This window comes from Labrus mixtus, chromosome 7 (assembly GCF_963584025.1).
Source record: "Labrus mixtus chromosome 7, fLabMix1.1, whole genome shotgun sequence".
In the NCBI taxonomy this organism is placed as follows: Eukaryota; Metazoa; Chordata; class Actinopteri; order Labriformes; family Labridae; genus Labrus; species Labrus mixtus.
The window spans coordinates 14,168,159-14,404,218 of record NC_083618.1 but is presented as its reverse complement, the minus strand read 5'-3'; the positions used below and the strand labels follow the sequence as shown (position 1 = coordinate 14,404,218).

The following is a 236,060-nucleotide window of genomic DNA, read 5'->3' as shown; positions in this document are numbered from 1 at the left end:
TCCCAACATTCAGATTCATTAAAAAATAAAAACATAAAAAAAACATCCAAATCTCAAATTTGGATGTTTTTGTTTACTTCAACACCGAACCAGCAAGAAGACGTCTTCTGATGTTTTTTTTTTTTTACTGTCTGGTCGTTGTGTTTTCCGGTAGCCATCTTTGTTTGTTTAGGAACCATCAAAGTCACGAGTCAGAAGTTTTCATATTAATTCAACAAAATTTAGTATTTGTCATTCAATTTGGATTGGAGTATCTAAGTGACTGCAGAAATATCTTCAAAACATCGGCGAGTGTTGACTTATTCTTGACACATCAATTAGTATCTTTAAACAGCGCTTAGCATGCATTCGTTAGAGCGGGGCAATAATTGTCAACAAGAAGGATGGGCATGTGAAAAAAGTTGTTTAATTCTGTGCTATTATTTTGCCTTTTACAGCAGATGTAAACGACAGGTTTTGGTCTGAAAGCACAAAGTTGTATCTGCACTCCTAGCAACGGTCACCCTACACCAGGGATGGGCAACTTTGGTCACAGCAAGGGCCACATTAATTTAATTCTCACTGCCAGGGGGCCAAATTGTAGGATACCAAAAACGATTACAGACAATTATGTCTCAAATTTAACTCAACATATACCAGTGATCAAATATTATTATGGACATATTTCTGGTTTTCATGATTTCATGGCAGATTTTTGTTATGTTTTTCTTCATGTTTCCAATTAATTGATGTGTAAAAATTGACCCGAGGGGCCACGTTGAGGGTTGATGCGGCCCCCGGGCCGCCAGTTGCCCACCCCTGCCCTACACGGTTTGCTGAACTATAGGTTAAACCAGGACAATAACAGAGAGTACAGTACATATCTGATATAGCCACCATGTATCGAATTAGTTTATGTTCATGAGGCACTTTAGATTATATTGCAATGAAACTTCCCATTGACCTACATATTATAGAAGCTATGCGCCAATTTACTGCTCAGCGCAAAGTGTCAGAGACATCGTGACCGACAGAGGGAGTACCTCTCCTGTACGTCCCTGCAACAGCTCGATTTCCTTTATCTCCTTATCTTCTGAATGCGGCAACTATCTTCGTCCTAATGCGCCCGCTCCGGCACCACCACCTCCTCCTCCTCCTCCTCCTCCTCTCCCTCCTGGAAGAGCAGAAACAGGTAGGACACACTTCTGCTTTGCAAAACATCACTCACATAGCCAGTAAGTTGGGGTGGCGGTGGAAGATTGTCCTTTTGTTGTAGTTTTTATGTTCCCGTCCTTACTTTGTTCATACCATAGTTAGGAGAGTGCGGCTCTAATTTGCACAGTCAATGATAATGGGGGGGGGGGGGGGGGGGGGGGGGGGGGGATAACCTGGCATCCGTAGTGAAATGCGTCGGCAGGATTGACACACTGTTGCTACCCATTCTGTCTGCTGTCGTTTCCACGGATACCTGCGTTTGTGCGGCAGGTATGCAGTGGTACTGAGGGGATGGATGAAATAATTAGATTTTTACTTTCCTCTTTTGTTTCATGGCTATATGCTACACATTCATAATTTGGAATATTCTTTTCACTGTAGAAAGTGTTACATGGCATATTGATGATGTATTTAGGCGACCTATATTTTCTGTTCTTCATACTTCTCACTGAGAGCAGTGCAACTCAAGCAGACCCTGTCTCTTATGTGAATTCCTTCAAAAAAAATCAGAGTTAGGCATCCACATTTTTAACAACCCTCACCGCAGTTTCCAAGTTATTTCCCTAATAACCCTCCCTAGTCCCTCCCTAATAACCAAATGTCCAGGACGAAATATTCCTATTAGGAATAACACACAATTTTACCACTTACCCAAGTTGTGCATTTAAAAAGAAACTATTTTTTAAACACTTGCTAAATGCTTTTAGAAACTTGGATGCTTATTAGTGTGACTTAAATTAATTGGTAATACATGAGGAATCCCAGTGCATAATTATTTTATTGTGGGTGTAACAGCTGTCACTAGTCAAGGGTGAGTGTTTTTGTCTACCTGCAACAAGGTTAATTATTACAGTTATCAGACATCATATCATCTAAATAAAAAGACGAACCATTGCAGATAGAGATGAGGGTCTCCAGTATGCATTTTGCTCCTCACTTTCAGAGTATAAAGCCTTGTTCTTATTGTGTACTGCAAAACCACAATCTGTCTTTAGTCAATATACACATGAGGTAGGATGGAGGATCATAGGCCTTTTCTGTGTAGTATTTTGTAAGTAATTAGTTAATTTTATACCTTATTTAATTATTAATAAGGTTATTTAATTCAATTTGTTTTGTCCATTATAATACCTGTAGTGCGATTATTCCCAGCTAGACACAGCTTTCGGGATGTTGCAGGGAGCCCCATGACAATCTGACGGGTGTTTGTTTAACAACATAAGAGTATTGACACTCTTTTTTGTGTGTAGATAGTGTAGTTCCTTGTACCTGTTGGGCTTTGCAAAATAACTCACTACTGGAACTTTCTTAGACCTTCTGCACCATTTGTCTTATATGTCTTCAATTCTTTTCGGCAATTATAACAAACAGTTAAGATATTTGCTCTTTTGGGGTTCTCCTCTAAATTAGTATTTTAGAAGTGTATTTCTTCTGTCTGCATTGTAAGACTCTGACCATCTGTTTTACAAGTTTCAGCATTAAAAAATGAGTAAAATCTGATTATACTCAGCAGGAGACCCTGTTTGAAAGTGACAGGGATATTTATCAAAACAGGAATTTGAAAAGCTGACTGCCATCATCATCATTAATCTTCATCACAAGCAGTGGTTCCATTGATAATGCTCCTCTTACACGGTCAGTTAAGAATGCATGTAACTACTTGATTTGTTGGCGTTTGCATTGTTTTTAAATCTGACATCTTAATGTGCGTTTTAGATCTAAGGAGCTTGGGAGCGTTTTGCATGCAGGAAAACTGTGAAAAGGGGTCACTGTTGTGTTTGTCTTAAGGTACCGCAACTCTGAGAGGAAGGTTGGTAAGGGATAGAGTCAGCTGTAGAAATTGAGCCATAAAAGGAAAAAAAACTTGACAGCAATAAACACTCGAGTCAACTCAGCATTTAGGTGAAGCTGATAAAACACACACTGTGTTACTTTGTTTACAAAAGCATCCACACAGAAAATACTTCATTAGCTTTTAAAATCATGAATTCTAATGAGCAAATTAGTTTGCTTAATTACTGCTGCAGATTTATTGTTCACTCTGTCTGTCATTTGCATATCATTGAGCAGTATTGGAATTAATTTAACCATTAACAATTCTCACTGCAACAATCAAACACTCCTGTTGGCATGATGTTCCTTACAGAATGTATGGACAGATGGAGGAAAAATAGTCTCTGATTAGGATTCTGTTGTGGTTTCCTCTCTTCGCTCTTTCCTTCATCAACCTGTCTCGATCTTACTAAGTTTTGCAGCTTGATTAAATTTAAATGTTATTAATGGTGTGATCTCAAATTGATAAATGGGTTGTTGTCTGTTGTCCAGATGTGCAGTTTGCAGCCTTTTTAATCTCTTTAGGATTTAAAGGGCCCATATTATGCTTTTTTCTAGTTTTATATGCTCTTTAGTGTGTTTTTCAAGTGTCCTGTGCATGTTTAGGCACATCTATTTGCAAAAATTCAAAGTCCGCGGAAACGCGGCTTCTTCTACGTCCTCCTGTTAGCTGCAGCATTAGCCGCATGTAACGCTCGGTTTCAAGATTCAAGATTCAAGATTTTTATTTGTCACATGCTCATACAGATGTGCAGTGAAATGTAGCCCCCCTTGAAAAAAATGTGTCAGTGTGACGTCTTATCAGTGTGATATCACTGATCTAAGCCCATTGGCTCGTTGTGGCAAGCCCAGCAGCTCATGTTGCACGCCCGTTAACTTCTGTAGCACGCACATGATATGCCGTAGCCTGCGGTAGCACAGCAGTGCTAAGGTGCTAATGTTTTTGCTCCCCGGCCCTCGGAGCCAGAGTGGCTGAGCGACTGACCAATTACGGCAGAGCCGACAGGCCGACCAATCAGATCACACTTGGCACATGTGGGGACTCTGAACGTGGGCACTTCAGAGCCTTAGAGAGAGAGTCAGAAGCGAGCCGGTGCATGGAGCGGCAGTACATGAAAACAGACACTTTTTTTTTCGAATTTTAGCTATTATGTACATACTTTAGTAGGTACATAGATTAAATATACAAACCCCAAAAGTGCATAATATGGGCTCTTTAATGTTTACAAAGCATACACAAGTCAATTTCCTAACACTTATCAGTTGCTCTACAGCCACAGTCTTGCAGTAGTACCGCATAACAACCAGGCGCACATTTTTACAAGTACATTTTTAAAATTAGATAAAAGTTGCATGAAAACTTGATTATTATTTATAAAAATCAATGACTGTTTGAATATTTGAAAAAAAAACATTGAAAGTTTGATAACCCTGCTGGCCAAGAGCTCCTTTCTAATATTTGAGTGTAGCGTTTTTTACTGTGCCATTTATAGCAACCTGATTGCAAGATACCCTTTTGTAAGTATCCTGTATTTAATCTTAGTGTTTGAATCACTTAACTGTTTACTGAACCATTTAAGACATTTCTATGTATGGAATGGCATTGGTGGCAATGCAATGTTAGCTTTGCTTGATTTCTGGAAGGTTTGCATAAGTGAACTTTCATCACTTACAGTTAAATAATCTAAACCCCTGGGTAAACCTCACAGCCGGGGTTTACAGTGGGTTGTTTGTATTCTGTTCAACAAAGCCTTCAGTCAATCCAAAGGAACTTGCAGGATTATGTTTTCGAAGAATTACACATTTCAATCGTGTAAGCAACAAATCTGTAGAAAAAGAAGTCGTACTGTAATAGAAATCTTGTGTCTTAGGCACCTGTATATGCATTTTATTTTGCGTATCCATTCTATGCTGTCTATTTTCTTTCATACTCCTACTCTCCTGGCTTAAAATTCCTGCCAAGTATGAGGCACAGCAGGTAACTCCTAAGTGGTCACCTAAGTTCCCTCCTGCTGACTTGCTTTTCTGTGTTACACTCGTCCAGATTTTTCTGTGCATGCTGGTGTGAGTACACACAGTGTTTGTGAGAGCGAAAGTTCATGCACAGAGACAGGAACAAAAACTTACTTAAAAATCTGCAAAAAATAAATAAAAATGTAGTCACTTAGAAGTATGAAGAGTGGGTTATGTGGTTACCTCTGATCTTTGTTGGATGACATTTTTCTTTTGGAATAATTGAGCTTGATAAAATTGTAGAGGCCACGATGTAGTCACTGTTAGTGCCAGTATCCTGGCAATAACAGTGACTACTGATTGAAGGCCTGAAGAGGAATTAAAAAAAACAGTTGGTGCAACAAAGGTGAGCCAGTTGAATAAACTAGATGCAGGGCTGTACGTATGACATACTGTGTACGTCATATATAATAATGTATAATGTTGCACATGCTACATGAAGTTGGTCTGTGGTACAACATTTTACATCATCTGTGCTGCGCTGGGCTCAGGTGACATTTAGCCAAAAGCTACATCAGCAGAACACTGACACTCAACAAGTTGCTCTGTGGTACAGAATTTTACATCATTGCACCAGTGTGATGAGAGACAGAGAGCCATTTCTTGTTTGTTTCGAGACGTGCGAGTGTCAGGGTTGTAAATTAGCACCCGCCACCCACTAAAAGCGGGTGTTTTTTATGCAGTTTTGGGAGAATTTGGTTAACATACTAGCCACAGTGGCGGGTAAATGAAAGTAACGTAACAGAGTGATGCTCAGTGACCAGAGAGCTCCAGACAGGGACCAGAGAGCGTCAGTGTTCTGCTGATATAGCTTTTGGCTAAATGTCACCTGAGCCCAGCGCAGCACAGATGAGCATCCCTTTTAAAACACAAAAAAAAACCCACATCTAATTGTAGCTCAGTTTAAACTCAGTTAATTCAAAGATAAACACATTTTATTTCTGGAAAGTTCTTCACAATAAAAGTACCAATCACTATGTCTTTGAAATGCTTTTATTATGAAGCAGCTGTATCAACTCAGATGTCTGAAAACAAAAACACAGACAGGAGCGAGACAAAATGTAAGCCACACAGATTCAGTTAGAAGTACTGAGAGCTGAACACACACTGACTTGTAAAAACAGCTTTCTCTGGTCAAATAAACCGAACACACTGACTTGTAAAAACGTCTCATATAAGCTCATATAATTTAACTACTAAATCAGCCTTTGAGGAAATGGCTGCATTGGAGACATCTAACCAGCCTCAAAATAATAAACTAGGATAAACCTTTTCTGTTTACAAGCTGACAGAGAGTATGTCAGTGTTTTCGTTAAGAGTTGAACATTTCCCTTCATGAAATTACTTGAACTCTATAAGCCTTGATTATTAAAATGACGTTGTGTTTTTGTGGGCAAATAAAGAAACTGCTTACCTGAAAACACTTCTTGTTCAACTTTGGATTTTGTGTATCGTATGCAACATTAATGTCCAATGGCCAGTCCCAGCCTGTTTAAATTATAACCAGCACTACTTGTGATTGGCTTTAGAGTTGTAACAAACGTTTTACATATTCTGCTACAAGTTTTTGTCTTGTGCTACAAAACTTATCAACCTTAATAGCACCAGTGCTATGGGCAAAAAAAAAGTTAACGTACAGCCCAAAACTTCTGGAAGGTATGCGTTGTCAGATGGCCCCCCGCCTGTGAAATGGCATGGTGTCTGATAAATCTTAAAGAATTCTTGGTAGCAAGGTTTGCGGTTTTACTGTCCTGTGTTAGATAGAGGTCATTCATCCTCACTTCATGCACATTGGGGACAGCTGTTGACACTGTTATTGATAGCTCAATATAGAGGACCTGCAATATGAACTGAGATGGTGGTATGGGATTTTGTGATGTTGGCTGTATCACGTTCATAATACAGACATACATGAAACAGTTTTGGTAAAGTATTATGCTGCAGGTCAAGGGGTTAACATATTAAAGGTTGTTTAGTGGAAGTGTAGATGTGACTTACCTTGATCTCTTGCAAAAATGTCAGGACTGTACTCTGGGGGTTTACATTGATGATCATAGTTAAATAATGTATAGCATTAAGGTCATTTTATGGATTTCTTGTGGCCTTGAAGATGTCTTTGTGTTGTTCTCTTTGCTAGCTCAAGCTGTCGTGATGCACACATCATGTTACCATTTTAGCAGTACCACATTTAATACTTTGATGCGGTGCTACTGGGCTCCTTTCAACTCCCAAGATTTTGAACAAAAGGGTAAGAAGCACATTTATTTCCTTGATATTGTGCAAAATCTTGTCTCTTCAGATGAATCCTGATCATGCAGCAACGCGATGTGTGTGTAGGATTCTATAGCTTTTCTGTGTGTTTTGCCTCCTTGATACAGGCTATAAGAGGATTTAGGCATAGTCATCAAGGTCCTAGTTTTCTGCAAGGTCGATTGATAACAGCAAATGCTCCACTGCAGTAACCTTGTTAAAGACTTAACGTTTTTAAAGCCTCTCACTCTTGAAATAACAAATTACATCAGTAATTGTCAATCACTGGTACTTTCTTGAAGTTGCTCACCTCTACTAAAGATCGACTGAAAGTTAAATGGATAGGTAAAGATGGGCGCCACTGTAGGCTGTTAACGATAACATCCATTTTCAAACAAAGAGCTGACAATTTATTTTCTTCAGTGCTTATTGGTATCTTGTAGGGAACATTTTGCTTCTGCCTCAGTTTCACTGATGGCCTGTCTGATAAGCTAATGAACCTAACATTTTTGGAGTACATTTTGGCTGCAAGCATCAGCTATGTCAAGACATCTGCGTGTTTGTGTGAGTTAATGTGTGTGCATGTGTATAAATCTTTCCTCAGTACCTAGTCTGCAGCCACTGGCAACAATTACATCCCTGTGGAATGCTATTTCTCAGGGTACATCAATTTTCCCTAGTTTACCGTAGGTTCCCATTCCAGTGTTTCTCAATTCAGTAATTTACTATAGAGTCTGTGAAGTGGCTCGCTTATGACATATAGTTCAATAACACGTTGTTTCTGTTCTAGGTTATGGTTATGTTTCCCCTCCTGACTTATCATAAACTATAACTGTAATGTGTTTGGACATTTACGATTACAGATGCTGAATGAGCTTGCACTCGGGGAAAGAAACTTGGCTGCTGTTGGGAAATCATCTGTGCTATTGTACTTATTAAAAACTTAAAAAGGCAAGTGTGGAAGAACTTATGAGTTTGTATTATTCATAGCTTTCACGTTGCGTCACACAATTGTGGAACCGCCCATTTGGAGTGCAAGAAAGGTTTCCTACTGCTGTATGCCGCGGACATGTTATCAGTCACAGTTCCCACACTACGTGTTTTAACCAGTTTTATATGCGCTGATCCGATCCTGGTTTAGATATCTGTCAGATCCTGTCCCAAATAGCTAGACAGCGAATCGGTGACAATGGGCCAATGATATAGTTTCGACGTATGGTGGCAGCATTGCAATGTATAACACAATTAACATAATAAAGCATCTAAACAAGCACCATGCCAAGGAATACAACAAGTACTACCAAACAAAAAAGAGGGGCGAAGCAAATCAGCTAACTTTAGTGGCCGCATTGAAAAATCACAAAAAACCTCCCAGTGAAGGTATGAAAGCAACAAATGTTCTCAAATTCGTTGTCCTGGACAGGCAACCCCTGCAAGTCACTGAAAACGATTGATTTTGTCTGCTCGAACACTTGGAACCACGATACAGTTTGCTATCAAGTCCTGGCACGGACCAAGTCCGGAAATTGGCCTGGTAGCTGGAGAGGTGCCAGTCCACTTCCTGAGCACTGCCGAGGTGCCCTTGAGCAAGGCACCAAACCCCAAAACTGCTCTGGAGCGCTCTCTGTGGGCAGCCCCCTCACTGTGAGACCTCTCCATTAATGCATGTCCATAGGATCCTGTTTGTGCATGTGTGTGTATTACAGCCTATGTTTGTGTAGCATGTTCATTGAACAGAGTGTAAAAACTGAATTTCCCCTCACGAGATCAATAAAGGATAAATTATTTATTATTATTATGAAAAAAGCAATGGACAACATGGGAGTGTACAGTCTAGGCTGCTCATACAATGCAGCTCGTAGTCAATGAAGGCTAGCTATGTTTGTCACTAAACAAATAATTTGGATTTCCAGTGTTTCCCCTACCATTATATTAGCGGGGCTTCCAGTGACGCAAAAATCGTCATATTGCGTCACTGGAAGCTCCTTTTCAGACTTAGATATACAAAGATTTCCAATCTCAGGGGAAAATGAGGGCGGGATGCACGACCATTCAAAAATACTACCAGGTTTCGAATGATAAAAAGCTTAATGCAAATGGGTGAAGTATCCCTTTAATAGAAAAAGGAAAAATTCTTTTTTTTTTTTTTTTCAGATTTACTTTTGGCCTTTTGTGCCTTTCTTGTAGAGATAGGATAGTGGATATAGAGTTGGAAATCAGGAAAGAAGTCATTTAAGGATACCTTTCCGATAGAGCAGGACAGCTGTCATTAAAACGCATCAACACAAAGATTCCTTCAAGTGTTTGTGTCGGCGTTCGTCTGTTGTCTCTTTTCTTATGATGTTACTCCCTGCTGAGAAGATAGTTCAAAGTGCCCCGTTTAATTAGTTTATCATCATATTGACCTCTCATTTTCCTTATTACCCATAGTTTAAAAATATTGGGTGAAAATAAAGTATGGGCCTGATTTACTAAGATCCCAATTAAAGAGTGCTAAATTGCATGTTTGTTTCAACAAATTGCACGTTTGGGTGGTGGGCGTTTTGTTCTACTAAGAAAATTTGCGTGAATGACACCAGGTGCAAACCTTGTGGAGGCGTTACTATTTAAGTTCGGTTTTTGCGTGTGGTTTACGTTATGGAGAGTTTGGACGGAAAGCAGGACGACTGCAAGCGCAAAGTAGGTATCAGTGGAAGAGGCAAATAAACGTAAAGTATTTTCGAGTTATAGCAGATAAAACTGAATATTACAAAAATAAAATTTGGCTTATAAGAAAACCTCGGCATTAAACAGGACCTCTCTTTTCTTCCCTCCATCTTTTGAAGATGAATTGTCATACATTACGCAGAAGGTGCGAGCTGTCTCCTCTGTGGCGAGAAAAAGGACATCCCCTGTTTAAAATATATTGTTTGCGAAATCAGGGAAATAGGAAGAAATAAATGTCAATGTTGAAATTCGTTAGAATGCAGAGGCTGTGAATGTTAGGTAACAATATAGTTTAATCATGGTGTTTCCTGCTGTCATCCCAAATATATTAACATGCGTGGGGAATAACGCGATCTGTATGCCTTCTTTGATTGTGCTTATGTCTCCTCCTAACTTCAATAACAGCAGCCTGTTGTGCGTAACACTGGCCTCCTGGGTTAGCACGTTCTTTTCAAAGGTGTTAAATACAGACACCGTCACAATGGTAAATCGCAATGCGTGTACTAACTTAACTTCTTTGCATTTTCTCCTCCCAGTATTTTCCACGCTAGGGCAGAAACGCCCCCATATTGCATATTCATTAAGGCAAACGTACTAAATGGTCAATGCGTGTTGTTGTGCTCATATGAAAGACGCAATCCTCACTGCGCGCCGTTAGTAGATCAGATAGCACATTTTTTGCTGGTGGTATCAAGTTTGCACACGTTTTAAGACACGCAAACCTTTAGTAAATCTGGCCCTATGTGTTAAAAATTTTAATTTATAAAAATCTCAAATAAATATATATTTTTTTTACTTTCAACTTTCTCACCCAAATGTCTTGCAGTTGCAGGCCAGATGAAACCTGTTGGTGGGCCATAAGTTTGACATCTGTGACCCAGGAGAATCACTGCTATACATTATGTATGGGAAAGATGTAGTTCTGTTTCTGTTCCCCATCACTATTGGAGAGGCAGTTAAAGTATTCGGTGGCAGCCCTTAGTACTCATCTAAGTATAGTTCTGTGTGTGTGCATGCCCATATGTGTGTGAATGGATCTGTGTGTGTGTTCTAGTGTGTGAAATTTTTTGGGGGTACTGTCTATTTACAGCTTAGCCTGTGGGAGATGTCCAAGTCCAACAAGGAAGGGCAGCGGGGCATGGGAAGACCTCCACTCTGCCTCGTGTGTCATCCTTTACTGTTACGTCTTAAAGCACTGTGTGTGTGTGTGTGTGTGTGTGTGTGTGTGTGTGTGTGTGTGTGTGTGTCTGTGTGTCTGTGTGTCTGTGTGTGTGTGTGTGTGTGTGTGTGTGTGTGTGTGTGTATCTGTGTGTGTGTGTGTGCTTACTGTGTTATGTCAAGCTTGCTGAAAATAGTCTCAGTGCTGAAGTGAAAGAATATTAAACTGCTGAATGATCATGCACAACCACAATTGTTCTGAGGGAATTGTCTTAACAAGATTATCCTTGTGGTTTCCCCCATAACTGGTTATTTACAGGGCCAAGTACTTTCTGTTCCACTGATTGTGAATCATTATTTTTAAAGAGGGTCAGAGTAAGGTCTTGAGAAAAGAAAACAAATGTGTTATTATACACTTTTATTTGACTTTATTTGACTTATGGATGAATGTTCCAATACCAAGTTAAGTTGACAAAAAGAAATGCATTGGTGTGTGTGTGTGTGTGTGTGTGTGTGTGTGTGTGTGTGTGTGTGTGTGTGTGTGTGTGTGTGTGTGTGGTGGTGGTGGTGGTGTTGGGGGGGGGGGGGGGGGGGGGGGGGGGTGTCAAATAATAAAAAAAGGCCTGTTTATCTTTCTTGACCAGGAAATGTTGCTTTTATTGGACAACATAGTCTTACTAACATTTACTTACATTTTTACTACATTTTTCAGCCCCACTGTCAGCTGTGCAATATGTCGCCATGCTCCAAAAAGGAGCGTGACATGACACTCCCTCCATGTGTCTCTGTTGTAACTGGGTAGGAACTCCTTTGGCATAACCGTGCTGAAATGCCGAATGGCTGGTTGCTTAACCTTTAAGTACAGGAAGTACAGGAATCGGATGGACTGCAGCAGTAATCTGTTGTTCTTAATTGGGTGTAAGAGTGGATTTCTGTAAAAGTCTTGACTAACCTGAAGTACACTCCCTAATGCACATTCTTAGAAAACACAGAGGTTGTGCCAGACTTTCTCTTTGTCTGTCTGTTTCGATAGACGGATTGTTTTTTCACTTCGTCCTACACCCTTTTCCAACATGGACTACTTAAAAAAAAAAGAAAAAAGGAAATTGAAACTTTACAGAGTGTGCTCTCATTGTTGTTTGCTTTGTTTGCATATTTATTTCATCTTTTCTTTTTATTGTTTGAAATAAATATTAAAATGACATGAAAGGAATCTGCTCATTCCGATGTGGTAGATCTGACAAGGTCTGTCCTGGGCTCAAACGTACAAACTGTGTAACATACAGGGGACTATAAATAGCACTGTACAGTATGTATACGTATACACAGACTTTGTTAGACAATGGCCACAGTGTTGGCGTGCTCTGCTGCAGTCTTCTTGTTTTGTCCACAACCTAAAAGTAGTTTACAGTCATACAGAAGTGAAGAAACAAGAAGATATTTTCAGTCAAGAAAAAATAAAATTAGACTTTTTTTTTTTTAATGTTGTTACTTATTCAAGTAGTTAACAAGTTACAAAGTAGTCCATCAACATCCAGCTTTATTTTACACAAATGTACTTATATTTTTCATTAGGGCCCGACCAATACAAGATTTTTGGTGCCGATATCGATATTGGGGAGGGCAAAAATTTTTTTTTGATTTACTGTATCGGCTGATATCGTTCTTATATCTCTTTTGATCTGTAGAGACAGACACATATATGAGTTGATCCCTCAAATGCAGTTATCAAACACTTGTAGAAATGATAATGAAGACAAGACGGTCACTCAACTGGAAAGTAACTGTGCTTCTACATGCATTACTGCTTGACACTCTGAGAGTGATAATGCTTGTTGTAATCAATACATAAGATATTCTGCTGGTGAAAGAGAACTGCTAGTATACAACAATGAAACTCAAATTAAATGATATTTGACTGGTGAATAAATCTAGTATTAGTGCATATCTGCGATACCGATAGTCACTGGATGAGTTAATATGGTCTGATATTATCTGTCGGGCTGTATTTTTCACGACAGCAATGTTTAAATAAGAAAAACAAAAGATGCTCTCTGCTTCTGCAGAGCAGGAGTAGTCCCTTAGAGTGTGAGTTAAACGCTGTAAATTCATCAGAAAAGTACTTTCAAGTTCACCTGAAGGCTTAACTGTGTGGCAATTTGTGTGCTCTTATTACAAAGGGTCATGCTAGCAGGTCCTATATATACACACCAGCTCTGTGCCTCCCTCTCTCTCTTTCTCTCTTACTTCATCTCTCCCTCCCTGTCTCCCTCCCTCCCTCCCTCCCTCCTTCCCTTTCATTTGTTCTAAGGACAGAGTCCGAGTGTGAAGCTTCTTGGTCTTGCACTTTTCTCGTGCTGTTCAGCGTTTCAGCCGCTCAAAATGAGTTTGTTTATAGTACATACACTGACCATGCGATGTGGAAAAGCTCGATTGGGCCTGCTGTCTTCTCCAGCTACAAGTTCTCTTGGTTATATTTAGTGTTGGGACAGGCCACCCTGCTACTGCAACTATCATCAGCACCAAAAGGGATATCTGGGAAAACAGTACCTTGCAGTGCAACCACATTTTCCTCTCCCTACTGTTTGACTGTAAGTAAACCCTTTTAAAACAATGGCATTTCTGTTGAATTTTAATCACTGGATTTTGGCACTGTGGAGGGAGCACAGAGGGATTAGTTGGTAGCAGTTACAATACACTTTACATGTAATGAAGTACTTCAGTTTCTGGGATCCTTTTATGTGGTTCCAAATGATATTTCCTCTAAACACTGTGGTAACAGTCAACTTCATTTTTCTCATTGTATCAGACTTTTTGAAACAATTGTAATCGGCTCTAGACTGTGATGCCGAATGAAAAGTAGGTGATAAAAGGAATACTTTTTTTAAGATTTATTTTTGGGAATTTTGTGCCTTTATCAGAGAGATAGGTGAGTGGACAGAGCCGGAAATCAGGGAGAAAGAGAGTAGGGAACGACATGCGGGAAAGGAGCCACAGGTCGGATTCAAACCCGGGCCGCCCCCCTGGAGGAACACAGCCTCCTCACATGGGGCGCGCGCTCCAACCACTGCACCACCAGCGCCCCAAAGGGAATACTTTTGATGTGATCAATATAAAGATGACAAGGTTAAGACCTTGAGACTGTGGAAACTTAAAAAAAAAATGTAGTTGGTCTTTGGTAGCTTTTGTTTAAAACAATTACAACAAGCTTAATGAAACATAAAGCAAGATATTTTTAGTTTGAGTGACCCTGCCTTTTAATCCATATTTTTCCCTCTTTTTGAACACCCCTTTGTCTTCCCAATGTGTTTAAACAGGGAAACGCTGTAGTTGAGTAAATACTAGTCTGCAGAGAACACACTTACAGTTACAGTAACAGTGGCAGGGGGTGGGGCTTATGAGATGGATATGCTAACATTTGACAAAGGCAGCAGACACAAAGTCATGGAAAGTTTAAAAGTGTGTTTCTCATCCCTGAATAAGAAAGTCAGAGAGAAGGCAGTGTTATAAAAAAAAAAAGAGCGGGAGAGAGGATGGTGGGAACATCTGGAGCAACAAGACCATTGCCAACCCTTTAACAACATGAGGGGACTGGAAGTCTCCTGAGAGGGGCTTTAACACACACTCTCACACAGTACATAAACATGTGTTTGTGTATGTGAGCACACACCAGAGGTAGATGATAGTATGAAAAGATTATGTAATGGAGATTAGCTGAGTCATTGGCCATTTGAATTTATATCGGCCTAATGTAATAACCAAAAGAAATTCCATGTATACAGTACATCATCAGGATTCAAGTTGCTAACTGTGGCGAGTTTGTGCAATGTGATTTATTTATTTAATTTCCAGTGCCTAAACAATGTTTTACACAGCTCACCTGCAGCACTCCACTGTGACCTTTTAAAAAGACATGATGTGGCTAGATGTTCTGCCTCAGAACATTGTAATCCAATGTCATACTGCAGTTCTGTAATGGAATCCGGCAGTATACTGTAGGCGAGATCCTCAGCGTCAACAGATGTTACCTTTCATCAAATCTGTTGCAGATGTGATTGTTTTGAAATCCATCAGCTGCCTTAAGTATCTTATTAGCATTTTGTTTTCAAGATATGTCTGGGATAGGGATGTGCATAGGACAATCATGGATTGTGAAGAATAAGAATGTATTGACGACCTGCCAATGCAGAGAGATAATAGTATCAGGCTACAGTACATATTCTATACATTGCAGTTCTATGCTCAAATTTTGTTTTTTATCTGCCAAATCACACTGTTTGCTAGTCCACAGATAAAGCAATCATAGTGAACTGTAGGTAGTGTCTTGGATTCTTTTTCATTCCCCTCCCTGTTTGCTTCACAACAGAGCAGGATTCATGGCTGAAAATGAAAATGAAACTTAGTCAAGAGTTGGTCCCTTAAAGGAACCCCATCTTGTCTTTTGGAACTGTTTTGGATTTTTTCCTCTCGTTCAGTGTTGCAGGAAGATTTGAGTGGGCTACTAAGGTTAATGCTCTGTCTGTCAATAATAATCATTATCCTGACCCTTTTATTAATTAAAATCAGGATTACAATAAAACGCTGCATGACTATGTGTTACTAAACAATCCCATTCTGGATTATGTTTAAATTGGTTTATTTTGCCATTCTTATCAGTCCCACCCTTCCATATTGAGTGCTATAAATAGTCAATGGTCATAATGCAGTATAAGGGCTAAAGATGCTCAACAGCACCGAATACACCCGAGGGCTGGGGATAGAGAGCAGGAAGATGATGGCGTTGGGGTGCTGGGTCAGGGTGTAAGATAGCACTAGTACCTTCGGGAAGATTGACAGGCCAATTTTCTTGACACCAAAGGCCCCCAGCAGTGGATATTGTGTGTGTATTTATGAGCACGTCTGTAGAATTATCACTTTTAAATCATCCCCTACTGCAGGGGTTAATAGCTGCTTCATGGATTCCTCCAAACTTGATTTCCCTCTCCCCCTTCTGTCTAGAGCTACATTATTACTTGCTCTCACTTCCACCTTTTCAACTTTCCTTCTCCCACAAGTAGGGGACTCAGTTCAGTTCGGTTTGGAAATTTAATGTTGATGTTTTATACATGGTCCTGTCTCATGGTTCACTTCACAGTGAATAATGTATTCTGTTGATCAAAATTTCACTAACATAAGGAATTGGGGATTTCATCTTTGTTGATAGCAATGTCTTCATACACCCACTGCTGTGGGTTTTTTAAAACATTTTTTATTTTTTTATTTTTGGGCTTTTTGTGCCTTTATTGTAGAGATAGGATAGTGGATAGAGTCGTAAATCAGGGAAAGAAGTCATTTAAGGATACCTTTCCGATAGAAAAGGACAGCTGTCATTAAAAGTAACACATGAACACCAAGATTCCTTCAAGTGTTTGTGTCGTCATGTCACCGTGTCGGCTTGTCCCCACCCCCCCCAACGCTGTAAACCTAGGGGAAACACTGAAGACTACTTCACTGTTTAGCCGGTTGAAAGATCAGGACGTACATTGCCAACATGTCATCCATCACTTTGTGACTGAACTTCTCTGAGAGATTTGGGGTTGCTCTCTTGGTGTATCTGTTTCCATGCTGTATACAGGGCTTAAAGTACACCAGCACTGTGCTGGATCTCCAGCAAAAACTAAAATAATAAAAATAAATACACGTGGGAATTTGTTGTGGATGTGCTTGATGAGAATTTAATCAATGGAGTTCACCTACCAATGTTCTTCGAGTAACGCAGCACTTGTTCTCAACCTAATCAACGTTACTAGCCAATCACATAGTGGGGCGGGTTTTGGCAACACCGGAACTGTGGGATTTAGAGATGAAGCATGTAACGCTAGGCGTGCCATCTAGGTACCGGAAAGCGTTTCAACAGTCGCACACTATTGACCTGCTAAAAGTTACTCTGACGCTCTATCACTCTGTCTGGTGTCTCCTTTGTCATATCTGTCATTTTCATTTAAATATGTTTACGCAGCCTAGAAAAAATACCATTTTGCCCATATGTTCTGCAACAGGACCAATGAACTAGTAGGTGCTTCATCGCCCTCTCTCATTACCCCTCATACATGTCGCAGATCTGTACACTACACTATGCAGGTGACAAGAGCGGGAGAAAAAGGAGAGATTTCCGCTGTTAGGTCTTTGAAGGCAAAACTTATGCTGTTCTGTGCAGCTGCTCTCTGCCGGTTTTGCTCCGCCTTGATATGAAGCCTCCACCCACGAGGCTCACCTGTTGTGATCATGGGGTGCAAGTGAACCTTTTTTAAACGGGAGTATTGTTGTTGTGGGTTCAGTGCGGTCCTGACGTTGGCTATTATTTCCGTGCAGTGTACTGTATCAGCGCTCAGTGCACGTGCAGGAAGGTGCGAGTGTGTGATATTATACGATTCCAGAACGGGGGGCTGTGACTCGATTGAGAGCAGTAAAATAATCGTAATCGACACCACACACTAGAGGATCGTTTGGACAAAAAAATCAGATTCGAAAATCCTCGAATCAAGCCCATCCCCTGGTCGTTGTGGGGCATAAATCAGATTCCAAATTCCAGAGCATTTAGTCTCAAGACTTAAAATCTTTTCTGTGGTGAAATAGCAGTGAGATGTGTCTGAATGTTTACTAAATAATATCGGCTGCAGCTTGACTTTGTACTAAGATGATCATAATTGAAATATAACCTCCTGGAGATTCTCATATACAGTGTCTATGACATGTGTGTGCTAAGATGAAAACATCACTGCTCACTGCACATTTGGATAAAAAAAAAAAAAAGGCTCGAAGAGCTGTTCATAGGAGATTGCTTAGGGAGACACTTGTATTAAGACTAACTTTCCAATGTCACAGTGAAGAACATATTTGGGACGTCAACAATAGTGTAACAGCTTGTTATGTTGCAAAAGAAATCACAGCGCAGTCAATTCTTGCTCCCTGTATCATCAGGCAGTGTGTAGGAAATAATGGAAAACACAGCTTGCTGTTTTCTTACACAAGTTTGAAAGAGTGAACGGAAAAATCCTGTTCAGTCAGTGGAAATAGCCCCTGAGAGGAAATAACTTGACCATGCTAATGCTGGGTCCAGAGACGAGTGTACCACAACCATTAAAGGGCCAGGAGAGAGATACAATCAATGAACCCACGCACTCAGTGCACCAAAGAACAGCACAGGACGGAGCATAGTGAGGAGCTACCTGCATGTGTTCCTCACACAGAATTTCTGCTCCACAGATGTAAAAAGACAGGAATTGTTTTCTGCCTGCATCCTTGATTCCTGGTGGTGTTCAAGGTTTCTATCCATTGAATGCATTGTATCTCTATACTGCCTTAACAGCTACCTTTTCCAAAATAGCTAGCTGCCCCAGTCTGCTTGTGGGGTTACTCAGTTCAGTCAATGGTCTTAGGTAATTAACTCCTTGCAAGGATTGCAGCTAGAAGGAGGAGAAAGAGATGTAGGAAGAAGAGGAAAGGATGAGGTAAGGGAGCCACAGAGGAGGTTAAGGAACGAAGCTTCTTAAATGTTCATATGCACAGCAGGGGAATGTATATCTAAATTTCCTGCCTTGAATATTTCCCTTCAAAGAAAGGAACCGTTTCCTTTCCTTTTTGTATTTTGAAATAGATATCTATCTATTTTTTGTCTTTTTTTTGTACTTTACAGCAATGACCACGGACTGTATGGGGGAGAAAAATTAGGATCCATAACTGACAGGAAATAGAACGTGTCATTTTTAAATATCTACGGCGGTGTCCATCGTCATTGTAAGTGACTGTGTGTATGAGACCGTGACCTTAGGGTTTGACGGAGTTTTCTTCAACTACAGCAATAACATTTTTGAACGAGTGAAATAAGCTAAGGGTTCCAGTACCTGTTTGGTCATGACGTCATAATAATTCTTGACTTTATTTGTTAGTCTTAGGATATTTTCTGTATTACATGAGCAAATGTTCAACTACTGCAAAACATAGTAAATAAGAGCTGGAAAGGAAACTATGTAAGTTGCTCTTAGCCCTAGGCAGCCTGTACCTCCGACCAGAGGGGAGAAGAACAAATTCCTCCAAGAGAGGATGGTCAGAGCTGGCCAAGATTATAGATCATTATAGGATAAGAATATTGACGATGCAGTGTAGCCAATGAAGAGAAGCTAAAATTGGGTTGATGCGATGTTGTCTATTACAAGCAGTAAGAAGCCTAGCTGCTGTATTTTGGACTAGCTGGAGGCGAGACAGTGGAGGCGAGACAGTGATTTGTTGGTGATTCTGGAAAAGAGGGCGTTGCAATAATCAAGTTGGGAGAAAATGAAGATGAAGAGATGAGTATGTTACTTCCTGTCATCTGGATGTAAATGTTGGCATTTGTTTGTTTTCTCGGGCAGCAAGTCTTACTTATCTTCAGCCCAATAAAAATGTCCCACTATGACCTCTAACACAGGATGTGAGGTCACCAGAGGCCACCAAGCAGATATTAGGCAAACAAAGAAAGATATACTACTAAAATCAAAGATAATATTCTAAACACAATAACAGGGTTTTTGCTAAATGCAGGCCTTGATGGTTTGGCTGATTGAAGAGTCTAATCTTGTCTTTGTAAGAGGGTATCTGTGCATTCATATTGGATTCCCAAAACCTCCATGTAAATCGTGAGAAGCCAATTAATCTGTCGTGTACAACAGCAAAAAATCTTGCAAGCTTTGGAAAAATCCTGTTTGTGACAAGTTGTAAACCACTGGACACGTTTTGTAGCAGTAATTCATCTTTAAGAGATTAAAACAAGAAAAAACAAACATTTAACATTATTACATGACAGTTTATGAGAAAATTTAATGCATTTGTCTCCTGGTTCTTGTCTTACAATGGACAACACAAATAAAAACCTAAATGTCAGGAATAACAGCTTGTTTAGTCAGAGACAGGAAACTAAATAGAGCTCAAGGAACAGGCTTACTTTCTGACAAGCTTTTTAGTCATATCTTTCCTGGAATAACTCAGGTAGAAACAAAACACTGAAGTGAAGAAAATTAAAAGGTAATTGTTTATGAAGTGGAAGCAATTGTTACAGTAAAATCTCTTCAGCGGTTAGTGTTGGTAATTTATGGCATAACATAGCGGCGTCGTTTTAACTACATTTCCTGGTAGCTTTGTCGTAGCGTCGCTGTCTACTGAGCAAAATAGCTTTTCAGACTCTTAAGCCTGGCTCAAACTGTGCGATTTTTCTACGATTGTATAAAAGTCGGGGTGACATGTCAGCTCACACTGTACGACTGGTTCGTTTATGACGCACGACCAGACCTTGCGATTTAGGTGCTCTCACTGTACGAGTAAAATCGGGATGGAGCATTGACAGTTGTTAATAAAGTTTCATTTGTAAACTCCAACGGACGGCGGTTGGTGAAGGAGAAGGAAGTGGAAGTTGTTGTCGGATCCAATCGTCGATATATGGATACAATATTTCAGAAAGGTGCTGCACTGATTATCAGTATGGAAACATAAAAAAAAAAACGCTGGGCTGTGTCCTGCCACTGGTCGCCATGACTACAGTCCTCCCGTGTCTCTCGACTACATGTCAGACATGTTCATGACGTATTCATCAAGATTTTAGATCCTAAATATCAACCATAAATATCAAAAATAAAATCGGGCAGATAATCGGTTCCGAGCAGCCTTGAGTCTGGAACAAACCTGGGATTGTCGGGAAGGAGGAATCAGAGCTAAAATCGGCCCGAGTATCCTGCAGTGTGAGCCAGGCTTTTGCTGTTTAATCAATGAAGTAGTGTGGTATGGTCCAAACAAGCTACATTTTTCCACAACACAGTTGAAGCGCAGCGGAGCCCCTAGTCACCGTCCAAAATCAAACTGCTTAGGATGAGTAGAAGTCGCTAGCTACACAGAATGTACACTTGGACAGAATGTACGCCTAGATTGTAGCGCACATTTTCTCTCAAAAACTAGAACGGTAAAATGATTTTAAAACCTCTTGCAAAAATAGAAAAGAAAATCACCGGGGGACAAGAACAAGATGCCAGGGCATCAGTGGACATGAAAAGCAGCCCGCCTAGGAGGGGATGGAGGAAGAACTCAATAAATGAGAAAAAAGTTTTTGACTAAATTACTTTTGCATCAGATTGGCTCTTCATTTTCGAGAATGAATTCTTGACTGTTATATTTTTTAATCAAAAGCACCATTCCTGGGCCAGTGGTTACAATGGTGGGGCCAGTGGTCTTGAAAAGGGAAATTTGCTTTTTAAGCCCTGATTTAATTAAGCCCTTATTCAGTGTTTAGCAGATTTCCAGTCTACTCTGGAAGTCCCTTCCACTGGTGCAGCCACAGAAAGGTACATTTATTGTATCCTCTTCAGTTTCCACCTTTAAATCTCTGTGGTGTTGTACATGTTCTATCCCTTATAGCTTTCACATCTGTGTTGTCTGTTTGATGAAAGTAATGTGGTCCTGCTCCTTGTATGGCCCAAGCTAAACTGTGGTCATTTTAGCTTTTACTTATACAAAAAGGCAGTAAAGTTAAGTACTCTGGAATAAGATAGCAGTCACATTTTCTTCACCTCAAATCACCCTGTGTAAGAGTTGCATTTAACATAAAAAGGAAACATTATAGCTAAAGGCATGTTCAGATGTCAGTCATACATGTTTTATGTGGTCCATACCACAAAGACCTCACTTCTTAAGTAATAGTGGAACAAAACGTTGTGAATGAAAACCCTGACTTGCTTCCAGCCAGCAACATCTTTCACACATACTAAATGTGCAGCACATTTGCTGCACTGTATACTTGCTTATGGCGCTAAAGATAGCCTTGACGTTAAAGGCTTGCTGGTGTGCATTCATTCTAAGTGTTGGCATTATAAGGGAACTGCTCATTGGGGTATAAGATGATGTAATGCTTTTAAGAGGTCATGAAAGATGTGTCACGCAATGGGACACCAGTGACATTTAAATAATTCATATTTTTCATATCACTGCTTCATGTTGGAATTTAAACCTTTCTTGATTTATTTTTTAAGAGACAGCTTTTTCACAAACCAGTTTAAAAGTTGATATGTGTCTATCTACTATTAGTTAGAACAATGGATCATCAACTAGTGGGATGCTAAAGGTATTAGTTCATGTCAATGGATGGGTATTTTGATATTGTGATTTCCAAAGCTTTAAAACTCTAATGCACCATACCTACAGACGTGAAGCTTGAAGGGGTTTCCCAACTACTTTTCAGAGGTACTTGTTGATTTTTCTATCTACTCTTTCTACAACTCTCCAAACACTGTTAACAGCCACATGAGTCTCTGCAGCAGGCCATGTTGGTAGAGCCATGCCTTGAATTTCCCCATCAGTCCTAAAGTTTTTATTTTCCTCAGCCATTCCTCAGTCTGCTGTTCAGTGCTGGAGATGTTGTTCTTGTCAGTCAGTGAGTTATCAAACCACTTTCCAAGACATTTGTTTGGATTCTCTTCTATTGATGGAAAGTTCTGTTTTTGCACCCGCAACTTTAACCTGGATGTTACTTTGCCTTTTCTGATCACCATGCTCCCGGATTTATTTGTCTTGAACTTCACCCTGGCCCATGTTCCCATGGTGGTCACTGTGAAGCCATCCATGAAACCTCTTCTTGGGTGTTGACAAATGTCCGACTCCATTCTTGGTCCTCAAGCTTCTTTCCCTGCAGCTGTTACAAGTAAGTTCAGTAACGGGTATGGGAAAGATTGTGCAGCCGGTAACAATCCCCTTTTCCAGGTCTTGCCACTTAGTTGTAAACTGGGCTGTTTTAAACCGTAGCTGGATGCCTCCAAAGTAGTTTGTGATCATTCTCTTAATATGCAGAATGATGTAGCAGTGGTCTAACGCTACGTAGATGAGGGCATGTGGAATTGATCTGCATTGGCCAGATCGGGCTAGACCACTGTTAAGGTCGCCTTTGCTTGCTTTGGCCTCCCGGATCATTTGACTGCGAACTCCTATGTGTTCGATCTCACCTTTCTGGTTAGACGGATTGATATATCCATTCTCAGTCAACATCAAAATGCTTACATGTAGAAATGTACATGTAGAAGGTTATTTGAACATTTGTGTGTAGTTTTATTAAGCCAGAGTCATACTTACAGTGCCGCTTGAACATGTTATGTTGTTTGGAAGCCGGCCATTTGAGTAGTGCATGTATTATGGAAAAGAACATGTTTTTCTTGGCGGTGCCTCAGTGCCTGACTAAAATTATGGTTATAGTTTAGTAGATAGAAATGTAGCCATCTATAGGAGATACTCAAAATAGTTCAAATATAGCAAGAAGAAACATGCATTGGTCTGTATCTCAGTGCTGTGTGAAAATTAAAGATGCTTTGGTTGGAGGTATAGTGCTGGCCTTGGATTTTTAGTTCTAATAGCATCATTATAGATTCATCAGAGACATCAGTAGCAGTTTATTCAAGCATCATGTTGCTGCATCATCAGCCTTATCAAAGTTCAGATCTCAACATCTTCCCTGTCCTCTTCCTCCTTTTCTGTTCCCCTCCCTTTATAATACATCTCCTCCTCCTCCTTTTTTTCTCCACCACCTCTTCTTTTCTCTCTCACTTCCCTCTTCCTCTCATCTTCCCATCCTCTACCACCTCTTCTTCTTTTACTTGTCTTTCTTCCCTCAGTTTGCTGCAGTGCATCACTAGCAGGCACATTAACATCTCATCTCCATTAGCCAGCACCGTCCTGCCCTCTCTTTGCTTTTAACTACCTTCTGTTTTCTCCTCTTTTCCTTTCTTTACCTGCATCGATACTACTGCCACTCTCCCTTTTAATTACCATACAATTCCCAGTGTTTTCTTTGTATGTTTTCTTCTACAGCAAATATAATTTTTTAGCCACCTGCCATTCCCCATGTCTTTTTTCAGTCCACATTATTTTACCTTTGCATGTAATCATCCTTATTAAAGGACCACCTCCTCTCTTCTCTTCTCTTCTCTTCTCCTCTCCTCTCCTCTCCTCTCCCCTCCTCTCCTCTCCTCTCCCCTCCCCTCCCCTCCCCTCCCCTCCTCTCCCCTCCTTTCCCCTCCCCTCCTCTCCTCTCCTCTCCTCTCTTGTGGCGAGCTGTGCTGTGCTGTACTGTTTCAAGGGAGTGGATGCCCTTGGTGTGACCGTGAGGTAGAGATGGGCTGCCGCTCTGCAGTAGCAAGCCAGTGAGTGAGCAGCTTGCTTTCAGGGTGTATGTGTGTAAATGTTTTTCTGTGTGTATTTGGATAATGAGAGATGGAGAGAGAGAAAGAGGCACAGCCTGCGTATGTGTGTGAGAAAGTGTGTGAGACTTGGGTGGCATGATTCTGTGTTAGTTGCATAATGTAAGTAACTCAGGCATGTCTGGTTAACATACAGCCCAGGCTACGCATCCTCTGAAGCTCAACAGTCCTAAATTAACCTCATCTCTCCTCTTTCCTCCATCACTCTTCATCACATTGCCACACATTCCCGGTCACCTAATCTGACTCTCTTCTCCTCTCTTGAGGAGAGTAAAAAGCTTTTCTTTTTCACATTGGCCCACTATTGTGTTTCACACTAGCTCAGCTAGCAAGTTTTAAATAACAAACAGAGGTTTAATGAAAAAAAATTGGCTTTTGACAGAGTAAAAAATTGTGATACTCTGAAGGATTGCGACTGATTACTTCTTTGAAGGTGTCATTCGAGATCAGCCTCTTTCTCACTCCCTCCTGTTGTCTTTTCTACCCCTCTCTGTTTCCTTCTCTGTGCCACTGCCCTGTCCGAAACGGTCATCATCTTTTCACTTTAAGGTATAATGATAGAATAGTTTAAGTAAAAATTGTGCTATATACACAAAGCCTTTGCTCTTCATTGTTGTGTTGTAAAGAGCTTGAATATGCTAATCCATTTAGCTAAACTTGTAACCGTTTGCTGTTGGTTAGTTTTCCTGCTCTATATATTCCTTAACTTTGAAGGGGCGGTGTAAACTGAGTGTGAACACGGATGAATGAAGAAACTTTTAAAACAAACAAATTTTCTAGGCAAAGATTTATTGTAGCTCGGGATTACAATCTGTATGGGCTGGTTATGTGAGTAAGTATGTTATTAGTAAGTCAAAAATAACACAGATTAAAGATGTTTTTTTGTACTTGCTTAAAAGCCCAAATCTTCTGTTACGAGCACAGGATGTAGGCTAAGAGCTACTTGGTGTGTTTTTGTGTTGTGTGTGCAAGTTTGTACTGTGTGTAGCCTATGTGAGCTAGCATTTTTCTCAGTGCCAGGCAGATCAGTTGCATAGCAACAAGAACTTTTTGAGCTTTTTGAGGGCAGGAAATCTTTCACCAGTGGAATGTGTCAAGCACAAGAACAGTGAAAATGGAAAGAGAGAGGGGGTACATAGTGAACAGACCCCGAAATGCCCATTAATTAAAAACAAGACAAGATGAATTCTTACTTGGGGGGAAGAAAACATAGTCATGTTGCAATAATGAGCAGGTATGAATTAAAACGAATAACAAAATAAAGTTGAAGGATTTCACATTGTTTTAAACTTATGAAAACAGGCTATTATATGCTTATGTAATGGCATTTACTTACTGTTTTATATCCCTCCCAACATTTGTGACATCCTCAAGAACTCTAAACTCCAGCTGTGGTTTGGAGAACTATCTGATCAATTTTTCAACACATTTTGTCTCGGGCTGTTTTCAGATCTATCGCTTGTTAGCTTTGTTCCAATTCAGATTATAAGATTTTACATTGTTGCATTATCTCCTTGGGTCATTTTGTGATCACACTGCAATATCGTGAAGCGCACACCAATGCAGGGCTGTCAGCACGCCATTACGTCACAGCCTCCTTTCCCCACTGTGTAGGTAAAGAAATGTCATGTGTACTAGTCGCTCTTTACAATGTTGGGTGCCTCGAAGATGCTAGTTAGATTAGCGCAGATTACTGCTAATTGACACATACTCCGTGCTCGCGCCACGCACTACGCCGCACTTAGCTGTCACTCAAGTCAATCATTGTGTTCACACAGTGCGTGTTCACATTTGTGAGTTTTCGTGCACGTTAAGGCCCCCAAATTTGCGATTCATTTGTGCAAAGGAAAACCATGGAAAACCACTACAGATCCAATAGGGTCCTCGCTCTGAGGTCGGTGCTTGGGCCCAAATAATCGATTGCTATTCGAATATTCAAAAAGCCGAATATTCGGGTCCAGCCCTTGATAATACTGCACACCACGCTATTGAGACAACCTGGATCACCGCGGTGGGATATCCTTTACTGTGACAGCCCCACCAACCATGATTACTGAGTAGCACAAATGAGGTGTTGAACCAGTAGATGTTATCGAGTCCAGAGACGCTCTACTGATGTTGAATGAGAAGGAGACGATGAGTATCATAGCCTATCACTATTTTTCTGCTGATTACCAGTTATAATCAAAATCTATCGCTGCTTATTACCAATTCTACCACTACTGCTGCTTCTGTTGCTGCTGCTCATACCTCTACTAATGGAGTGTGATGAGTCAACCAGTTATATTTACCGGTTGCTACGTTGATTGCGTTCTCACTGCAAACAAACCCCTTCAGGGTTTGATTGGAAGCGAGCCGAGACCACCTCTTCTTGGCGATCTCTCCTCGCTTGCTTGTTTTGTTCCGCATCAGAGAGTGATTGCTTATGTTTACATGTGTCCAAATGAACCGTTTTCTGAAATGAATCTCCAAACGATCCCAGTCGTTTCACTTGAAAAAATGGAGGTGATAATTACCAGCTGAATACACCTGTCTTTAGGCCAAGCTATTGCAGCAACTGATGGAAATTATGGTATATTATACTAGACTTTGTGTTAGTTATTCTCTCAGTATGTAGGTAAAAATTCTTGTCATACAAAACCTCATAAAAATATCTTACCAAAGCACTGTACTGTACACTTGCTTCTTACATACCCAAAATGCTTAGGGGCACATAAGTATAGTCGTGTTGTTTAACAAAAGTCCTTTAACAGAGAGACACTTAGGCCGAAGCTGTGAGAAAGCAGGGGAATGTCTGCTGAAGTGCACTGCAACAGAAGTAATGGGGAAATAAAGTCTTCAAATTTTAATTAAAATGCATAAAACAGTTGGTTAGATGACAAAACGTTTTGTTTCTATACTGGTTAGGGAAGCTGAAATAGCAGTCAGGGAAAATGCTTTCAAAGAAAACATTTTTAAAACCATGAGGCTTTTCAAAGCAATTTTTCAGCAAATTGTTTTATTGTCATATTCACACAAGTGTTTTCAAAACTTGTGTGTTTGTGTTTGTGATCAAACTCTTACAGGCTGTGTCAACGTGACGTTTCTCTGCAGAAAGTGGCTGCAGCAAGTAGTGCTGTTAATGATCCTGTGCAGTACCTACCCGGCAGGACTTGTGTGTAAAGAGTGTATGTGTTTGAATAGTGCCAGAGGTCACAGCAGAGTGCAGTTTAATAAGTTGCCTCCTTGTTGGAGATTACCTCGCTCCATCCTTCCCAGTGTGTAAGCTCCTTTTATTGTCGTCATTTTACTGTTTCAGACTCGCAGTGCTTTTAAGATACTGTACTATTTCAGTAGCAACCAGTGATCAGGGCCTTTCGCAGGGTGTGAAAAGAAGACCTTTTTTGATTTTCCGTTGTAATCACATAAAACTCCCTTATCACTATGGGGCTTATCTCCATCACTGCCTTGGGAATTTCTCAAGTTTTTTAATCTGAAAAAAAATCAGTCATTTAGACCTTAAGTCTTTTCCTCAGTAAAAATATGTCTCAGTATACAGTATAAGTCAGTCAGTCAGTCAGGAGTTAAGCTCTGTCATGTTCCACAAGCTCTTTGTCACTGACAAATGACAAGCCTTCAAGGTCAAAAACAGAATTATTGCCTGGTCAGGCAAGTTTGTCAGGAATCTACTGACCAGAAAAAAATTCCAGCTGACCCTTATTCAAATTTCGTATCAAATTTAACACAAACGTGGTTTGCTATGTCATCATTTTCAAGGCAGTGATGTGTCTGCACATTGATTAGACTCATAAAATTTGGCGGTGCAGTGGATTAGTTTTGAAATGCGCTCTCTGCTCCAACAGCAAATGTGTTCTGATGACTTTCAAGTTTACAATAATTATCTGCCCTACTGCCTGCTTTCCAGTTTTTTGTACTAACATCAAACTTCAACAGCAGTCTATCTAATCTATCTTCTCTTTAATTCTCTTTTTCACATAATAAGTTGTTCAACAGCTTACTGACATTGTTAGCTGTTTGAGTGTCACCAATCAATCAGAACTATTGATAGGTGTTGTAGTGCTGTGTTCTCAAAGCTGCTCTATTTCTGTTACAAGTTCATCTTTCTGCAAGAGCTTGTGAGTGAGTGTTGATTTTTATTTTTTATTTTTAGCAGTTTTCTTTATTTGCCTTTTTTTCTATTTACAAGCACATTCTTCAAATATCTCTCAAGTCACACCCGGCTGGTTGATTTTTAGTTGTTGATACTTAATAATTGCATCAGATTATCTGAAAATAAAGACTTTTAAAATGTTTTTCATTCAAAATACGGTTTCCTCCCCTATCTTTTTTCACTCCAATGCCTGCTATTAAAGCAGTATATTATCTCTTTGTCCATTTGAAGATGTAAACCCCAAGAGAGCTTTATTCCTTTACCTACTTTATCTACTATGCTACTTCACAGTGAACCAGGTCTTAGATGCAATCTTAACAGATGTTTCATTGACATTCAGATGTCCTTACAACTGCTTACAGTTGTGTTCTGGGTTCAGGATGTTGAACATTGTCAGTCTCTCTTGTCAGCGGCTCTGCAGCACAGCAGCCTAAATAGAGCTGTCTCCTCTTAACACTGCTACTGCTGCACCACATATTTTAGTCATACCATTTAATTTAAAATAAATACCACTTAATGGATATCTTGAGCAATTTGTATATTTTGTGAAAATGTGTGAGTAGAATATTTTCTTTTTCTTGGAAGGAGAATGCTAAATAAGAAAATAGGAGAGAGATGATATTTTGTACTGGGCTTTATATGAAGTTTTCCTCCACTTATTATTTCCTACTCATTTAGAAGATTTCTCATAGCCTTTAGATAAATAGAAATTAGTGCTTTATAGAAGTAGGTCTACATTGTGCTTCAGCACCATGTGTCTAGTAGTTATTTTTATTGTAACTGACAGATGAAGATACATAGTTTTATAACAGTGTGTGATGGACAAGACCTAATGATAGTGTCAAACTGTAGGTAATGTAGCATGTTCACAATTATAACAACTATATTTTAATACTTCATCCCAGACAGGTGTTTGTTTGTGCCTTTCGCCTCAGTTCCAGTCATGTGTTTCCCAGCTTTTTTACACATTGTACAGTTTTGCTGTGGCTATTTTGTCAGTGTGTAAGATGTTAACCACTTCGCTGATTCAGCAATAGAATCTAGTCGACCCCGTGTTTAAAGTGGGAGATGAACTATTGATTGACTGTTCTTCCAATAAATCTGTCACACACAAAGCTGAAATGCTGGTGATCAAATTTAAGACACCTCTAGGGAATAATATGTCGTCATACATTTCTCTCATTCCATGAATTATGCTGGTGAGCAGTAGGGGGTGGTGCAATTTTCACATAATTGTCTTAATGTCTTTCCCAATATGTTGGGTGCTGCTGCTGAAGAGATCCAAATGTCATTTTTAGGCTAGTCTAGCACAGCATTTGCTTAATTTTGTGTTAAATATTTCACTACTTATTGTACTAATTTGAGCTCGGGAAATAATATGAAATCATCTGGAAATTTCAGTTTATTCTGAGCATGAGCATCAAAGCTATTTCAGTATTGTGATAACAGTACAAACATGTTTGACAGCAGTAAATAGCAACTCCTTTCCATCTCTCACTATGATGTTGTATTTTCTTTGTACTATATCTTTCTGGATTCATGGCAGTGAAATGCTTTCAACATACCTCCTGAGATCATGTGGGAAAATCAATTGTTCAATAGCAGGGCGTTGTATCTTAGTTTTTCATATTGGAACTGTATGTGTTTGGGCAAAGACTGAGGGTGATCACATGTAGAGTCATGTCAGGTAAATTGTATCAGTCTGGTCATGCTATAACTTTTTGCTGTTTGATGCTAACTGAAAACTTTAAAACTCTTCACAAACTTCTACAAAATTATGCCTGACATCACTTTGTGCACTTCCCTACCCAATCACATAGAACACTGATTGTTGTGCATGAAGAGCTTGTGTGTCACCTGCCTGCAAACATGCACGTGATTTTGCTTCCTTCAGAGATAACATGATCCTAGAGAGGGACAGGTTCAGTAAAGAAGGGCCCATTCCCTTCATGGGTGCTTCAGTACCTTGTCCCTGTGCTGGTTAACGCGTTAATCTGACTGTTTGTGGAGACATAGGCAGAACAAGAGCTTCTGGTTAAACAAAATTAAACCCAAAATTCAACACAAACTTGAGCATTTAAGCAGCTTATAGATGTCAGCAAGATCTGTATCACACACACAGTGTCCCTGATAATCAACTAAAGAGCCTATACTGTAATCACCATAGACAAGCATTGGCTGTGTTGGACTTGTCTTCTCCATGCACTTAGATTATCTGTCTCCAGCTTCTTTCACATTCAAGGTCAGAGACAATTTGTAAAGGAGAGCATTGGCTCTCTTTCAGCACTCTTCTCTTATTTCCTTCCTCCTCCTCTTCCTCTCTTCCTCTGCTGTCCTGTCCTACAGGGGAGAGAGCTGGCAGTCATTCAGCAAAACAACTTGGCTCTCTTTAATTGGCTGTTAAAAAAATAACATGGTCCTTGGAAAGTCCCCTCAGACTTTAAAGCAAATAATTTGGACTGGAGTTTGAAGTGTGGAATTGCATTATTGTTTATTCCTGGATAGTAAGCACAGTGAGCTGTAGTGTTCATTTGCTTCAACAATGAGATTCAGAGTCATTTTTTTCTTCCTATACAAAACATACTCTTTCAAACCTTATTTCCCTGAACTCAATGTAGCATTAGGACACACTGTAGATGACTAAGAAAGGACATTCCTTATTTTAACAAATCCAAAGAAATATGTCTGACTAAAATGTTTTTGGCTTTTTATTCAAAAGGCAAAAACTCATTTTCATTTTATACAAATCCCAAATAAGGTAATCCCTTTATAGAGATAACTAACTCAATCCAAAGCATAGCTCAAATAAACTATTAGACAAGTGAACTCATCACTGCTTGAGTATTGGTGTCAATTGGCAGAACGAAGCGTCAAGGCGAAGAGTTTTGTTAGTGTCAATAAAGCTGAGCTGACAATCTGTTTAAAGTTATTCACTAAGTCTTGTTGTATGTAAATCAATTTAAAAATAAACCTACCATAAAATTCAGTAAAGGCCTTTAAGACACACTTTTGATACCTATATTTAATCTAAACAGCTGGCTGCATCTTATATATGGGTGTGACCAATATACCAGTATAAAAAGTATAAAATGTACGTGTGATGCGACCTGATGAGAATGAAAATTCACCCCCATTCATTGTGTATTGCAAGCTGTGCTGGGACACATAGTGACACTGACCAGGCTGGCTGGCAGCACCACTTTAAAAAAAAGTTTAAAAAAAAATGATTTAGGCGCCTTTTGCCTTTATTTGATTGGACAGTGGATATAGTCGGAAACGGAGGAGTTAGAGTGGGGAATGAGGTTTATAACGACTTGGCTCTGTTTAATTGGCTGTTAAAAAATTAACACGGTCCTTGGAAAGTTCCCTCTCACTTTAAAGCAATTCATTTTGGATGGAGTTTGAATTGTGGAATTGCATTATTGTTTATTCCTGAATCGCACGCACAGTGGGCTCTAATATTCATTGTGTTGCATTTAGGTTGCTGCTTGGCTGAACCATGAATAGGACTTGGAACATTTTCTGTCCATAACAGATGTGTTAATCAGTCATCTGACACAAAAACATTTTTTCCATCCAATTATTATCGAGATTTTCCACTCCACCCTGGAATGACATCGCCTAACTGTTTAGTGACTAAGGAAAAATCAAGTGCTGTAAGGACATGATGATTGTTGCCTGGAATAGATTTGTAAGAGGTGACTTCCGAAAGGAGAAATTTTGTTTACTTGAAATATACAAAGCATGCGAAATTAAACAGTTCAAATGAATAAATATCGCTGCAAGGTGTATATATTAAACTGTGGTCAAAGTTAGAGGACAGAATAGTTTTTGTTTATATAAACCTGTGTTTTCTGGGGAGTTATATTGTTTTAGTATGGGAGTATCTTTCCAATATTGAACATTGTTCCAATGTCTAATATTTGCAAAGTAAATTCTTTCCTTCCTTGCCTCCAGCTAAACTGACAGCCCCTTGTAGCAGTCTTGACCGTAAATCATATTTGTGTTCAGAGTCCACTTATTTCCCATCTAGCCAGGGGCTCAGAAACAATCTGTCATCTCTGGCCCAACAGTGTTTTAGAATACAGCAGGGAGATATCTTTACATGATGCCTTTAAGTGACTTGTTTGCTGTTGTCTTTTTATTGACTCAAGAGAAGCCGTGTCCTGGATTTTCCCATAGTCACCTCTACCTAGCAAACATTCCTGCATTTCAATGTTCCTTATCTGACAACTGGTTTCATTATTATATTAACAGGAAATGATGTAATAACTCCTTGTAACAAAAAATGATGTGCAGAATAATCTTGCCAAAAATGCTTTCAAAGCATAAAACATGTTGCCCAGTCTTCTTAGAAAGTCTATTGTATTCAACTGAGAATGAACTCCATTCACTCACAATTGGCTCTGTCTATTCATATGCATGTTCCAGTGAGTCTTTTTATAAACTATCTGGAGTTGTCCAGCTTACAGACGTGCAAGACTGATTAATCCTCTGCCACAGTTTAATCCTCATACCTCACCTCAACCAGGCATTCATTTCCCCTGGAAATGGGGGAATAAGAACTGAATATATGGCTCTTTAGGAGGGAGCCTATGTGTCGAGAGAGAGAGAGAGAGAGAGAGAGAGAGAGAGAGAGAGAGAGAGAGAGAGAGAAGAGAGAAATTAAAGAGAGAAAAAATGGTGAAGCTAGGGTAGATTAATGGCTTTGGACACCCAGCTTTTCTCCTCTGTACCACTGATTTCTCCACCAGCTGAACAGATTTCAGAGTCAGCCAGCTTTCTTAGATTATCAGTACTACAATGTGTTATTTTTAAAGAATTAGCACGGGTCCCAAAGGTCAGTTGGGAAAAAAAGGTCCACACAAACAACCTGAAGGTTTTCTGGGAAGTAATTCACTTTCATCCTTGTATTAACTGTGATATGTTTTGTTTTTATTGTATGTCTTTGCACAGTGCAACCAAAAGACACATTTCTTCCCTTTAGACACAAAAGGTAGACAATAAAATATTTTCTACTTCTACTGTATTGTATTGTATTATAATCTATTTCTATTGTATTCTATTTTATCTTTTATGTACTGTATACATGTGAGTCTGGTTTAAGAGATTAAAGGTTAAATCTTCCTATTTCTCATCTTCAAAATATCACTAAGTTGTGTTTCCATGTCAATCACCCTTTTTGTTACACGAGTTACAGTTTAATTCAAGGTGTAGGTAGAGAGCAAGCTTATCTATTCGCACCTTCCATGTGCATTCAAAAGTGAGCTGGGCTCTTAAGTATAAAGTCAATTACAGACACAGGGAAGAGCAAAGTAAAAGGTCTGTTTGAGCTGGATGTCTCAGCAGTTGACCTTAGTTCTCAACCTACACACACAATCACTCCTCAGCAGACTCTTTACAACCTCTGTGTTTCCTCTTGTTGTTTGGTGTTAACTAGGGGCCATGTGGTCAGTCATTAATATTTCAGCACCACCACAAGTGCTAGGCCACCAGCCTCTCTTTTCTCACTGCTATTCAGTCCGTGAACATTTTGTTCAGAATGAATAAGGGACATAAAAGAGAAAGAAAGAATAAATGAAAGATAAGATTAGCTTCCCTCATTGAATCAAGTGTAGTGAGGATTAGAGCATTTTAGCAGGGGTTGACATAAGGGCTATTCAAGATCACTGGCCCCACCATTGTAACCAGAATCACTGACTCAGCAGCCAATTTCCACATACTCCGTGTGCGATGGCCAAAAACTTATATCATGATATATGTAATTCTTTAATAGGCAATAAGTAATAGTTATAGTTCTATAAATTCAGAAAATAATGGTTTAAATTTATAGTAATTCACATCACTTTTGATTACTTTCTTCTTTTAAATTTGGATGTAAAGGGGATTAGAGAAGATTTTGCTGCTGCTTAGTTAGTTCCAGTGTGAGGAAATGAGGTTTCATTCATCTTTGTGACAGAAGTCTTTTATTTGACACCAAGTCTCTCTCAGTTCAATTAGCTAGGGTGAACGTTTGTTGCTGTTTTATGCACTGCTTGCATGGTCTTTCCTTGAGTAATACCCTCTTCTCCTCTGTTTACCCTTGCCTCTTGATTTGATATGCAGAACGTTTCGCTTAAAAAAACATTTGACTGAGTTCACCATATCTGTAGGACGACGTGTCCCTGTCAATTGCCTTTGTGTGTGGGTAGCAATGTATGTACATTGATGTAGGTTTCCGAATTTTTGTGGGAACAGGGTTGTGTGTGTGTGTGTGTGTGTGTGTGTGTGTGTGTGTGTGTGTGTGTGTGTGTGTGTGTGTGTGTGTGTGTGTGTGTGTGCGTGTGTGTGTGTGTGTGTGTGTGTGTGTGTGTGTGTGTGTGTGTTTGTGTGCGTGTGAAATGTTGTTGTTTGTCTTTTGGGTTTTAACCCAATGGTGATAAAATGGTGCTGTCCATACATTCCAATACTCTAGCATCATATATGCTTAGCAGCAAAATAACATTTTGGCTGCATGTCAGAATGAAGATCGGTCCTTCAGACGGATGCACTCAGTCTGAACACTAAGGGAGGGTTGGGAGAGGAAGGGAGGTGGATCAAGGAACGAGGATTTCTTTATTATCCCCAAGGGGCAATTTGCTTTGCAGCCAGCGGAACCATACAAACCATCACACAATTAGAGTGGTGGGCTGAGGGAGTTTGTTTTGGTCTCAGAGATTGGTGCTTACCGTAAGTGCGACATCTACCTGATGGAAAGTCACATATTATACCTCTAAGGTATACAACTCCGTCTGTTATCTGTGAACCAGTCCTTCATTTTACCTGTGAATGATCTTATGTAACCCCCTTTCAATTCTAGGATGTCATTGATTATGTTTATGTGCACTAGCATTCTATTTGGCTTGGTTTTCTTACATTAAGCTATGTGATGTTTCTGAAAATGTTAGACCCCTCTTTATTTTCATACCTTTGTGATTCAACACAACCCATGTTTATGATTATCTGTGAAGAGGTATGCCTTGATTACTTTGCCACTATGTCATGTGTCAACAAGGAATAACCTAAAGTAGGCTTTTGCACTCCAAAATCACTTGTTTTGAATCTTTCAGATTCCTTTTTTTTTTTTTCAACTTGTATTCCTGGTATGGCCATTTTTGATTTTAAATTTAAACATGTAATCTAATTATCTATGTGTTTTAAGTGCAGCTTGTGTGTTGCAGAGCCTCCGACATTAAGCACAGGTTCAAAGAATTGTCACTCCTCATAAATGTCTGAGTTTATTGCTTCAAGGAAATACAGACTAAGCAGTGTGTGAGTAATATATTAGATAAGACGGAGCGTGCATGTGGGTGACCTCTCATAGAGAAAAGGTTAGAGACCTTTGGGAGTCATCTCATTAACTGCATGGTTGTGTGCCTGCTTGCACCCAGACACAGTGCATGGTCCTGTTTTACTACAGCACTCAGGAGATGGTCTGAGGCTTCCGCAATTAATAAGGCTAATGGTTATTGGCTGGTGGCTAGTGACCACGATATGAGATGTTGGATTGACCCGAGGTAAACATGGGCTTCATGAGTTAACAGATCCCTTGTTGAAGGAAATGGAGCTTTTATGGGAGGGAAGGAAGAGGCCATTTATAGAGAGAAGGACAAAGAGGATGAGGCGCCTTCTACTAATGTGTCTAATAGGCTTCTTGAATGACTTCTCATTCAATTAAGATGGATGGCATACATTTTCTCTTGTGCTTAATACAGGTCTGTGTTTTCTTTTGTGGGAAGGCGTGCCTGCAGCAGTTATTTAAAATTAGTACACCTGCAGGATTCGGGTGGGGAGAAGCCGACTTTCATGTAAATGAGACGAGTGCTCAAATGCATTTCCATGTAAACAAGAAAGTATTTTCCCTCTGAACATATGGGTTAACAAATTATGCATCTGTATATAATGGTAAGAAAAACATATGGGAAGTCAAGAAGAAGGAAATCAAAAGTAATGGTTCTAGTGCTGTGTTATGATTTAAGCGGTTGGAAAAGAATGGTGATTTGAATGGATGGCTTTGGCTGTGCAGGACAGGGCAGGTACCTCCACCTCTGGCTTTCTGGGATGCTCTCGTCCTCTTTTGCTCGCTCTCGCCAGGTTTTGGTGCACTGCAGCCCTGAAATCTCTGGGACGTGCTGCATTGATATTCAGGGCCTGTGTCTGATCCCCATCACTGCTCTCCTTCTCTCTCTCTCTCTCTCTTTCTTTATCACACCTTTTCTTTCTCTCTACTGATCAGTAACTATTCCTCTCTTTTCCATGCCCTGTCTAATAAAAATGGTCAAACTGTTGTTTTTCCATCACTAATACTATACACATCACACCAAAGGTTTCCTAACTAAGCCAAAGTCAATGTATACAAATCTCTACTCAAACTCATTCATAAAATGTCATTTTAAAGTTCCTTCAAAGTTATCCAGTCAAGACCACATGTCTCCTCCCCTGCATTGCTGCAGCTGCTGTGGTATCTCTCTACTGGTGACACTGGAGTCAATTAGATCCCTTAATAAAGTTATATTTCTTTTTGTCAAGCATCCTGTAAGAGTTTGTAATTTTTTCCCTCGTCAGATTAGATAAGAAATGAACACAGTCTCCTCAATTAGACAAACTCACCTACAAATAATATATAGAGTATTTAAGTACCTGTGATCATCAACGTTAAGTCTAAGCAAGCTTCATCTCATTACCAGCAATAGAAGGCCAATAAGGTTTCTTCAAAGAGTTCCCCTGTAGAAAAGTACATGTCCAGACATGCTGTCTCACTTTTTTGTAAGCCACACACGCTAGGCTTGCCATTGTTGCAACTGAGTGTTCTGGCATTCACTAATCACATTTCTTGCCCATCAAATGCACCTTGAGGGCAAACTTCAAAATATTTGATCAAAAATCCACTTGGACCCAAGTAAGAACTGATTAGATTTTGTTGGTCATAGGTCAAGGTCAGCGGGGCCTTAACTCCCTCCTATTATTGTGACAGTCATATCTTAAAAGTGCTTTGAGGGAATTTAATAAGTTATTTTTTAGAGTATCCTTCATTGAGAAGGCTCTACTGACTATTAAATACTCTGCAGTCTGCATGGAAAAACACACAGAAAAGATAAAGACCCTATAATATTCAGGGTGTAAATAGTTGTGGTTGTACCTAAATGTAAACTTAATTATGCAGTCTTTATAATATTTATGTAGTCTATCAATTATTTTCACTGTACACATACTGTACCCCTTTTCCTCTGTTCAAGCCTGAGTTACACTGTCACTCACATTGAAAATCGGATGTAGGTGGTTGGCATGGGGCACAAGTGTCAAGTCAGAGGCGTCACACCCAATCTAGACTTGCAAACTCCAGGTCCCCCTCCCTGCTGCAGTTTCAGTGGAGCGTCTCAGTGAGTGAAAGCTGTAGCTTTAGATGCGGACCGTTAGATCAAGGACATGTTTGATGCAGTGTGAGCTTTCCAAGCCAAGTTGAGTCTGTAAGAGACTCATAAGCTAACTGTGTGCAACGTTTGTGTTTCCAAACAATGACGATCCAGGTCTCTATCGCTGTGTGCTCAACTGTGCACCGTGCGGTTGAAATGAGCACACTGAGTTCACGTGCAGATTTTCCAACTTGTCACTCAGAAACTTAATTTTAAACTGCTCAATACTCCTGTTGCAGTTGGTGTGGAAAGATCCCCTGAACACATCCAAATAGAGCTGATACTCCTAATGTAAAGAAACAACCTGTTGACTGTTTATGGTTAAACTATTTGCATGTTTTTAGTGGGAGACAAAAAAATTGTCAATTAAGCAATAGACCAATCCATCCCACTACCCAATGTGACTTTGACACCCCTGTCATAGGGTCTAACAGTCGCTGTTATTACATTGGAAAAAGGCTGCATCCAGAAATAGTCCCATGGTATGTTAGGACAGCAAATTTAATGTCATTGAATTTAAACAAACATTAAGCATACTGAGCAATATAAAACCGACCCTATTGGACAGCATTGAGAGAAACATTAATGAACAGGGAACGCTGTATTCTTAGTTCTACTTCAAAATGTTCTCTTAGTTAGGAAGAGTGTTGTATCATGATATTTATCATATATAAAGGTCCTTGCTAGGGATGAATGATATATTGTTTGATCATCACAACTGCAAAGTGCGTGTATGCAATAGATTTATTGCAGGACATGCAATGCCAATCAAGTGACTGAATCATGTCATGCTGGGTCTTTGCTGTTGTTTGCTCCATACCAAAACCACAATTTTTCCTTTCATTTTTCCTTTAAAAACATAACTGACTGTTGTTGTCCTGCATGTAAAATGTAGACGTACGGGAGACGTTGCTGCTACGTACCGAAGCATGACACTTGAGGCAGTTGCTCATTTATACAAGGCAGATTTAAAATGAGTGTATTCCCTATCAAGCATTACGGTGCTGAACAACACTACATTTTTCTGACTCAAATCTTGTCTGATGACTGTGAATTTTCTTCTTCTCTGGTGGAACAATTGTGTAGCCGTTCTGCTATACAGCATGTAAAAACTCAGACCTCTACAACACGGTACTTTTGACTGGACATGCTGTGTAACGTTGTCCCAGCCCGCTTGGTTGTCTGAGCTCAGTCATGTGTTTATCCACGGGGGAATAACCTGAAGTGCGGGGAAGCTGGTCTGGTATTTAAATAATGCACCTGTGACTCAACATGAGAGGGAGAGCGTCTTACACAGGGTAAAAAAAGGACGTGGAAAAAATACACCATCAAAACAGAGAGAATAATAAAATGGTGAGAGAGGTAGCGTTTTGACACAGTAAGCACCCCCCACCCTTTGTATCTCGCTGCAAGCCATGACGGGACAAGATGTTGAATAGTGATGTGCTGGCAACATGACACAAAGCTGTTATCCTCTATTATCAAGACTGGCTTTCTGGATAGCCCGGTGACTTGTTGGGGGAGAACAGGTGTGTCTGTGTGTGTCGTAAAAGAAGCAGACACACATGCACAGGCACAGCATTATGCCCCACAGCCATCATGTTCCCTGGGAGGGGCTGTGTGCACATTTGCATAAGCAGAATGGGTATCCCCATCTCCAGAAGACTAGAGTGGAGTTGACAAGGATCCGTGTCCTTGAAAGTTACCCTCCCCTTCTCAGCTTCCCTCTTCTCCATCTCTGTGTTTCTGCTCACCCGCATGCCCTTGCCTTTTTTTTTAACCTTTATATCTCTGGTTATAATCCCTGCATTCCCCATCCCACGACCCCAGTTTTCTTGCTTTAAAAAAAAAAAAAAAAAAAAAAACCTCTGTCTGTGCATTCATTTTTTACTCCTTTCATCTGTCTTGCTCCAGTGCTCCAGTCCATTCCCCCCCCCCCCTGTAATTTTCCCTGTCACTCCCCCTTCTCTGGTCGTTTTTTTTTTTTTCGAAATCATGTTTTGAGCATGTCTACATTGCTCTGCGCTGAGGGCAAAATGTCACAAAGAAAAAACAAATAACGTAGAAAATATCTGTTCCCTCCTTGCCTTTCTTTCTCAATGTTGCCAACCTACCATCAAACTCCATCCGCAACAATCATTACATTATTTTGTATCCTTCATCCTTCTATCTTGATCCCTCCATCCAGTCAGGGAAAATCTTTGTCAAGTGAATAGCAGCCTCCCTGCTATGCAGCACTGTTCACACACACACACACACACACACACACACACACACACACACACACACACACACACACACACACACACACACACAAACACACACACACACACACACACACACACACACACACACACACACACACACACACAAACACACACACACACAAACACACAAACACACACACCAACCCCTGCCGCCTGCTGACATGGTACAGGCTGTGCATTGAGACAGCCCCAGCTGAGGCGCTAGCAGTGAGTGTGCAGCTTAGCGCGTCTCCACACGCACGCACACCTACACTCACTCACTCACTCACACACACATGCACACACACTAACTGCACACAGAACCACAGCCCTGGTGGTTAGTCCGCTTCTGCATGTGCCGCGGCAGTATCATTTTTAGGTGGGAGGACTTTCATGTTGCGGTGATGGTGGTGATAATAACCCTGCTGCCATGTAAGTATACATTGCCCTTGTGAAAAATGTGGATGAATTCACAGCTTTAACTGCATTTGTTAGTTTCTTTTGATTATATGGACAGACTTCATCTTCGTGTGAACATGTATCAGTATGTGTTGTTCCCTGAATGCATGTGGTCTGAGGGTATGCAGAACATTTACAATGCTGTAGCCCTTAATGAGTATGCAGGGTAATTAAGAGGCTGGTGATCTGTTATAGAACGAGAGGAAGAGGATCTTGAAGATGATCTGTTATGTTAATCATTCTCCTACAGAATGGATCCCTGCTTGAAGATCTCGCTATTCTGAGTTCATCTATTTCTATCTGCATGATATATTTACAACATATTCATTATGCATGTTTAATAGGACTATGCTGTATGCCAGCCTTTAATAATATTTGAGGTATCTAAATATCCTTGCCCTATTATCTCTGTAGATAACAAAGTGGTATTATACACCTCTTCACTCGGGCAAGCCATCTGTTGGTAGCATACAGCCTGCAGTCTCTCTTCTCTGTTACACTTACTGACTGCTTCTGTCATAGCAGCAGGCTTCGCTGCCGTAACTCATCGTGTGTGTTTGCCGGCTAGCTGTCTTCACTGCATTAGCTCACTCACTACTCGCCATGGTGACTGGATTAATAGCGGAAATGATCACCTCTCCTCCTAGACCTGTTGGCTTCCTGGGCAGCTGCTTATTGGGCAGGCTTTTTTGGCTGATTAGATTCAATGAATTTGTAACTTAACCAGCTAGTTGGATGAATCTTGACATGCTTGACAAATCAGTTGATTGATCCTGACCCTAATTGACAGAAAGGGTCGCTGACTTGTTGCCTGGTGATTTGTAGTTCAGTATGACAGCAAGTTTGTGCAAAAAAAAAAAAAAGAAGAAGAAGAAGAAAGAATCCACTTAGAGAAACAACTGTATGGGTGGGCAGTCTGTCAAACTACCGGTCAGCCACTTGCCTATAGCCAGCAAGCTATTGGGTCGTTAATGCATTCATTCAGTCAGCCACACTGTTAAACGGGTTGTCATAGGAAATTGATTGTGCCTCTGTTGGGGCTGGGATGACTGTGTGACCTCAAGCATCAGCTCCACTGCACCAAGACAGCCGGTCAGCTCAAAAGAGTGTCAGTCCCTATCTCTGACCTTTTCTTTATTACTACTCACTCTCATTCTCTTTTATACAAAACATTAAGGAGATGACACATTCATGATCAAAGTGCACATTCATTTGCCCTCGGACTTAAAAAAAAAAAAAGGAGGAAAGAAGAAAAGAAATGGAGCACAGGAGAAATAAGAAAAAACGAATTTACTGGATGCTTCATTGAAAGTCACATTATAGATATATTAACACTTTTGAAGATGTTTGTGGCGTAGTAGTTGCACAGCAAGCTGGGAACATTCCACTGGACTTTAACTCAAACGTAGCCTTCACCATGAGAAATATTGGTATAATATCTATATCAGTTTCAGAGTTTACCTTCCAATACTTCTTCATTAAACTGAAATCCCCCTTCACTTGTAGTTTACATATACCTAGGTTCCCTTCTCAATATAAATGTAATACATATGCAGAACCACGTCATGTCAAACATTTCTCAGTGCTCCCGCCAATTTGTCATTGAATTTAACAAGTAGATTTTTGAAGTATGATTTTAACAATCACAAGGAACAACAGATGAGAAAACCTCCCGAGGTCTACATTATACAGAGAGCACCTGCTTTTTGTTCTGCTTAGTCATATCTCATGTAGTCAAGGGAGAATCTGTGAGCGTCGCAGTGCATTCAATTTTGCTGTGTCATCATCACCTCTGTGCAGCATAGCGACAAGCACAGTGTTAGAGCAGACCTCACTGTCATTTTTCTACAAAAACATATTCTAAAGAGCCAAGACAATGTATAGCATTCAGTATTCATCGGAGGAAAATGAACATGCCAGGATATCTGACATAATGCTCTGTTATATTATGAGAAGCCTTTTGTGATTTTGTAAGCTCGTCTTCAAGTGTGGTAAACCGTGGAAAACAGAAAAGAAGAGATGATGAGGGGGGGAGGGGAGTATAGGTAGAAACTTGCAAGGCTTTCATGCTTTTTGATGACAAATTAAATTCAAATCTTACTCATTATTCAGCCTGATGTTCACATGCAGTTAGTTAGTAAGGAGTATGAGGATTATGGATTATTAGAAAGCTCTTTGAGGGATATTTGATATTTGTGTCTCCCCTCCCCCCCCCTCCAAGAGGTGCAGTTTACAAACAGCATATTTTCAAATCATTTAAATGTTTAATGTTATCCATTTATTTACATCCAGTATGTGGGGAGAACAAATGTTTACGATTATTCGGTCTATTCCTCATGAAATGTGACTGAAGCTGTTTTGAAATGCAATTTATATTTGACACTGAGTGCAACCTGCAATAGTTTTATGTTATATTTCTGCATGCAGCAATAAGTACAAGTGTTCTAATTAATCTGATCTAGGTGAAAAGACTTTGACTCCCAGTCACCCGTTATGTGAGGATCTGACAGCTCAGAGTGTGTTTGTGTGCACGCAGGTGTGTGTGTGTGTGTGTGTGTGTGTGTGTGTGTGTGTGACACACATGACTGACGGTGACTAATAGCGTTCATCTTTTCTATTTCTGACCTGTCAGTCATTATATTTTTGGTTTGTTTGATGGTGATTTGTCGAGTTCTTTTAGAAATGTGACTCAGGACTGGGAACATATGTTTGAGGTATTTCTTGCCACATTTAGGTCATCACAGTGAGGGGTTAAATGTGTTTCCTTTTTTACAAGTTCATTCAAAAACATTCTTTCTTGTTCACATGCGTTTGATGGGAATCCAAGCCCAAAGTGTCTGGCATTTTTATTTTGTGTAGTGGGTGCAAAACCTTAGGTGACAAAGTTGGTGTGCTAATAATTTGGGTTATTTCGTCCATTTTACAAGTTTGTATCTTCAAATAAACTGACTTGGCCAGATGTCTCTTGAACGTAACAGGTCATGTTGTTTCAGATCAGATGGCGTCGTGTAATTTCAATTCCCATTTTCACTACAGAACTTCTCTTGGGCTTTTACATGTGTAGAACCCCCCCCACCCCCCCTAATTCAAACCTACTTCTTCTAAAGATTGTAAGTATCAAGGTAGTTGTACGTACATCACCTAGGTGCAGGGCAGCAAAAAATCAGCAGACCGAGGAAGTGGACAGGCCTCCACATCCGCTTAGGCCACAAAAACTTTGAATTCATCACAATCACAACGTTTCGTCCAGAGGACCTCCCCAGGTGATAACCCCCTGGATGTCCCTCAGTCTACTTTCTATCTATAACCAATAATTGCAAATAAATAACACGCAAATAGCATGTAGCGCTATCAGACAATATTACCATTCTATAAACTACCAATAACTGTATCCAAGTCATCCTAAAAAATATTAGTTTATCCTCAATGCTGCATTTTTTTCTGAAGTTTTTTACTGACATTTGCAGTGTTTGTTGTTTCACTCTCCACTTTCTTTACTGCATCAAATGAAGGAACAGGGAGCAACAGTTGAGCAGTACGTCCTTCAATATATACTTCATAATGTCACTACAAGCATACACTGATAACATGACACTTAATATCCATTTACTGTAATAGCAAACATGAAGTACACTCTGTACATATCAGGATTTGTGATAACATATCTTGTAGAATGGCACTCCATAAACAAACATTTCTAGCAGTAGGTAAACATGTTAAGTTCTTCTTAGTATTAACACGTAACAGTATCCAGATCAGGGTTAGAACTTTTTGAACTTGTTACAGTCTTAAAATGTTTCCAAATTTATAAAATTACAGGTAAAAATATGTAGACATCTACATGTAACATCTGAGTTCATTTATCTACATTAGAACATGGGCTGATAACGTGAAAGTGTGATGCAGCGTGCACTCTTGATTCAAAGGACTACAGTCACTCATTCACTCTTATTTATTTTTCACCTCTCCTCTCGTCTCCTCCTCCTGTCTTTAGTCTCCTTGTAGAACACTTAGACTGTGTTCAATTTAATTAGACCGATAATTCCCTCATGATTTCTTCAGGCTCATTTGGAGCAAGGAGAGGGCCACAGCAGACTTTTTTTTCTTCCTATCTTCCAGTGACCTTGCAGCAAGAAGTTAATGTGTGTGAGTGTGTGTATGTGTGTGGGCATGCATAGGAATGAGCACATAGCATTTACATAGAGCAAAGCACAAGGAGTGTGAATGTATTTAATGAAAACATGAATATAAATGAATACATGTGGATCAAATCCATAATCCCTACATGTTTTAAATGCACAGATGGCTAAACTCCTGATACGGATGATATTGAACTACGGTATTCAAACAGTGTGTTGGTTTGTGAAATACTGATTAATGCTTCTGAAATATAACACAGTGCAGCTGCTGCTAATTCAGGATCAAATGAGATACATTTGTTCTGCTGGACTAAAATGGCCACCGATGAATCTGTGTCATCCTTCTCTCTTGTTCTATTAACAGTTGGGAAGACGAGCTCTAATGTAACTATGCTGCAGCCAATAATATTTCACCATTATGGTTCTTCCTTATCTCACTGTGGACGAGGACGGCCAAATTCAAAGCTTGTGTATCTTACTTGGCCTTCTGCCTGCTGCCCTATTTTTCAATGAATCCTGTAACACCAGTATCAGTCCCTTTTCTTCCACTGTCATTACTAATAAGAGTGTTCCAAAAGATAATGGCACAAATGCATGCACCATTTATGTTTTTAGATGTTATTGTAGAGGTTAGTTTAAGTTTAGTGCAAGAAAAGATAGAAGTACAAATGCTTTATGAAAATATATATAATAAGACTGGCTGGAATAAAACATGTTTTGACTGACTTTAAGTCAGAGTAATGGATACAAAAAAATCACCAAGTTAAAATGATGACAAATGACCTAACAATGACTAACTGATACGTATCCCCAATTCCTTCTACATTTTGGTTATTATGACTGAAGTTCAGTATCAGACTCAACTTGCCATTGTTTAAAAAAATGGCAGAAACTTTGACCAAAGTAACTCGTCATTTTGAGGATCGACCCACTTGCTTTCATGTCTATCAGAGAGTCCACTCATTGTTCCAAGACTTTCACTTTTTCCACATGAAACAAATACAAGTACCAAAGTCTTGATGTTACAATTAAGAAGACATCAATCCTAAATAGAGGCTTACTGGTTACGTTTAAGGAGTGCTGAGTGTGAGCCGAGAGACAGATAGAAAACATGGGTTTTTGTTTGGGTGTTTAAAGTAGTGAGCGGGTTAGAACTCAGGTGGTATGCTGTTCATACTCTTCCTTGTCGTCACACGTGTTCTTTTTTTGTCTACTCATGCTTTTGCCTTCCAGTCTTTTCAGTCACTTTAAATTGGCTGATCTGTACCTTAGAGCACACACACACACTTGAGATGAGGCTCAAAAAACGTTCGTTGCTGATTGTTAAAAATGGATAGAATATTCTGTATCCTAACATGACAATTCAGTGCCCGCCTATTTACCTCAGATGTCATTTGACCTGTGATAGCCTTCTGTAAGAAGCTATATCATGCTTTTTGATCCCTGCTTGTTTTCAAACTAAGCAGCTTGAAAAGCAGCAAAGTGCTCACATGAAAAAAGGCTTACAAATCTGGGAGCAGATGAGTAATCTGAGGGGACGATCCTGACCCACAGGGTGACAAATGGTAGAGGGCGGGGGATGAAACTCATTTTGTTTGGTTTGTTTGAGTAGTGACAGATAATTGCTTGTATTAATTAGTGAACATGTTTATGTGTTATGGGGAGAAATCTTGTTCTACCTTTTTGTCTGTGGAAATGCCCACCATAGAACATTATTTTTCTTGTAAGGATAGTTAGTTCTCAGATGCTTTTAATTAAGAATGCATTCCAAAAAAAAACTTCAGTATGCACTTTTGAGGGCAGGTACCAGGTATTTGTCTCATTTATGGCTTTGCAGTTTTCCATTTCTGTGACATTTACTGAGGTGACAGTGACACTGGTTCAGCTTCTCATTAAGTCAATACAAACTGTTGAAAACCTCTCCTGAAAGATGGTTTTCCAGCTGTACCTCAAAGATTAATAAAATCCCCATGAGCACATTTGTCATCCACTTGTTTGATGCATTATTGTCTGAACATAATGAACGTGGTGCTGGGGCAGATTAAATCAGACTTATTTTAGGGGGTTGAAATGAGTAAGGTTATGATACAGAATTTGGTGCACTAAGAGAGTCAGAGTCGTAATCCTTACAAAGGGCATGAGTGAAAAGGTACACCTGCAACATTTTCCAATGGTTCTTTGTACACAGTAGTTTACGTGAGTCTGTTGATGACATTTCTTTAGGGCAGTGGTTCTCAACTGGTCGAGCTGGTCAGGACCCACCACCAACTCCTTCATGAAAAATCGCAATCCTAATTTCTGATATTTGTCAACCAGTCAGATTTTTTTAAATGAAAATTTGCAGAACAAAGAAATGGAACAAAACAAACTTCATAGACTTTTTGATACAATTGTTTTTCATTGCAAAATTTCCAGACCCACTTCAAACGGCTCTGTGGCCCACTTTTGGGTCCCGACCCACCAGTGAAGACCCACTGCTCTGGGGTGTTTGTGAGGCGTCTTAATTAAATCTGTACGACATTAAGGAGAACAAGAAGCTGAAGCCATGAAGGCATTTTTTTTTCATTAACTAATAATTAATTAAGTTCATCTCTTTACGATTGAAATGAGTATGTGACATGTTTAGCAGGTATTTGGTCATAACCATAATACTAGTTAAACACATGATAAAGTCAGAGGAAATATATTATAGATGTTACCATCCATCCATTATCTATACCGCTTGTCCTGTTCAGGTCGCGATGGGCTGGAGCCGATCCCAGCTGTCTTTGGTCGAGAGGCAGGGTGCATCCTTTCACTGGTCGCCAGTCAATCACAGAGCTTATAGATGTTATATAGAACATGTAGTAAGTTAGTTGTTCACATCTTAAAATCTACATTGCCACCCATAAAGCCAAACTGCTTGTCTCGCTGAAAACATGCAGTTGCTTTTGCTTCTCCACGTTGATGCTTGTTTTTATCTTTTTGTCTTCTGTCAGAGGAGACAGCGTGCAGTCCCATCAATTTTTCCTTGGAGCAAAAGTTGAATGTATTGCTTATTTGTCTTTAACTGTCCTGTGAAGAACTCTGATTTATGGATGCTAAGCTACACTGTCTGAGTTGAGTGTTTCACTGTGGGTAGCCTTGGCTTTATGTAGTAGCAGGAAAGTCTTTACTGATAGCAGGATCATTTTAAACTGACTACATGGTTATGTTGTTTAGAGGTTGTTTTTAAACGCCCAAGAGATCAATGTCAATGATATACTTTTATAAAAAAAAAAGATGCATTGATACTCTTTAGCCAACTTATATTCCACTCACACTGTTAATCATCCATGTCATTCTGTCAAGTTAGTAGAGGTGGGAAAAACATCGATTTATGTAAAAATCAAGATTCTTCTCTTCTAAGATTTAAAATCGCTTCATAACTTCCAAAAACCTTTTTTCTTTTTCTTCTTTTTTTTTGGGGGGGGGGGGGGGGTAATCAGTCACTCCCTGCGTAGTGCTAAAACTAGCTCTTTAACTTAGTAGAATGCCAAATAGAGCAACAAGAAATTCAGCCAGTCTCACAGATGACTGGAGTAGACCCTGAAGTATTAATTCATAAATATTCTTCGAATCCATGGATCTATGAATCCAGAATCGTTTTGAATCAAAAATCGATTCTGAATGGAATCATGACCCCACGAATTGAAATTGAATTGTGAGACACCCAAAGATTCCCAGCCCTACAACTTAGTCACCAATGTGTTCTAATAGGATTTGTTTGAGATATTACTGCTTAATAGCAAAGCTTGCACAGACAGTATTGAAAAAACAGAATGAACTTTTCTCTTCATTCCACTCCATGTATGATTGACTTCAGTTCCACTTCCCTGAGTTCCTGTACAAGGTGATTGACAGCTAGATGCCATGCTCCAGGGGAGCTGGGTTGGGAGTCTAGTTTGATTCGAGAATTCCTGGCATATAGCAGACCTGCTTCCCATTTGCAAAATATGATCCTACAGGGACGAAACCACATCCTGTTAAAGCATCTGAGCATCCCCAACTCTATTGAGCTAACACTACTCAAACATTTGCTATTAGGTCATCATGTTCCAATAATATTTATTATTTGTTTGTTTTTAAAAAATAATTTATTAATTTATTTAAAGCCCAAAACCACCTTGATGTCATTGATAAGTCGGAAACTAATTTACAAAATAAAGATGTCCTACAAAAACCCATTGACACACTCATAATGATGAACAGTCAGAAATGATGAAGGTTCTTATAACTGAATTTGCTTTTGAACATGCAAGAGGATGACGCAGGGCTGACATGTTCCAGCAAAGCTGACCAATCAGAAGAAAACAGGCTTTGAGGCAGGGGGGACTTAAAGAAACAGGAGTTTAAATGATTTGTTTGAGATAGGGATGAACTTAAAGGGATTGTTTTTGAACTGTGAATCATGGACTCCCAGAATAAACATATACAGCTGGAAATTAGCACAAGCTTCATGGAGGGATTACCCTTAACTTCTCCATATCTCCCTCATACCTATACTTTTACCCTGACACCGTTACAAAAGTTGTATAATATTATTTGCCTACAAAGAACTCAAATAAAGCCGTTTTTTTCTTCTTCTCATTATCAAAGAATGAATCAATGTCTCATTGCAAGAAGGAGTGACAGACGTCTTGAGATGAGGCAATTTAATTTTAAGCAGGGACCGAAGATAGGGGAAAGTGTACATCTGTACATCGCCCAAGTTGACGTGTGTGCTGCAGAAGCAGAGTAAAGCAGGAGGAGGCAGACAGAAGTGTAGAGGATCATGAGGCAGAGATGGGTCAGCCACTGTAGCACAACTTACTTTATAATTCAGGCAGTACTTGTCCTCATTTGGAGAAGATTTTCACAGATGTGAGAGATAGGGCCCATTTGGGCTTCTTTTTTCCTGACCATAAACTTAAATCACTCAGTTCCTTGTCCTCTGCCTAACCCAGCCATTTCACAGCTACAGCATATCATCACCAGCTTTCACATTCTCGCTTCTCGACTTCAGCCCGTGCAGCTATTGCGGCTGCCTGTCTTTTCTAAAAAAACACCCTCACCATCTAATAAGCTAACAATGACCAAGCACAACCATACATATGTATTCACAAGTGTCTCTTTCGCTCTGTCTGAGTCATCTGCGTTCTCATTTCCCCCCCTCTCTACTTCATCTTATCCGCTACCTGATGTGAGTTGGTGCTGCAGTACTTTTTGAGCTCCAGCATCGGCTTCTAAAATAACCTTTTTCTTCGTCAGACTGTGTCTGCGGCTCTGAGTTAGCATGACAGCTGCTTTCAACCCAATTAGAGAGCGCTGATAGTGGCTGAAAGCAGGCTCTCTCCGTGTGGTAGTTATATAACAATTCACCTCAGAGACAATGTCAGTTAACACATTTTTCGTCTTTTCTCAGTGTGCTTGTTTGGATATTGCAGTGCAGTATTGCGCAGCAGCTGCTATCAAATGAGTGTGTTTTTGGGGATTCCTTTAGAACGGTCCGACTACCCCTGCAGGCAGCGAAGCAGATATTAATCATTTTCATTCCCTACATTTGTTGCAGCTTACGACAAAATGCATTTCCTAGATGGTTAACCAATAAACCCGCAATGTCTTGCTGGTGATTAACAACATGTATTTAAGAAAAAGCTGAATAAAAAATTTGATTTAGTTGAATTGATCACAATAGGACAAGAAAATGATGAGCCACAAAAGCAATGATTTAAGATTGGCACAAATGTTTGTGATCTCTGCATGACAGCAAGAATGAATCAGCAAAAAAAAGTTACATACACAGCAATATCCCTTTGTGTATGTTATATAAAATAAAAGGGAGGATGCAATTTTAGCCACACAGCCACAATCTCCAAATCCTAGTTTTTCAACTACAGTATGTTGTGTCGATTTCATCACATCAGAAGGTGCTGTCATGTCCTTCCCACAAAGCCCCTTATAATGAATATGATCAATCCTTTATGATATCAAAGTCTTCATGCAACAACAAATATCTGAGCACTTGTAAAGTTGGGTTCAAGATTATGATTTCATATTTACAGTGCAGGTGTTTAGAGCAACTCTATCATCACTGAAGTCTCCTGCACTATTTTCTGTCACAGGCAGGGGGTGCTGTATGCCAGTGCTGCTGCTGGTGGTGCAGTGGGCTTAGCTCTTCCTCACTGTGCTCAAGGACATTTTGAGAGAGACATATGGAGAATATGCATGGCTTGACTGTGGACAACAACAAACTATTCACTGCTTGTCAGACTATAGGAACTGCTCACTAAAGAGAAAGCAGCAATTAGCATTGAGGATCTTTTCATCAATCACGTTATAATCACAGAGCAGAACAGAGAGACCTGGCAGACGAGGCACAATCAGATAGAGAAAAACATGTCGAGGGTAAAATTAATGCTTATAAAGAAACACAGTATTATAATGCACTTTGTGTGGGAAGTCTCGACCTGAAGACGAATATAGAAAGAGAGAGTGTGATGATTTCATCAAGACACACTTACAAAAACTGCACTCTGGGATTTTACTTTTCTCAACAATATTAACTACAGCCTCAAAATGAACCTAAAATTTGATCACTATAAAAAAAATAAAAAATCTTTAGTTTTACATCATAAAAAATAAAGATGAGTATTTACTTGCCTTTCATTTTTTTTGGTTGATTTATTTTATGTTTGATGTGCAACTTAATATTTGCCATTTTAATGAAAAACAGTTTAGTAAGTTTGAAACAAAAAGTTGAAGGTAATACGACTACCACACTAGTCCTAAACGACTAAACTACATGTGCCCCAGATTGGTGAATGTAAAGACTCCAGCCAGAACTACAGAAAAGGGGGACGTCAAGTTGTTTGTCACACAGAGTTCACCCAATCCTCTCAGCACTGTCTGCAGGACACGTAACAGAGCATTACAGATGATCATCAACCAATTCTGCAGGGGACAAAAAAAGCTCTGTCCTAGAAGTGATTGACAATGTCTAGCCATTTGGCATATTCTTACAAAAATAATAGTTTAAGAAATCACATTCAGAGTATCTTTGTATAGTCATATGCATTGTTCGACTGGAGCAAAATGAGTCCCGAAATGATGCAATAAGTTAAATTTCATCCTAGCTCAAAAAGTCAGCATCAACTCTCATTAGATCAGTTATCTGTGTTTTTCCCTTCTTTAATTCGTATAGGTACTTGTATGAGAAAACATTGCAGAAAAGAAAGAAACAGTTGCTGCATTGGCTTTATGTTGATAACCATTTTCTCTATTAAAGCTACGGTAGATCCCTTTTTGTTTCATCAGATGTTCGTAGGGCAAAGTGTACAGTATGCTGGTCAGATGGTTTAAACATCTGGCTGAGAGCGTCATGTTTTCAGTTGGACGGTTGGATCCCATATGCTGTTAAAGTTCATAAAGTCCAATTAAGTGTTCTCACTCTTACAATAAAATGCTGTTAATTATTGCAAATTCTTCACTTTCTCTTTGAGTGCTTGATGATATACTCATTACTCACTGTCAAGCCACGGGGAGGATGGCAACAATGGAGACGGACTGACATGTAGGCAGGGATGTAGACAAAGGAACCGCACAGCAGGGAAGTTTTAGTCAGCTATAGTTAGACAGGTGAAGCTGAAAGAGAAAAGACATGGGACAGCATACAGACAGACAGACAGACAGACAGACAGACAAGTACAAAGACAGGATGGGAGTGATTGTTTTTCATTAAAAGCTTCATATCCCAACCACTTTAAAGAGCGCTTTAATGATTCAACATTAAGGAAGAACCATTCTGTCACTCTGACTTCCTCTGGATTTGACCTTATACTAAATACCAACAATAGATCTAATTACAGCTGCCCTCCCTTGTTTTTAGGAATAAAAAGTCAGTTTCATGAACACTCAGTTTATGTGTGTCTGTGTGTGAGTTTACATTGTATACAAAGAATAACATTGGCTTTAAAGTTACTCAGCTCTACAGCAGTGCACCTTATCTTTATCCTAGCCTCTCTCTTGCTTAATCTGCTGATCCCCCTCTTGGTTCCATAGTTTTGTATCACTGAGTACTGGGCTGAAACTGAATTTGAATTTTTCTAAATTCTGTGTTTTACGATGTGTTCCATTGGATCAGATGATCAGTATGCCGTTAGCAACATCCTTCACTACAGGTCACGCAACATACTTCCAGTCCGAGCTACTTTGGATAAGCTAGCAGCAAGCTAGCGTGACTGTCGATCAGTAAATAACATTAAAAATATATATATATCAACTTTCATTACCAATAAAGCGTCATAGTCATTTTAAATGTAAAATGTATTTCAGAATTGTTGCTGTTATTTAAAGCTGCTAGCTCTGGGATTGGATAGTCTGAGAGCAGCAATGCATTGTGGGGTGGTTTAGTTTAACTAGTGTGCTCCTGTTTCATACTTAGAAATTCGGTCCTATACATTCTTTTTGATGATCTGTCTTGATTAATATTGGTTATATTAATAGGATGTATTATTACATGAATTAACTGTTCCCTGCTGGTGCTGTTTTGATACAATCTGTATGGTATCTCTCGGACCCCCAGAAACCAGCTGGTTTATATTTTGCTAATCTATTTAGTTTTTTAGCTAATTAGCTGCTAAAGAGAAAAAAACTCTTCCTCAGTGGTAAAGTAAAGGTTTACCAGTAAAACTGACAAAGGTGTCAGGATCCCTCTGATGTACCGTAGTTTCACTCCTAAGCCGGCCACTTGCCAAACCATTCAGCCAGACACACACATACACATCTCATTTCCTGGGAGAACATTTGTTTGCTTTCATTTAACATTTTTTTGGAGGATCTGGCAGGCACAGATGTCTGCCTTGGCATGCAGTGAGAACCGCCAACATTGATTGGACCTTTTTCGGCAGGAAAGGGGGATGGCATAAAAGGTTGGAGAAAAAATAGAGTAAGATGCAGTCCCGGCCTGTGCTTCATTTTTTGTTTGTATCTTTAATTAATGTAAAAAAAAAACTAGCCAAAACCCAATTAGTCTTGAGTATTGAAAGTCATTTTTTATGTAATGAATCATTATCATATTAATCTGTTGTGTAGGTGTTAAACCGATCATTGGTCTTAGTTGGAAAAGCCACTTGATCCAGTGGTAGAAGAATGGAGCAATAACAGAGAGTAAAAATACTACTGTGTACTGTTACAAGAAAAAGACCAGCATTCAAAATTTGGGGGTGGGGGGATTTTTTCGATTATCAATATTCGGTCAGTAAATATATTACTTGTGCTTTGGAGCTGCTCTGCCCTCATGTAAAGCATCCCTGGGTCCCTTTAACTGCACTATGCAAATCCAAGCTAATATTATTACTATTATTAAGTGGCTGTTCACAAACAGCTTTTATCTGTTCACCTTACTTCCTTGGGATGCTTGGGAGCTTAATTTGTAGTAGCATACTATTAACTTTAATGTTGATTATGTTTTTTTTTGTTCAAATACAAATCTTGTAGACCACCCCAACAGTAGCTTTGTAGGGTTGGAATTTCAGATTTGCCAAAAATAGTAACATGTTTGTCTCAACATAATTGAAGAGTAGAAGTACCTTCAAATTGTACTGGATTACATTACTTGAGTAAATGCACTATATGGCTTTCATCACTGACTTAATCTGCACTACAGACATGTTTAGCAGGTTCGTTAGGTCGCACCTGCTCAGGTGACATTGCCAACGCTGTCTAACTTTGTCACTTCAGTAAGGGCTTGAGCTCATTAGCAGCCAGGCCTGGTTCCCGTGGAGATACAGATGTGTATTCACGTGTTGGCAGGGTCTCTCACCGCCGTGCTGTGACAAGGTCAGTGCTGTTCCTGAGCACACTATTGTGTCTGCTACGAGTCCCATCTGTGCTGTATCATCACTAGCTGTGTGACGATACACAAGAACAATTCAAGATTTTACACTATTTCTAAGAAAACTTCAATGACAAAGAATATGAGTGGGAAAATATACTAACAATAGTAAACAAACGGAGAGTGTTTGTTAGAAACTATATCTTCAGTTTTTGGCACAATCAGAGGACTCTGTATCAGATCCTGTATCAGATCCTGCCCTCACCACCTAAAAGTGGTTCTTTACATAGAAGATAGAATGTTGCTAAGATCAACATCAGACTCCATCGTAATGGCTGCTGCTTCTGCATCTACAGTATGCACTCACAGACAGTTTTCAACTCGATGAGAAATACGTCGACATTTTATTTTCACTTCACGTCCCTAATCATCACACTTGATGTTCGCCAATGGATATGTTGCTGATTGTGTAATTCTGGTTAATCTGCCTATGCAACTAGTACCAATTGAATCCTTACTATCTTCATGTTGTTACGTTTTTAACCAGAAATCTCCACATATTCCTTTTTGTAGCTAACAGGCTACTAATGGAAAGAGAAATTGTGTCTTGAAATGTTCTACCGTCTGTTTTGGAGTTAAACTTCTTACTGTTTCATTTTGAAGGTGTCAGCTAGTTTACTAAGAATGTTACTACGACACATAAATATGTATCTGTGTCAAATAATGACATTTTTACTGTTTACCAGGAGAAGATGGAAACTACTCCAACAGCAAAATACTAGGTCCACTGTCCTGTCTCTCCAATTAAGGCACTAAAAGGCCAATAAAAAAAAAGGTGTGCTGTCACATAGCTGTAAGTGAACAGTGGAGTCAGAGGTTATAGTACTCAATCACCACAGCACGCCAGTAATCAAAAACAGACTGGTTTATGTGGGCACTGGAAGGGACATTGTAACAAGGCTTGAGCCCTATACACACTTGAAGCCATATTAGCTCCTGTAATGTCTTGAACAACAGTACATTACAGTGTAACATCGTACCTCTTCAGAAGACGCTTCTGCAAACTGACTGTGGTTCTAAGATTAGAGGGCAGGGGACATGAAGTGAAATAATTAGTGCCAGGCTTTACAAGACACCAGAGAGAAGAATGGACCGCTGAGATTGAGAGACTGCAAAAGAGAGGTCACTCACTGTAGAATGAGAGCAAGCAGTAGCGGTGAGAGAGCAGCAACAGCTCCACAGCTCAGCCCATCCTCCCTGTGACAGCGCAGTGTTACGTGCTGCCTCTCCGCTCTGTCGTCAGAGCAGCCCCAGCCTCCCGCCCGCACAACTCCTCTCTGCTCTGCACCAGAAAGGAGCATCCTCTTCTCTCCGCCCTCCCTCTCTTTCGTATCATCTCTCCCTCTCTCTGTCAGTCGGTGTGTCCTCAGAATGAGGTTAGCAGCAGTAGCAGTAGCAGTAGATAGAGACAGCAGAGCCACGGTTACTGCAGCAGGAGGCAGGAGAGGTTGTCCTTTAGCTGTGCACCATTTACCGCTGCATTCTCTCCTGCTCTGAGAACGCGATTCTCATTCTCGTGCTCTCTCTCTCTCTCTCTGTTTCTCTCCCTCCTCCTCCCTCACCTTCTGTCCCCTTTCCCTCCCTCTCTTTCTCTAGCAGTGATGGGGAAGACCACCATGTAGAGACGGAGAGGCAGCGGAGGCAACAGCAGAATAGCAGCAATGGGAAGCAACACATGGAGTGGTTTTGGACTGCAGCCGTGGTGAGCCTGAGACCTACAGGACTTGACACCACCATCATTTCCCTTCTCAGGACCTGACCACTGGGGCTTTCCAACGCTCACCTGGATGCTCCCCACTTGTGTTTCATCATCCCCTCCTCTCCTCGTTTGCTGCTGCTCTTTCTCCTTTTCTTCTGTTTCTCCTCTTTGACGGTTTTGGTCTACTGATATCTGACAGTCATTCCTGAACCAGCAAAACTGCTCATCGATTAACCCCCCCGGATTCCCCCCCCCCCCCTCCCTTTTTAATCGCTCTGTCTGCCTTCTTAACCTACAAGTGGCATTCTTTTCCCCTTTTTTGGTTGGTTGCCTGCTTGATACCTATTTTGGATTTTTTCAGATGAGCCTGAGCTCATCCCTCAGTTGTGCAAGCTTTTTGATTGATCTATAAGCAATAAGAAACACTTATCTATCTGACTTGACAAGCTGACATCATGGGGGACATGTCCAACAGCGATTTTTATGCCAAGAACCAAAGAAACGAGGAGAACCATGCGGCAGGCTTCGGCTGCTCGGTCATGGATCTGCGCTCGCTCATGGAGCTGCGTGGCACAGAGGCGGTGGTCAAGCTCCAGGAGGACTACGGGGGTGTAGAGGGACTGTGCAAACGACTGAAAACCTCACCAACAGAAGGTGAGTCCTGTTCTTGTCCGTGTATTTGAACATGTGTGTGCACTGGTGTGAATTGTATGGAAGATGTCATCTTAAAGAATGTGTCCTGCTTAGGGTAATGGCAGGTTTTTAATGTATTCATTGTTGGACTGTATATCGATCATTATACACCTGTTACACCTGTTTTATGTAATGCAAAACATGCACAAACCGTGTAAAACACCTAGAGAAATGGGGGGGTGGGGGGGTGGGAGGAGAGGAGGAGTCCTGTTTGAAGGGTCTAATGAAAATTCTTCTCAGCCAGCTAGTGTGAGACCTGTTTAGTATGCATTGAAATCTCTCTGGACAGTTTAGCCCACACCCCCCCCCCCCCACCCCCATGCAAGACTGGCCCCCCTACACCTACACCCGCTCATGTCACTCTCCCATTCCGTCAGCCAATCAGCCGTAGCCTTATCAAGGAGAAGGTCTCTGGGGCAACATGGTGAGGCTTTTGGCCACGTGGGTTGTGCTTTGGCATCTGCAAAGATGGACCGGTAATGAACGACATAAAAAGAACAAGACACATGATAATAAACATACGGGAAATAGAAAAGCTCATATTTATAAGTCATTATTCTTTGGTTATTGTAAAATACAGAAAACACTTCATTTCTGAAGTTCATTACAAGTTAAGGGCAGCGTGGTTGTATCATGACCCTAGTTTTAATTATGGAGGGGTATGAATAAATCATTTAAGACAAGTGGAGAATTGCATTAAGCACCACATTTGGTACCCTAAGATCCCTTGATATTCCCTTACATACCTACCTAAGCTATGCCATAATATCCTCTTAGGTTATTCAACTATTTATATGGACATCTATTTCAGATATTGCTGTACATTTTGCTTGGTACACATACTGCATTTAAGTAGATTTTTCTTCTTCTTCATCCCAAGCTGGTGTACAGCAAGCATATAAAAAACAGCCCTCTCTGATGCCTTCATGTGCGTATTGAATATTTATGACAGTGTTGAAATTATCCACCTCCCCCTGAAGTAGGGATCTTTTGATCAGTGACACCTGAGTGACATCAGAGGTAAGCTGTAACCCTATAGGCCGATGGTCATAGAAGATTGTTTTCCCCGGTCTTCAGCACCCCTTCTAGGTCACCTGGTGGTAATACCGGGTCCAGGTCCACTCTGCCTATCTAACAGCAGAATGAAGCAGATATATTCAAAAAGACTTGTAAGGCTCCACGAAGAATAAAGACTAAAAAACGAATGGTACGGAAGAAAATTAAAACGCTGAGGAACATTGAGTCTAATGAAAGAGGATGCAGTGCCTATTGCTTCTCACCATATTTGCAACGTACGTGTGAAAAATTGCCTGCAGTGTTGAAGCGATACTGAAATCATACTGAATTTAAACTAGCAATAAAATTATCATAAGACATAAAATTATAATTTCATTTCCCCCGCCTCGTGAGAATTCTGATTAGATACACAAATATTGAATACTTTCAGTGCTCTAAACACTAACCCAGAATCACAGCCTGCAGACTTTTAATAAAACTCAAATTCAAGTAATTAAAGTCATGACAGAAAATAGGAATATATTGTGGTGTATTGTGAAACCTGACACTTCAGGAGCTCCACTGTGTGACTGACTTCATGATAACAATACCGGTTAATTTATCATAATTCTTACCATTAAAATACCATCAGTATTCAATACTTATTATACAAAATAATGGCTCTAAGGATCTTTTCATAATGTATGTAAATTATGTCCACTACCTGATGGATTATTCAAAACACTGCAATCTGAAATGTGTGTGCGCCATTCATTATTCTGGTGTTTATTGGATTAACAAGATGGCATGGAGAATCTTGTGGAGTACTCTGTTAGTATACGTGACGTGAGAATCTTCCAAGATTTTTATTTTGTGAAGACATTTTACAAGTCTTCAGTGTCATGTTCAAGATCATGCACCACAGCCAACATGCAAGGTGCTCATTTTCCTCATTCCTCACTATAATTATGAGTTGTTAAATTGAATGATTGAATCGCCCGCTAAGTGAACTTTCACTAAGCGGAAAAACAGAGTGATGGTGTCTGTTGCTATTTGCTTTAGTGATCCCAGGTGTTTCCATGTTTATGCTGTGTGGATCCCTTGCGGCTGGATGGTTGCTCCACAGAACATATGTTACCTCCGAAATATGATCATGGTAATTATCCTTGACTGTATTCTGTATAGCTCGCTGTCATCACGTGTGCTGCGTGTAATGTGTATGCGTCCCAGGGACCGGCATTTGATGATAAGAGGCACTGAGCACGCTTGACCTATTAGCCCTGTATACTGTGGCCTATATCAGCCCTCTGACATGATGCTAACAGTTTGTGAATGGCTATAGCTTTTCATGCAGCATAAATGCATAATGGCTCTGTCAGTAAAGCCATTCATGCAGGGAGGATGTATTACTAAAGACCACGTGCATTCAGATGCAGCTGCAGTAAGCTTCGAATACATTGTGGCTGAAATACTTGACACTGTAAATTGTAGAAAAAAAAAGAGGCTCAGAGACTTAAAATGACGAAACAAGACATGAAGAGAAACAGCAGGAGGGCCACAAACACACACTCTCACACCTGCGCACACACACACAGCACTGTTCTCCCTTGCTTGTTCCGCCGATCCCATCTTGCCCCTGTAACACCTGTGTGTCTACCTCTAAGGGTGGTAGAGAGCGGGGATCACTTATTCCCTCCCCAGCTCTCCTCCATGACATTCATATTGAAGGTGAGACATCACAGGGGCGCAAATATCACACCTTGAACTGGCAGTCTCAATAGGGCTTGTGTTTGACACCTTCCCTCTGGCAGCATTTTCAGCTATTCAAATGGTTTTATGGAAATGTTCAATCTGTTGTTTCATAACCAGCTAAAGTCACCTCACATGAGCGTTAAGAGTTATTGGAAAACATTTTTTCCTAAACCATAAGAAATCTCTAAATAAATTAAGGTTAAAACATTATTATCCTAGGAAAGAAAAAATATTTTTTTCCAAATGGGAATCCCATGAGATATCTGGAATCAACATGAGGAAGATGATGATGCTCTCATACCCTTTAATTTTCACAGAAGCCTGCAACCTTCTACTGGCTACCTTCACCCAGGATGTAGTTACCTGTAAGTTGCCTTGAAGGTTACTGTGGGGTGAAGGAGCTAGCATTTCCCTTTAGGCAGCCAGCAGGTGAATGGCATGAGTCATTCAGGGGGGCCAGATGGGATGTCAGGCTACGGCTACATTTCCAAGAAGGGATGGCAGGAAATTGCTTCCGGAATGACCTGCTTCTCTTGAGATAGGAGGAAAGGCGGTTTGTGGGTGCTCACAGTGCAACTGTTCTTTTGAGAACATTACAGCTGAGACTGTCGAAAAAGCTGCAGCACATTGGCAGGTGCTTCTGGGTAGGAAACAAAGAATTGTGAGTGAGTGCTCAGGGCAAAGCCGTTCCTCAAGGGTCGGGAGGATGAAGAGGTGCTTAGGGCATCGATAGTCTTTGATGTTGTGAGAAAGGGAGGGTAGGAGTGTACTTAGAGAAGACTGTGCAGGGAAGAAGGAGTAAATATAGATATGAGTGGAAACCACATTATACACAAGGAGTCTTTACAACATGCAAAAGTACATTGGCACGCTTTTTAGGCAATTAAGATATGACTGCATGTTTGTATAACATCAAATAATATTTGATTTGAACAGTGAGTGTTTGAAAACATGAATACCTTCCAAGTTCAGCAATATCATTTTAATACCTCTAGGTTCCTTCATAGTGTTATCACCCTTAGCAGAAAGTGCATCAGCAGCAAAGAAAGAAACTGCAAGAGTCCCCTTTTTTTAAAATAAATATATACTTTCTAGTTCACTGTTTGACTTTACACTCCAAGGTGAAGGAATACTTGCTTTCTAAAAATGCAAGAAGTTAATATGAAAGATTACAGCAGGACATATTAGAATACATTGAATGTAAATTCTGTGGTTTTTCACTTTACTTATTCTTGTAACTTATATTTTACCTACCTTGTCAGTTACCTGTTTCAAAAAAGAAAGTATATAATTCTGTAACAACAAATATTTGTTTTGCCTGTTAGAAGAATGTCATGTCTCTTATTAGTCTGCTTAAACCTCCATCATCTTTCCAACCTTCTTTGGCCGTTTCCATGTTTTAATCCTGCTACAAACACACACACACACACACACACACACACACACACACACACACACACACACACACACACACACACGCACACACGCACACACGCACACACACAGGCACACAGGCACACACACACACACACACACACACACACACACACACACACACACACACACACACTTCCTCTGCCACTTACCGGTACATTTCTCCCTGAGTGGCACTTTCCTTCAACCTTCAAAGATAGTTTTCATACATAGAGTTTTTGATTGCGTTCATACCAGATGCAAAGACAAACCCAAAGCTTTTACCTCCAAACTGATGTAGAAAAATGTGCACATCTGCATCCTGCATAAACTGGCCGTGGTTCTTATTTCTAGCAGGGTTAATAATAATGACTCCTCCAACTCATTTCTCCCAGTCCTTCTTTCAGCACTTAGATGTTTTGTTGGATGAATTATTTGAGGCTCAGAAGGCTCTTAAAGTGGAGTACTACTGTACTTATTTTCTGCATTGACTCTTGGAGGTTGGTAATGCTTGGGAGGGGGAAAAAGTCTTTGGTAAAAACCCCTGCATGAAGAAAGATATTGACATGTATGGTGCACTTCATTGTATGAAAAAACTGATAGGGTGTAATATATATGCTGTGTAGAAAACAAAATAACAGACACAGAAATAAGTAAAAAATAAACGAGTCAGTTTTTCATCACTTCGTCTTGTTTCCTCTTTGCTCTTTGAATTTTCTACTTGTGTGATTCACAACTAACTGACCTCTTCTCTGTTGCAGCTGAGACTAATGGGCCTTTAGGATGTAGAAAAGAACATGATTCCTCAAAAAGGTTGACATAACTTCAGACCTATGACCTTTAGAACTCAACAATTGTATGAAGATTAAATACGATTTTAGGAAATGTACTTATTTAGTTTTTTGCAGAAAGAGTCAGACTCGCTGTTTCCACATTTCCACTCTTTAGTTTATTCCAGTGCTAAATTCTGTTGCAGCACATATTTACTATGTAAAGGTGAAACTGACTTCAGCCTACTATTATGACACTTGGCATAAAGAAAATTGACTTTAAAAGACCTCTTGTGCCAAACGTCCTTTTAAAGCAAACTTCATAATGAAATATATATTTCCTGTCATTTTTCTAATCACTTACTGCCATTTTACTTGTACCCCTCCCTATCTGTCCATCCTGTCCCCTTTATTCCTCTTCTTCATTTCCCCTTCCACCTGCCCTGACTCCCTTGCTCTCTCTCTTTCTCCATCTCCACTCCGGCTGTCTCACCGCACCTTTCCTCTCCTCTCCTCTCCTCCGTCCCATTTCTATTTCGGTGTGCTGGTGGATGCTGGATTCCCAGTGGGCCCATGTACAGCGTAGCCTAAATAGACCTGCTCTACATCTGTAACCTTCATCATCTCTCTCTTCTATTCTCACTTCTTTTACTAAGTTGGTAACAATGTAATTGTGCTAGAAAAGTAGCACACCACTCCTCCACATGTCTGTAAACTATGAAAAAAGAACGTTTAACATCAGTTGGGATGTTGTCTTTGAAATTTAAAAAAAAGGGGGGGGGGGGGGGGGTCACTGAACAATGACTGCAGCAAAGCCAACACAACAGATCGGATATGTTGGTATACATTTTGAATCACCTCCAGTAGCATAGACCGCAGCAGGCTATGACAAGTGGACAAATGTCTCGCTTAAATGCAGGTGACAATGAGTTGATTCAGGACAGTGGTGTTTATAGCAGATCTCTGTGGGGAATGCCGCTGAATCGCTTTTCATGACAGTAATGGCAGTAGTGAATTGTGTCCACATGATGCATCATACACACTGCCTTGTATTCCTCTTGGGAGGAGGCTGTTGATGGTTTTTTGTGTTAACAGTCCACTCAACAGGGTGAGCACTTGACTTGTTTATCAGAATGTGATATGATGCCAGACACACACACACACACACACACACACACACACACACACACAGCAACAACAGTCCATAAATGTCTCGACAAAGTAACATACAAAAGCATCACAGTGTCTCACATACTGTATACATATATTGATCTGAATCCAGGAATCTGCAGATTTTCATTTGTCCTTAGTGACATTGCCTTGACTTCAAGGACACACATAAAGCGATGTGTGTGTGTCATTGGCAGAAGTAGACAAAGAACAAAAAGAAAAAAAATGCAACAGGAGAGAGATAGAAAATAAGATGAATGAACGATGGTTGTAAATGTATTTTTTTTTCCTTGCAGGTAAGACACATACAAATCAATAAACTTACTCCATTTTTCTACTTATCTTTCCTTTACCATTCTGCTGTTGCCTCTTCAAGTCCGTCTTGTATCATACATAAAACATTGTAGTTTCCTTCTGTTATAGCAAGACTGTGCCACTATTACTCTTCTTCTCCCTCCTACATATCTCTCCACTGTTCCCATGACGAGGCCTTTATGAGTTCTATACATAACTCAGGAAACAGTTTGCCCCACGCATCTGTCATCCACCTCCATCTTCTCCTCTGCTTCTCCCTCTCTCCTCTCTGTGCCTGCAGAGTTGGGTTTTAAAATAAATAAATAAATAAAAACACCTCTCCGGCTCTCCCATTTAATCTCAGCTCTTTCTCATTTTCCTTCATTCACACCCAGCTTCTGCCTGTTTTCCTTCTACTCTTTTTTTTTTTTTTTTATCCCTCCCTTGAAGTGAAGTCCACATTTCAGTCTGGTTTCTGCAACATTTTCTATACATTTCTTTCTTCTTATTTAAAACACGTTGTCTCGCCTCTTCTTCCCCCCCCCCCCCCATTTGCTTGTCTCTGCTTTCCCTCATTCCATCTGTCCTTCTTGCTCTCTTTCTTTTCCTCCCTCCATCCCTCCCTCCCTGATGATCATACTTATTGCGTCCTCCAGTCGCAGCACCGCGAGCGCGTTCCCCTCTGACGCAGTCTATTTAATCTCTGTCCCACAAGGGATCTATCACATGGAGCAGCGGTCTCTTTAATAAGGACAATTTCTCCTGCTCTGCAACTCCTCTGCTCCTCTCCTTCCCTCTCCCCCCTTTTCCTAGTGACTCAGTAAGAAAGAGGAGCTAGAAAAAGAAAGAGAGTGTAATGGGAGGCAGTGAAGAAGAGAGAGAGAAAGCTCTCGGAGGACAGATTATAAATGATATTCAGCCATTTTGCTCTGCAATGAAGCCACACGACTACTCACACAGGTGTTCTCCTGCAGTGTCGGAGCAGTGACCTTGAGGCAGGCTTAAACGGTATTGTGGTCAATTACCCCCCAGCAGTTCTTATATGCAGTATTATGACGATTAACCAGGTAAAGGGAGATGTTGGAGTCTTAAGGAGTGGTTCTGTACACAGGTTATGGTATGTCTTTTATGAAACCCGATGCTAATAGATCTACAACAGGCAGTCGTCAAATGAAATGAATTTACATTTTGAGCTAGCTGGATTAACATAGAAATGAAAAACAAGGGTCTCTGGTATTTGCATCACCTCTGCCAAAGGACCTTACTTTGTCTTATTACCTTGATCCTTGTCACGGCAGTCCAGTAACATTCTGCAGATTCAAATTAAAGCAAAGATGACAATCCATCCATGTGTTGGCATTTTGCCTCGAGGCTTGAATCTGGGAAACTCTACTTTCTGTGCAGTGTTTCTCAGATTATTCATTTGGACGGGCGGCCCGCCACCCCAAAGCAAACTCCCACCCCTCCTAAAAAAAGACGTGAAAGACGTGAAATACTTTAATTCTGGAATTTAATTAATGTATGTGCACTTGTTTTATTTCAGCAGAGCATGAGCACCTTTATGCATTTTGCTGTCCTGAGCACTCTCTCTGCTCTGCTTGCGCGCGTTCCTACCATGGGGGAGTTTTTGAAACATCAAACTGACTGACACATATCCCGTCCTTTATGGTTTCTCTTAGAGCAGCACCAGCATATGAATATGACTGAGCCTTTAACCTGAAAAAGTTGCAACTGTTTCAGTGTTTCATACCCTTTTCTATCAGACTCTCTTCAAGATATTTCTCTGCAACATTTACGATACCGAGGCAGCTTTTGTTCTCCTGCCGCCTTTTAATAGGCCAACATATTTGAATTGACTCACTTTTTTTTTTTTTACAGCACTGTGATTTTGATTCTGTTTAAGAAAATCCCCTCTTTTTGATCATCTGTATCACTTTATAGTAGTGGGAGGGAGATAGATCATTGGTTGGCGATCTACATTGACTTTTAATAAGAGAAAGAGCAGCACCCGACGCTGTCTGGTTATGAGCGTGTCTCAACAGAAAACAGTCTGTTGGAAGACAATTAAGAGACGGTCAGACCAGACAGGAATTTTCAGCACTATCTTCTTCTTGTTCTATATTTGTTTCTAGGATGTGTCAGTATCAGTAGCAGGCGCGGAGCCTATGGCTCATTGCAGAGGGGGCGGGGACCAATAGTGGGCCCTTAAACTGTCTATAGGCTATATAGCATGTGCTGTAGCCTATATAGTAATATAGTATCGCATTTATGGTATAATATCGGATGTATGGAGATACAAGACGGGGTGGGACGAAGAGAAATGCCGCTGCAGATTACAAAGGGTGCTGTTACAGTGACAGGGACTTATCAGTGAGTGACCTGCTGATATTTAAGCAGCACAAGTGCTGATATGTCTGTGCACATATTCCACCGATTAAACAAGTAAAGCAGACTTGATTAGCCGGACGGGAAACCAAAGATAGAAGGCAACTACAGTGAAGTTGGACGCTCGTCCAGCCACACAGCCAAATAGACAATACAATAAAACCACACATTATCAACCCACGCACGACAACAAACTTTGTAAACGGTGTGCAAGCAATGGCCTGCCGTTCCTACAGTACGATAACCAAGCAGACACGGCGGTCTACAACACATGCACCCACAAACAAAAGACCAGCATCTAAGCGTAATCTCGAATAATGATGAAACAATTTACCAATTAAGTTTTCATCAGCACTGTTGCTTTCCTGCACGGAGCTGGCTGGGTGCTCCTCGCTAACATGTTTATTTGCTTGGCTAGTAGCGTTTACGTTAGTGGAGCTAGCAACGGGAGGAGACTTGCCAGGTTGAGTTGTTGAGGGTTGAGTTGTCAATGAGAAAACATTTTTTAGTTAGTTTTTTACACTTTTAATGTTACGAAAAACTGCGAGGTAAACAGAAATAAAGCAGACAGACGACTAGGTTTTTAAAACTCCAGACAGCAGCGGGGGCCCAGCAAAGGGGGTGCTAAGAGGTGGAATCAATGACATTACAAACAGGCCACAGCACCCTGCTGGTGCTGTTTGCTGCCGAAGTTGAGAACCCCCTTGGCAGTGGAGGGGGGGGCCCCTCTCTGCTCTACAAAATACATTGTGTGTCTTGATTGCGGCAAAAGAAAAGAGAGACTCAGACCGAGTCAAACTAACTTTATTCGAAAATTCAACTAAATAACAAAATGCATGTTAAATTTGGCTCAAAGTGGGCCCCTTGAGACAACAGTGGGCCCGGGGCGGCCGCACCTTCTGCCCCCACACTCGCTCCGCTACTGATCAGTAGGAAATGCTTTTACAGCTATGAAACGAGACAGTGACTCTTTCAGCAGAAGCAGTGTCATGAGATCGATGAAGGAGAGATTGTAATCCTTGAGAAGTTGTCTGACTTTAACTTTGGTGAAAGTTGAGTCCCTGTCCTTCACTTGTAGCCCCCCCTGTGTCCCATTAACACTCTGTCATGCTGCTGGCCAAAGTAACATGATGTGCTTGCAAGCACGTTAGTTCAACAAGCAGAGGACAATCCAGATTTTTTTAACTGGGGTGGCCCAACTACAGCTCTGACTTATGCAGGGGTGGCATGAAGTCTGTGTGCATGTAGTAGTATTTAAAATATGTGTTGGTATAATAATTCAATTTATAAAGTAAAAGAACAACAAAAAAACAGTCTCAAATGTATTTCTTCTGTTGAAGTTAAGTAAGTACTGCCGGTACTGTCTACGGAGCAACAAGGCATTCGGTTGGTCCCGTTCTCATTGAAGGCAAACGTTAGAGTGCATTGTGGATTCTATAATTAAAAACAACCCTTTGTATCAAATAGGGAATATGTCTCAAATCGGGAATTGGTTTTAATCGAAAATCAATTTTAGCTGGAATTTTACTCTTAGGAATGAAATTTAAATTACGAGATAATGAAAGATTCACGCCCCTATTAAACATACCCTTTATGTGATATTTGTGTTGTACTGCCTGGCTCAATATATTGAAGACAGACTTCACTTTGTTACACTCAAACAGAGCAAATGTAATCATCCGCCTAGCAGGTCAGAGAAGCTAACTCGCTTCTTTTGATCTTCCTCCCTTTTTTATTATCTTGGCTATTAGATCTAGACCACTGTCACATTGTGTGATGGTAAATCATGAGTTGGGAATGTTTTACTAGTGCTGACTGATGTTATAATCTCCACTAGCATTGCTCTCTTTTTGTTTTCTTATGTCATGAAACTAAATCAGTTCTTCAGCAGTTGTGATGATACATCAACAGTGTTTTCAGGAGAGCTCAATTTGCCTTGAAGGCTAACATTTGGAGTAGTGGAAAAACTATTGGCTTATGGTATTACTAGTTAATATTTCAGGACAAATAAATCATGTCATCATGATAGAGCACAGAATGGTGTATAATGACTTATCTCATTCTCTAGAGACGGTATCAAGTAATGCAGATTACAGACTTAATTAGTCATAAATGATCAATACAACAGACCATGTATACCTCCTACCAGCTTGAAGAAAAGTGGTAAAGAGGACGAATACCCTTTTAAAAGTGATTCACTGTTGATGCCCCCCCCACCCCCCCCCCCCCCCCTTCTCCGCCCTGCAACAAGGTCAATCCTAAATGTTATTTCCAATGCAGCTTCCCATTCTTTAAAGCATTGATTAAAAAAATAAATTAATTCATGAAGTTGTTTGTGCCAATAGATAGACCCCCTGTCTGCCTTACTACTTGATTTGTTTGGTTGCAAAGCTGGTCAATGTTTGAATGCAGCTCAGTTCAATAAGATGAGCAGGTGGCGTGTGAACATTTTCACCGGGACGTGTTTTGAAGTGCATTCAGTTCTCTGATGCTTAGGCTTTTATATGAGGGTTTGATTTCTATGTTTGGGGAAGGAGAATTTGGGCTGGCTCCCCAAACAGAGATTAAACAAGGACTGCTGAAATACATAACTAGTCCTGAACAAGCCTTATTTTTGTATGAGAAATGTCCTTTAACGACATTTAATCTGTAAGGTGTACCACTTTTTATTCCAGGTGATAAATATCAGCTGAAAAGCTAAGATGCTATATCGATTTTCCTTTTGAGAATTACACTGCTTACAGAAGAATGATGCATTGATAAAATGGCTGCAGTTCTACCAGGAAAATATAGCTTATATTTTTGTGCCGCACATTAAGTGTATTTTTTATTATTGCACTGTCAAGAACTTTTTCTGAGGCAGTGAATAATTTCTTCTTTTAAAGCCCAGCTTTGTCAGAGACTATCACACAGCCAGACACGTAGACACACAAACACAAATATGCGCACACACTTGCACACACAGACACACAGTCATGTACATGGCCGGCAATGAAGTCAGCTGTCCCAAGAGATGCCTGACTGAATTAAGGGGACTGATGCCAAAAACCAGACTTCACTGGCCTGCTCCCATAGAGCCTGGTGCTGACTCACAACAGTGTACAGTATGTCTGCCTGTGTGAGTGTACATTAGACTATAATGTCCTGCTTGGTATATGATATACTGGATTACTGGATAATGTAAAAAAAAAAAAGGAAAAAAAAGTATCTATTTGAGCAGATTTGAAACAGCTTAAAGCAACCCAATTCTAAAAATAAAAAAATTCTAAGTCAACCTTCCTGAATTTAATACAAATAAGCATTGATATGTAACAAAAAATACAAGATTGTTGATGCAAATTGTACTTATCTTTAATAGAAGTGAAAATAAACTAAGAACTAAATTAGAATTAAATCTGAATTTTGGAAATAATCACTTTACTGCATGTTGTGTGAGTTCAGAGTTTTTTTTTAGATAGGTTTTGCATGTACTCTTTTTTTTCTTTTTCTTTTTATTAAATTATTGGCTTGGACAGCTGAAAAGAGACAGGGAATGTTGGGAGGATCGATTGGGGGATGACATGCAGCAAACGGCAGAGACGCTGTGACGAGGGCTATTACCTCTGAACATGGGGCGCGTGTTAAATCCGCTAGGGTTTTCGGGTTTCAAGCATGAGGGAAGTGATTGTCAGTGGGTGATTCTCCCCCAAACTACCTTAGCTTTCAAATAAGTGCTTTTGTAGTTTTAAAATACAGCTATTCAAGGTAGAAATTAAATCAGTTGTTTTTTTATTCTTCCAAAGTGTAGTCACGTTTTCTGTCCTTGTTTGTTGTACTTTGTCATTTTTGTTGGCAGTCTTATGATGTAAAATAAATGTATTGGTTCGGGGAGTGGTGTCAAATGTCGACTCAAGTTTTCTACTATCATGCAGCAGGAGCACCTCATTACTCTGGTTCCATCCTGTCTGGAAAGTCTGTCCTTAGATAAGTGAACATCTCAAAAATGCAGCGAAACTGACATATTCCTGTCCTAGGTTGCTGTCATATATCTCTTCCTTCATATCCACTTCTTGTCCTCTGAAATGTCCTGAATCTGAACTGGCTGCTGGAGCCAACAGCATGTATAGTGAGTTGACAGGCGTGGCGGTGCTTTTAGCTGAATATGCAGAGTCCCGCGCTATAACCGTCTTGTTTCTCTCCATGTCAGCTCTTTTCTGGAGTTGACCTCTCTGCTCTCTTCTTCACCCGCTGTGGGGCAGAACAAGGGTGGTACCTCTGCTGCCAATACAGACAGGCAGCATTTCCTACTCAAGGGCACATAAACCGTCTTGGACCAGATTCAGCCCTGCCTTGCTTGAGGGCACAGAGAAGCTATCTTTAACGATAAGTTTAGACAAACTGTAGGGGAGAGTGATCCATAACATCCCGGCAGCAACAGAGAACAGGAAAAGGAACATGGACACTGTCTTACTCTAACTTGTGGTTTAGCTTTTCTGATGGAAGCACAAACTAATTCTGTTCAGGGAGGAACAGGCACAGCTAAAGCGATAGATACACTCATCCAAGTGTGCAAGATTAAAGCACCAAAATATGACACTGCTAAATATGCAATCATGTCAAATCAGCTTCATTGTGCGCTAATATACCCCTTCTTTTGTGGCAAAGTTATGCAAATTATGTAATTGTAAACACATGTATAAGCAGTTTCTTATGTTAGTGAATCCTAAAGGGGAAATTCTGTGATCAAACATTCAGTGGTTGAAGAAGCATCACCGTAGAAACAGTTCATTTTCAGTTGAAAATGTGTAAAAAGTATATGTTCTGCAAAGAAACGTCCCCCTATTAATAAATGTGTCTTACTAACACATCTATGCCAAGTTGCATTTACAATTTCACAGGTTGTTTTAACTGCTTTTTATACTTTTGCGTAGTCAAATTTACCAATTTACTCTAACCTTTGTAGTAGTATTGAAACATTAATCAATTACTTGAATGAACAAAAAAACCAATAGTAGAGAATATCTTGAGAGTAATCATGAAAGTCGTGTTTAAAAGATAAATTCTTAATTTTTCCATAAATTGAAAAATATGAAAAATAAGTTTTCATATTATCATCTATAGAATTCTTCAAGATTGTGTGTACTGTTGGTTGGACAAAGTAAAATGGCATCCCATCGTTTCATAGTTTAATCAGCTACTCCTTTACTATTTATATCATAGATATATCTTCTACTCTATGACACAAGAGCTTTATTATTTCTGTTCAGTACATCACCACTTAAAGGCTATCCTTACATTAGTGGTGTATGGAAATATCAATTGTTCTAAATACCATGTACCATAAGTACATCTGTTGCATATCAGGAATTTTAAAGGCGATGCATCCATTCGTGCAGCAGATGGAACATTTTTGGATGCATTATATGGACTCACATTACAGATCAATCAAAAGATGCTGCTGCAGAGATCAATACTCAACTCCACTGTTTTCTCCCTTCAGTGGTAGTGTTTGTTTCCTTCTATAGCAACAGTGTTGAATGATTAAAGGGTCTTTTTTTATATTATTCTATAGTATTTGATAGTGTATATTTGGTTGATGTACATATATGTTGACAAATTATAATATTACATTTCAAATTCACATTGTTTTTAAAGTTTGTATTGAAATTGGCTACAAAGGTGTGTCAGCTCCAAACTTGCTGTTTGTTTCCTGCTCTATCAAGCAGACAGACAATAAGGGGCCACTTTTGAGTGTGTAGATTTCCCTTACCCCCCATGACTATTTCATGACTCTCTCTGGTAGTTTGAATTTTAATAGCTGTCCCTATTGTGTCCGGAGCTTATCTGAGCCCCCGGGGCGAAACCAGAGACTGACGCCCAGATGGGAGACAGCAGATAGACCACTGTCACTCTCCCTTTCAGCCTCTTGGCCCCTGGTCGCTCTCCCTTTTCACTCCCAGGGGATGAAGGGTTGCGGATTTTTGTTTGAGTGTTCATCCACTGTGCCTTTGTGCGTTTAATATATGTGTGGGCAAAAGTGAAAATACAGCAGCTGAATCTCTGCCTCTGAAAGGAAAACATTACTGACCCCCAAGATAACTAAAGGAATCATTCAAAGTGAAGCAATTTACATTCTGATTTGTTAATAGGAAGTTAAAGTGAGGTATTACACGTAGCTCCAAATCTTAAATATTACTTCAACATGCTCTTGTTTTTCTGCAGTCATACATACAGTTGTCCCTTTGTAAATATACCAACAGTCATGCATGAGAGGAGTCAGGAACAGGTATGTTTCCTCAATAGCTGCATGTACCGGAAAATCCAGAATATAAGTCGCACCGGTTTATAGGACACAGTCTGTTTACCTGGTCTCCGAGACAAATACAAAAACTATCTTCCTGTTTGATGATTTTCATTGCATTCAGCAAAGTTCACAACGTGCCGTTTCTGTGTAGCTCTTTTAGTGCCATCTGTTTTAACCATGTGGAGTTTGCACCTCTGCTAGCTACTGTACCGGTACATTAGATAAGCTCTCTGTCTACAGAGATATTTGTGAAGTAAGGATCCACTGCCCACAAGTCTCACTGCCCACCTGCTGGTCACTGTCTTGAATTGATCAAACCAGCACTCCCCAACGTTTAATTACTGAATACCACCAAATGAAGGAGAAAAGCCGTTAAAAACTGGCACCACCGGCCTGCTCTGCATCTCTTTGTATCCGAGCAACTTTTGAGAGGGAAGCGGCCGCTTACAATACACAATGAATGGTGGCACATTTTCTAAAGTGTCAAGTCGCGTGCAATGCGTGAGGGGGGCAGCTCCACTAGCAATCATGAAGTCAGTGTCTCAGAATTTAATACTGGTATATTGGTCGCACCTGTATATAGGACACATCCCACTTTTAAGATGTTAAAACAGGTGTTAGAAGTGCATCTTATACACCAGATTTGATATGTGTTAAAGAGAAAGTGAGAAACAAACTGGTGAAAATAGGATTTCTACAGCTATAGGAGAAGAACAGCTCTATATGATTTACTGTAGTGTTTATAAGATTAATAAGAATTCATTTCAGGATGACTAGCCCTTTAAAGCATCACTTACTGACTTTATGTACAGTACTTTACTTGTCAACTATTTCAATTGCATAGATGGACATCTGAATTAAAGGTAGAATAATGGCTGATAGATTGAAGGCAGAATGGATGGATGGATCATTGTTGCAGTGAATGAACACTTGAACAGTCTGGAATTACAGGAATGAGGTAACTGACCCCATTACACTTTGCCCTTAACTCTGAGCAGTTGTTTCTAACCACGCTCTCCCACACTCTATCTCTATCTCTGACTTTTTTTGTCTCTGCCATGCACACAAACACACACTCACACAAAGTCACACACATGGAGGCTGTAAACAGATGTCTCATTAATGTCGTGTCCACATCAAGGGCGTTCTGGGCAGCTAACATTAAAGGGTTCGAGGCTCAGTCTGTGGAGAAAAAAAATATATACTCAATTACTAATAAATCACTTAAGAGAATCATATTCTGACTACTGCCACTTGCAGTGCTTATTTGAAAGCAAAGAGTCTCCTCACAAACAACGCTCCCATGGCAAAATCATGTGTTGTAAAAGAAAAAGGCATCGCCTTGGCTTGGTCTTAATGGTACAGCCATGATTTTTTAAAATGTGGGTCACATGCACCAGGGACTGGACCTCACTCACCCATGCACAGAATCTTAACACAATAATAACTGTTTCATGAATTTTGATAAGGACCATATGCACTGAAGCCTTTATCCCACATGAGTCACCGTGAGTTTGTGTCTGTTCTTCCCTTCTTTGCTGCCCTTGATGTGCTACTTGCCAGGACTCCAAAAAAAGAATCCTCCTAAGAGGTGTAAATGAAACCTTTTGAGTGCTGAACTTATTTAAAATGAGCCACACTCACGAAGCACATCAATGAGACGCCTTTTTTTTTTTCTTGCATAACATTATATAATCGCTTTTTTTTCCCCCACAACATAATAACATGAAGAAAAAAAATTGCAAGAAATGTCGCCATAGAAACAAAGCAGCATGTGTACTTTAGGTCAGAACACAATAGCGAATAGAAATGAACGTGGGATGCATAATTCCATCTTTTAGGCCTTCAGTTTAAAACCCTCTACATCCAGCTCTCGCTGTACAAGACTTCCCCTGGCATTTTTTGTGCCCATACATTCTATTAAATAGGAACACCAAGTAATAACTGGTTACCCTGTGGAGTGGCAGGTGTGTTTGTGTGCTTTAAGAGAGAGAGAGAGAGAGAGAGAGAGAGAGAGAGAGAGAGAGAGCTGTGAGCTGTGTTCTCTCACTCCACTCTCGCATGAGTCAGACTCATAGAGCACAGTGCGTGACAGAAAAACTCACCCACTTGTACAGCTGCCCCCACATACACACACACACACACACACACACACACACACACACACACACAATTGTATATTGTATTCTCAGCATTGCAACTTATATCTTAATTTAGGTTGTTTGAAAACTGTAAAAAACCTTTTTTTGTTTGAAAACTGTAAAAAAACCTTTTCAAACAAAGCTCACATTCTGTTCATCTGAAATGATAAAATAGCTGTTAATCAGGACACCTGTGCAAAAAAAAAAAAAAAAATCTTGTATCATCTACAGTCCTCAGCCCTCACCAAATGAACATGCTCTATCTGACTATGATACAATATGATCTGCAGTTTATAAGGGGATTGTGTGCCAGACAATTTCTTGGTCAGAGACAGCAACTTCCTTAAATATCCCCTGGTTGCCTAGTAACTGCTCCCTGTGAAGACATAGTGCCTCCTTTGATGTACAAAGAAGATGAAAGTTGTACCAATCTTAATCTTTTACTCTGAGCAAAAAAAAAAAAAAAAGTGAATAGGCTCATTTGCCAAACATGTTGAAGTGTTCCTTTAAATCATATCCTGTAAAAGCAGTATCATGGACCAGACCTCCTCTGAGCTCACCGAACCCTTTTCATGGTTCTCTTACGATCCCTACTGTACATCTACAGCATGAGACTGACGTGTCATTTTGTTGGCACAAGCTAAAGCATAGCATACTAAGATGCAGCGTGGTGTCACAGATTTAAACGTGTACACACACACACACACACACACACACACACACGCAGCACACGCATGTTGGCAATGACATGGCGTCAGAAATTGCTCAGTGTCACATTCCAGTCCATTAGCTTGTAGATGAGTCCGACCGCAGGGGAATGACTGATCTTCGTGTGCGATTGTGCGTGTATGTGTGAGAGTGACCTTGTGACTCTTCATGAAATGAGAGAATGTATTTTCCCCCCATCGTTTGTTTACATGTAGTACAGTATGTCTGTTCGCCTGTTTGGCTCCACTGAAAACGTGTCACATCCACTCGTCTTCTCAGAGAGAGCCTGCCTGCCTCCTGCCGTGCCCTCTTGCACTCTCATGGCGTGATAGGGTGCAGAGCTTGCTGAGAATCAGAGCACGGAACTCCACATTGTGAGCTAGCCCGAAGAGGACCAGCCTTCGGAGCTTCGACGACTCCAAATAAAAACAAAAACTTCTTCAAACTAGAGGAAAAACCCTGTGTGTGAACATGCGACAGGATGAGACACCCTTTTTCCTGCTGTTTTAAATGCTGCACTATCATCAATTTCCTGATGTTTCCCCCAAAACATCCAGCCCTACCGTAATTAAGTGAGAAAAATAACTTCCTTTCTTTAATTAGGTCTCCATTTAGCAGTGGGTGGGCCTGCTGTGCTGCTGGGTGCGCCCCCTCAAGAATTACTTCTTTAATTTAGTCACATTCCCCAATTATATGTTCTTTACCTCGTTCAGATCCTCCAATCCACTGACTGATTCAATTTCCATCCTCCATTCTTTGTCACTGTGGTGATTAAAAAAGTCATAAACATATATGATCATGCATGTATTAAATTAAAATGTATTAAATTAAAACAAGGATATGTAACATGTTGGAAATTAGGGAACAACAATGTGTCCTTTCTGCTGGAAGCAGACGTGAGTCAGCAACTTTTAAACTTTGCCGTTTACGAGACTGCACACAAATCAGGTTTTCACAGACTTATTTCACCTGCATCTGTCTCTCAGGTGTCCTTATGAACAACAGATTATTTTTTCTGGGCTTTCTGGATGCTCATAATTTATGTTATAAATTTAGTTTTTATTTATTCCTCCGCTAATCCCAGAAAGTATCTATGTAGTGTTTTACTATAGCAACTTGACTCTAAGTTAATATATTAGACATTGTCAGTAAACTATGTAACTACTACTACTATATTAAATCAAAATACAGAATTAAAATCAATTTAATTACAGTCACCATCTAAAACACAGGAAACCAGAAGAAGGCTGTCGTTAAAACATCCAGTTCCGTACCTTCCTATACTGGAACCCCAGTATGAATGTCAGTAATACTGTCCCTGCCACCTTGTCCTATGTAATATACTCAAACTCAATGCCTTTGTAACATAACTAAAAGCATGCAGAGGTTTTTTGCCTTTCCTTGTTATTATTATGTTTTTCATCTTTGTGTGCCCCCGGCTGGTTTTTATCAAAAATCTTTTCACACTTCTCTCCATCCCTCTCCTTTCTCTTCTCTCTGTCATTTACTTTCATGTATTAAAGTTCATTATCTTTATATTGTTTGCCCTTTCAAGCTTTCCTACTTTATTCTGCCTTTGCTCCCACAGTAACAAACCCTCTTCTTTTTTTTTCACGGCATAAAATGGTGTCATTATTATGGAGGTCATTCTCAAGGACACTGTGACACATTTCTCCATCACTCCATCTTCTAATAAGAGCAAGATAATTATCCACCTTTTAGCTGCTGATGGGTTATTATTCATAGAGTTACTCTACATCCAACCTACTCTCTCTCTCTGCTTCTCTTTTGCTCTCTGAGTCACACTTCAACCCTCTCTCTCTCTCTCTCTCTCTTCCCTCTTCATTCCCCCTCGCTCCTTTCAAAATGGTGAAAGCTGAGAATACATGTTGCAGCTATTGATTCGCTGCAGAAAAAAGGCATCAATATTTTGCGTCGTTATGATGATGATGATGATGATCATCATCGTCATACAACCCTGTTGCCATGGTGACATGTTTTGGACAATGTGGAACGCAGTATTGTGAGGAGGGGAGAAAAAGTTCAGACAGAAAGGAGGACATTAAACCAAAAGCTGGAGGGAGATGCCACTCAAAACTGGGGAGACACTCTTAAATGTTGATCAGCTCAAATTGTGTACATATTTTTATAAATATATACAGTTTCATAAAAGGTTTTGTTTTTTCTTTGCTGCTCCACTACCACATTCCTGGGTTTCAAGGACATTTGGAGGTCATCATCATTTCATTTTTTATTTTTTATTTTTTTAGTCCTAACTGCATACATAAGTAAGTAAGCATACTCTTGCACACCAAACACACATACAAACCCACACATACAAACACTTACATATTCACACATTCTCCAAGGTTCAGAGTCGTGGGTATTTTCACTCGACGTGTAGGATGCATAGTGTTTCCATGGCAATCTATTTTTAGCCCCGGACAAAAAAGGGCCAACTGTTAAAATATGCCATCATGCTCCCACTGAAAAAAAATCTAATTTCCTCTCATGCTGAAATCAAGGTGTAAAGTTTCTTTCTTTTTTTTTATCTCTATGTTTCATCTCTGGGTGCAGGATGCTAGGTAGCAACCGTTTGTCAAGGCAGATTTCAGTCAGACACCCTGGATTGATTTATAGATTGCTAAATGTTAATTACAGAGTTAAGATAATTAATCAGAAGAAGGTGTGTTAATCAAAATAATTTTCTTTTGTGATCTAGAAAGTTTTTAAAATGAATTTAGTTACATATGTTTAGTGGGAAAATGTAAAATATTAGCATGTTTTTGCTTGTCAGTGTTGACAATTGCTTCTCAATCAATCAATCAATCAATCAATCAATCAATCAATCAATCAATCAATCAATCAATCAATCAATCAATCATTATTGATATAGCCCAAATTCATAACAAGTGTTCTCTTGAGACGCTTTACAAAAGAGCAGGGAAAAGACCATAGCCTACCCATTGTTAAGAAAATGGAATAGGGGGTGATGGGGTAAAGGCCCTGACACACCAAGGAGATCGTTGTTCTTGAACCGTCGGTGAGCGGTCGTCGCCGTAGTTTTTGCGGTGTGTCGTCGCTACCTGTCAGCTCCCGTCGGTGATTTTTTGGCCGATTGGACATGTTGAATCAGCAACGGTGAGAGGAATCTCTCTGATTGGCTGTTCAGAGGTTTCATTTATCTACAGCTCTCGACACAGGTTCAGGAAAGCCCCTTGAGCATGCCGCTGTAGTATCCTTTCTTTCACCCTTTAGTGCGGTTTCTCCTTATTTGTCACTTTTGCCTCTTCTTTTCTTTTTGCACTAAAAGACCCATGGCCCACAAAGCCATTGCCATTTTCAACATTTTATTCTCCGTTAGTAGGCTACCTAAATTTATAATACGAGTGGAGCGCGACAGCGCTGTGAAAATTGTCTTCTCGTATCATAACAACGGACTACCGCCACCTGCTGGCATGGAGAGTTATTTCCTCTCACGCATGCGCAGAACGTACGAGGTGGTTGGCCGTCGGCTGTAGTCAAGACAAACGGCAACATGAGGCGACGCCACAGGCGTCCTTCGTCCACACTAGTTCTTTGCTGTCTGCTTGGTGTGTCAGGGCCTTAAGATGTATTCCTAGAGTTCCTGTTGTCCACACTCACTAAGTTTGAGGTAGAAGCAGACCATGCATGAATGAGGGTAGGACACGGCCCCATTGTGGTGACTGAGCATCAGGGATGTCGGGTGGTAGTAGTGTCAGATCACTTTGCTGAAGGTTGGCGGAGCTCCGTCTACTCAAAAGCCCGGACTCTGCTGCCTAGGTCGTATCATCTTATCGAACTACATACCTTTGCTTTTGTTTTTCCTCCCCAAAAAACAACAAAATAAATGTTGCTTCTTTTTTTGTACATTAATCAATAGAACAACAAACCTTTATTTACAGATAATAGCTAATCATTCCATTTTTAATAATAAAGTCCCTTTATATCATGCTAAAGTATTGTGCTTTAGCCAAACTGCATGGTCAGCTCTCTTAGATGTTTTAACAACACAGAGGCTCATTAAGAAGCATTTTTCTGTTTTATTACAGAAGCAGGTGTACCATATCTGGTTAACCTTCCTCTTAACTCAGAGAAGTTCATGCTTAGCTCGTGCTGCACAACATGTGTACCTGTTGTCATTTAATGCATACAATCAAATGCAGCCACATGTTATTTATTATTTAGCATGGCTGCTTCATTAGCTAGTATTCAATGGAAAGTGGCTGAAAATATGGGAGAGTAGTGTGATGGCATGCAACCAAATTCATAAATAAGATTAAAACCCGGGGTGCATTCCTGGCACAGTGGATGGATTTTACTTTATGTGCTGAGTCAGCAGGATGCGCACAGTTTGTTTTAAGTCCATCGGCTGACCGTCTTAAAAGGGAACTGCAATTTAACGCTGATGATAATGCAACATCTCTCATCTAATTTTTCATTATTTATAGGTAGGCTCCAATTTCCTTTCTACAAGGCTTTTAAAGTTTGGACTTTTATTACAACTATTACAATGAGCTTTTGAACCAAGAGAAGAATGAACAAGAGTACAAGGAGTTCCATCTTTTTTTCTTGTACTATTAGATGTTACATGTACATTACATGTGTCCTGGCTTCGCTACCTGGTAATAAGCTCCAGCACACTTACTTCTCTGCAATCGTCCTTAATCCTCTGCGAGATTGCTGTGACTCATCTGTATATCGCCACAGTTTCTCTGCCCTCTCACTGCCTCCTCAAAATCCACTGCCAGAGCATTTAGGTGGGCTGGCAGTATTTAGCCTACAATATTTCATAATCTGGCAAGACAATCTTGAGCAGCATTGCAATCAGCACTCCAGGAAGGAACGAGAATGTGGCCGTGGATTTTCCAGGAAGAAATAAGAATGTAATGATTTGGGAGATTGATCACTTGCATTGCTCACATCTCAAGAGCGTTTAAGGAGAACACTGATCACATTTTCAGAAAGGTTAAGTGACATGCTGAACTGATGCACAATCTCATATCTATGCTCATTACACGGCCGACAAAAGCTTAAAGTAAGCAGCTCCCCTGTGTCTTTGCAGGTGACAGAAATGTGGAGTCGGAGGACAAGTATATGTATTTGTTGTTGTTTTTAAATATTCACTGGATAAAATGTTGACAGAAAATGTAGTTAAATGTCATGTGTAATGTCCACGTGATCTACCTTTAAAGATGGAGGGGGCTCTACATAAGCTAAATGTGGTTATGTTTAAAACAACAACAATGTGTGTCGTAGTGTGTTTGTCCATGTGTGTGTGTCCGTGTGTGTGTCTGTGTATCTCACAAACTTGAGCTGGCTAATGCGTGATTATAAGCGCTCTAGGTTTACCGTGTGATAACTGCAAGCAACCGCAGGCATGCTTGGCCACCCTTATTACAAACACTCTCAGCACGTGCAGGCGGTCACGATTTACAGAGCCATGCGCACACACATATCCACACCCACAAACGCAGTCACACACGCAGACATGCTCGTGTGTGATGTGATGCGGTGTGCTGTGGAGATCAATGGGAGAGCATGCTTGGTCCTCTCACAGAGACAATTAAAAGAGAATGGATAATGAGGCTATTTATAGCCTGATCTATTTCTAACCAGGGCATTCTCCTACGTATGAGCTGGGAATTGTTCTCTTTTCAGCCTGCCCTCCTTCTGTCCTCGTCTTCCTCCTCTATGTTGCTCCATTTTTTTTTTTTTTTTTTTTTTTACAAGACTTAAAAAAACAGATTCCTCTTCGTATATTCTCTCGTTTTTTGTAGTAATGAAGCGTTTGGTTTCCACACACTTTCATTCTCTTTGTTCCTCTTTCGGCTACATCAGCTGAATGCAGATCATCAGATATTTTCCTCAGATGATAATAAGTCATCTCACTGTTATATGCATTCCCATTTGATACGGTGTCATGCAGCAGCAATGTTTTCAGGTGTAATCCAGGGCCACTCCTGGGAGACCCAGTGACGCACCATGCATGACATAATGCTGTGGTAATGTCTGCAGTTGTGAGCGAGAGAGACAGAGAGAGAGAGAGATAGTGCATACACACTGTGCTTGTGTATGCCCTTAGTCTACTGGAACCAACCAGAAATCAATAATGTGGCTTGATGAAAATCTATTTTTATTAGTTTGAGTTGTTTAAACAGAGCACACATCTACTGTAAATGGTTGTTAGTTCTCTGAATGTCAGCTTTATCTATAACGGATACAATGTATTTATTATCCACTATACTGTGGGAATGTTGTACTCAACGTAACAGCTCATAATGGGAGAATGATAAGGAAATCTTATATTAGAGATGAAAGGATGGACCACAATGCAATTCTGCCAAATGTGGATGTCATTTGATCTTGTTTGAAGATTAACATAAAAACCATTTAGACATGACCCTTGAGTCATAAATTATTGTTATAATTCAACTGATGTGAAATTAAACAGTTCTCAGAATCAGGCGATACATTACTTTATTTCAAAGTTGCCATACAATTGCAGATTATATTTACTCTGTTGTTAGAATCCTCTGCTTTCCTTGATTTGATATTATTACTAATGTTTTGTTTCCCGGTTAACGTTAAATAAGCAAATGAAATATGTTATCTTAGTCTCTGGAGAAAAGGTTATTATATTTTTGTGAGATTTTAAACATTAAATTATAATTCAGTTATTCAGATTATTATAGAGATCAATTATTATTTGAGGTGGATTTAAACCATGGAATGGGTGATTTATTTTGAAAGTACCTTTGTTATAATGGTGGAACCTTTCTTGAAATCCTCCAACAACTCGAATGCTTTAAACAAAAGAAATATAAGGAATATTAGGTGACCTAATTCTGTATTAAGCCCTGCTTGATTTTAAATTACGACCTTAGGTCCTAATAGAGTCTGTCTTCAACAAGCTAAAGCTAGTGAGTGGGCTAGTCACACAAGAATGACATAGTCAGATGGATTATTACAGTTAGTGCTGCAATTGCTTTTTTTTTGGAGCTGACTTCAGTAGGAGTCAGACATTGAAGGAAAAAGGAGTTCTTTGTATTGGGGAACTTTTTTTATGAAGGTTTTTCTTGTCTCTTCAACATTGTGTGACCTGAACTCAACAATCATCCGCAGGCGCAGACTCAACCGTTTATTATTTCAATATTCAACACATAATATTCAAAGTTCAGAAATGATAAATCCTCCATAAGAAACGGAACATGAAGCATCTTGAAATGGAAAAGAAACAAAAAGGCAAAATCTGACACGAAGAGTCACTCTTGTGTATTTCTGCATAAATAATGAATTTCAACTGTTGCTTTTGTGAAAGTGTGAAACTCTCGTTGCAACACTATACAAGCTTCTGCATGAAAATAATTTTCTGGACTGTATTCTAAAAGTAAATTGTGCCTGGAGCCAGTATGAAGTTCTTCAGAGCCAGAGATATTTGTGTACAGTAGTTCATGGCGGATGAGGAGGCGGATGAGGTCAAAGCACAGGGCCCTCATCTCTTGAACAGAATTATATAAGGAATGCAGTGCCGTGGCCTGCCATGACTAAAACTGGTAATTAGAGATACTTGGTGTGGTTTGAGAGTGAGGAAGAAAGAAGCAAGTAAGAAAAAGTATTGATTTCAGTGCTTTTAACAATATACTTATTTTCTAAGTGTAAAAGACTGCAGGTGGCAGCTGCACAAGTTTTTGTGTGTGGGAATAAAAAAATGAAGATTAACTTGGATGAAATGTGAAATATCAGAAGATTATTACCATTTCGTACTGCGGTTGAGCCTTGTAGAGAGATATAGTGGAGATTAACCTTTTTCTATGTTTTCCTTCATCAGGTCTCGCAGGTGCCCTACCTGACCTGGACAAGAGAAAAGAAATATATGGTAAAAACCTGATACCTCCAAAGAAGCCAAAAACCTTCCTGCAGCTGGTATGGGAAGCCCTGCAAGACGTCACCCTCATCATCCTGGAGCTCGCTGCCCTGATCTCCCTGGGCCTCTCCTTCTACCACCCTCCTGGAGAGAGTGGCGGAGAGTGTGAGTGAAGCTGCTTTTTGTGACATCACGTCTTTTGAAAATGCTTCCTCATCCCGCATATTGAGTTCTTGAGGCACACACATACACACCAGGGCAGTTATCTCTGGCATCTCTGCTGAGGACAGCGAAAGGCTATGATTGCATCGACCTACTGACATCACTTCCTCTGACATTACAGGCTCATGCTGACACCCTTACACCTACAAGTGTGCACACATTTTTTTAATTGTTGAGGCAGGTCACACTTTATTTGTGACCTGCCTCAAGAGATCAAATGACTCATCAACCATAGGTGTAATTGTATGTGCTTGTGTGTGTTTGTGCTTGAGTGTGTGTGCGAGTTATCAACGTGCTAAATGTGTGTATAAAAGGCACGGGGAAGGTTAATGAAGTGTTGAGTAGAGAAATAACCTTGAGCTCCCAGCGCCATACATCAGCCCTGTGAGCCGTGAAACAGGAAATGAAGAGAGAGAGAGAGAGACCATAACAAGGTGCTGAGTCAGCAACATCAGTCATTGCGCCTAGCATTATCTCAGTAATGGAATTCAGTTATCCTGCCAGAGGGGACCAGTCATCAATTTAAGGGGTTTAACAGAAATACCAGAGAGGGAAGAAGTAGTTAACTTTATCTTACCTGCATGGGTAGTTAATCAGATCATTTCTGTGTTATCACATTTTTCAGTCGGTTAGAACAAATTAATGAAAAGGCAAATAAACGATCAGTCAGCCAAGTAGTGAGGTTATAAAACTATTGGTGAATTGGGATTTGACAGTCAGTTATAGCCGGCACTTTTTTTTTTTTTATAACTGTATCACTTTTAGGACTGAGTTCTCTGCATCATCAAGTCCAAGTAAGGCAGAAAAAGCCAAAAGGGATCATTACGATAATATACTGCATCCATCTGCAGATACATAATCAAGCTTCCCTTTACTTAAGGCAGAAAGAAAGTGCCACTAAGCAAGTCTCGTCTCATATTAGAAAGATAGTAGAGGATTTAGATAGAAAAATGAAACGCAGAGCAATTCTTTAAGATTTTAATTCATACACACTTTGAGGCTAAATTGAGAAAATACCCGTGTGTGTGTTTGTAACTATTTTTATGCGTGTTTATGTGGAGTGTACATTTCAAAGCACAAAACAAAAATATGGATCAAAATCCAATTTTGTCAGTAATATGTTGGCCATCATACACATATTTGTTATAATACTCCTTTTCTTGTATCAGTCACATTCTATAGTGCATGAAAGGTTTTCTTAAGTGCCTTTTATGTATGTATGTATGAATGTATGTATATGACATTTCTATTCAGAATCCAAACTCAATCCATCAACACACATACATTCACAAAGCCAACATTTGTCAGTGTTGCTTTACTGTTTAGTTTATTAATAGGTCAACAGAAGCTCAAGGGTCCAGAAATAGAAAGTGGTGGGATGACTTCTTTCTCATTTGCATATGAAACATCCCGGACACAGCCGAACGTGGAGGCTCTGTATTGTGTCTGCATCAAACACACAACATGCAATGAAACAAAAAGAAAACATTACAAAGAACATAGTAATGGTAGAAATGGAAACCAACATGCTTTAAAAAGGTTTCCAAATGAAATTTGAAATATTATGCCTCAAATCTTTTTTTTGTATCCGTTTAAAACCAAGTCTTAAAAGATTGTTTTTCACGTATGTTAGTCATGACACTCTGTGCTGTAGCTTCAGCACCATGGATAGCTACACATGAGCTTCCTGATTGTGTCTGTCATAGAGACAAGAACACTTTTATTTTAAATACAAAGAGCTGTTACACTCAGAACCTTGGACAGCTTCTTTACTTACTGTACCCTCTATGCTTCATGCATGACCCAGCAAGACCGACTGGACTCATCGTACCAAACAGTTTTCACTCTTGCACTGTTGCATTGCTCCTCATTTTGTTCTTTTAAGTAAAATAAATACGTGGTTTACGACATATTTTTTAGAACTTCTTCAACCAAACAAGCTCAATGCAGCTCTTACTATACTGCTGCATAATTCTGGAAGGTAGATTACCTGTGAATCCCCAGATGCTGTGCTGTCACACGTCAAAACCGGGAACTCTTATTAACAGAAAAAACATAATAAGTTATCTGAAGAAACATATCTCTTCAACCATTTATTTAGAGGGGGATGAAGAACCCAGACTCACTCCTAAATCGAGATATTGAGTTTATTACATCACATTCATGATTGTGTTTGAGTGTAGACTTGAATGTGGTCACTACCTGTATAATGAGTCGCGTATATGTTGTTTGGTACTGGTAGTATGTCAGATCAAAGACTGTATAGTCTCTTACTGTATGGAACCACTAAATGAACATCATATTGATTGTAAACCCTCTGCAGTGTACCAGAAAGTCCCAAGTGCTCCTGGAGTCCAGTTCTTGGTTAAAGCAGACACTGCATATCTATTGTGTATAATTTGGGGTCGGCACTAGTTCCCTTGTGAGCCGCTAGTGTTTTATAGTCCAAAGCAAATCACCCCACTGAGGGCTTTTGAAGTCAGCTTGCCAGGAGTGTCGGGCACAATGGCTCCCAGAGTATTACATGAAGCAGCACAAGGAGGACTGGGAATAAGCCTCGTTTCATTCCAAAATATATCCCAGTCTGTGAGTGCACACCGCCAGCTGACTGCTGGGCATTCATTTGAAGTGGAGCAAATGAATGAAGAGACGAGGTGAATTCTCTGAAGGTCATTTCAGAGTAAATTTTGTTTCAGGGTATCCTTTAATATTGCACAGAAAAGAGAAGAGAAACTGCACTTATACACGTTTTACTCTCTCTCTGTCTGTCTGTCTGTCTTTCTATCTTTATACACATATACAGTATGTACACAGATACACAGTGTCAGCTTTTTGCAGCCTTTTAACTGTGCAGTGTGAGCTTTATTTTATCTCTCTGTGTCTCTTTTATTATGAAAGGGTTCATATTCCACTTAAGTAATACGCATAAAAAAAATCTGCATAAAACTTGCTATCCATGTGTTTTGTCAAAACATTTCTGTCTATATGAAAACCAAGTGTACTTGAAAATGTACATCACTACAATTGCCCTCTTCTTCACTGCAGCCTGTGGCGCAGCAGCAGGTGGGGTAGAGGATGAGGGCGAGGCAGATGCCGGCTGGATCGAGGGTGCAGCTATCCTGTTGTCGGTGGTGTGTGTGGTGCTGGTGACGGCCTTCAACGATTGGTCGAAGGAGAAGCAGTTCCGTGGGCTGCAGAGCCGCATTGAGCAGGAGCAGAAATTCCAGGTGGTCCGCGGTAGCCAGGTCATACAGCTGCCAGTGGCTGATATAGTGGTGGGGGATATCGCACAGATCAAATACGGTAGGTGTGAAGAGTGCAGATGTGTTTGTAAGGATTTATTCAATTTATCATTTAAAACAAGAGTCAATTTCTTTGTAATGCCAATTCATAGTTAAGTAAATTTTTTCAAAACAATAAAAAAAAAACTTAGACATACAGATGCCTTAATCATGTCTTTAACCGTCACAACCTCTCACCTTCCTCTGACCCTCTGACACATGGATACCAAAACACACATGAAAATATTAGCAAATCATAGCGCAAGGTCATTCTAACATGCTTACAAACATATTAACATAGATGATACTTGACTAAATTAAAAGTGTCTATCCTTTTCTTGCCAAGAAACTTACATCATCTCTTTTCTAAATGCAGCCTTGGCCTAGATTGAAACTTTCTGACACATTTTGTGATTAGTTTGATGCGGCTGACGTGCCCACTGACTGACTTAATTGGCCTGTCCATTGTTCTGTGTAAAATAATTTTCATGCTTCAGTAGCTCAAAATAGACTTGGAGCTCATTTCCAGGGAGGGATTAAAGTTACGAAGTCCACCTTAAGCAATTAAATGTATTTAAGATACCGTACGTTAATGGTGAGAAATGAATCAGCAGCAGACTGACTCGTACATGGAGAGCAGACGCACGGCCTCTCCCCAGGCCGTCTTGTTCAGTTGGTCAAAAAGTATCCTGTCCATGTGAAACTAATGAATCTTTGAAGTTATCTGAACTGTTACGTCACTTGTCACTTTTAAAAAAAAAAAATGAAAATGAACATGTTGCACATTGTTGCAGGTGATCTGCTTCCTGCTGATGGTGTATTGATCCAGGGCAATGACCTGAAGATTGATGAGTCCTCCTTGACTGGAGAGTCAGACCACGTCAGGAAGTGTGCAGACAAGGACCCCATGCTGTTGTCAGGTATGTTTCCAGCTCATGGATAGTTGTGAAATGCGTGTCTCAATGATGTTTATTCATATTTAACGTTTTGGTGCCAAGGAGAATTTGGGCATTGGGACTAAACATTTACAAACATGTCAACGTTCAACCTTGTACAGTTGAGTAACCTCACATACCATTGTACTGTATTATGTGTGTTGATATATGTTTCTTGAACAGTGTTGTTTGCATCTTTATAAAAAGGAAAGCATTTTGAAATCACTAAATCAAGCCCTCATTTACATTTTTCAAGTATTTTCCACTCAAAGTGCTGTTTGTCATCCTGAACCAGAACTCTACTATAGAACATATAGTGTGTAAGATGGTTACACCTACAATCCTTATGTCACAACCTTTTTACTTCAAGCCAGTGACTTCAAATCACTGAAAGAAATGGAAAGGATAAAATACTACAAAATAATCGTATCTTTAAATAATCACTTCAGATCTAAATCTATGATGTTGAAGGTCAGCATAAACACTTCAGAGAAATGCTAGGCGTTTATATTTGCCTTTATTTCTCTGACATTACTTACAGGTCTTAGCTTATTTTTTGTGTGCCTATAGCCTTCTAGATATTCTGTTGTTTATAAAAACAAATGAATTATAGGTCACCGTTATGACTTTACCTTGGACAGGTTAATCCTTATCTGAATTAGGGGTGATCCCAAATAGTCCAATATACAACGATTCATTAGAAAGAGCCTCAGTCGACTGCCAATCTCACAGTCAAACACCTGCTTATAGAACAAAGATCATTCCACTTATATAGGGGTGCACAAGGTCTATTTTGACATAGATGTGTCAGTTTTTTCCATATACAGTAAATCATGACTCATAGCTTCTCTTAGTACAAATGCCACCATTTTGATTAATGCGATCGGAAATGTGTATTCATAAGTAATTAATAATTACAGAAAATACAGTGAGATATCGGGATCAGAGGAAGGAAATGTGAAGAAATATGTGGATCTTTATGGATGTAATGTGTTTGGATTCAATCTTTCACTGGGTTTCACGTGGGGATCCTTTCTGATGTAGCAAGACCTTTTTTGTTGGAATATTATAATCGGGAGAGTACAGTAAATCTTCAACTGGTGAGTCAAAAGACACTAAAAAATTGTTTATTTGTCGGTGGTCTGACAGATGAGTAGGTCGTGGCTGCTGTGGTGGTTGAATCCACAGACGGCCCACCATGTGTGGCTTCTGTGTTGTGAATGGGCATGTCAAATATTGTTAAAAGGTCACCATGATGCAGGCCTAATGAGCGAGAAAAAGGATGAATCAAGTTCTGAATCAAGTTCATCATAGAATCAATTGTTATTACAAGTCCAGAAGTCAAATAGTTGAATTAGGTGGTTTGTCTCTTATGTTGCAAATGAGAATGTGAATCAATGAGAGAGAAAAAAAAAAAACAATCAGTCATCGATTTGCAAAATCTAACCAATCAGATCAGACTATGCAAATGCTTAGTTGGGGTCACAATTTGACACCCCTGTGACAATCTGGACGTTTTTTAATCCGGCTTCCTTCATTGGTTTACTTTTTTCCGCAGCTGAGACAAAAGAATTTGCCGCTCTAAGATTCTTCAAAATGAAACATACCACTGATAACAGAAAAGTGGGTTAATCTCCTCTCACATCTTGGTGTTTTTTTTTTTCCTGTGGATAATTAGCTGTGTGCCTTTTTGCCGCCTTCTTTAATTAGCCTCATATTCATCCACATCGACTTGCTCTCCCAAAGGTTAATAATGTTCTTCATGTGTGAAGTTAATATATACATACACAGAAAAGTGTAAAAAAAAAAAGAAAAAAAAGTGGAGTAAAGGCGCAGACATTTCAGCTACATATTAAACCAATGCTAAACATTGGAGCTTATATAGTCAAACATGGAGAATACATTTCAAACTTAAGGCTTTTGGTATTCCCTCTGTAAGGTTAAATGGACGAATCTAAGCGCTTTCAATGATTCCCAGTTTTAGGTCAATGTTGCTAAACATAGAACCACAAAGGACCAAAGCGTCTGATAAATTAACTGAATGTCCTTGATAAACTACGTCAGTCCCTCAGAGGAGTCTGTTAGATTTATATTGCATTATGAAATCAGAACACACCAGACAATAAAACAATGGAGAAATTGCCCAAATAGGGAAATAAACCTTTACCTTTGTGTGTGATTTCAACTTAATGCACATGGAGGATTAGTTCTGATTAGTTTATACAATTGCTTACCAACAGTTTGCTTCATGAACCTCAATTATTCATGGGTAAAATGTGAACTGAACTGTAATGAGGGGCTTATCTGCACTAATAATAACAATCTTCTGCCATGTCTCCAGGGACTCATGTGATGGAGGGGTCAGGGCGCATGGTGGTCTCTGCTGTTGGTGTCAACTCTCAGACTGGAATCATCTTCACCCTGCTTGGGGCAGGCGACGTGGAAGAGGAGAAGAAAGAAAAGAAAGGTAAGTTCTCTTAAAGTTGTCTCTTATAAACCTGCCTCATAACGTACTGTCTGCTGTTGCTTCAGCAGAGCAGAGGTAATGTGTCTTTTTTTTTCTCAGTGTTGCTCAGCAACGTACCCTTGAAAAAGCTTTTTTTTCATTTCATTACTTTATGTCCTGAAAGTCTGTGTACGCCTGTTGCATAATATCAGTGTTTTTAAATGTTCTCGTTAACAGAAGGGTTTTTGAAAATACACTCACTAATGTGCACCTGTTTAACTTATGTAGGTTTTTGTAGTGCTGTACCTGATAGTTTGCCTCTATGCCCAGTGGTCTTTGCTGAATGTGTATTGATGCTGTATTAAATGAGTACTGGTGGTACACTTGTGAGCTGCAGTATCCAGGTTCTGTGGGTTCTGGTGCATTTTATCCTTACTCTCTTATCCTTCCAAATTCTACTTAAAGGAGGGGCAGTGGAAGATGGACACCAGAACACAGGTATAGTATCACCTTTCTCTGACCCCTGGGAGTGGTACTTGATCCTTTTGACCTTTCACTCTTAATGATCCCCGATCAAACTCAGACTTTACTCTTCACCCATTGTATGCATCCAAGCACCCCCCCCCCCCCTCCTCATCCCAGTTTAAATTCTCACTTAAAAAGAGACGCCTCATCATTGATACTGCATCTTTTTAAGTGTTGACAGATGATACATTTCACTCAGCATAATCCTCTTCCCTTATAACAGGCACTGCACTCATCAAACTAACTAGCAAGCATTCAACATGGGTCCTGTTTCATAGACCTATTGAATGCCATGAATAAAAAATAAAAAAAAGCCTGTCAGACTCATCTCATTTCTGTCCGACAGAACAATGACATGAGAGCAACAGCCGTACAGGTGTACAGCACATGTACCAGCAGTACAGAGTAAAGTAGATGGTATAAGATCTCACACGTGCACAAAAACATATCCTAACATCAGTAAGGATTTCTTGCCTGCATTTCAAGTGCCTCCTCAGACAGTTACTTGCATGACTAGCGTGCTGTGTGTTTAAAAACAATTTACTTCAGCACTGTGTCAGAAGTGTCACGTTCTATACAAGGACACAGTAAAGTCTGTCATCCCACTGCAGAATATACATTCTGCCTCTGATCTGAACAGTAACAGCCTTTCCTAACAGCACGCGACGCTAGTGAGCGTCAGCGTCAAACTCCGCGCTGTTTTTACACCGCTGCCCCGTTTCTATTTTCCTCTCCGTTGCTCGCGTAGACGGATGAAGAACGAGGAAAGAGGGGGCTCTACAAGACACTGACATTCGCTTTTCTCACTCAGCAGGGCTTGTTAGCTTGTTGAACAAGGTGGAGACAGTAGTGCATTAATAATATCCACGCCCGTGACTGAAATGTTGAGCTTTGACTTGTGTCAACAACACCGGAGAAAAACTTTTTTTCAGCTCATCGCTAGCCGTTTATTGACAAGCCTCTGAGTGTTGGGATTTGAGTCAACAGCTCCTCTATACAAAGCACCACACTTCCGTTTTCCAACCTTAAATACAAAAGCATAAGATGTCATATTGTTTGCGAGGGGAAATTGAAATTCACAGAGCAGAGGATTACATTTTTAAACGGATGCAGTGTGGACAGTGAGCGTACGATCATGCGCTATGTGACGCGATATATAACACTTGCATGCTGTTAGGACACGCCGTAACAATAACAAACACTAAACGTGTTGTTGTTGTGACTTGATTGCGGTCGTACTTCACAATTTCTTTGGAACTGGCCGTTCCACAGTAAAAACATGCATTCATTTATCAGGTTTAATTAATGTTATCAGATTGATTAAACAAGGATAATAGAAAGCCAGTGTCTAAACAACCAGCATCGAACACTACTGTGTAACAAATGATCTGGGCCCTACAGTGAACTATTTCAATTCACAATGAGCTGTGATTCACTGAAACCTTTAAAGTTAAGACAACCTTCAGAACCCACCCGACACATCCTTCAATCAAAGTTGCAGATTTGGTCAAAACTGACACATTCACATTGAAAAATCGTACTCTACATACACTCATCAACACAACTTTAACTGAAACAGCTACAGTGCACATACTGTATGGATCAAGAAAGCATTTTCTTATTATTAGGATAAAAGGATATATGTTTCAAACGGCTCAAATCCTCTTGTTTAAATTAAAACGTGATTCAAGACACAAACACCCAAATGAACAAAGGAAACAGGTTTTGACCATTAATTGAATTTGTATAATCATGACATAATTGGCAGGTGAGGCTGGGGCGAAAATTCTGACAAAGGTCGTTGAAGCTTATTTAACTGGTTGATACATGTGTGTTTCCCTGACTAATATGTGGGCTGCTCAAGACTTTGTTTTTTACTGCAGGAGAGTTTAATTTCAGTTTCTTTCAGCAACCCCTTTAGACTTTTATTATTATTTTTTTTTTTGTGATGCTAAAAGATATTACATGAATAACATGGTTCAAATAAAATAGTTTGTACACAGGAGCTAAAATGACAATACATTACAAACAGTTTAAATCAACATGGTTCAGTACTAACACTAAGGTGTTTTAAGTCAATTGTAACACATATTTATTAAAATAAACCTACATTCTTCTCTTTTTGTAGCTCTGGTTTGACTTTTTGTTATATTTATTTATATATATATATATATATATATATATGTTCTGATCAGATTTGTGTTTCATGTCTGTCCAATGTTGAACTTGTGTATTTAATTAACGTCACATTTAGTAAATCAATCAAGTGTCATTATAAAGATTTAAAAGAAAAGGTACACTACACATTTTGTATCCAGCCTTACCTCAAAACTTAGAGTTAATTATACAGATACACAATATAAATGATGAATCTCTTAAATGTGCTATAACCATGTTATTTCTGTTCATTGTCTTGTGTGTGCACGTGCGTGTGTTTGTGCGTGGGCGCGCGCGTGTGTGTTTTTGTTCATTCATGTTCGGCCTTCATTGTTTCTGGCTAGACTGCTCCCATCCCCCTATCCACCCCATCGCAACTATAGCCACGGATGGGGCTGCAGGCATTAATGCCCCTGGCAGTGCCACCCTAATTAATGGTAGGTTGACAAAACCTCTGATCTCTGACCTCTTTCTGTCTTGACCTTTGACTCCTCCTTTCTTCTTCATTCTCCGATCGCCCCTGTCATGGGTGCTCACCTTCTGTTCTTCTCTCCTGTTTCTTATAATTTTGTCAGACCCTTTTGTATCCATTATGTCCAAGCATGACCTCATCAGTTGTAGGAATTAGTATCGATCTTTTTCTTCCCCTGATGCTTTCCATCGTCTCTTAAGACATTCAATGTATATTCTACACCGTACAGACCTTCAGCGATTCATTGAATGTAACATTCAGCTGTATATTCAAGGATCAGTGGTGATTCTAGAGCCTGTTGGGGCCCTAGGCAAAAAACAATTGGGGGGCCTTCCAACCCAAATTCAGCAGGGCAACGAGAATGAGTGCTTTCAGATGGGGCTCCTGTAGGGAGGTTTACTACTGGCATTGCAAAATTTGCATATCTAGGCTGCTGCTTTGGTTTAAAGTTTGTCAGCCCTCGGGGGGCCTCTAAGTGGCCTGTGGCCCCAAGCAGTTGCCTGCCTTGCTTGTTGACAAGGATAGTTGGGAAAAGATGTGCAGTCTTTTAACATTGTGAAGGGAAGTCTTGGTTTTTGTGTACAGTAAACTAAGAAAACAAGATGTGATCGGACGTTTCTGTACAGGTTCTGGTAAGGGAATTTTGTGACCTTTGGCTCGATCCAGGCTAGCTATGTCCTCTGTTTTTAGTCTTGTGCTAAGCTAAGCTAATTGGCTGTTGGTGGTTGTTCCATATTAACTGGACTAACATGAGAATGGTTTCCATCTTCTTATCCTACTCTCGACAAAATTGTTTTATAGAGATTTGTCCACCTTAATAGCAGACATTTCATTCAGTTGCTTCTGTTTCTTGTGTGTAGAAGAAGTGTAGTAACACAAGTGTACAGTAGGGACCTACTTTAGTTTGGTGCCCTCTGGGTACAAATCCTCCATTTCTGTGTTAACTGGATGAGATGCGAAGGATTAACTTCTCTCATTTCTGCACGGCGTTCTCTCTTATCTTTCGTCTCCTTGGAGAGCAGCCACAAAATGTTTGTTCTCAAGGCAGGAGGGGCGTGCCATTTGCACTGTGATGATGACCTTGTGCCGTTCTGGGCTGGAACAGAGCAATTTGTCTTCTTCAGCTTTTGTTGTGACTCCAGGGAACTGGCTAATGTGGAAGTGGAGGTGAAACGAGTCATTTATTCTGCACATAGATCACGCAAAATTCTCAGAGAATCTGGTCTTCCAGCTCCACTCAAGTAGTTTTTCTCTCTGACATTTGAGTAAGGGCTGAGACATATATTTTCTGTTATTTAAAGCCTGTTTACCACTGAGGCACACAGTGCGTGTCTGCATAATTACAGCCCAGGTGGATAATGTAATCAACAATGCGGTATATAATCAATGTTTTCTGCAAACATCGAGTTCATACAAATGTTCAGGTTGAACCTCAAGACTCTTGAAACTTGTGTAAATGAAACCTAATGTTTGTACACAGAATGCGCATACTGTAGCAGCTTTACCAGGCATTTGATTCTGTCGTTTTAAAACAATGATGTTTGATTGTTACATACATTTGATTTAAGTATACCACTTGTGTAAGCAGAATATAACAACATTACAAATTATCCGTCCCTGAACTTAGATTTCGATTTTTCCTCCAGTTGATCTTATGTAACTTCACCATGTGGGAGGCTTTCCTTCAGGCTCTCTCTCTCTCACACACTCTCTCTCGCTCTCTCTGTATTGTTCACAGTTCTCTCCAATCTGCTTCCCTCTAACTATGTGATCTTGCATGTGCTTTCTCAATTATCCTCTTATGCACGCTCTCCCATTTTTTTGTGTGTGCTATACTTTTGTGTGTGTTTGTGGTGGACTTTACCTCACTGTCAGTTTTTAATGTAATGCTGTATCTGCTCTGTGTCTCGATATATCTCAATGTATACCTGAACAAAATCATATGTACAGTTCTTGATGAAATGTGTGGATAAACATGTGTGAGGCGGTCATTCAGAACAATACTTTGAAACAGAAAATTCAGCAGAAAGTGAGCATTTTGAAAATGTTATGTCACACACATGATGTCTCAGAAAGGCCCATTAGGTGTTTTTAACAACCTGACTGTGCAAGTAGATAATATCTGTTAAACCTTATTTTCCCCCCATTAAGTTTAAGAAAATGTGCTCCCAAAGGTCCGTCTGTGCTCAGCGTTAACTCTCCATTAAATTGACTTTCATGTACCCCTGGCCAGCGGCTGTAGCTCGTTGTTGCATACATCACTTACATATCACGAGCCTTTCTATGTGACTGTCACACAGGCGTTGTATTAAAGTCATTTTCCTGTCTCTCTGTGTGTGGCTTTTGGTTCTCACTGCGTGTGTGGTCTTTGTGGTGATTGTTTACGTGTCTGCCTCGGTTATTTTTGTTGTTGTTATTGTCTTGTATGTCTCCATCATAGGTAAAATGCAAGATGGCAATATGGAGAGCAACCAGATTAAAGGTAACCAAACTATATCTCTCACTCTCTCTCTCTCTCTCTCTCTCTCTCTCTCTCTCTCTCTCTCTCCACCTCTGTCTGATCTCTCCCTCTTCTTCTTCTGTTTCCTTTCTGTGCTGTGTGGTGTAAGCTCTGGGTCAAATGCTGATGGAAAGTCCTCCATTGCTTTGTTTAATTCTGCCAAAATGATTTTGTTCAAACTGTCACACTGTATCACTGGAATCTCCCACTTTTGCACAACAAATGTACCTTTTTAGGTACTAATAAAAAACCCTTGAACCTTGAACACTTCCCTTTGCTGTACAATTCTCATTTAGATTCAAAGGGACCTTTGACCACATCTGCCTCTAACCAAGATTATCCCGAGGAATCTTTAGTGTTTGACCCAGGTTTCACCTTCAGTCATATTAGGGTAGAAAATCACTCCTCTTCACTCTGTCTTCCACCCACGTGTTGTCCCTGGTCTGTTGTTGTGTCGTTGTTCTTGTTGTGTTGTTAGCTTGTCGTGCTCTGTATGAGACAACCAAAACCTGTCCCCTACTGTATCTGCCTCACTGAGAACGATACCAAATGTATTTTCTTTCTGATATCAGTTATGATCCTAAGACTTGCATGTTGTTGATAACCTTTCCAATACCAGTGTGATTTAAAAAGGCAGTTTTGAAGGAATGTGTCTCTTTGATTATTTCACTAATGTTTTTCTACCATGTGCTTGTCAGGGGGAAAAGACAAATTTTTTGTCAATTATCTAAAATCTTTGATTTGGCTTTCAGACTTTCAGTTGTTGGCATTCTCAACCCAGTTTATTTTGTTTTTCAAAGCAAAAAGTATATCCACATGAGTTTTGCTGGGCAGTTAATTGAGGTTTTTTTCAATTAGGATTTTGGCTTCTCACGATCATGAAAACTAGATAATGATGTTTAACTATTACTGTGCTGCATGCAGTGTTGCGCTCATGTTGTCCTTAGATTTTGTCATGTTTGGTAAATGGAGCGCACACTTCCTTCCTTTAAAGCAATCCATCAAAACAGCTCTCACTTTAATGTTAGTGAGGATTTTCATTGATTCATTATTATTTTTCAGTTATGATTATATATTTATATATATTGTATTTTTTCCCACATAATTTGTTGATTGTTAAGTGTTAGAAAGTGAGCGTTCAAAGGGTTAAAGTTCGATAAATTATGGGATGTAGATGTTGTCAAATGTATGAGTAATCATGTTTAATAATCTGTCGTTCAAGTTTGAGTTATAGAAAGAGTTATCATCTCATAAACCGGTGAGATTGTGTACTGTTGGATGAATGTCACACAAGAATAGTTTTTTTTTTTTACATTAAGCACATGCCTCAGTGTGACTGGGAAACTGGGCTGAATTGATTCTTGGCAATGAATGACATTAAGCACAGTGCTGTATGTGTGTCAGTGGTAGAAAGACGGAGACAGAGAGAGTCAGCCGGGGATGAGTTTAACAGCTATAGCAGTTTATGTATAGAGAAAATATGAAAGATTGTTTTTCCACTTAGTTCCTTCAATATACAATGGATAAAATGTAATTTTCTCTCAGGCAGGGATATATTATTTAAACTTTACATTCATAGGATGATGAACAACTGTTTTTTTTTTTTTAGTTTATTTATTACGGTAAATTATATTTATATACAAAACAAAGACACCCGTGTAGAATACATGTAAGAGTCTCCAGCCTACAGTTACAGCTTCAGTAATGTGTGTGATGTGTTCTCATTTATTTCAAAGCTTGTACTGATTTGGGAATTCCAATGATAACTCTCTTTCCATTGTGATATTAAGAAATGAGAGTCCATGAGAGGCTTTCTATACATCTCTCCATCATGATCTATACTGTACATCAATCAGTTGATTGATGCTTGAATACATTTCTGGCTTGTTGATTCCATTTAAATCCCATACCACTCCAAAATGATTTCATACTGGTCCCAGAGTAAAAAGCCAAGTTGCTTTTCAGTGTTCAGGGTTAATACAGCACACAAACCTCTAGAAGCGTGAGACTACTGAGATATTCTCCACCCTTTATTAAAGCCTTTTTTTTTTTTGTTGTTCTGGTTCTTTTCTGGTTTCTTGTGCTTAGTTTATTCATTTTGTGTTAAGCGCAGCACGTTTTCTGTGTGGTCCAGGGATATGCTGCTGTATACAAGAATTCATTTTTTACTTCATTACTCTCATGGCCTGGACTTTGGAGTTAGAACCTCTGAATTATTCAGAACTCAGTGTAGGATAAGAAATGGCTATGTGTCCCTACCAAAAGCAAAAGACGTATCTATAAAACGAGGTTAACACCCCCTTAGATTTTACCATGAAGACAATGCAGGGACAAACAAAAAAATAGCTTTTATGTTATATGAAGGCTTTGTAATTACTGAATATTAAGGGATGTGACATGATCTATTTGATTTTGAAATCTACACTTTGTGTCTAGATCAGATGGTTAGTGATTGCTGAAGCCTGCCTACTTTTTTTACCCACCCCCTAATGCAGCTGATGTCTTTTTTTTTTTTTTTCTTGTGGTGTTTACAGTAAAGAAGCAGGATGGAGCAGCTGCCATGGAGATGCAGCCTCTAAAGAGTGCTGAAGGCGGAGAGTCCGACGAGAAAGAGAAGAAGAAGGTGTCCGGTTCGAAGAAAGAGAAGTCTGTGCTGCAGGGGAAGCTGACCAAACTGGCTGTCCAGATTGGGAAAGCAGGTACAGCAAATGCACATGGACAAGTCCATCACTGAGGCAGGCAGTTAAATCAGGGACTACAAGGCCCTGAACCATCATCCTGCCAGTCAAACTAAGGTGTTACTCTGATAAGACACCCTTCTTGGGTGCTTAAAGCAATCAAAGCAGTCTCAAGTTTCTGGATTGAAAAATTGTAGACGTTCCCTTTATTTCCCTGAGTGGCCCGTTCTCTATGGACTCTATGAGCCCTGGTAATGGCATCAGTTTGTTCACTTGAAATGCAATTTTACAATCCATACTGTGATCAGAAGGGAACTAAGTCTTTAAAAGCAATATACGGCACCAGGAGTTGATATCTTAAACATTGCAGTAGGTCGTCCATGGCAGCAAGTTTTTTTTAGCCACAAATGCCCACATGCCAATAAGCCCACGCTGTGGGTGTCCTCTCAGCAGCAACATAGTAGGATTACTGTTGAACAATTGATAGCAGTGAATATTACTTTCCTTAAATAATTGGCCAGCCTGGAGGAATTCTTAAAACCAGCATCATGAAAAAAACTTAAATGTACCTTTAATGTTTTTTAAGGTTTGAGGTTTTTTTTTACTTCTTATTGAATTCATAAAAAGTTAAGGGTTTCTGAGTTTTAATGAATCATGTAAAGACGTGCTTGTTTTTCCAATGCGCTGTTTCATGAGTTGTTGTTGACCTGAGTGATGGAATGAGGACATGGTGTCAGAACAATTAAACACCGTGCGTGGATTAGCTTTAAGGCAGAACTTTAACATCATATGGCCTCCTTGCAGGTCTGGCAGAAACTTAACTTTGGACTTCTAACACTTCAGGGGGCCAAGCAGTTATGTCTTTATTTAAATGACTCCAGCTTATCTGTTCTCTTCACCATTTATATGAGCTGCACCTGCTAAAAGGCATGCCTTATTAGCTTTCCTTGAATATAAGAGCGATGTACTTGGAACATGACAATTTAAGCTAAAACTTTTAATTCTAAAAGTTGGTTACTTAAAACATTTTTTTAATCTTCTTTCAGGTCTGCTCATGTCGGCCATCACGGTTATCATCCTGGTCCTGTTCTTTGCCATCGACAACTTTGTATTGCAGAAGCTCCCTTGGCTCCCAGAGTGCACTCCTATCTACGTCCAGTACTTCGTAAAGTTCTTCATCATCGGTGTGACTGTGTTGGTGGTGGCCGTGCCGGAGGGGCTGCCGCTGGCTGTCACCATCTCCCTGGCCTATTCAGTCAAGGTAGGGAAGAACAGATGCATACATTGAGGCACAGCTGTACTGTACCTCTGCTGCAGGGGCGGTCAGTTTACACATGGAACACATGTTGTAATGGGATCCATCCATTTCAGCACTCTAGGTCAATTCCCGACCTTTACTACAGGGTACAGTCAAATATATAGATAAACATTTATTTGATTTCCTTTCTTATCACATTTCTTACCACTACACAGCTCCACATTTGTTGTTTTGTGTGATTTACTTGCAGACACAGCACTTTTTGCATAAAACGCCTTTTGAGTTACAGCATCAAACAGAGATACCAATTCTGATAATGACCTGGTCCAGAAAGAATACAGGGCCAGGAAAGTCCAATACAGGCATCCATACAAGTGGAGATATTTAACAGCATTTAAGAATAAGTATTGGAATAGAACATAACCATCATTTTGTTTCCTACCAACAGAAAATGATGAAAGATAACAACCTGGTGCGTCACTTGGATGCATGTGAAACGATGGGCAACGCTACAGCCATCTGCTCTGACAAGACAGGCACGCTGACCACCAACCGCATGACGGCTGTGCAGTTTTACATCGGAGATGTGCATTACAAAGAAATCCCAGATCCTGGAGCTCTGTCACCTAAATCATTGGACATACTGGTCAACGCCATCTCCATCAACAGCGCCTATACAACTAAGATACTGGTAAGCCACCTGTAATGATAATTACTGAAAAGAATACTTGAGGGCATTCCCTGAAGAAAGGCATGAAATGCATCTGAACACATACATACACCAAACATGATTTATTTATTTCTTACAAAATGGTAATCAAGACTTTTATATGGAAATTGAAACACCATACATATAAGCCCTTCCATTTCTATAGCGTAGATCAAATGCAGAACTCTCTATGAACCCTTCATCATTATATTTAAGATAATCTATTATGCTAAAGCCTATTTAGCTAAGACTTAAGTATCCGGGGGTTAGCTGCGTGGATCTCACCTGTGAGAGTTTTCTGTGTGAGCAAAGAAAGCACATCACAAGAGGAGCCGTGAAACAGTGAGACAGTTATGCAGTGCTTTCTTCTTGGCAAAGCAGCCAGTCTGTGTCCTTGGCTGCTACTTTAGATTCACCGAGCATTCACTCAACCTGTCACCTTCAGAACAGTTGTGTAATTTTGATTTATCTGATATTCTGACCATAGTAGCCCATAATTGAATCCAATCGGTTTAAGTGCTTGAGATGATCTCTTGTTTATGCGGAATGCAGCAATGGGACGTTTTCTCTAAGCCAATAAGATGTGTAAGCAATTATAAATAGATATATAAATAGATTAGAAGTTATAGATATATGGAAAAACTTATCACAGAATCTGAAACCCGATACCTTTGTATTTCTTCATGTCACAGGTCTGAAAAGATGATTTCCATAATAAAGCTTTTGGCATAATTGGCCTGAAAGCAAAGATTGAGTATGTCTTTAGACTGTTAGAACAGCATGCATGAGTAAGTTATCCTGGCGTTCCTGTGTATACTCACCTGCACACACTCACCATTTGTGCCTCTGTGTGTTTCACACTCGGAGTAAGCCCCTGTAGAGTCTTTTCATTCATTGGTGGCTGACCAGCTGACAAATGCCCTTATGGAACTTGCATGGGGAATGAGCTGAGCAGGCGGGACATCTGCGGTAGATAGATCCCACAGATTTAATGCTTGACAATGCAGGAACCTCAGGTGTACAAGAACAAGAAGTATTGATGTGTGTATCTCAAACTTTATTCTGAGTAAGCTCAGTGTTTTGTGATTGTTCTGATACATGAAACGGTATTAATGTTGATTTTATGACTCTAAAATGTAAATGGTGTGTTTTTCCCATGTAGCCTTATTTCCTCTGTATCTCCAAAGTAGAACTCAAGCTTGGGCGTGTCTCCACTGTAAAACCAAAGCCAGGTTCTATCTGAATTCATACAACTCAGAGGTCAGGTGCCTGTAGAATAGTCCTGTATTCTTTCCAGATTTCGAGGACTTCGAGGTTGTTCAGCAGCAGCCTGTGTCGGAGTCATAAATCTTAAAATTATTTTAAAAAATTGGTTCAGGTATTGTTTTAGTGTAATAGACGCCTGCAGTGATCTGAACTCAGCAGAAACAATGAATGCGTCTACTCATTAAAAGAGGCGCAGTGCACAATTTTACACTATGCACAGATGATAATTTAAATCTCCAGATACACTGAGGATCAGAATCTTATGTTATAAATGGAACATGTAAGGTACGCATCTAAAAGGTCCCACGCTGTCAGTCTGGGTTTATACAATGAGATTGCTTGAGTAAAACAGTGTAAGTAAGTCCTGAGCTCCCTCAGAGCTGTGTTCAGAATGTCATTTTTTAGATGGTTATGGTTTATCAGTCCTCTCTGGAGAGTTTTCCTCTGTCCTTTAAAACAGGTTTTAGTTTTGCTGCTTAAATGTACAAAGATATATGCTGTAGTGACAGTCCTGCACTCATTGCTCTCTTAGTCCTGAAGTTGAGTGATCTGAATCTGTGAATTGAAGGCAGACGGTTGTATTGACGGTGAAGTGTTTGTGTGGTGTCTGAGGCTATATGTTGTCCCTTTGTTGTAAATGCTCATTAGTGGTTCCTGCTCCTGTCCGATTATTTTACTGCTCGTTGTTATGTTCTTGTTTAATGGATTGCGATGGATGTTAGAAAAGTGTACTTTACATATCACTGTGATCGCCTCCTAGCAAGACAGACATCAATACAACTATGGCGCCACTCATTCCAACACTTGCAGTCAGGAACCCACATAAATAACTAGAAAAACTCAACGCACATCGAGACGATCTCCACCTGACGCCATTACAGCGCCACTTCATTAGAGCCGAGATATGATTTAAGACTCAAAGATAACAGAGAGTTAAAGCTCAGCTGAGAAGCACTTAACATATTTAAATAAATAATGTGCTGAAGGAGAGAACTTACTTCTCGGAACAGTTCAGACTCCACCTCTAGGACTCGGACTGGACAACGACTCGGACTCATGTAATGGGGACTTGATCAGGACTGCACTCAGATGTTTCTTTGGGGACTCAGGCTCGACTCAGACTTGAGCAAAGCGGACCCCCAACTGGATGAGGTTCGCTGACTACATTACAACACTGATTCTAACATCATGATTACAACTATACATGATATTAGTTGACAAAGACAAGTTCTACATACCAAGTAAGAAGCTAGCACTTCATGCTACATGGATAGAGACAGAGGTTGCCGTAGTTACTCTTTTCCTACCCCATTGCTACACCAAGACATGCTACATGAACAAAGATGTTATCCCTGTAGAAAAAGCTGCAGGAATGCGTTGCAGCATTACATCAGACTATTGTACCTCTATAGCTGCTTAGCTCAACGGAATTAAGCACCAGCGTGTGCAGCTTAGACTTGGTGGATTAAAATGTCATATTTATAGTTTTATAATCGCTTCATTCATAAAAGAGGTTACCTCATGCACCAAAGTAAAGCAGAAGTTCAACTTTGGGTAAACTTCAAATGATGTCAGCTTAGATAAATACACTGTTCATTTTCATCAACAGTATTAACTACAGCATATGTGCACACAAGCAGTGGATTTTCTTCTTTACTTAGCTGTCCAATTAACCTAACCCTTCATCTATATATGTCATACATACATAAATAAACTTTGCAACACAAAATCTAGTACGTAAATACAAGTATATGTCCATTTTTTTAATTACTAGGAGCTCACATTAATATGAGGGAAGAGAACAAAGTGAAAGAAGGACTGAGGAGGACAGACGTAATTAAAAACCGAAGTGAACTCAGAAAGCTGAATACAAAAGGGACATTTCTGAGGAATATTTACTGCCTCCTTCACTCCCTTCCCCAACCGCCCCCACTCCCTCAGCGCCACTCCAGCCTTGCAGTATGCTGGCTGGTGTGTTCTTATATAAGAGGCCAATCCTTTGGGATGCCAGGGTGGCTGTGGAAGTCTTTGATGGCCACCACACAAAGGCACAAAGGCAAAGAGGAAGGCTTTGATACCCATGTCAGCCCTGCTCCTGCCTCCCTGTCTTTATAATACAGCCAGTGGTATAGCTCTGCTTCTTCTGTCAGCACATCGAGACTACAGGGTGGAGAGGCCTCAATCCTTGAGGGAGAGATTCACACGCGTTTACACAATGAATCCATGCACGGATACAGTATATGCACGGTCATTCATTACATGCACATGCACATTGATACTGTATTCATGTGCACACCTAATCTTATTCATATATTCCAAAAAGGATGCATGCATACATGAATATAAATTGGCCCGCATGTGGCTTCTTAACAAACCAGTGTGCCTCGGTTTGTCTTGCAGATGAGTAAAGCGTGCCACTTAGTAATTTTCTGAACGGCATCCTGTGACGCAACTATAGTGATGTCATTTCAAAGAAAGGGAAGAGCCTCATTAAGACAATTCTCCTACAGGAAAAGCCATCTTTTATTCTTTCCCTTCGAATTCTTCTTTTTCCATTCTGTTTGTGACATTAAGGGTAAATCCAGAGCAGGGCAGATGTGCATGGAGTTGCACATAAATATCACTCATTTGCAAGTCTGTTATTTCAGGAAAAATTCATACTGAAGATAGTAGTAGCGTTCACTGGCATGTTCTTGCAGCACAGTGGCATGTGTTTAGCATGGCTGTGTGAGTGTCCTGGGAGCTCAGTCTCATGTTGCTTCAACCACCTGCGCCGATCATCATTCCGCTCAGGGACAAGAGAGAAAATGATACACAAACACACGCCTATGCACACACAGATGGCTTCAATTGTGAGGGATAGATGCTTGTGGAGATTAAAAAACATTTAGAGTAGCACAGTATGTGGCGAAAAAAAAAAGGCTCAATAGTGTCTGATGTTGAAACATGATATGATATAAAAGAAACTTTCAATTCATGTTAAATAAGAAAAGTGAGCCATATCATGTAATCAAAATAAAAATGAAAGGCTTTTTAGTCCAAACTGAGCAGTGTAGTCTTTGGCTCTCAGTGTTTGTCTCCTGGATGTTGCGTGCTTGTTTGCCCAACACAGACATCTTTAGCTCGAAGCATCCAGTGTCCCTGTGGGATCATTTTGGACTCCGTGCAAGAGAAACTGAGAAAGACAGAATCAGTGGAAGAAGCGGTGACATCTTCAGCAGAATTATGTCCTTCTCTTCCATTGTTCCCTCTTTGTGTGTTCAGCAGTTGCTTGCAGACTTGACAGAGTTGCTGAGATGGCAGTGAAAGAGAAGCCTTATCACATTAGAATTACAATGCTTTGATGTTTCAGAAGCACAAAGCTTAATGGGTTTCCTGCATTCCCCTTCACTTTACATGATCGACTTCACGCTTTCAATGACTGTCCCTGGTTTTCTTTAGACAAGTGTTGATTAAATACAAATTATCTGAGAATGTGGTTGCCTCCAAACACTCAATTTACTGCTGTAGGAAAGCCTACCCACTTTCAACTCCACATCCAATTGAACAGAGCTGTCCCATGATGAGGTACCAGTACACCTTTTGTATGACATAAATCTGCTGTTACAATCCCCAGTCGCTCACCTCGAAGTAGCTCATTTATGACCAGCCAATCTCAAATCAACAGCAAAGCCTAATGTCAACAGTAATTCTTCTGGAAGAATTTGCACGTTTGTGATGACGGATAGTGCAACTGGTCAAAAACAGAAAATCAAGATGGAAAAGAAATGAAAAAGCAGCACAATTAAGATCTATATGTTATCACATTTTGTAGCTTTGTTATTAGTTATATTGACAGGTTGGGTCACTGTTTGTGACTTAAACTTAGCTATTGGTGCAGATGAAAGTTGCACTTTAATTGTGAATTGTTATTAATGTAATGGTAAAAACTCTAATTAAATAATCAGTATTGTAACAATGACGAGGTATTATTGAAAACACTTTAACAAGATTTGATTGCACACTGTTTAATCTTGTTGGATAGGAAAAAGAGATTTATGTTTAACCTATTAAATCATGTGTTAAGAGTTTGAAGGACACAATGAAATACCAGTCAAAATGAAGCTGAAACGAAATGAGATAAAGATGCATTTAATAAGAAAATGGAAAAACAACAAGGATAAGTGGAAAAAAAGGACATATTAGGAAATAATACACAAAGAGAAGAGAGAAGAAACACTCGCGTGACAAGTGTCCTCATCACGGACTGGAAGACGGTATTACTGCCCTTCAGCATGCCTCCAGGCTTTAGCTCAGTTGGCTGGTACGGTCATGTGGAGAGTTAGGATTTCATCCTCTACTACATGCGAGGAGGGAACGAGAAGAAATGCGGAGGCAAGGAGGAGAACAGGCGCCTTGTTAGATACTGAGTGTGAGGGAATAAGAAGTGGATATGAGAAGGGAAAGGCAGAATAGAAGTACAAAATCAAGGACAATCATTGAAGAGTTTAAAGGGTGGGGTTCAGTAGGAAGAAAACAGGAAGAAAATAGAAAAGAAATGGAAGGAACATGAGGGATGGATTAAGGAGAGCCCCAGGTGGAATAGGAAGTAAAGTTGCCAGCTCTCCCTCTGGCATATGTCCTTGCCTGCGGGAGCACCTAAGGACCAGGGAGAGGGCAGCTGGTCTTTAGCCACGTCCAGGCCAGGACATGCCAACAAAAGCACAGCCATGCCAACGTTTGGCACCCCGTGCCAGCAAATGTCCTTGTGCGTAGAAACCCACGTCAAGCTAACTCTCTAAGGAATCTCTGAGAATAAAAGGCAGGGGTGTTGCAGTCTGCCTTCTGTTTATCCATTGCTCTTTCTTCCGCTTAGTTTTGTCTTTGCAGCAGCTATTGGTAGTTGTGTTTCTGTAAAAAGTGGCCAGAGTCATGCCAAAATTAGTCACATGTTCAAGACTAAAAAGCTGACTATAAGGGGACTCCGGATAGCCTAGCAGTTATGTTGCGTGCCCCATGTACGGAGGCTAAGATCTTCGTCACAGTTGCCATGGGTTGGAATCCGAGCTTGCCCCTTTGCTGCATGTCATCCCCGACTCTCTCATTCCAACAGTTCCCGTCTCACTTCAGCTGTACGTTCTAATAAAGACAAAAAGGCCCCAAAGATAACTTTAAATAAATCTGACTATAAGAAGGCTTTATCTGAATGAGGTAGCACAAATCAAATCGCTGTAGCTCACTCTTGTTTTATTTTAAAAACCTATTTTTTCCTTTGAAACCTTCATTTGTCTATAAACATCAAACGCCTTTTACAGCATAGAAATACATTAAGATAATAATAATAATAATTTATCCTTTATTAATCCCACAAGGGGAAATTCAGTTTTCCACTCTGTCTAATGAACATGCTACACAAACATAGGCTGAAATACACACACATGCACAAACAGGATCCTATGGACATGCATTAATGGAGAGGTCTCACAGTGAGGGGGATGCCCACAGAGAGCACTCCAGAGCAGTTTTGGGGTTTGGTGCCTTGCTCAAGGGCACCTCGGCAGTGTTCAGGAAGTGGACTGGCACCTCTCCAGCTATCAGACCAATTCCCGGACCTGGACTTGAACAGGCGACCATCCGATTCCCAACCCAAGTCCCTACAGACTGAGCTACTGCCACCCATCTAAGATCTATTTTCCCTTAGCGCTGCGGCTGTCTTCCTTTATAAAGAGGGAGACATACAAAGCCAAAGATAGACAGACAGAGAATGGTGAGCACATAATGGCACTCACAGTTACATGTTTCATGTCGTTCCAAATCAAATATTTCGTAAACACATATTAGCTTTATGTGAATTTTGGCCATAATAGTGCTTGAACTCCAAACTTCTTGGTAAACAAGCTGAATTACTGACTAAAGTAGGCCGAGTAAGGATGATGTTGTGAAGAAATCTGAAATTTGTCTCATATTTTGATTGTGAATAGCTGAATCACTTTGAAGTTATTCAATGGAAAAGAATGTTTAGTATTTTGTGTTTTGTAAGCAGACATCCGCTTTTCATCGTTGTAATGTATGGACTGTTTGATCTATGCTTCAATGTATGGTTTTCACACGTTCATTTGTCCTAAGTTATTAAGTTGTGTCTTTTCTGTCGCTGAGAGTCTATTCACACAAACACTTACAGTGTAGATGAGGCCATTTCTTCCATCCCGTCATTAGCTAATGACAGCCAGTGTCTTCCTGATGAAATCACTGGTCATTAGGAAAAGGCATTAATTCTGTTATTTACCGCAAACTCTGTATAAAGTATTTATACGCCCGTCTGTGTCTGAGACACACAGCTGAACATTAACCAGATATGTCCAATTACTAGGAAAACATGGGCCACTGGTCTGATTGGGTTTGAATGATTAATGAGATTTTTAGCCGACTTTCTCTCTACCCTCTCAGCTGGAACCCTGTTGAGCAGCCACAGCTGAAGGGGCATTTGAAACAAGTCACAGAGTTTAATAATGAATATTCTCTGTACTTTTAAGAAATTGGGGGTTTTCAATATGTTGATCTGTTTTAGCCATCACTGAAAACACAAACATATCTCACTTAAAAGTTAAATTTAATAAAAGATTAAGTGAAACCAAACACAGAAAAGGAAAACTTAGCATTATGAATCTCAATCAAGTCAAGTCAGATTAAAATGTTACCTTAAATGACAAATCACAAGTTAGAGCAGAATTACTTTACGAGCTGTACAGCATGTTGCTTGCTAGAAAAAAACACATTAGGGAAATATATGGGAATGTAAGGCAAATAGATATCAGTCGAGCTTTCTGTCCTCACTGAATGGACATATATTGTAGCCTTTGTCAGGACACATTAAAAGATTTTATGAGCAGCCTCTATCAAACCTTGTTAGCAGGTGGACAGGAAAGCCATTAGATGGGGAATGTGACCGCACCAATTCCAACAAGCCATTAATGTGATTAACTGCACTGTTAATATACAATATTTCCCAACCCATTTCCGCAAGTGCTGAGTGAAGAAAACAACAACAACAACAATCACAAAGTGAAATTCAGCGTGTTGAAATGTTCAACGTGTTGAAATGTTCAACGTGTTGAAATGTCAAGCTATTCTTTTAAATCTCGTCTTGGTTGGAGGCTTTTTCAGACGCAGAAAAGAAGCCCTGCAGTCAATCTTTTTTTATGGGCAAATAGCAGAGAGTGAATACTTCTGCTTAAGAAAAAGTCAGAAGCATTACTGTATATTTACTGTTCAGTAGTCATGCACTGTTTTATGTGTGTTCGAGAGGGTAACTGGATAGCTGTGGTATCAGGAGTACTGTTGGCACAATATAGGAAGTACCCACAGGGACTAGCTTTTGGCTCTGTACCCCAAATGTGAATATTCATTGTGTTTCTTTGCTTATATGAGAGTAAACTAAACATCTCTGGGATTTGTAGATTCATCAATGGGTTAGGGTTATTTCGTTAGAATGAGCATCTTTCTTATCAGCTCATCTTAAATCAAGCTAAAATCAGTTCTATAGTGTGTGATTGTGTGAAGAGGCATGTTATAATCACTGAAGGATATGTTCTTGATTGCTTGTATTTCTGAGTTAATTCATAATTTAAAGAGAGTGTGAGTAAAAGGATTGAAGCTGGGGGAATACTAATAGATAACAACTGGTGACAAATGAAAAGGAAAACTGAGTAAGACTGGAGGACATGTGTGAAGTGAGATGAGTGAAAAATCCTATCAGAGAATCCGAGCCAAAGAGTAAGAATCCCCAAGTGACAGAGAGAGCGAGAGCACCCTCTCCTTTTCCCACAAGTCCCTTCTTCAGAGTGTGCTTTGCACAGAGTTGCCATGGCAACCTGAGTCTTTCCGCAAGCTGACCACACATTTACTCACACGCTCGCACATACAGTACAACAAGTGTGCATGCAATTGCACACATACACTGTAGCACCTGGACTGAGGAGTGCACAAGTTTCAAACACACACATAGACATCTGAATAATCTACAGTGGAATGCTCCAATCTGAGCTCATATTAAACATGAGAGGGAGAGGAACTGCTTCTCTCACATCAAATGCTGGGTAACATTTCACTGCTTCTTGGAGTAAACACATTGATCCATCATCAGCAAATGTTATCAACTCTGATAAGTGAGGAAAAAACATTCTTTGGTTTTAGTTTTCTGACAGTCAATATCATTTTATTCTTTGTTTTCTTTGGTAGTAGATTGAATATATTTCAGGTTTTTTTCACTCTGAGTCCAGAAAATCAAAATGACACTTTTGGCTTTGGGATATTTTTATAGATTTGAATGTTTTTTGTATTGCTTTTTCAATGAAAATATCTCTGCAATAAAATTGATCAGTATTATTCAATGTAAAAAAAAAAGAAAGATGCTCTGTCTATCAATCCCACACAATCAATGTAGTCATGCAGAAACCTCTTGACTGAGATGTTTACTGAACGGGGAGGAAAATACGGTTCTAAATGTACAATTACAGATTGCAATGGGTTGAGCCGTATGCCTGAAATAAGAACATCCCAATCTGATTCCATCTATCTCATCTCCTACCCTCCCACACACAGCAACCCTTTCACCTGCTAGCTGGTTAATTATCGCTGGTGGCTATTTCAAGCCTTTCACTGGACGCACTGCAGCGAAGAAAAGAGGATTTTATAGATTGAATAGATCACGGAACAAACAATATAGACTAAAGACATAATGGACCGTTTGTTCCTAAAATATGTCACGCTAAAGACATGAGCTTATTCATAACAGGGTTGTCTTTATTCTAAGGAAGATATAATATGCTGTAAGTATGGGTGAAAAAAAAACCTGCTTTAAATGATCAAACTCTATAAGGAGAAATTGTGTAAAAACAGCCCGAGTTGGAACAAAAGTACACTATTGTATTGCTGCTAATTGTTGGCTGAAAATAGAGTCCTTCATCCAAAAATGTCTTCCTCTGTTTCTCTCAAGCCCCCAGATAAGGAAGGCGGTCTGCCGAAACAGGTGGGCAACAAGACAGAATGCGGCCTGCTGGGATTGGTACTGGACCTGAAGCGGGATTACCAGCCAATAAGAAACCAGATCCCCGAGGAAAAACTTTACAAAGTCTACACCTTCAACTCCGTCAGGAAGTCCATGAGCACTGTCACCAAATTATCAGACGGCAGCTTCCGCATGTACAGCAAGGGAGCCTCGGAGATTGTCCTCAAAAAGTGAGTCTGGTTTTGTAATTAAAATGTGATTATTTATATAACAGTAGTACAACATAACCTTGCACAGTGTTATGGGATTACCAAGTGATGAACTTAAACCATGTGTAAAGCCAATCCATTTTAGGTGCATCACATTCTTTGGTGTATAACATGTTGTACATTCTCTTTTTTCATATATAGGTTTATTTTGGGGCTTTTATGCCTTTATTTAGAGATAGGATAGTGGATTAAGTTTGAAAATTGGGGAGAGAGAGAGAGAGTGGGGAATGACATGTGGGAAATGTGCCACAGGTCTGACTCAAAAGCCTGGCCACCCATCTGGAGGACCACAGCCTCCGTACATGGGGCGTGCTCGCCAACCACTAGGCTACCGGCGCCCCCGACTTGTTGAAAATTCTCAATGCAGTGAGAGTGGTCTGATTTTCCACTTCAAGGTCACACTGTTGTGACATTAAATGAAGAAAACAGAAAAGAAATGAGCAAGTCTAAGAAAAACGTCAGGCAGTTATAAACTTTCTTTCCACCCTTTTATGGAAAAAGTTCAAATTCACTTTTGACAATGAATGACATTTGATAGTTTCTGTATCCTCTGGGAGACAGAGATTTTACAGGCTGTGGGGAAGAGGGGCAATAAGTGGGTGCACCATCATGAGAAACACTGAAGGGAGGGTTAGCTCAAGTACTCTGGTCATGTGATGTCATGCCAACACTCAGATACAAACAATCATTAGTATCTCAAATGGTAGCATGTTGTGCCAAAGAAACTCACCATGAACTTTTAGACTTTATTAGAGTTTGGGGGATTTTGTTTTGAAAATAGTTTAAAGGAGTATATTATAGTTCTTGTTGAAAAATGATTAATAAGATTTCCACAACTTTGACAATCAGAATCAGATTTGTTTCTTTAATTCCACAATTTCCCAGTTTGGGATCAATAAAGTAATTCTATTCTATTCTATTCTAATTGTCAAGTATATTTACACATACAAGGAGTTTGATTGGGTTCTTTTTAGCAAAGGACTAAAGCTAAAATAATGAGAAGGTCTAAAACAGCAGTGCTCCTGCTGACAGGGCACTGAGGGTACTGGCCAGATAGGGATATAAAACAGATACAGTATATGTGTTTTGTGGCTTTATACTAAAGCTAAAAGAAGCTGTGAAATATTTATTACTCTTCATTTTACTCCTAAATATAATTATTGGTTATTTTAACCAGTGATGGACGTCCGTCAACATTTTTCAGAAGTACATGAATTAAAAATACCCTGACCACAACACTCTCCCCTGGATTGCAGATGCAGCCATATCCTGAACGAAGTGGGTGAGCCGAGGGTCTTCCGTCCACGGGACAAGGACGAGATGGTGAAGAAGGTGATCGAGCCCATGGCATGTGATGGCCTGAGGACCATCTGTGTGGGGTACCGTGACTTCCCTGGTGATCCTGAACCCAAATGGGATGATGAGAACAGCATCCTCAGTGACCTGACTGCCATCTGCGTGGTTGGAATAGAGGACCCTGTCAGGCCAGAGGTAGGACAGATGTTTTTGGTTTAAGAGAAGGGAATGTTGGCGAAATTGGCAAATTGTGTCTAGACCATACCTTTCACCTGAAGGTTTTATATATTTATGATTTCTCCTCTTTTTTTCAGAATTCTAAATAATGTTTTATAGATCTTTAAGATGTCAAGAACGTCTGCCATGTTACTTGTCTGTACTGACCTGCCAATGAAATCATATATTAACCATCTAGCCACTATCAAACGACTACATTAACCATCTACCCTTAGTTTTCATACCCACATAGTTCTGCACGGTCAGTGACAGTTGACCAGGAGACAACCTAACCTAGGATGATAAACAGATGTAAAAATGACCGCCTGTATGTCGAGACTGTTTGTAGATATTTTGTCTCTTAGTTTCTAGCGTTGAAGATTTCTTCGTTTTTCTAAAGAATATGAACTATTCAAACAGTCAGTGTTTAAAAAAATCCATTTTGTTGGATGTAGATATGGATATACAGTAAATATTACTTATCTTAAAATGTGGAAGAACATGTATTGGGATGATTACAGATTTATGTACACAAGTGACATAAACAAACAGAAATCTATAAGGCATGTTTTTTTATGTTGTTCAATGAAAGAAGTAATGTGGATCCTTAAAGGATGGATTCAGAGCTCTTCATTTACTGTTGCTCAACTGGACAAGCTTGACAAAGAGATACACGGGAAAGTCACTGTGTTTCAGATGTTGAATATTTGAGAGTTTCTGAGGGTCGGGCAATATAGCTTCGACAGGCCAACCGCAGAATATGTACATGACGGACAGATGTATTCACAATGTTGACTATTACCAAAAAGGAAACATGACACGAATAAAGAATAAGTCATTCCAATCTCAACCAGAAAGGAGAACAAAAACATGAGAAGACTTCCTGTCAACATTGCTCTGTTACGTGTCCCTGGCTCTGTCATCCTCGCTGTCGGCTTCAAGAAGCTTCTAATGATAGACGCCCGGCTTCACTCACCCGGCATCGCCATGCTCCTTTGTCCTTTGTTTTGGATAGGAAAGCTTGCGCATTGGATGGACATTATTAAAAGTCTTGTTACTTTGTTACTTTTTGAGCAAGCATTTAATCTCAATCTCATGTAATTAAAAAAATGAAAAGACACAATCCACTGTCCTTTCCCTATTAAAAGAGAGATTAAAAATAAATAAAAAAAACTTTTGATGTAAAAAAAAAACAACAGCTTCAGAAAGTTATGGATGAATCAATAAAAAGAATGATGATTTTGGAGATGTGGTCAGAGTTATACAATGATTAGGTGATGCATTGCTAGATATTAACCCTTTATAAAAGGTGTATTGTTTTATTTCAAGACAGGAAAGTGGATAGAGACAGAAGTCGGGGAGAGAGAGAGAGAGAGAGAGAGAGGGGAATGATATGCAGGAAAGGAACTGCAGGTTAGATTCCAACTCGGGCCGTCCACTTGGAGGACTATAGCATCTGTACATCTGTCATCTTTAACTCACTCTGAAACTCTCCAAATGTTCTATTAATACTGTTTTGGTCTTATAATAGCATTTTACTTCCCTTATTTAACTCTGTTGTGATCTTTTACTATAATTTGATTGAATTACTTTTTACTTACTTCCTATCTTGTTCAACATGTCTTAGCTTATTTTTACTGTAATATATTTTAGTTTAAGGCAAGAAAAAACAACTTATAGACCTTTATTATGCATCAAGTCATTATTTCTCAAGCAGTCAATGAGGACTGCATGCAGCAGGAGGGAGGTATCTGTGTACAGTAGGAAAACTGACCTCACTTGACAACTCTTGTGCAGGTACGGGGAAGCAGGAAGCTAACTGACTACTGCATTATTCAAATTCCCCCTTTCATCTTTTTTTTTTTTCCATCCCCTCCTCATTCTCTAACAAGGTCTCATTCAGCCTGTCCCCATCATGTTGTCTCGTCCCATCCTCTCTCCATACTTGAGTGTCTGACTTATCACCTTTCTCTGGTTGATCTGTTTTTTTTCTCTTACACTTTCTCTTACTTTCTCTCTTACTATGAATCTGTCTCTCTTTCTGTATCTGAAACCAAGTTATGAAAGCAACTGAACAGACCTAGATAAAATACATGAGCGCAGACAAGAACAACTTGTTTTCAACCTGGATTTGCAAATAATCTTTGGAACAGCCAGACCAGCGAGAGAAACCTCTTACATACCACAGTTATAATTGAGGTGTTATATTTAAGCACAGACGTCCTTAAAGGAAAACTGGAAAAAACTCAAGTGAAAAAAATATCTCTGGGGAAAAAAGCAGTTGTTTTTTTTTACAATGTCGCACCATTTAAGATTTAGAAAATTCACACTGTAGGTGATAATAAAGTCTTTCGTCTCTTGTGCACCCAGCTACACAGTTTGCAGCATTTCTCTTCTTATTCATCACAGAAGTCACTTAACATCTGACCTTTTCAGTAAGTGATATAAAAAAGCAGTACGCAGAACACGACTGCAATCCAGTGCCATCTTTCCGGCAAACTTTTTTAAGACCGGCTAATATTGGAGATGAGACTCTCTGCTTGGCTAAAAAGGTCACACTAAGTGGTAAACATGTTTTTAGTCTGCGTATAAGTCTCCAGTTTCTTCCTCCAGAATGCGTTGTTCTTTTAATAACTGGCTGCCATGCCCCCCGGAGAGACAAAAGAGCAGAGATTAAAATGGAAAAAAGAGAAAGAGAAGAGGGAAGGATAAAAGCAGAGAAAGATTGGAAATCAGATTCGTGTCTGACGGATAATGGACAGTAGGAGAAAGAAGACATGTAAGAAGAGAAATGGAGGAAAACGAGAGTGTAACCAGATCCAGGAGGCTTGTTTTTCAGTGTCAACCACTAGACTCCTACCCTCTTCCTCTGTCGAGCCAGATTGTATTTTTAATAAGCCTCCACTCCTCTCCTCCTCACTCCACCTCCTCTTTTGGGTGACCGGTCAACTAGGGCAGTGGGAGTCCAAAAGAGAGGAGAGTTAAACAGACAGCAGGGATGACAGATAGACAGACGGGAAATTGATAGCTTGATAACAATGACTGGGTGCAAGCAGAAGAGTATGTTGAGGATGTAAAAACTTCCTCCGCTTGCTGCAATATTAACTGCAAAAGCTACTTTATTTGTGTCAGGTCATATCACAAACACACAGCTCATGTATGAAGACTGATATTGAGAAAGACTGATGGATAATATTTCTGTCCCTCGTAGAAAGTGTTGGATTGATATTGTCCTCAGTCTGCACGTGTGTGTAAGAGTACAAACATACAACCCTGTGTGTGTTCAAAACGCTCAAAGGTCTGTGATTGCTAAGTGAAAAGTTTGAATTCTTCTACCTTCTCGAGTGTGCGTATTGGTTCATTTCAGGGAGAAAAAGATCAAGTGTAGGCTTGTGTGTATGCCCAAATGTATGCAAGTTACTCCTGCTTTATGTGCACATGTTTGTTTATGTGTGGGTTTGGAGAGCAGTGCTCGCCCACACTGACCTTTGTCAGAGGCAAGAATATGTTTCTGAATTAATACTCTGCTTTTGCTTACTGGTTTCACCACTGATACATCTCTCCATACATTATTCTCCCCCAGTAACTCAACTGAAAGCTAACGCAACTGAGATGTTGTTTTAAATCTCATCATTAGAAAAAATACTCTTCAGATAAGTTAAAACCAGAGTGCAGGCAGATTGTTTATGTGTGTCTTTGCTTTTACAGTATGTGTTTCTCTGTCAAGTAGAGGAGTACTGCTGAATTTCCATGTTCTTTAAGCCTATAAATTGATTTTTTTTTTAAAGTAAAAAAGTATGCCAAAGGGGATGCAACAAGACCATGATCACTCAACTCTGCAGTTCGTCTTAGCTCTTCAGAATTTTAAGAGGTTTTTCAACCCAGTGTAGTAGTCAATGAACCCTCAATATTACTGCTTTGGTTGACTCACTGCTCTCTTATTAACATTGTCTTAAGCTGCAAAGGCAGTTGAACTACCAATCAACAAATAGCCTGCAGACATTTACTGGTGAGCATAGAAGAGCAGTATGCAGCAATGTGATTAGGAAACAAGATCACACATGTTTATATGTAACTATGTGAAATATAACGTAGTTACATATAATTACATTGAAAGTGTAAATAGATAGGGTTCACTTCAGCTTTGCCAAATCAACTTTGAAGGTGATAATATGTCTGTGATGAATTTACTGCTTGTCTAACTTTATGGCTTCATGTGGCCAGAAAGTCAGGTTTTGAATATTTATTATGTGTTTGTGCACCTCTGCATACACTTTATGTCTTTGTTCTTGTATTTGCTGCACATCATTTTACATTTAATGTATTTGTTTATTTATCAGGGGCACATGCCATGAGCATCGCTTCATATGTAAAATACAATGCAGATGCCATGCATGGTGTTCTAGCTATGGCTAACGTGCAACCCCTGTCATGTGTTTTTTCCTCTTTAGGTGCCTGATGCTATTATGAAGTGTCAGCGTGCAGGTATAACTGTGCGCATGGTGACAGGAGACAACATCAACACAGCCAGGGCCATAGCCATCAAGTGTGGTATCATCCACCCCGGAGAGGACTTCCTCTGCATTGATGGGAAAGAGTTCAACAGGAGGATCCGCAATGAGAAAGGAGAGGTACAGTAACTGCTGTCAGGGGGAATTTGCCACAGAGTGAGAGGGGGTCTGAGCACAGGAGACAGAAATATATATTTCTCTGAACCAGAATCAAATTGAGCTTTCTTTTTGTTTCTTTTTGCCTGTGTGTGTGTGTGTGTGTGTGTGTGTGTGTGTGTGTGTGTGTGTGTGTGTGTGTGTGTGTGTGTGTGTGTGTGTGTGTGTGTGTGTGTGTGTGTGTGTGTGTGTGTGTGTGTCCAGGTGGAACAGGAGCGTATTGATAAAGTTTGGCCTAAACTCCGGGTTCTGGCCAGATCTTCACCAACTGACAAACACACTCTAGTCAAAGGTGAACTTGTTGCACTCGTCAACATGCTTTAACACTGATGGACATTAATCTCACCCTTAGTTCAACAGATTTTTAAACAGATTTTTTTTAAATCAATATTATATAGTTATTATTCTATATATATAAAATATATGTCCACTGCTGCATGTGCTGCTTTTGTAATGTATGTATGTGTGTTTGATAGGTATTATTGACAGTACTATGGTGGACCAGAGGCAGGTGGTGGCTGTGACAGGTGATGGAACCAATGATGGACCTGCTCTGAAGAAAGCTGACGTCGGCTTCGCCATGGTGAGCAAACCTCATTTCGTTTTTGTATTTTTTTCTGCCTTACTTGTTCCCTTTTGGGGAGTGATGGCAGTCAACAGCTTCACATATCTTCTTCACCTCTGCAGTATTTAGGGCTTCTTCCAGGCACTCTGCCGCTGGCTGTGTAGATTAGGGGCTCCCCCTTGTGGATTTCTGAGCTTGCACAATTTCTCTGCAGTGCATTTTACCATCCAGGCAACAGAACACTAAAAAAACAAAACAGCACTCAGATGTCTCCCTGTAACACACAGCTTTATGTTGTTTGTTTGTCTTAGTCATTTTTTCTCTGTTTTTCTTGTCCTCACGCATTAATTAAAAATGCTCATCCACAGCAGCATTTCCTTGAAGAATGTATGGCAGTGGGTCCATACCTCTTTCTTGTGATTGCACAGCCATATCAGATGACCATGAACTCCCCTATTGTTGTGTTATGTATGTTATGACCTACATTTTGTCATCCAGTTTTTCCTTTATTTCATTTTACTGTGTTGCTCTAGTTGGTGCTCATAACAGCCATTGTATATTTGTCTTCCCTGATAGATCGATTTTTCTACTGTTGCTCCTTGTAAGGATTCTTCAAAATTCACTTTAATTTTCCTATTCCCGATGGACAGCCTAAAAGCAGATGGTACTGTGTGCTTTACAGCTTGTTAATCCCTTTGAGGAAAACTTATAATATTAAGCTACATACTTAAATTTGACATGCGTCTGCATTGACGCCACCTATTTAGTTCCGAATGGCTCGTTTTATGTGAATTCAAAGTTATGAGTTACAATTTGTATAAATAAGATACATTAGATTATCATAATAGACAAGGAGTTGTGTGTTTACGAACATGTACTCATCCTTGTTATACTCCTACAACTAATATGGATCCTTCTGTCATCAAACCACCAACACACACAGTTTATTTCATCTGTTTTGTTATGATCAATCATCAGAGCTGACTTGTGTCTGCAGGCCAGTTTATCCAGCTGCTGCAGAGTTGTTGAGGATACCATTCATAGTTTCTCTGGGGGAAAAATGAGGATATTGCATTGTGGTACAAAATGTAACGAGAAAATGAAGAAGCCTCAGAGTTCAGTTCCAGAAAACACCAGTCTCGTACTCACTGTCTTTTCCGTCACTCTTTCAGGGAATTGCTGGTACAGATGTGGCCAAGGAGGCGTCTGATATCATTCTGACTGATGACAACTTCAGCAGCATCGTGAAGGCAGTGATGTGGGGCAGGAACGTCTACGACAGCATCTCCAAGTTTCTTCAGTTCCAGCTGACTGTCAATGTTGTGGCCGTCATCGTGGCTTTCACTGGAGCCTGCATCACACAGGTCTGAAGATGATGTGTGTGCGTGTGCGTGTGCGTGTGCGTGCCTGTGCTGATAATTGATCATGTCAGCTTTGTGATTTCTGTTTTTTCACCCCATGAAAAGTTTTATCAATATTTTTAATACATTTTCAACAAACATTTATCAGTGGCTGGTACATCTCTTGGCATGCTATGCCATTCAGATTGTCATATCCTTTTGGAATCACCCGTTCAAAACACACAGTGCTTTAAATGCCTTGAAAACAGGAAGCACTGCATGTGTCAGTCTTCATTGGGATGGCATTGCATAAGTGTAACTGTAGTCTCCTTTGAAATCCAACCTGTTGAACTAAGCATGTGAAGTTGTGTGAAAAGCATCAGTTGGAGTTACTTTACACTCTCGTGTATATTGAAGTTATTGATTCTTAGTTCTTGTGTCTGTTGCGTTCCCCAGGACTCCCCCCTGAAGGCAGTGCAGATGTTGTGGGTGAACCTGATCATGGATACCTTTGCATCTCTGGCCCTTGCGACAGAGCCTCCGACAGAGTCTCTGCTGAAGAGGAAGCCATATGGTCGCAATAAACCTCTTATCTCCAGCACCATGACCAAGAACATCCTCGGACACGGAGTCTATCAGCTCGTTATCATCTTCACACTTCTCTTTGCTGGTACTGCTCCGTGACACCAGGAGTTCAACACTTATATGAGAGAACATGTGGTCAAAGTTGATAGCATCACGCTAACTCTTTGTGTCTTTTCCTGTAGGTGAGCAGATCTTTGATATTGACAGCGGTCGTAATGCTCCTCTGCACTCTCCGCCATCCGAGCACTATACCATCATCTTCAACACCTTTGTCATGATGCAACTTTTTAATGAGATAAATGCCAGAAAAATCCACGGTGAGAGGAATGTATTCGATGGTATCTTCAGGAACCCCATCTTCTGCTCTATTGTTTTTGGCACCTTTTTAATGCAGGTGAGCGGATGGTTATCACTGTCGTGTTATTCGTTTTTATTTGGTTAGTCATTATCGTTCTTTAAATGTGAGATTGAACAATCAGATGTTTGTTTTTTTATTCTCAAGGGAACATCATTTACTTTTCACTCCCAATGTGTCTTTATGACTCGTGTTTGGCTTTGTGCAGATTGTTATTGTGCAGTTTGGAGGAAAGCCATTCAGCTGTCAGCCTCTGGACCTGGAAAAGTGGATGTGGTGTGTTTTCCTTGGGCTAGGAGAGCTCGTCTGGGGACAGGTAACATGCAACCTCATCTGTTTCTCTGTCTTCTATTTTCCCGCTGTGCTTGTTCACATGCTTTTATTTTTTAGTTCACCATGTTTTATTCTTCCTCTGCATATCGCTGCTGTACTGTAAGCTGTCCATCTTTCCTCCTCACCCAGAGCTGTCTCTTCTCTTCTCTTCGTTAAAGGTGATAGCCTCCGTACCTAATGCCAGGTTGCGCTTCCTGCGGAGGGCAGGTCAGTTGACCCGGAAAGATGAGTTACCAGAGGAGGATGTGAATGAAGACAATGAGGAGATTGATCACGCAGAGAGGGAGCTGAGGAGAGGTCAGATCCTCTGGTTCAGAGGACTCAACCGCATTCAAACTCAGGTGAGAACACAGGGACTCGAGTGCAGTCCCCATTCTGCATGCTTTTGCCCACTTTATTCTGCATGAAAAAAATAAATAGATATGAGTATTATGATTTTGTATTAAAACCAACAAACATTAAGCAGTAAAAATACAAAAAGATATTTATATCTTTATATTTATTTTATATGAATCCACCTGTGTTGGCTATTTGTTTGACAGTCTGTTTGTCTTTGCCATATAATCATGTTTCAGAGGAAAGTCACACCATCTTATACATTTCCTGATTACTCTTCATGTTAGTTCATGTTAACCATGTTAAAGTTATTTTTATCTCAAGATGATTTATTCAGGCACAAGAAGACGCTGCTTTCTCTCACTGGACTGATGAGATCACCAGTGTGGACCTGTGGAAGATCAAATGTCAGATCCTCTCTGGGTTAAATTCAACTGAATTGTTCTTACTGTGACCGATACTGCAAACCGTTATCACTGTGATGTTCAAGGCTTTGTTGCCCATGTGTTGGATTGTTTCTATCTCACTGGTTTGTCACTAATGGTTCCGAGTGAATATAGTAAAAATAATATAGTTGACCAGCAACCTTCAGAGGCAGCCAGCTATGTTAAAGAGACACTTTGCATAGTTATAATTGTTTATGATAATTGTATGCTCATTCTAAATGATCAATCTGCACTGATATCATTTCAACAAAGGCTCATACAGGATAATAAAACATTCATTCAGTCTAGAATGAAATATTGAGGAATCATGTGATGCCTGCCTTCTTTCTCACTGACTTAAACTTCTGAGGGTGGCAGTGGCTCAGTCTGTAGGGACTTGGGTTGGGAACCAGAGGGTCACCGGCTCAAGTCCCAGTGCAGACCCAAAATACTGAAATTGTCCTGGTAGCTGGAGAGGTGACAGAACACTTCCTGGCTACCGCTGAGGTGCCCCTGAGCAAGGCACCAAACCCCCCAACCGCCACGGTGAAACTGAAGTTTAGTGCTAATGCCACAAAGCAGGATAGCCTAAAAGGTGGTAATGGTCACATCTTTATACTACACGTTCACTAGTCTGTGTCCAAGAGTCGGATGACAATCACAGATGGTCTTTCCTCTTGTTTCGATTTCCAATATTTTTGGGCCTCTACTTTGAGTTTTTCAAGATCTTTTGCAATTTGGGTGAATTAATCCTTAGAATCATGTTTTTTTTTTCTTGGGGGGGGGGGGGGGGGGGGGGGACCTTTAGCTGTCCACCTTCATCGTGACATGATTGAGACATGTTGTGCTCCCTCTACCACCAAAGTCACCCAGTCAGTCAACCTGTGTCGCCATTCAGTCTGTGTGTCTCTGAGCAGCCATGTGTCCTCTTCTGTCCCGCTCTCCTCCCACAGATTGACGTAGTCAACACCTTCAAGAGTGGCACGTCCTTTCAGGGGGCGGGGGCTCTGAGACGCCAGTCATCTACCACCAGCCAGACCCAGGATGTAACCAATGTTTCTAGTCCTAGTCACGTGTCCTTGTCCAATGCCCTTTCCTCTCCTACAAGCACTACTGCTGCTACTGCTCCTCCCACTACTGGCCGTGAGTCAGAACTCTGTCAGTCTGCTATTCTGCTCTCTTTTCTCCAGGGGTGCCATCGTAACCACATTTTATGCAAATTGTTTGGCATATTTTTTCTTAAATGTCTGCCTTTTTGTGGATGGCATCTCTGAAGATTTTGTTTTTATTTGTTCTTCCTTCTTGCTTTCTGCTTTTTTCATTTCCTCTCTTTCTTCTGTCTTTTTGCTGTTCATACTGGATTTCAAATTCATCTTGATATCTCCTCCCATGCTTGGGTGTACTGTCCTCTCATTGGTGAATGTGTGTTTGTTTCCTCAGAGTGCTAGGAGCGCAGGACTAAGGGTGATACCCACGGCGTGACATTTCAGGTTGTGAGTTTGTCTCCCTCTGCTCATCTCCCTCATCCATTCTCCCATCTACCAACCCCCCACCCCCCCCCCCCCCCCACCCCCGCCCCATTTTTATGTCTTGACAGACATAGATGTGAACTAATGTCAAACAACTCACCAAGGGACTGGGTAAACATTCAAGTATAAGTTGCCATGTTGTCTTATTACACCTGTGAATTTGCTAATCGTTTGAATTGAGCTGAAGAAAATCTGCCTGATATTTCATGTACTGTCCAGCTGACACATCATCTGCAATGACAGCAAAACATAAAGGAATCTACAGTGTGTGTGTGGCACATGACGGCCACACAGCAGGATTTCTAAATGTTCTTAAAAGTGGGTCTTCTAAAATCCAAACACAAGAGGGGGAACCTCCATCTTTTCTGTCTTTCTTTCCCCTTAGCACTCATCGATAGACAAACACAACACACAGACTACCTGTAATCTCTCTTTATCTGTTAGAAGATCAGATGTTAAACTCTGCCGTGGGTTTGTGCACAAGAATGGGTGGGACGGGAGAACCCCCTGTAAAAGCAGTACACTGCGCTGATAATCCATCCCGTCTTGTCGCTTCATTCTGTCGGTGTAATTGACTGTCATGTTGCCATAGTTACGGACATAGATCCTCTGCAGCACCACCGAAGTAAACTACACCCCCCACCCCTTTTTCTGACACCCCATCAGTGTTACTTGTCAGACATCCTGTCACATGCACTCATCCAGACAGGCTCCTCTTATGATTTTCTTTATCTGTTTTGTCTCCTTATACCTCGCTCTGCCACACTAACTACTGCAGCATCATTTACAGTCTGAATCGTACAGTAGGATGAGGGTACATAAGATCATATCTCTGAGGCTTTTTCTGCACTGGGTACCTTTCATACAATTCTAGTTTATTAGCAAAATAATGAACAGGAGTGCATGGCTAATATTTATTTATACTATATAGCAGGAGGGCAAAGTAACACTTCCCTATCTTTATTTTTGAATTAGGTTGATAACATGCATTTTTTATGTGATCTATCAACCAAAAACATGACATGCATTCTGAACAGTTTGGTTTTCATATCTTCAAAAATTACATATAAAAGAAAAATTTGATTTTTTGATTGTGCATAACAAAAAATGTTCACTGGTCCTCTTAAGGATTTTAGAGTCAGGATTAGTATTTTCCTCTAAGATTTTCAGTTTATTAAATGTCCAGTGGGCTGAAATGATGTAATGTCCTGTAAGCATTATTTAGTATTTCCTTGGCTGTCAAATTTTTGAAGTAGATGGAGTAGAATTCAGTTGTATTGTCAATGCTTAACAGATGGTGGTTATAACTCATATCATGTATAGGTGCAAGGTTATCAAAAAAGCCATACAGAAAAAGAAAGTAAGCTGACACATTTACTGTGTGCAACAAACATTTTAATAATCACAAGTGTTTGTTGCATAGAGGAAATGTGCACCCTTCCTGTCTTTGCTTTATTATGATCATACATGCAAACATTGTTCATATAATCCAAAAATAAAAGGAATCAAATACACAGATATTTTAGTCCTTCTCAAAGGTTCACGTTGTGTTTTTTTGGCCTATACTTGAGTGTTTACTTAGAGGTGCATGGAGTTGACAAGTGCTTTGACCTTCAGACCTCTGACAGTGAACGTATTATTTTCCTCATTCACATCCATGTGTTTTGTGTGCGCAGTCCTTGTGCCGGTGTCCACCTCTCACTGTCCCGTTGTCTTGTTGCATGTAGTTTGTGTTGACCTCTTGTTTACTTCCTGTGTGTATAATATATTTAACCCTGCTGTGTTTGCTCGTTGTCTAAAATGCCACAGCTTCTTTTTTATTTTTTTTGTGAATGTGTTGTTCTGTGAGTTTTTTAAACTGCAATGCTTGTGTTGAACCAACCTCCTCATGCAGGCTTGAGTTTGACTCTCCATCGCCCCGTTTGGGACCCATGCTTAATCCCACCCTGTGCTTTACTTGTGTGTTTGTGTGTCCCATCCAGAGTCTGTGTGGATATTTTCCCAGACAGTGCTCTGGCACCTCCAAAAGTTGTTAAAGCACCTGATTGGATCTCTTAGATCTAACCTCCTTCCTTTTTTTACTGACCTCGTCCACAAGATTTCTTCAAACTTGCATGTGATATTCTCCTTTAATTTTGTTCTGTGAGCATTCCATTTATTAACGTAGCTTGTTTCTAGGTATACAGCAACATTGGACTAAAGCGTATACTTATAACGAGCGTTTTTGTTGCTTTGTTTTTCTGGAAATGTATGATTTTTTTGTTTTAATTTTTTATGATTGTGTTCCTCACTGCTTTTCTTAGTGCACGCCAAAAGTGAGTGACTTGTGAACCCGTAGTCATCTTGTGAAAGCAGAACACAGACTGCAGATACTACTTTACCTTCTTCTCACCTCTTTGTCCTCGACTGAAAGTTTCTCTCCTTCCCCTCTGTCCTTCTCTCTCTCTCCTCTCATCCTGAGGGTCCCTCCAGCCCTTACATTTGTTCTCTTGTATTACCTCTCACGATGAATTTTTTTCTTTCTCCTCTCTGTTGCGACAGATCCGCGTTGTGAATGCATTCCGTAGCTCCCTCTATGAAGGCCTGGAAAAACCAGACTCCAGATCATCCATCCACAACTTCATGACACACCCAGAGTTTAGGATAGAAGACTCCACGCCCAACATCCCCCTCATCGACGACACAGACGACGATTCTGCTCGGAGGAGGAGGAAGTACTCCAGCCAGCCCTCGTCCCCCAACAAGAATAACAACGCCATCGACAGTGGCATCAATCTCACCATTGACACCAGTAAATCAGCCGCTTCCTCCAGCCCCACCAGCCCTCTTCACAGCCTGGAGACAAGCCTCTAACCCTGATCCTAACCTCAGCTCTAACCTCTAATTTCATATCCCCGCAGTCAGGGGGTATCTCCTCCAATTGCTCCAGATATTTAACTGCAACCTTTCACCTTGTCACACTAAGTTTCACCGAGTCCTGCTCAATTCTCATCTTCCAGTCCCCCTCCCTAAAAAAAGCCCATTTATTTCCTACACAGGACCGGCCCTGTGGCAACATCTTCATCTGTCACCTTAATCTTGAGCTCTTACAGCTCTATGCTCCTCTCAAAAGAGAAAATCTAAAGTAATACAGCAAGGTGAAAAGAAAAACGAACAACATACAATCAAAAAAGCGCAACAAAGCCACAAAACCTACACAGCCATCCTGCTTTTGTGGTTGTATGTGTACAGTGGCGCCGGTGGTGGTGTGTATGATCATATGCGTGTTAGCATGTACTGAATAAGCGTGCCGCTGACTGCACATATGTATGAACCGTGTCGTTAGTGGCACCTGGAGGAGGAGGACGATGAGGAGGGAGACACAGCTGAGGAGTTAAAAATCACAAAACAGGACAGACTCCGCTTACGCTCCCTCTCCTCAACAATAACGTTGTCAATACTGATAATAGTTTAATCAAATTGAAAACATTGTTATTATTCTGATTCTCATTCTGATTATTATTGTTCTTATTATTGTTGCTCCTGCATGAATGTACATTACCCAAGTTTTCTTTCAAAGGGTTTTGATTTTATTGGAGTTCTTCTGTTTGATGGGCTAGGCTTTGCGGCGGACTTCTATTTTAAAGACGGCTTATCTGAGTTCTTGGCCCTGCAAAGTTCCTTCTTCTGTGTGGCATGAACATGTACCCAACTGTAAAGATTTCTTTCATCCATAAACATAAATGTGTAACGAAACGGTAGGGCTCAACCTGCACAGTAGTTTTGCACCTTTCAGAAAAAGAGGAACGCAAAATAATATTGATGATGATAGCATTTATGGGATATATTCTATAAATATAAATACATATAAATATATTTAGAAAGAGTTTATCTTTGTTTGTTGGCATGTTGCCTTGTTCCTGCTTCAATGGCTCAAAAATACTTTTGACTTATTTATGTCTTAAAGAGAATGTAATTTGTTTACAACCTCGTAGAGATCAACTTCCTGGTTTGTAGAAGGAGAGAGAGGCGGAGCTGGAGCGCAGAAGGACCAGAGCTGTGTTAGTGTGTTATTACTGAAAAACAATGTGCTGGAATCTGCCTGCTATCTTTTCAATATTGTAGATATTTTTAGAGGATTGACGGACATAAAGAAACCAAAATATAATGGGAAACGTAGTAAATGTGGAATCTTAGTATTATGCTACATGATTGTTGGGATCAAGGTGGAGTGGCTTGCCTTTTCTAAGCGGGGGGCCTCCTTTATGTGACAGAGGGGGGATATTTAATTCTTTTATCACCTTTTTTATTATTTTATTGTGGGGTTTTTTTCTGTGCTTTTGCGCTGGCCTAGGGTCAGAGCTTGAGTCAGAGGCTGAGATAAGTACTCTAGATAAACCTGCTTGTTCTAAGGACTTAAGGTTTTAAAATATGTGTGACCATCAAAAAGGCTGCAATCGAGTCATATAAGAAATCTGCAAAGTTATATTTCGCTCATTTGTGCCGCACGGGAATCAGAAGTTTTGTTTCTGTTTTGAAAGATATTGTGTTTTTATTTTTATTTAAGTTGATTTTCTTTGTTTCTTGAAAGGAATATCTTTTTTTTCCTCTAGCAGAGGGACACACACGCAGCCCCACAGAGCTGCTGGCATTTTTAACACCTAAAAAAAAAAAAAAGGAAAAACTGACAAAAAAAAAAACAAAACAAATCACAAAAATGGAATGTTGCTTTGAATCTTTTTCTATATATCTAAAAAAAAAAAAGAAGATCCTTTTCTGCACTATCCGGTTATGAATGAACATTTCTGTGGTGTAATTCTAGATGTGCTTTTGTGTGTTTTAACCAAGCTTGTCTTCCTGCCGTCACAGAATATACAGTAATCTAGCATCTCAACTGTACTCACTAGTTGTAAACTATTTATTGTGCTTTGACCAATCAGACATGACCAGAGAGAAGTTCCATACAGAAGGCACATTAACCCTGTCTTATTGCACTCAGAAGGACAAGGCCACTGAACTATTGTTATTTCTATTACTAACCCAAGTCATTGGCAAGCATTACGGGAAAGGCTCATTATGCAACTTGAAAAAAATTGATGGTTTTTCTACTTTAAAAAAAAAAAAACAGTCCTATACACTACTACAGTATATACAATCATTTATCCCAGCACCTTTTTTTCTTTTTGATATCCTACTCCTCTGTCATCTCCCAGTCGATCCGTCCATCTGGAGAGGGTGCACAAGCTTTACCAGTTAGCTCAGGCGTGTTGAAAAAGTCACTTGATCCATTTGAATAAAATATGTCGTATTTAGGTTGAACTACAACAGTCTGGATTCTGATATTCTCCTAAGAAGCTGTTGGTTTATTTTGGTTCCTTTTCAACATTTTCAACTTGAGAAAGTATTTGTTTATTTGTCTGTACTAAATGAAAACAATAAACACAACAGAAAATACAACAGCAACAACATCATTTTCAATAGAAACACACACACACTCACAAACAAAAAAAGACTTAAGCCAACATTCTCCGACCACTTTTTCATCCGAGAGGACATTCAGCTTTAAGAGGATGCAAAGACCACGATTGAAAAATAATCTTTGTAAATACAGCAATGAGTCCACTGAGGACAGTAACAACGCGGACTGATGTGAAAACAGGAACTCTTCCTGACTACATCTCCCATCAAGCACCACAACAAGTCATACTGCCAAGACAGCTGTTTGGCTGTATGTAATCTGTCACCGCTCCTGTCAGAAACACTTTCAAACATCGTGTGATTACATCCAATGATAACACGTGTTGTAGAAACCAATAATTATGTTGAAGATGACACCGACAATGACGATGATGATGATGATGATGATGATGATGATGATGATGATGATGATGATGATGATAATGATGATATCAATGATACTTCTTGCAATATACTCTCACCTGCCTCGATGTACTGTATTTAGCAGCATGCAGTTTGTGGAACAAAGAAAAAGAGAAATGCCAACAGATAACTTTTTGGCATACTTAGCCATTTATGGGTAAGTGATTTAAGTGTTCATCTTGTTTTTATGAATTTTTTTTTATCTATACAATAATTGTAAATAAAGAACTCAATGTCTTTTGTTCATTTAATACTATGCAAAAAGTCATGCTTTTCTGATTGTTGCCCACCCTTAATCCTAGAGTGTGTTGCTGGAATGTTTGTGGTCTCAAAAGTCAGTGAAAACAATGTGATGTAAAATATTTTCTAGCTTGAGGACAAAGTTAAATGATGATGAAAATTCTTATTATTATGATACGGTGAGGAGGAGGAGGAGGAGGAGGATGGTAACGGTGGTGACAGTGATGATGATGATGATGACGATGATGATGATAATGATGACCTGTGACTCTTGCTGCTTGACTGTCCCATTTACCACACTCCTGACAGGAGCGCAAGTGAAAAGAAAAATACAATAAAAACAAAAAAACGCAAAAAGCACTAAATAAATCTCCCAGAGCAGCATGACCCAGCATGGTGTGTCCTGGCCCCGTGTGACATGTCCTGTTCTGATTTGTTGTGCTTCACCTTTCAGTGTCCGCTTTGACTTTGAGTGTTTTCCATCGTCATTGATTTGTTGCAAAGGTTTGGCTTCTACAAATGTTCCAAGTCTTACTGTAAAACTGTACCAGTGGGTCCATTGTTTTCATCTTATGTCTCCTTAAAAGGACTATACAGGAGTATTGAATTAAGTAGGACCATGACCTCTTTGGAAAATGTCGTGGTGATACATCATATTGTTGCACTATAAAAGCAAAGTGGTGATTAACTTAGATTAGATTACCATCTACAGAATTCATGTACGCATGGCCAAAAAAGAAACAGAGGGGGGAAAAAATTGAAACTTTTTGTAAAAGGACCAGATTCCTTCTATGCTTTGTTGCTAAACTTTTCACAACACCTTAAATATGCTATATATATACACACAGTTATTTGGGTTATTCTCAGCTTTGTTTCTTTCATACTGACTGTTTCTAGTCTTATAATCGTACTAATAGTGTGTGAATCTTTCCTCTGAAGTTATTATATTGCACAACATGCTTCTCCTACACTGATCCTTCTTTGAAAATTTCTCACAATTTTAGAGCTGTTGACAGTTTGAATACATAAACATGGCTGCTGCTGCTTCTTCTTCTTCCATCACTTAAATTTGCTGATGCCTGCAGCATGCTAAAGTAGGATCGAGCCAGTCCGCCTCTGATGTGATCGGGGAGCTGGTGCCTAAAGAACATCTTAGCATCAACTTAATCTTTCGATTAAGTTTCAAATAGGGCTTTGACTGCTACGATATGATTTAAGATTCTTGAAGTAGAAAAGCATCAGCAAATCTGCTGATTGTGTCCATGTCTCCCAAAAATGATGACATGCCTAGACTGTTTACCAACGAGAGATGAATGGCTATCAAACGTTCCTCTTCCGCCTGAAATATGTGATTTCTGCAAATACATGTGAGGGAGAGACTGAGCTTTTTTAGTGGAAAGGTCATTGAAGACAATGTAAATATCTCTGTCCACTGGAGGGCAGTATTTTATCAGGGATATCATTCAATTGTGAACATCCATGAAAACTGTTGAAACACATCACTGTTAAGTGTCTGTTTAGATTGATGGTCTTTCATGTAATGTCAAGATTTAGTCTTTTCATTTTGAAATGAAATGCATCATCTTTCATCTAATAGTTTTATCATTTTAAGATCGTTGGATTTCTCTTTAACCTAAACACGTTTTGTACAAGTCAAGAAGATGCAACACCCTCGATCACTGCTTGTGCTCTACCCATACATGCTTCTCTGAGGTTGTTATTAAGAATTAGTTTGTTTTTTCATTTAAAGAGGTTAATGGAAAATGTCACTAATTCTTTTTTTGTATTCTTAGTTATTTAGATGAACATGATGAATTCAAAGCCTTACTTGAGATTTGAAATTGGACACAAAACACATGATCAACTTCCTCAGATGAGTTAATACTTGAGCAAAGAGCTGCTTTTTGTGTTGTACAACTATATAAGCATTAATTGCTCTCTTTTTTAGCTCTTTGCCTACTGCTTAATGGCTGCTCTATTTTTGTTGATGTTGCTGAGCAGGTTGGTCAGTGACTTCATCAAGTCTGGAAACACCAGTTGTAAAACTCTCTGCTGCTCCTGAAAACGACAATGGGAGTAAACAAAATAGTAGCCTAAAAACGTTAGCAAAAAAAAACCAAACAAACAGTGAGCTGAAAGATGCTAAAAGCTCAATGTTGCTGAGTCAAGTATGTCTATACAAGCAAACAAATTAATACACACAAAATACTGACTATAACAGCTTTGCCCCAAGCTTTATTTTAACTAGTATTTGGGGAACATTGTATTTAGCAGATTATTTTTACTGTAAACCGTGCGGTCTGTCTACCTTCAGTCTTAAAAAGTATGAATGGTAATTCTCAGTTTAAAGGTCAAACAAATCCTTTTTTGACCTTTTGAAAAAGTCAGTTAGTTATGAAGCTGAAAATACTTTCGGCAATGATGACTAAATAAATGACTAAATTGTCAATAGTGACCAAAGCTTTAGTTGCCATAATTAAGATGCACTCTATTTGTTTGCAGTGCTCATAGTACCTGGGGAATCTCAATTGATCACCTGGCTGAAGAAGGCTGAGCTAAAATAGATCCAGACTAAGATCACTATTACAGTAATGAGGGCGGAAAAAATGGGTCAGTGGATAAATATAATGAATGGCAAATGCCCACAAGGCCATTTTTAGCCTTGACTAATAGTTCTTGTTTGGTTGTTGCTTTGCTTTGCTTTGCTGTGTGTGTGTGTGTGTGTGTGTGTGTGTGTGTGTGTGTGTGTGTGTGTGTGTGTGTGTGTGTGTGTGTGTGTGTGTGTGTGTGTGTGTGTGTGTGTGTGTGTGTGTATGTGTGTGTGTGATAACGTTTCAAAATCATTTAGAGTTCAAATAGAAATACAAGCATCCATCTATCCTAATTTTCCTCGATGTGTTGTCATCATACCAACCATGAAGACTAATTGAACAATCGCATAGCATCTCTTGGCACCGTGTCACATTTCTTATGTTGAACTTGGTTGCGATCCAAATATGCATCTCAAGAGTTTGGAGATTTTATTGAAGCCAACTATGAGAAAGTGTGAAGAGTGGAGAAAAACACAAAATGTTTGTCTTCTCTAATGTAACCAGCTATGAAACTGCAACCAAATACGACTTTACTTCAAAGGAGAGGAGCTTATCATTACGCTACAAAACTCAGAGTGGTGACAGATTAGGCTGAAGATTAAACATGGTCCATGATGGCACGTTGATAGTTACCTCTTATTACACAATGCTGATTCTGGGGGATGCTACATTACAGTTAAAGCTAACAGCTCTTCTTCAGCTCTAATGAATGTAATTTAATCGTTAAACTATGATTGCCCAACTTTACTGAAATCCAGCTTTCCATTTGAGTGACTACTCAAATGGAAAGCTGGATTTCAGGATGATGATGAAAGATGATGATGTAAATCTGCTTCTGATGTGGAATAGAGTATAAATTTACAAAAGCTGCACAAGCAAATGTAACTAATGAGGGAGATGTAAAGTAGCCTATATTATAATTTGGTCTACACTACACTATTGGTCTAAAGCGGACTACACAGGACATAGTGAGAAAATTGCAGAAAACTGAATTTGAGTATTACTAACTGGACCCTTTAATCATCTTATGTATAAGCAGCTTATATATGACATTCAGCTGCTACATCTAAACCACTGTAATTGATGGGAATGCACACACAACACAATGGTATGCCAGCTAAAATGCATGTATGATGAACAAGGTCTCAGACAATCAATATGAAAAGTAAAGAAGAGAAAACCATCAGTATCCAAAATCAAGACGTAAGCATTAACCCAGTAATAGCTTTAGCATTAGCCTAGTAGTGTGTAATGGCATCAGCATGCGCGGCTGTGCCTGCTTTGTGCCACAGCCTGTGAATATAGAGTGGGCTCCCACAGCTCGGAAGATTAGCGTCCGAGTGCATTCAAGTCCATGTGCGAGGGCCGATTTCCAGGAAGAATAGCCCTTTATTGGGCCCGGAGTTGAATCCTGCTGCTTCCCTTTGGCCCAATAGAAGGCTGCAGTAACTGACAGTCCTTTACAATCAGCCAACACTAGGGAAGGTTTTGGGGCTCTCATTCTTTTTTTTCCCACTCTTTTTCTCCAAAAGGATTGATTTTGAAATTACTCTTTCTCAGCCCAGTGGGTGTATGGGTTGCTATATTTGTGTGCATTCGTCCGTATATGTGGGTTTGTGTGTCCGCTTGCAGGCACACACACACACATTGACACACATGCACATGTGCACATTTTTGAATGCCAGTCTTGGCAATTGTCTTAATGGGATAAGGGGTGACTATGGTTCCTGTTTGGGGGATGGGACTGTGGGAATGACATGGGAAACACACACACACGTTGCATCCATGGTACTTACAGCTGTGTTGTTGGATGATCCAAAGTGTGGGTGATATGCAGTGGCTTGTTATTTCCATTTTACACCTCTAAGCCATAAATACACATCACACAAGTACAAAAAGATATGACACACCTTTGGGCAGCTCTGAAACATTCTGCAAACAAAATACAACCATAATACAAAAAATGTGATGAGTCATTTGTTCTGTCTTAGGGTATGCAGAGTCTTTGAACTTTTTTTTGTTTAGGTCAATGATTTCACACAGTGTAGAGCCAAGGGGCATTTAAGGGGAATGAAAGAAGTGACTTTATATATTACTGAGGGAGGGGTCATGCTGGTTGGGCTTTTGCAATGAGGAGTTCTGACCAGCAGAGGTCATTTGTGGCATAATATTTAAAAAGGCCTTCATTTTCTCAAACCTGTTTTTTTTTTTTTTTTTTTTTTGCAACTTTTTAGCTTGTTTCAGTTTGAATGAGTCAGTATTGTGCTCCCTCTTCTGACAAGTCAAAGTCCTATTGTACACATTTAAATATTAAAAGGTTAAGCTAGGTGGAGATGTTGTCATGAGATTATAGAATACAGGACTTAAAGAGGCTGAAGAGACTAAAACACAGTTAAAAAAAAGTTAAATAGATGAAAGTCTGAAAAGTATAAGCTAATCTTTGTGTATAAAAAAACCTTCATCATTTTGTGATAGAATTGCATGTGGAGAGGTCAGAGGTCTTATCAGTATGTCCAGTGTCTCCCAGTAAAATGATTTTATTTTACCTATGTAATGTTCCATACATTTCACTTTAAAAGGGACTGGAAGATGAATTGGAAAGCAATCGTCCAAAAATAGATGTTTAGGTTTTTGCTTTGGATTGCAATGATGAGTTACTTTTAGTCCAAGATGGCATCTCTTGTTTGCTTTTTTCTTGAGCTCACTAAAAACTCATAAATCCGATGCAACATTATTCTGTTTGTTCAACCAGAGAACTACCAAATCATTTTTATATTTATCCGACCAGAATAGAAATATTCAGCATATATTAAAATAAAACTTATTTTTTCCTTCAGCAAAGCTATCCAGCAGTTGAAAACAATGTGTGTAAACATCAGGCTCACATCAGACCAAAGTTTTTGAGCATTTCCTGCAAACAATAGACATTCGTTTAACAAAGCTCACAGTTTTCTGCCTTAACTATCTGGAAACTACAGTAACACTAATTGTCTAACAAATAACTTACTTTTATCCAAACCATGGCCTTTCTTTACATTTTACAAAACATTTTCTAAACCTCAATTTGAAACACATTTTAAATATCCCTTATTCTAACCAAACACTCCAGCCTCTGAATTCATGAGAAATGTCCCACTTGGGACCAGAGTGGAGGGCAGCCGTGAAATTAGGTCGTTGAATGAAATGAAAAGCTCTTGGGGTCTACGACTGATAAGTTGAACAGAAGAAATGTAAAAGATGTTTTTAGATTTATTTTTCCAACTCATTGTGGTAAAGCTCAAGGAGTGATGTGCCCTCTGTGAAATAAGAAGCAAGGTCTGGGAACACAACACACATGTACACAAAGTTATACACCACATACCCATACAAAAACCTCTATCTTGCCTGATCTCTATCTGTCACTAACACATCGAGACACAATCACTGTGTTCTCTGTTGACAGTAGATGGACAGGTGTGTGATTATTGTCCCACCTCTTAACCTCACAGGTATTACAGCCTGATTCCCCAACTCATTGTGTCCATACTGAGAGTTCAGCAAGCAATAAGTGAAATGACAAATTCAGTGGAGGTTGTGGAGGTGTCACATTTCCCAGAATGATAAACATTTAATCTGGAAGTAAAGATGAGCCTAAGAGGGGGAGGTGGAAGGAGGACAGTAAGAAAGAGAAAGAGAGAAAGAAAGAAAGAAGTCCATTAGCAGCCATGATTTGTATGATATCTCCAGTTTGTCTTCATTACCCATGCTCCATTGCACTCCAGAAGGTACTGAGAGCATCAGAAGGCTGTCTGGCAGGTGAGCATGGTGAGAGATAGAACTAAGAATAGCTCAATGTATAATTGCACATCAGGTTTAATATGATCAGTCTCCCATGAGAAATCTAAAGGGTGAAGGGCTTGAATGAAATTATTACCTTGGTGCTCTTCAAGACAGTGTCTGTGCGAGTGAGAATGACAGTTATCAATATTGACACTTTATTCCACATTTGGTATGTTGTTTAAAAAAAAAGACTTGGTACTTTTTTGAAACAAAAAATCCTGACAGAAAATAAAAACAAATATATATATATTTGTAGGACTTAACGTCAACTTGCAGGAGACACATTTGCATCTTTTTCTGCCATAGTTAAGGTACAGTTACAGTAGGTTAAGGTATGAACATGATCTAGTTCAGGTAAGACAAAATGTTTGTGTTGATTGTAAAATTGAAGACTGATATTATTTGCAATGCTAATGGTGAGGGATGGCTCAACTTAGAGATATTGGTGCTCAAAACTGTATTTTAATTCCCCTTTTAGATGACAAAAGTGTAGGGATGAAAAATAAGTCCAGGTCCAGATTCAAACTGAAGATTTTATATTTAAGCGTTAGAGTTTCAACCTTCAAGAAACACCCTAAAACCGAAATTTGGACCAATTAGTAGAGCCAGATTAAGAAAAGGGTTTACCTAAGTGATCACATTTGATCAAGATTCAGATATAGTTGAAAAGTGATCCATCCAACTCTCGTCCCCGTGGTACAAAAACCCTCCCAGTTTTGAGAAATGTTTTTTAGTTGAAAGGTTGCTCTGCTAAGTTAGCTGCCTGGCTACCTGTACTGTAACCGCGTGTGGGCACGGAACTTCAGACTGCCCAGAGACCGATCTTGTCAGGCCCAGAGCAGGGAGTTCTCTGTGGGGAAAGTGTAATTGTTTGATAAAAGGGAGTAATTAAACTGTAGCCAGGAGATTAACAACAGGTTAAACCTGGATTCTGACAGCGGGCATTGCGAAAGCACGGTGGGTCAGGGTGACCATGTGGGCAGGAAATGTGTTGGAGCCAGTGCTCATTAGCCCCACAGCTAGCACTAGATCCAGGCATCAGCCATTGAACCCCCACTCAGCAGTCTCTGCTGTAATAGTGATGTTGTGCTGTGTTGTTTAACGATGCAACTTTCCCATCTAAAAAAAACTTTCTTGGTCTATGCCTGGTCTTACTCTGTCCCGTAAATAAACTGTCTCACAGAGCTCCCCTACAGGCCTGGAGTACTTGCTGAACTTGCAGCATTTATTTTGCAGTTGTTACTTTACAGCCACTGATGGGTGGGAGTGGTAGTCATTCACACTCAATGAAAAGAAACATGGAAGACAGCTGTGATGGAGGTATCCACTGAGACAATCATGTGCAGTAAAAGACAACTCTCTCATATATGACAGATTTTATGTTTCTTATGTCATTCAAATATGGGTAGAAGTAGTTTACTTTAATAGACATACTCATGGATCTCCCTTGCTTGCATTATGATGTAAGCTATGGCCAATCCATGTCGAGCTCAGAAGTCTAATAACACCACTTAGGCTCATGTCACGATGTTCGTCACTTCCCTCCAGGTTCCCCCATCATTTCCCACAAGGGTGTCTAAGTTACCAAGCAGAAATAAGAAGTCCGAGGGTGGAAGATTTTCCATAACTCTGCGCAGAGGCTCCATGAATCCTGTGTAGTGGGGAGCCTTTATCCCTGGATCTCGTAGTCACATAAAAGTGACTCTCTTATTCTCTGGGTAAAACTCCAACACATTAGCAAGGACTCCAGAGATTTCCCAGCTCCTGCCCACTGCCTCTTATACTGGGCAACTGGGAAAAAGGTGAGCTCCTCCCCCTTTCAAGAGTTTGGTCACATAACCAGTGTTGTGCTTGGAGGTGAGCCCTACATCTAGTATCTAATGTATGTAGCCCAACTATCACCAGTTCCTTTTTGTATTCTGAAAGATAAGTTACATTTCACATATCATCCTTTTATGACCAGTATGTGCTGCAAGAGATCAGCATGCCTATCTACCTGCTCTAACCAGCTGCCAGTCTTGCATTGCATTAATGGTAGCTGGGAACGGCTAAAGAGTTCCATGAACCAAGACAAAGCCACCAGATGCTTGCCAGCTTTCCCTTGTCTTTGTGAGATGCTGCAGGTCCTACTTAGCAGATTCATAGAGGGTTTTCTTAATCCCTTTTAGTCTGACCTCTTACCTGGGACGAATTTGCTTTAGGAAACTATTTCTCAGCCATCACAGCTCAGGGTCCAAGGGACACCGAAACCCCTGCACAACTCCAAAGTGGCAATGTTGGAAAGAGTATTATCAATACACGATTATATCACTATTTTTTCCTTGAATTAAATATTAAGGCCTATGCCAAAGTTACTGAAGGAGATCCATTTCACACAGGAAAACTAATGAATCGAACTGTTCATCATCAAGTTCTAGTAAAGCCAATAATTATATAAATAGATAATAATAAGACCAGTGGTGAAAATAAACATGGATTCAAGAAGATATTAAACTAGTATAGTGTTGGTTAGCCCTCGTTTCTTTTACCAGAGTGAAAGCTATCTCAATTGCACTAGTCTCTTTTAGTATTAATATTTGGCATATCAGTATCAGCTTTTTGGAATGTGCCCAGGGTTGTTGCTGGCAGGTCTCACTCACTACTGGGTGGCCTGGTTTGTAGCTTCTCAACGTGCCCATCTTGCCAAGTAGAGGAAGCTTGAGGTCAGCGTGTGTTTGTGTGTATATATTCTAATGCATCCCTACGCTTATGTTGTCATCACACCCTCAAACTATTATCTGATACTGTCACACCAATATTGTGAATGTAAATACTACTTTTTGTGGGACACCAGACCTATTGTTGCATCGGGATAAAAGAAAAGCTGTATTTAAATGGACTGAATAGATGCAGTGGATTGGCTGCAGCTAGTTAGTTGAACCTGTGTTTGGGATCTGTTGCACTGGGCTCTTTGTCTTTCATTTCCCCTAGCTTCTTTTCTCTTCACTTTCCTCAGCGGCTTCTTTTTGTTTTTGATGAAAATCGTGCATCAATGCAGTCTAAAGCTTCCTTGGTGAAGTGACCCATGTTTAAATGTTCTGGGGCCATCTTGTTGAATTGCTCAAACAAATTGCTGTTGATATGAAAATGTGGGGTGCTGTCTATTGAGCTAGAGGTTTATGCACTTGGTGTAACATCAGCATTGCCAGAATGACAGATATGTCCAAAGTTATGATTTTTGTTTTTTTGTAAACGTTCTTTGTGTTGGTTCAGTTCTTAACATGTTAGACGTATCAAATTCATATTAAAAAAATATTATGTTATGAAGCTTGGCATGAGTTCAATCAAGAAAATCATCTTTGTGGCTACTCTCCTTTTTCGTTTCCAATTCAAGCAGCTGACTGTGGGTGTTGCTGCTGACATCTTGTTGCTGTCAAAGGTCTGAATCTGTTCCCTTTTTTACTTTCAGTATGCAAATGAGGCAATCCTACTTCATCCCTCCCACTCAAGATTTCATCAGGACCAACTGTCTATTCAGTCCATCCTTTGAGCGCATTAGATATCACTGAAATTCATGTATGGCTAATGGTGCAAAAACATTTCATAATGTGCAAGACAGCTGAGAGATAACGATAGCTCAATACTGTTATTTCCCCTCCTAATTTAGTTTTATAGTTTTATAGTTAGTCTTTTCTGATTAGAGTTGCTGGGGCATCTACAGTTAACCAGTTTGAAACATTACTTGTTACATTTTTGATTGATTGGTTATATTATTTTCCATTTCAAAATGGTAATCATTATATGCTGATGACACTCTACTGTTTGTTTTCAAATTTGAAAGCCTAAATGCAACCGAAAACCCTCCAAACTTCCCTGCAACATCATATCGTGAAAAAAAGTGTTATTACAGTGTTTCACCTACAATTCACTGGAGGAGGTAACCCACCAGCCCAATACAACCTCCCAACAACCCAAAAGAAATGCACAAAATATTTATGTGCAATGTTGGAATACTTGTCAGTTTCCTAAAACTGCACAATGCAGTAAATTATTCAAACTCACAGTGTACTGTAAGTGAGCTAGGAGTTGGATGGATTAGAAGGTTTAGCTATGTTGCATCTTTAAAGAAAATCCTCTCCGCACTCAATACAAAATCCTCTCTACTCATGCTCTACTCTTCTCGGGATCTGATCTTCTCACATGCTCAGCTGTACAAAAGCAAGTGGACTAAATGGTTTTTAAGGCAAACAACTGATCATCAATCTTGCAGGTTGCATTGCGTCAATTTTTAGAGGTTGCATTCTCTACGTCTGATTGTATTCATATCATATCAATACTTTAAAGATCCTGTTCAGAGTTTTAAACTGGTTATGAAACAGACTGAAATCACTACTGATGCCTTTACTCGACCTATACTGTACAAAAGCATACAAGACTATCAGCGATAAAAAGGACTACTTCTGTAGTCATTTTTTCCAATGCCTGTTACTGCTGCCACAGGGTCAGTGTCCAACAGTATATGTTAAAATTTTCCACAGCAATGATTCAAAGTGAACGAAAAGGACTGCAGGATTATTATTTTTTATATTTGTAATACTCTTTTTAGTCCTAAGTCAAAAGATATTTGACATTGACAGATTCAGTGACTAAGAGAGCAATAGTCACAAAAGGAAAAAAAGCCACTGTTACATAACATCATGTGAGAAAGGGAAAGAGATGCCAACAGACAGCTTTATCCACTCTCCTCTCACTGTCCTTCATTTTTCATATTCGTCCTCTGCTTGTTTATTATACCACTTATCCTTACCTTACACCTGTGCCTCAGACAGAAGTTCTATTTTACAACCTATCTGATCTCTTTGTCTATTTGTCTTTAACACTCTGCACCTTGCAAAAGGCCAATGTAGGTAGCCTAGCAACAACTTTTTCCCCAGTGTCCCTACTGGACAGTGAAGTGATGCTGTTCCTCTCAAAATTAAAAACTAATGGAACAAGCTGTTAGTCCCCCTTACCAGCAATGGGACCAATTACTTTGTACTAGTAAGAAGGATAATGGTTAATAAGACCTGTAACCATCTTGTTTACAGTTCATCCAGTGCTGGAGTGGAAGTTGTTGTAGTTCCAGCAAACATCTTCTTGGGAGTACACAACTCGCTCCAGACCTTCTGAAAGTTGGAACAACAAAATCATTTTTTGTTTACTTACATTTTTTGCAGTATAGTTACATGATGCACATTTCAGGGTAATGAATAATCTGATCATTCACAAAAAATCACAAGAGGGCAAAGGAGCACACAAAAGAGAATATAAGAAAGTAGCCCTACACCTGCAACACATTGTCAAAGTGTTATCCCTATCAAACATTCCCCCTATGATCATGTTGTACAGAGCAACATAAAAAAAAGACTTGACTCTGACTGAAAAGAACAGAGTGTTTGCCAGCCGCTTTGGGTGGCCGTACTTTTTATGCAGGGCACTTCCTTTAAGCTCCCAATGACGAGTGACCCTTGCGTGAAGGGATTCTTAGAGACTAGGTCAGGCTTTTAGAGTCAGGGGAGTTCCTAGTGCATCAAGTCTATCACGCCTGGAAACCAGGCAATCAACTTATGAACAACCCCTCCTAACCCCACATACTCCTTTTTAGGCTCGTTTATAATATTGTTTTTCGATCAGCATGGGTTATTAGGACTCGCTATGATGGGCTGATCATTCATCATCACCCGGTGACAAAACAAACCAATGTTTGTTTGTTTTCAAAAGGAAATCCGCTCATATTGTATGCTCGGGTGCAAAGTGACTTCTGGAGGGGACAAAGAGGTGTGAGTTGGTATGCTGCGTGCAAAGCCTTAGGAGCAACTGCTTTGACAAAGGAAGCCAGACTGTTGACTTCGATTCATAAATCAAATGGGGTCACTGCCTCTTTGAAGACTGAGACTTCCCACGAGACTTCAACCAACAAACAACTCAAGTGAAAGAAATAAAATGTAGCTTCTAAGTTTATGTTGTTTTTTGTTCTAATTTGTCTGTTGTTCTGAAAATGTGCTAGCTTAACATATAGGCTATTTATAGCAATACTTAAGAGCTAAAAGAAATACTTATATTGACATCACATCATTTATGTTTCTACTTATTTTGGGCCTTTTTGCCTTTATTGGATAGGAGGGCTGAAAGGTTGGGAGCAGAGTGTGAGGTATGACATGTAGGAAAGGGTCGAGGTCGGATTCGAACTCACTCTAGCTGTGTTGAGGACTATGCCCTCCACATGCGGGGCGCGCAACATAACCGCTAGCATATCCGGCACCCCAACATCACTTTATTTAACTACAGTTTTATAAAGACCAACTCACTCTAGCTATTAAAGAATTTTAACAACAAAAGTATACTAAGCAAGACTTCTAAATTATTTTTGTTGAACAAACAGACATTGCTTGCACTTGGTTCTACTGTTGATACCTACTTCTGGGTGTCAATACTATAAGTTTATGAATGTATTGACACCCATTTGTGATAAGCAAGTTTTGGCCAATAATATTGACAGTGCAATTTTAAGAACACATTGGAGCCTTTGATCTGATATTAAAACCAACTTCTATCTAGTTATGTTAACCCAAGGACCCTAAATTACTGCAATCTTGACAGATATTTAAAATAAAATAAAAAATAAAATAAATTAGTGCACAGAAGATCAGCAACTTGTCAGCTCACATGCTACTTATATGTTATATTTTGTTGATGCAATATGGAACCTTTTTTTTTTTTAAACTAAACTTAACTATTTGAGACGATAGGGTCAGCTCTGCATATCCTACTAAACTGGTTATTGATAATCCAAGTACACACCTCACCGACCTGAATTTTCTCTATTTCCCCCGTGTCTCCCTGCTGTCTCTGCGCCGTGGTAACGCTGCAGTGAGGGCTACATTTGTTACCACATGGCTTCTATCCAAGTTGAGGCGCTTGAGAGTGGACCGCTTGGTGAGTGGGAGCGCAGTCGCAGGTTATCCATCGCCTAGTGCAACTTCTACCGTTACTCTGAGACGCCTGGGATCTTCATTAACATAGACGAGGGACTCGACTAAACAAATTCACTCAACGCGAATTCAAATCGTTTCTCTTTTGCCCCCCTCTCTCCGTTTTTCTTCACCCCCCTGCTCAGGATAAACCATCCTGTGTTTTGTAAAGTCAATTGTTGGTGCGCATCATTGGAGGAGCCAAAAAAAAGGAGTTTTGCCACTGTTCCATTGTAGACTGGTGAGTACAGAAACAACATTTTTCATGTATTTTGATTTCACTTTCTGTATTTCACTCTTTTCGTTTGGTTTTCAATCGACATAACATTCTGAGTTGGTATTACGCAGCTCACAAAGATGATGAGGGGTTGGGTTGGTTCGTTGTAAAGTACGCTGTAACTATATTCCCCAAGTTGTTCAGCTGTTTTTGTTATGCTCGACAATCTTGTAGTTATATTACATTGAGTGAGACAGTTTATTCATAAGTTAAAGCTTTAGTTGCATGTTGTAGGAAGCTTGTTTTTATATCTGCCCACTCACACGCCTCCTCATTTATTTGGACATTTATGCACAATGTCTTCTTTTGCACTTAATTATGCAAGTCCTCAATTTAATTAGTAATTAATCAGGGTTAACTATTTACAAGTCCACTGTGTGCCCTTTTATTTAGTTTGTCCCTGATGGTCATGCAGTCTAACAATTACTGAGTGGAAATTAATTGGATTTCTTTCACTTAATTTGGATGTTCACATACAAAGATACTGACTTTTGAATGGGCGTGGTTTTGCATGAATGGGACAGTCCCACTCACATTCAGATGTCTCCAGAAAGCTGCAAATTCTTAGAAAAAAAAATGACTGATCCATTTAAAGTTTTGGTTATGAGGTCACCTTTTTAAAATCTTCTGTTTTCTCACCCTCTCTCACAGCGGGCTGCTGGAGAGTCATGACAGCTGAGAAGAGCGGGCCGGTTATAAACGGTAAACCAGAGGACGGTAAAGACCCGGACGGGTCCAGTTCCATTCTGGTCAGGGAATACAATGAGAGGGGCCATTGGAACAACAAGATCGAGTTTGTCTTGTCTGTGGCTGGAGAGATCATCGGCCTGGGCAACGTCTGGAGGTTTCCTTACCTCTGCTACAAGAATGGAGGAGGTGAGGAAGTTTCTCTTATCGGTGAACAGGGTCTTCCACACTTACTTACAAAGAATCCGCAAAGGGTTTGTGTTGGAAAAGTGGATGACATAAGAGAAACAAGAAATAAACAAATATTTTATCTTGTTTGAAACTTTAAAAATGTAATTTAAAAAATGTAAAGACAAATTCAGAACAAAGGTTTACTAGATATTTTATCTTCAAAGAAAGAGTCATCATGTCATCCATAATGCACATATATCATATCAATTAAAGAGATTAGTCCCATCATTAGACACCATCAGGGAGCCCAGCATGTATCCTCCACTTCGTCTAAAAAGGTCATCTTTCAGTGTGTGTGAAGTGTGCTAGTGAGTACCTTGGAACAGCTCTCACCAGTTAAGACATTAAGAGGTGTTTCCTTTTGGTAAAGTTATATGTTAAATATTTATTCTGCCAAACTTCTTTTGGAAGTGTTGATGGATTATGTTGTACTTTCTTTTCTGTGCATTAAGGTGCATTCTTCGTCCCATATGTCATCTTCTTCATATGCTGCGGTATCCCTGTCTTTTTCCTGGAGACTGCCCTGGGTCAGTTCACGAGCGAGGGAGGTATTACCTGTTGGAGGAAAGTGTGCCCGCTGTTTGAGGGTAAGAAAAACACTCGCTTTATATAATTTAGCAGGATTCGCTCAGATTCTTTGTTGTTGATAAAGAAATGAAAGTAAGAACTCTACAACTACAAAATAGAACTTTGAGCAGGCTCATTCACAGTAAACAGTGTTATAAATGTGTTTTCAATGATTAGCTTGAGTCATTTGTTGTTCTACAAATTCAATTTTTTGAAACTACTAAGTGTCCCTGTTTACATCCACTAGTCTGAAGTCATATGTAAATATAGTACGTCACTTGCAGAGTTTTCATTTTCTTGATCCATAACTTTTTTATCTTTCTAGGTATTGGCTATGCAACACAGGTGATTGAAGCTCATCTTAACGTGTACTATGTAGTGATCCTTGCCTGGGCCATCTTCTACCTCTTCAACTGTTTCACTACAGAGCTGCCGTGGGCTGGCTGTGGGCACTACTGGAACACAGGTACTGTAGAAGGAGGGATTGGTGGATAAAAGTGGCCGTTCTTCTTGCAAGCAGAACAGATCATGTGAATGAAATTGTATGTTTCTTAAGAAAAGAAGAAAAATAATTAGTTCCAAAAGCTGCAGAAATAATGCCAATATACTCTAAACAATATCTGATTTTTTTTTATGCAGAGAACTGTGTGGACTACTATGGAGAAAATGCCACCAACATCACGAACCCCAATGCAACCTCTCCAGTTATAGAGTTCTGGGAGTGAGTAAATATTTGATTTCTACTTTTCCTCTCACATCATCTTCATGTTCTGTCATATTCATTAGTCCTAATGTGAAACCTCACACGCTCAATTTGTGTGTAAAAAAAACCATTGGAGATCATAAAAAGATGGTGGCTTTCATCTCTCTGGGCATGAAGTATTAATGATGTCTTCATCTGTACGATCACAACACATTGCAATGTTTTGTCAGTTCAGGCGTCTTCAGCGTCTTAAGTCCTCCTTTGATGTAATCATTTACAGTAATATTGAAAATCTGAGCTTCTGACAGCTCCAGACTGTTTAAATGAACCCCCCCTAGCCTTATCCCCGATAATTAGTCAGCCCTTTTCATATTTGTGTGTCAACAGGCCCTGGTAGGCCAGCTGTCTCCCAGCTAGAGCCGCTGCCACACTCAGGCCTTGCCAGTGTGTAATGCTGACCACACTTCCTGTCTTGCTGCCAGTCGCTATGTTTACACTGCAGGGTCAAATCTCTGTCTTTTTAAACTACTTGTGGCAGGCAAAGAGTTAAATAAAATTGGTATCCATGTTTTGAGATTAAATACAAATTAAGAGACATGATTTTTGAGGGAGCAATGAAAGAAAAAGTTAAGCGTGCAAAATAAACCTCACACTGGGGGAAGACATGCCCAAAGGAAATGGCCAAATAGCTGAACACCATGCTGCTGGCAAATATAACTACCCAACTAGGCTTTGTTTAATCAATGCCAAGACACAATGTCATGTTTTGCACTGATGTAGCGTAAACAAACATCATATCAGGAAGTAAAAAAAAAGCTGTAATTTGTTGTCTGTATTATTCTTTATGTTTCAAATCATCATCATGTGCTGTCATTCCATCTCAATTCTTTTAAATACAAAAACTTGAATTAATCAAATCAGGACACAAAAAATGCATTCTGCTCTTTGAATTCAATATAGAAGGTACTGTATATGAACTAACTAAAGCAAATCATAAAATTTGTCATTTTAAGAACAAAAAAACACATACGAATGAAAAAAATATCAATTATGGCATGCTACTGCATGAAGGAAAAGGATTCATGTGACCAGGTATAAGATACCTGACTTTTTTCACTGAGCTATAGTTCGAACCAAACTGAACCCTTAAACATTTCTAGATTTAAATGCTTATCTTAGAAAGTAGCTGAAACAGTATGCATGTAAGTAAAACTAAACTATGCAGTGCAACGCAGCCATAAAGAAAAAGCTCATTTAATACATTTGGGAACAGACACCCGTCTATTTACACACATTAGTGTTCACATCTTGCCCTTCGGACTGACCAGGGAGGGATGGGGGGCTGTGTTGGACCTTGCATGTGGCCAGCCACCAGGAACATGTCACGATGATCAATGGCTGGTCAGGAGCTCTGGGGGTGAACTCGGTGGCAAAGATTTGGCAGCAACATGTAGCTCTGTGCCTCAGAGTCTTGCTTCTCATTCTCTGTCAATGCTTTTGACTGGCTGCGCTTCAACAAACAGGAAGCAAACTGTTGATTCACCAATGCCGACAAGCTATGATGTCATAATCGCTAACTGCATGCCTTGTATCTTGCACCTACGCCATTCCACATGTTCCAAAGAATATAACATTTTAGTTTCCGAAGTGCAGTAGGCTCATACTCTTATAACACTTTACAAGCACTTTACGATTCTATTGGCCTCATAACGCTTTGCAGAATGAATGACGCCATTTCAAAGTCAATCTTTATTTGTCTCCTTTATCAAATTATTTAAAGGACTGCGCAGTACAGTTTCACGAATATTGAATTAATCAAAACTAGTTGGTAGTCAAACTGGAAATAATGACCAGCAAAGGTAAATAAAAAGTCACAGCCTCCGATTTTCTTTTTTTTTCTTGTCTTTCTCAGACAGACGCAACCCAAAATTGTTTCCTAAGGTTCTAAGATATTTAATAGGTTTTGAGTCATAAAGAATGTCTCACCCATCCTCTCTTTCATTGTGATACTCTGCTGTAAATGTGACTGACCTCTACCCACTAAGCCCCACATAATTCCTTCAGAACAAGCAGGGTGGTCACCCTGGTGTGAGAACTCGGTTGGTCAAGCAGGTCATGTTGCTAGCAAGTTCTCATCTTAGGACCACAGAGCTAAAATATGTTTGACACAGTTGATCAACAGCCAGTAGGTGAGGTGGAGTAAAATGATTATCAATGCTTCTTGTGCTCACATGTTGTCATCTGTTATAATACCAGGAGAACCCCCGTTTTCACTGTCTGTTCTTTTGGACGAAGCCTTGTTTTGGCTCAAGGAGTTGTGGTTTGCCCCTGAAGATCATTTGGGCATAAACTCTTTTGTCACAATTTAAAAAGAGGGCTTGAAGGGGCAGAACATTCTGCATGATCAACTTGAACTGGTTCATGTCTGTAACGGAGGAGCCAATGTTGCATGGTGATGTTGTCCGCCACTGTGCAGTTGTCTCACCATTACATCTTAAATACTCAATAGAAGCTTGAAGCGTTACAGGATGCACAGCAGCATGCCATCTCCCGTATGATTATACAACAATCAATCATAGATACAAAGCCGCCTGCTGATGTATTTGTGGCTCTCACTGGGGATGCATTGTTTAAAGTGTGCTTAATGTGTTCCACTCTGAAATAATCCATGACATCTTGACCACTCTGGGTCAGTAGAGTTAAGGAGGAGGATTAAATGATCCTCCATACTGTAGCTTCACCAACTAAAGGAAGAAGTCCACTCATGGGGCAAGCAGAAGAGTTATCATGGTTTAGAGACTACCTCTCTTTAACATTCCTGTTATCAGCAGACACATGGGAAGTGAAATCTTAGGTAGGACTAGTGAAACCAAATGCTATCCTCACATTGTGAAAGCCTGCATTACTCCACACAAGTGCTTATTTATACTTTCAACTGTCCTTCTTATAACCATGTAGTTGCATCATAATCTACCATTGTTGTGGTCAGCATCAGAGCAGGGATCAGCCATCATAGATGGTAGGAAAGAGTAGAAGGCCAATAGGGAATCTTAAAAGGTTGGGTGAGGTTATTTTGTAGTGCTGGTTAGCTTCCTCAAGGTTTAGTAAGGATTATACTGTGAGATCTAAGTGACCCGGAGAGACCAACGAGATACCTGTGAGTCCTTGGTAGTGTTCTGCGGTGGAGAACTCTCAAAAGTTGACTAAGTGTTATTGAACCAGTCTCAAATATATCATATCTTTGTTCTCATTTAAAAAAGCGTATGTTTTATAATAATTGTGCGACTCACATGACTGTGTTGTTAAAGAGTAAAAGTGCTATGAGGGATTCCTGAGGAGTGTAGTTAACCAGCAACATTTGACATTACTATTCATATTGAGCAATATCAAGCAAATATTTAATTTTCATTACTCTGTGTTGTAACTTAGTTAGCTTATCTTGCACTCTGAGTAAAAGATTCAAAAAATGCCTGGGAAATAATCTCTGTGTGTTTGCAAAGGCCTTGTTTTTTCAGTTCAACCTTACTTAACTTTTTACTGTCATCAGCCGCTTCTACACAAGTCAAAGCAGAGCATGTGCTCACTCAAATCAGTGATCATATGTGTTCTCTGTGCCCAAATCAGACGTAGAGTACTGAAGATATCAGATGGTATTGAGCACATGGGAGGAATGCGCTGGGAGCTGGCCATGTGTTTGGCTCTGGCCTGGTTCATCTGCTACTTCTGCATCTGGAAGGGACCCAAGTCAACTGGCAAGGTGAGAAAGAATCATGCAAATGTACGTGTATGTGTGTGGGCTTATGCCAGTGTGTATGGTTTATGTTGTTTTTGGTTCCAATGCAAAGAGTGATTAAAAAAATGTCAGAAATGCATGATGTTATCACAGCATGAACACACAATTTGTTGATGTAATACTGGTATACCGTCGTCTAACTTATAATGTGGAAACGTGTGTATGCAACTTTTGCATGCTGTTCTTAATAGCTAATAGATAAGCTATCCATTCTTGACCTCGAAACAACTCCTTACGACGCCACATGCATTCCTCGCTGCAAATGGAGGACAGAAGTGTTGTCTGACACACCCACTTCTACCTTTGCTTCTATCACCCTTTCCATTTTAATGTCATCCTAAAGGCTTTTGTCACAACCTCGTCAAGGACCGTGAGGACTCTGCACCTTGATGTGGTGGCTTAGTGCCTCTTGAAAAAGTATTGTCTAGTTCAATGAGCCAGAATGAAGAGAATTAGGGATGAGGTGAAAAAGAGAGGTAAGACCCAGAGTAAAGAGAAAAAATCGAGTGTGGAAGGAAAAAAATGAATGGTTTGGGATTCTACATGATGGGGAAAAAGACTAGGCGGTAATGCCTATATCTTCCTGAAGTGTCCTTTGTGTGGCTGTGAAGTACGAGGGGAGAAGGCTTCTTCATGGACTGGCTTTAGCAGCCGGTCCAAGATTGATTCCTGTATTCACTGGAGGAAAGGAGAGCGTTCATGAGGAGCATGCAGAGTGTATCCTCAGCCTCCGCCTCTGCTGTCTCTCTCTCTCCTGCTATTAACCACAGCTCACTTGTTTTGAGAGCGAGAGAGAGAGGCGCTTTCTTCTCCCTACCATTCAGTTCCGACTCTGCTAAGCTGTTTGCTTTTGTTGGTCGTGTTTGCCCGCCATTCTCACATTTAAGCCCTCCTGTTAGATTTACGATGAGGCAGGGGCAAGTTTGACCAGTGAATTTGTGGTGGCTTAAATGTTTGCCCGTGGTGAGCTGGAAGGAGCATGTGGAGCATCAAAAGTTCATGGAGAGATTGAATATTGTGCTTTTCATCTCCAGAGAGATGGAGAGAAAGAGGGAGAGAAGGTTTAGGACGTGTGATCGTTTCATTTGACAAATTAAAGAAGGGATCTTCTGGGCAGGAGACGACTTTTCCCACACTTTTGTTGTAGTCCACCCCTAGGATTACCGATGCTTAGAGTGGACAGTCTCATTAAGTCACATAGATCCATATCATTATAATACTACCTTGTTTTGGATTTTGTTCTTCTTTGAAGTTTTGATTAAAGTTATAACATGAGATTGGTTGAAAGTACATCCAACTTGAACTGGCATTTCAAATCAGTCCCACTTGTCCCCAAACAGAAACAGAGAACCGGACTTTTTAAAACCTGAAACGGGGTTTCCATTCATGAAACTGCTGCTTGCTGTTGTACAGTAATGTGACCTGGGATGTACAAGTAATTAAAGTGCGTATGCATTTATAATTGTGTGCTTAAGTTGGTGTGAATGAATGGTCCACTTTATCTCTGTCTAGTAGTATGTGCACACCATTTCAATGTTGTGAATGAAGTTGTGTGTGTGTGTGTGTGTGTGTGTGTGTGTGTGTGTGTGTGTGTGTACTCGTGCACTCCTGTTGGTGCTTCAAAGAGAAGCACATTTTCCCACACTGCCAGCATCACTCCTCTGGGCTTCTCCTGTTCAAGAGACGGGGCCAGAGGAGCCCTCTTTTCTATTCAGTCTCCTGGCCTGGCTCTGTTCTGTCCTGTTCTGTCCTCAATTGGACTTTGACTGGATGCCAGCAAGCCAGGGGATGTATGTTGCCTGCCTCTGCCTTCCAAGAGGCCAGGGTCTTTGTTCAAGGGGTTTCTTAGAGTCTTGAGATGTAGAGCACAGTTCTGCACAACCTGAATAGTTCAATAAAAAGGGGAGTGTTCGTTTGATAGTTAGCGAGTGCTAGCTACTGTACTGAAGGTATGTGTCATGTTTAATGTACTGAAGTTTTTCATGCATGATGGTCTACCAGATGTGTAAAGAGTGTTTGTTCATGATCCTATCCTTATATTCTTTCAGATTACGAATAAACAGGTTGACATTTTTGCATTTTACAAAAGGCCAAATTAAGTAAATGTAGTGCTGTAGGCTATGCTTTATGACTGATGATAAAAGCTATATGATAGATGCAATGACGTGGTCTGATACACACTGGCCTGAAATCAGTTGAAAGATGTATGTATATTTGCAGAAGTTCCAATGATTTTTCATTTATTACCTTACACAAATTGTAAAACATAAACATATTTTATGTATAGACATTGTTTCCCTGATCCAAGTCTGATATAGACCTGGTGTATGCTCATTGGGCGGCTGGGACTAATTGGTAGACTCGATTGTCTCTCAACCAGGTGTACGGGGTTTCGATCCCCAGCCCCTGCAGCCACATGTCCGATGTGTCCTTGGGCAGGACACTTAGCCCCCAAGGTGCTCCTGGTGCTTCGTCGGCAGCAAAAAAATGTGTACTAATGGATTAGTTACTACAGATGGACACTTTACATAGCAGTCTCTGCCATCAGTGTGAGAATGTGGTGTGAATGGTTAGGTGTGACCTGCGTTGAAAAAGGCGCTTTCAGTAGTCAGAAAACTAGGAAAGCGCTACACAAGGTGAAGTCCATTTACTTTATATGTAAAGTGTCATAAGATAGCTATTGTTACTTGGCACTCTATAAATAGAAGTTGATTGATATTATTGTGTTATTGGCTTATTGGCTTACTTTCAGCCATTACTAAGTTTTAGTCTGACTTAAGATGACTATAGAGCAAAAGTAAATATTCAGTTATATTTAGATATAAAATGTTCATAGAGACTTGCTCGATGTTAAAGCTGTTAAGGACCTAAGGGAACTTGAAAGTGCATATTGTTCTACTCTTGACATTGATTTGCAAAGGAGCAAAAATGAAAAACTTTCCCCCCTTTTTTCCCCCTTTTCATCCAAACTCTTTCCTGTAGCTGTAAAGCATTATTTGTATATTTAAAAAAAAAAAAGGTGCACATGGGGAAGTTGTCATTTGGCTTAAAGGCCAGCATTAATCTGATGTGGGTTTAATGTTTCTCCAAAGCTTCACTTGGACTTTAATTTATTTATCAAGTTTCAAAAGTAACTGAAAGTGTGTGTTTCTCTACTCTGTGCATTAATTAGTATTCCAAATTGTGCATGTTTCATCCCTGCAGGTTGTTTATGTGACAGCTACATTTCCCTACGTCATGTTGTTGGTCCTGCTGATCAGAGGAGTGACGCTGCCAGGTGCATATGAAGGCATCAAGTTCTACCTCTACCCGGATATTTCACGTCTCTCTGACCCTCAGGTAGGCTTTGAACCCTCTGTATATTTGACAAACAGTGAAAATAATCTATTGTCTAGTGCAACTGAGATGATGCCACCTTCCAGGAGGAGTAGTGGTTGCTCTTTTAAAACCTTTTATCTTCATTTTTAATGTGCCCCTGCTGTTGTCTTTATTTACGTGTATGGAAGGTTCTCCCATCATCCCTTTTTGAAGTCACCAGAGTGACTCTCATGGATGTCAGAGGACACACAAAATGTATTTTTTCCTCTTTTGATCAGTGCTTTTTAAAGTTTAAAATGTGAATCATCCCATGCACACATTGCAGCTTTGAAAAAAGAACTGTGTGCAATACATTTTTCAACTTTGCCAAAGTCATTACAACTTGTGCTGTTAATGCTATAAGCATTCTTGATCTTGATTGGACAGAAGCTGCATATTCAAAAACACAGGTCCAGTGATACTGAGTGTTTCAGCAAGAAAGCAGGTGTGTGCTTAACATTAAGGACATTACATAATACATGGTTAAAAGAACACATCAATTATACATCCTTGAAACCCCTCCTGCTGTAAACCCATGTCTGTATTATTTTCATTTCCTCAACTTTGACTACAGTATTTAGCAGCTTGAAACTACTTGATATTATTCAGAGGGGTTGAATCCATCAGATTGCCCTGTGCTAAAACTGTGATTATTTGTTCCTTCTGGACTCATGAGAAGGAATTTATTCCCCTGCCTCACACCCACCTGTCTGAAGCTGAGTAGTTGCCAGAGGGACAGGTGGTGGTGTTGTAACTGTAGTGCAATTCGAAAGTATTCCTTTTTTATTGCACATATCCCCAGTCATGCTCTAAATGGTACAGACAAAATGTTTATGTCTGCACAAATCAGTTCCTTGCATGTCCATTTAAGGTAGTAATATGCTGGTTTCCAAATGATAAATGGTACATCATTTTCATATAATCATTTATGCATCACTGAGACGAGCCATTATTGTGATAGCAAAGCTGACACTTGCCTAGATGAGATGATCAAGGGTCAGGTAAATAGTGTGCTCAGGATATGAGGCTAATAGAGGTGGTGCATTAACATATAACTCATGCAGACAGATACACTCACTCACAATGAGTAGACTCCTTGACCTTGCCTGGAAAAGGCAGACAGCTCGGGTCGCTAGGCAACAGTGAAAAATGTCAGTGGACAGGGTGTCATGACAACCTGAAATGAGAAAGATGAAGCATATCAGTTAAAAAAAACGAGCACAGATCTGAACATAGAGATGGAAATACATGGTGTCAATCTTAGGGTTTTCTCTACATGTTGAAGGGGTCTAGATGAGACTTTAGTGAGAAGGATTAACTCTTAACCTTTTTTTCTGCCAGAAATTAAAATAAACAAGATCAAAATTGTCTTGATGGAATTACACAGGGTGTTTTTGTTCTGGTATGTAAACTGTAATTGTAAATAGGCATATCACACGGTTGCTTTCTGCCTACAAAAACTGACTATTTATTTCCAAAGTCAAGGGAAATATTGTTAACTATTTAATGTTGCTAAAGCTTCATGCCTTGGACATTTAGCTTTAGTTGAGGCTTTTAAAGGATATCATCTTTGTGGCTTTCAAGTACTCAAGTACCTTTTTGAAGCTCTGGTTAGGAGTTGTTTACTGATTATGAAACAGGCTGAAATTAATATTGATTCCACTTTATGTGAAAGCAAACAAATTCGATCATCAACAAGAAGACTTGTTATTTCTATATAGTTCCTTTTTTTTATGGAGATTAACAGCATGCTACAGAAACAGCCTTTCCTTTTTTACATTTTACACCAGAAAAATGACTGATAAGTAATGTTTTTGACTGTGAAAAGAAAGCAGGATGAGATTTTTGTTAAAAATACTACTTACATGTACACTATGACATCAACAAAGATATTACTGCTTCGTCCAGAGACGTATCCAAAATTGACACAAACCGAACGTTCCTCACAGTAGCTTAAACTTCTTCAACAAGATTCTAATGAGATGGCTTCACTACAAAGTCAACTAAACTCAACCGAATCTCTGAAATTATACTGTGTAACCAGCTAGTTAGAACAAGAAAAACAACAAGGACAGCACTCCAAAATGATATTGCCACACAGAAGTTTCAAGCAGACGCTCTTCCTAATATAGGTACTAGTCCATCCCAGAAGAGCGTGTTTTTTTCTATTATTTTCTATCATAAACCAGCTAGTTAGCCAGCCACATCTAAGAAGATCTAATGGCAACAGGAGTAATTCAAGCAGGTAAAAATACTCAAGTACCTTTTTGAAGCTCTGGTTAGGAGTTGTTTACTGATTATGAAACAGGCTGAAATTAATATTGATTCCACTTTATGTGAAAGCAAACAAATTCGATCATCAACAAGAAGACTTGTTATTTCTATATAGTTCCTTTTTTTTATGGAGATTAACAGCATGCTACAGAAACAGCCTTTCCTTTTTTACATTTTACACCAGAAAAATGACTGATAAGTAATGTTTTTGACTGTGAAAAGAAAGCAGGATGAGATTTTTGTTAAAAATACTACTTACATGTACACTATGACATCAACAAAGATATTACTGCTTCGTCCAGAGACGTATCCAAAATTGACACAAACCGAACGTTCCTCACAGTAGCTTAAACTTCTTCAACAAGATTCTAATGAGATGGCTTCACTACAAAGTCAACTAAACTCAACCGAATCTCTGAAATTATACTGTGTAACCAGCTAGTTAGAACAAGAAAAACAACAAGGACAGCACTCCAAAATGATATTGCCACACAGAAGTTTCAAGCAGACGCTCTTCCTAATATAGGTACTAGTCCATCCCAGAAGAGCGTGTTTTTTTCTATTATTTTCTATCATAAACCAGCTAGTTAGCCAGCCACATCTAAGAAGATCTAATGGCAACAGGAGTAATTCAAGCAGGTAAAAATACTCAAGTACCTTTTTGAAGCTCTGGTTAGGAGTTGTTTACTGATTATGAAACAGGCTGAAATTAATATTGATTCCACTTTATGTGAAAGCAAACAAATTCGATCATCAACAAGAAGACTTGTTATTTCTATATAGTTCCTTTTTTTTATGGAGATTAACAGCATGCTACAGAAACAGCCTTTCCTTTTTTACATTTTACACCAGAAAAATGACTGATAAGTAATGTTTTTGACTGTGAAAAGAAAGCAGGATGAGATTTTTGTTAAAAATACTACTTACATGTACACTATGACATCAACAAAGATATTACTGCTTCGTCCAGAGACGTATCCAAAATTGACACAAACCGAACGTTCCTCACAGTAGCTTAAACTTCTTCAACAAGATTCTAATGAGATGGCTTCACTACAAAGTCAACTAAACTCAACCGAATCTCTGAAATTATACTGTGTAACCAGCTAGTTAGAACAAGAAAAACAACAAGGACAGCACTCCAAAATGATATTGCCACACAGAAGTTTCAAGCAGACGCTCTTCCTAATATAGGTACTAGTCCATCCCAGAAGAGCGTGTTTTTTTCTATTATTTTCTATCATAAACCAGCTAGTTAGCCAGCCACATCTAAGAAGATCTAATGGCAACAGGAGTAATTCAAGCAGGTAAAAATAACTATAGCAGGCAAGAAATGAGCTTTGCACCTTGTTAAATTAACTCAAGATAATATGAGTTGACTCCCATTTGTATAATATTTTCATGCTTGCAAAAAGGAGACTTTTTATTGGCAAATTTAAAAAATATTACAAGATTTCAAGAATGTACAAGCTCAAATGTGACTTCTTGTTCAGACTCCTCTCTCCTGTCTGAACACCTGTTTATCAGTCTTCATTGGGTGAGAGGCCTTGGATGCAATCATAAGGAATATTCAGTCAGCAAATGTGCAGACAGATGAGCCCGTCTATTTCACACAACATCTCGGGCAAAGGTGTTAGGAACATACAGTTTCTTGGCACAAGAGATCTTGGATCTCTGTCTGTTAACGTTTACTTAAATTCACCTCTACATATGACACAACAATAAAGTTGTGTAAGATTTGCTTTTTCTTATTTAATAGCTCCCCAGCTGTTATCCACTTGGATAACTGTAGCAACTGTGAATGAGGTAAAGTTAGACAAGAGAACACAGGAATACAGATAGTGTGAGACTGCGAAAGAAATGGATGGCCCAACAAAGACGCAAACAGAGGCACAGAGAGAGTGAAGGAGGGTGATAAAGCAGCACTGCTGTTTGGCAGAGGAAGACATTACTTCTGACACCAATGTTAAATTAGCTTCCTCAGGGACAATCAGGGCTCTGTTCACCAGGCCGTAACAAGTGTGTGTGTGGCTGTGTGTCAGCCACTCTTTTGACTCTCCCCAGCTTCATCATGCCTCCCCTCTTCTACTTTTACCCTATACCTTTCTTTCCCCGGCTGTCTCCCGCCTTCTCACCCTCAACACTGAGCTGTGCATCACCGCCATCTCCTCTCCACATCTCACACTTTGTATGCTCACCCTTCCCTGTTATCTTTTCATGCTATAACTGAAAATGAGTTTCTATTTGTGTCTTTCCCTTCCATCTCTCCAAAGTGATTGTTTCGAAAGTCAATATCTATTTTCATTCGCATTTCCAGAATATGAGTTTTTTTTCCTTTAGGCGCAATACAGCTAGTTCAAGGGTGCTTTTGTGTGGTACTCCTGTTAGTCAAAGACAGAGACCACATCTGAAAGATGACATCATTGACCCCTTGATATGTTTGTACAGGTAGCTCATTTTAAACAATTAGTATCCATCCACAAGTTAAAGTTTTGAAACTTATTGCCATTAAATAGAAGGAGTAGATGCAATTTTATTATCAGAGGCTTTTTTTATTTATTTATCAAAAAACATATTAGACATGACCCACCCTATCTGGAGTCATTCCTGGAGGGGACCTGTCAATTAGAACAATAAGAAGTTGATATCTTTAATTTACCATAACCATGATAACATTTCTTATATGTCTCCAAGCTAAAGTATAAAATCTAACCCTTTAATAATTTGTTTTCCTTTCTGACATGTCTCAATGTCACACTTCACATTTAAATATATCTAATGTATAGATTTATGTATAAAAAGGGTTGGACATGAGGGCACCAAGAGTGGTTCATTTACAATTTAAGAACACTATCTTATAACCAATCCCATCCAGCCTTCTCACAATAGAAATGTGTCCTGGAGCCGCAGTCTCAACATGACCAAACACAAGCTGGCCAAATTAGGCACAACATCAACAAGTGATTCTCTCTGAGCCTGGGCCTTTAAGATTTCCCTGCGCTTTGCGGGCATCAGCCGAGGGTGAACTAAAGGGAACATTAATGAACATTAGGAGAGAAAGGCCTGTTCTTCCACAGGAACAATCCTGTGTTTGTGAGGTCACAGAAGTTACCGTGGTTACTCCCAGGAGGGAAAGAAGACCGTGCGTTTGTTAATTGTTTCTCGGTGGGGAAATGAGATTAGTAGCTGAATGGTGATGTGAGAGAGTTTTCAAAGAGCCATGCTGCATTAAGTTTGAATTCGCTAGGACTCCATGCTATCCTGCAGGTTCTGTGGACCTGTACTCAACAAAACTTGTTTTCATAAAGAACATTTCACTGCTGTCTTGGTGAAGAATCTAACATTGGTAAATTTACATGAAGCCTTTAAATAAAACAACAGAGACTGGATCCATTTAACTTAAATTTAAAAGTGAAGAAGAGCTTGCATTTTACTCCAAATTTTTTAAAATTTTACTGTTAAACTGTGCTCATGAAACATCTGCTAACAATATGACAATTCGTCTTTGTGCATTGAACCAGGGATCTATCCTGGATCTTTTACTTGAGCACAGTGTATACTGAGACAAGCTGCAACCCTTAAGGGAATTAAACTACTACTACAGGAAGTTAAAAAAAATCTAAGATGCATGTTAGTTTAGCAGCTGATTAAAGACCAACAAGTCCTTTCTCACATGATCTATATGACTAAATATAGTGTGTAATAATACCCACAAAACATGGGGCACATTAAACAATGACTGGATTTTCCAGTCCGCCATAGTAATGGTCAGTCAACCGTGGACATTTACTTTTGTTAATTGACAGGATGGGAACCAGTCTCCACTTGAAAGTGCTCTCCTAACTTTCTACTCATGTTGACACTCAACTGCCAACGGTTTGAGGTAGAAAGGTACAAATAATAAAGATGTACGTATTCGGCCTATAAAAAGAATAAGTAAAGCCTATATTATACTGCATATATTCTCCACCAAAAAAAGTGGCCAGGAATAAATTAGTGAATGGAAAGGGGAATATTTGGTTAGTGTTAGACTTTGTATCTACTTTTAAGATGTTAATCTATGATTCATGCTGTGCCTCTCGGAGGGGAAGAAAACGGTTCAGTTGAGCCATAATTTCATTACAAAGCCACTGAGATGATGAAAATCAGGTAGATGAGGGGAAGAAAAAGAATTGTGGGGGTTTCATTAGCAGATAAAAGCTCACCCACTGGCGAATCACAGTAATCTCTTCAAATTCATTAAGCCGTTTCTTGTAAATAGGTAATTGAAGTAACTTAGGAAGTGTCACTGAGAATTGACTGTCAGCGACAGTATAGAAGTGATGATTAAACGAGAAGCTATAGTAAATGACAAAATTAGGAAAATTTTGATGTAGTTCACATAAGAAACATTGTTTGCGTTGTTTGTTTTTTGTTGTATTTGTGTACTGTGTGTTAATCAAGGAAAAACTGTACTAGATGAGGCAACATGTCATTGTTGTGGGCTAGTGGTTAAAATGATTACTTTCTAACTGCAAAGTTCCTAGCTTTTTTTTTTTTTTTTTTACAAAACAACGTTATTGTACGCCATAGCAACTTCTCTCTGTGTCTCTATGTTTACTGTCTGTAACTTCAATATCAGTCTTTCCAGTACAGTGTAAAGTGTCTGTTATAACCTAAAACAGTGAAAAGTTTAGGGAGTATGAAGTCAACGATCATCATACACTTAAGTCTTCAAAATCACTAGATTGAAATCAAATATCCTCTGCAAATGTCTCTCTGAGTCATGACTGTCTGCAATGAGTGAGAAGCGCAAGTCCCACCAACTGTGTTGTTTTTGGAGCCGTGTTTACATCAGGTTTACATGGACGGGACAGCAGACTCATCTCCTTGCATATAAAGATGTTTTATTCAAGGACTAGATAAAAAAAAAGTAACCTAGCCCACTCACTACTTACTTTGATGTCAACAAAACCATTTTAGATCACATCATTCCATGTCAATTTATAAGCAATGTAAAGCTCTGAGCTAACTAAAGTGTGCTAACATTAGCTTGCTAACCCAACAATGCAGGCCACAGGCAATTGCAGCTCAAGCCAAGGACGTTGCTTGTGCTTAACTCCTCTGTACGAACGTGAGGGAGGTTGAAGGTGTGTCGCCAGAGGAGAGCGGAGGCTTTTAGTATGGCGGAGTGCAGGAAAGGTTTGTTTTGGTTTCATTCTAGTGCTCAAGGGCGACATCTACTGGATCAGAAAGTTACACATTCTTCCTTCAAGCAATTGATTGAAAACATCAAGGGAGGGAATATAATTTAGAATTGTGTCAGTACAGTTGAAGTTATTATGCCAAGGAGTATTAAAGGCGGTCTTGTTGCTGGTAAAAAGCCTTTTTGTTGGATGTTAGCATACGTATTTGTCTACCACCTGTATACGTACTGTATGTTTATGATTTATTTCAGGTATGGGTGGATGCTGGAACCCAAATCTTCTTCTCCTATGCCATCTGCTTGGGCTGTCTCACTGCTCTGGGAAGTTACAATGCTTACAACAACAACTGCTACAGGTAATTTTAGAGTCTGGATACTACAAGACCGATGATAATTAACACATAAATAAGTAAAATGATGTCTTATGTTTTACTTAATCCACTGCATACCAACAAATACAGAGAATATAAGGAGGAAGAAAACTGAATAAATGAGACTGGATTGATTGGCACATTGTCCACGGAAAAGATTTACTGAGGCATAAAGTGTGCGTTGCCATTATTCTAAATTAGGTCTCTATATTTTGCTTCTCAGGGACTGCATCATGCTGTGCTGTCTAAACAGCGGCACCAGCTTCGTAGCAGGTTTTGCTATCTTCTCTGTGCTGGGTTTTATGGCCTATGAGCAAGGTGTTCCCATTGAGGCTGTGGCAGAATCTGGTAAGAGAAAAATGATTGTGTTTTCCATCAAAATCTAAATAAAAAAACTACCAGACCTGTAATGTGGTTTTACCTTTTACTCACAGCATATACTTTAGTCTAGAGAAAGCCTGACTGAATCTTTGTGCCCCTTCCTTCACATCGGGATAAAATGGTTAAACATAACCGGTTATATAACTTCACCTAACTTAGACCACCCCATAATGATTTATTTAAGTCCATATGAATGATTTAGTGAATATGACAGAGTGAGAGATTTGAAACGTTTGTATTTGCTCATGGGGAGGACAGAGCTGTTTAAGATCATGTGTTTTTAAAGTGTTACATTATCTCATCATATCTATGTCACAAGTACAGAGCACTCAGGCAGAGCATGCAACTCATCTCCTAGCAAGAGATAACAAAAATAACAAAACACCATGAGTACTTTGAACTAAATTGCTATACTGTAGGTAGGGCACTGATATTCCTGTTAATGCTTTGTGATGCAGGTCCTGGTCTTGCATTCATTGCTTACCCCAAGGCTGTAACTATGATGCCTCTGTCTCCACTCTGGGCCTGTCTTTTCTTCATGATGCTTATATTCCTCGGTCTGGACAGCCAGGTAAGAATACAAATATTTCATATTTTTTAAAAGTTAGAAAGTTTGGACTGTTGGTGGAAAAAGGTATACTCAATGTTTTGGCTGAAATAACTTAACTATTAACTTTTCAACAGTTTGTGTGAACTGAACATGAAACATATGTTGCAGTTTTTTCTCCAAATTGTGTTATTTTAATTTTTGGACCTTGAATTTGTCATGTAGTGTGTGATGATGTTATCACTACTGATTAATGACATGGATGGATGGATAGATGAGTGGGTGGGTGGATGGATGGATGGATCGGTAGGTGGATGGATGGATGGGTGGGCATGTGGTTGGATGGATCGGTGGGTGGATGGATTGGGTGGGTGGGTGGCTGGATGGATGGATGGATGGATGGATTGGGTGGGTGGGTGGTTGGGTGGATAGATGGATTGGGTGGATGGGTGGCTGGATGGATGGATGAAAAATTCTGGGAAAGTGTGAGCTCATAATAACGATCTATAATTCTAATTAAAAAAAATAATCTAACTAGGCTCTGCCATCAGTCAAGAAGAAAAAAAATTCCCACTAAGATAATTAATTTTTCATTGAATTTGTTTTGCAGTTTGTGTGTGTGGAGAGTTTGGTGACTGCTGTGGTGGACATGTACCCAGAGACCTTCAGGAGAGGTTACCGCAGAGAGCTACTGATTCTGGGCATGTCCATAGTCTCCTTCCTCATAGGACTCATCATGTGTACAGAGGTAAGACTCAGCTATTAATAGAGGTGAAACATGTATTATATGATGTGTGGTCCAAAAAAGCACTGCTGCAGGACTTTTTTTGCAACTTATATTTGTATCTTCTTTGGTATTTAATGAAAAACAGTAAAAGACTGAGTGGAGTAAATGACTTTTTAAATTAAATACAGTTTTAGCTAGCATGAAACAAATCAAAGAGAGAAGAAATCAAATAGATACAGACAGGTTCATCCAACATAACTCAAAAGCTGTAAAATAATCTAAATGCATTATTTGGGAAAGCCCAGAAACATGTCTTCTATTTTTCTACCTGACAGTTACCTGTTACTGTCAATGAAAAAATGGAGAGACGGAGATCACATTATTAGTATGAGGGAGTAAAACTATGTATCACTATTGATTATATACCAATATTAGATGTATTTGATGCATTGAAATGATAACAATTGCAGGGCCTATGAATATCAGTTTACAGAATAAAACAGTTTACCAATTTAATGTGACATTCCCCAAAAACCAGGCCCACTTCATTTTGTTGGTTGAACAGATACAGGTACAGATTAAAGACAGTGACGCGTCTTTCTCAGGAGTGAAGTGGGGAAACTGTTGCCCATTACGTTTTCCTTTTCAGATGAGATTTTTTTTCTTAACCTTTACATCATGTCTGTGTCTTTTTATTTCTATGTAGACATATCATCATGGTTGTCATTATCATCATCATCTTCACGGCCGTCATTTCTACCTCCTGTTCACATGTCTGGGATGCAACCCAGCCAGGTATTTTGTAGATGAGCAGCCAGTAATCTGAATGATAAAAGTAAAGGCAGACAGTTACATTAAAATCACTTCATATTTTGATTATGTGGTCCACCCCTGTTTCCAGTCATTCTGAAAGACTTCTTGTAAATCATAAAGGTCTGTGTTCAGTTACACATCCAGATCTTCGTCTTAATGTTGCAATAATGGAGTAGAAACCTGACACTATCAAAAAGTTCTGTCATCCACTAAAAGCATCTCATGTGTCTATATTCACTTCTCTCCACTCACCTCCAGTGTTAATGTGTTTTACTTTTCCATAGTGGTAATACCCATGAAACAGGAGAAAGAGTTTAATGCAATATTAAAGCACAGTACTTACTCTGTCACAGACTTCTGCATTGTCCATTCAGCTGACCTCTGTTTGTCATTGCCCATTCACATCTGTGTCACCCATATAGAAGAATTGCCAATTGCTCCCTCTGCTTTTACTTTCAGCTCTATGTGCACTCTGAACACTTGAGTCCTTTCTGCTGCCAAAGAGCCATCATGAATAAACTAGAGTAGGATTAAATCACAGTTCAAAAGGTCCTCTGAGAGTGTAGTTCAATACCTGGCTAAAGAATGGGCATGAAGACAGTCTCTGAGACATTTTGATGATATTCTGAGCTGTTTATGGGGAGTTCAGAGCTGTGATGTAACCCTGCTCTCAGATTCATGTGAGGTTTTTATTTATGATGAGCCTTTTAGTGGAAGCAGAACGAAGAGATAAGTAGCCATGATTCGAGGTAGGATATGGAAGAGTGTCTGCAAAATGTGAGCACCACTCTTGACATGAAACAATGGAGTATTTTAAAGCAATAGTACCTATTGCCATTATATTTATTACAAAGGGGATGTTGAGAATTAGATTAAAAGATTAATTCCAAGCTTGCACAGTATTTAAAGCTACGGCATGTCAGTTAGCTTAGTTTAGCGCAAAGACTGTAAATAATGGGAACATCGTTTTTCTTAAACTTGTACAATTTACACAAAATATAACTTTTATATATATATTATTATATTATATCCATACCCTTGAAAATGCTGGTAAATTGTCTTGACTCATACGGTAAATGAAGTGTCCTATGAACTGACAGATTTAAATCGGGTATAGCAAATTAGTTCATTTCACAAAAGGCAAACAACTTCATCATTACAGTGCACGATTATTACACAGAACAGAGATGCCTACAGTAAAAATGGGGAAAAAAAGGATTATGCTAGCTGAAAATGCTCTTCTGCAGCATTTCATTTAAAAATGTTTAAAATGTGTCACAGCCAGAATGTACCTAAGGACAATGTGTGTAGACATAACATAGACATAACATGCAATAACAAAATGCTAATATAACAACATACTGTATAGATGTTTTATTTAATACACATTTGCTGGCGACAACTTAGTACTCGTAACTGACAGAGTTAATGATCTGCGGTCTATTCAGGGGAAAATCTCTGTTAATGTAATCGAGGCAATAATGCTGTCAGTCTCTGACAACCAAATCAAGCACACCTTATTCCCTTCAAAATCAATGTGATCTAATCGAGTCTGAGACTTGAACGTCTGTTACAGAAAACTGACACCTGTCTCCTCCTATCAGGGAGGGATGTATGTCTTCCAGCTGTTCGACTCGTACGCTGCCAGTGGGATGTGTTTGCTGTTTGTGGCCATATTTGAGTCCATATGTATCGGCTGGGTGTACGGTAAGATATCAGTCTCCAGTTAAAATGTAACTAAATATGTAATATTATGTAACATTATGTAACTTTATTTCTCATACTTGTCACCACAGATTACAGTAGATTCACATTTGAATAAAAACACATTTTAGACATCTCTGCACAGAAGAAAAGGTTGTTGCACAAACATTGTGTCATGCTACAACATCCCTCCTGCAATCGTATTTCTTCCCTGCCCTCTGCTGGAGAATGGCTTTAAATACATTCCTGACTCCCTTGTTGTAATACAAGGCACACTATTATTTGTAATTAGAAATTATGTCATCACAGCAGTGTGAATGATTGCCATTTTGTATTTTTCTTCAGCAAACAAAACACCCTTTTTTCTATTTAACATGCCCTAAACAAAGAGACAGGCTTTTAATTCTGTCTTTCAATTGTCTGCGTGACTTGATACAAAATACTAATGAAGTATTAGGTAAGGAATGTTTCACATGAATCAGGGCTGTCTCTCGGAGAGTGTAAGACTGAATTGTGTCCACGTAGTAGTGGCAGCTCTATGACGACAGCCTCATACTGTCAAAATACATCAATCATGATATTACTGTGATGATCCATGCAGAAACTCTTAAGTCTCGATATTTGCATTTCAGGTAGTGACAGATTCTACTCAAATATTGAGGACATGATCGGCCACAAACCTGTCTTCTTCATCAAATGGTGCTGGATGATCCTGACCCCGGGCATCTGTGCTGTGAGTCTCACTGTGGACACAAAATCAAGAGCAGTATTACTATTGCATTACAGAATGCAAACAATGTATCATGTAAATAAGCCTTGAATAATGAAGGACAGAAACTTTCAGGAGATTCCTGTCTGAATTCATCATATTGGTTGAGTTTCATATGAAGAGCAGATTTAAATGTTGGGATAAAAGTGTTGAATTTGATTATGGTTCTTCCTGTAAAGATCATTCTATGGATAAAGTTAAGTTTTATTCTCTAGAGGTTTCATTTGGCGTGTACGCCTACAACATTCTATTTTGGGGTTAAGTACTTCTTGAAGCAAGCAAAAATACTGAAAACAAAACTTTTTTGTTTATACATACACCAACATGAGTTACATCACCACACCCACTTAAAATTCCTCTATTCAAAAATGGGGTTTTCTTTTCACAGTGTAAATAAAATCTATAAATGGTGCTTCATTTTATGTCTGCTGCAGGCTATTTTCCTGTTCTTCCTAATTAAATACAAGCCTCTGAAGTACAACAACGTGTACACCTACCCTGACTGGGGCTACGGTATTGGCTGGTTCATGGCCATGTCCTCGATGGTTTGTATTCCTCTGGGGATGATCTGGATGATCTGGAAGACTCCTGGAACCTTTTCTGAGGTAAAACATGCAAGATCTTACACATTTTACAAGTGGTCTTTTACTAAAGGGAAAATGTCACGCAGCTGTTCCATTACAAGTCTGTAGTTGAATGACTTACAGTAATGCTGTGTTATCGAATATAGCTATATTTTTATCACGTCACATAAAACTATAGACGCATTAGCATACAAGTAATTACTTGTAGTTAATGAATCAGAGTATTTCAAATGAACCATTTAGCTTTAAAACTGAACAGAAATGTCCCTGATTCATTCCAGGCTTCGATCTTTCCTTCCTTAAAAAGTTCAAATCTTGGTTTCACATAGATCATAGACTACCTGAAAGATGTATGTAAGAGGTATACAGTGTCCTTTCCATTATTATTTTCACTGATTTCTCCTTATTTCCACAATATTTATGAAGAGTACAATGTCTCTAGGGTAGTTAAGCAAATATTTTCTTGCGTGTCTTCAGCAAATCTAGCAGAACCTTTTTCTATGGTTCAACTATAAAGTGTGATAAACGTTGTAAAAATTGTATTGTGGTTGTTTAAGGTTTTGATTTCTGGTTAATTTAACTGTCAGCCATACCACTTACATTACAACTGAGCAGTTCTTTCCTCACTCCGAACAGCAATGGACAGTTTGATATGTTTCATTTGGAAAAAGAGATTAATAAAGGCAGTAGAAGTAGATCATAAATGTTATTCGAGGGAGAGCTGTTTTTGTGGAAGCAGAACTGGAATCGGGATCAGGAATCATCATCGTTGTGCCACCTAGACCCTTGTAATGGAGGAAAGGCGTGTAAAGAATCCAGCTGTTGTATTTCTCACATCTGATTTTCTAAGAGGGATTGCGTCTCAGTTGGACGATCTCCCATCATTTCTCAAAGGAGGGTCAAATAAGCAAATTGCCAGTTTCTAATGTGAGATATCATTGGTGTAGCCTTTGATTGATCTGAGTGGAGGGAGAGCAATTGAGCTGCTGTGTTCTGGATCATTTGTAGAGGTTTGAGTGTGCACGCAGGAAGCCCTGCCAATAGGGAGTCGCACGTGTCAATGGGTGACATAACAAGAGCATGTACCAGGAGCTGTGTCGCATGCTCTGGAGGTTTGGGTCTGATCTTACTGATCTTGCACAGGGCATATCGACATGACCTAGCAATCAAGACCATGTGAACCTTGAAATATAGCTGGTCATCAATCATGTTACCTATAGATTCCAGGCAGACTTTGTTGGTTCAAGTTTGGTCGGTCCAAGCTGAATATCGATCTGTTGTTGCATAGAGGGACTGGCTGGGATGATAAGGTGCTCATTATCTGATAGCTTGAGTTGAAGGTGGCGATCTTTCACCCTTGTAGAGATATCTGCAAGGAATGTCTTTCATCCTGGTAGAGATATCTTCAAGGCATGATCAAATCAGGGTGGAGACTGTATTGTCATCTGGATGAAATTACAAAAAGAGCTTGGTATCCTCAGCATAGCAATGGTTTGAGAAATGATGCATGTAAATTTGGTTTATTTTATTCGTCATCAAAGTAATGGTCTGCATATGTTTCAGTTTTAGAATTTGGATTCATTTTTGTTGATGCTTTCTGCTGGTTCCTTTCAAAGTGTATGACTTCATGCATAAGCTGTACCTGCTCAAAGCTGCTTATTGGAGTGGCATTGTTTTGGTAGATTAAGAGATAACCTCTTTTCTCTCAATCCTCTCTGCAGAGAATAAAGAAGCTGACAACTCCAAGCCCAGATCTGAAAATGAGAGGGAAACTCGCCGCTCTAAGCCCTTATGCTGCCAATGACGCCAAACTCAAGGCTGATGGGAAAATATCCACCATCTCAGAGAAGGAGACGCATTTCTAACTGACCGCCCAACTGGCCAACCAAGCTGCCTGCCGTCTTCACAATAAGTCAATCAACCGGAAACTACAGCGAACAACTACATAATCCAACACAACACAAAACAGGAGAAATGACTGGGAGTGTTCATTTTGTTTTGCACAAAAAAAAGGAAACAAAGGAAAAGTTATCACATGATTATAGTCTGCTTCTGGTTTGCACAAACTTTGATAACACATTTGTTGTTTTCAGTTAACATTGCGACTAAAGCAACTGTTTCTTTCTATTCTAACCATTAATATTTTTAAAACAGTTTGATGACATACAATATATGGTTAAAAAGTTATCCTGGTACCTTGTCAGTATTGTTCACACTAGTGTTGTGGCCTTTAGACACTTTGTGGTGTGTTGTAAAGGCTTACGGTGACATTCATTGGCAAAGTGCTGTGCCTCTCTTGTAGGTACTAGGTACCCAAATGTGACTAAGATGTAGCAGCTTGAGGACCATTCTACATAGTTTTCTTGTGTTGAGAGGAACACTGCATTGCATGTTAGTAGGCTATAGGAGGGCATACCCTGAACATGAGTTGTACATAGAGTTATGGACTTTATCTTAGCCAGTCGTGGCTGTGAGGGCTATAAAGCGTTTTTGGGCCTTAGGTTATTCTTGTTCACTTGAAATCAATGTTATTGCTAAGCAACATAAGCTAAAAAATGCTTATTGGATGTAACTGAATTATACCATGAGGTTGTTGATCATCGTGTTAAGATATAGTGGGTCTTTGAGGGCTTTGGTAATTTCCATAGCACCAATGTAATGGGATGTTACAGTAATATTGATTGACGGAAGAAAGTAGGCCAAAGTTTAAATACTCTCTGAACCCATTTCCTTTATTTTTGGTCATCTTCAATTTTACATCTCCAGTATTTTGCTACATATGTTCACTTGTCCGAAAATAGCACAGAGTGACTCGCGGGCCGAGTCTAAAAACACACCTCTCTCTCCTCTAGCTGCCCTCCTATAAGTCGTGGCTCTCTGTCATTTCACAGTAATTATGCTGAGCCTAACACAGAATGACAGACAGACGTGTGTGTCCCCCCTGCCAGGATTTTTATTTCTCACTCCGCCTGTAGAGAAGAGATGGACGTCGATCAAATGAGCGTTTCAAAACCAATCTGTCTGCTCCTCCCCTCTCTTTTTATTCTCTCTACTTGTCCCCTTCTCTCGTTTCTCTCGCTGTCCTTCCTTCTCATCTTCATCCTCTGCTTGTCCCCCCCCCCCCCCCCCCCCTCTCACTTTTTGTTCTGTCTTTGGCTTCTCTTTGTCACATTGGGTTTGGGCAATAACACAGGCCTCATATGATGCAGCTGAATGGTTTATATTTCGTTACAGACCTGTGCATCAGAGATAGCCTGGTTACTGATTAATGCTTCTGTGACCTTTCTCCTGACATTGTAAACCTCACTGAAAAAAAAAAGACATATTTTTATGATACTGTCTGTCGTTGTTTTGGGGTAGGGGACCACAGTCTGTTGTCAATGAGCTGGTCTCATTGTTCATTGATCTATCTCAGTCAAAAACAGCCTCAGTCAATCAGCACTCGAATGAATTCAAGTTTTCCTACCTCCCTTTCTTGCTTGCTTTGTCCGACTTTCTCGCTCCCCTTCCCTTCCCTTCTCTTCCCTTTGTCCTTGTTTCCTGATGAAAGTGCAATCAGAGGAATGCATCGGAGGGGATGAACTCAAATTTCTCTCTTTACAGTTTTTCAGGAGGAGGCAAAGAGAGCAGATAAAGACATAAGGGGTTGATGAGCTGAGGAAGTGTGTGATCGAGTAAGTAATGAGGGATATTGAGGAAGTGATTAATGGCCGAAGCCCCTCCTGTCTAAGCTGTGACATCCTCTTAAACATGTGATTGGTCCCTCTGGTTTTGATGCATTATATCATCATTATCACCTCCTCACTGATGTTAGTGCAAGTTTTAAGTCCTGTGCATCGGAAACATATAGCCTGCTGTTTAACACTGATCGTGTTGATGTACATTTTTACATCTCTTTTTAGGAACCTGTGGTCTATTTCTTGAGATGAAAGATCTTTTAAAATTGCTGTATTAAAAAGAATACATCCTATGTTTTGACTTGGGATATGGCGCTCAAAAGATCTTGTTATAGAAATATAATGAAAGGTGTTACTGTTCTGTACTGTTCTACACACATTTTGGTATTCACAGGACACATGAACTGTCTGCTTACTCATTTTTAAGAATAAATATAAAGGAAAGAAGTATAGAGTCATGTCTTTTTGTTTAAATTAAACTTAAAGGTCACGTGCAAAATACACTTTACTGTGTCTTTCTAACTCTAACATGTGTCTCTAGTCTGTCTACAAACCCCCCAATTATGAGATAAGTCCATCCTCTGTCTTTTGCCTGCTCCACTTTTCAGAAAATGTGTGCTCAAACAGGCTGTTTGATGAGTTCTCCCTGCATGACATCACAAGGGGCAGTAACCCCTCCCCCAGGTGGGTGGCACTCCCACAGCTAGGTGTTTGTTCTGCCCTCTGAGTCTGCTTTCTCATTGTAAATAATAGAGCATGGAGCAAGAAAGTCCTAGCCGCTCTAGGCGTTCCTGAGAGGGGCGTGGCCAGACACAGCTCATTTGCATTTAAAGCTACAGACACCTAAACAGCCTGTTCTGAGCCAGTCTAAAATAGAGGGGTTTATAGGCATGCTAAAATACAGGATTAGAGTGGATTTACAGCAAGATACTTCACAGACATGTTTTTGGGAGCTCTGAGACATTTTTAAACTTGAAAAGGACCTTTACTCTTAAAATTCATCTCTGCAGTTATTTTGGAAAAAATATTTTTTTAAATCCCCATGAATGCTAACATTTTCTCCTTGAAGTCACTTGAAACGGTTTTAATATCTCTATTTGAGACGACAATTTAAAGTTGAAATGATAGAATCAAAGAAGATAAGATGGCATTTGATATTAAAAGTCCAATCCAACAGCTAGATCATAGAGGGTTAGGGTTAGACACAAACATTGACAGTAGATGAAGCATAAGAATTTGAGCAAAACAGCATTTCAAATACTGTTTTATGCAAAATAAAAGCATTAAGCAGGGATGCAAAATACAGTTTTTTATCATATATATTGGAAAAGAGTGTGCCAGGTAATGAAACAAATCTTTACATCTAGCATATTGAAACTGGGCTTCCTTAACAAATTCTTCATTCAAATGTTAGCTTTTTAAGACCTTTTGGGGTGGGAGAATGTTAATTGTTAAAAGTAAATAAAGTCTTGTAACAAAACACAATTCACGACATACGTTAACCCAACTTCTGCTTGAAGGAAATCAGCCACAGATTTTTAAAATGTCAGGGTAAAAAAATCACAGGTTTTAGCACTACAAATAAAGTTGTTGCTGCAGTTTCAGAGTCCTTGTGTTGTGCATGCTGCCTTACATGTCATGAACATTAATATTATCATAAGTAACACATTTGTTTTCCTACTATTACCAGTCACACTTCTGCTACTGCTGAAAAACAGGGAAATTAAAATACAAAATAAAAATTACGAAAAAATTGACACATGACATGGCTAAGATAAGAAGATTTTCAGTAATTGTTCTCATTTTTTCACTGCCCTCAGATCATATTTATCAATAAATAATGAACATACAGGAGCAGTGTCTATTTACAACACTGTTAATTTCTTTCTATAATCTTATTTGATGATTTGTTCGAAGGACCTCCAAATCACTCTAGACCAGATTTAGAATCCCTTATCAGTGGGTTTGTATGCATCAGGGAGTGTGTTTTTTGTGTGTGTATGTTGAGCATGTTTTGTTTGTTTGCGTTCTAGCGTGTGTGTGTGTGTGAGAGAGTGTGTGTGTTTCCATCACACTACATAAATCAGCTTTTCTTTCTTTGATTTGGAGGTGACATCTTGACTTGATCCGGTAGATGGTGTGAAGTTAATCTTCTTTTGTTGTTGTGTCACGTTGCTGCAGCATGAAAAAGTCTGAGGACGCTTTATGAGCCGAAAAAGTTCCTGGACTTCTTATGCAATCGAAGTATTTCAGAGAGTAAGATGAAGGTTGAATGGATGTCAGTGAGAGAAACATTCCTTTAAATATTGTATAATTACTTTTCTTGCTTTCCTTTCTTGTTGACTTTTTGGAGATATACTTTAAACAAAAACCTTTATTGAGGAAAAAGGTGCTCTTGGCTAACAGGTGCCGGAGGAAAAGAAAGAACACCTTTTTTGACCTTGAAAATGTCATTAATCAATTTTGGCCACTAGGGGACCAAAAAAACCATACAAACAATCTGACAGTTGCACAATCACTACAGTATATGTTATTTATTGAGAATGTCTATATTTCTCGAAATATTTTATATATTGTACTGGTTTTGTGCATCTTAATTTCAGCACTAATATGGTGTTCGGCTATGTGTTTACCATACAAACTTAGGCAAAGAGTAGCCAAGAGCATCGTTTTTTGTTGGATGAAGAATGCCCTTAAAAATGAAAGGTAGGGTTCATTGCAGCCCTTGCTTGACAATCTAAACGATATTAAAGCATCAAAGAGCTTCAACTTCCTCAACCCAATTGTGGTCTTCTTGGACCTTTAGCCTAATGCCAACATTTATTTTAGAGTCTTGGTGTTTATTTGACAGTGTTTTCAAGTTTGACAGGCAGATTTCTTCCATTGTTAAGTATAGCTAACCTGAGATTTATAGCAAAGTTTATTCATAGTAAAATTTATAGTAATTGCCTTTCTCTCTACTAATGATTCAGGGAGGGTGATCCATGCATTTATAATCTGTCAACTCAGTAACTACAATTCTTTGTACACCTATAGCTGGTTCAAAATGTGGCTGCTCGCCTCCTGACTGGGAGGAAAAAGAGGGACAACACTGAACCTGTGTTGCGCTCATTTAGCTTAAACAGACATGGCCAGATCCAGCATAGTATCCATTTTCTTCATTACCAGGCTAATAAGTCCTGGCCCATCTAATCTAATTTTAGCTTTCTTGAGCAAAGGCCATTCGACACCAACACATTTAGGTTAAGACCAAGGGTGTATTGCTAGCCAGCTAGCAAGTTCGTTCACTGAGATTACAGGCCTGAATAAAACACTAAATAAGACAACACCAACCAACCAACCAACCAGAAGTCCTCATTACTTAGGAGTAAATGGCAACATCTGCTTCACTGATTTGTTCACTATCATTATCATCTATTATATTTTTGCCTGTCCTTTTGCACTGGGATGCATTTAAGAAGCAGGAGTTATTGACGTTTGCACATATATTTATACGAGTCAATGTATTAATCCTAAACAATTAGCTATACAAGCCTTAAATTAATGATCATTCTCAGTGGTGGAGTCGGTCGTCTTTCAATCAGACGGTTGGGGATTCTATCCCCAGTTTGCAGTGAACATGTCTAAGTGACCTTGGGCAAGACACTGAACCCCAAATTGTTCCCCATGGCATGGCCAGCGGCGGATGAATGTGAATGAATGTGATTAGTTCACAATATTGGGCACTTTTCATAGCATCCTCTGCCATCAGTGTGTGAATGTGTTAAATAGTGTGAAAGCGCTTTGAGTGGTCAGAAGACTAGGAAAGTGTTGTATAAATGTAGTATTTACCATTGTGTACAAAGAGACGTTCAGAGGATGATAGACAGACCAAACCATTCAGACAGTGACATGAAGAGAAACAATCATGTGAGGTAACTTTTATGCGAGAGCAAGACAGGTAACAGGGAGGCAAACAAGATGAGAAAACAAACTAACACACACCATTGTTTCAATCAAGGAAACAATCATACAGCTCATATAACACTAACAAACAGCCTAACAGAGACACATTCACAAAGGCAACGGAGGGGCAGACTGATACAGATGCTGTAAGACAGATGAGGAAATAGGAGACAGCAGAAAGAAGAGCAGTCAGTAAGAGAGAAAAAGAGAAGCAGCATTCATCCCTGCGGTTGTAGAGAAGGCATAACAGATTAGTTGACTCACTCACAGTGTTTGGGGGCAGCGCTTCAGGACAGAGCCAAGATAGAAACGCTATGCACCATGGCCAAAAGTCAGCCTTGCCTAAAGATCATAGCAACCTAGATTTTAATCCTGATCTTTTGATAGGAAGCAGGAAGGGAAAATAAATATGCAAGAAAATCCCTGCACTGTTTGTGCATCGATGACGCAATAAATATTAACAACAGAATCTGTTACCCTTTCACTTTAAATCTACAATTATCTCACTGCTACCGACATCTGGAATCTGAAATGTTATCTGATATGGGGGTTTTGGAAACAATTAATCATTCAGGCACCCCTGAGGCAGATTTACTTAACTGTATACAGTTTTAGTTATAATCCTGCAGCAGTTTAAACTGTCATTGAAGTCAGATTAACTTAATTTTCTTGGCAAATAGATGCATAATTTCACAAGATCGCTGCCAAGTCTGACCCAGCAAAGTTACCACAATTATCTGGCGTTTTGAGCATGTGTGTTGTTCTGGGCTTAAATATGATGCAAATGAGATCCTGCACTGCTGATAAACACCCAGAGGCAGGACATGCAGGCAGCCAAATGATTATGAGAAGGAAGGGAATTATGTAATGGATTAAAGACAAAGTGAAAGGCAAGAGAGCAAACTGAGTAGACAGATTGGTCAAGGAGCCAAATAAAAAGGACAACCAGAAGCAGGAATCTGAAGGACATAGAGCTTGCTTAAAAGTACATTCAAGTTTGTGTTAGTAAACATGTATGTATTTATCCCAAGAGTATATACCCTATCGTTATAATCCCTTTAAATAGCCAAATCCAAAATATAAATTCAATATCAACCACTCTAGGTGGTGTGATTTTTTTATTTTTATGAATCTGTAAATGTTATTGGCAAATGAGGGAGGGGGACCTTTAGAATAAACCATCCTGTTAACTGGAAACTCTGGCTCAAAGCTTAAAATCATCAGCCAGAGGTTGAACTGTAGGTTTTGTTCAACAAAAGAGTGAACTCACACAGTAAATCACATCCGTTTTTGTTCCTTTTGATCCCTGCTGGTGTGACATGAAGCTGGAGTTATTCTTTTAATTTCAGCAGGGGGCAGCAAATTCCAAACAACCATGACCGAAAGAGCTTCAAGCTCAGGTGGAAATACTACAGTATATGTGTGTACTACAGTACTGTTACCTGTGCTACAGCTTCTGCATGGGACTGCACATGTTTTGCTCGTGGCTATGTTACCATGCATGCATGTATTTCTGTGTGTGAGTAAAATGCACTTTTTGCTCAAAGCAACATATTTGTCATGTGGTGTGCCTTTTCACTCACTGTCATTAATGCAAAATGAATTGTTTGCCTGATCACATGCCTGACATGGCATCATGCCATATCAGGTACATTTCATCTTCGCATGCTTGATGCTCAACCTCCCCTCATGAACATGGAACACAACAAGCTCATTTGGTCCTTTATTTACACTTGCATTTGTTGCTATTGTGTGCATGTGTTGTGTGCGTGTGTTGTGCGTGTGTGTGTGTGTGTGTGTGTGTGTGTGTGTGTGTGTGTGTATTGAGGTATTGAGTGAGGTATTTCATGTGTGTTTATTTCCTTAATTGAGTTTTACGCATGCAAGTTGTCTGTTTTCATAGGCACACCTCCTTGAAAAGAATTTGAGAGCAGGCGAGATAAAGGTTGTATGACCAACAGTGGGAAATATTGGATGAAATGAAGCCACCAAAAGAAGGGGGAACGAGAAGGATGGGAAGAGGAAACAGAGAGGGGAGGGGCGTGAGTGTGAGTAATCTTGTGTGTAATGAAAGGAGGCAACACAAAGAAAATGGTTTCTGTACCTGGTGAGAAAGAGAGAAGAGAGGCTAGACAGGAAACATGGAGGTCAGGAAGGGTAACAATGTTCATTGTCTTTTGAATGAAATTGCCAGATAATGCTCTCAGAACCAGCTGATGAGAAATTCTGCTTTCCACTGCTGTTGTTTTCATACAAAGAATATAAAATAAATATATATCGTATCAATTTGAGGGTTACATTAGGTCAGTATTCAATGTCTACAAGGAGTACGGGATTAAGTTCCTAAATAATGGGTCATTTTTTAATTTAGGCGCACATTGAAACTACGCAGTTCCACTCTATACTTGCATTCCAACATAAAAGAGAGGCAATGAGATTTAAATCCTATCCAAATTACTTTTGGAAAACCTGACTTTAAAAGAGAGCGATTATATTAGATTAATAGAGCCTTTTTTTGCATAACTGCAACACGAATATGTCTGAATAAAATGAATATTTACCAATTTATTAAACAATTTGGTCGAAAGAGAATACTAGAAAGAAGTCCAAAACCAACACATTATAGAAATGTCTTTTGTTGGTTCTTTTTGGAAAAAAGAAGGCATTCTTTTTATTGTTTCAAGTAAGCCTTCCCTACAAACCTATATGTATCTATGATAATGACCCAGGAAATATCATAACAAACACCATTATTAAATGTCAGTAACCAAAAATAAACATTGTTTTTCTTATTGGTCACAATACAGCCTTTCTTTGCATAATCCTACCCATATGGTATTTTCTTCTTTCTATTGCCAGCAGATATCAAATTATTGGCATCTTAAAAGTGTTTTTTAAGTGTTTTTGTTTTAGAGGCGTCACAGACTGTTTGAAAGAAGTGGGCATAGCTTTCAGGTCTGAAAAGTGAGTCAATACATGTCTTAAATCTTCTCAAAAGCCTCTAAACGTCCTCTAAAGAAGTAAAATTGTAAAAATGCCTATGAGAAAACGACTGCTTCTATTGTTCTTATTACCTGAGTAAACATTTATTTATCAGTTGATGGTCTCTAACAGCAGTATCTTTTTCAACACAATTATCATTTTTAAATTAAGTAACAAAATCAGAAAAAAACAAGCTACGCTTTAGGGATTGGCTACCTTGCACATCCACACTCTGTCTAACATGGTCTCTTCTGGTTTCAAAAACCGGACAAACCAATGGTTGACATCACGATCATCCACTTAAGTTTTAGTCCAAGCACTTCCAAACTTACATTTTTTCGGATTGGAAAATATTTCCAATCCAATATAATTATTTTGAGTTTCTTGAATAAGTTAAAGACTTTCAGTTTCTTTCACTCATTGTTTCTTTGTTGATTGTACAGACAAAAATATTTCATACTATATACTCATATACTCCATGAATTCTAGACAATCTATTTATTAACAGAGGTCTGGTAACACAATCCTGTGAAACCAGTTTAAATACTTAAATGTAATATACTGAATTTATTGGATTCAGTCAAATAATTACATTTTTCTCCCGTCCATTTACTTGTCTAATGTTGCCTGTATTTGTTCAGTAAATGACACTTTAATTTCCACTGACATTATAAACAGTCAATGAAAAGCTATTACACTGCATGGTGAACCCTGACCCACATGTCAACATTTTCTCTTTGTAATGGCAGTGCATGCACACATTAGAATGTGTAAGTGTGTGTGGGGGAGAGAGAGAGAGAGAGGGGGGGGGAGTGAGAGACTTTGTTGTAGGGGTAAGGATGTCAAATGGGACCCGACTCGGCACCTTCTATGAGTTCTCGGTTCATGGGTCAAAAGAGAAGACGCCTGAGGACATTTCAGGCATCTTTCTTTCTCTCCATTGCCCTCCCTCTCCTCCTCACTGGGCAGCAAATGAAGTGTGGCCAGAAAGACTCAGCATTACCACCATCTATCATCATCATCACCAGCATCCTTAATGCAGTTTGTGTTTATCAACTAACTGAATGGGCGACACAGTAACTATCAGCGCCTATTTTTGTATACTTTCCCCCACAAATTTCATGCCTTAAGAGTCCTCTTGTGAGTTTAAATGTAAATATGAGTACATTTTCTCTATGACTGTTTGGTGTTTTTTGCTAATCGTTCAGTTTCGTAAGTTGCTGAGGACTTCCTTGTGATTGTTTACTTGCTAATTTACCTGTTTGTGTTTGCTATGTTTAATTATATCGGAATGGAAATGTTTAATTTCCAGTGGATAGATAGGAAATTGGGATGAGAGTGTGGGGAATTACATGCAAAAAAGGAGACACAGGTTGGACTCGAACCCCGGCAGCCCGCATGGAAGGCTCCGTACAAGGCGTGAGACCTAATGGCTAGGCCAACAGGCGCCCTATTTTCAGTAAATTATGTTGAAAATCGAAGTATTGTGATATACAATTTGGCATGACCCATATATCGTGATATGTATCTTATCGTGAGGTCCTTGCTAATACAGCCCTATAGACTACACAAAGAGTGCAACTAACCTGACTTAACACATAAACAAGGCTAAGTTTAAATTCCAATAACAGACTGTACTCAGGGGATCAGATTTGAAACTCCCCTTGCCCAAAGGGGTACCAGAGCCATGGAGATTGCTACATGTGTAACTCCCCAGCTGAAGGTTAACAACCATCTTCATATTGAACCAAATTAAGTCACATAAAACACCTCACAAAAGGTCAAAACCAACGTAATTCATTAACTAAAGTCTCAACTCATTAACTAAAGTGTGTTGTATAAAAGGCCTGATGATGGTTGCTTGACCAAAACATAGCTATCACAAAATGTCCCTTAAATGTTGAATGAATTCAGGAGGTGTTTCTATTTTTATTCTGAACTATTGCTGTATCTTCTATGCATGTCTGCATTTATTTGAGGAATGATCACTATCTCCGGTATTGAGTAATAAAAAAAAATTGGTTTAACAGTCATGTTTTCATTATCCTTATCTCTGCACCTATTGTACAGTAGATGTTACCTGACTTGTCACTGTCCTCACAATTTTATAGTTGAATGTGAAGTACTGTTTTAAAAGCTGGTTTGATTTTCTACCTGTGTGCAGCCAGCATGGATGAATAACCATGTAATGGCAAAGTGATTGCTGTGAAAGGTCAAATCAAGCTCTGTGTGAATGGAAGAACTGGAGTTTCGAGGTGGGTCAGAGGCAGCATGACTTGAAGGCTGGGCATCTTTTAGAAAGCCTTGCTTTTCACACCTGGTTGACTGCTGCTTACAGCAAAAATATTAGCAACTTTTATAGTCCATTAACATGAAGTGAAATGTCTCTCTGTTGGCAGAAGTGTGTGATTCATGCAGAATTGTGAAAATAGTCATGTTTGACTTAAAAAGATTAGATTCACAAGAAAGAAAATGGGCATGAGAAAAAATCTCAAAATGATGAGAAAAGCCATGAAATACAATATGTGTGTTAAGCCTGTGAGGTGAGGTGGTGGAGGATGAAATTGTTCTTGTTCCATGGTGTTTTCTTTGTCTATTTGTGAATTATAGGGTGTACACACACACACACACACACACACACACACACACACACACACACACACACACACACACACACACACACACACACACACACACACACACACACACACATACACACAAGCGTCAATGTGCCCAGATTCATGTGTGTTTGCTTAGTACACTCGATGAGTGGTCTATGCCCATTGGGTAGGCCCTGTGTTACATGGTTCTGCAGTAATTGGTTTTGGCAGCTGTGTAATTTCTGTTGATTTATCCCTGACCTTGGAGAACTCTTCTTCTGCAGTGCAGGTGTCATTTGTAAGACTCATGCACACACACTGTATGCATATAGCTGCACATGTACACACACTAGAGTCAATGGAGCCAAAGGAATTCTCTCAGTTTGCTAACACTCCACACTCGTTCATTCACATGTCCACCATTCTAGGATCTCAAAAAACTTGAGTTCATGCACCACCCCCAACAACCTCCATCCACACATTAAAACACACACACACACACACACACACACACACACGCACACACACACACACACACACACACACACACACACACACACACACACACACACACACACATTGTGTTAATAGGTCTACATTAAAGGACCAGCCAATAAAAATGATTCTATTTTCTCTGTCAAGAAATATTGACTGATTGAATGGGTCACTGGTCAGATGGGACACCAGCTCAGTGGTATAAGGCTCTGGAGAAGACTGTTTATTACTCCAGGACCTGGTCTCTTCAACTGTAAATCAGCCTTATTCAAGCAAAACATGGAAGTTGTTATGGTAGGGAAGAAAAAAGTTCTACAGTAGTATTAGATTTAATTTCTCTTGATTACCAAGTTATCATTACAATATATCCCTCATAATGACGGTATAGGGCTTTGGTGATGTGAGGGTGAGTGAAGGGTTAGCTTAATTAAAACTACAATCAGATGTTTTTGATTGTAATCATGTTTAGGTTCATTTCTAGAAGAAAAAAAAATCATAAACATCAGGCATGTATGTTGGAAACATTTTAAAGAATAAAAGTCTCATCAGCTTTTGCGGCACACGTTACTTTTCTCTTTGGACTCTAAATATCCTTCTTTCTACTCATCACACTTATCTGTCATTGATTGCTAAAACAGTCGATAGCTACTTTCTTGTGGTTATCCCACCTATCACTGCTTCAATGGCATTTATCTGTGTTTCACTGAGCCATGATCAATTCAAAATCATGAAGACAAGGGAAGGAACTCACAGATATTATTTTGATATTACAAGGCAACCAATAAAATATAGACATGTCCTTACACTTGCACGCTAATACATTGTTTACAAAAGGATAGGTACAAACATGTACAGCACATGGAGGGTTTCTTTCTGCTTTCATTGTATTTGTTGCATTGATCATGTTATGTTTCAAGTAATGTTTGCATGAAAACTCACCTTTTGGTACCAACCCATCTTTAGTAATGAACAAATTCCTTTCAGAGGGAATCTGAAGAAATTACAGAAAAGAGAGTCCTTGGAACTCTGTTTATTTTCTGTGGGCTTGGAGACATTGTTCAAAACCTTCCATATAGTCATCTTTGGTAATTTACAGGGAATATTTATAATGTTACTTTAGTGGGTGATTGTTCTCAGTCCATGCAACACAAAATACCAATATTTGAATATTCTTGTGTACCCATGTTCCAATTCACAGAATCATTTTGTGCACAATAACTATATCAAATTTACTAAGTCATCTGTTTATGTCAATCAGAGTTCTAACCAACATTTCCTTCAGTTTTATACAATGCTAGGGTCAGGAACAAATTGTAAGTACAAAGGATTTATGTATAGTTTAGTATATATAGTGTATTTTTCAAAGGGAAAGTTGTTAATTTAGAAATATTTAGCTCTGATATTGATTTTTGCTTATATATCGTTCGGTGTTAAGAGAAAAGAATCTGGTGATGCTTTAACTGTTGTATAAACATACACATAATTTCCTATTTCAGTGCCATTTTCCCTGTTTTTACATCTTGAATTACTATCATTAGGTTTGTAAATGGGACAAAAATCCCCCTCTGACCAAGCTTTACTGCTCTAATGTTCTTTTTATGGAGCTGCTCATGTTCCATCATCCAATCCCCATAAAGGAGCTGTAATGTCCATTGGATTGTCTTTAGCCCCCAAGTGTCAGAGGCTTTCTAGCAATATTGAACATATCTTTGTGGAGTTGTTACATTTCAATTCAGTTTTTATTATCCTGTCACACCAGTATGCCTGATGAGGCAAATCTCAATCAAACTCAACGACCTCTAATAAAATGGTTTAAGCTTGTATTTTTCATTCTGAGGTGAATTGCTCCATCCCCCCTGACTCTAACAACTGGCCAGGTTAAGAGACAGCTGGAGAAACGTAATCTTAGCTAGGCTCCAGGCCCGGACGGCATTAGCCCAAGGGTTCTGAAGACCTATGCCAGTCAGCTGTCTGAGATTCTTGCAACACCTCTTCAACCTGAGTCTGAGCCAGGAGAGGATACCGGTGCTGTGGAAAACGTCCTGCTTGGTCCCGGTCCCAAAGAAGACGACACCATCTGACTTCAAAGACTATCGACCAGTGGCTCTCACTTCTCATGTGATGAAAGTGTTGGAGAGGCTCGTCTTGACCCACCTCAGGCCGCAGGTGAAACCATCCCTTGACCCTCAACAATTTGCCTACCAGCCACACCTGGGAGTGGATGATGCCATCATATACCTGCTGCACCGTGCTCACTCACATCTGGAGTGAAACGGCTGCACTGTGAGAATCACCTTTTTTGATTTCTCCAGTGCATTCAACACCATCCAGCCACAACTGCTGGAAGAGAAGCTGCAGTTGATGGGTATGGACTCGTCCATCATCTCCTGGATTACTGACTACCTGACAGACAGACCACAGTTTGTCCGACTTGGCAGTGCTCAGTCTGGAATGGTGGAGAGCAGTACAGGAGCTCGACAGGGGACTGTGCTGTCTCCTTTCCTTTTCACCTTGAACACCTCTGACTTTCAGTACAACTCCAGGTCATGCCACTTGCAGAAGTTTTCTGATGACTCTGCGGTGGTTGGGTGTATAAGTGATGGGCAAGAGGGGGAGTACAGAGAGCTGGTGGACAACTTTGTGGAGTGGACAGGAAGAAATCACCTGATTCTGAACTTGGATAAGACCAGGGAGATGGTGATCGACTTTAGAAGGAAGAGGACAGAGCCACAACCGCTGTGCATCCTGGGAGAGGCTGTGTCTGTTGTGGAGGAGTACAAGTACCTGGGTGTCAACATAGACAACAAACTGAACTGGAGGGCCAACACTCAGGCTGTTTACAAGAAGGGGATGAACAGACTCTACTTTCTGAGGAAGCTGAGATCCTTCAACGTGTGCAGCAAGATGTTGGAGATCTTCTACCAGTCTGTTGTGGCCAGTGCACTGTTCTCTGCTGTGGTCTGCTGGGGGAGCAGCATTGGAGCTGGTGACATTAAGAGACTGGACAAACTCATTAAGAAGGCCTACTCTGTGACAGGCTGCAAGCTGGACTCTTTTGTAGTGGTGACAGAGAGGAGGACTCTGAACAAACTGTTATCCATTATGGATAATCCTGATCACCCTCTGCACACCCTACTGGACAAACAGCGGAGCAGCTTCTCTAACAGACTTGTCCGACTCCGCTGTCACAAGGACAGATACAGGAAATCTTTCTTACCGAAGGCCATAACTCTGTACAACAGCTCACCTCTTGCGAGCAGAGAACTGTCATCATGATAATATCTGTCGCTCCTTACTGTAATCTGTTCTGCACATGCTAAATTTACAAATTATCCCTGCACTCAAGTTCACTTCATTTGTCTGTCTACTCGCCGTTATATTGAATATTTTCTACTGGTAATATGTCTACACTCCTGCACTTTAACTTATGTATCACTGATTGCACAACTCTGGACAGCTCCCTATTTCAATACTGTCCATTTACAACTCTGTTTTTGCACGTTTACATCTACCTCCAGCAAAGTATGTTGTATTTAATCTTTTCATGATTAAGACTAGTAATGCTTAGTTAAATCCTGGTTGTATATATTCTCATTCTTAGTTTTGATATTTTTAGTGCTTATTTACTTTGTATTTAATATTATATTGTGTTTATTTGCTAATATTGTGTGTTTGGATAGCCTGCTGCTGTAACGCCACAATTTCCCAGTTTGGGATCAATAAAGTAATTCTATTCTATTCTATTCCAAATTTAGTTTTTTAAGACAACAAATATAAAATAAAAACCTGGAACACTTACCCTTGGTTTTAGAAATTATAAATCAGAAATGTTCTGTGCATTAAACTGCTTAAATGTTTGCGATAGCATACAAAGGACCTGGATTCAGATCCTGGGATATTCAGTGTCATTTGTGAGCAAACTCAGCAAATAATGGTAATTAGAGTTTTAATATGAAGCAAGATTTCAGATAATTTGGGAAGCTTGAATATAAGGCATACTTTCTAAATTCAAACTATGCTATTAGGACTTTTAACACATGTCAGTCATTTGAGTAAATTGGCAAAGGACAACAGTAAAAATTCATATCAAGCAAATTTGCATCTGTTTGTATCTAATTTAGTCTTCCCCTTGACTTTAAATGCAATTGTGCTGTCTCACAAAGTTGCTTCCAAGACATTTCAACAGCTGGGAATCTAAATCAAGAACCAAATTGAGCAAGTTGTGACCAAGACAGTTTCATTATTTCAGTTTGTTTATTTAAAAGGGACAATTTAGATAAACATTGTTTCAGGATGATTTGGGATCCTTGCAGAACCTTCTGCTGGCAGGAATATCTCAGACTCTAGATGTGTTTGGATTTGCTTTGTAATCAGTCTTGACTCTGATAACCCAGTGAGACCAATAGCAAAAAAATATAGTTATTTTGTTGAGACAAGATGAGATAAGTTGGGGTACGATCATTCAAGTTTCTGAAAACAACTGAGCTTTGGGCCCTTTGAAGACACAACACAAACATCAGCTGAGGGATTGATCGCATTTCTCAATCAGTCAGCTTCATTGTGTCTGGTAGTGATAATGGGTGAGGAGAGGAAGACAGGGCAGAATAAGACAGACAAACAGAGAGAGAGAGAGAGGTGCTATCTGTCCAAAAGCACCTCTGGCTATTCTAAAATGAAACTCCTCATCATGGCTGTGACCTCTAGCCCCTGTTGTAAAGCACAGGGTAATTGAGGTTAACAGTGTTATTCGACCTTTGATGCTTCTGTGCAGCTTCTGTTCAATAGTTTCCTGCTAAACTGTAGAAATATAACAAACAGCCGCCTATTTAATATTCTTATCTTCTGCTGCAGAAGGATTGTAATGTGAGGCAGCATATTAACTCCACGCGACAGAGAGCAAACATCATGGAGGTTAGATGAAACACTTTTCAAAATATAAAAAAGGACCCGAAACTGAATTTAGGCACGAGTGTCAAGACTATGCTCTCTCTTACCCTCACAAAAGTGTTTAGTGCTAAAATGTGTTTTTCACTGTAAATATCCATATCATCCAATGCGTCACAGTTTGAGAGTGCTTGCCTCCACTCATACTGTATTGGCCTCCCTCTTTCCCAAGAGAACATTATAAACTAACCTATGCACATCTGCCACTTATATTCGCTGGAGAACTGCTACAGGAGCCTGGAGCACAATAACACTAAATTCACTGCATCTAGCAGACACTTCAAAGACTATAGAACAACTACAAGGACTGCTGACACCGAAATATCATGAAGAACACTGTAAAGCCAAACAATGGATGTGTAGAGCAAAGTACACATATGCACACTAGCACACACAAGACTATACACACACAGGCCCTGGAGTCAAGGGACATGAAAACATGAATGTCGATGAGTTTGGCTGCAGGCGGAGACACCTCCCTACGAGGCGCCTGCGCTCCACACCTAGCACTTAGAAAGGTCACAATGTAAAGCCAGCGGCAAAAAATAAATAAATTGAGTTGTTCCTTCGGGTGACATGTGTCCGGGGCTTTGGGTATATATGCTATGGTCTGGGGAGTAAGTGTGTGTGTGTATAAGTACTGTATGTGTGTGTCGAACTGTAACTGGTAATTTGGTTGTGATAACCAACAGTTAAGTTGATTAATTATGTTGTAATAGAGATGATTCCTTATAATCTAAGCATGTATGCATACCATGAGGAAACCATATGGGACTTAAAGTGCTCCTCAAGCAGTCATGTAGTATATATTAACAGAGCGGTTGCCTAATAAGTGTGTCAAAGTCAATTATTTTAATGTGGATTATATATAAACCTTGAATCTGGATAAAATCATACAGAAAAACACCTGATCAATTTATGTTTCAACCCATATTGTTATGAGAGCTTTAGAAGTGTGTCTCAAACAGAACGTGTCGATAATTTGTCGAATTACATTTTTGTCAGCTCACTGGCTTGTCCTCTATGAAGGATAGATCCCAATTCACAGTCAGCGAGCTGAACTGAACGTTCAGTTGTGTTATAGCTCAGTGAGGTGAACTAGACAGTCAGATTCTGGTCAAGCAATTTGGCATATGACTAATTTGAATGAGGAGTTTTAATGAACGGATCTGCTAAAAGACATGCTTGGCCCACCTCAAACTGGAATCAGTCCAAAGTTGATTTTTCCTTGATTTGTTTTATATATCAAGCTTTTATAATGATTTTTAATGTAGCATAACCCCACTGATCAGACACTGCTTTCAAGGAATTTTTGATATCTATCTGGGTGTGGGTAACACAGCATCAACCCATTTCATCTTCAACACACCAATTCTCACCAATTCAAGTCATTTCCTCCCATTATCTCCCCTTATTCCCCTCTATCTAACGTTGTGTCTCTTTTGTTATCCTATTTTTATCTGTTTTCTGCTGCTATGTTTCCCTCTATTTACATCTCTCCGTCCCTCTCTCTGTATGAAGTGTGAAATTAAATGAATATCAAGGAAAACTAATCCCTGAAGCATTTGGCAAACTGATTAGAAACAGCTTTATTTTTTTTATTTTAAAGAGCATTTACATGTCTGAAATATCATAATATATTGAAGAGGACTCTTCTACAGACCATTGGCGGCTGGAGGACCTTCACTGAATAAGATTATTCAATATTAGTTTTCGATAAAGTCTTTACATATATGAGCAACTTTAAAAGGGTGAAGTAAATATTATGTAGTTATTGAGTACGATATATAATCTGCAATAAAAATGAAGATTTGAAACGTTCTAGTCACTGACTGGTGACATTGACGCTTTATAATTTGTAAATTTCTCTGTTGAGGGATGAATAAAGGTTTATCTTATCTTATGAAGATGGATCAGAGCAGCCGACCAGACTAGCATAAGTCAGCAGTTTTTTTTAAGTTGGTCACCACAGAGTTTAGGAAGCATATGACTGTAATTACAAGTGCAAATGGTTGTTTGTTGAGTATGGTAAGTAACATAGATTGTTTCCTAAATTAAGATTAACCCGATGCCAATTCCGTTAAGCTGGTAATAGCCTTTTTTTCCCAGTATACTGTATCTTAGCATCAAGCTAGCAAACGAGGATATTCATCCAAGTCCTTCTGTGAGAAATTGTTGCCCCCCACCCCTGGTGAACAATGCACCAGCCTGAAACAACACACTGAGGGCAATCATTATCAAATTTGGGATGAGAACTGTTCAGGATGATGTCTGGAGATGACCGAAGGAAGTGAGAGATAGCAGAGAGAGGCTCATCCAATTTAAGGAAGATTTCGCCAAAGAAGATCGGAAGGCTTGTTCCAAACTGTGGCCGCTGGTGCAGGAAGCCAGGATGAAGGAGAAACAAGAGTTTCTCAAGGAAGGGTATGCACTGACTGACAACCAATCGTGGATCCAAAGTGAACACTGTAAAAGTTTTTTTTTTATTTAGTTAGAGGTACATTTGTTAAAGTTTATATTTTGGCTCGGATGTTCTCAAGGATGTTGCACTAAAAGGTTTTGATTCGGAAGGGTTTAAAAGGACGAGATTACTAATTTCTGCACATAATATTCTGTACATTTTCTCTTCTAATAGGTTTGACTTGGTGAATGTTATCTTTTATTTATTTAAATAGTAGGGGGTTGAATATTATGTAAAATGTAAGGCAACTTTTTTTCTGTAAGGATCAAAGGGCAAGTTCATTTTAGAGCCTCATTCAACAGAGACTGACACTAAAGTCTGGAGAGAACAATGGAGGGGAATTGTAATATTCAGTCATGGTACATCACATTCAGCTGGATTGATGATTTTCTATAACTGATTTTCTGGGAATATAATTAACTACACAAGTGACACGAATGGACATTGGCTAATGGTACTGTAGAGTATAATTATGTCAATTATATGTTTTTATGTGTATGTGGTTATAACCAAAAACCACAGAGCAAAAGATTATTTTCTTGTTTGAGCAGACTGGTCGAGGTTTGAAAAGTGACTTGGACAATTGATAAAAACATGATTGAAGGATATTTTAATTGGGTTCCTGATCTTTGGTTGGATTGTGTTCCATATAGAGGAAAATGTCATAACTTTGAGGAAAATATACTCTAATTCATCTCTCAGTTAAACTTGATTAATGGAGAATGAAAAATGAAAAATCCTAGTGCTTTAAAGTAGACCTGATATAAAAATCCCCCCTAGTCTTATTTCATCTAACTTAGCTTGTGCCTTGTCTTCATTTTTATTTTACTGTATGTTTTTCTCCATAGGCTGTACATATTAATGGCCGAAGCCTGAGTGACACCCATCACCCATCTGTTACAGCAGGGGGCTCCAAAGGCTCATCGGCGGCAGCCGCCATGTTGGAAATCCTGTCTCAGCCTAACTTTTAGTTGACAGGCGAGCTGAGACTGGTTTTAAGTTGTAACAAACCACTACAGCGCACCCAGCTGTCAATCAGTTTAGTTATGCACCTAACTATCCATAACACATATCGTTCATAAATCAGGTCATTACCTAATCAGACCATTATCGTTTTTTGTACCAGGCTGTAAACATGTTAATTTCTGTTGTAAAAATGAGCACTTTTGAATGTGGTGTGTATGTGACTTCCGGGGCTCTTGGAGCCAGCCTCAAGTGGACAATCGACAAACTGCAGGATTTTGAACTTTTTCATTGGCTTCATTTGTCATCACTAAGAGATTTTGTAGAAAAGAATTGTTGAATGTTCCTTAAGAGAAAAAATTATATTTAGAGAAATTTTCTTATACGGATGGATGTATAGATGTATGGATATATGGATGGATGGATGGATGGATGGATGGATGGATGGATGGATGGATGGATGATTAAAAATTATTTAGCCCTTGTTAGAATGAACAACTGTCGTTGCCATGCCAACATGCCTGCTAAATGAACTTACATGCTAATTAAGTCAAACAAATCAGAAAAACTCCTCCTTGCATGAGAAACTTTTAAGAAGATCTTATAGGGGTATTAATCTCGTCTTTTGGGGGATGAGACACTAAAAGACTCCAGCTAGTTGGAGAGAGAAGCTGTCCATCCACCCACAGTGTCTCTGCATAATCCACCTATTATCTGAAAAAAAGGAGGGCAAGATTGTTTGAGTGTGTTTGGATGAGAGGGAAAGAGAGAAAAATGATAGCCTGAAGATGGAGTGCCTCCCACAGTTGTGCTCAGCAGCCATAAAGCCATTATGCATACAGTACGACTACAGTAGAGTGTCTGCATCATCGTATTTATATGCAAATCACTCACACTGGATAGAATATTTTAGACAACTGGGAGCTGAGTTTTACAGGGACAAATGGGTAGAACATTACTGATATTCTTGACTGACAGCAGATTGTAGAGCAGGGGGTGAAATGATATTTCTACAATTGAAGCAAAATGTTGATTGGGTGGCTGACTGTTAAAAAAAGATATGGTTTATTTCAAAAGGAGGCCATTCCAAAGTGAAAAATCATTTGAAACCACATTTTTCCCTCCTAAAAAGACCTCAACTTTTCACACAAATTTTAATTCAGAACTATTTTCTGCCTACTTGAATATCAGTTTTACTTCAGTTATGCAATAGGAAAAGAAGCAGGCCAAAGGGGCCTCCGGTCTCAGTGCAGTGCATTGGAGTGTTTGGAAATGTCTGCTTGCCAGGTCAGAGGAAGCAGACCTGAATGGGAGCATCAAAGGCAGAGGAACATCTCCTCCTCTAGAACTTCTTTTTACTCTTAATCCATTTCCCTTTCTTGCTCGACCTCTTCCCCTCTTGATCTTTTTTTGTCTGTGTCTCAAACTCCCTGCTTTTTCTACTTTTCTTCCCCTTTTCCTTTTGTCAGATGCTGAATCACATGGTGCATTATTGCTCCATTAGCAGAGTCCTGTCATATCACAACTCACCTATCATCATCAAATCAGAATAATGAAGATTATTAGTCATTTTCTACAATGCCCCGACAACATGCTTTCATTAAAATAATGGTATTACATGTGTAGCTAACTTCCTAGTTCCTCATTTTCTTACTGGCTTTCACGTACGTCCCCTGAGAAACAAAAATCTACAAACATTGCTATAGCACATTAACCAAATTCCCTTTGCCTAATGGTGTGTCAACATAGAAAGGCTATTAACTTACAATGATGTGCTTTGTGATAACAAGTGGATTATTTGGTTTACTATGCCATGAGCGGCTGCACGGAAATAACACAGGGGGGGAGAAGAGGAGGCTAATTCGGTCCTAATTCGATGCCCGAGGCGGTCTTATCTGTTTTGTTCTTGTATATATGAAGTGCCTCTCCTCTCCTGTGAGTGCAATATGGTGAAAAGCTATTTTAGACCCTGTAGATGCAGTGCAAACATCACATCCTTTCAAATATGCTCAGTAAACATCAGATAGTGCACAGGGTATTCTTTCTGCTTAATTTTGCTCTGCATTATTATCAAGTTAATTCTTATTTTATGAAGAAACAAACAAACTGAAGAATAAATTAATTCTGGTCAAGGGATATTTCACTTAAACGTCCATTTTTAGATTATCCATAATGTGGACATTTTATGAGAACCCATCTGGTTCTGTTTTATGCAGTGGAAAATACATTACCCTTCTAGTGAATCCACAATTTAAAGAATATGTCTTTTGTTGTTCTTGAGAGATTTAGTTCATGCTTTATAGAAGCTACAGTCCTGTTCAGTATTGATGTCACAGTTCCACACAGAATTGAGTCTGTATTCAGAAATCAGACAAAGATAACAATTTCCCAGACATTGTCTGTGGGTTGAATAATTCACTTCTCTTTTTATTCCTCAGAATTTCTTTATCAAGCAGCTGGCATATAAGCTAAATACCCATGATCAAGATTTTTGTTGTGAATTAACTGAGAAAAAAACTACGAAAACTGTATCATAAAGCCATAGCGTGAAAGATATTTAATAAATAATTCACCTTTGTCTTGTTGAGCCAATTATAATTGAAATTTCCAAAATGCTACAGAATCATGTATTGTTATGTGAATTAAGTTACACTTTTCCGCTAAAATGGCCTGTAAAGGATGACAAGTGGATATATATCTGGGATACTGGAAGAGATTTCATTCATATTTACAATCATGTGCTGCAATTCTTTACGCGATATACTGCGTCAGAGTTACAGACATCTATTGTTGTAATCTCTACCTTGGGGCTATTCCATGTTAGTCACATCTGCAGAGATGCAATGGTGCACAATAATGAAAAGATGCATATGTTGCTGACTACATCAGCTTGCTACTGTATGCAGGAAGCTCAAAATTTCTTCTCTATGTGAACTAATGGGTACTGGACTGTGTGGCAGTTTTGCTGTGCCTTTAGCAAGCCTTGCCCTTTTTAACATATTGAGTTGAGGTTGTATAGATTGGGGCATCCGTATCAAGGTTTTTTTCACGAATAACATACAATACAGTATTATTCTACTTCATATTAAAGTTGTGCAACAATTAAGAAGAAAGTCCTTCTTTTTACTGAACTGGAGGTTTTATATGCACTATTTTTGCACATTCCAACACAAGAGAAAATGGGTTTTGCAAAGGTTTATGGAGATGTTTGATATGAGCCTCAGAGGTCAAATGAGGAGCTAGTTTTACGCCAAGATTAGCGACTAGTGGAGAGAGGTGAATGTTGTGGCCAGAAAAGGATATGCTGGTTTAAGTGGGAAGACTGCACTTGGCGTGGGGTGCCAACTACTATGGCTTTGGTTCTGAAATTGTTTAATTGCAGAAAGTTGTGACTCTTCCATGCCTTTATCTCACCCAGGCAGGTGGTGAGTGTGGAAAACAAGCTTAACTGAAAGCTGTTAACATGGCTGTACACTCTTAGTCTTGTTACAGCACAACTGCTTCTCTGCTACAAGTCTACAGTTAAAAAGTCTGAACAATTCAATGTCATCTATTGTTTTATAGCACTCAAAATCCCCATGGAGGGATGTATAAACAACTCAAATAGACAGGACTAAAAGAAAGCAGACCAATGTGATTGACCTTTGACCTTAACAAATGCAACGCAACCCGACTTTTTATTTATTTTCCTTTAAGGATTATTAAGGATAATAAGGTACCTGTAACCCACAAGTGTTAGGTTGAAATACACATAAGCATTGACCTTTCCTTAGAAAAATCTATCTTAGTGTTAATGACATCCTCTCTATATTACGTTTCATTCACAAGCATACATCATACGACAAACTGATGCATGAAATAAGATTTTTAATCATTTTCTAATTACTTTTTTATTAATTTACAGTTAGAAAGAGAATAAATGATTCCCAATTGTAAATTCCTGCAACAGCATATCACTGTAAATCACTTGGGAGAAATAAGCATTGAAAAATTGATCCACTGTCAAACTGGGGACTATTTAAATTGATTATGACTTTCATAGAATCATTGATTCTTTACTGGAGGCTACAGGACAACAGACAAAAGGAAATAAAATAACAATGTAGTTCTGAGCTGTAATATGGCATGCTCCAGTTAAGATTACTTTTATTACAGGAAGAGAAAAGTTATTTCTCTCTCAAATAGATTGTTTTAGCTAGCTGTACAAAAGCGAAACATGTGGGAGATTAGGATAGGTATTAGGGATGATGAGTTGACTTCACAATTGAACAATGTCACCCTGGCTAGTTGGTATCAGATTTACGAGTTGGGTTAAAACAGCTATTAATATTTTTCATAAATGTAGTCCCACAATGCAGGTTAATTGTTGTGTCTAAGCTGTAAAACAGCCAGCTGCCACTAGATGGGGCTGTATCTCCAGTTGGCGGGCCTGCTTTCCTGGCTCTAATGTCTGGATAAGAACCCCCTAGCTGTTGAACAGCTGAAATCCTACATCAAGCAAGAATGGTAAAGCATTCGATTAAAACAAATAGAGAAGCAGGTACCTCAGTTCCACAAATGCTAACAGAGTTTTTTTTTTAAAGGAGATATTATGCAACAGACCATGTCTGAACTTTTCTGATACGTTTTGCTGGCATCAAATTCAAAATGGCCATATCATTTACAAAACAATGACATTTCTGAATTCAACAATTTGATGTCTTGTTTTCATGCTATTCGTCACATTCATTTCTCAATCATTTGTTTATATTCTACACCCCTCCCCCCTACTTTTTTGGAAACAAGGTTGTATTAAATCCATGTAGAGCTGATTAGGTAACACTAAAAGTTTTCATTTAACCTCAGTATCCTTTAACAGCCCTAAAGGGCCCATCAAAATAGTTTTAAAGAAACTTTTTCCACCCTCACGTTGAATAATAGTTTAGTTATTAGCTGTCCACACTGTCCTCTTCTTACCCTTTCTACATGGCACTGTGACGAGAGCTGTTACTCCAGGACTAATGAGTCAGCATCACGCAATCATCTGTGCTTGGTTAAGGTCTCCTTGTTACCCTTCCTTACTTCCTCTGATTTTTTCTATGTCCTCCTTGTCCTGCCCATTTCTTATCACTTTCACTCTCCCTCCGTCTTTTCATCTCCTCAATTTCCTTCTTCATTCTTTTTTGCATCATCTGTCAGTTCCCCTTGTTTTCATTCATTCTTGTTGTTTCCTCTCTTCCTCTCTGATCCTCCTCCCTATGCTATGAGTAAAGCATGCCAGTCAGAGCCTAGTAGGCAGAGCTGTCAGTACTGTTCATGGTAACCTTTCAGTGATGTAGACATGCGATAGTTAAGCCAGCAGCAGCGCCTGGCTGTTATTAATTCTCAACTTGCTGTCCCCTCCTCCAACCCTTCCTCCAATTTTCTGTTCCCATGTATTTATCTTTGTTACTTTAGCTTTTCATTTGCCATTTTTCTCCTATTTTGTTTTTCATGCTCCATGTAATTTTCTATTTAAATATTGTTATCGCCTCAATATGCCTATATTTAACCGTCCGAATTATCTACATTTCTATCTCTCCCTAACCATCCATTGCCTCTTCGGTCTCAGCACCACAGGGGCTTATCTACAGTTCAAGAAGACAGGATATATCTATTTCAGTATGTACTGTAGAGATCCTCCTTAAAATTTTCACATCCAAAGATATAGCAGAATCCATGGGAGAAAAACATATTTTTGAAGAAGTAACAGGGTCACGCATGTGGAGCTGGTAATGAACCAGTTAACAGGAACATGACCCATAGTAATTGTTCTCTTCAATCATCCTTACCTCCTACAGCTCAACCAGAAGGAACCATGGCACATCGCTGTAGCAAAACAAGATATCTGTGAGTCCCATTCTCATGTAACTACCAAGACCAAAACCAGCGGGCCTTTGTAGAACACTTCATTAATTATATAGTTTGGAATTAAAGAAGCTCTGATGGTCTCTAAAGTATCTGCCTTTTAAAAAATCACACGTCATTACTTGAAATATATAAAAAGGCACCATCCCATTATTGAAAAACAGAAATATTTTTGATGGTTTAAGAGAAACAAAATAAAAGCATTACTTCAACAATACTACCCTTTTACTTCCATAATATATGGTGCAGCACACTTTCGAGCACTCTCACTTTTTTGGCAGCAGTTTTTGTAAAATCTACTTTTAGCTGGGGCTTTTCTACATCAAATCAGAACAACCTTTTATTTTAATCATGTTTCGCTTTATTTTCAATTAAATTCTAGAGAATAAGCTCTCTCTAGCTTGTCAAAGTGAAAGCACAAACATATGTGCTAACAAAGTGAGGTATAACCTGTTCATAGCAGACAGCAACTGTAGCCAGATATTTGGGCTATCTGCTACTTTGGTACATGACTTGCACTTTCAGCTACAAAAAAAGTGACACATATGTGACATTTTTTGTCAATTGCTCTCCACACTCAAAAGTGAAAGAAACAAAACAATGTTTTACCATTCGTTTCAGTTATTTGCATCACGTTTAAACAGTCTAATGTCACATTTCATTTACATCAAATGATCAGCAGCAGAAGCAGGGCAAGCACTCTTTGAGTTTATATATTGGACACTAAATTTTAGATCCAAAGTGGTTCTTTTTAAGGAGAATTAGTGGTTAACAATGTTACACAATGAATGTAGAGACTTACCTACAATGGCAAATATGAGATGTAATGTACTAAAGGGCATAAGCAGCAGCTATGGACTTCAGTAGGTTAGTCACTATTAATTTAAGGAGGCTTAAAAAAGTTAACTTGCTTAGTATGAGATTAAGTCAAGGGTCTCAGTGTAGTTAGATGTCACATTATATCATAGTTAATCTGACTGCACCCCATCATGAGCTTGTAGGTTCTTCAGGCAAGGTTAGCTTGGCCCCCAATTGTTTTGTGCTTCAGCAGGTGGCTCAACAACAAAACACCCGCTGGAACCTTTTCACTTGTCATTGTCAGTCTGCATCACAAGTTAGCCAAACAGACAACCGTCCTGAGAGCCATGTCACAACACATCTGCTCCTCATACTAAATGTCTATTTAGAAACACCGATATGGGCAACGGCTTGTCTTTTCGTGAAGACAGCCAAAAAAAATACTGTAGCAGAAGAACAGAGATTTGACTGGTGATGACAAAGATTTCAAGAATGTAACTTTGAACTGATGGTAATGAGATCGCCACTGGGCTATAAAACGTCTTAATGCGGCTTGTCATCGTACATGGGACATTGTTGCTCCTTCATTCAATGTAAGCACTTACAGAAAAAGAACAAAAGGATGCAGGTTGTTGCTACTGGATTCAAAATGTGGGACCTTAACTTATCCTTTTTCCAAATTAAGCAAGAATCTATTTGTTATATAATGGAAATCATCACAAGTAAAAATATATATATATATTTAACATTATTTTTTTTAGCTAGACAAATGATATGATTCAACAGTTAACTGTATCAAAAGAACACGTTTTTAATTCATTATTAAATTGCAGTTTTCTCTGTAAAATTTTAAAACTGAAGAGTAGGTGCTGAAAGAAGATGTCTTCTGACTGGCCTGTGTGCTGAAGCTATGACTTGTTTTATAATATACCCACAGCTGAAAGACTGAAAAAGGCAGAGAGAAGATGTTCTTTCATTGACTTACTTACATTGAAGGCCATTGAAGGTCATTCAAAAGGCACATGGCACCCCCAAACATGGATTCCATCTTGGGAATATTTGGGGAAAAGGGGAAGAAGGCTTCTTCTTCTTCTTCTGTGGTGTTTTACGGCAGTAGGCATCCATGTAATTGTATTACTTTCATCTTTCTGAGTCAATCAGCTCCTACATTGTCCCTATTTCTAAATTTTCCCTATCAGTCTGGTCTCCCTTATACAATTATGGAAGTGTTTTCTTCCCAATTTGCTCAATTCCCAGTTGATAATGGTCATAAATAATCTTCCTTTTATTTCTTGTCTTTGCATTTCTCTGAGCATGTGTTTCCTTTCCACCATGTATTTAAGGAAGGGAGGCCTTCTCATGACCTCTATTTATAAGGTTCGAAGTACTACCCAGTACACTTTTACAACTGTCTCCTAGTGGTGTGGAGGGGAATTTAGCTTGCAGTTTCTTACAACTTGGGAGTGACACACAGGTGAAATCTATGTATGGGAATGACTGAATCGTCATGTCCTTAAAAATATTTAGATTAGGGGTGAGAGTCTTTCACTACTGTATACCACAACTTGATTCAATTTGGTTACACACAGGCCTGTTGAGTTTAAAGTTGGATGCATATTTTTACCTGAGTAGGTGAGGGGATCACTGCAAGATTTGCATTTTCTTTTTCTTTTTTTTATTAGCAGATGCTCAACAGCTAGTATCTAGGATTTATTCAAAAGTTACGTTATGGTATTTTTTCTCGATCTTGTAGAAAAAAACAGTAATAGGTTGTGGGCCATTAATGAATGAGTGACATTTCTTATGCTTCTAGGCCTATAGAATGACGATAATTCTGCACTGCTATTGACCTCTGCATTCATACAATAAACACTCAGCACATGGGAAGAGATCAATACAATGTTTAACACCCTCATATAACTCTCTAATTGGCATGATTGATTGCCGTTAAGAATGGGACTGCTTTGATGGATATGTTTTTGCAAATGTTTCAGAGAAAAAGGAGCCCGGCTCCTTTTTGTTTTCTTCATAACAAATTGCAGACCCCAGCCATTATATAACAAGAGTCAAGGTATGTTGTTTCTCAAACACAAAAGTTTGTACATACTTTTTGATGACTTACTAAGAGTTTTGGGTGATCCTTTGATGGACCTTTGAGATTGTGTGTTTCTAACATGGTCATCAACCATGCATCTGTCTAGAGTCTTTCACTCTAATTGTCACATATGGCAACGGAGACAAGCTGTGACACTAAGGACAGTGATTTTCTCCAGCAATGCAATGCAGACCACTACAATCTACTGTCCTAAATATAAATGTAGTGATCTGGGAACTGTGACCTTGTAGTGTGCGCTCACTCTTTACATTTGTTTTTCTCTCAATAAGATCAACTAACATTGATCGATTAGTTTTTACCGTACGTATACAGTTCATTCAAGCTTGGAAATGCCAACACATTCCCTAGACCTTTAATATTACTCAACATTTAAAAAGTGAAAAGGGGATCGTTGTATATATTCATATTTCAGTGTAATGCAAGGGTAACAGTAAAAGTAACTTCTCTGAAGGCTGAGAGCAGGTGCAGAATTTTTCAGTAACATACTTATGGACGCTTTGAGGACCACAGTAAGGTTGATCTGACTGTGAGCATTTTAGATGGTATTTTTAGGCATTAGTTGTTTAATGATCCCACTGCATTGATAACCATTATCTTAAAATTGTCATTGTAACTCAGCTTAGGCTTCATCTGACTGTATCGAATGGTGAACATGAAGGGTCATTATACCCTCTGTCCAGTAAAAATGTACACATTTTTTATTGTGAGAAATGTTAAATGTGACACTGTGATTAATTGGGCACCCCTGTATTTATCCTGTGTCACCTTTGACCTTGCTTCTATGTTTGTTGCTGAGTTGCCTGAATGTTTTTGAATTCATAAAATAAATTTGAAGGATGCATGACAAGACGAAAATTGGGGAACAGCCCTAAGTTCTTTTTAATTTTTCTACCTCGTTTAAGAGATGGGCCCGATATTTTTTAATCATTTTTTAAAGGATGAATCCAAAATCAAATGACTGTGCCTCAGTCTATAAATGTGTGTTCTTTTTTTTGCAGTTTCAGGTTAATGAAGTGTCAAGAATAAAAGTGAAAAAAAAAGATCCTCCTTATTACTTGCAGAATTCGTTAAAATCTGCTGATGTTTCATGTTGCTTTAAAAGAATACATCCTTTTGAAAAGGCTTTGAATATACTTTTGGATGGTGTGCGTGTATGTGTGTGCAAAGTTACATAATCTATACATGTTTGTGAGGAATTGTACAGTAAGTGTGTGTGGTGTTAGAAAATGAAGGAGAGCAGGTGTCAGCAATCTCTCCATGCTCCCCTACTTATCCCCTATTCACCCAGGCCGTTTCTATGGTAACCAATGAAAAGATTGTCACATGGATGATTGGTGCCAATCCGCCAGTCATTGGCTGCATAATGGACCCCCACTCAAGGAAATAATAGTAAATTAAGACCAAGCAAAGCCTTGATTGTGTGAAATACATGACTGGGGGATTTTAAACTTTTTGGTCTCCAGTTTTCAACCCTTTTTTAAACTTAAGTACATTTTATTATGAGATTCTGAATAATGTTCTCTTTCCTATGGGACAGGACTCTGTTTAACCGCAGCCTGCTATCGTCAGATATTAGCCACATGCTTTTTCTTTTTACAACAGAGGGTGTATTATAGGGAATAATACCCAAAATGTGAAACGGTCTCTAGGGACATTGTCAATGTATGCTTCAGCTTCATTTCTGACAATCTGCTGGGCACAGTTGCCTGTCAGTTCAATTATCCATAATTTAGGGGAACGAAGACAGCCTCTATGCATCTAAGCTTTTCCTCAAACCGGTCAAGCCAGGTAAAGCAAGCGGGAGTGAGCACAAGCCAACACACAATTGATCCCCACATTGGATTGTGAAAGGGGTGAATGGGACTATTCACCTGATTGCATTTAACAAACGGCAGAATTTTGCATAGTAACATAAAAAATGCTTAAATTCAATGTGACCTTAGCATACAAGACACCTTTTAAATAACCCTAATAGAGCAATCTTACAGGAATCTGACTCCACCATTGAGGAGTCAATGAGGTGCAGGAGGGGTGTGATTGGACCATTACACGGCCAATTATGCTGAACCAACTTCCATCAAACTGGACAACTCCTGGACCATAGGCTAACAAGGTAAAATACATGAGGTGCTGGGCACTGTACAATCATTTATAATGAAATATAAAATATGTCTAGCCTATATTGAGCCTTTTGACATTTTGAAAAGAGCAAAGGTGCAAAATATTGAATCAGGCTGCATTAGGGAACCCTTTCTTCCACCACTGAAAGTGCAATTATATGCTTCCAGTGACTTCTAAAATACAGAGTCTTTGTAGTAAGTGTCTTCATTTGTCATTTGTGTTGCAGTGTATACATCCAGCTTTTAATGTATGATTGTGATGTGTGTTCTGTTTTCTGTAGCTGTATCTATATTTGTCTTTATGATTTGTGTTTAATGTTGCAATGTCTGTTAGTCCGTCCTTACTCTTCTGTTCCTTCTGTCTTTATTAACAAATGTACAGTGTCTTTAAGTTTCTGAAAAGCACTTATAAATGAAATGTATTATTATTATTAAATACAGAAACAGCTAGATTTGCAATGAAACTGGAAGGATGTTTAAATCATTTTTGTCTGTAGTATTATTTGTACATGCCTTGGTACATGATTTAGTAGAAAAATGAAACTCAAATGCAAACCCTGCCTTATGGGATTAGCAGGATGACTTCCTGGTGTCTTTCTCAAGTGTTTAAAAACATTTAAAATCTTGTCCTTTAACTGTAACTTGGATGAGATAATCATATCTCTTTGTTCTGTTAATTATATGTGGTATTGTTCAGCACTTTGGATCAACTGTGTTGTGTTTAAAATGCTATATAAAAAAAAGTTCAGTTGAGTTAAACAATAGTATAAGTTTCTATCTGTCACATTTTCTAGAGGTTTTGTTGTTGTGGTTGTTAAAATTGCATAGCACTCTTTTTCATCGTGATACTTTTCCTCAAAGGCCGATGCTTAACAATTGTCCAACTGGTTCAAATCTCATTGAGAAAAAAAACCCCACCAAAAACATGAGAGCTGTATTTCAATAGTTCTACCTTAAATTCCTAGGTTTAACAATTATGTTCTGAAAATACTGTCTTCAAATGAAACCATGCAGTTTAAAAGACTTCTGTTCTGCTACACTGATTAGCTTACAAGAATGATCTGCTTCAAAACTGTCAGACTGTTTGGATCGTTCCAATGTGTAACTGGTTTGAGCTACCATTAGGAACAAGGCTTCAAGCTGCAAAACAGCGACAACGTCATCAAGCACTTGATGAAGCAAGTCGAATTCAAATTAACCCCTAGAAACCTCATCTGAGAACACATAATAGAGATTCCATAAAATCTATTAAGGCCTTATTCAACAGCTGCTCTTGCGGCATTAGCAGCCCACAGGAGTTGAAGGAGCTCACCAGCTCGGAGATCCATAGTGACTCAGCCTCTTGTCCTCTGTTTAAGTCTTCGCTGCCATATCAGACACAGCCTCCTGCACTGTCCCTCTGCCTGTTCGCCTTACTCATCTGCCTCACAACTCTGATTTGCAGCAGTTTTTGCCCCTCGATCCAAACATTGGCTTTAACTGTCTCCTCCAATCTAGCAGGCTATCTTTAACTGTGACGGCAGCCTTTTCACTCAGTGTACATGCTTCTGGCTGCAACCTTAAATGATACTTCACCCCAGAGAGCCTCAGCCCTTCAGTATGCTGCCCATGTTCCCAAGTGGCAGTGAGTGTGCTGCAGACCAAGGCCCTACCCTGACTTCAGAATACCAGCTACTGAAGCTCAGTGCAAAAATGATTACCCTTCAGTGTTCTTTAATACACATTGGTTAATCTTTAGGCCACAGTCTTAGCTCCCCCTTGCTTCTAAAATGACCTTGTATGTGACCCTTGCCCGAAAAGCACTTCAAACAGATGTGGTCAAATTGAGCTTAGATCAACCAATCAAGCAGCCAGCAGCTCTGTTGCCTAGCAACACATGAGCATATATTATATTTATCTCAGCAGGGATTTGCATTCAAACTGTCACATGATTGAAGTAATTAAGCTCCATTTATTGTTTGATTTTAAAATGTTTGTAGGTTATTGGGTTTTCATGGGCTCTGAATCTGAAAACATTTAACCATTTTATATAGATATATAAAAGAAAATTCTGACAGGTATCCAAACATAAAGTTACACAATTTCTACAAATTGTCCAGGGGCAAATACACCAAGGTATAAGAGAAATTGCTACCTACACTCGATCTATTCTTCCTTCTCTTCCATGATGGCAGTATCAGACAGCTTTGTGTTATGGGTGCAGGTGGCGGCGGATGCAGATTCTCTGAAAGCTATTAAGTCTAGATATCAGTCCTGACTCGCGGATCACAGTGTGTCTGCTTCCATTACTTTGACGAGGGGTAACAGCCCATGAAAAAGGATTCAAGAACCGAATTGAAACCTATGGAAAGGACAGATCTATTCCTTTGCAATGCAGACTGGTATAAAAAAGAGGAATGTCATAAAACACAGCCATTGCTTTACATGTGGAAATTAATACAGGCTTATACTATGGCTTGTAATCCAAATGCTATATCAATGAAATGATAGTTTGAACATTGAATTCTCAAAAATACAAAAAATAAAAAACAAACAAAAAGAGTTAAATGCATCATCCAAATTGTAGTTCAAACCGCTGTGTCATTTCTAAGTTCAGCATGCTTATCTATCTTATAAATCATTTCTCATAGCTCTTGGAGGTTACAACCCAATCAAACTCAGTCATCCAATGCCCCCCCCCCCCCCCCCCACACACACACACACACACACACACACACACACACACACTGATTCCTTTGATATTTTACAAAATAAAAGATTTATGTGGAACATTAGTACAGGTGTAGAAGCAAGAAAAATGTCCTCTGCTATAAATTATAGCATTACCGGAGGTCAGAGTGTATTGATATTCCCATGACACATCCCAATAGCCCCCCAGACAAAGGAGGGCTAGCAGGGTGTGAGGATTGTTGAGAATTCTGTTTTGAATTTTAATAGTGGGTCAATAACCACACGGTGCCACTAAAAAATACTGAATTCTGAAACATTTACATTTGCTATGTTTTGGTTTCTTGTAAGCAGATGTGATTAAATAATGACTGAATAAAAAGCATTGACTGATTCATATTTATCATTTTATATCGTTCATTTAAAAAAAGTATTCCTTTTTGAATTTAGAATGAAAAAAAAACTTTAAAATAGATCAAATATAAATCAGCTTTCACTGTAATGGATGTGTGTTAAACATTGCCATCAAAATCTTAATTCAATCAAAAATAATCAAAATCTTCATTCATAATAACATTTCAGCCCAGCAGCAGTGGAGCATGTATGTAAATCAAAGGTGCTCTATGACTTCATGATCAATTTCAAGCAGTTGTAAAATCAATGATGAGATATGGAGTAGTAATATGGGGCAAAGGGCACAAGTGTGTGTGTATATGTGTGTATGTGTACAGTATGTGTGCGTTAAAATGTCCATCAGAAGCTATATAATGTTAGCAGAAGATAAACACTGTTCAGAGCTGCCCTGTATTGTTGTACTTTCGGCATGCTGTCACCATTGTGAATTGCAGCTGGTTGTCAAACAGAGCAGGAAAATGTCCATAGAGCATTTTCTGAGAAATACCCTTTGAAGCTATAAGTTATTAAATGTCACAGGCTACATTTTATACAATTCATCTTAAAGAATCAATGCCACTTTTAAAGTCCAGAAATGTTGTTCCATGTAGAAAAGAGTAAAACACAAATCTATATGAATGGATAACATAAAAGAAAGAGTTCTTTAATGCAGGTTTAACACAAATATACAGAAATGACGTAAACAGAGTTATGTAGCCATTCCTGCAGTTTGTAATAGGTAGCTCCCTTATGTCTAAAAATGTAATACCCCTAGGCGTGCCATCCAGGTATAATTAAGTCAACTTATGACCAATGATCTAATAGGTGATCGATCTCCCTCACTCTGTAGCCCTGGCATAAAAGCTGCAGGTCTGTATACTCTGTGACCAGAGAGAGAGAGAGGGATAGAAAAAGAAAGGGATATCTGTGGTTAAGTCTATTTGAATGCATTTGTAGCAGTCCAAGTTCAACATCCAATATACAAAACTTGAAATGTTGTTATTTTTTTTGTGTGCAGCAGCTGCTTGCTGCTGATGTGATGGTAAGTCTCCCCACCCAAGGCTCACTGGCTGAGATTATAATGGAGTCACAAGTAAATCTTTTAAAAACGGGAGTTTTGTTGTGTTTCAGAGATGCACTAACATGGATTTGTACTGGAAATTCATGATCAAAGAGGTGCAGAAAAGACACAAATTGGTGCATAAAAATTGATCAGAATGCAGGAATGTGTTGGTGCATTGCCAGAATAAACAGAACTTCTTCAATCTAATGTTTATTTGTAATTTTATTACCTCCATCCTCATCTTTTATGATAGTTGTTGGAAAGACCCTATTAAAAAACACACCCATTTAAGTTATAAACCACACCCACTTCCTGTATAAGCCACACTCACTTCTGGTTTTCTATCAGAATACAGATAATTATTTAGGTTGAACAGATAGGGATACAGATAATGGCATCTCTGCATACATTGGGTGACATCAATGACACTACATCCGTGTTTTATGCAGTCTACGCATGCAACACATTTACAACCGCCAAATCTGCATTAAGAATTTAAATCTGAATATAGCAGCCTTAAAACATACTACTACAATTGAAATATACACATTACCTGCATATGAAGAATAAGGATGCAATTGTAAATGAACTTGGTGGTTGAATTTAATGAAATAACACTTGGAAAATGTATGGGATGCTATAAAATGTAAATTTAATGGACGCCAGATAGCCTAGTGGTTAGGTTGTGCACCCTATGTGAAGAATTAAATGTTAAAAGTAATCTAAATCATCTGGTGTCACAATAAAGGAAAGCTTTTTATATAAGCGTCTAAAAGAGCAAAGCGATGAATTGCTTTGATCCAGTGTTATTGCAGGATGCCAGTGAAAGTCAGACCATCTCTACAATGCAGACTGAAATACCTCCACAACTTGTGTATGAAAGCACAACATCTTTTTTTGGCAATTTCTTTGCATATAGAAGATTTACTCTATAAAAATATTTTTTTTATCTACAAAAACGACAATTGACTGCTGAGAGCGATAACTATGTTTAACAATCACTCAAATTATGACACATAATGTAATATTGTATTTAATATGGCAGCTCTGTCATCAGCCATGCAAAACAAGCATATCTTTCTTAATTTGCCTTTTATCTATAGTATGACAGGTTACATAATGATCTGCTGCCCATTGGTAATATTTCACACACTGTGTCACTGATGCTGCAATGGATCATGACAGGGGTCAAATTAATGTCACCGCATAATTACAAAGGATAAATGGCAAATAAGGTGTCTGTTCTGAGAACAACTCAACCCTTACAACCACACAATTCTTTAAAGGTAGTTGATTCAGGCAAAAACAGTTACAAGCATCAAGTGGATAGGGATACGTCAGCTTACAACTCCCTTTGGGATTTAGAGTCCATCGTTCTAGCAATTCCCCCAACACAATGCTCAAGTTTCAGGGAACAAATCTCAAAGATGCAGTTCTCAAATATGCTGTTAAAAGTCAGCATAAGCTGGCTTGGCAGGAACATTTATCTTTCCCTCCATACTCTCCCTCATCAACTTCTACATTCCTGCCTGGTTGTGAGAAGACTGAGGCAGGCAGGGATGGAGGCCAGTATTTGTTTTACTCTGCTGCTGTGCTTCCACCCTCCCCTTTTTTTAGAAATGCACCCTGGGTTCTTTTTGTGAGTCACCCGGCAACAGACACATCACTTTGTCTCGATCTTTTCACTGCAAGCGGAAACCGTGCACCGAGGCTCTTCTGGAGAGGCCCAGCAGCGTCCTACCTGACTGACTTACCAATGAAGAGCCAGACACATTCTGTGGGCCTGCAGTGTTACACATAACTGGTCCTGACAACAATCCCGCCCTCTCCCCACCATCCGAGAAGAACAGAGGCTTTTAGGATTAAGAGACACGAAAAAACTACAGTTACAGGGCTTTTTCTGTGTGTGTGTGTGTGTGTCTGTTTGTTTGTCAGTGAGTCTCTGTTTACTTCCCAGTCTTTATCTGTCTTTCAAATGCTCAAACATACACATTGATTTCCATAAGCTCTAAAGTGCTAAGCCGGCATACAGCACTGTTAAAAAAATGTTAGCTCAAACTAGGTATTTGAGATGCTAATGAACACTTTGCATTGATGGGCAAGCGTTTAAACTGACTTGGAAAGCAGACAATCTGTGCACTTCACACAGGTTCAGGACTAACATTTTTTTGTGAATAATGCCATTGGACGGTATGTTAAGCAGTTATTACCCAAGCCGAGGAGGTTATTTTTTCTTTGCCATCTATTGGTTCATTAGTATGTCATTTAACAGGATCACCAAAAAAGCTATGGACCTGTGCCCGTATTCACAAACCTTTTGAGAATACTCTCAGAGAGCTCCTAACTTAGCCTAAAAAAAATCTAGCAAGGATTCCTGGCTTAGTTGTGACTTGGAAGCATTCTCTAAGCAAGGAAGGGAGAGAAACTTTTATCTTAGAGAGAAGGAGTTAGACATTGTGTTTTGATCAACACTATTTTATGTAAAGATTCTTTCACAGTTAGTGATTTTTTTTGCTCATGTTTATTCACCATGCTCCTCCTGATTCAACTCATTAACAAACAACGACAGAGGACAGAATTGTAACACCAATGTCAACAGAGACAACAAAATATCCTTTTCTGTTACACGTACACTTTTCTAGCTATAACTTTTCCTGTAAAAAGCGGCAATGATTTGCTGCTAATGATGTTATTTTAGTCATTTCATATTGCTGATGTGTAGACAACGAAGTCCCACTTTTCCCAACTTTTTTTATTTGTAAAACAATTTCAATTTGGAATCAAAACGAAATGATTAGAATAGAATAGAATGGAAAGCCTTTATTGTCACAATACAGTTTACAGCAAAATTAAGAAATACTACTCCTTAACCGCACAGCATTAAGGAACCAACATTGCCTTAAAAAAACATGCATACAATTTACAAAAAATACAGTAATGCACAGTTTTTAAAAAATGAAGCTTTAGACAGGAGCAACAACATTCAGAAATTCTTCTTATTGTTTGGAAATATATCAGAAAGTAGCACAGTGGTTGTGCTTGTGGATGAGCATATCATTAAAGAGTCTACTCTTACAGCCCCTGAGGAGGTCCGAGCTCTCCAATGCCCCCAACAGTCCAGACAAAAGTATGAGAATCCTATGGCTTTTTGATCCATTTACTTTTCCTCTAACAGCACAGTGAGTCTCACTTTTGTTTTTTCAAGTCAAATGCCTGAACAGCAATTAGGTGAATCGCTATTAAACTTTATATCACACGTCCATGCCCTCTGCAGGAAATGTTGTACTCTCTTTGGTGATTAACCATTCATAAAGTGCCATCATCAGGCCAAAAAAAAAAAATCTCCAAAAAAAATGTATGTCTGATGAATAAAAGCACGTCCACACTGTCACTGTGCTCATGTTAGCATGCTGTGGCTAACATTTAGAACAATAACTCATGTTGTTTACAGAGCTGCAATAGCATGTCTTAGATTTTTATCATGAATGTTAAACCAAATGCCATCAGTTTATCAATATCCACGTTTAAAATCCTGCTTGAGTCACAGTTTTTTTAGAGTTACATGTGGAGGGCTGTCATTCTTGTCGTGTGCAGAAAGAGCCTCGCCATGCGTGCAAAGCCTCATAGAAATGCTGAAATGAGAGGAAACATATTTCTAAAAGGCTCAGTAAATATGCTTGAATCATAAAAGGCATCTGTTATCATAATCACTGCCATCATCATCTGTATCACCATTTTTCCCTTCCTCGCGAGTGATAATCTGCTCTTCAGTTTCAGAGCATCACTTTTGTCCCCTGTGAGCAGTAAAACTTACAGGGGCCAGCTGTCTGCTTGTGTTTGCCTGTACTCTACTCTCTATTACCACCACCTCCTTCTGTAATTACAAGCTCCACTGCACACAGGCTCACCATCAGGTGGGGCCGGGGCCACAAGCACAGCACCACCAGCTCTCATCACTGTGGCATTTTGAATTCCCTCCGTGTGTGTGAAAGCTGCAGGCCGACAGGAGGCTTTTTGCACATCTGAGGCGCCACAGCCTGTAGGCCAATCAGCCAGTTGGGATTAGAAATGCTAAATTTTGTTGTTAGAAGGTTAGCTCACCCCTCATTGGTTCACCATCTGGGCTTTCTTTCCTTTCCTCTCGGTGGTGTGGCTTTTCAGCTTCACTGTATCAGCGTTTTGCAGTCTATAGCATGGCGGCAGACACACACACACACAAAAAAAAAAAGCAAAGATGGAAGGAAAAGATTTAGGGACAGGGGGGAGCAATGAAGTGAGGTAAATACAGATGGTGTTGAGGGGGGGAAATGAAAGAAAAATGAAAAGGAGCTTATGAAAATGATAGAAGAAAAATGACACAATGAATATTTCATCCATCCATAAGAAAAAAGTAATAAGCTATAAATACTGATGATGCATCAATAACTTTAAATGAAACCTCTTTGGCATCAGAATATCACAAACCAAGATAACATATCAAAGACTTACTTTAAAAAAAAAAGAGAAGAAAACACCTCAATCACAGTTTTCATTGAACCAACTTTTTTCCTTCCCAAAGGGCAGATGTAAGTTTTTTTATATTAACATTGTTTTAATCCTGAGTCATTTTCGCGATTTAAACTTCAACTCTTAAACCCTGTGAAAGTCTAATCTCCCAGCGAGACCCTAATAATTTATCTCGATGTGGGAGTTAGTCTGCATTTAAGACCGCTCATTTGGGATGTTCCACAAGGGTATTTCATTTTGGAAGACAGTGGGCTAAGAAGATTATAAGCACAGTTTTCAATTTATCTCACAAACCCTGGCTCCCTTTATTGGCTGCAACCCTCTTATCATGTTTTGCCAGGAGCTAAAGTAGCTATTGGCATCTTCCTCTTGGAGTTGTTGCATTTGATGCAACATTACACTTCTTATTTTTACTCATAGTGTGGCCTTCTTCCACAAACCGTTTCATGTTACTCACCAAAAAGTTAAAGGGATGAAAGTTTAGAATAAAACCGTGAATTTTTGTCAAACTAGTGCACTTAAGTGTCATTTAAGGCAACTTGATAGTATCTTTTCATCTTCAGAGATAATAGCAAAGACAACAAGAGGATGCCACCAAATGCTATTAAACCTTATGAGTCTGTTAAAACATCAAATGGCCTTTTGTTTAATCAAAAAGAGAAGAAAGAGAGACAGAGAGAGAAAGAGGGAGAGAGAGAGGGAGGGAGAGAGAGTGAGTGAGTGAGAAGTTGCTGATGTGAAAAAAAAAAGCTCCTGGAGTAAGGATATAAAACCTTGAGACAAGAGGATGCTCCTCTCTCAAACCCGCTGCCATCTCAGTGGTGGAAATGTTGGAGTTGGGGAGGGTCGACTTTGAGGTGACATTGACGCTATGTAGATGAGAGTGAGGATCCTGCGCTCCATGTTACGTCCCTACTCGCTTCAACTCAGACGGCGGCAGCTCCTTTCCCCATCTTCTCTCCCCTCTTCTCTTTCAGCACCACTCCTTTCAGGACAGCACCTCGCTCTCAAAGACGCACTTGTCCACTATCCTCCCCCCTAAGGATCGTATATTTGCTCACTGACATCGGATGCAAGTTTTCACCTTGGTTTTATTCTTACAAGTGCAAGGAAATAACTTTTTTTTTTTTAAATCCAAATCAGGATTTTCCCACCAGGGAAACAATCTGGAAAATAACGAGTTATTATTGTAAGTATACAGATTGCATTTAATATCGAATAGAAAAAGAAGCGTTTGTTGACACATTTATTACAAGCGAGGACTACTGAGGAATTTGGCACATGCAGATGCGCTGAATTTGGCAAAGCGCGCGGATGTGCGACTGCACTTCAGTTAATGGCGACGAGAGAGACTCGTCTCATTAGGGTCATAAGGTTTTGATGCTTCAGTTCTGCAAGGACAAGTTTTAAATATGTCAAATGAATAAGTGTCAGATATTTTGGAGGGAAATCACGTCTTTGCTCTCTAAATTCCGTTATTTTGAGGTTGTGCGGCTGTTTTTTGAAGACAACATTAACGTAAATAGGAATAAGATACCATAAAATGTCTTTCTGAATATTTTGCTCAGTAAATAATACATATAAAGATCTGTGACCATGTTGCCTATATGCGCTTTACAATTACGCACGCGAGGTGATGAAGAGCATCGGAAGCGCGCTCAACATTTTTATCATTATCATTTTGCATTATGAAATAAAAGAACCCTCCGATTTAAATGAAGGACTTTACATTGAAATATAAAAATTTTGATACGCAGTCGCACGTTGATTGTTTTTTATTTAAATAAAAAATAAAATGTGTTTTTTTAATGTATCGTGCAGATATTTGATAAAAAATAAGTCTATTCAAAGGCTCCTGTGAGTTATGGTCTCTGCAGGTGATTCATTAGACTTTATCGCAGCGTCTGACTCCTAAATGTGTTTAATTGCCCTTCTCTTGTACCGGAGCAGAAGGAAGTGGGCCATTGAATCTGGAGTGTAATGAATCACGGACAAAAGCAGGCTCTAAATTTTTGCTAACATGCATTCACTCCAGGCCATTAAAAGTGATTCTTATTGCATGAGAAGTCTTTATTTCACCCCGTGGGGTTCACGGATCGAGGGGCAAGTTTTTTTTTTCTCTTGAAGTCCTCTGAAGAAATGTCATGCAGTTAGAATTGACGAATACAACAACGTGTTAAAACTACGTTATAGCAAGTAGTCGAAGGAAAATACAAATTAATACGGTAAAGAATAATAACTTGGTCACATGTTCAAAACGTGAACTGGAAAATAAATTGACATCCAAATAAACTGAACTACACAGATTTTTTTCTCATTAAGTTTATCACTTTAAAAATGTAAGATATAAATCGAGATATGATTCTGACATCAACACCTGCTATTAAAACTAAGGAAAAAATCTGACAAAAATTTGTAATAGAATCATGTGAATGTACTTAATTAACTTGAAATCCACATTTTCTTATCGCTTATTCACCTCATTTAATTGTATTTTTCAGGGTCGCAGGACCTCTGCTAGCTGCCCCTTCGTCTGGTTTTCACACTCACTACCCCGAATATTCATCTCTACTCGGCTGATTTCTGCGAGCTGGACGACAGAGAAGCTTCTCTCTGCTTGGACGGGTGCTGAAATTTCCTTCTCTCCACTGGTCAGGACTATCCAACACGCGCAGTCACCATGGCCACCAACGGGACCAAAGCCTCGGACGGACACGTCTTAACGGAGACTGTGAACGACGCCCCCAGCACCACACCAAACGACAAACCCAAAACCTTGGTGGTGAAAGTGCAGAAGACAAAAAAAGATTTGCCCGAGAGAGAAACGTGGGGTGGCAAATTTGACTTTCTTCTCTCTTGTGTCGGATACGCAATCGGACTCGGAAATGTCTGGAGATTTCCTTATTTATGTGGAAAAAACGGAGGAGGTAATCAGGAATTCTTGGCATCCCCCCCCCCCCCCGAAACCCCCCTCACCCCCCCAAATATCCATACATCAAAAGGAATGCAAAGATTGCGACACCAGAACCTGCCAGCTTGCTCCCGGAGGTTTTTTAAATTAGAACAAATCTAAAGCGTATTTCCCTGCCGCATCTAAACCGTGCGTAATTGCGCACCAGCGAAAGCCTGCGCGGTGATTTCGGCCGCAGTTTGAAACCAAATACTCCCTTATTCATCATATATCTAATCTGGATGATGATTTATGTCAATGGTTTATGATTTACCCTCACTTACACCCCTTTACCTCCCTCCTTTCATTCAGGGGCCTTCTTGATTCCCTACTTTTTGACCCTGATATTTGCTGGTATGCCCTTGTTCTTTCTGGAGACGGCTCTTGGTCAGTACACGTCTATTGGAGGGCTTGGCGTGTGGAAGCTTGCCCCCATGTTCAAAGGTATTAGACACTTTAATGTTATCCTAAATACCCTTAAATAGGCTTTAAATGTCATGTGGATGATTCATGGAGACCAGGTTGATTAACAGACATAGCTAAAGTCTTTAATTGGGTCTCCCTGTAATTATGTAACAGAGGTCAAAGGTTAGCATTCCAATTAAAGACCAATGCTTTTTAACATCTTTTATATATGTTATATATTGTATTATAATAATAATTATTATTATTTCCAGGTGTGGGTCTGGCTGCCGCTGTTCTGTCCTTCTGGCTAAATATCTATTACATTGTGATCATTTCCTGGGCTATTTACTATCTGTACAACTCCTTCACTACTGTGAGTATTTGATATATTTATTCATAGTATTTCCTAATAACTTGTAATGTTAAGATTTCAATAGTTTCTCAAAATATAGGTGTTAAAAATCCAAACGTAGTTGTTTAAATGAAGGTGCAGATTTTCCTTCTGCTTAATTTTGTTTGTTTGTGTTGTCAGGTTGTAATTTTTAACATAGTAACCCCTTTAGTTAAGTGTCTGGTTCAGCTTGCCAGCACCTTTTATATAAGGCTGCACAGCCTTTAATAGGGTATGACATTTATTACTTCCTTTCCCACATAATTAGCACCTTACACAAGGTATTGATAAATGCATTTGGTGATGAGGCATTCAACCTCTGAGAAAAGCATGAAATCTCAATGAGTATCATGGTCTTGGCTGCTTGACAGCCAGAGAGAAAGGGACCCAGCAGTGGGAGAGTGGTCCGAGTAAAAAGAGCTGTGTGATTTTTCTTTTCTTTTTTTTCTCTTGAATTTCAGGACCTGCCATGGCAGAGTTGTGGCAATCCCTGGAACACAGACCGTTGCTACACAAACTACAGCATCGCGGACACCAGAAACCTTACCAGCGCTGTGGTGGAGTTCTGGGAGTAAGCAGAACAAAAGAGTCTGTTTAGATCACAAGGATTCTGCTCTGTTTGGAACAGATTTAACCAACACAGAAAGGTCATGGTTCCAAATGTGCCTAAGAAGATGAGGGTTAGAGTGTGATATGGCCATTGGAAGTGGTCATCATATGGTTCACCTAATCTGTCAATTTCATCTATCTCCAGATAGATCTGGAAGAGGGATCTTGGGGAATTTTACACTCAAGGGCCAAAACCATGCTTAGAGGAAAAAAACAACAAAAATGCATGTTGACATCTATGTATACAGGCATGATTTTCCACAACTGAAACGCCTTTAAAAACGTTTGTAGGGAGAAAAGAAAACCAGGGATAGGGGTCTTTCAAGCACATGAAGACATTTGCTCCCATATTTGTTTGTTCACATATTCATTTGTGCATGCATGATGGGGCATTTGTATACTATAGTAAGACCTCTTTCCTCCCTTTACAGACGTAACATGCACCAGATGACTGATGGCCTAGAGAAGCCTGGGGAGATCAGGGTCCCACTGGCTATAACCCTCGCCATAGCATGGGTGCTTGTCTATTTCTGTATCTGGAAAGGGGTCAGCTGGACTGGCAAAGTAAGTAAATGGATACAAAACAAATGGTTAAATTAAACTCCATCAGGTAATGAATTTCTTTCAACTTAATGTTCAAGGTCATAGTCTTGATACAATGACGTGTTGGATTGTCGTCGCGATTTAAGGGATTTGTGATTACATAACTTCAATTAACCCTTTATCTAACCAATTGTACTTTGTTATTCTTTTATACCAGCAAAGGATTGGCTAACTTTATGAAGTTTACTGTCAAAACATTTGAAAATCATTAAAAAAAAACTTTATTAAGACAATCTGTGATACGCAGTACTCTGCCTTAACTACTATCTTTCACCAGAAGACTTTAACATTGTACTAAAATGTCTCATAACTGCAAATTACCTTAAGTATGTTGAGCACCTTCACATTCCTGAAAGGGATGCAAGATCATACACTTTGACATTTCTAATGCTTTTCGTTCTAGTTTAAAATTGGTTAAAAGTTGTGTTTTAAACTTAGATCCTTATATGGTCTTAAGCATTGTCAATGGCAGTATCTCAGTTCATTTACTTTGTATTCTTCAGATTCGATTATCAATGATCTGAGTTCTATTGACAATGGTAGATCAGTGCGTAGAGTAGAGTTAGCTCATTTAAAGAGGGAAATAGTGCACTGAGAGTGTGTTGAACATAACCATCGTTGGGTCATGTTGCCTCTGGGGAATGGCTGACTAGGTCACTGTGCTGCTCTGTGCTGTAGGGACGCTGCCACAATACTGTAACACGTTTCATGTTGCCTTCAGTAACTTAATGGTCTTAATGGTTTTTTTCACTTCTTCTAAAGTCCTGTTGCATTGCCAGAGAAATGTTCCAAGTTCAATTTTGCTCACAAGCTGTTTAATTCAATAAGTTCCTTTTGACAGACAGTATTCTTCTTTTTAACACTGACTTTGTGTCCCATAGGTGGTGTACTTCTCAGCCACGTACCCTTACTTTATGCTGTTCATCCTGTTTTGCCGTGGTGTCACTCTACCTGGTGCATATGATGGAATCGTCTTCTATATCACACCAGACTTTGAAAAACTGAAGGAGTCCGGGGTATGATTTCGGATTTCCCTTCACTTGCTCAACACATGCCTTTTGTGTCTAGTAAAGACAGTGCAGTTGAAATAGAAGAAATTCTATAGGTTTTCAGATATCTGTTGAATAGCTTGTATTTAGACTCATGCATCTATGTCCAAACATTTAAAAACCCCATATGATAGGGTTTATTACCGATGCCTCTATGTTTTATTCAGTGGTGATTGTGAATACATTAAATAGCTACATCTTTATAGCTGAAGTGTAAAATAAGATAAAGCTAAATAAGGTGAGGAGACACTCTGAGACAGAACAATCCTACTGATTTTGGTTTTTGGTTTTGGTCAATTTTGACATGAAGCAGTAGGCTCAGAGGGCATCAGATACAGGTCCATGTATCATGAGACAGCCCTGTAGTATTACAGTTTCCTAGCGAAAATATCATCAGAAGTTGCTATTATCATCAAAGGTTTACAAGAGACAGGATGCATTATTGCAAGCCTGTATCAAGACTGCTTATCTAGCTTTGTCAAAATGAAATAAATATCTTTATTAGGCATCTAACAGGTCAATTTAGCCTCTTTTGTCTCATCTTTGTTTGTCAGGTATGGCTGGATGCTGCTACTCAGATCTTCTTTTCCTACGGGCTGGGATTAGGCTCTCTGATCGCTCTTGGCAGCTACAATACGTTTAATAACAATGTATACAGGTATGTGATTATAACATTTTTATATCACAAGCATTAAATACCAGTTTAGATGACAATTTATGTCTAACACTGGCCACAATAACATCCATTTCTTTAAAGAAGAGCGTGCCGATGTCTGTCTGTCAATGGGATTATTTTTGGTTTCCTGGCAACATAGTGTCTGCTGCACCTTCTATTTTGGGACTATTTGAGCCTCCAGCTCTATCATTCGTGTTATTATTGTGGCTCTGTTATACACTCAATGGCAAAGGCGTTTGGTTTGCATCACCCACAGTCACAATGTCGAAAAAGCTCCGGTCTGGAGCACAACTATTGTGGTTACCCAAAAAATAAACTGCTGGAGCTCTCCGCCATTTAAAAAAACACAGTTCAATATAAACGTACTCAGCGGCTGTGCGTCTGCAGGAGGCAAAATGGCTCTCCACTGTCCCCTCCCCCATGTCTCTCCACAATGTGTGACGGGTTGATAAGGAATTGATACAGGCTTGACAATGGCTGCCTTGTGCTTTGTCTCCCCCCTTCAGAGATTCTATCATTGTCTGCTGCATCAACTCCTTCACCAGCATGTTCGCTGGCTTTGTCATCTTCTCCATCGTGGGATTCATGTCCAATGTAACAAAGAGACCCATCGCTGATGTGGCAGCCTCAGGTAATTGCAATCAATGTTGAAACTCGATAGTGACAATAGGCACTAAGCAAAGGTACTTCAGACATTGCAAAAATAATCCTTTGAAATTGCTTAATGTTTTTCTTTCAGGCAGAAAGGAAAGGTTTAAGCTTGTCACTATTTGTACATTCTGATTTCTGGGGTTATTGGAAAGACAATTGCTTGGAGAGTTTGCAAAATTCTCCAAGCAGGTACTCAAGTTTGACTTTCAGCACTCAAACTTTGTTCTCTGACCGTTTGGATTTGGAACAGTGTAGTGCTCATTGTATGTTTATTTGTGTTAAAAGAATGTAGACAATTTGTCCCTATCAGCACGTCTTTAATACTTGTCTTTTGTCAGGACCTGGCCTGGCGTTTTTGGCATATCCTGAGGCGGTCACTCAGCTCCCAATATCTCCTCTCTGGGCCATACTCTTTTTCTCAATGTTGCTGATGCTGGGAATTGACAGCCAGGTAAATATATTTCAACAAAGGTGGTGGATTTTGGGACAGATTCTTAACCAAAGCATAGATTTTCAAGCTTCTTTTCTTCTTTGACCAAGAAACAAACAATACAGAGATAATAAAAATGTTCATCTTTGGCAACAGAATATGACTTCACAGATGACTCTTTGTTTTGACTATCTCTGCAGTTCTGCACCGTGGAAGGTTTCATCACTGCACTGGTTGATGAATTCCCTCATGTTCTCCGAAAACGCAGAGAGATCTTCATTGCAATTGTCTGCCTTATTTCTTACATCATTGGACTTTCCAACATCACACAGGTAAATACTTTATCTCAATGTATTATCCACGTTTGTTTTACAATATTACTGGGAAGTTAACTAAAATGCACTCACTGCACACTGTATGCAACACTATAGTGATATTGCCAAAGAAGTGTACACCTTACAGGAGAATAATAAGTTGACCTTTACTTAACTGAGTAAACATGTTAAATATTGACTTTGCATGCATCAATATATTTTTATTTTAGATACTACATTTCTGTCACGTTGTTACAGGATGATTAAACATTTTCCACAGACTTGCAAGCATCCCAGAGGAAAGTGGTTTGACCTTAGCAGGTGACCCAGTAACCTGAAATACTGTTAACTCAGTCAGGTTGTTAACTCAGCAAGACAAGTGGCCCTTGTGTGAAATCCCTTAGGTAAAAAAAAAAGGTCAAGGAGTCTTACTCCCTCTGAGATTCTTGTTCTTGGCTGAAGTGGTTCAGGTCTTTTAGCATCAGTTTGGAGACTGCAACATCAAGGAGATTTTCAACCATGATTTAGTTTTAGTAAAGATGGTGATTTGTCCAGTTGAATTGACCTTTCTGTCCTACATGTTTTGTATTTTTGTATTTAATGCCCTTATATACCAGGCCAAAATCTAGCCTTGAACAACACTTTGGTGGATGACATGGCACATCTAATGGCTGTATTTCCATGACATTTGTAGTGTATATTTATGATCCACAGGGAATACATTTGTTTTTATTGACCCCCTTACCCTTCTCCTAGCCCCAATGTCAGGACACAAATTCCATCTGAAATTCCAACTGCTTTAAAATATATATATTCGGGGGAAAACACCTATGAAACATCAACTGAACGCACCGCTCCTCAGAGTGTAACCTCTAACTATATTGAGCACTCCAAGAGAGTACACCTCTCAATCCCCTAAGGTCAAAATGCCACAATTGCACACGTAATATTTAATTTACCAATGTCATGCCTTGGGAGAATAACCAATCGTCCCATTTAAAAGATTATATGTTGAATATAATGAAGAAAAACCAAGTCACTGTTCTTGGTCACTATAATTTTACCATGAAGGTTCTCTTGAACTGAAAAAAATGTTATGTTTGAAGGAATTCTTATTCTTCTTTTTTAGAATACAGTGCAGAACATCAAACCTTTATTTTTTTTATAAAGATTTGCACTATCATCAATTTGAAGCAGCACCCCACACAATTAATAGTGACAGTAGGAGATTAGATTCAAAAGAAAAAAAGTCAAAGTCACTGAGTCATAAGTGAGCAAAAAGTTGCCAACCATGCTTCTGAGTCTGCTTACTTGAGAGCTAAAAATGACTGAATCACTGCAGGCCAAGGTCATGTTGGCCAATCACACTTGAAGATGCTGCTTTGTCCCTTCTGCCAAACTCAATTTCCATCATACCACACGCACAGTCCTTCTAGAATAAGGCAGTAAACCGAATCATAGCTACAGGCGGGCAAAAACAGATCTTCACAGGGTGAAACTTGACAAAAAGAAGCAAGTCCTTCTAAACTGGTCAGCATGATGACCTGTTAACTGAAGACACAGACCTAAAATGTTTCAAGAAGTTTTATCTTCCACAGCCCTGTTTCTGCTGCACATGCCCAGCTTACACAGGGTAGTCTTAGCACCAGTTCTGTCCTCACCAATGAAACATCACTGATTCTCACCAGCCACAGCCGGTGGTGCTCCCACCCTTGATGTCATTCCACTTGACCGATTTAGTTCTGTCCAGCATGTCCAATATTATAATCGTTACTTCAATGTTTTCCCTTTGTCTTCTGCAGTCTTATAATCTTTTCTTTTTTCCTGTGTTTCTTCTTACAGGGTGGACTGTATGTGTTCAAGCTGTTTGACTACTACTCAGCTAGTGGGATGTGTTTGCTCTTCCTGGTCTTTTTTGAGTGCATCTCCATTTCCTGGTTTTATGGTAAGCCACACTTCAGTCGGAGTAACCTTGTTAAATATGTTTTTTTTTCCCCCATGTAAAATAATACTGCACATATTTGACTTGAGACAATGAATCATGGACTGCACAAAATATGAATGCTGCACAAAACTTGACTCTGTTCATCATGCTTTTTCTTTGGTTTCAGGTGTAAACAAATTCTATGACAACATTGAGGAAATGATTGGCCACAGGCCTTGTCTTTGGTGGAAGGCCTGCTGGGTTGTTTTCACTCCACTCATTGTGGCTGTAAGTGTTATCTCGGGGTAACATGCAGAATTTAACCAACAATGGTACAAGCACAAGGGAAAAACAACCAATCATGGACAATGTTTAGCTTTATAATGTCTGACTGAAACCATGTACATAGACTTAATTCAATTTGTGTATTCAGAAATATGCTTTGTTTCACTAGCTAGATGGTTATGTGCAAAAAAAAAGAAAGTCAAATGGTGTTTACTGAACTATTTTTACTTGAGGCCTGGCTTTAGTAAATCTTAGTGCCATATGCTTAAATAGCATTACCATCAAAATGGTATGACTAAGAGCTTTTCCTAAATTTCTTTAATGAAGCATTTCTTCCTGTGTATAGCCAAGCACTTAGAAAAGTGTCATCTTTGTTACAAAAGTTGTGTAATTCTGCAGTTTTAACTTCCTCTGAGCATGATGATAAATGTGCTGAAATATATCTTCCCTTCCCACTTGTTCAGGGAGTCTTCTTGTTCAGTGCAGTGGAGATGGTCCCCCTGACCTTGGGTGACTATGTGTTCCCACTCTGGGGCCAGGGGGTCGGCTGGTGCATGGCCCTGTCTTCCATGACTCTCATCCCTGGCTACATGGGTTACATGTTCCTCACACTCAAAGGCACATACAAAGAGGTAAGATCACTGAGACACAGTCTTATCAATGATGCAGTGTACTTGTATATTACTATTTGACCTGTTATTTACTTAAAACTATAGGGCTGTCAAACGACTAAAATGTTAAATTGGGATTATTATTTTGCATTTAAAAGTGAAAAATGTTAGGCTTTTAATTTGAAATATTCTTAAGCTGTCTGGAGCTGAGAGTACTTTACTTGCTGTATGAGTTATGAATTTGAAATAAGGAGTAAGGACTTTATGGTAGATTGAAGGTTACGACATTAACTTAACCATGGAAAAAGAAGCTAATTTCAGATCAAAAGCTAAATGAAAACTGCTAAAATGAAAGATACAAAATGTAATGTTTGATGTCATACAGCATTTATTTCTTTTGCCTATGTCAAAGATGCAGCAGGGTGATTCTACTTGATCACTGTGACTATAGGAAGACACTGGATGCTTATCCAGGGTGCACCTAAGGGGACAAAATAGCATAGGATTAATTGCAATGTAAAAAAATGTATGCATGAATTTCAGGTATGAATTAAACGCAATTAACTGGTTAGTGCTGACAGCCCTACTTCAAACCAATTTTCATTTAAACTACATTGCACAGAATAACTTTCTTGTCCTTGTACAAGAGGCAGTGAGTGTTACAAAACTACTGATGAAAAATAAAACCCATCTACATATCTGTAGATAAACACACACTTTTAAATAAATGGTATTGCTCTACTAAATGTGACGACTGGTATTTAAATACCAAGAGCTTACACCAGCCAGAATGAAATGCAAATCGACTGGCCACAGATTTCCCCAAACATTTGCATCAGTGTACCCCCCCTCAGAGCATTTCACGCATCTATTAGCTGGTTTGAATTTTAATCTGCAGTCGACAGCAAATCAGGCTCAGTGCTAAGAGTGGATTACTTGGTATGCAAGATTTTGGCTCAAATGCATTATAACATGCTGTATGATAAACCCACTGATGGAATATGGCTCTTTTTAAAGGGTGCTGGTGTTTTGTAAGGCTAATGTAATGTAAATGCAACATACATGCCCTGGGGTTATAAAACAGAAGATCCGCTTCAAACATAGAGGAATGCTTGAATGAACATTTAAGGTCAACTTCCGTAATGTTATCCATAATTAAGCCCAAATGTGTGTAGATTTATATCCCTGGCATTTACAGCATTTACACAAGCTGCCAATGAAAGCAGTACTGGAAATGTGATTTAACAGGAAAAAAAGACACTTCACTCTGGACGTTAAAATGCTCATATGAGTGATTTAGCTCTGTGCATTGTAACTGCTCTGTGCTTCAATGCTTTAATAATCTCCAAACACAGAGGCATGCTGGGTAGAGTTGTCATAAATTGCCATGAGGAGCATAACAGTGATAAAAGGATTAGTAAAATAGAGTTTATAATTAGTTCTGTTTAACAATTCCAGATGCCATTTTGCTATAGCAACCACTTAGCATTCAGCAAATGACATTCATTTTTATGCAGCAGAATTATATGCCGCATTATTATTGATCAAGTGATCGGAATCAATGGCAGATAATACCTTTTCCGGCATCCCATTTACATTGAGAGCTTTTTGATTTGCAGTAATTCACAGAGCGCTTGCATCTATACCTTCCCTAGTGACAGATAGCTTTATAGACACCACTGACAGAGTAAATAGGCCATAATTGCATGCAGTGCGATGGAGGCTGCCAGAGGCAATGTGCAGGTGTCAGATCCTGCAGTACCAGCTGATGGCTGATTGTCTAATTGTAGCAATCATCCAGCTGATTAGTGCTCTGCACCCAGGTGGACGCTAAAGTTTCAAAAACACTTTATATAAATGCTCTCTGTGCTGCAGAGAATTTGTCCAAAACTACCCACAACTCAGAACAGTTGGAATATTAGTCAAGTTTGGAATTAACTGGTTTTGTTGGGTTAGTAGAACCAGCACATATGTCAGGTCAACATGTCATGAATATAATTTGTTTATCTTTGGCAGTATTATTTTGTGTATCTATACACATAATAATAAATGACTACATGTGTTTTCTAAGAGTATCTTACACAATGTTTACACACAGAGACAGAGGCTGTGCATTCATTATGCTCACAGCTGGTGTGTTTTATTACAGCTTAAGGGTTTTTTTCCACAAACTTTGCAGCTGCTTAGGACCTACCAGTGGTATATGACATGGTATTATTTCAGCCCATTTTTCAGCTGTGTGAGTTAAATGGTGTGATTTTTTTCCCCCCAGCGTCTGCGAATAATGATCAAGCCTTTGGCACTGGTGAAGGCTCAGGAAAATGGCCCCGACCAGCAGACAGAAAATCAGAGTCAGAATCCTGCCAATGAGGAAGCCTACATCTAGAAACTTCTGCCTGTCTCTCTGTCACAATGGACAGAATGGCTATCTACACAGAAGAAACGTAATCAAGGTTGGGAACGACCACCAGACTTCTATGTCTGCTTTTATTCACCTACCTCCTGGGGACACGTGAGACCAACCTGATTACATGCTTATTTTTAGGGGTTTTTCTGTTTGTTTATTTGTATAATACAGAGTTATAAACATAAGAGAAAAAAATACCCAGCAAAATTGTTGTGATATTATGAATTTCATTATGCAAAAAAGTTAGTCTTTTTAGAAAAGGAAATGTGAATTAGGAAATTACTGTATATTGAATATATAATTTAAATTTGGAGGCCCGTGTTGATTCAATAGTATTGTGCATCTTTAAAGATAGTGAGTATACTAAACTACAATTACTGTACAAAGACAAATATTGGTTAAATGCATTTTGCTTGTACATGAAATAAATACATTAAAATGAAAACAGTGTAGTAGGAGACAAATCTTTTTGAAAGTGTGTAAATTTAAAATTGAATATTGACCACTTCAAGGCAATGGGAATATGGGAATGTGCAACAGGTAAGGCCAAATCTGCTTGTCTGTGTAAAATATAATTAAGCCAGAATACCACCTCCCCTTGCAGAATACTGCAGTTTGCCTGAAATGTTTACCACCCATGTCTGGGGCTCATTTGAAAAGCACAAACACTAGCACAGGATGAAATTTTGAAGCGTCCAACTTTTTGGGGGCTAAATTTTAACTTGTGAAAAAAAGCAAAATAACTTGCAAAGAAAACATAGCCAGAGACTGTTATACTTGTTTTTTTTTTTTTTAAAAGAACAATAACTTTATTTTATATGTTGTCTGAATCTTATTTGTAGGATTATTTTTAGGTCGTTTTCTATATGTGAGAGTGAGAAGGACCAAAAATACGCTCGAGATGAAAGACTGGTTCGGACATTTGACCCTGTTCATTATATGTGGATAAAATCATGCATCCACTTTGATTCAACAGGGTGCAGTAAGAATTACATAACCGCCTAAAAGCACAATTTCCAAGGTATAAACTAGCATCTTTAACAATAAAGGTGTAGCTAAAACAGAAAATGTCCTATCTGCACTGTTCAGACTACATTTCTCCCTATATTTCTATATCCTTTTCTTGACAACCACTTTAGTACTAATTCTGATCTATATGAAAAACTGTGATAGTGAATAGGCAGCAGTGGCAGATGCATTGGAGACTGTATGATGGATTTCTTTGATAGCTACCACTATTCTGACAGGAACCGTTTACTTGTTTATCTCTTTAGTAACCCATTTCTCAGGAACAAAGGTAGACGTGACCAAATTCTCTCAGAAACCACCATTATACACTGAAACATTTAATGCTGTTTTCAAAGACAAGCAACTTTTTAAATTTTGTCCAGGTTCTCCTGTAAATCCAACGTGCTAGTCAGGCAGTTACAAACAAGGACAAGTGAATCAGTATTGAGAATTGGTATATCGAATCACTTTGGCACATCCGAAAGCTGATCCAAATGGTTGCCTCTTTTCTGTGTTCAATTCAGTAAGCATAATTTCTTTCAGTGTAAATGAACTGTGATAGCCTTCACTGAGTAATCTTAGTAATAGCCATAGTGGGTTTTTTTTTTATCCTGTGGTGAGTACAGATTTACAATACCAGACTAAGAGAGAGAAACGTTTGCTTAGTAAAAGAAAAAAGCCGGCAAAAGCACTGTTAAATACAAGGACGAAGCCAGATGCTACAGTAGATAGGCCAACACCACTGAAACTACTCCTTTTAAGAGGATAAAATAAAAAACCTATCGTTACATATCAAGTTTGCTCTGCAATATTAAAACCGATATGTAGTAGCTGACTCTGTGAAATACAACAAAAATCAACGTATCACTGCGACGAAGGATCAAAAATATTCGCTTCTGCGTCAGCCTAACGTGAAAGGAATCAGGTTGAATCAGTCCCAATATATTTCCTTTTATTTATGTTTTCTTTTCTGAAAGATATTTGTATTAAAATGTGCAATGACAAAGGATTCCGTGCATTTTGTATAAAGTTACAATACTACAGTTTTCTCTTTTGAATGATGTTGTAAACTGGACTGTGTAATACATGTATCTGTGAATGTCCGTACAGCCTGAGTTTTTCTTTTCTTTGTCTAAATGTTGAACAAAAAGAAGTGATATTATTTGCTGTTTTCTGCAATAATATTATCTCAGAAACTGAAGCACATATCTTTCTCAACTGTAAAAATTATAATTACAATAACAGAATAGAGTAATAATAAAGATGATGATGATAACAATAATGTAATCATACTAAAGTTATAGAAATGTCTAGTCAGAGATTATTGTTTTGTATATTTCTAGCTGTTTCATGGGCCTAATGTAAAATATTATATGTAAAAAAAATATAATAAATGTCTTTAGATGGTGTTATATGAAAAAGCATGACAGCAATATATGTTATCTGCAAAATAAATAAAGATCTATAGATTATAATATCAGTTTCAAGTCATCCTTCTTTTAAAGATTTGGTTATATTTTTGTCCTGTTATAGTTTAAAATGCACAACTTTTTGAATGTTAAAAAAAGCATATTGGTTTGTAATGCATATAACTGAAAAGCTACAAGCACTTCTTATAAAGTTTAATACACTTTTCCAATATACTTTCTCTGTTGAGTGAGATGCTTTTGTTTGAAATTGACCTGCTCAATGTTATGCTAATGCTAATGCCTGATTCATTGCGTGAAAAAAGTGAAAATGAATCAGCCATAATTTCCATCACCTCAAGATATGCTCTCTGTAAACTTAGCTGATTGTTTCAGACAAAATGGTTCTTTCTACGGTGATATCCTTGTGTCACCTGCACTGAGAGCTGTGCCAGACACTATAGCTGTCCTGGCTGACAGCCAACCCTTGCAACAATGCACCAGCCATCTCCCTGCTGTAATGCTGGAGTAAGCCTGCATTTGTCATAATCCAAATAAGTAACAAACCATCATAAAATGGAGAGTGAAAAGGTTGCAGATAATTTGTAGACATCTTTATTTCAAGGAAATTATACAAAGGAAAAATTAAAGGGAAAAACACTTGAAGAACAGCCAAAAACATCAAAATCACACCTCCCCAAATCAACACAATAGATTGCATACAAATTTAGATGTGTTTCAGCACATTTGATGCATGCGATATAAAGTTAATGATTCTTTACAGTTTTACTTTGTCTCATTTTAAAAGAAGGTCTGCATATATAAACATTAAAAGGGTCAACTTTTAAGTCTGTTGTCTATTTTACAGTCACAATTCCAGTCACACAAGTCTCATGAAACAGACATGAATGTCTGATGTAAATACATCATATAACTCTGACCCTATCATTTACCATGATAACACACCAAAACAGGCAAATAAGAGGTTGGAGAGTGACGATTAGATAAAAAACCAACCAGGCAAACTGATTCCTTGGTATTTCAAATAAATTGACAAATAAACATTTTGACTCTTGTCTTCACCATACATACAAAGGTCCCTTTCTGTTTTCCTGGAAAGCTGCACAACTGTTTTTCCAACATTTTCCTTTTGTGGTTATATGATATAGATGGACCAACAGCAAAGACTAAGATATGTAAAACGACTTAAGTTTTGACTAATGCAGTGAGATGAAGGAAGAAGGATTCAACAAAAAGTCTTCAAGGATGAGCAGTATAGGCTTTTGATGAGTTGGTCCTTTGGGATGTATGAACAGGATTTTCCACTTGAACGTGTCACATAACGAGGTCCACTATTGGGCCGGAGTATGCTATTGATAGTAAGTAAGAGATGATGGCTTGTCCTTGTGAAAATAGAGTAAAGCTGAGGTGGCATTGAAGTTTGTTTGGTGCAGCATCGGATGAGAAGGAAATTGAAGATCAGGCGGCTGATTTGGTTTAGCTTTTTGGCTGGAAGTGTAGTTTGTGTTGATTGTGACTAAAATAAATGCAAAGGATGTGGACTATGGGATTGCAGGATGGGAGATAAATTAAGTCACAGAAGGTAGTCAAAAGTGGGTGGAGGGATTGAGTAAGTGATCAGGAATTGCCCCATAGATGGCTAATAATTAGCATCCTATGGTTGTAAGTCAGAATCTGGCAGAGATGGGCTAAGGGTGATCAATAATTACTAATAATCGCTGCTTTTCAACCAATTTATAATTGGTTGAAAAGCAGGGAAAAGCAGTTGTGACACATAACATTGAAACAATTTGCACCTTGTCAGTGGACACACAAGTACAGCCAGAAGAAGAGTGGGAAAAGCTTTAAGAGCTTGAACTGAAATGAGCATTTCTTTGTATAAATACAGTACATGTTAGATTGACTTGAGCTTGTATAGCGCTCTCTACTACTCAAGCAGATTTTGAGCATTTTACCAGTGCATGTCACAAATACCCATTCACACCACGCCTTCACACACTGATGGCAGAGGTTGAAATGTAAAGTGTCCATCAGTATTAACTAATCCCATTCACACAATCACACACCACTGATGCAGCAGCAGGAGCAGTCTGGTGTCTTGCCCAAGGAAACTTCAACATGTGAATGCAAGAGCTGGCTATCAAACTCCCGACCTTCCATTTGATAGATGATTGATTCCACCAACAAGCCACAGAGGTGGCTTGTTGGTGGAATCAGTCATCAATCAGTCATCAATCAGTCATCAGGCAAGGGTCTTAAACTCCTTTGGCTGCTTTCACCAAAGATATAACAGTGAAACAATCTGCACAGCCCCAGCTGCATCGCCGCTGACATGCATTTAAAAAAAGCCAGTGGGCGCTGGTATCACTATGCCAAAGGCCCTGCTTGGGGCAAGGAAGATGGCAACAAACCAAAACTAAGCAAGTTGTGGTTCCTGGAGATAGGGTACAAGGTCTGCTGGAATACAGATGCCTAATGTCCTAATCAGGGTATGCTGTAGTTGCTACAGAGAGGCAGCAGGAGACATTGTCATACCTGTACCAGGTGCCCCAACTAGGTTAGCTGTTGTGCTTGCTATATGAGGCAGGAGTGCTAGCATCTTATTCCAAGATAGAGTAAGCTGAAGGTGACCCTGATATCCAAGTGCTTGGCAGGAGCATGTGTTGTTGCTGAACTTATGTTGTTGTGAAGGCAGGAACCGGGAATATTGGTGCCATTCATCCTGCTAAGGTTGGCTAATGTGACTGTTGGAACTGGATGACAACTAAGTATTGTTTTCTTTGTCTGAAAGAAATCAACACTTTTCTTTTTTTGCAAAACTCGATGGGTGGTGGAAGGTGCCGGAATTCCGGTATTGGGTGCACCTTCTGAAGAAGTAAATTGTTTTGAGTATTGGCAAGAAGTGGTTTCTGAGTTAATTCCCCTGTTTTTTTTCCGAATGTTCCTACTCTATCTTTTGTCTTTCTTTTGCATGCTGGCCTCGAAAATAGGGACTCAGACATGAAGGCGGAAGAAAACCTTTCGGTGTCTGTTGCTGGGTTTAATTTAGATCTTCAAAACATGAAGATTGGGATTCAAAGTCCACATTTAAGACTGGAGGATGGATTAGATATGAGTAAATGGATGATGCTGGTCCTAATGAAAGCGTGAATGAGAAGTCCAGGGTCAGATCTATATTCTTAAGAATGCGGAAAAAAGCGCATTTCAGGTGTGGTCCATCCATTCTAACTCTGCTAGAAAGCCTTAATGGAGTTAATGTTTGAATTCTTATACAGAAAGTATTTCGTGTCTTGTGAGAGTAGCAACACACTCCATTTTCCTGAACTAGTTCAAAGGCTTTGTGCCATTTGAGTTTGCCTTATCTTGTGAAACAGATTACTGTGTGACTGCAGACACATGTATAGGGTTTATTATTGGTGTCTCGGCTTTGAGATCATCATTCCTTGAAAGTGTACTCTAGCTCAGCACCGCTGAGATTGGGGATAGATGATAATAATATCCCTTGAATAGCTGCTGTATGCAAAAGGCCCGACACCAGATTTTATGTGGAATCCTCTATTTATGTTCTTCTTGCACAGCCATTGCAGCAGTTTCCCTGAATAACACCTCAGTACACTTATCTACAGCACTCTGGTTTTAGTGTCTGGGTCAATTGAAAGCTTTGGACTCTATAGTGAAAGAGAGGAAAAATCTAAAACTAGCTATCAAATACAAGGAAAGGAAATCAAGTTAAGGCAGAGTACCTTAAAGGAAAACTTCACTGATGATATCAATCATGTGAAATAGTACAACATTTAACAAGTTATACCATATACTAGTACAGTTTATTTCCATGTATTTGGTTGTAAATGTTAAGGCAGAAAAAAGGTTGCATTTTTAAATAACTGCATGTTTGGTTCAAATTGTACAGTAGTTGCTCAGATCAATGTTTCAGGGGTGCCACACATTTTAAATGTATACATCTAATTGTTTTTAAAGTTAATAATTCATTACCATTGAAACCACTGGTGCAAGCTATTAAATGTTTGATCTGAGTGTTTGCACCTGTGTCTGCAAGCAACAGAGGGGGGGATTATACCTGGACAAACAGCTTTAGTCCCACTATACTGATGATGACTGTGGGCTTTTGAGGATGTTTGAGTATGTGTCTATGCATGCATGTGTTTCCAGAGTACTTAAGAGGATGGAATTGTATATAACACTATATGTATTAGATATATAAACATATATATGTTTGTGTGTGTGTGTGTGTGTGTGTGTGTGTGTGTGTGTGTGTGTGTGTGTGTGTGTGTGAGAGTGTTTATGCCCATCTGAGCATGCAGTGGTCGTAAAAGTGTTAGTTGTGGTGATGACACAGACATGAGCAGAGCAGCTCTGACAGCTCCAGTCTAGCAGAGGTAGTAGCAGCACAGAAGTCAGCTCCGGGGCCCCAACAACACACACACACACTGGAAATGGTAATGTGTTTCCCTCATTGCCAGCTTGGCCAAGGCTTGCCATAGCATGCACACTCTCCGACTGCATCACAATCATCGGGCCTGACATGCGCAGCACAATGGTGAAAAAAAGAGTGAAAAAAAACCCCTCTTTCTATTGCTGCAAGGCTGTGTTTTTATGCTGCTGTTTCATGTGACGGATCAAGGGAGGTTATGCAATTGACTTTGCAATAGAAGACTGCTTATAAATTTGGATGCATTTAAAATGGGATTTTGTTTCAGTAATGGGGGACTAAGCCAGTCAACAAAACTGTCTCTTAGACATGTCCTTTACTGTAACAAAGATGATAGTTATAACAATATTGGAACACAAAAAGTTTACTGTTTAGATTTTACTAATTAATTTAGGTCAGAGAATAAGACTGTTATTTATGTGCATGCATATTTTCCAACTTTGACCTCCTGTCATCTATTTTTTTAGAATGAGCATGATTGTTTCCTAACCCCCACAATAACGTTAGTTGTCCTTGTATAACACAGCAAAGCTCCCCTTATCCTTGCAAAGCGGTAATTTTAGCCCAGATTATGATGTTTACCTTAACCTAAACAGTTAATTTATGCCAAAACCTCACCAAATTGTATTACAGTCATATAATAAAATGATTTCTTTTTTTGCTTAGCTTTCATTAGAAACCTTTTTTTATTCAAATGCATTTATGACGATTCTTTTTATGGCTGGAGCTATTACACATAAAAATTACTTTAAGGGCTATCTGGTGTACGCCACCTATAATTTAACTCGGATCCTTATTTCACCAGCCGACCTTAGCTGAATCAAAACATACACACTGAGTCTTCATGGCTTTCCCTCTGTTCACCTTTACAACAGGCGACTGATAGCATATCTGCTCCCAGCAGACTGACAGACAGACAGTAGGAGAAGCAAAAGCTCTTATCACAGACTTCCATATGATGGGATTAGCTTGAGTGTTGTCTAACAAAGCATTAATGAGGAGTTTTAATTGCCTGCACAGCATACCCTGCCAAGCCTTTCCTCCACTGCAGACACACACACGCACACACGCACACACATGCACGCACGCAGGGTTGTGACGCATTTTTGTCCCATCGTGAAACAGCGTCCAAGTAATACAGAATTTGTTTTCAACACTGGAGAACAAACAGAACATTATTATTATCGTTCCAATACATTGGTGTACAATTTGACAAACAATAGGGCTTTGAAGACGTTCACTTAATTTTTTCACGTCCATTCAATACACAATACTGACTTGATTGTAATCAATAGATATTGTCATTATCTTGTGGTGTCATATTACAGTACAGCTGCTGTGACCGGATGACCCTTTTGATTACCACAGGGCAGAGGGGCACTTCTTAAATTTAATTTTAAAACCATTCTACGAAAAATACTCTCCAGAAAACATCACTAGCAAAGGTCATGTCTGATTAGTGGCTGGGATATGTATGGGATTTTTCTGATTGACTGCACTGGACAAAAAACATCTCACAACCTCTCATCAACATAGATAGCACCTTGGTCTCTGAAGGCTATTTTTTCTGTAAAGCACAGTATATAGTATCTAGTCTGCATTGTCAACTAATGTCACATACATTGAGTGTTTTCAGTTTTCTGCTACAGTTAGCAATCTACTACTGTGCTTTTCATTGTACCAACCTTTATTATTTTTTACATCAATCATTCTTCTGTTTAGACCTAAAAACAACCAGTTTATAGGGGGGAAAAACACGACCTGTCACCACAAACAAAGTAGGAAAGACTCTTAAGAGTCTGGAGTATGTATGGAGGCTGTAGTCCTCCAAGCGGGTGGCTTAAGTTCGAATGTAACCGGTGGCTCCTTTCCCGCATGTTATTCCCCACTCTCTCTCTCCCTGATTTCCGACTCTATCCACTGTCCTATCTCTCGAATAAAAAATGAAGAGACTTATTTCATGCTAGCAACATTGTGAAATTACACTCTGAGCTTATTGCCAAAGTCAGTGAGGCTAAGACACAAACTGAAGGGGATGGGAATTATTTTTTAAGTTATATGGTCATAAACCAAACAGTAAAATTGCAGTTTAAGTACAGGTAGGTTTTGGACTATAAAAGCACAAAAACTTACCAAATCTAAGCCGTTACATATCTTTGGATAGCTTTTTGACATAGTTTCGATAAGAAGAAACAGTTGAACAAATGTTGAACCACACCATAGACAAAAAAACGTATCAGTGAGGTGTAGCCACCAATCTTTACCAACCATGCTCATAAATGAGCAGATGGGAGGAAACTACTGTATGTTGAAGTTCTTTTTGCACAGCACAGGATAACCAGCATGTCTCGTTACTGCACAGGTTGAACACTGACCCATTCATAGTCTGAGAATATCCCGTATTACTCAATCAACACATAATCTACCAAAATGATTGGACTTTATCAGTGGTGTAGTGATGCCTGGATAACCCCAGATATATTTATGCTCATATAGCAAAGAATAAACGGCCCTTGGCTACTCTTGCATATTACGTTCACCTTAAAATTGATCTTTACTATTTGGACATTGTCACTTCACTTATCTTGCAGTTTGTATACAAATTAAAACAAAAACATTTCAAATTTGGTCAATTTTGCTAAAAAAGGAAATGTCCATGTTGTGTTATAGACAAGCAATGTCGACTTGCTTATATCATCTTTTTCTTTTTCCATAACACTCAGCAGCAACATACAGGCAATCAGTTCTCATAAATGAGCCTTTGTCACTCTGGTTACCTTGGTGACGAGTCCCACCCCATCTATTATTGGATTGGTTGCAGCCATGGTGTAACCAAGCCACAACCACTGGTGTTGAAATATGAAGCCGATGCGAAAGTGCAAAATTTGTCTTGTAATGTTGCTTGCATGTATGTAATAAAAAAAATAAAAAAAGTTGTCAAGTGTCCACTTAAGGTTGGCTGCAGAAGCACCGAAAGTCACTTACACACCCCATTCAAAAAGCTAGTTTTTACAGCTTGGTTCAAAAAAACTAAATTGGTCTGATTAGCTCGTGTCTCCATGTCTACACTGTACGGGCGGTGAATTTTTTGACAACTCATTCATTTTGTTTTTTTATGAAGGATAAACTTTATTCACAATAATAAGGCCAGAAGATGACCTGATGGACAGGTGGGTGCAATATACCGGTTTGTCAAGAAGCTTAAAACCTGCCTCAACTCCAGCTATCAACTTGTCGTTTGGTTGACTGAGAGTTAGGTTGAGACAGCATTTTCCAGCATGGAACTGACCATCGATGGGACTCCAAAGCCAGTAACAGATGATGTCACTACAAGAAACAACAAGAAAAGCAATAATAGGATGACAGTTATGTATATTATAGTGTTCAAAAAGCAAAACCCATTCCAATAAAACAACTCTTACGTTCATTTAAAGTACAGTTAAGTAGCAGTTCGAGGCTTGAACTAAATGCTCTTCAGACCCTTTCTGTTTTAGTGATGAATGGAGACAGAGGAAGCCTGTGTGACAAAACAGGGAGCGTGACTTCCAGCTGGAAAGGGTTCCTTTCTCCTGGCAAAAAGAGTAAAGAGCCCCAAACAGAGATCCAGGCTTATTTTCTTTGCTCTCTTTCTGTTCGTAGTCTCAACTGTCTCTTCCCAAGATATTGTCACTTCTCTACTCCACACACATTCTAGTCCTTTCTCTATAGGTACAGTGATTGATTGCTATGCCAGAGCTTTAACCGATGAACCCACCCTATCCCTTCCAGTTTCCGATTTATTTACATTTATCAACAAATGTACCAGCAGTTCTGGCATTAAGGTTCATCTCAAAGCTCAGATGCAGCCCCATATCATTGTGGCATCTTCTTCTACACTGAAGCATAGGAAAAACCAAATGGCACAGAGACTAAACTTTGATGACCAGATATGAACAGATATGGTAGAGGCGTCAAGTTGGACTGTACATTAAGAACGTGTACTTTTACTTTCTATTGTGCTTCTTTGGGTTCGTGTCTTCATTGAACAGTACTTGGAAAGGGTTTGATTTCCCTTCTAGTCTTAATAATATTATATTTTTTATTCTGGGTGTAGAGACACTAGAATAGGGGCAGACAACTCCTTTTTAACTCAGACTCTCATTGGTTTTTATATAGGCTGGGGAACAGTGAATGAAAGCTTGTAATTGGCCAAATAAATTCCAGTGCAGTTGCCATGTTGATGTCTCAGAATCTGAGAAAATAATACATTATCAAAATATTACAGGAATAGAGTTATACATCAGGACACCGGCGGCATATTTAAAGTGATCTGAGGACCTGCATGGATGCATTTGGTTTTGGATTAAATATTTCTCTGGATTTGGATCATTTGGACACTTGCTGATGCCGTAAGACCGTTTTTGTTGGAATATTAAATTATGGGGAGTACAGAAAATCTTCAGTCAAAATACAGTAATTTCATATTTAGGTTTCTGATCTGACAGATGAGTAGATTGTGGCTAACACACAGCTGTTGAGTACACAATAGAGCGGATAAGACTTACTGAGCACACTTCTCATCACTAAGAAAGCCCTAAGAAAATACTTATTTTCATTTGGCAGCCAAGCATTAGCATGCACACAAGCCTTATGGCCTATGAAGCATGTTTATGACTCATAGACTAGCAACAACACATCTATGGTCACATAAAAAAGGTTAAACTCAAACTTTATTGTTTATATTTTTGTATTGACTTTAGTTATACTGAGTTGAATGGAACATGATGAACGTCTAAGCATTTTAGCAGGTATACAATAATATAGTTATCATATACATTTTGGTGAAAACCAGGACACTGGTTTTGAAGTTGAAAAAACAGCAAATAAGTATTGTTTTTCTGGGCTCCAAACACTTTTTCCAACAATGAACATCGTGAATTTTTCATTAGAAGCAACGCTACATCTGCCAGTGCAAACCACCAGAGCTGCTTTTAGTCTGTGTAATGACTTAAGCAACAGCTTCCCCTGACACTTTTCTGTTGGAATTGGAAGTAAGATAAAGTCTTCTGCTCTTACTTTCGAGAATCCACATTCACAACCATTATTTCTTCCCGTAACTGTTTGTGGCAGGTACTGTATGTCTGACCGAGAACACTTGAAACAAAGACAACCTTGTAAAATAAAGGATACATAAATCAAATAAATAAACAACATCACTTGATCTGTGATGAAACAACACATGTTTTGTACTCGTTAAAGCATAATCCTAACCTGAGAAAAAACAAGATATAATTTTTACGCAAACAAAAGGTTGCCAATGAGCTCACAGTGGCAATGCAAACACATTTACAGTATGTGATTCTTCATTTCCATCAACTAAGTTTAATGTGTAAGCATGCTAATACTGCAAATTAGCACTAAACATGGAGCACACATGAAAAAGCGGGGTACATTAAGAGTTCTGCAATTATTTGGTTAAGATCTAAAGCAGTGGAGAAGTCAATACATTGACTGGGTGATGACATCAAGGGAAAACTTGAGGGATTACCTAAACTCGTAGAAATCAATTTGAGGGGGAAAGGAATATCTACACCAAACGTTATTGCAATCTTGCAATAAATTCACTTACACCCCACAGATATTAAACCACTAATAGTCAAGACATCTCGAGAGTAACTAGGATTCCACAAACCAATGGATGTCTGTAAAGAGATTCAATGTCAATCCATTCGATGAATTCCTTCAGTAAAGCGGAAAGTGGAAGATCAAATGACTCTAGTTTAGATGCTAACAGTAATTTACATATCCAGTTGATCCCGCCCTCATCACGTCACATGACTTGACCAAACTGCCCCATGAATATTTTCTATTAAAAAAAGAAGACACTTCAAATCAAGAGTCCTGCCTACGGCCTTTTTATATTCCTGCATGTCCCTGTGGAAAGACATGACATTCGGGACAAAACAGCAATGCTAAAGAAGATCATTTTTGAATTAATGTCCTTTTTGATGTAATGATTCAACACTCAACAACACAACATCTGACCAATGATGCATCATATTTCAAATTCCCTGAATCTCTTCCCCCCATCTCTCTCTCTCTCTCTCTCTGATGCTGCTCATAGAGGGAAAAAAAAAATCTTATGTCATGCCTTCCTGCCCTCAGCTGTCAAACCCTCTGACACACACAAACACACAAACACACATACATACACAGACAAACGTTATTTACAGTATAATTACTTTCGTGACAGCTCAGATGCAAGCCCATCACTCAGTATTATCAAACTACCGAGGTGTGTAACAGTCTAAATATATAAGGCGGAAGGAAAAATGGTATAGACCCACACAAATGACCGGCGACAAACACACTGTTATACTGTAGATTTCTGTGGTCTATGCAGAGATTTCTACAGTCATCTCAGAAATAATATTGCAACCAGTTGTTTTCTGGAGGGTTTTTTTCTCTCATAAATTAAGCTATTCTATCAACGATTCTGAATTCATTAAGAGATTTTCTAAAATAAAAAATAAACACTTCATAGCCAGAATAATTAATTGAATCTGTTTTTTTTTTGTTTGTTTTTTTACCATTTCCATTACCGTTCAAATTCAGGCTTGAGTGCGGAATTTGGCAGGAAATGGCAGTCAGGGGATATTCATATGAGTTTCTAAAGGCTACAGTTACTATGCAAATCCAATGTAGATGACTGAGAGATTTGCACTCTCTCTCATCCTGCTGCTGTCTCTCTTCCATTCCCCCCATAACCTGAGCCACTAGAGCAGAACATGCACTTGTTTTTGCGTCATGCTTCAATTTTAAAGTTGCTGAGGGGCCTGCTGTGAGAAATCAGATGTAATTAGGCGGATGTTTGAGAGGCAGTTGGATATTAACATGGGTTTCGTCCCTCAACATGCTGTCGAATGGTAGGCACCTGTCTCCTGCAGTCACTTTATGTTTTCGAACAGATGTTCTTTAAGGCCCCCCGCCCCATTATGAAATAGTGGGACATAAGCTCTACTTGTAGTTCTTGTATGGTGGAGATAATGTGGTTTGAAAACATGTTGGAAGTAAAGGATTTTCCTCTATTACTTCCTTCTGGAGAGACATGATCACAAAATTAAAGGGGGCTGACATCTGTAACCCTTTCTCGTATAAATTATTTTTATGTACAATTCATATATTAACTAAATATTTACTATTTTTAATTGAACAGAATTGACATTTTGACTAAGGTGATTTACAAGACAGCTTTCTGTTATCAAATGAGTTTCAAACATTCAAGTCTCTGTCTCGAAAAATCATAATACCTTTGGTGACTCAAGATGTCAAAAATCTGTTTGGAACGTCAGATTGAAATACTTGTTTTTCTATGTCATGGAAAAAGCTGTAAACCCTTCAGATAACCTTACGTGAGTGTTCTGGCCTCATTATATATGTGCTGTGTAAATATGTAGAAAGGCAGATAAAAGCTCTCCTAACATCAAAACTCTGCAGACTGTTCTCTGTTGATCTCTATTTTATGTTATATATATGTATATAGTATATATATATTGTTTGTATTGCCGTTCTTACTTATTTTTTGTATTTCTTTATTATGTTTGTTACTTTAAAATGAAGTTACCGAGCCTCTGATGAGCACTATGGTAACTGGTACAACTACGACTGGGAAGAAATCCTGTCAAAAGGAGAAAACCTGAAAAGGGAATGCTTCGAGGAAAAATGGCAGAGACAGATTACAGATTAAGCGTGCCGCATCCAGCTCTCTAACTCTCTTCTCTGTCTCCTTTCTCATGGTAAACGCTGTCCTTTTCTATGTTCGGAAAAAAGTAGTGGGAAACAGTGAGTCAGGCTGGAGTGCTGAGAGCTGGACTCGACTGTTAATGCTGCCCAATGAATTAACAGTCGGTTCTGCTGGTTTACCATTTCAATGACTGGGAGGCTTGGGAAGGTAGCAAGCCCTGGACACAAAGAGATGCTTCAAAGCTCAAAAGCACTTTGGTTCACATCTACATGTCTAAATATTTGCTTCCAGGGACACAGAATGTTGTTTAAAAGTGGAAAGACATTACACTGTATGACAACACGTGAAAAATAAGGTTGTAGTTTGTAGTTACGTGCATAATTAAAATGTACAAATGGCTTAATTGTCTTCATTGTCATTTAAACAGAAACAGCTCATCACGATAACTGATACTGCTAACAAAGAAAACAATTAGTACATTAAAACATTTCTATTTCAAATTATATGTTTCAAAAGGATGCCAGATCTGAAAATGTCTGCAAATATTACCAATTAGAACAATTTTATTGTAAAATGATCTAGTTCTGATCCTTATTTATATCTCCATGAAAAGACAAAAACCAACATTACTTCAAGTGCAATAATTTACGGGAGACTTTACTTTCCCGGTAGCTGATTTCTTTGGCAGTGCTTTATTAAAATCTGCTTATCGCTAGTTACATAGAGACTAAACTACTTAAGGAGATTTCAGCTGTTAGCTGCTCACACAGTTTCCACTGTGACCGTTTTGGTTGTTCATATAACTTCACTTGGTGTTTTGATGTCATAATACCTCAAGTGATCAACCTCCAGCTGACATGATCAGTCTTGGTGAAGAGTTACTGGTCTACTTTTAGTACACTTCTGGGTCAATCAAGGCAAACTCCATGTTAAGTTGAGTTCAGTTTGTCTGTTACATTTGGACGAGCAGGAACCCTTAACTTATCCCACATGGCCCTTAAGACATAGAATTTGAGTATGATAGCCCTTCATTTATCTGATAACCAGATGGGATTGAAGAGTCTGAAGAGGTGTCAGCCGGGTTATGTAGCTCACTGGAGTCTAAATTTAAACAAGGGATTCAACCACTTGTTTCTCTTTTTAAGGACCTTGTTTTTACATTGATTTTGATTGTAGGTTTTCAGGAGTAAGTTTGTTGTGTGATGGAAGATTGAACAACTCAAAGCAGGTGAGCACTTTACTCCCCTCTGGGTTCTTTTACAAGCTACATCATCAGTGAGGCGAGCCCATCAACCAAGTCCTGATTACGAAGAGTACTTTACTGCACCCTCAAAGGAAGCCCGCTGAGGGTGCTATTTATAGAATACAAATGCTTAAGTCACATTTCAGAGCATCTTTCTACTTTTTAATATATTTGAAACCTCTTATAGAGAAACTGAAATTAATGTGGCAAACCGTGTACAAACTTTTATTAAATATTCAGGGTTTAAGGAGATGAATCCTTCATTACTATTAAGCACTGAACAAAAAGAAGATTTGAATACTCAAATAAACCACAGATAAAATGAATTCATCATTTAAGGCATGTTTTGCACCACAAATAAGAAAAACAAGAATTAAGATGCCAAGAATTTGCATTATTCAAATAGCATTGAACTGGTTGCATCTGCTAATGGCACAATTAATCATGCAGGCTACTGCATGTGTCACATACTTGGAAAAACACACTTTTTATTCCACATGGCAGGAAATTTCCCTCTACCACCGACCTCGCTTCCCTTTTCTGCTGCAGGAATATCTCTAGG

The 236,060-nt window shown here is 39.3% G+C and overlaps 3 protein-coding genes across 21 annotated transcripts; all 3 read left to right on the top strand.

The window, feature by feature from the left end:
* The first annotated feature begins 1,049 nt into the window (after positions 1–1,049).
* Positions 1,050–128,771, top strand: atp2b2 (ATPase plasma membrane Ca2+ transporting 2). Of its 19 annotated transcripts, none has more exons than XM_061043181.1 (24): positions 56,101–57,068; positions 82,872–83,072; positions 86,175–86,432; positions 87,205–87,330; positions 89,687–89,812; positions 90,257–90,289; positions 92,818–92,910; positions 95,386–95,427; positions 97,980–98,144; positions 99,170–99,384; positions 99,830–100,072; positions 110,331–110,572; positions 111,868–112,102; positions 116,575–116,754; positions 116,995–117,082; positions 117,267–117,373; positions 118,528–118,719; positions 119,152–119,365; positions 119,463–119,674; positions 119,844–119,951; positions 120,127–120,309; positions 121,683–121,775; positions 122,170–122,222; positions 124,800–124,937. In XM_061043181.1, exons 1-23 carry the CDS (start codon positions 56,870–56,872, stop codon positions 122,209–122,211), a joined length of 3,597 nt encoding a protein of 1,198 aa, XP_060899164.1. In that variant the 5' UTR covers positions 56,101–56,869; the 3' UTR covers positions 122,212–122,222; positions 124,800–124,937. The 19 variants fall into 19 exon arrangements, with proteins under 19 accessions (XP_060899154.1, XP_060899151.1, XP_060899148.1 ...); XM_061043180.1 differs by having other exon boundaries at positions 122,170–122,219; positions 124,800–124,936; XM_061043175.1 differs by having other exon boundaries at positions 121,683–121,872; positions 122,170–122,219; positions 124,800–124,890.
* A 12,942-nt stretch (positions 128,772–141,713) lies between these two features.
* Positions 141,714–168,850, top strand: slc6a11b (solute carrier family 6 member 11b). Its single transcript, XM_061043161.1, has 15 exons — positions 141,714–141,997; positions 142,685–142,909; positions 143,404–143,538; positions 143,844–143,984; positions 144,158–144,239; positions 147,846–147,978; positions 151,219–151,353; positions 159,083–159,186; positions 159,425–159,549; positions 160,041–160,153; positions 160,740–160,877; positions 163,274–163,376; positions 164,006–164,106; positions 164,577–164,747; positions 166,448–168,850. Exons 2-15 carry the CDS (start codon positions 142,702–142,704, stop codon positions 166,589–166,591), a joined length of 1,833 nt encoding a protein of 610 aa, XP_060899144.1. The 5' UTR covers positions 141,714–141,997; positions 142,685–142,701; the 3' UTR covers positions 166,592–168,850.
* Positions 168,851–207,128: 38,278 nt separating this feature from the next.
* On the top strand, positions 207,129–222,130 carry slc6a1b (solute carrier family 6 member 1b). The gene is made up of 15 exons (XM_061043162.1): positions 207,129–207,531; positions 208,844–209,269; positions 209,605–209,736; positions 209,970–210,070; positions 210,550–210,659; positions 211,129–211,261; positions 212,182–212,316; positions 212,904–213,007; positions 213,532–213,656; positions 214,015–214,127; positions 214,307–214,438; positions 216,263–216,365; positions 216,532–216,632; positions 217,094–217,261; positions 219,513–222,130. Exons 2-15 carry the CDS (start codon positions 209,023–209,025, stop codon positions 219,624–219,626), a joined length of 1,818 nt encoding a protein of 605 aa, XP_060899145.1. The 5' UTR covers positions 207,129–207,531; positions 208,844–209,022; the 3' UTR covers positions 219,627–222,130.
* Positions 222,131–236,060: the final 13,930 nt, after the last annotated feature.

Coding starts and splice junctions, on each gene's coding strand:
- atp2b2 (XM_061043171.1), top strand. CDS start 56,870: ATGGGGGACATGTCCAACAGCGATTTTTATGCCAAGAACCAAAGAAAC. Junction 98,145..99,169: donor TGTCCAGATTGGGAAAGCAG/GTACAGCAAATG, acceptor ATCTTCTTTCAG/GTCTGCTCATGTCGGCCATC. Junction 117,083..117,266: donor CAAACACACTCTAGTCAAAG/GTGAACTTGTTG, acceptor TGTGTTTGATAG/GTATTATTGACAGTACTATG.
- slc6a11b (XM_061043161.1), top strand. CDS start 142,702: ATGACAGCTGAGAAGAGCGGGCCGGTTATAAACGGTAAACCAGAGGAC. Junction 147,979..151,218: donor GACCCAAGTCAACTGGCAAG/GTGAGAAAGAAT, acceptor TCATCCCTGCAG/GTTGTTTATGTGACAGCTAC. Junction 164,748..166,447: donor CTCCTGGAACCTTTTCTGAG/GTAAAACATGCA, acceptor TCCTCTCTGCAG/AGAATAAAGAAGCTGACAAC.
- slc6a1b (XM_061043162.1), top strand. CDS start 209,023: ATGGCCACCAACGGGACCAAAGCCTCGGACGGACACGTCTTAACGGAG. Junction 209,270..209,604: donor ATGTGGAAAAAACGGAGGAG/GTAATCAGGAAT, acceptor CCTTTCATTCAG/GGGCCTTCTTGATTCCCTAC. Junction 213,008..213,531: donor TTTAATAACAATGTATACAG/GTATGTGATTAT, acceptor TCCCCCCTTCAG/AGATTCTATCATTGTCTGCT.